This window comes from Carcharodon carcharias, chromosome 6 (assembly GCF_017639515.1).
Source record: "Carcharodon carcharias isolate sCarCar2 chromosome 6, sCarCar2.pri, whole genome shotgun sequence".
Classification (NCBI taxonomy): Eukaryota; Metazoa; Chordata; class Chondrichthyes; order Lamniformes; family Lamnidae; genus Carcharodon; species Carcharodon carcharias.
The window spans coordinates 160649397-160937754 of NC_054472.1; the positions used below are offsets into that span (position 1 = coordinate 160649397).

General features: G+C 43.1%; 1 protein-coding gene across 1 annotated transcript; it reads right to left on the bottom strand.

Moving 5' to 3' along the window:
- Nucleotides 1-5937: 5937 nt before the first annotated feature.
- Nucleotides 5938-188318, bottom strand: LOC121278847 (collagen alpha-1(XXII) chain-like). The gene is made up of 14 exons (XM_041189305.1): nucleotides 188250-188318; nucleotides 180085-180925; nucleotides 111761-112327; nucleotides 63944-64018; nucleotides 62122-62221; nucleotides 43196-43319; nucleotides 38148-38423; nucleotides 36029-36109; nucleotides 31246-31362; nucleotides 28410-28454; nucleotides 16875-16928; nucleotides 15231-15269; nucleotides 14161-14281; nucleotides 5938-6041 (listed from the first exon to the last, which is right to left on the bottom strand). Exons 1-14 carry the CDS (start codon nucleotides 188316-188318, stop codon nucleotides 5938-5940), a joined length of 2613 nt encoding a protein of 870 aa, XP_041045239.1.
- Between the last annotated feature and the right edge of the window lie 100040 nt (nucleotides 188319-288358).

The window sequence follows — 288358 nt, forward strand, 5'->3', positions numbered from 1 at the left end:
GCCAACAGTGCGGCCTTGTAGCATGGGTTAGGAGAATGCCTGCACGTGAGCTGAGTGCACAGCATGCAATCCAATGGGCAAAAGCTGCCACCAATCGGTCAAGAGGAGTGGGGCAGAGATGGGTGGGGTTTCGGCCAGCCAATGAACACACTCTGGCCATCCAATTGGTGGCCAGTACTCTCCTGCAAACGTGAAGGGGCCTTCAGGCTTAACCAAGAGAAGTTCTTAGTACATCTATGGTAACCCATGTGTCTTTCTCTTTGATCCTGCAGGTGGAGAACATCAGGATCATGGAGCCTGGTGATTTAGTGGTATGCCTCATGGCTTACAGAGACCAGAGAAGAACAAGAAGTCAGCAGCAGAGGCACCTGGCAGGGCAAAGGAAGGAGCACCTCCCTCAAGATGAAGGGGCAGCAGGGCCTACTATACATGCAGCTGAAGATCCACAGTGAGCCGTCGCGCGTATGTGCCTTGCTAGACCAAGTGTACCTGGATGGTGCCTGTCATTCCTGAAGATGACTGCGAACCAGTGTCACCGAAGACTGCGCATGTCTTGGGAATTGGCCGCTGCAGAATTTGGCCCCATCGACAAACGAAGGTCATCCAATTCCAGTGGCCGTGAAAGTGACTGTGGCATGCAATTTTTACACAAGTGCTTCCTTTCGGGGCTCCACAGGTGCGGGATCTTGCAAGCCTCCACACACAAGTATTTCCAGGAGGTCAGGAATGCCATCTTTGCGAAGGCACAGACTTTATGCACTTTGGCCGGGATCAGGAAAGCCAGGAAGCAAGAGCGCTGGGATTTGCACAGATCTTTGGTTTTCAGGGTGCAGGGTGCCATTGATTGCGCCCACGTGGTGCTTTGATCTCCATGGCAACAAGCAGTCAACTACGTCAATGGCAAGGGCTTTCACTCACTGAATGTTCATCTGGTCTGCGACCACCACAAACACATCCCACAGGTCTGCGCACGATTCCCAGGCAGCACCCACAACACCTACATCCTTAGCAGCTCTCAGATTCCTGACATCTTTCAGGGTACAAAGAGGCTGCAGGGTTGGCTCCTCGGGGACAAGGGCTACCGGCAGAGAATGTAGCTGATGAAGCCTGTGCAGTGGCCTCAGACTGCAGCAGAGCAATGGTATAATGAGGTTCATGCTGCGACCTGACTTTGGTGGAGCAAACGATATGCATTTTGAAAATTAGGTTCCCATGCCTTGACAGGTCTGGTGGAGCACTGCAACACAGTCTGCCGAGGGTGGTGTCACACATCCTCGTCACTTGCTGCGTGCTCCACAACCTGGCACTGCAACCAGGGAGAGGATCTGGCTGAGGAAGAGATGGAAGAGGTACACTTATCCTCCAGTGAGGAAGACATCAAAGGGGATGACGATGATGAGGTCCCTGATAGCAAGGATGCTGGTGAAGAGGCCATTGATTTGGCCAGATGAGGCAGACATGCTTGGGAGGCCCTTATAGCCGCAAGATTTGTGGGGGGTGATGACGAGATGCAGTGAGGACAATCCTGACATCCTCACCTTGTGTCTGTGAACGTTTGACTTCTGCGTGTCTGATGGCAGCACACATACCCTCAGTGCGCAGGCTCGTGTCATGGAGACGCAGTGGAGGCCCTAATAGTCGCTAGATTCCAGGAGGATGATGATGACATGCAGTGAGGACGCTCCCTGGATCTTCACATTGTCTCTGTGAATGTCTGTCTCCTGTCTGGCTGAGAGCAGCTCGCTTGTGCTCTGTGATCAGGGCCATATCATGGAGACGCAGCCATGAAACTTTAAATGCACCTGATCCTTTGTCAGCCTTCAGCACCTGACCCCATCAGAGGCACAGGGTCACTGGTCACAGATGCTGAAAACCTGGGGGGCCAGCCCCACCTTAAAGGTGCTGAGAGCACACAGAGAGAATGATGGAATACTGGGATGCCTGCCCATGACACTCTGGCAGCAATGACAAGCACCATCCAGGTGCAGGCATCGGTAATATGTCCAGTGAGTGTGAGGCTGGGCTATCACTTTGGTTTAAATGTTACACACTGCACAGGGAAACAGGTCTGGACTGAGACACCTGCCTTCATCTTGTGCAGGAAATAAGGTTTCACATCTGAGTGACATGAATAAGGAGCCATAGGCAAGGAGACACTCTTGGGAATTTATTTACAATAGTGACCATTAAGTACAATTGATTAACACCCATGCCCAGGCTACGCAACCAAATCTACTTAATGTTCCTAACCCTGCTGCTGCATCTTGGTGCTCCCCGACATCAGAGCAGAGGTGGAGACAGCCTGCTGACTGCGACACCCTGTCTGTGATGACCTTGATGGGCATCCTCTGGAGGACCGAGACCTGGAGTGTCCCGGCCTGCTTTCGGGGTCCTGCTGTGTGACAGTGGCACCCTCCTTGGTCTGTAGATCTGGAGCTGCTGGGCTCACAAGAATAGGGGAGTCGGGTGGGCTACACACTCCCAGAGTCATTTGTGTGGATGGCCCAAGGATGGGCATCTGCTGGTTCTCCCTATGGGTGCCCGGGGGCCCCTGGCTGACTCCATGAGGAGAAGGGGAAGCTGGAAGGAGATCGAGCTACCCCTCACTGCTCTCTCGTTGACACTGTTGGAGGTCAACTATGGCATAAACGATGGAGTTCAGCCTGCGCAGCAGTGCAGGACCGAAGTTCTGGACCAAGGTCTCCATGGTGGCCACCATCGTACCAGTGTTGACCTCGGTGCATTGGCAAGCCGGCACTCTCACCTCAAACTGAAGGCGGACAGACTTGCAATCTGAGGAGTGCAGCGGACATCCCTTCCTGATTTTCCTGAGCTTGCTTTTGCAGCTCCAGCAATTGAGGTATGACCAAGTCCAGAGGCTCGTCATCTGACCTGGACTCAGGAGTTTCCTGTCCTCCATCAGTCCTCTGAGTGCCAGAAAACAGGGGAGTCCCTGTCGCTGCCTGTTATGGATCAGACAGTGCAATGTGCTCACCAGATTGTGACCCCGAGGTTTGTGTCTCTGTGCTGGTGGAAGCTCTGATGGAAATTCAATGAGGGTGTCATCAGATTCCTCTTCCAAGATGTCTTCCGGGCTTGAGTCGAAGATCTGGCTCATCAACCCCCTCGGCTGCTTCCCAGAAGTGTCTGTGAAAGCAAGGAGAGATAATTAGTGCTTGGTAGGGGAATACGGGACAGGGGAAGTGACTCACAGCATGGTTATCTGATGGATGTTACGCTGCTGGATCCTTACTTGGTTGAGCACCGCCAAACTCACCATCAGCACAGGAACTGTCCAGATTGTCACCAGCCGGCTGGAATGATTCTATTTTCAAAGTCTGTGAGGACCTTGATGTCAGGCATTCCTCCACCAGTCTGCGACCTCTCCCTTTTGTTGTGTGCCAGCTTGACCTGCAAAAATGCAGATGGGGTGTAAGTAGGGTCCCTGCCAGGCTAGATGAGAAGGATGCTGGCATGTGCAGGTGGTGAATGATGCCACGGATGGGATGAGGATATGATCCGCAGGGCAGGTGAAGGTGTGTGAGAGAGTGAATAGTGACGTCCCTTGAACTGGCAGTGAGTAAGGGCCCTGTGGATGTGTGAAGGATTTGTGAGTGTGTGAATTGAGAGTGATGATAAGAGTGACTGACCCTGGCAGGACGGAGGAGATCATTCATCCTCTTGTGGCACTGTGTGGCTGTGCTCTTTTGCAGAGCGTTGGCGCTGAACACTGCTGCTTCTGCCTCCCATGCTGGATTTGTGGATTTGTCATCTTGCTTGCTGAACTTCGCTCAGAGTGTCGGAGGTACAGGACGTCATGGCGGGCCTCCACTGCGTCCAGTACTCGCCCGAGGGAGGTGTCCCTAAATTTTGGAGCAGCCAGCGTGAAATCGCGGTTGGGGACCGATTGCTGATGGCAGACCATTTCCTCCCTTTGGCATCCATCACTTTGCAGCAGCTTCCGGTCCCTTAGAGAATGTTAGCTCTGAGCGGGGTGTCCTTTAAATATGGCACCCGGATTACTGACAGCCTGAGGTGACGGCGGGGCATGCGAATCAGAGGCCGCCCCACTAGCAATCTGCCGTGTTTACGGGGAATGTATTATCAATGAGGAGGGACGTGCCGGGAATTGGGCGATAGAGCGCGAAAACCTCCCATTGCGGTCGGCGGGTAAAACATCCTTTTCCCTGCCTGCTACCATACTCTGTGAAAATCTGGGATGATTCTGCCCAATGTTTCAGTTTGTTCATCACGTCCAATTTACTGTCACGGTTAAACAGCGGGGAAAAGCGGTGAAGAGTGGAAATGATTTGCTGACTACCAACAAATTCAATGTTCAATAAAACCCGTCCTCGCTCCATTTTGGGATGCTGTAGACCTGTTGAGTAGCGTACAGTGAAACTATCCTTTTACTCACAGGGGAGGATTTTCCTCTTGTCGAGCGGGTGTGGTGAGCGGGCCCAGGAGTAGCCGAGCAACGGTCTGTTATCAGTGATCAGTCCCTAACCGCGATTTCACGCTGGCTGGCCAATTAATAGCATGCTGCAACGCTCAGCGCTGCCAGGGTGGGGAGGGGTGCTGCGGAGGAGGGCGAGGGCAGAAGTCAGAGCGTGCGCGCGGGAGCGTTCACAGAAAGCTCCCTGAAGACACGGAGCTGGCCTCAGGGGTCCGAAGATTTTTAAATTTACAAATAAAGATTTTAAAATTAAGGAAAACACGCTCCCACATGTGACTCCATCACATGAGCAGGGATATATTAAAAATGAGTTTTTAAAGCTTTAGTATATTTTTTAATCGCTCTTCGAAACCTCATCCCACCCGTGGATGAGGCTTCGCGAAAGCTGCTTGGCTCACCTGCCAACCGTAAGGCCAGTGAAAAATTCAACTTAACTGATTTATTAATAGGCTTAACAGCCCTCTTAATTGTCGGTGGACGCGTTGCTGACTCCCGCGTGTGCCTGCCGACCAAAATATCGCACGCCATTTCACGCTCGTGCGTGTCGGGTGCACAAACGCAAGCCGAGGTGAAAATTCAGCCCTTAGATTCAGTGGGCATAATTTCAACTTGTAGTGCAGTGTAAAACGGAGAATATCGGACCAGCTGTCTGTTATACACCTGCGCTATTTTCCTTAGCATAGAAGCCAAAACTGAATGTACCTTTTTACCTGTAAAGCTAATAAATTCCACCAAATTGACCGTTAATCGGCTGGAGGTGGAATTTCTGCCCCTCAGGGACAGGAAGCTCCGCCTCAGAGAGCTGCCAGCCAATCGAATGGCTGGCTGCTCTGTGGGCACAGCAGCGCCAAGGACAAGCGGTGGCCACTGCTGGGACTATCGGCAGTCCCCAGTGGAGATCGATGCTGCAGCCAGATGACAAGTGGCGAGAATTTGACTGGGGCTGAGGTGGCAGGACCTAGCGAGAAGGACGAGGTGGATTTGAGAAGCCGGGCAGGGTCATTTCAGGGTGTCAATATGGCCAAGGTCTCCACTGCAAACCCCCCCACCCCCCACCATGATATTTCAGACAGGCAGGGCTTGGGTGGGCAGGCAGTAGGAAGGCCACACGCTGGATTTTACAAACACCACCACCTGCCCCTAACTCCGCCTTCAAACCTGCCAGTGGGGCAGCATATAATCCAGCTAGTACATAATAATCGCAGCTATGTTTTACAGAAAAATAACTTAATAGTCATTGATTATTTTTACGGCAGCCTTTTTGATTCAGCTCAAACAGGTCCACGGTGGTCACTAGCCTCTCATAGATAGGTATCAAACTTAGCTTGGGGTGGAGCTAAATAGTCAATTTGTACTAACTGAGAACACCTTTAAGAATGGCTCCAGAACAGCATATGCAGACACTGGAACAAAGATCTCCATTATACCACCTAATAGGTAAAGGGAATAAACAATGGTGTTGCAAACATCTATTTCATGGTTCATGTTAACGTTAATGTTTTTGAGGTAATGTTTAGTTCTGGGAAGATTGTTGTTGTGAAGGTCAGGTAAGTAAAATGCTTGGCTTTAGAAATTGCCAGAACACCTAAAAGAAAATATCAATTCAAAAGGTTACCCATGTTTGTTTAACAGAGTGAGACTTAAAGAGATAGAGCCATTGAACAACAGGTGGGCTTACTTAGCTGTTGATATTGTAAAAGGAGGGATAATTGGCTTTAGGTCAGTTGCAGGGTAGACCAGAGCAGGTTATGTCATCATGGAGGTGGGTGGAGCTCAGGAAGGCTCTGCGGTTTCAATTTATGTGTGTTTGCCAGGAGGGAGTGTTCTGCAGTAGGGGGAAGAGGCCAGGTTGAAAAGGTACTGTTGTAAGCATGTTCCAGGCAATTAAGGCTCAGAAATGCCCAGGAACTGTTCAGTGAACTTAGGACTCAGGAGAAGTCCTGGGTAGCTGGGAAGGTGGAGGAAGGTCGTTGGTTCAATGCTGGAGGCAGTTGAGGCTCAGAGAAGTTCATGGAGCCATTTATACCTCGATACAGCTGGAAGACTGGAGCTCAGAGAAACTCAGGCAGTGCTAGCTTTGTGAAGCTAGCAGTCTACAGAAGAATTGGAAGTGTGCTGATGATTAGAGGCAGAAGTGGAGCTTTGTGAATCCCACAGAATGCAGTTTTAGGAGAAGAGATTGAACCATTTTGGGGTGAGCAGTCATTGAGGCAGCCTGAGTCAGAACAGCTGGTGAGAGAATTCAGAGGTTAGACCTTCAAAAGCAAAGAGTGGAAATCCCTGACAAGGGAGTCAGAGTTTTAATGAGATATTGTGACTTCGGGTGGTCACTGATGTCTGTGTGTTTTGCTGAGAAATCTGTGAGACCTGTCTATGTTGCATCTGCTATTTAACATGCAGTGTGGTATCTTGTGGCTTTATTCTCCTGGTGGGTAACTGGGATTTCAAACTTTGTCCACTTTAAGCAAAAAGTTACTGATCCCTAACTGGATCAATACAATGGCATGAGGCTGGTGGCAAGTGAGGGAGAACAACATATCAAGATAAGTGTAAATTATTGGTAAGAAAAAATGAATTTGGATTTATATAATACATTATCACTTCTTATGGATAGAACCACCTCACAACCAATGAAATACTTTTCAAATACAGTCACTGTTTATGTGTAGAAAAACATAGAAGCCAATTGTGCACAGAAAGATGCCACAAACAATAAATTAAATGAACAACCCACTACTCTGTTTTTGTTAAAGGATGAATGTTGGTCACCTCACTTCAACTCTGCAACTAATGCCATGGCATACTTTGCATGTCAAACAGAGATGGGCTTTGATAAGATGTCACTCAAATAGCAATGCCTCTTAGCATGCAGCATTCCCTCAGCACTGCACAAGAGCATCAGCCTAGCTTTCTAAACTCAAGGCTAAGCATAGGGATGGGCCCATAAATTTCCAAGGCAGGAGTGCTACCAACTCAACCAAATTTATGCTTCATTTTTAGCTAGTCAGATCGTAGACAGCAACACCAATGTGGCTAGATTGAATGAGGGTTATTAGAGATTTATTTATAAATTTTATGAAGTATATAGAGAGCTCAAGTGTATTTGGGCTGGACTGAGCATCAGATATCAGGCCAGAATTGTTCCAATGGTTAAAAACAGCTTGTAAGTGACGCCAGCCAGAACAACTCAGTCAGCATTGCTATTAGAGATCTCAGTGTCAATTACTGTAAACGTTTAACTTGCTGCTTAAGAATTTGTATAACTCTAAATATTGGAGAATGGCTGTTCAAATCTTCAAAGAATAATAAAAGTATTAAATGTAGCAGTTTACTATCATCTTCTATCAGCATCCCCCCAACTCCCCTCCACGCCAACACCCACCCCACCAAGCATCCCAATAGATTGTTTCTACTTCTCAGCTTAATGTGAACTACCCTAGTATCTAAAAAGGGAATAAGTAGTGCACACTTGGCCCCATTAACAATATTTTACATTTCTCATGCAGCAGTCCTGCTTCTTTTTCTGGTTTGTTTTTCCAGTGTTAGGTAATCAAAATGCTGACTTTAGAGTGTTGCTCTCTCACAACAACAGTAACATGACAAAGAACACCAAGGGCTGGGTTTCACAGGGAGGAGGCAACCTGCTCACCACACCCGACTTGCAAGACTTAAAAATCCCACCCTGCAGTGATAACGTTCAGCTGGCTGGCGAAAGAGGCTGAGAGTGGGACTTGCATCCTTCAGTGGGAGGAAGAGCTGGTCTTGACACCTGCCAGCCAACCCGATTGGCCAGCAGTGCTAGTACTGAATAGTGGGAGCTGCCGAAACTGTAAAGAGGCCCACGAAGAACCTCAATGGATCCCAGAGCCAGATAAGTGCTGGACCTTTAGGAGGGGAGGGATTGGGCAGCCAAGTGGTGGGGGGAGAGGGAAGGCAGGAGTACAGGGGCCAAGTGAGGAGGAACAAAGGTGAGGTAACATCTTAGGAGGGGGCTGCCACTGATGCACAAAGGGCATCCCCCGAATGCTCTGCCCCCCACTTCCTTCCTGCCTTTTCAAAAAACATTTTCAAAAGCCAGCTCCCCACTCCTGCCCACCTGCCCACGCCAACAGTTCAATGGAATTGTCAGTGTGAAGTATGGGTCAATTGGCTTGGTAACAAGCTCAAATGCCCACTGATTATTTTTTTGAAAAAAGATGGGTGGGCTGCTGATTTCGGCATCTGCCCACCTACTGCTTGATGGGAACCAATTTAGGGGTGGTTTGGGAAGGCAGTGGGGTTGCACCCCTTATATTTATCCTGCCCCCTCCCTCCACCTGCCAAAAACAAGCCCAGTGTTGGGCCATAAAATCCAGTCCCAAACTACAGGTCTACCAAGCCTGCGTCCTCAGTGTCTATGATACTGAAGAGCTGGATAATGTGTGCTGGTGTCACAACATTGTTCTCCAGCTACCAACTTCCTACGGGAAGATTGAACTTTTTTTTTAAGGAAAAACTGTGTTTTTAAAAGAAATACAAGTAAAGATTGATCAAAAGATGGCTGACAATGTAAATTGACCACTTGCTGGAAAATTCCTATGTGGATTATACTGACAGACCTGTCCTGAGAGAATATGGAATGTTGCACCTGAAGTGGTGTAAGGCCTTCGTCAAACAGAGATGCTTGAAAGGGAGATAGGAAAGATGCAAAAGACTGAACATTAATCTCCTATGGTTTACGGAGACAAAAGACTGATTTACACATCTCAGCAGTCATATCAAATCCATCTCTTGTTTATTTATATTTCAGAATGTATAAAATGATCTGAGATGAAAGAAAAATGGACCTTGTGCACAAGACATGACTATTTCCTTTCTGTCATGAAACTATCATATTTTTCATAATATTGTTTAGTTTATTGTAAAGTAGGTTTATGAGTGTGAGTGTATACAGTTCTGTCAGTGTGAATTAACTGAATTGGAGTCAGATAGACTGCAAGGTTGAAATTATCAAAAGAAGTTAGATTTGAAATACTAATGAGTAAACATGGATGAGGGTAGCATGTAGGGTGTGAAGGAAATTTGCATTTTTAGATAAGTGAAGGGGTTGTTTAGGTTTGAAAGGGGTGATAGCATGTTTACAACTAACAAGATAAGCAAGGTCAAGCAGTATGTTTATTTTTCCCAAAGGTACTGACCATATTAATAACATGAAAGATTTTTATATTATGAGAAAAGTAAATTTCCAAAGACATATAGAACAATGGAATTTACAGATTAAAGAGAGAGAAACACATAAAAAGAAGGATGGAAGGTTGTATTAGGGGTCCATGTAAGATCTGAAAGGACTATGTAAAACATCCTTGCTAAAAAGCCTCCAGCCACATTTGCACTTTTGCAGAAATCTCCTGTGTCCAGTAACCAAAGCTGGAGAAACGCCTTTGGAATTCCATTGTCGTGTGGGTGCTGTGGTAAACTTGCTGGATTGCCTATCTAAATTTAAAATCTATTTTGGACCATTGCCTTAAAGATGGTTTGCAGTTGGAAGTCAGGTTAACTAGGAATTTTGGGATTTGTTATAGTGTTAAGTAACTGTAATTTTATGTATGTGCTTGAAATTTTTTCTTTTGTTAATAAATGTTTTAATTTAATTTTTTAAATCTCTAAATGTGTTAGGGGCTCATTACTTCTGAATTCAGTGCACAAATCTTCCTGTTAATAAATACAAATTGTAAAACCATTGTGATAGTGTGGCCAAGTCTCCCTTGTGGATTTGGTCTGCCTGGCACACATTACCTGCCACACCTCCCAAGAATACACAAGAAAATGGGTTGAAAAGCTGGCTGCAGACTGGTGTTTGTGGGTGACAGCAGCAAGAAGAAAAAGTAAGTTACCCTTGCAGTTTGCAGGTGAAATCTTTTTCTCTCTCTCATTGTTGCTGGAGGCAAAACTCAGCAGAAAACAAACAACAGGAAAAATGACAGCCTCTTCAGTTACCCTGCAGAACCAAGTGTCTCCAACTGAGTGAGAATTTGCCAAAGTCAGCCCCACTGGAAATACCCAGCTTAATGGCCACAACATACCAGCATCTATGCTTCATGGACAAGCCAAGGATTGATTTGTTTATTGTTAAAACTTTTATTTGGACTCATAACTTCTCATTTCTGATCTGTGTGTATGGGTGTCAAGTTTTTTAAAATTATTTTTCTCAGGTTTTAGTGACTAATAAAGTTACTCTTGCTTTGATTCAAGAAAGCCTCATTAAATTGGCTCCTTCTAAAAAGTAAATACATTTGAAATGGGAAAAGGTATGCACAGGAAAAGGATTTTTAAATTAACTTTGTTGCGACCAGTTGAGGGGGTTGAATAAAGAAAGGGAACCAGCTCATTCCTCCTCACTCAGGATCAGAACAAAATTGGGGTCCCATCCAGGTCATAACAAATTGGGGATCTTTTTTGGGAATTTAACTAACTGGGGGACCTCATCTGTGGATCCAGTCATAACAGCTAGGCAGGAAAAAAGGTTAAACAGTTTCCACCTTCACTGTCTCAGATGTATCCTCAATATCTCTTGGAAAGACAAGGTCACCAACTTAGAGGCCCTGGAGCATGTTAATTCAATCAACATACACTCATTGCTAAGTCAACAGCATCTGCACTGGCTTGGCCACATTCAAAAGGTGGATAATGGCCATATACCCAAAGACCTTCCGTAAAGTGAACTGGCCGCTGGGTCATGATCTCCTGGATGTGGATAGCTCTGCTACAAGGACACCTGCAAATGAGATATGAAGATGGCAGACATTGAAACTGGCAGCTGGGAGACAGTCGCCAATGGCTGTGGCTTCTGGAGATTGACTGTTGGCGGGTAATTGGAAGAGTTTAGGAGAAATGGAAGGCTCAGTTGGCTGAGAAGAGGGCCTAGAGAAAACAGAGGTCAGCAAATCCTGTATCTTCTCAGCCCATTGTCTTCTCCCGCAGCAAATGCGGCACAGTGCTGTGGCAGAGTGGGGCCCCTGAGCCACACCAGGCAACGCTTAACACAGAGTTGACCACTACGGTGTAAGGCTTTGTCTTACAAGATGGAAGGCTGTAAATGACACTCAGAAGATATTCCCACAAATTGGTGGGATTGACAAGAGATCCTTAGGATATAGATATACTCCTATTTTTGTGTCAAAGTGGCTGTGAATTCAAAACAATGCAAAAGTGACAATGTAATGCTAAAATTGGGCCCTGGACGAACTCCCAGAGCTCTTGAATGAGAAGGCCTAGAGAAGGTCGTTTCATGCTGCATTGGTATGAAAACTTATGGAGTTTAGCCGGTTTAAAAAGTGAACAGGGAGTCTTTTGGACCTCTTTATAAGTTGAAGCAGATCTTTCTTAAATAATATGAATGTCTGGAGGCTTCCACTTACACTCTCCATATGTTTAACATTTTCCACCAGCAACTCATCTCTGTCCAGGTCACAGCTTCTGCCAGCTGTAAGAGTCAGATTCGCTGCCGGGCTGTGTATGCCAAGTAATGATGGCTAGAGATTCATTCTAAGATTAGTGCCTGCATTATAAATGAAGACTTAAATTTGACTAATGAGAATTGAATTTTTAATCCTTATAGGTGGCAGGACATGTGGGATCCATGGCTTTATTAAAGAGGCTTAGAGTGCATAAGCATGAAGGTTATGCAAAATCATTTAAGTCTCAACTAGAGAATTATGTCCAATTCTGAGCACAGCACTTAAAGAAGAATACCAATGCTTTTGAGAAGATGCAGATAGTATTTACTAGAATAGTACAGGCAAGTGAGATTTTGGTTAATTGGAGAGTTTGGAGAAGAAAGGATTGTTCTGCTTTGAGTAGAGAAATTTAAAGTGAGATTTGATGGAAGCGTTCAAAAGGATGAGGGATTTTGGTACAGTAAAGATGAAGAATCCATTTCCACTGGTGGGAGGGTTAGATTTAGATTCAAGGTAATTGTTAAAAGAACCAAGCGGGATGAGGGAATATTTTTTATTCTTTCATGGGGTGTGGGCGTCACTGGCTAGGCCAGCATTTATTTCCCATCCCTAGTTGCCCTTGAGAAGGTGATGGTGAGCTGCTTTCTTGAACTGCTGCAGTCCACGTGGCTTAGGCACATCCCGTGATGTAAGGAAGGGAGTTCCAGGGTTTTGACCCAACGACAGAAAAGGAGTGACAATTTAGTTGAAAGTCAGGATGGTGAGTGGCTTGAAGGGAACTTGCAGGTGGTGGTGTTCCCATGCACCTGCTACCCTTGTCCTTCTAGATAGTAGCTGTTGCGGGTTTGGAAGGTGCTGTTGAAGGAGCCTTGGCGAGTTGCTGCAGGCCATCTGGCAGACAGTACACTTTGCATGGGTGCCAATCAAGGGGGCTGCTTTGTCCTGGATGGTGTCAAGCTTCTTGAGTGTTGTTGGAGCTGCACTCATCTAGGCAAGTGGAGAGTTTTTCATCACAATCCTGACTTGTGCCTTGATGGTGGATAGGATTTGGGGAGCCTGGAGGTGAGTTACTCACTGCAGAATTCCCAGCCTCTCGCCTGCTCTTGTAGGCACAGTATTTAAATGGATACTCCACTTCAGTTTCTGGTCAATGGTAGGCTCCAGGACGTACAATATATCAGCTCAGCTATGAACAGACGCAGTGTAATAATATGCAAATAAGGGGAGCATCTTCTGATGCTTTTCCTGTCATTTTTGCCACAGCAAAGCTATATCAGATGTCTGTCTACCCCTGGTATTCAACATAGCTATGGGAATAGAATTGATTGCCCTATATTTGTGTTCTTATGATTGTATAGGCTTTGGCACCAATTTTTTTAAAAAATCAGATTATTTTTCACATTTATGCCTTTACTCTCAGTATCACTACATTGATGTTTTTTGAACTGAGGGCATTTTTCACCATCAAAAGCTATTGAGGCAGATACCAAAATAACAGTTGAAAGGAAATGTTGCCATATAAATATTTGAAAAATAATAAATAAAAGGATCTCTGTGGATGGGGTTACAAGAAAGAGCTCTCTGCTATGTTGTAACTTATATGATGCTATGAAATATCTCATTTATAAAGACTGAGCTCAGTGGGCGGTTCAGAAATGATGCTGAGCCAGTTTAGGATGATGTGCCGAGTGAGAAGTGTCCAAACACTGAGCCTACATTCCTTTGTGTCTGCTATTGGTTTGGCCAAAGTTAGTCAGTGCTGGCTTGTTTCAAAGAAAACAATAAATTCTATTTATGTAATGTGGTAGGAAGTCTAAGGCGTTTCACAGGATCATTATCAAACAAAATGTGACAACTTGGTCAAAGAGATGGGTTTTGAGCAGTGTCTTAAAGGAGGAAAAAGTAGTAGAGAGGCAGAGAGTTTATTGAGGGAATTTCAGAGTTTAGGCCTGAGGCAGCTGAAGGCATGACTACCAGTGATGGGGTGATCACAACTGGGGATGCGTAGGACCCAGAATTGGAGGTCAGTAGAGACCTCAGACGGTTGTATGGCTAGAGGAGGTTACAGAAATAGGGAGGGGTGAAGCCATGGAGGTATTTGAAAACAAGGATGATAATCGTAAAATTGAGGTGTTGTCAGATCAGGAGTCAATCAGGTGCCCAGATCATTGAGGTGATAGGTAAATGGGATCAGGTGTAAATTAGGAGATGTTACATGTGGACATGTGAAGTCAGCTTTGACTGGCAATCTTAGTACAAAGTTCTTACTTTCACACAGTGTCTTAATCCGAACTACAGTCCAAGGAGATAGAGACAGGTAGAGCTTATTAGAAGTAGTATTGACTACAGGGCCTGACTTCACTTTCTGCAGTGTAGGAAGATTCTGGCTCTAGTTACAAGGTCAATATCGGTAGGTTATGGAATTACTACTAGTTGCAAGTAGGATGTTGGAGTGTCATACCAATAACTATTAGGTACATAAGACTGTCAGTCAGTTATTTTATTTTTGTTGGTTATCACTCCAATCTTAATCCCTCCCCAGCACCCTAATTCTTAAATAGAAATGGGGAAGTGGAGCACAGTGTAGGTCTGCCAACAATACTGGAATTATACTCTCATTCATTAACATCTTTAGAAAAGGAAGTATGTAAATTGGGGAAGGAACAGCACTTCATCTTCTGGTTAGACACTTTACAGACTTCTGAACTCAACATTGAGTTCAACAACTTCAGACCATGGCACTGACCTCCATTTTGTATTTTTTTCCAAAAGTGCCCGTGTCTCATGTTTTTACTTCCAGGCAGTGCTGACGTTTATTCTGCTATTAACACCTACTTGGACCAAAGTTTTGTTTCTTTACTATGATCATTACCACTCTCTTTACCTTTTGTCCCATTACACCTTTGTCATTTAATCTCCCCCACTATTGAATCTACTCCTGTGCTTCCCTTTTGCTTCACGTGACCCTCACCCCTTTTCAATAGCATAGCGCCCATCACATTACTACCTCGCTTCAGTTCTGAAGAAGGGTCATATTGGACTGGAAAGACTAACTCTCTTTGTCTCTCCCCAGATGCTGCCTGATGTGCTGAGTTTTTCTAGCACTTTCTGTTTGTATTTCAGATCTCTAGCATCCACAGTATTATTTATGAAAATTGGGATTGTTTTTAAACTTACATTTCTTGTTTTTCAGTTTTGCATTAAAATGGGGAGTTATATCTAACTACTTGCCCTCTGCTATGTTTTGTTTTGTTTTGATACACGTTTTGATACACGGGCACAGATGGACCCCCATTTGATAGTGAAATTTTTCCAGCCTAACAAATAATTTTTCTTACCTTTTCACCTTTTTCCCATGAAGCATAGCTTATTTTGCCCTGAAATATAAAGAATATTATCAGTAAAGCTTCCTCTCATTTCCATCATTAATGGGAATTTAAAAATATCCCACTCAAACTGAACCAATTCTCTTCCATCTTTCTCAATTATCTCATAAATGATATTGGTACTTCACTTCTTCGAAGAATTGTTGGCCTCTTTGCTTAAATGATTCTCAATTTCTGGAGACCTCCTTTAAAGGAAAATCAAATGGAATTTCCACAAAACTTGTCCCTCTGTAACTTTGGTTGGGAGGTCAGCGAACACCTGAAGATATGGCATAAACAGCTAAAACAGATGTTCACACCACTCCTTCAGGACTGCTGCCAAATTTCTGCTGAGGAATCCCCTGTTTTGAATTGACATGTTTTAAGCGAGTGACTTGAGGATGAAACACTGTTCAATTGGAAAGTGTAAAAATGTGTCGCAGCAAGAAAACGGTAGAAGGAGGATTACTTAAAAGAAAGGGAATATTTTTGGTGAGTGGAGAGAAAAAACAGATAGTTATCGATGGCTCTTGCAGTCATGAAGGAACATCCAACTAATTTAGTGATATTTTAGAAATGCAGCAATTCTTCTGATGCAATTTGAGTTATGCATCATTTATCTGACTAATATTTGTTTTTTGATTGCTGATGTCTTTTTCATGACAACTGCTACAATGATAATGCCTCTAGGTGCTTTGGAAATGTGATGGCATCTAGAATAGCGTGGGTAAACCAATGGCCAAATGTAAATATTGTTCATGCCTTATTTTTATTTCATCAGCAAGTCAAGCAATTTGAACCACTTCTATAGATTTTATGGTAATCAATCAGTAGACTGACATTAGATGATTGCATATATTGCAATCACCAGAATGACTGAGAAATATGAAAGCTTTAACATAATTAATCTTCACTATTGCAAAAGATTGTTACCAACCTTGTAACTGCTTCAATTCCAATACATACCACATACTAGTTTGGTAATAGCACTGGAATGTGAGAGGCAAAGAGAAACATTTTGCTTTTATACTTTGGGCTGTGGGGAGTGTTCAACAGAAAGGCAAAGACCATTGTAACTTATAATGGAAAACTTAATAAATATTTGAAGCTGGGCTATGGCAGCGTAGTGCAATTAGGTTTTGGATTGCTGTAACAAGGAGCTAGCACAGAAATGATGGGATGAGTACCCTTTTTCAGTGCTGCAAACTTCTATCATTTAATAGTTCCATATGGTACCTTATCGTGCTGAAATACCTCATAAGGTCTTGAAATAATGAACCACCATCAGTAACTTATTATGTAGGCAGTCGCAGAAATCATTCTGTGTCAGCAAATTTCTATAAAACTATTATGAAATGAATGACCAGCTAATCTGTTTTTGATAGTCTTGGTTGAACAAGAAATGTTGGTCTCTGCTCCTGTTTGAACAGTATCAGTATTTTTTGCATCCATTTGAGCCATGTGCAAATGTGCTTTGAAGTTCAACATTTCAAATGATAATGTAACACTGAAATGCCAGCTTAGAAATAGAATTAAGGAAGTTGACTACAACATGCTATCCCCACCATATTACCACAAATGACTTTGACATTCCTCATTTAATATGTAAGTACTTACTGGTTCTCCTTTTTCTCCTTTGGGACCATGAGCTCCTACTTTGCCTGGCTCACCCTGCCAACATGAAATGAAAAACTTTTTAGGTTCAAGTCAATAGCTGTGAAACCAATCACAGGTTTATTTGTACCAATCCATCATAAGCATTTTCCCAGTGGAGTCTCACACAATTACGATCATTTAGTAGAGGCAAATGTGTCTGTGTATAAAGGGAGAAGGCAAGAGTTTCAACAAACTAAACTTCTACATTAAGAAGGCTTTTTAAAAATTCAATCTTGGTATTACTTTATCTGTTCTTATTGATTTACACATCTTGTCGTCTGCATTTTTTAATTCGCGTTGTGTACAAATCTTAGTCTTTCACCTCAGTTTTTCAACAAGGACAAAAGGACAATTTGTGTAAAGGGTTTCCCCTTTGACTCCCATTGAATTGAGTTTTTCTCAGGCTCCTTTGTACCATTCTCGATCAAACATAGTCTTGGGTCAGGGTTTTCCGGCCCTGTCAAGGCAGGACCCGCCGGGTGGACTAGCCAAAAGTCCATTGACTTTCGGCAGGACCAGACGATCCTGGTGACGGGCAGGGCTGGAAAATCCCATCCTTGGTATCAAAGCCAGCTTCTCTTACCACTTTATTGACATTTAACTTGAGTCCATGTTAGGAGCAAAGCTGTGCTGTAGCCTGGAACCAAGTGATGGAACCCAAACTGAGCATCAGTGAGGCAGTGATAAAAACAAAAAACTGTGGATGCTGGAAATCCAAAACAAAAACAGAACTACCTGGAAAAACTCAGCAGGTCTGGCAGCATCAGCGGAGAAGAAAAGAGTTGACGTTTCGAGTCCTCATGACCCTTCAACAGAAGGAAACTCTTTTCTTCTCCGCCGATGCTGCCAGACCTGCTGAGTTTTTCCAGGTAATTCAGTGAGGCAGTTATTGGTGAGCAGGTAGTCAACAACATTACTGATGACTCCTTCTATTAATGCTGATGTTTAGGAGGAAACTGATAACATGGTAATTGGATGGGTTAGATTTATCCTATTTTTTTGGTGGAGGACATACCTGAGCAATATTCCAGATTGTTGGGTAGATACCAATGTGACATAGCTACTGGAACAGATTGGATAAGGACTGAGTAGTTCTGTTGTACAGATGTTCAGCACTATTACCAGGATATTGTCAGGGCCTAGATAGTTTGCTGTGTCAATACACTCATCTGCTTTTAATACGATGTGGGGTGAGCTAAATTTGCTGGACTCTGGTACCTATGATTGTGTTGATCTTGAGAGGAGTCCAATTGGTATCATCCACTTGACGCATCTGGTTGAAGATGCTTGTAATCACTTCAGGCTTGCCCTTTACATCCATGTGCTAAGTTCCACTTAGTTTAAGGATGAGAATCTTTATATCTCATTTGATAAAAATCCTAGATTGATTGACACTCCATTCAGTTCACTAAGAAGCTAGTATCTTCTAATAATGGAGTATTATTAGCTATCAAGATTTTTTAGGTGGCCTGCCTAGCAATAGCTAATGCATTACAATCACAAAAGCTAACCTTTACTAATTGGTGAGTAAGTATTAACAATCATATAGTGAGTACTGGTTAAAATCAGACTGTACGCACATTTTATCCATTAAAGCTTACATTTGATTCATGTGTGATGAAACTGGATAGCCTGCATGTCTACTGTAGCTCAAGGGTCAAGCATAGAACAATTGTGTTAGTGATAGGTAATCCATTTTAATCAGGCCATCTCAGCGGCTGGAAAATTGGTAGTGAGTAGGTACATACGGTAGTCAAACAAATATTAAAATGAGCTTATTTGGTTATGATTAATTTGAACAAATTCAAATATCCTATTGAATATTTGGCCAAGGAAGGGTTTGCCTTCAGTTTTTCTGATTCTGAGTCATAGCAGGTTTCAGCGCATTCAATACTTGACATTGGTGGTTACTTAAATGATTCAATAATAGCCACGGAGTTGGTGGAGGGAGCAGTGGAATGGAGTTTGATGTTACAGGGACATGTGTGTAAGATCAGCCTATGCTTGCAGATGAGCTGGTATCTCTTTAGTTTTTGAAGATCTGAAGCCTGTCTGGACATTAAAGGTTTCAGACCAACTTAGAATTTGCAGAATTTGAGCTAAATCTCTAGGTCACCTATCGGGTTTGAATTGTGATTCAATGCTCAAGCCTAATGAATTATAAACTAACGCGTCTAATATTACTTCTGTAACTCAAAGATCAATTAATTACCACACGTTAGTACTCAGTTAGTGAAGAAAAGTGAAACCGTTCCATCTATTTGTTGACTCTGTGACATTTTTTGGCTGCTCTTGCCATGTCATAAGGCATGAAAAGAAATCAAAACTGTATACATCAAAATTTATTCTTTTTTTGCCATATTTTTTAAAAAATTGACTTTTGCTGAATAAAAAAAAACAAAATAACTCACGGGATTGGCCATCTGTCCTGGAAACTTCCAATAGGAGGTACAAAAACAAAAGAGTTCCTCTCTTATCCTTCTGGAATCTCACACCCCACTGTAAGGGTATTATTATCATGAAACCAGAGGGCTTGCAGAGATCGAAACATATTATTCCTGCAGAGTTGTGAACAGACCCATTTCATACCTGGGACAATCCAGGTCCATTTCAAAAGGCAACCATTGAGGGACAATGGACGTCATTTGCTTCTTGATAAGCTTACCGCTCCAGCTGGGTCACAGGGCCTGCCCAGACAATGGCTCACCGAAATAAGGTCCTCTAATGGATGGTAACTTTTTCAGAGGCTAACGACTGGGACATTATGGGGAGAATTTTCAGCTTGGTGAGCGGGGGGGGCTGCGCGCCCACTAAGCTGTCAAAGGCCTGTTAAGGCCATTAATTAACTAATTAAGACTACTGAGAGAGCTTCCCATCCAACCTTAAGGTTGGCAGGCAGCCAAAGCACCCAGGCGGCCTTCGCATTTTTCATGAAATCTCATCCACGGGTGGGATGAGTTTTCTGAAGCGTTTATAAATTATATAAATTTTAAATTAAACTTCATTGACCTGTCCCAGCTCTTGTGACACTGTCACATGAGGGGACATGTCTTAAATTTTTCTTTTCTTTATTAAAATTTTTAAAACTTAAAACTTGTCTCCCTGAGGCACCTCTGTGCCCCAGGGAGATTTCTGTGCTCTTTCGCGCATATGCGTGTGTCACACTGGGTGGCCTTAATTGGCCTGCCCACGCAAAATGGCGGTGCAGACCTGATCAAAGGTGCCGATCAGGTCTGCACCGGCCCCTGCAGAACACCCAAACAGGGGGAATATTCTCTCCTATAAGCCATGAAACAAAGGCCAAACCCAGATACCACATCCCTTTTGAAATCACTGTGGAAAAAACAGGTCACATGACTCAAGTGACCATTTTGAAATCTCTATATTCATTTGGGGAGGCGATGGCACAGTGGTATTGTCACTGGACTGGTAATCCACAGATGCAGGATAATGCTTTGGGGACCTGGGTTCGAGTCTCACCATGGCAGATGGTTGAATTTGAAGTCAATAAAAATCTGGAATTAAAAGACATGATGACAATGAAACCATTGCTGATTGTCATAAAAGCCCATATGGTTCAAATTTGCCATCCTTCCTTGGCCTGGCCTACATGTGACTCCAGATTCCCATGTGGCAGACTTTTAAATGCCTTTTGAAGTGGCCTAGAAAGCCACTAAATTTTAACAAACCGCTACAAAGTCAATAAAAAGGAATGAAACTGGGTGGACTACCCGGCATCAACCTGGGCACCAGAAATGACAACAGCAAATCCAGCCCTGTCAACCCTGCAAAGCCCTCCTTACTAATATCTGGGGCTTGTGCCTAAATTTGGAGAGCTGTCTCACAGGCTAGTCAAGCAAGAGCTTGACATAGAGATAAAAACAAAAAAACTGTGGATGCTGGAAATCCAAAACAAAAACAAAAACAGAATTACCTGGAAAAACTCAGCAGGTCTGGCAGCATCGGCGGAGAAGAAAAGAGTTGACGTTTCGAGTCCTCATGACCCTTCGACAGAACTTGAGTCCGAGTCCAAGAAAGAGTTGAAATATAAGCTGGTTTAAGGTGTGTGTGTGGGGGGCGGAGAGAGAGAGAGAGAGAGAGGAGTGGGGGTGTGGTTGTAGGGACAAACAAGCAGTGATAGAAGCAGATCATCAAAAGATGTCAACAACAATAGAACAAAAGAACACATAGGTGTTAAAGATAAAGTTGGTGATATTATCTAAATGAATGTGCTAATTAAGAATGGATGGCAGGGCACTCAAGGTATAGCTCTAGTGGGGGTAGGGAGAGCATAAAAGATTTAAAAAAAATTTTTAAAAATAATGGAAATAGGTGGGAAAAGGAAAATCTAAATTTATTGGAAAAAAAAAGGAAGGGGGAAACAGAAATGGGGTGGGGATGGGGGAGGGAGCTCACGACCTAAAGTTGTTGAATTCAATATTCAGTCCGGAAGGCTGTAAAGTGCCTAGTCGGAAGATGAGGTGCTGTTCCTCCAGTTTGCGTTGGGCTTCACTGGAACAATGCAGCAAGCCAAGGACAGACATGTGGGCAAGAGAGCAGGGTGGAGTGTTAAAATGGCAAGCGACAGGGAGGTTTGGGTCATTCTTGCGGACAGACCGCAGGTGTTCTGCAAAGCGGTCGCCCAGTTTACGTTTGGTCTCTCCAATGTTGAGGAGACCACAACGCAAACTGGAGGAACAACACCTCATCTTCCGATTAGGCACTTTATAGTCTTCCGGACTGAATATTGAATTCAACAACTTTAGGGCGTGAGCTCCCTCCCCCATCCCCACCCCCTTTCTGTTTCCCCCTTCCTTTTTTTCCCCCAATAAATTATATAGATTTTCCTTTTCCCACCTATTTCCATTATTTTTTAAAAAATTTTTTTAAATCTTTTATGCTCTCCCCACCCCAACTAGAGCTACACCTTGAGTGCCCTGCCATCCATTCTTAATTAGCACATTCGTTTAGATAATATCACCAACTTTAACTTTAACACCTATGTGTTCTTTTGTTCTATTGTTGTTGACATCTTTTGATGATCTGCTTCTATCACTGCTTGTTTGTCCCTACAACCACACCCCCACTCCACTTCTCTCTCTCTCTCTCTCTCTCTCTCCGCCCCCCACACACACACCTTAAACCAGCTTATATTTCAACTCTTTCTTGGACTCGAACTCAAGTTCTGTCGAAGGGTCATGAGGACTCGAAACGTCAAGTCTTTTCTTCTCCGCCGATGCTGCCAGACCTGCTGAGTTTTTCCAGGTAATTCTGTTTTTGTTTTTGTTAAGAGCTTGACATAGTCATACTCAGGGAATTATACCTTACATACAATGTCCCACACATCATCATCATCCCTGGGTGTGTGCTGTCCCACCAGCAGGATAGTAGTATGCAGTTAGGAGGGAGTTGCCCTGGGAGTCCCCATGGGAGCCCCCATGAGGTCTCATGGCATCAGGTCAAACAGGGGTAAGGAAACGTCCTGTTGATTACCACGTACCACCCTCCCTCAGCTGATGAATCAGTGCTCCTCCATGTTGAATACCACTTGAAGGAAGCACTAAGGGTGGCAAGGGTGCAGAATGTGCTCTGGGTGCTGGACTTCAATGTCAATCACCAAAAATGTCTCGGTAGCACCACCACATACCGGACTAGCAGAGTCCTAAAGGACAAAGCTGTTAGACTAGGTCTGCAGCAGGTGGTGAGGGGACCAACGAGAGGGAAAATATGCTTGACCTCATCCTCAACAACCTGCCTGCCGCAGATGCATCTGTCCATTACATATCGGTAGGAGTGACTATCGCACAGTCCTTGTGGAGATGAAGTCCTGCCTTCGCATTGAGGATCCCTTCCATCATGTTGTGCGACACTACCACCATGCTAAGTGGGATAGATTTCAAACAGTTCTAGCAACTCAAGACTGGGAATCCATGACACGCTGTGGACCATTAGCAGCAGCAGAATTGTTCTCAAACACAATCTGTAACCTCCTGCCCAACATATTCCCCCAGACTACCATTACCATCAAGCCAGGGGGCCAACCCTGGTTCAATGAAGAGTGGAGGAGGGCAGCAGTAGCACCACACAATGCTAAAAATGAGGGTAAACCTAGTGAAGCTACAAGACAGGACTACTTGTGTGTATAATAGCATAAGCAGCAAGCAAGAGACAGACCTAAGCGATTCCACAACCAACGGATTAGATCTAAGTTCTGCAGTCCTGTCACATTCAGTCATGAATGATGGTGGGCAACTAAACAACTCACTGGAGGAGGAGTCCCAACAAATATCCCCATCCTCAATGATGGAGGAGTCCAGCACACCAGTGCAAAAGATAAGGTTGAAGCACGTACAACCATCTTCAGCCAGAAGTGCAAAGTGGATTATCCATCTGGGCCTCCTCCGAAGGTCCACAGCATCACAGATGCTAGTCTTCAGCCAATGTGATTCCCTCCACTTGATATCAAGAAATGGCTGAAGGCACTGGATACTGCAAGGGCTATGGGTCCTCGCAAAGTTCCGGCAATAGTACCGAAGACTTGTGCTCCAGAACTTGCTGCACCACTAGTTAAGCTGTTCCAGTACAGCTACAACACTGGCATATATGCAGCTATGTGGAAAATTGCCCAGGTATGTCCTATACACAAAGAGCAGGACAAATCCAACCTGGTCAATTAATGCCACATCAGTTGATCATCAGTAAAGTGATGGAAGGAGTCAACAACAGTGCTATCAAGCGACACTTGCTTAGCAATAACTTGCTCACTGAGTCTCAGTTTGGATTCCACCAGGGTCACTCAGCTCCTGACCTCATTACAGCATTGGTTCAAACATGGACAAAAGAGCTGAACTCCAGAAATGAAGTGATAGTGACCACCCTTGACATCAAGGTCACACTTAACCTTGTGTGGCATCAAGGAGCCTTATCAAAACTGAAGCCAATGGGAATCAGGGGGAAAACTCTCTGCTGGTTGGAGTCATACCTAGCACAAAGGAAGATGGTTGTGGTTGTTGGAAGTCAGTAATTTCAGCTCCAGGACATCGCTGCAGGAGTTCCTCAGGGCTGTGTCCTAGGCCCAACCATCTTCAGCTGCTTCATCAATGACCTTCCTTCCATTATAAAGTCCAAAATGGGGATGTTCATTGATGATTGCACAATGTTCAGCACCATTCGTGACTGCTCAGATACTGAAGCAGCCCATGTCCAAATGCAGTAAGACCTGGACAATATCAAGACTTGGGCTGACAAGTGGCAAGTAACATTTGCGCCACACAAATGCCAGGCAACCACTACCTCCAACAAGAGATAATCTGACCATCGCCCCTTGAGATTCAGTGATATTACTATCACGGAATCCCCCATTATCAAAATCCTGGTTGTTACCATTGACCAGGAACTGAACTAGCCATATAAATACTGCGGCTACAAGAGCAGGTCAGAGTCTAGGAATCCTGTGGCGTCTAACTCACCCCCTGACTCCCCAAATCTGTCTAACATCTACAAGGTGCAAGTCAGGAGTGTGATGGAATACTCTCTCCACTTACCTGGATGCATGCAGCTCCAACAACATTCAGGAAGCTTGACACCAGTCAGGACAAAGCAGCCCCTTAATTGGCACCCCTTCCACAAGCATTTACTCCATCCTCCACCAACGAACAGCAGCAGTATTTCGTACCATCTACAAGATGCACTGCAGGAATTCACCAAGGCTGCTTAAACAACCCCTTTCAAATTCACTACCACCACCATCCAGAAGGACAAGGGAAGCAGATACATGGGAACTCCACCACCTGGAAGTTCTCCTCCAAGCTACTCACCATCCTGACTTGGAAATATATCACTGTTCCTTCATTAACGCTGTGTCAAAATCCTGGATCCCCCTATCTAACAGCGCTGTGGGTCTACCTACACTACTGCAGCTGTTCAAGAAGGCAGCTCACCACCACCTTCTCAAGGGAAATTAGGGATGGGCAATAAATGCTGGCCTAGGCAGTGATGCCCACATCCCATAAATGAATTTAAGAAAATTTGAGAACTGAGAAACAAGCAGTCTGGGTGAATTAACACCAACCGAAAAGACTTCCAACAGAACTTGTCAACAAGCAGCTGGTCACCGTGCCTAAACTCCTCGGAGCCTGTTTGATTTTAAAAGTCTCTGATCATTGCCTGTGAATTGGACTAAGCATAGAATCTGTATTGTGCTGCATCATCATTCGTTTCAAGAATTTTTGTGCTGCTGTCTCCAACGAGGAACTCATCTGGACTGAACTCCAACATCAAGGAAACACCCTCTCGGCTTTGACTTTCCTGACTCTCAAAATTATTTGAACTAACATTCATTTCTGCAGTTATTTCATTGTTGTTATCCAGGGTTGTTATATCTCCCTCTTTTCCATCCTGCCTTACTGTGTGTGTGTGTGTGTGTGTGTGTGTGTGTGTGTGTGTGTGTGTGTGTGTGCGTGCGTGCGTGCACGGGTGTGTTTGAGATTGCGAACATCCTGCCCTCTCTCCCCCACTCAGTTTGAAGGTGAAATAAACAAACCTTTGAGTTAATCATAAAGAGATTTTCTGTGTACTACCCTAAAATTGGACTACACAAACTGAGGGTTTGGGAAAACATGCCACAGTCAACTTCAAAAATAATTCAAAAACACCTCTGCTTATGGATAGATGATGAGAGGATAAGGAAGTTCAGTTTGCCTCTCTCCTGTCCATAACATTCTATTTTTGGAAAATATAAAGGAGCAAAGTTATATAAAGCATTTAAATGTGCCATTCTTTACCATTGGCACCCAGCATCTGTGTTCCTTGACCACCTCAGAAAATGACTTGTCACTGCAGCAGTGTGAAGTTTCCCATTTTGCAAATGGCCATTCTTGTGGTCCTCTGTGTTAGAATTTCAACAAGTGCTACTCAATGTTTATATTTACTATATGTCGTTTTATCAGGTTAAACTCTGACTTTGTTATTAAACCTGCTGACAAAGGTGGTGCTCTTGTTGTCTGGTGTACTGACCTCCACCTTGGAGAGGCTAAGCGCCAACTCTCAGACACTTCTTCCTACCTCCCTTGAAACATGACCTTACCACCGAACATCAAGCCATTGTTTCCAGGACTGTCACTGACCTCATCTCTTCTCAAGATCTTCCCTCTACGGCTTCTCACCCCCTAGTCCCCTAACCCTGCACAGCCAGCTTCTATCTCCTTCACAAAATCCACAAACAGTACTGTTCCGGTAGACCCATCATTTCAACCTGTTCCTGCCCCATTGAACTTATTTCTTCCTATCCCTATTCTATTTTTTCCCCCTTGACCAGTCACCTCCCACCTACATTTGTGATTCTTCTTGAAATTTCAACAACTTCCAATTTCCTGGCCATCCTCATCTCCTCTTCACCATAGACATCCAAACTCTATACCTCCATTCCCACCTTCACGGTTTAAGGGCTCTCCGCTTCTCCTTGTAGTAAGTCCCAAACAATCCCCATGCACCAACATCCTCCTCCTTCTGTCTGAATTTGTTATCTCACTGAATAATTTCTCCTTTAACTTATCTCACTTCCTCCAACGAAACAGTGTGGCTATGGGTACCCACATGGACCCTAGTTATGCCTGTCTTTTGGTCGGTTATGTGGAACATTCCTTGTTCCAGTCCTACTCAGGCCCCCTCCCACAGCTCTTTTCTCCAGTACATCAATGACTGTATTGGTGCAGCTTCCTGCTCTCATCCAGAACTGGAAATATTCATCAATTTGGCTCCAATTTCCACCCTTCTCTCACCCTAACATGATCCATCTCTAACACTTACTTTCTCTTCCTTATTGTTCTGTCTCCATTTCTGGGGAGAGACTGTCTACTAATATTATAATATTGTAATATTCATTACAAGCCCAAGGAGTCCCACAGCTACCTCGAGTATACCTCCTCACACCCTGCATCCTGTAAGGACTTCATCCCATTCTCCTAGTTTCTCCATCACCATCGCATCTGTTCTGATGGTACTTCCTTCCACAATGGCTTTTCTGACATGTCTTCTTTTATCCTCAGCCGAGGATTCCACTGTGGTTGACACAGCCCCGAACCTGTCCGACCCATTTCCCGTACTTCTGCCCTCACCCCTTCCCCTCCCTACCAGAATGGGTTACCCTTGTCCTTACTTTCCACCCCACTAGCCTTCATATTCAGAGAATTATCCACCGCCATTCCCACCAACCTCACCATGATGCCATCACCAAACACACCTTCCCCTCTTCTACCAGTATTCTGAAGGGACCAATCCCTCTATGACACCCCTCTATCACTCCCAACACCTCATCCTCTTTCCCACCCATGCAATTGCAGGAGGTATAGCACCTGCTCCTTTACTTCCTCCCTTCTCACTGTCCAAGGCCCCAAACAATCCTGTCCACTGATGCAGTGATTTACATGTACTTCTTTCAATTTAGCCTACTGTATTCACTGCTCCCAATGTGGCTCCTCTACCCTGGGAAGACCAAACGCAGACTGGGTGCCTGGTTTGCAGAACACCTTTGCTTAGTCCATGAGCACGACCCCGACCTCCAAGTTATTTGCCATTTAAATTCACCATTTTACTTTCTTGTTCACATTTGTGCTCTCAGCCTGCTACAATGTTCTACTGAAGCCCAGCGTAAGCTGGAAGAATAGCACCTCATCTTCCGATTAGGCACTTCACAATCTTCTGGATTCAACATTGAGTTCAACAACTTCAGACATGAACTCTTCTCCATTTTGAATTTTGTTCCCCCCACACCCCCCTCCCCCACAACCAAGTGTCAGTTTGTATTTTCCTAATTTTTTTGCTTTTAGACAGTGCTGCTCTTTATTCTGCTTATTAACACATTGTTCTATTTTGCTTTCAGAGAGTGCTGACCTTTATTCTGCTATTTACACCTACTCTGGACCAATCCTTTGTTTCTTTAATACTGTCATTGCCTCTGGTTCTGTGACATTTTTGTTGTTTAATCTCTCCACCCTCTAAAGTATCCCTAACCTTCTCTTTTACTCCACTTACCCCACCCACTTTTTAAACAGGGTAAAACCCATCACATTTCTGCCTCTCTCCAGTTCTAAAGAAGTGTCATATTGGACTCAAAACATGAGGTGGGACCAGAAATTCCTGGCCGTTAACTCTGTACCTCTCTCTCCACAGATGCTGTCAGACCTGCTGAGTTTTCCAGCACTTTCTGATTTTACTACTAAATGTTTAGAGAGTTGTGATAATGGACTTACCATTTCTCATTTGACATGGGATTCATTTAATTGACAGAAGGAACATGTTTGCATGTCACCAGTCCATTTTAGAGATTTTGGACTTTAGAGATGAAAATGTTGTGCTTATCCCATAAAAGAGCCTTGAATCGGATAGTTTAGGGAGAAATTTTCTTTGCCTATTAATACAATATTATCCAGAAAAATTCAAACACAACTTTTTAAATAATTACAAGCCACCTTCTTGGCCCTCTATATCCAAACTCACCATTGGGCCTCTGGCTCCTTGAAAACCAGGTTGACCACGATCACCCTGTGGAAATTGCAACAGAAATAAAATCAGAACAATTGCTGTTCAGGAATAAGTATTAGAAGCACATCAGTAGAAGCTTCAGCAGCCACTTTAAGTTGCATCAAAATAATAGCCAGAAAAATAGGAATACGTGCATTCTATCTAGAAAGATTTGATAAGCTATCTGCCCAGATATGTTTAGAGTCCAAACTTTCAGGAATATTTATTTCGATAGTTATCAGCTCAGATAACTCAGCAGTTTCTAGTTAAAGTATCTAAAAATTGTCAAATAATTCAAGTTCTGACTATTATTGCATTATCAGTCAACATAATAGGACAAGAAATGGGGAGTATAAACTTAGGGAAAACAAATTTAGACGACAGAAAAATGCCCCATGCAAACACCAGATAATCTGATCAGTAATTGTGGTTGAGGGATCACTACTAGGCATGGAGACCAGAGAAAACACCACTATTCTTCTTAAATTAGTGCCAGTGGATCTTCTATGTCCGCCTGAGCAGGAAGGCAGGACCTCTTTTTAACATCTTATCAGAAAGACAGAAATGCTGACAGTGCAGCACTCTCTCTAGCACGATTGGAATGTTAACCAAGATTTTATACTCCAGTTTCTGGAGTGGGACTTGAAACACACAATCTTCTGACTCAGAGGCAAGTGTATTACCTCTGAGTTTAAACTAGCTAAACTAATGGTTTTGAAAGGGGTTATTTATGAGTATCAATGATCTTGTCATTTAAATTCCTATTAAACAAAGCGAGTATTAATCTGTCCTCTTGCAGATATATCTAATATGATTTTTCATAACCACTTCCTGGAAAATATTACGGAACTTGTGTATCTGAACTCTGTAGGTACCTCCTGTGTACTGAGTTGGGAGATCAGCCAACTTATCCCTGCAGTCAACAGGGTAAAGCTATCATCTTTAGATGTCTAAATGCAATACAGTAATCGTCTTAATGATATGTTTTATCTTATAATTTTCCAATCAAGCACCCAGAGATAGAATTTATTTTAAAATGTTTGACTTAAAGGTAGTCCAGTTTTCAAGCACCAAATACTTTTGGATATGAAGTTTCCATAACTAGTCTTTAGCCATTGCTTTCAGACAGTACAAAAAAAAACAAATCTGCTAGGTATTACCCACTTGAATTAATCATTGCCATCGGAGAGAGCCTTTAATAACTACATGGTGTTATCATTAGCTTACCAATTAACAAGATGGAAAACAGGAGATCTGTGTCCTTTCTTAACTTTTAACTCATGGCGAACGTTAAATTTTTTAATGTGAGGAGTAAGAAAAAAATACTTTTAAATCATATCAATGTCTGTGAATCTGTATGAATGTATGCTTATGTTGATCTACGTACTGTGTGCAGTTCTGGTCACCATATTATAGGAAGGATGTGATTGCACTGGAGGCGGTGCAGAGGAGATTCACTAGGATGTTGCCTGGGATGAAACATTTAAATTATGAAGAGAGGTTGGATAGACTTGGGTTGTTTTCGTTGGAGCAGAGAAGACTGAGGGGCGACCTGATCGAGGTGTACAAGATTATGAGCAGCATGGACAGGGTAGTTAGGGAACAGCTATTCCCCTGAGTTGAAGGGTCAATCATGAGGGGACACAAGTTCAAGGTGAAGGGCAGAAGGTTTAGGGGGGATGTGAGGAAAATCTTTTTTATCCAGAGGGTGGTGACGGTCTGGAATACGCTGCCTGGGAGGGTGGTGAAGGTTGCCTCACATCCTTTAAATAGTACCTGGATGAGCACTTGGCATGTCATCGCATTCAAGGCTATGGGCCAAGTGCTGGTAAATGGGATGAGGTAGGTAGGTCAGGTATTTCTCACATGTCGGTGCAGACTCGATGGGCCGAAAGGCCTTTTCTGCACTGTGAGATCCTGTGATTAGGATACGTGTCAGGGACGTATAGGCCGGGATTTTCCAGTCCTGGGGCATTAGATTCCCTCACATCAGATGTGGCGAGCCATTCAAACCTCTGTTGATTTCGGCATGACCGGAAGATCCCGCCAGTGGGAGGGGCCAGAAAATCCTGCCCATAGATTTCATGAAAAAAATGTAACTTTAATGTGGATAAACATTTGTAATATACAAAACTTCATATGCATGAAGTTTTAAAATAAGAGTATCCTGGTGACTTTTTCCAGAAATTATATTGACGGGTTTATATTATGAATGGAATTCAAAGAAAGACTTACATTATCTCAATGCAAGTTATTTCTCTTTTTTTCTATATTTCACACTATTACATTTTTCACATTTTGCACTGTGAATCCACACCACATGAGAAAACATGACTGAAATTGATTTAATGCATTTAACATAGACAGCAGAGAAAATGAGAGGAAACTTCAATTGAGTTAACCATGTCTAGGGTTAAATCCAGATCCCAGATGTGACAGGAAACAATGCAAACCCAGTTCAATTCCAGCATTTTGTTGTAGTTTATTTTTAGCAGAGACTTATGAAAACCCATTCCTCTCACAGTAATGCTTGGATTAATCATTCGCTATTGACTCTTTTTCAAAAAAAGACAAGAATAAAACAAAGCTCTGTCTATTTTTTTCCCAGGTTATTTCCCAGTCTGCTACCATCAATGTTAGGTAACCAAACACTGTTCACCCTTCGGATGAAAAGTCACTGAAACGTTGATTCAGTTTCTCTCTCCACAGATGCTGCCTGACTTACTGAGTATTTCAGCATTTTCTCTCCTTACTTTATCCGCTATCCTTTAGTTTTGGGTGCGATAAATAATTCAATCATTACTTCTAATACCTTCACTCCCTTATGGCAGGAACAGTTAATGCTCTTTGTGCTGTCAACCTCGGCAGGTGACTGTGGTGGTGTTGAGATCTCCAAATAAGGAACTTGGGTGGCAAGCGTAATCTGACACTGGAACAATTGAGAAAGAAATGGATGTTAAAAATAGAGGGCGGGTAGAAAAAAAGGATAAGGACAGTCAGATTCAAATGCATCTCAGTGCAAGCCATGTATAATCAACTAAATGGAAGGAATAAGTTCAAAGTGAATATTTTTCTTAAAGAACTCCCTTCACCATTCTAGTCCACTGCATTAGTCACCATGACATGGGTGAAAACAATTAAGACCAAAGCCATTGTCTTCGGACCCCACCACAAACTCTGTACTCTCGCTCCCAATTCCTTCCTCCTCCTTGACAATATCTCAGGTTGAAGTCAACATTTTGTAAAATCACCAATCTATCTGACCTTCAGCTCAGTTTATGACCACACATTCTCTCTACCATAAAGTCTGGCTATGTCCATCTCCATAACATCAACCTACACCTGCCCCAGACTCAGCACATCTTCTACCAAAATCTTCATGTTATTGTCATCTCCAGACCCTAAAATTCTAATACTCTCCTGACCGTCCTCCACCCTGCATAAATTTCAGCTGATTCAAAGCTCTGCTGCTTGTAACCTGCACGAAGTCCCCGCTTTCCCACTCTGCTTTCTGACAGACACTGGTTTTTGGTCCATCAACAGCTGAAATGTAACATTTTTAACCTGCATTCAAATCCCTTTGTGAATTCACACTTCTGAGAATTCTGGCCTCTAGATCCACTTTACACCTTTCAACACACCATTGGTGACTGTATCTTCAGCTGTTCAGGCCCTTAGGTCTGGAATTTTCTACTCAAACTTTCCTGTCTCTCTGTCCCTTATGTTCTTTAATATCCTCCTTAAAACTCACGTATTCCTTGACTCAGCATGAATTTTTGTCTGATTATATTTCTGTCAAATACCTTTCGATATTTCTTACAATGATATGTAAATGCATATTGCTGTTGATGTAAATGAATTACTCAGTAGAGTACTGCACCATACAGGTCCCAGATGCAATTCCTGATTTACATTGAGTCAACTGATCTCAGCTGGAATGTCACTAGGTGTGCTACTTCGCCTCAATGGTTGACAGTTGCAAAGTTTCTCAATCTGATTGATGTGCAGCAAGCTTTGCTGGAAAGTGCCAATGTGGGTGTAAGGGAAAGATAGAACTGGGCAGGACTAGACTGCTCCACTGTAGTTTAAAAACCCATGAACAAGGCTCAAGTACAGTCACTTGGACAAGGTATTGAAGATCTGCTGGCCTTTTATTGATCTATATCCAACTATGTAATTATCTTTAATAGAGGGAGAAAGAAAATTGGAAAAAAAAAATCTACAATCAGTCAAATAAACTCAAGTCCTCAGTGGTGTGGTGTTTCGAGTAATAAGAGGTGTTAAAATATATTTTTCTACACAATGGAGCCAAATCTGACATTGAAATATCATGAATCAGCAGCCAATTGTATACCTTTTCCAGTTATGTAAATGAAAATAATTTTCCAACAATGTTAATGAAAATTCGGATAGATTTAAAATGGACTACCGATTTTCTGATGTCCATTTTGCACTTTCCCTTAAAGTCAAAATTACCCCTGTTGATTTTACATTCACTTTATGGGGATCAGGATGCAAAGATCAAGTGTCTACATAGGGAAGAGAAATCAAAATACTTGTAGACCGTCTTCTAGGCTATACGCATCTTTGTCTCGTTGCACTTTATATAGTCACTCAGAGCACTTAGTGAGCAAACAGGAACCTTGTTTACATAGATGTCACTAAACAGTGATTCATTCTATCATTTCTTCATGCACTTGGAATCTTTTTTTAAAAAATATGCTTTCACAGCATCAAGCCAAAATGGCATCTTTAAATCCATTTCATAACACTGATGCAAATTTATCATTCTTTATGTTTGAATTTGGCAACTAATAGCAGGATTTTAAACTGCTTAACGATAGGTTGATCTGATATACTGTATCACAGCAAGTATGGGGCACCAGTTAGGAGTGGGAATCCTTCTTTGAATGAGCAAGGCCAGGATCAATTGCAATCCCCTCGCTGCTGTCTTATCTGAGATAAATTAACTTGGTAGATATCAGGAATTGAACCTAGAACTTACATGCTTTGCATGTCTACTTGTATTGTTTACAATCTCTCCCTTTACTTTCTCAGTCTTTCCACACAAGAAGAGCAAAATAAAAGATAAGGATGAGAAAAGGTAACTTCATCCTAGAAAGTAACTCCTAAAGTATCTTAATGTCATTTTGCACCGTGCATCTTATCATGGGTGGGGGACTTCAATGTCCATCACCAAGAGTGGCTCGGAAGCACGACTACTGACTGAGCTGGCCGAGTCTGAAATGACATAGCTGCTAGGCTGGGTCTGCAGTAGGTGGTGAGGGAGTCAACAAGAAGACATACCTGACCTCAGCCTCACCAACCTGCCTGCCGCAGATGCATCTAACCATGACAGTATCGGTAGGAGTGACCACCGTACAATCATTGTGGAGACAAAGTCCCACCTTCACATTGAGGATACCCTCCATCATGTTGTGTGGCACTACCACCTTGCTAAATGGGATAGGTTTTGAACAGATCTAGCAACTCAAGACTAGGCCATAAGCAGCAGCGGAATTGTACTCAAGCACAATCTATAACCTTATGGCCCGGCATATCCCCCACTCTACCATTGCCTTCAGGCCAGGGGATCAACCCTGGTACAATGAAGAATGCAAGAGGGCATGCTGGGAGCAGCACAAGGCATATCTAAAAATGAAGTGTCAACCTGGTGAAATTATAAAACAGGACTACTTGCGTGCCAAACAGCATAGGCAGCAAGTGATAGACAGCTAAGCGATCCCACAACCAACAGATCAGATTTAAACTCTGGAGTCCTGCCACATCCAGTCATGAATGGAGGTGGATAATTAAACAACTCACTGGAGGAGGTTGCTCCACAAATATCCCCATCCTCAATGATGGAGGAGCCCAGCACAGCAGTGCACAAAATGAGGCTGAAGCATTTGCAACAATCTTCAGCCAGAAGTGCTGAGTGGATGATCTGTCTCGGCCTCCTCCCAAAGTCCCCAGCATCATAGATACCAGTCTTCAGCCAACTCGATTTACTACACTTAATATCAAGAAGCGGCTGAAGGCACTGGATACTGCAAAGGCTATGGGCCCTGAAAACATTCTGGCAATAGTACTGAAGACTTGTGCCCTACAACTTGCCATGCCCCTAGCCAAGCTGTTCCAGTTCAGCTACAACACTGGCATCTATCCGGCAATGTGGAAAATTGCCCAGGTATGTCCTGTACACAAAAAGCAGGACAAGTCCAACATGCCCCATCAGTCTATTCTCCATCATCAGTAAAGTAATGGAAGGGGTCATCAATAGTGCTACTAAACAGCACTAAGGAGCAAGAATTTGCTCACCGATGCCAAGTTTGGGTTCTGCCACGACCACTCAGCTCCTGATTTCGTTACAGCCTTGGTTCAAACATGGACAAAAGAGCTGAACTCCCAAGATGAGGTGAGAGTGACTGCCCTTGACATCAAGGCAGCATTTGACCGAACGTGGCATCAAGGAGCCCTAGTGAAATTACAGTCAATGAGAATCAGGGGGAAAACTCCCCAAAGTCTGTCCACCATCTGCAAGGCACAAGTCAGGAGTGTGATGGAATACTCCTCACTTGCCTGGATGAGTGCGGCTCCTACAACGCTGAAGAAGCTGGACACCATCCAGGACAAAGCAGCCCGCTTGACTGGCACCACATCCACAAACATTCACTCCCTCCACCACCATCGCACGGTAGCAGCAGTGTGTACCATCTACAAGATGCACTGCAGGAATTCACCAAGGCTCCTTCGACAGCACCTTCAAAACCCACGACCACCACCACCTAGAAGGACAAGGATGGCAGATAGATGGGAACACCAGCACCTGGAAGCTCCCCTCCAAGTCACTCACCACCCTGACTTGGAAATAAATCACCGTTCCTTCACTGTTGCTGGATCAAAATCCTGGAACTCCCTCCCTAACAACACTGTAGGTGTACCTACACCACATGGACTGCAGCGGTTCAAGAAAGCAGCTCGCCACCACCTTCTCAAGAGCAACTAGGGATGGGCAATAAATGCTGGCTTCAGCCAGCGAAGCCCACATCCCATGAATGAATAACAAAATTATTCTTTTTCCCCAACTACCCCTTGCCACAGCAAAATATTTCAATAATAGAATAACTAAACTGTGGTATTCTCATTCATAATGCAGTTTTAGATGATAGGGCACATTTTCTTATTTAGGCTACATTTCACTGTCAGGAAAAATAGAGGAAGTTGGAGATGTCAAATAGCATAATACATGTTCAACAACGACTTGCATTTATATCACATCTTTAATGCAGAAAAGCATGTCACACAGGATCAATCAGACAAAGATGGACACCAAGCCAAAGAAAAGGGTATTTGAAGTTTGGTCAAAGTGGATTTTAAAAATAGTGTTAAATGAATAGAGAATGGAGAAGTGAAGATACTTCAGGAAGCAAACACCCAGAATGTCTAAAAACTAGGACTGAAAGCATAGGGTATTGTAGATAATAATGATTTCATTGAAAGGATACTTGTTGAACGTGAGTAAAACAATTTAATTTAGCTCTAAAGCTTTTAGGACCATTTGTTTCTTTTTCACATGTTTTACTTCTACTCACTGGGTTGCTGGGAAGATCACAGCAGCTCTCCAGCTCCGCATCCTTGGCATCGCAATAAATGACAATCCGCTGAAGGTCAAACTGGAGAAAGATATAGAAGCACAAGTGGTTTTTTTTATAAAATAATTACTGAATAATGTACATTTATTTTGAACCCAGTTCCTTTCTACCCTCCATTTCTTTAGGTACTAGGCTAGCTTTCCAGTACCAGCAACACAACTCGATCCAAATCTCATCAGGGGAGTCAACTCTGTGACATAAGCTTTTATGCTTCTACAGACTAAGCATAACTGTTCTTTCAAAGAGCAGTTATGCCTCTACGGACTAAGCATGACTGCTCTTTCAAAGAGCCAGCAGAGACGAGATGGGGTGAATGGGCTCCTTTTGTGCTGTGAGATTCTAATTCTATGAAATTTTCCTTTACCTACCAGCAAGAGGCTGCATATTTTCATTTTATTATTGACACACAAACCAAATTGATATTACATTTCAAAGCCATTTTTCTCTCAAGTTACTTAGAAAAATGAGTGCTTTCTGACTATTCTCATTTATAAATGCCTTTGTCTCTTTTTACCTGTTTACCTGGGTACTTTCAAGTGTGACAGAAAAGAAAGGAGGGGAAAACTCTGACTGATCTTGCACCCTGGCCCAATGGGGGATAATTACAGCATCTTTACTGGCACGCTGAGATTTGCTATTTCAGTTCAAGGCAGGAATCAAACCGGAGATCGAACATGATGCCTATACTATCAGTTCCAGATGTGAGGAACATTCCAAATGTCAGAATCTCATGCAGTTGGCAGCAAACCTAAAGAAAACTTGTCAGATCTTCTAAGGCTGTGAAGACCTAATAAATGTTCTTTCTGGCTGGCAAATTGTAGTGAAAACTCCAGAATATGCATTTATTCTTACTCCTTCATCGTTCTAAACTATCATTGCTTTCATGGGTGACATTTCCAGTCCCAGCAGCACAGAAACCATTCTACTCCATAGTCCCTCTCTACAAGTGTCAGATTTTGCAGCATTTTTGTGTCTACGTCAGAGGGTTGTAGAAATTGATATAGAAGCGCAACAGTGTGTTTTACAAAATAGTTACTGAATAATGTAAATTTATTTTGAATCCAGTTCCTTTCTACCCTCCTTTTCTTTAGGTACTACATCAGCTTTTAAGTACTGGCTTTGGGTTTGAGCCATGCAACACAACTCAGTCAAATTCTCATCATAGGAGTCAACTCTGTGACATGTTTTTCTGATTCTATGGACTAAGCATAACTGTTCTTTCAAAGAGCCAGCAGAGACGAAATGGGCCGAATGGGCTCCTTTGGTGCTGTGAGATTCTAATTCTAAGAACTTTTCCTTTATCAACCAGCAAGATAGTGCCTGTTTTCATCTTATTATTGACACATGAACCAACTTGATTTTCAGAGATTGTACATTTCAAAGCCAGGATCGGTGGCAGGAGCACAGGAAGTTGATCTGGTGGTCTTATTTATATATTACCAGGTAGCAGCAGGAGCAATGCACTCACAGCCTCAGGGGTAGCTTACCAGTCACAAGGGGAAGTGAGGTTGGTTGCCTGAGATGCCAGCTGGGTGCAGCAAACAAGTAAAGAGAGAAGAGGGAATCGTCAAGTGGAGGCCAGTGGCGGACAGCAGCCACGTTTTTAATGTGGGGCCCAGAAAAGCATTCATGTTCCTTTAGGCTCCACATTTAACTTTTCAGTAGTAGCCTCCCGCTGTCCACTTAAGAACCACTTGTTTGATTGCCTGAGAAAACTGGCCTTTGTATGCATGGTACATGTTGTTTTAAGTTACAATCCAATTTGGCAAAGGAGCCTGAAACAGCCATTAATACCTTAATTTGCATAGATGAAGGGCCTAATGCCAAGATTAGGCAAGCCCCTGAGACTGCTATGGGGTGCCTTAACCAAAATGGCATACATTTCCGACATGGACTGAACAGATGCATACCACAGCGGACCATTCAGCCCCTGATTGGACTCTGTGCAATCAAATTTCTGTACCACTGTCTCAAATAAGTGGAATAAAGTCACTTTTTTGGATAAATTAAAGATACATTTTATTTTCTTATTTTAAGTCAAAAATGTGACATTACTCACATCAATCGGGACACTATCATATAGGCGTTTGCCAATGACTGTTTTCCCTTGAATGTTGATGTTCTCCCGTTCTTCCATTGGCAGCGTTTCAATCAGATTGCAATCAATGTAAAGAGAGACGCTGCTCGATTGAATGCTTAGTGCCATCTTGTGCCAATTGCGGTCAAATAAGCCACTGACTTCTCGGTTTCTGAAAACAGTCCTCACGGCATCCTTCCTCAGTCCGACTGCATTGTATTCCACAGCTTTGTTCTCCCCATCCAGTCGAATGGAAACCTGAAATAACACAAAGAAAGACATCACTGGGCATTCCAACCGTAAAGAAGCTTAAGATAAAAGCAAAATACTGCGGATGCTGGAAATCTGAAACAAAAACAGAAAATGCTGGAAAAACTCAACAGATCTAACAGCATCTGTGGAGAGAGAAACAGAGTTAACAATTCGAGTCCATATGACTCTTTTTCAGAACTAAAGAGAAGTAAAAATGTGATGAAATTTATACTGTTTAAGGGGTGTGGAGCAGGTGAAGCTATATAAAAGAACAAAGGGTGTGTTAATGGTAGTAGTAAGGGCTAAAGTAAGTGCTGATAGTAGCATTAAGGTAAGAAAGCAGAATGTGTTAATAGCAGGACAAAGCTAAGTACTCTGAAAAGAAAAACATGAACATGGGGGTGGGGTGGGGGGAGGGGACGATGGTGGGAGAAAAAAGATCAAACGTAGGATGAAAGGTAAGGATAAAACAATGAACAAATGAATAAAAATGAAAATAAATAAATAAAAATAAGTAGAAAGAAAAATAAAAATGAATATTGAAAAAAGGGGGTAATAAAGGGGGTGAGGATAGAGGAGCGAGTTCATGGTCTGAAGTTGTTGAACTCAATGTTATCTATGGAAGCCTGTAAAGTGCCTAGTTGGAAGATGAGGTGCTGTTCCTCCAGTTTGCGTTGGAAGCTTAAAATGGTTTCTGACAGCGACACTGTGATTCTATAACCATTCATCTGTCACAACATTAACTTCTCACATATGATCCAACAGCCCTGATTGATGTGGCTCTGTTAGTGTACATGTAGATCCTTAGAGCCTGATCATTTTATCCAGGGAAAGAGTTTTCTTGTCGGCGAGTGGGGGTGGGGCCTGCTCCCCGATGCGTAAAATGATGCGCGGTGCCGTTGGGCAGGTGTCCCGACATCACTGCACGTCATTTAGATTTTCAGCTCAGTGGGCGCGCAGCCTAGTCGGTTGTGCACCCGCCGAACTGCCAAAGCCCTATAAAGGCCTGTTAAAAACTAATTGATATAATTAAATGAGCAACCCGTCCAATCTTAAGGCTGGCGGCCAGGCGAAGAGCCCAGGCGGCCTTCGCATTTTTCATGGAACTTCATCCACGGGCGGGATGAGGTTTCATGAAGTGTTTAAAAATTCAATAAAAATTATTTTAAAAATTCATTGACATGTCCCTGCTCATGTGACACTGTCACATGAGGGGACATGTTTTAAAAGCTTTAAATTACCTTATTCAGATGTTTGAAAGTTAAACAAATCTCCCTGAGGCACCTCTGTGCCTTAGGGAGATTCCTGCACATGCATGAAAGAATGCAGGCCCGGGTTCAGCGCAACGCGCGCCCCCCCCCCCCCCACCCCCCACCACCAACCCCAACCACCCCAGCTCACACAGGGAACGCTTAGCTCTTCCAGGCGAGCATCACGCTGGGCGGGCCTTAATTGGCCTGCCCACATAAAATGGCGGCCCAGACTCGATCGGGCGCACCAATCAGGTTTGCACTTGCTCCCGCCCTGATTGATAATGGGCACTAGGTGGGATGCCAGTCCATCACAGGGCACACACACATTAAGGGGCAATTTAACCATAAGCCAACCTTGCCAGCACATCTTTGGACGTTAGGAGGAAACTGGAGCACCTGGCTGAAACCCACGTGGGCACAGGTAGAACATGCAAATTCCACACACATATATACCCAAGGCCAAAATCAAACTCAGGTCCCTGGAGCTGTGAGGCAGCAGTGCTAACCACTGTGCTACCTGTTTGCAGAACTGACTGGAGTTAAAGGAGCTAATCAACAATTCATAGTTAGTTAATTTTATGTTTTATCCTGCCCCTTACTATGCTCTTCATCTGAAGTCCTTCACTTACTTTGGGGCATTGTTTCACGGACAGTGACCACCCCATTATATTTGAGTTCAGACATGGGTGTTGGCTCACTGTTTATCCATCAGTCAAGACAGACTCTGTCGCTTTTGACTGCAATGCAAATTAAAATCAGGTAGGGTTGCCCAATCCAATCCTGTCAATTTCCAGCTAGGTGGTTTAGATTAAAATTATATGACTAAACTAGCTCATAACTTGCATTCAGACTATAAGGGGTAGTTGTGAAGAAGGAAAAGCAATACTTGTAGATTCCATCCCATTACTGATAAATGATCATGAGCATGCAGAGCTTTCATTTCCGAGGCAAGGAACAGCAGCCCTACCCTCCCTTTAACTGTACTTTAATTTTTATATGGTTATAAAAGCAGTTTCTTTTAAGATTATCTGTTAGCTGTTTTATATCCTCTTTTGGTTCTTCATATGTCCTTTGTCACATCCTAATTACATGTTTTGCAATCCTGTGTATCTTTGGTATTTTTAGCCTTAACATTGTCATTTGCCTCCCTTGTAAATTTCAACCTAGTTTTAATCCTTTTATTAATCCACAGAGCTCAGCCTTTCCTTTATACAAGTGCATTTGTAAAGTTCATCCGTTTGAAGGTTTTTCCATTTCTTATCTATTAATCTGCTTGCTAGAGCACCATCAGATTTAATTTGGGCTAGATCACTTCGTATTAATGCTGAACATTGCGTTTTGCCAGCCCAGCATGCTTATCTTTGTCTCTTCATTATTCTTTTCTATTCTTTCATTGAAATTGATGTTGTGGTCTCTGTTTCCCAGTTGTTTTCTGGTTCTTGACTCTAATTAACTCCAACATTAGCAAACAGTGCAAATCAGACAGAGAGGGAGATCCGCAGACAGATCGTCGAAGTATGTAACAGTAAGATAATCATATTAAAATTTCACCCACTTCATTTCCCAGAACTAAAGAAATATATTGATTTTGGAAGCCATCTGGGATGCATTCTAAACACATTCCCTCTTTGATGACCTGTATTACTTTGATTCTAGTCTACCTTAGGATGGTCAAAATCTTTAATATTGTCACCCTTCTAATCTTGGATATCTCTATGATCTGTCCCCATATCGCCAATTCTGTCTGATTTCAATGGCTTGGTAGCCTGTAATTCATACGAGGAATTTTACCATTTCTCTCCTATTCCTTAGCTCTAATCAGATATAGTCTAATTTAACATAATCCATTCAGGGTAAAACAGTCTGCTTGATTGGCACCACATCCACAAACAGTCACTCCCTCCACCACTGATGCACACTGGCAGTAGTGTGTACATCTACAAGATGCAGTGCAGGAACTCACCAAAGGCCCTTAGACAGTTCCTTCCAAACCCATGACCAATACTATCTAGAAGGACAAGGGCAGAAGGTACATGGGAATACCACTATCTGGAAGATCCCCCCCAAGCCACTCACCATCCTGGCTTGGGAATATATCATAGTCTCTTCACTGTCGCTGGGTCAAGATCCTGGAACTCCTTCCCTCACAGCACTGTGGGTGTACCTACACCACATGGACTGTAGCGGTTCAAGAAAGCAGGTCACCACCACCTTCTCAAGGGCAATTAGGGATGGGCAATAAATACTGGCCTAGCCGGTGATACCCACATGCCATGAATGAATAAAAAATAAATTCCTAAGACATCCTTACTTTCCAGAGCACAGATGGAATCCTTCACAAACACTGCTACGATAGCATTTTTCACTCTTTAAGTCTCTCCAGTCCTATCCAAACCTAAGCTGAGTCTACAATATAAATAGTACATTATACCCCCCAACCCCCCACAGTTGTTAATTCTTCCACAACTACACAAGAAAGCTTACATCAATATACAATTAGAGGAAGTACACACAGTGCTTATATTATGAAACAGTTTTAACCAACTTGTAAAAAATTAACAACTTGTGTTGTAAAGCCATGTAGTTTTAACTAACTCATAAAAAAATAACCATTTGTGCTATAGAGCCATATATCTCAAAACACCTTAGGTTCTGCAGCTTTAAACAGCTATTTGAGAGATATATTATTAACTTGTGCAGTGTGCTATTGATTCTATGTGCAGATTTTTACACTCCCCCACCATGATTGCAGGCTGGGGATGGGGTGGGGGGGGGGGGGCGGTATGGTCTGTAAAATTCCTCAGATGGCTTTCCCACTAGGCTCCCTCACATCCTTGCCTCAATTGAGGCCCTTTAGTGGCCCATTAATGACCATGTAAAGGCCGTTTCCTGTGCAGCCTTATTTTTCTGGTTCATGGGAGGGGTCCAGTGGCAGTGGGGAGCCTGGCAAGTGACCCTACGCAGGCATCGTGTGGGGGAGGGGGCAGGCATTGATGGCCTCCTTTCAACTTTGGTCATCCACCCCCACCCTCACAAGGTCTGGTGTCCCCTCTGCCTCTCCCGGCCTTTCCAACAACACACCCTCTGCTTGACTTCCCCTGGGCCCCACCTCCCCTCCCCACCCTGAGAATCCCCAACACTTACCTGCTCCTGGACTTAGACTCTGGAGCTGCTTGCGGTCCCAGGCCTTCCCACTGCAGCTTCTGATGCTGCTGGGCCTAGAGAGTTGCCAGCCTATCAGGTTGGCCAGCAGCTCTCTGAAGCAGCAACTTCCTCCAGCCTGAGGGGTGGAAGTCCCGCCTCCAGCCAATTAACGCTCCCTGGAGCATTAAATGGTTGCAGGGCAGCCAGTATTGGCAGCAATCCTCTGGCTACTGACTCTTGGTAACGGGAAGGGAAACCCTGTCATCCTAAAAAACCTGGCCTATGATATTGAAGCAAATTGTTGTGTTCTAATAACTCACACTTATCCAGTTTTCCTGGCCAAATCATTTTTGAATGAAGAAGAAACATGTGACAGTATACCTGTGGAATCCCATATTTGTCGATAATTTGCCAGATGTACCAGTCTTCTCTTCGTGAAGCTTTTCGGAACTTGAATGTCGCAACAAATGCATATTCATCAGGCAGGCCTTGAGGAAACACATCTCTGAAATAACAACAATAAAATGAATGAGGGCTCCTTGAAAGTTCAGTCAGTTTAGGTGGTTAGTGACGGAGCATTATAGATTAAGAAGATCCCAGGTTCGATCCCCAATCTATGCTGTATTAGTTGATATAAGCAGAGTAGTACCTTAGATACAAGAGAAAGAAGGCTTTTGGTTTCAACGTTATGCAAGTAGATTACATAGCCAAAATATTCTAAAAGTAACGCAACTCTTTCAAGTAACCATTTACTGCTAATATTATTTGTGGCTATTTCAGAAACTGGGTGGTCACAGACATTTCCCAAAGAGGCAGCTTGCTCTGAAGATTCATCTTGATCTGCTTCAGTCACATTTTTCAAAACTCAGGGGAGTTACAGAACTGTTCCTGCTTTTTTTCCCCATGTTTGCCAGATAGACTTAACGTCCCAGCTCAGTTCAACAGCATATGGTGATCTTTTGTTTTCACTGAGCCATCAGGTACATATCTATAAATAACATTCTTTTTTGATGATGCCCCCTGGCAGTCTTTTTATGGACCGTACTGCAGTTAGGCTACATGTAGACCATGTTCAAGGCAGTCCAATTTTTCAAAGTGGGCTTCAAACAGGCATTATTGAACGTTTCAGTGCTGAAGAGAGAAAATGTCCCTGAGGGGTCAAAGACAAAATCGGTATCTGATGTTTAATGGAAGCAATGGGGGTCTTGTTCACCTGCTTGCGAGCCGACGAGAGCCCAGTGTTATCTTTTTTAGGGAAGGCCTGCCATTCCATGTGCAACTCAGACACTAAACAGGATCAAGGACCCTGGGGTCAAAGAACTGGCTGCCGACAGTGAGCTGCCAGGCGATCAGAGATCGGCAGCTTGATTGAATAGCAGAACCGCTGGGGAAGCAGTAGCTGCTGCCGGTGTGGCCCACACCCAAGGCCTAGCTGGGTCCCAGGCCACAGGTGAGTGATGGCGGGAGGAGGGTGGGGGGATCATGGAGTGGGGATTGCAGGGGATGGGGCTGGGGGTGGGGGTGAGAGGGGTTGGCAGCAAGAGCAGGAGACTGGCTTTCAGTGACCTCTTCCTGATGCTGAGTCCTTCGATCAGGCACTGAGTGCCTGACAATGAGAGACCCACCCCACCTCAGGAGCCCACAAGTAACTCCATTCAAGTTTTGCTTGTCATGGGTTCCCACATAGGGAGCCCCTAATACTGATGGCAGCAGGATAAGGCCCTTAAGCAAGCATTGATTGCCCACTTAAAGGCCTCAGCTGGCAGCAGGGCAGATAGACCGTTCAAAGGCCCTCCCACCACAACCTTTATCGGCATGGAGGTGGGAAGGTGGCACCACCACCCTTCTGCCTAATTAAATGCCACTCTGCCAGAAAATAGACAAGGCGAAGTGCATGAAAACTGCCTGTTTGGCTAGTGTTAAGAAATAATAAAGGTACGCTTACAATGTACAATATATTTTACAGGTCGCCAAATAGTGGGAAAGATGTAGAAGAACAAATTTACAAAGAAATTACAGAGAAGTGCGAGAATTATAGAGTAGCTTTAATCGGACACTTTAATTATGCTGTTATCCTTAGGGATGGTAATAATGTAAGAGGCGAGAGAGACAAGAATTCGTAGAGTGTACAGGAAAATATTCTACATTAATATGTTCTCAGTCCATTAAGGAAAAGGCATTGCTGGACATGGTTTTTGGGAATGAGGTGGACCAAATGGATCAAATGTTAGTAGGGGGACACATTTATGGGAACAGTGATCATTTTATCAAAAGGTTTAGATTGGCAATGGAAAGGGACAGGAAACATTCAAACTAATAATAATGAATTGAGGGAGGGCAAACTTCAATGTAGTGAAAATGGATCTGGCCCCCATTAGTTGGAATCAAGCATTGGCAGACAAAACTAACTGAACAATGAGGTACATTTAAAGAAGAGATTGTTCAGCTACAGCCAAAATACATTCCCTTGAGGGGGAAAGGTAGGGAAACAAATACAGGCCTCCCTGGATGACGAAGGAGATAGAGAGAAGCAGAAGAAGGGTGGACATGACTGATGTATGTTGGACAGTTGAAAACCTGGCTCAATATAGAAGGTTCAGAGGGGTATTAAAAAAAAACAAAATCAGGGAAGTAAAGAGAGAGTATGAGAAGAGACTGTCAGCTAACATAACAGGGAATACAGAAGTTATTTATAGGCACATAAATAGTAAAAGGGTGTTAAAAGGAGGAGTGGAGCCAGTAGTGGACCAAAAAAGGGATTTACACATAGAGACAGGGTGCATGGCTGAGGTACTAAATGAGTAATTTGCATCTGTCTTTACCAAGGAAGAAGATGCTGCCCAAATCACGGCGAAAGATGAGGTAATTGAGAAATTTCACAGGTTTCAAATTGATTAGATGGACAGGCTGTGCTTAAAGTTGATAAATCATCAGAGCCAGATGAGATGCATCTAAGGATACTGAAGGAGGTAAGGATGGAAATTGCGGGATGCTCTGACCATAATTTTTAGATATAGGGACAGTGCTAGAGGACTGGAGAATGGCATATGCTGTACCCCTGTTCAAAAATGGGTGTAAGGATATATCCAGTAACTCTAGGCCAGTCAGTTTCAACCCAATAGCGGGGAAGCATTTACATATGATAAGTCAAGACAAAATTAATAATCACGGGCAACTGCAGGCTAATTAAGGAAAGCTAACACATAATTGTTAAGGGCAAATTGGGCTTAACTAATTTGCTTGAGTTTTTTGATGAGGTAACAAAGAGGGTGAATGAAGGTAATGCAGTTGATATTGTGTACATAGACTTGCAAAAAGCACTTGATAAGGTGCCACACAACAGACTCGTGAGTAGAGTTGAAGCTGATGGAATAAAAGGGACAGTAGCAACATGGATACAAAATGGCTGCATTGCAGAAACATAGAGTAGTCGTAAACAGTCTTGGATGGAGGAGTGTTTATAGTGGAATGCCCCAGAGGTCAGTGTTAGGATACCTACTACTCTTGATATGTATATGTAATATGTGGAATGGGTGAACAAGTGGCAGATGAAATTTAATGCAGGGAATTGTGAAATGGTTCATTTCATTTGGTAGAATGGGAGAGGTGATTTAAAACAAAGAGTAAAATTCTAAAGAGTATGCAGGAGTGGAAGGGCCTGCATTAATCATTGAAGGTGCCAGGGTAGGTTGAGAGCATGCTTAATGGGACTTATGGGATCCTGAGCGTTATAAATCAGGGCAAAGAGTACAAAAGCAAGAAAGTTATGATAAACCTGTATAAAACACTGATTCAGCCTCAACTGGAGTATTGGGTCCAATTCTGGGAGCCACACTTTCGGAAGGATGTGAGGGCATGGGAGAGGGTGCTGACAAGACTCATGAACTGGTTCCAGGGATGAGGGACTTCAGTTATGTAGATAGATTGGAGAAACTGGTACAGCTCCTAGGAGAAGAGAAGTTTGAGAGGAGATTCGATAATGATATTCAAAATTATGAGTAGCCTGGACAGCGTTGATAGGGAGAAACTATTCCCATTGTTGGAAGGAGGACAGCAGTTTAAGTTGTTTGGCAAAAGGAGCAACAGTGACACGAGGAAAAATGTTTTTATGCAGCCAGTAGTTAGGACCTGAAATGGACTGTCTAAGTGTGGTTGGGGCAGATTCAATTGTTGCTTTTAAAAGAGAATTGGATGATTATCTGAAGAGGGAAAATTTGCAGGGCTACGGGGAAAAGATGGGGGAGTGGCATGGGGTGAATTGTTGCTGTAGACAGCAGGAACAGACACAAAGGGCTGAATGGCTTCCTTCGGTGCTGTTACTGTTCCATGATTTTATGATTTGCATATGCACAGGACCTAATACCTGTTTTCAAGATGGAACCCTCTTTTTCTGTTTTATCTAATAGGTAGGCAGAACACTTCAGGCAATGACCATTTTGGACACTTAGCTGGCCATTATGTGCCTGAAAAATGGGTGAGGCATGATAACAATTCTTGGCACATGTGACATTTGGAGAAATTGTTTCTGGTAATTGGCAGAGGCCCAAGCCAATAATCCAAAGAATATGAGTTCAATTCCACAATGGCTGTTTAACAATTTGTATTCAGTTTTTTTTTAAAATCTGCAAATACAAAACTGTTAACAGTAATGTACTTTAGGGATCTGGGTGCTCTTGTGCATGAAACACAAAAAGTTAGCATGGAGGTGCAACAAGTAATTAAGAAGGCAAATGGAATTTTTTGGCCTATTTTGCTAGGGGGTTGGAGTTTAAAGATAGGGAAGTCTTGTTACAGATGTAGAGGGTGTTTGTGAGGCTGCACCTGAAGTACTGCGTACAGTTTTGGCCCCCGTATTTAAGAAAAGATATACTGGCATTGGAGGCAGTTCAAAAGAGATTCACGTGGCTGATTCCTGGGATGAAGGGGTTGACTTATCAAGAACAGCTAAGCAAGTTAGGCCTTTATTCATTCGAGTTTAGAAGAATGAGGGGTGATCTTATTGAAACGTATAAGATTCTGAGGGGGCCTGACAGGGTAGATGTTGAGAAGATGTTTCCACTAGTGGGGGAATCTTGAACTAGGGGACATAGTTACAAAAATAAGGGGACACTCATTTAAAACTGAGATGCAAAGGAACTTATTCTCTCAGAGGGTAGTGAATGTCTGGAATTCTTTACCCCAGAGAGTTGTGGAGGCTAGATCACTGAAAGTATTTAAAGAGGAGGTAGGTAGATTTTTGAAATATCGGGGAGCTGAGGGCTATGAGGAGCTGGCATGAAAGAGGAGTTGAGGCCTGGGGCAGATCAGCCATAATCTTATTGAATAGCGGGGCAGGTTTGAGGGGCCAAATGGCTTACTCCTGCTTCTATTTCTTATGTTCTTATGTTCCTAAACCTGCTGCCCTTACTCGGCCCACCCTATAAGTGACTCTCATCACAATCCCATATGGATTGACTCTCAACTGCCCTCTGTGGCTTAGTGAGTTGAAGTTAGTATCAATATCAGGAAATCTAGAGACGGGTGATAAATGCCAGCCTTGTTGTGAGTCATATCCTGAAAATGAATGTTAAAAAAAGCACACAATAGGGTCTCTTCTCAGTTCATTCTTGAATCTGAGTGAGGTGAGAGACTGTAGCAAACATATCTGTAAATTTGGAACAGTTGCCTGTCTCAGGATGTTTATCATTCCCACTGCCAAGAAGATGTTGTGAGTTAGGATGGGGTCATGCATAAATCTGTCAGCCAGAGATAACTGACCCTGACCAAGAAACCTTAACATGGCTAGCAGCTGTCTTAAGTGGAACACTTCTCACAGTTTTCTACTGTGCATCAGATGTGTTCTTTCCAGTGCTTATTTTCTCATACATATGGACCCACAATTAAACTTGTAATTGTTTGATTCTCTAATGTATAGCAGACTTGGTGGACAGTTACAATTACCTGTAATTTAATGAATTGCTATTTTGATCTGTGAGGTAGTTGTCTGGCCAAATGGAGTTGAATGATTCAGGTTTATTTCAGGATGACACTACCTGACCCATGGACCACAGGGAATCTTGGTGTGAGGAGACACGAGACAGCTTCACTTTAAAGTGACAGCCAGCTGCTCAGGATGCTAACTTAAGGCATAAACACATAAGCAAAAATGCTTTAGCTGTCAGGTTGACAAGGGCAACAGTCAAAAATCATGCAAGGTCTTTCAACACCTGTTCTCAGAATGAAATGAAGAATATCTTCATGAGTTTGCCTCAGAACTCGAGCTCATTCAGTTTAATACTTTTGCCTATAGTAAGAGTTTCCCCCAACAAGAAATTGTCCTTTCAGTTTATCTGTATCCTTTTGCTTTCCATTTGTGACACCTCCTGTATTAGTGATGCCAACCCTGGTTGGTGTATTCCTGGAGGCTGTATCATATGAACTCTCATCTCTGAACTACCCTGCCCCTAAAGCCCCACCCATGGTTGCTCCATGTCTTGTCACGCCAGTTGGAATGGGGACAGTCCCTTTGACTCTGATAATAACTGCAAGGTGAGGAGGGAAGGGGGAGAGGATGAGGTGGAGGGTGGTAGAACAGGGAAAATTTGCAGCTGGGAAGAGTCTGAAGGAGGGTTTCCCTAAGACCCTGGCAAATTTAACGGCAGGACCAGTTTTACATTTTATCGAAAGATTTCCTGGCTGCAGCAAGCCAGACTGACAGTGGAGCAGAGGTAAGCCTGACATGGGGGTGCGGGCAACATAGGGCAAAAGTCACATATCGAGAGGGGGATGGAAGAGATGGATATCCTGGGGCATAGAGGGGGTATCGGCCCACCTCAGATATCCTACCAAATGGAGGTAACTTTGTGGGCTGCGAGGATCCACTCCTGCTGCCCCGAGTCCACAGACATGATACTTACATGATGAAACCAGCCCTTCACACTGTCCTTCAGCAGAGGAAACCTGACCTGCAGGTATTAAAACTAAAAGTTAAGTGACATTAGCTTCCTTAAAATATTTCAACCCATCCCTCAACCTGCCTCCAAAGTGGGTTGGGTTGGGTTGTGTTGGGTTGACGAGGGCAACTTCAATGCTTCTTTTCAAAAAAGTTAGAGGAACATAGGGGCACGAGTAGGCCATACAGCCCATCGAACCTGTCCTGCCATTCAATGCAATCATGGCTAATCATCCATTCAAGGGGCAGAAGTTTTACGTTGGCATGCGGGTGACCAGATTGTATGCGAAATCACACGAGATAACGTCTAGGCGAGCGTCCCAATGTCATCCCGCGCTCACGCGATGTTTCGGTTGATGGGCACCCGCGAGTGTCGGAAGCGCGCCCGCTGGCAATTAAGAAGACAATTAAAGTTGTTAAAGTTCCAATTGTCCCTGGTTTTTCGTGGTCCGTCCAACCTTACGGTTGGTTGACAGGTGTATCTGCCAGGCGGACTTTGCATTTTTGATGAAACCTCATCCAAGGGCGGGATGAGGTTTCTGTTGCTAAATTTTAAAAAAAATGCATGGGCAGGATTTTCACCATGCATATGTGCAGGTTGCAATTGTGATGCTTGGTCATTTTTTTCCCGTTTTCAAAAAATCTTTATTTATTGGTTTCAAAGTCTTCAGCTTCCTGAGGCAGTGCACCGCCTTCAGGGAGCTTTCATTCCGCCCGCACTTACATCAGCACCTGCCCACCTCCTGCACCCCCCACCCTGGCAACGCTGAGCATTTCAGCACGGGCTTTACACTGCCTGGCTGTTAATTGGCCAGCCTGCATGAAATCACAGTTGGGGGCCAATCATGGGCGGTGATCTGTTCCCCAGCCGTTCCCAGGCCTGCCAATCGTGCCTAAGCACTGACCTGAAAATCCTGTCCAATGTCTTTTTCCCCACACTATCCCCATATCCCTTTACATTATTGGTATATAAAAATCTTTCAATCTCAACTTTAAATATACTAAATGACTGAGCTTCCACAGGCCTTTGGGATACAGAATTCCAAAGATTCACAAGTAAAAAAGAGCATTTTCCCCATCTCGGTCCTAAGTGGCTTCCACTTTATTTTGAAATTGTGTCCCCTGGTTCTAGGCTCCCCTACCAGGGGAGACATCTTACCTACATCTCCCCTGTCTAGCCCTTTAAGTATTTTGTAGGTTTCAATGAGGTCACCACTCATTCTTTGAAACTCTAGAGAATACAGGCCCAGTTTCCTCAATCTCTCTTCATAAAACAATCCAGCCATCCCAGGAACAAGTCTGGTGAACTTATGTTGCACACCCTCTCAGGCAATAATATCCTTCCTAAGGTAAGGGGACCAAAACTGCACACAGTACTCCAGGTGCTGTCTAACCAAGTTTCTATACAATTGAAGCAAGATTCAAATCCTCTTGCCATAACGGCCAACATGCCATTAGCCTCCCTAATTGCTTGCTGCACCTGCATGCTAGCTTTCGGTGACATAATTCACAAGAACACCTAAGTCCCTTTGTACATCTACACTTTTTAATTTCTTGGCATTGAAGAAATAATCTGCACATCCGTTCCTCCTACCAAAGTGGATTACCTCACATTTTTCCACATTATATTCCACCTGCCATGTTCTTGTCCACTCACTGGGGATCTTCCAGTCCCACCGATGTGAATGGAGGTTTCAATGGCTTGCCAGCCCAGCCGCGAGGTGTGTGTGTGGTGGTGGGGGGGGGGGGCTGGAAAACTCCAGCCACTAAGTCTGTCCAAATCCCCTTGAAGCCACTTTGCAGCTTCCTCACAACACACATTCCCACCTAGTTTTGCGTCATCTACAAACTTCGAAATATTACATTTGGTCCCCATATCCAAATCATTGATAGATATTGTGAACAGCTGAGGCCCAAGTATTGATCCTGGGTGTACCCAACTTGTCACAGCCTGTCAACATGAGAATGATCCATTTATTCCTACTCTGTTTTCTGTCTGGTAGCCAATCCATGCCGGTATAATATGCTTCCTATCTCATGTGTTTATGATGTGATTCACTGGAATTAACATCTGCAAACATTCCAGTTGTTAATTCTGGTGTCCTTCATCTGTGGGTGAACAATTTATCTCTGTTGTGGAGTTGCCATCACTCATTCAGAAGCACTCGCTGTTTAAACAAGCTTCTTCAAAAACATTCAACAGAAATGCAGAGGCAACAAATGGCTCCAATGTTAATAACACTTTGATGATTACTTTAAAATAATAGATAGAGCATGTTTCTTCCAAAGAGTTCACTAAATGAAGAAGCAAAGCACAGCAAGTGTAGTTTGTTTTTCAAATTATTTATTTTAGTTATAAGAAAGTTGTACTCTTATCAGATACTTCCATAATGTTTTTAGTCAAGAAGAAATGGGAAGCATTCATAAGGGCTAGAAGGCTGAGAACAGATGAAGCCCGTGGAGAATATAAAGAAAGTAGGAATAAACTTAATCGAGGGGTCAGGAGGGCTAAAAGGCATCATGAAAAGTCACTGGCAACCAGGATTAAGGAAAATCCCAAGGCCTTTTAAATATATGTAAAAAGCAAGAGGGTAGCCAGGAAAAGGGTAGGCCCACTCAGGGACAGAGGTGGGAATCTGTGTGTGGAGCCAGAAGAAATGGGGAGAGATACTAAATGAATACTTCTCATCAGTATTCACCAAAGAGAAGGACTTAGTGGTTGATTTGTCTAGGGAAGAGTGTGTAGATAGCCTGGGTCATGTTGGGATCAAAAAAGAGGAGGTGTTAGGCGTCTTGAAGAATATTAAGGTGGATAAGTCCCCAGGGCCAGATGGGATCTACCCCAGAGTACTGATGGAGGCAAGGGAGGAGATTGCCGGGGCCTTTACAGAAATCTTTGTATCCTCACTGGCTCTGGGTAAGGTCCTAGAGGACTGGAGAATGGCCAATGTTGTTCCATTGTTTAAGAAGGGTAGCAGGGATAATCCAGGAAATTACAAGGCCAGTGAGCCTTACGTCAATGGTAGGGAAATTATTGGAGAAGATTCTTCGTGACAGGATTTACTACCATTTGGAAGCAAATGGGCATATTAGTGAGAGGCAGCATGGTTTTGTGAAAGGGAGGTTGTGTCTCATTAACTTGATCAAGTTTTTCGAGGAAGTGACAAAGATGATCGACGATGGAAGGGCAGTAGATGTTATATACATGGATTTCAGTAAGACCTTTGACAAGGTCCCTCATGGCGGACTGGTACAGAAGGTAAAGTTACATGGGATCAGAGGTGAGCTGGCAAGATGGATACAGAACTGGCTTGATGATAAAAGACAGAGGGTAGCAGTGGAAGGGTGCTTTTCTGAATGGAGAGCTGTGACTAGTGGAGTTCCGCAGGAATCAGTGCTGTTTGTAGTATACATAAATGATTTGGAGGAAAATGTAACTGGGCCAATTAGTAAGTTTGCAGATGACACTAAGGTTGGAGGAGTTGCAGATAATGAAGAGGATTGTCAAAGGATACAACGGGATATCGATCGGTTGGAGACTTGGGCGGAGAAATGGCAGATGGAGTTTAATCCAGACAAATGCGAGGTAATGCATTTCGGAAGGTCTAATACAGGAAGGAATTATACAGTAAATGGCAGAACCCTTAAGTGCATTGACGGGCAGAGAGATCTGGGTGTACAGGTCCAGAAGTCACTGAAAGTGACAACGCAAGTGGATAAGGTAGTCAGGAAGGCTTATGGCATGCTTGCCTTCATTGGCAGAGGTATTGAGTATAAAAGCTGGGAAGTCATGCTGCAGCTGTATAGAACCTTGGTTAGGCCACACTTGGAATATTGCGTGCAATTCTGGTCCCCAAATTACCAGAAGGATATGGAGGCATTGGAGAGGGTGCAGTGGATGTTTACCAGGATGCTGCCTGGTCTGGAGGTTATTAGTTATGAGGAGAGGTTGGAGAAACTCGGATTGTTCTCACTAGAGTGACGGAGATTGAGGGGCGACTTGATAGAAGTTCACAAAATTATGAGTGGCATGGACAGAGTAGATAGTCATAATCTTTTTCCCAGGGTGATAGAGTCAATTACTAGGGGTCATAGATTTAAGGTGAGAGGAGAAAACTATAGAGGAGATGTGAGGGGCAAGTTTTTTTATGCAGACGGCAGTGAGTGTCTGGAATTCGCTGCTAGAGGAGCTGCTGGAAGCAGGTACGATAGTGGTGTTTAAGAGGCAGCTTGACAAATACATGAATAGGATGGGAATAGAGGGATACGGACTCCGGAAGTGCAAAATGTTTTAGTTGATGGGCAATATGATTGGCGCAGGCTTGAAGGGCCGAAGGGCCTGTTCCTGTGCTGTACTTTTCTTTGTTCTTTGTTATTGTTCTTTATTTTCCAAATGCTACATTTGAGTCTCTCCATTTGTGGAGGATCTTCCTCCCTACTTGACCGTTCTGTCAACATTGTGGGGTACCACATTATGGTTCCTGGGATAGCTCCTCAGCCCAAGTTTGAAGTTTCTGATTGGCTTGAGGGCTGGTTCTGAAGCTTCTGGTTTTAGGAAGCTCTGTCATAGGAATTTCCTTGGATTGATCCAGTTTGAAGCCATTGATTTCCCCCAACCAATGTTTGTAATGGAGCTGCTGCAATACACTCTCTGTAACTGATCCCACTGAAGTAACCTATTAGGGAAATAAAACTTACTGGAGGGTCTTTAGGTCAGCACTAAAAAGTGATGTTAAAGTCAAATAAATATTTGCCGAGTATAATTTTTAAAAATGTATAAGGTCAGCACCCTGTTGTACATGTCTCCCAATCTTTATTTCCACTGAAGTCATTTGCCAGTAGTATGCCAAGTATAATGGCCCATAATTCCAAGCTCTGGGGCGTCGTACCCGGGGGGTGCCCCGACGTTGAGCTGCGGGACCCCTTATTGTGGTCTCTTACAGTCTGCTGCCACCATATATGTTGAGGGTCTCAATATTGACCTGAAGGGATCTGTCTCTAAGGAGACAGGCCTATGCTAAGCAAGATATTGAGACTGAGGATTCTGGTTGAACAAAATGACATGAAGTTTATTACTAACAACTATATACAGCTCGACACAGGCCTTGATGTAGCCTGGGTCCTGACAGTTACAATGGCTAATTACTTGACCATATGCCTGACTCGTAAGTTATACATAAAGTCTTACTGATACAGAGTCAGAGGCATTTCTTTCCCTAATAGGTTACTTCAGTGGGATCAGTTACAGAAAGTGTGTTGGAGCAGCTCCATTACAAACGTTGGGTAAGGGAAATCGATGGCTTGAAACTGGGTCAATCCAAGGAAATTCCTGTGGCAGAAGCTTCAGAACCAGCCCTCATACCAATCAGAAATTGCAAACTTTTGGGCAGAGAAGCTATCCCACGAACCATAGTGTGGTCCCCCACAATGATGTTGACAGAATGGTCAAGTAGGGAGGAAGGTCCTCCTTGAATGGTGAGATTGTATACAATCATGAATACATGCAGTAGTGAACATCTGTAGTAGAGGTCACAGGCAATAGTGAACATCTAACATGGAGGCTGTACCTTTTATCCTCTAGCCTTACTCAGTGATGTCATGGTAATGTCACTATGTAGCTTGTTAAAGGTATATGTCATTGCCTGCATATTGTATGCAATTGTATGCCTGTGTATACAATGTATACAATATCACAACACCCCCCCACCAACACCCCCCCCCCCCACCACCCTGCACCCCACCACCCCCCCTTCAACAAACCCCTGGAGGTCCCTACATAAGGATTGCATGGCAATTGCCCAGGAAATTCAAACTTCCTTTGGACAATTGCCCTGCAATGGGAGCCATCCGAAACTCTGATTTGCATTGCAATAGTTACCCAGAAAAAGTTAGCAGAATTAAAGCCACATTTAACTCCTGGGTAACTGTAGTACTGACCCACCCTGTCCACCCTTGGAATTCCCATCATTCCCCGGCCCTCCATGGGACCCACCTCCGACTGCACCTCCATCTCTTGAGTACCCTCCCCACTCCATCCCCCGATTACCCTCCTTAGCTCCCACTGACCACCCATCCACCATCTCGTCCCACTGAGCCCCCCACTGATCACCCCGCTCCCTCCACTGGCCATTCCCCAAACTGACTAGCCCACCCAACCCCCCTCCCCACTGACTATCCCCACTGATCCCATTCGCACTGACCACCCAAACCCCACTGACCAGTCACTCACCCCGTCCCACCCTACCCCCTCACCCCCGCCAATCCTACCCATTTACATTATACATTTACCTTCTCCCTGGCTTCTCAAAGTGGCTGGACCTGTAAAACTACCCGCTTTATGGCAGCTAGTGACATAAAAAGGGGGGGCAAGTCTTCTTTATCTTCGACTCAGCAATCCTCGACATGGGAACTTGGGGATCTTCTGCTCTGCGTCTTTCTCACCTGGTCCAAGTTGAAAAGTTGAGTGAGAAAGGTGTGGCTGCATTTCAGGGTAAGTAACGAGGACTGGAGTTTCAGAGTCAGGTAGAAATGATACGAGTTCCTAACCCTAACCTAAACACTAACTGTAACCTACTCCAAAGTCTAATCCTAAATAATGACACAACAAAATATGAAACAGATAGGCATTCAGCTCTTTTAAACTACTTTTTTTTAAACAACGTACATTAGCACAATAATGGATTCTATTTAGTTAACCCCATAAAGGAAGCTGAATAGGTAGATAAAGGTCTCCGAAATTATTTTCCCAACTGTCAAAAGCAGTGATGCAAAAGCTCGAAGACACCAACACCATCCGAACAGGAAAATCTATATTACCCACCGTTGGCGACTTGCATTCCACAGATAACTTTCCAAGTGGGTTTGAAAGGAAATTTTTATCTCTGTCTATTTTGATCCTCAATCCCATTCTTAATGAAATGTTCATCCAGTTCTTTTTAAAATGAGGCAATCAATATAATATTATTTGCTTAGTTTGGAAACTATTTACTATTTCCACTGCACTGTGCAAAGATAATGCTTCCAAACTCAAATTTTGTTAATTTTCTATGCATGTCCTCCATACCTGTCAGTATAGGTTAGATGGGTCAAATGAAGACGAGGTGCTAGTCAGTTAAATTACATTTGACCTGGCGCTGAGAAACAAAAGGAAGTTTATAAATAGAAAAATAAATTTATCAAACTCTAATGCTTTCAATGTTTCTTTAAGACACAATGAGTATAGGATTATAAACTGTTTTCTTCCACTGCATGTTGAGCTCCATGTGTCAACTTTAATCCTATTCATTTGTTCTAAAAGACACAATAAAGCCTTCAAGCCTTTCATTTCTGAATGAGCAAATTAGAGCACATTAGAATTATAATCCTTACTGTGCTTCAGGCCTTTAGATGCTGCAGACAGATTGTATCTGCAGTGACAGATTAAACACAACCAGTAAATGGACATACGCTGCCTCATTAAACATGTGGGCAACAAATCTTCACAAACATTCAGCTGAATAATAGGGTTGGTAGGGGATGGGCGGCACATTACCCTTCAGAAACCACATCGACGACCGACTCCATGCCCAGCAGCTTGGCAGAAATAAAGCACTGCAGCGCTCATTAACCAGGGCTGAGTGGGACTTCCACCCGAATCCTGCCCTTTGGAGCTGCTGGCCAATCTGGTTGGCCGATAGCTCCATGAATCCTGGCAGCGTCAGTGGCAGCTGCCGGGACTGCAGCAGAAGTGAGGAGCCCAAGGCCTAGGATCCCCAGAGTGGGTAAATCCAGGTTCTTGAGCTAGGAGGGTTTGGGACAGGGGTGATTGGGGGGAGAGGGGGGTGGATTTAAGAGAGGGAGCGAGTAGGAACAAAGTCGGGGGAGGTTCAGTTTAAGGGGGGGCTGCGCCACGATCAGTACAGGGCAGCCCCCAAAGAGCGACTCCCCCCTTTGTTCCCACACTTTAACCATTTGAGGTTAAAAATCGGGCATCCCACTCCCACCCTTCTATCCCTGCCAAACATATTATGGCGAATAATCCTTACTGTGCTTCAGGCCTTTAGATGCTGCAGATAGATTGTATCTGCAGTGACAGATTAAACACAGCCAGTAAATGGATATACGTTGTCTCATTAAACATGCGGGCAACAAATCTGCACAAACATTTGGTTGAATAATAGGGTTGGTGGGCGGATGGCACATCACCCTTCAGAAACCACATCGACGACCGATTCCACGCCCAGCAGCTTAGCAGAAATAAAGCATTGCAACGCTCATTAACCAGGGCTGAGTGGGACTTCCACCCAAATCTGTATTATTGGGGTCATTAGGCTCGATAGTAAGCCTAATGAACCCTTAATTGGCATTTTAATGTGGCAGGTAGGCTGCTGATTTTGGCGCTCACCCACTCCCCATTATTATGCGAATCAGCTCCAGGGTGGAGGGATAGGCACCTAATCTATTTTATATTCCCCCCCGCTCCTCGCCCCAACACAAGAAACATGCCCCCTGTGGGCACGTGAAATTCAGCCATTGTGTTTCACGCATCGGTTTTCGTTCTCCCGTCCTCAGCAGATTAGAATGAGTTTTCTTTTCTGAGGTTTGTCTTCATTATACTGATAGATGATAGCGCTAAGGGATGTGTTTTTTCTTTATTTTGGATATTCAGTTCAGCGCTAAGTAAGTACCTGATAAGGGTTAGGGATGCACAGACTTGGAATAAAACTTTGACCTTTTTGGCCTTGCCATGGTTAAAGAAAACAATACCACAGGAACACAAAATGCACCCTGTTGGTCACATGTAACACCTGACCACTTACAGCCCTTGGAGTTCAAGCAACTCGTGCTTCTTATGCTTATATTTCTTATTTTTGGTTTGTTGTGTTTCAATTTTAGACTATAAAATAACTGTTCTCAAAGAAAGACTTGCATTTATATAGTGCTTTTCACATCCATTGGACATTCTAATGTGCTTTACAGCCTACGAAATGTACAGTAAAGGGTTAACTCTAATGATAGCTACTGAGCATGTGTGTAAAGAGCTATGTCACAATGATGTCACTCACTGAGAGGAGAGGAGCATGAAGCATCTTAAAGAGTAGCTCCAGCTATGCCTTGGTCTTATTTAACCTTTGTAAATAGTTAGCATGTAAACAAATGTTTCTGAACAAAAGACCATTGCTTCCAGCAAAAGGCTGGACCTATACTCATTGCAGTTTACAAGGAAAAGTGATCTTATTGAAACATATAAGATTTTTTTCTTTATTCGTTCATGGGACGTGGGAATCACTGGTTAGGCCAACATTTATTGACCATCCTTAATTGCCCTTGAGAAGGTGGTGGTGTGCTGCCTTCTTGAACCACTGTAGTCCATGTATTACAGGAACACCCATAAGTTGTTAGGAAGGGAATTCCAGGATTTTGATCCAGCGACAGTGGAAGGGGTTAGATGCTGAAAGGATATTTACCCTCGTAGGGGAATCCAGCACTAGAGGGCACAATTTAAGAATCTTACATTTAAGACCAAGATGAGGAGTGATTTTCTTCTCTCACAGAGCTGCTAATCATTGAAATTATTTCCCGAGAGCAGTTGAAGTGAGATCATTGAATATATTCAAGACTGAGTTAGACAGGTCTTTGGCCTACGGGAGAGTCAAAGGTTATAGGGTGCAGGCAGGAAAGTGGAGGTAAATCCCCAATCAGATTAGCCATGATCTTATCGAATGGCAGAGCAGGCTTGAGGCGCCAAGTGGCCTACTCCTATTTCTTATGTTCTTATGCTGATGTTGATTGAGGGATAAATATTGGCCATAACACCAGCTCTCTCTAATACAGAGGATGCAACGGATATTGTCTACATGGACTTTAAGGAAGTACTTGACAAAGTAGCACATAAAAGGTTGGTTAACAAATTAAGGCACATGGAAAAGAGTCAGTATCAGCTTGGGTAAAAAGAAATGCATGAGGGCAGAAAACCGTGAGTCATGGTAAATTGTTGTTTATTAGACTGGGGGATGGTAAGCAGTAGTATTCCACAAAGGTCAGTGCTAGGATCACTGCTTTTTTGATATATAGAAATGTCTTGGATATTGGAATACAGGGCAAGATTTCAAATTTGCTGATGATACCAAACTTGGAGGCGTGGCAAATGACAATGATGACAACAACGGACTGCAACAGGATATAGATAGACCAGCAGAATGTGCAGGCAAGTGGCAACTGAAATTTAATACAGAGAACTGTGAGGTAATGCATTTTGGCAGAAGGGATAGGGTGAGACATATAGGCTTAGTAGCACTGTGCTAAATAGTACGCAAGGACCGAGGGACCTGAGGGTTCATGTACATAGATCTTTGAAGGTGGCAAGACCTAGTGAGAGAATAGTTACCAAAGTATATCTTGGGCTTCATAAATAGAGGTACTAAGTAAATAGCAGAACATTTATACTGAACCTTTATAATGCTCTGATTAGGCCACAACTAGAGTTATGAATCTTTGGAATTCTCTACCCAAGAAGATTGTGGAAGCTCCAACGTTGAATATATTTAAGGCTGGGATAGACAGATTTTTGGTCTCTCAGGGAATTACGGGATATGGGGAGCAGGCAGGAAAATGGAACTGAAACCCAAGATCAGTCATGGTCATATTGAATGGCGAAGCAGGTTCAAAAGGCTATGGTCTATTCCTGCCCCTATTTCTTGTGCTCTTATGTCCAGTTCTGGTCACTACACTGTGAGAAGGATGTGAGGGCAGTTAAGAGGGTGAAGAGGAGATTTACCTGAATACTTACAGGGATGAGGGATGAGGGATGTTAGCTAGTTAGGTTAGAGGAGCTGGGATTGTTCTCCCTGGAACAAAGGAGATTGAGAATGTGATGTAAAAGATTGATAGGTTTAGATAAGTTAGGCAAAGGAAAGCTGTTTTTAGTTGATCTTTCAAAGACTAGGGAAGACTGATTTAAAGTTTTGGGCAAGAGATGTGGGGGAATGTGAGGAAGAACTTTTTAAAGCAGTAAGCAGTAATGGCTTGGAACTCACTGCCTACAAGGGTGGTGGAATTGAAGATGATGAATAACTTCAAAAGGAAATTGATCTGTATGCTTTGTTAACTACTCTCTCCATATGTCCTGCTATCTTCAAAGGTCTATGACCCCCCTTCCCCCCAACCCCAGGTCTCTCTGTCCCAGTACAACACAAAGATGTGTTTTATTAATAACTTGATATATGTGTCAGTTAATGAGAGTTATGAATATGTAAGCACCTTGGACATCTCAATATGTTAACGGCACTATAGAAATACAAGAGTTGTTGTTTTATTGAATTTTGTATGATACTCCATGATATGAACCTACATGGGGACAGGAAATCTGGACATCTTTGCTATAGTAAATACTTCTTTTACCAAAACAATGTTCATTCGCCTCTTGAATTTGATAACACCATCTTACTTTGCTGCTTCCTGGGTAGTCTGTTCCATACCTTCAACACTCCTGAATGTAGTTAAATCTAAGATGCATAATTAGAGCCAAAGTAAAATTCTCTTTACTCTGTCAACCAAATGCCTCAGGAACTAAATTTCCCACACTACCTGTATCATAACTTGTCCAAGTAAAACTGTCCATTTAGTTCCAATTATTGAACAATTGGAGACAGATTTCTGTTGGGGATTCCTAGAGCTGGTTTCAGAGGTGTGCAAATCAATTATAGGGCTCTCACAGCCCACAGTCAAAGGAGATTTTCATCCAATTGTCTGAGTGACTGGTCAAAGATTTAAAAGGCCAGTGTCCAGCTCAAGTTGTAACCCACACTTCCTCCAACTTTTCCTTTTTAAAGATATTTTACAATATCCTTTACCAAAAGGGTAGGCAGACAATCTCTTGTTGAGACTTTTCACCTTTGCCACATCAGGACCAGATGCTGAAAAGTATGTTAACCTTTTCTTCTGATTCCCTCGCAAGGGGAGATGTCTGGCTTCTGCTCAGCACATAATGCATTACTTGCATCAGTAACCCAAGGAATGGCATATTTGGGCTGCTAACTGATTCCTCAGCATTTTGTAATGCAGAGCAGTACATTGCAATGGCATCCAACAGACCACAGTCCAATAAGATAGAGTTCAAGGCAGTTGTTTTTATGCACTGAGTGGTGAGCAGTGGAGTGAAATGATGTTCAGTAAGATGAAGAATGATGATGGGATGGAAAAAGCTTTTTTTGGATATTCAGTGGAGTATCCTGAAGTGGAGCAAGCCGGACTGGTGTGGAACAAGGTGGAATGGAGTGCAGTTGACTGGAGTGGAGAAGAGCGAAGTGGTCTGGAATGAAAAAAAGCGGAATGGAATGAAATAGGCTTGTTTGCATCGAGTCCGATGACTCCAGGTGCACCACATTTTGTCACTTACTTTGTCATCTGAACTATGGGCATCGTTCCAAGGCGAACAAATCCTCCATCTTTTGTTCCGACAATACTTTTCACACGGAACTGCTCCATTAAGTCAAAACCTGTTTGAATACACACCAAACATACACTGATCATACAAAAGTTATTTCAAAAATGATGGGGGTGAAATTAGTCTATGCCAAAAGTGCAAAATGTAGCGAATCAGCAGCCAGTATTTTACTGTGCCTGATCTTCTTTCCAGTGAAGTTCACAGAACAATAGCTCAAGCTCTTTTTGGAGATTAGTTTCCTGTTCTCATTGTCACATTTATAAAAGCAAAATACTGCAGATGCTGGAAATCTGAAATAAAAACAGAAAATGCTGGAAAAACTTAGTAGGTCTGACAGCATCTGTGCAGAGAGAAACAAAGTTAATGTTGCGAGTCTGTATGATTCTTCTTCAGAGGGGTCAGATCCTTTTTTGTTTAGCATTTTCTGTTTTTTTCAGATTTCCAGCATCTGCAGTATTTTGCTTTTGTCCTAAGTGTTTAATTCACTTCTCTTCCAGGAATGCCTACCTTGGAGAAGTTTTTTTTTATTTATTCACAGGATGTGGGCTTTGCTGGCTGGACTAGCATTTTATTGCCCATCCCTAGCTGCCCTTGAGAAGGTAGTGGTGAGCTGCCTTCTTGAACTGAAGTACTGCTCTTCTCTCCAACAGGAGCTCTGAAGAAGGGTCTAATATATTAGGATGCAGCAGGGACTAATATTTTTGGTTTACAGTATTGATTTTGTTAATGTATTTAGGAGCTTGTATTTTTAAACCAATTTAATAGGCATTCAAGCCAATGTACCAATGGAAAGGTGAGCCTTAGTTAGATGCATAACAGGAATCCTCACGAGTGTCCAGAGGGACTGAAACCTATTGCAGCTCTAGTACTGCTGCACACTTATTGGGATACCAGCTTTTACTTTGCCAACCTGTGTCTGAGCTCCCTGGATCTAGGTAAATGATGGGGTCTAATTTCCTTTTGCTTATGACAATAATATTGTTGCAATTAGGGTGGAATAAGCCAAACCATCACAAAGGTTTCTCAGACTATTAAATGTAGATGAGACTTGCCCAAAAACACTTGCATTCATATTTCCTGTGAACTTTTATGCTGGTTCAAGATTCATTTTGCCTGGGTTAAACCCCACCCACAAAGTTGGCCATGTCCCTAGGCCAAAATTGCAATCTTACACCAATTGCACTGCTTTGGCTCTTCATAGGTCGTAGCAGTCACCTTTTATAAGTATTTACAGATCAAAAAATATATAATCTACTAAGAAACTGAAGCACACCAATAAAAGCATTGAATGGTTCAGCTACCTTTATATAATTTTCAGTGATTTTGAATCAGTTTACTCATTGGTGGAGCACTTATGCTTATTTTTGGTGATAAACCCATTTTCAGATGTATTAATAAAACTGCCCCATGTTACTTCTCTTAAATATATCAAAGAACACTAGAATGGAAAGTAAATAAACATTTATGTTCCATTACACTGTCCACTTGCGTTGATTCATGGAAGTTTTTTTGGTTGTAATTAGGGAAATGAATTTTAGCAGAAACTGCAACCTAACCAGTGAATGTTCAAGAACAATATGAGCACAATGTACCAATGCACCCAACACACAAATTCTACCCCCAACCGATTAACCCATAGCAAGAAAATATTCTACCTGTCTAGGCTTCTTAGTAGCTCAGCTTGAAAATTCATGTATGTAAAAAAAAACAATTGCAATGTACCCAGGCATGTCTATGATTCTGCTTTTACATTTCTGTTATGAAACTAACTTACCTGGGATGTTAGCTGAAGCTTTATTTTGTAGTTTGTACTGACTGCCTTCCAATTTCAGATTGGGACATAGCACATCTGTTGAGACAAAGAATGAAAACTCAAAATATAATTATAGAATACTATAGTGGAACATTATTATACAATACTGTGACACTGCTCATTGCAAATTGGATGGTTTGTCTTATAATGACCAGAGCACTATTGTAATATACAATGTATTATTCTGCTGGTAAGGCACCGTTGTGTTTAAACAGGCCTGCCCTTAAGACCACAAAGTCTGAGTGCTCTTAGCATGATAGCAAGAAGTATATCATTGCATTGGTGGGGGATGTTTGCAGGTTAAGATGTATGCCACAAATTCTGTTCCATAGCCAACAACTTCATCCCTCTCTTTGGGGATTACTGTCTGAGGTACGCACCTTTAGTTCCTTATTTGGCCCTGAGATGAGTTTCTGACCACATATCTACTGAATCACAAGAATGCCTACTTCTATGTCCATAAGATCACCCACCACCATACCTGCTTCAGCTCATCTGCTACTGAAACCCTCAGCTATGCCTCTATTATGTCTAGAGCTAACTGCTCTAATGCTCTCCTGATTGGCCTCCCATCTTACACCATACATAAACTTGATCCTAGACTCTGCTGCCAGTATTCTATCTCGCATCAAGTGCTGTGCACCCATCAGCCCTGTGTTCACTGATCTACATTGGCTCCCAGTCAGGCAACACCTTGATTTTAAAATTCTCACCTTTGTTTTCAAACATCTCCAGGGCCTTGCCCCTCCCTAAATCTATAACCTCCGCCAGCCCTCCAACCATCCAGAATCTTTGAAATCCTCCAGTTCTGGACACCTGTGCATCCCTAATTTAATTGCTCTACCTCAACCTTCAGCTGTCAAGACCATCCTAAGCTCTGGAATTCTCTACATAGACCTCTCCACCTTTCTACCTCTCTTTTCACATTTAAGATGCTTTTTAATGCCTCCTTCTTTGACCAAGCATTTGGTTACCTGACTTATTGGCCAGAACTTCCATGGAGTGGCAATCACCATTGGCTCCTTTTTACTGTCCTTGATCGGGAGCTGCACATACCTCGCCTGGACTTCTGACCCAGGGCTGGTGAGAAATGTGCAGTGCAGAAGCTCTGGATTCCTTCCAGTGCAGGGCAGCAGCCTCGGGGGAAGTGAAGCCACACTCCCTTTTTATAACGCTAGCTGCTGTAAAGTGTGTAAGTTTAAAGGTCCCAGCCACTTTGAAAAGCCAAGGAGAAGCTAAGTCCATAAGCTAAGTGGATGAGGGGTTAGGGTGGTTGGGGGTCAGGGTTTGGTGGTTGGGTGGATGTCTGGTGGTGGGAGGGGTGGGGGGTCGGTGGGGTCGGGTGGTTGGGGGTATTCAGGGGGGTCAGGAGGGTCGTCAGGGGGTCAAGGATAATCGGTTGTGGGGGTAGTCGTGGGGCGAGGAGGATGCAGGGTGGGGGGTCGGGAGGATGTGAGTTTTTCAGTGGGTGGGGGCTAGTCAAGGAATAGGGGTGGTAGTTGGGGGGGACAGGAGGGTAGTTGCTGGAGGCTGAGGGTGTAGTGGGCCAGGTGGGAGTTGCTGGGGGTGGAGGGTGGGAGGCCGAGGAGCTGTGTCAGGTGCTCGGAGGATGGGGGGTGGTTTGGATGGAGAGGGTTAGTCAACGGGCCCAGTGTCTGGGGGTTGTTGAGTTGGGTGAATGCCATAGTTACCCAGGAATACTTCTAACTTTCCCTGGGTAACTATTCTGGAGCTATCCAAAGTCTCCTATTTAAGTCGGAGTTTGCAATGGTTCCAGGGGTAGAGCAATTGCCTATCGGAAGTTTAATCCTTCCAGTCAATTGCCATGCAGTCCTTACGTGGGGACTTCTGGGAGATTTTCCAGCACTTTTCCTGGAGTACTTCTGGGGGATGACCCCTGGGGAACAGAAATTCTGGGCCAAAGTCTCCTTATGCAGCTCAAGTTTACTTAAGCTCCTGTTAAGCAGCTTGAGATGCTTTGCTAAATTAAAGGCACCATATGAATGCAAATGGTTTGAAGAATAAAAAGGAAATATAAAGAATTGGCAAAGGTGAAATGGCAAAACACAAATCAGTAATATCCCAATGTCGACTATGTAATTAGGTCTTTCACTTGAGCTCAAGGTTGCTTTTTATTTCAGGGGAATGACCAACAGGGGTACATCCAGTTATTGTTACTCACGAGCAGGTGTCAGGGGGCCACTTTTAATATGAAGGCTCACACATGCCTCGGCTCCCTTTCTGCAAGTGCATCACCAGAGCCGCATCTCTTCCTGGATCGGCAACATCACCAGTTCCAGGAACCTGGATATTTTTTTTACACAATGGACTGCAACAAATGGATGGAACCTTGAACATTTACATTTTGTTTTTGTATTCCAGTAGTTTAAGAGTTGAACGGTGTCTTCCCTTTCCTACACTATGCCCCTTGTTGGATGGCATTACTATGCTCAGCATTTGTCCACTGATTTTCAATAATATTAACCCTTGAAATACTTGTGAGGAACTACACAGAACAGATAAAGAGCTCAAAGTGGTACCAGTATTGATATCCTCCCCATAATGGCTCTGATTTGGGTTTGGAACATGGGGAAGGGGGTTGGGAGATGTTCCAGAGGTGAAACAATGGTGCTTCAGCCCACTGTTCACACACATTGACTGAAAAATTGCAAACACACACCTGCTGACTGTCCTTTTGAAATTCTCGGTAAGTATGGTGAATTATAAAAAGAACACAGCTGTCATTTTTAAATAGTAAACTGACTTAGTATTCTATATCAAGTATTAGGTTTAAATCACAGTCCTGTAAATAATCTGTTAAATATAAGTCCATCATTTAGTGGATACTTTATCACCAACTTGGCTATCAACATGGCATTTTGAGATTGTAAGTGACCAATTTATCAGTACTCTGAGATCCTTTAACAGCTGTCACTCCCAATGTAGGGGAAAAAGGATTCTAACTGAAAAAATCCAACAGTCGTTGTAAAGTCTGGGTGAAGAAAAACATGGAATTCTATTTCCTTCTGTTGCTCAGTGAAAATTAATACAAATTAATTAAAATAACATCAAGCTGTTTGCCTTTGCCTCCCTAATCTTCTCCTCCCAATAGTGAGTCATCAAGGCACCCCTGATAAAAGTACGAAGACAACAGAGCTAATAATGGTGACAACCCACAATGGGAGACTCATCCCTGGAAGAATCAGTTGTCTAGGGCATTAGCTGGGTGGCTAAGATGCACACCCAAATGTATGGCAGGTACAAAGGATAGCAGAAGCCTGCTTACAAGAAGCACAGATTTGATTCCATGATCGAGAATTCTCAACAGTGAGTGGAAGATTAAGAAAAGATGGGCCCACAGCCTGTGGTTTATTGTCCATAATTTTAATGACTGCAAATCTTGAATTGCAGGTCAACAATTCCCTGAGCTACATGTAAACTCTGAGTTTTGCTCTTTGCTCTGTGTGACTAATTGCCTAATCACCTCTGGAGCCTATTGCATAAAAGTTCAATGCAGCTGCTATCATCATAAGTGACAGTCATTCCTGCCCTGGAGGTTGTAGGCTCTTTCAGAATGCATGCACCAAAACAAGAGCCTGACCTTAAACACATGGGCTTTGGAGGAAGGGTAAGCTGTAACACAGCTGTCATTCCTGATCTGATTGCTTTTCTCATTCCCAAGAGCTTTCACATAGACAGGCTTGTCCATAAGGATGCCCATAACGCTGCAAATCATTAATGTCATTTGCTGGCATGCAGGCTCAGGTGAAACATCACACACATAACACATACACACACATACAGACACACGCACACGCAGGTTTGAATCAGCTCCACGCTGCTGGGACACTTTACCAGTGGCAGGATCAGATGTGGACTAGCTGCCCACAGGTAACCGATTAGCATTAGTAAAGGCCTAATTAAGGGCCATTTTACAGGGCCAGTCATATTTTGCTGATGACATGATGACCCCCACACTGTCAAAGAGGCAACCCCAGGCAGGGAAAGTAGCTCCCCCATGACCTTAATGATCTCCCTGGAGGGGGTACCCTTCAGACCCTTGTCCCCCTGACCTTTCAACTTAGGTGACCTACTCCCAAGGTCCCCTGCCTTCCTTAGCAGCTCCCAAAGCCGCTGCAGAGGCCCTCTGATTGAGCTGGCAGCATCAGGTGCCTGCCTAAAATCCCAAAATGGATGGTGACCTCGCAGGCAACTGATTAAGAGGCTGCCTGTGGTAAAGTCACTGAACTGGTCCTGCTGCTGACTTCGGAGTCCTGATGCCCATGGTGACATTCAGGCTAAAGATTCAACTAAAAGCAAGAAGCTTATTTTTTTGTAGTGCAATTTATATGGATGCTTAGCTCAGGGAACATTTTTTTCAGAGGTTTCATTCAGATTATGCGAGCATCCCATTTCAATGACTGAGTACTGGGACTTCAATGAGCTTAGCACTGAAAGGGAGGCTGAGGAAGTTCGGAATCATGCTGTTGATCCATGTGCACACCGAGCACTCGATGACCTCAGGCACCCACCCACCGTAAGGGTGTGGTGTCCAATGTGCATCAATGCTGCAGGCCCCATTTGCATGGGATGTACTCGATGACTTGATGCACATTTTTGAAACTTAAGATAAAATAAACCTTTAAGTTAAAATTAAAACTTGTTACGCTCCCCCACTCACCAAATAAAAACACACCAGAAGAGCTTTGCACTGATTCAGATTTTTCAGCTGCTGTGACAAAAAATTAATTCTGCCAAAACCATTGCAGGGGTTACAGAGAAGGAATTTTGGGCTCCAGCTTTTAATCATTTTCCGAGACACGTTAAGACCTTCCCTCACTACGTACTATTTCGCAATAGGGGCCAGAATTTTGAGTTTGGCAGGCGGGAAACAGCCCACTGCCCACGATCGGTCGCCAACTGCAATTTCACGCTGATTTATTTTCCAAAACAGACCAAACGGATCAAAAGTAGCGGAGCAAATAGTTAAATTTTTAAAAAAAGAAAAATACTGCAGATGCTGGAGATCTGAAATAAAAACAGAAAGTGCTGGAAAAATGAGGTCCCAAAGAAGAGTCACGTTGGACTTGAAACTCTGGGTGGAATCGTCCCAGATTGGCACAATGTGCAGGAGCAGGTGGGAAAAAAGTTGTTTTACCTGCCAGCTGCAATGGCGGGTTTTCACACCGTACGGCCCCACTCCCGTCTCATTAATTATGCAGCCATAGGAAACACACCGTCTCGCTGATGGGCAGTCTCCAATTTACCCGCAACACCGTTACCTTGCCACTTCCTCACGCAGGGCGCTATATTTAAACTGCAGCCACTTGCACACTTCTCAATGCTTGCACCCCAGGACTCCCCATGTGAAGACATGGCCCCAAGATCCAAGAAGAGTGCAGCCCCCCCCCACACCAATTCAGTGACACATCCCTGGGGCACCTTCTGAATGCCTTGGATGTCTGCCACTATGTTCTCTAACCCTGCTCTGGTCACAGAAGGCCCAGCAGCGCCAATGCTGCACACAAGAGGTCGGACATCCAGTGCAGAAAACAGATGAATGGTCTCATCCGTGCTGTCAGGGTAAGGCAACAACTTCATCATTCTAAACTCACAAGGCCCATCACATTCACTGGCATCTCACTCACTGCCAGCTCAAAAGGCATCATTGCTCATTCTTTCACACACACCCTCACACCTCCATCTGGCCACATCTCCTCTGGAAACTGCCTCCTCAGCCCTCACCATCTTGAGGCCACTTGTAAAGATCAACTTGTGACCCCACACACACCCTCGGATCCCACCCCCTCCTCTCACCCTGCAGCCCCTTCCCTTGCCTGAGAACACTTCTCCCCCTTTCCCAAGCAAGCCCTAGCGCTGCAGCTGTTGAAAAACTACTCCTGCCTTATGGTTGATATGGTAGGGAGAGACCAGCACATGAGCCCCCTAAAAGTGATGTGGCAAAGCGGGCACTGATGACTGCGAGTGCTGCCCGACCGATGCAAGGTAGGCAAAAAAACCTCGAAGTCCTGAGCAAAGTGCAACTCGCCAGGTGCACATCGCTTATGTACAGTTGTGAAATACATTGGTGTGCAATCACACTGACGTGCCCAGATGATCCATCGTGGGGAGATGATTCTGGCGAGCAAGGCTAAAGTATTGAAATTAGGTTCCTGACGTGTGGCAGTGGGAAACATGGCCTGCCATTGACACGTGCAGCAGACAATCGCAAACTGGTTTCACGACGATGTGAAACTGATTTTTGGCCAGATGCCAACGAGGCTGGAAACTTCTGGCCTCTGTTTCTCTCCTCACAAAGGCTGTGAGACCCTGCTGAGCTTTTTCAACATTTCCTGTTTAAATTAAAAGAAAAGCTTTTAATATTGTTTTGCGGAGAAGCTGGTGGAAAATGCAAAAGAGGGAAAATACAAATTATTTGCACCAAATAATAATTAGCATAAATTACTCTTTGCGGTTTTTAATCTCTGAGGCCCCCTCATTTTCATAGCCTCAATACTTTAGCACTTGGCGAGCAAGTCTGTGGGATAGGCCATGGCATGTCATGCTGCATCCAATCATTTGACTCAGAATTATCTGCATTGCGCAAGGAAAAATTCAAATTCAACCTCTAACTGCTGTTACAATGCCTGTTAAGGGTCAGCAGCGAGCTAAGTTACAGATGAGGCCAGCCAATAGCTATTGATGAGCATGGCTAGGGTCTGTCTGAGGTAATTGGGAGGAGGACAGAGCTTCTGTTTGTTTCATTTCTTCTCGCTATGGTAGTTAAGCTGGAAGATGCAAACATAGAACATTTATTTCTGTCCAAATATGCCAAGCTCTTAGTCCAAGTACCAAATGAATTTCCTGTACTGTCAGCCTCAGTAACATGGCATCCCTATGGCTGAAATGAACATTTGTATTTGAAAGAGAACTCAGTGTGTAAGCAAAATGCATGTTGTGGTATTGAGAGATACAGAGAAGAAGGTAGCTAATTGACACCTTGAAAAGTGACCTGGATCTATTTCTGTTGAAAAGGTGATGAAGATCCAGGAGATTGTTAACACTGTGTGATCTTATTGCGGGGGATATGAAAGGATATGTGAGGTAAGGATCAACAGATGTTTTGGGAGGGAAAGGTTCAGGCTAGAGGAATCATACTTGGGCTCTGGATTGATTGGACTTGATAGGTTCAACAGCTTATTCTCATTCTAGACTTTCTTATGGTCTTATCTAAGGTCCCACATTCAAGTTCCAACCTATTCTCAATTAATTTCAACCAAAATTAATAGCAGGGAAATTACAATGGGATTCAGCATCCCTTGGCTAGACAAAGGTTCGGCAGCAGACAGAGATCAACTGGAGCTCATGCTTCAAATCACTGTTTAAGAACTCCTACTGGGAAGTGCACAATAGGCATTTATTGAGAATAGGAGCAGGCCCAACAGCTTGAATTATTTTTGACATCTTAGCTGAAAATAACATTCAGTTGCGTTTGGCTTAAAATGCCACATTCGATTAATTCTAACTCCTAGCTGAAACGTGTGGATAATATCCATATACTGCCAAACCCCTAAAGCACACATAAAAACACACCAACAAATCCATGCTACAGTGAATGGCTTCATAAGCAGGGAACACGGGTTATAAGTTAAGTATAAGGAAATCAAGAACTAATACAATTAAAAATCTAAGAAAAAACTGCCAGAGAATACCACTGCAGTGGACATTATAATGGATTGAAATTACAATTAAATATGTTTCTGTGAGAGTGGAGATAGAATGACTGACATGGTGAGAATACAAGTCGGTGTGTTTGATCTCCACACAGGCTGGTTAGGCATAATGGCACCATACTGTTTCTGAAAGTTCTTATGTCCTTACATCAGTCAAGGTGAGCAAAGTTAGCTCTACATGGGGAATAGGTCACTTTGCTAGCTTTGTACCCACAGTCAGCTCCAAGCACTCAGAATGGTGTACTGCACAGGTCAAGTGTTAGATAAAGCGCTCCCAGTAATGTGCCCTCCATGTTGTTCCTTCATTTTCAATCCAGCCATCCTAATGACCTGCGTGAGACTGTCAATTTATTGCCAGGTTGTGGTCAGTTTTCTGCAGAGATTTCATAGGGTGGTCAGGAACAGGGTTAATAATGCAAACGCGGTTTAGTAAATCAGCAGACAGAAAACCTTACCCTGTACGGCTGGAGTACATTCGCCTGGAATTAAACGCCGACGCACTAACGTATCACAACAGCTGAATGTGATTTTCATTTTATGTGTCAGCAATATTTTAATCCAAATAATCTAAATTCTACAAAAATTCAAATTCCGAGTTTGGTTCAGCCGAATACTCACAGACTCAATATCATGAAAGCTGTTGTCTACCTGCACTTAGTCAACCTGAGTACGAAGACCTGTATAATCCTGTTGGCGGTTTATGCATACTCCTTCAGCAGCAGAACTCATAAAGTTGGGGGAGAATTTAAGAGCTTATCACAAATCTTTCATAGTGAAATATTTATACTTTTTGGTTTTTCTCATTTTCACCCCACCTCGTCGTCACCGCTTCCTCCCAATTTTAAAAGTGTTGGCTCAAGCTGTGGTGCTTTTTATCTGTTGTAGTTTGTTTCTAATAATTATTTCAATTGTTCTAGTATGTGCTGTAACAGTGAGTACTGCTAGACTATCTGATTATGGATGTGATCACATCTGGGTTTGATCCTGTCCTCGTCTAACATGACCACAAACAGACTTAGAGCTGGCATCCGGATTTCTGGTCACCACACTGCAAAGGGAATGGAAAAGCATTGAAGAGTATGTAAAGAATAGCCACATGAATGATTTCAAATGTTAGGGGGTTGAGGGAAAACTGGAAAAGCTTAATCTCCATAACTGAGGGAAAAGTTTTTTTTAAAAAAGAGTGAATTTGTTAACATACACAAGCAACAAAGATTAAATGGGGCAGAAAATTGAAAAACTCAAGAGCAGGGGAGGGGAGGTGGGGAATGGTGGTATGATGGGGTAGTTGATGGTGTATTCCCATATAAACATTGGCTGGTCAGGAAACACTTCTGCTGCCGACTCCGAAGTTTCTGGTTTCAGGGGAAGAAATGGCAGTCAACTGATATACTGAAGAGAGATGCTGAGACACCAGGCACTGGGGAGATTGAAAACTACAGCAGAAGAATGGTTAACAGAAGAGCATGATGGGGCTGGGGATGGAAGGGGGTTGGTGGCTTGGGGGGACTTCCTGGGAAAAACTTTGAATGGCCCCGATTTGCCCAGGCAGGCCTGACCTGATCCCATCAGGTGATACAACTGCCAATGATATGCCAGGTCTCTAAATACCAGAAATGTGCTCAAGACAGAAAGTAAAATTAGTCAAGGGGTAAAACCAGAATTGCACAAGATCCTTTCAGTCTCTAGCTGAGCAGGTTAGGTTAAAATCGTCCCTGCTGTCTCAGTGAGTGTGGTGTTGAAAGGAAGTTTTTGTAAGTTTGATGGCCAGCTGTTATATTTTCAACATGCTCTGATTTTCATTTTGAGCAAAGTATGCATTTATCTGAAGACATTGGAAGTGATCCAGACCACAGAGGGTGCCAAATTTCACTATTTCTGTCTCTTAAAGAATGAAGTCTGTAATTTTTCACTCTCTATCTGTTTCCAGCTGCCAGAAGCAGAGATGGCACAGAATTAAATCATTTCTTCATCTCAAATTAATGAAGCTGCAGAGCAAACGGTCAGGTTAACAGAGGCAATACCAGACAATCGAGGTGCAGGCATATGTAGGCCACATGTTTTACTCGACAGGGTGTAGAAAAATCAAGATCAGTCTTTGGCTTTCCATTTGTCACAAAACTTCAGCAGTTGTCAATTTGTTCAATGACTCCCTCCCATCCACTTTTGATGGTTTCACCCAAGCGAAACCTTTTCTACCTCCTATCCGAGCTGTTCCCCATAATATCTTTACTCCCTCAAGTATAAGTCTTCTTGCAGTTCTAATCATGAAAGCATCTCCCTCTCTAGTTTCTATTCAATCTCCTCTCAAACATTGTCTGAGTTCATCTTATCCATCAGACCCACATTCTGCTCCCTTGATCCCATTCCTATTAAGTTACATACATCCCATCTAGGTCCTCATGCTAGTTGAAAGTGTAAATGGTTTTCTATCATCAAATATTGTTCCTGTCCCTTTCAAAGCCACTTTAGTCAGGTCATTTCTCATATTGAATCTTCCTTTTGTTTCTAAATTCATTGAACATTTGTCACCTGCCAAATCCCTGGGCAGAATTTTTTTCTCATCAGACAGCATGCACCCGACCCGAACGAGAGTAAAATAGTGCACGATGACATCGGGCGAGCAAAGTTTGCAGTTTTCACAAAACTTCATCCACGGGCAGGATGAAGTTCCCAACTGCTACTAAAAAAAAAGAGATAAAACGTTTTTAACATTATTTTTTTACAAGTCCCTCATAATGTGACTGAGTCACATGTGGGGACATGTTTATATCATTTGTATAATGTTTATTTTTGTATTTGAAATTCTTCAGTTCCCTGAGGCAGCTCTCTGCCTTCAGGGAGATTTCAGTGCATGTTCCCCGTGCATGCACAGACTTCAGCACTCCTCCCGCAAAGGATCCATCACGTCCCCGTCTATTTGTCATCTACATCATCCAAAGACGTGGGTCAGGCAGCTAATAAGTTTAATATATTTTTATAAGAAAGAATTATATGTAAATGGCACCTTTCTTGACATCAGGAAGTCCCAGTGCATTTTACAGCCAGTTACGTACTTATGAAGTGTAGTCACAAGGAAAGATTACAGCCAATATGCACACAGCAATATCCTACTAAAAACAAGACATAATGAAAAGATAACCAGCCTCTCGGGGTTGTTAGTTAAGGGATAAGCATAGGCCAGTACATCTTTTTATTCATTCAGGGGATGTGGGCATTGCTAGCTAGGCCAGCATTTATTGTCTATCTCTATTGCTCTTGAGAAGGTGGTGGTGAACTGCTTTTTTGAACCGCTGCAGTCCATGTGATGTCGGTACACCCTCAGTACTCTTAGGGAGGGAGTTCCAGGATTTTAAGCCAGAGACAGTAAAGGAACTGTGATATATTTCCAAGTCAGGATGGTGCATTGCTTGGAAGGGAATTTGCAAGTGGTGATGTTCCCATGTGTCTGCTGCCCTTTTCTTTGTAGATCATAGCAGCTGTGGATTGGGAAGGTGCTATCTTGTAAGGAAAGGAGTGAATGTTTGTAGATGTGGTACCAATCAAGCAGGCTGCTTTATCCTGGATTGTGTCAAGCTTCTTGAGTGTGTGGGAGCAGCACTCATCCCGGCAAATGGGGAGTATTCCATCACACTCATGGCTTGTGCCTTGTAGACAGTGGACAGGTTTTGGGAAGTCAGGAGGTGAGTTATCCGCCGCAGGATTCCTACCCTCTGACCTGCTCTTGTAGCCACAGTATTTATATGGCCAGTCCAGTTCAGTTTCTAGTCAATGCTAATCTCCAGGACATTGATAGTGGGGGATTCAGTGATGGTAATGCCATTTTATGTCAAGGAACAATGGTTGGATTCTCTCTTGTTGAAGATGGTCATTGCCTGGCACTTGTGTGGCACAAATGTTACTTGCCGCTTGTCAGCCCAAGCCTGGATATTGTCGAGGGATGTCTTGCTGGATTTGAACATGTACTGCTTCAGTATCTGAGGAGTTGCGAATGGTGTCAAACATTGTGCAATCATCATTGAACATCCCCACTTCTCACCTTATGATGGAAGGAAGGTCATTGATGAAGCAGCTGAAGATGGTTGGGCTGAGGACGCTACCCTGCGGAACTCCTGCTGTGACGTCCTGGAGCTGAGATGACTGACCTCCAATGACCACAAGCATCTTCCTTTGTGCTAGGTGTGACTCCAATTAGTGGAGAGTTTTCACCCTTATTCCCATTGACTCCAGTTTTCTAGGGCTCCTTGATGCCACACTCGGTCAAATGCAGCCTTGATGTCAAGGACAGTCACTCTCACCTCACCTCTGCAGTTCAGCTCTTTTGTCCATGTTTGAACCAAAGCTGTAATGAGATCAGGAGCTGATGATCATGGCAGAATCCAAACTGAGCATCAGTGAGCAGGTGATTGCTAAGCATGTGCTGCTTGATAGCACTGTTCATGACCCCTTCCATCATTTTACTGATGATCGAGAGACTGATAGAGTGGTAATTGGCTGGGATGGATTTGTCCTGCTTTTTGTGGATGGGTCATACCTGGTTAATTTTCCACAGTGCCAGGTAGATGCCAGTGTTGTAACTGTAATGGAACAACTTGGCTAGGGCCGTGGCAAGCTCTGCAGCAGATGTCTTCAGTACTATTGCTAGAATATTGTCAGCGCCCATAGCCTCTTCAGCCATTTCTTGATATCACGTGGAGTGAATCAAATTGGCTGAAAACTGACATTTGTGATGCTGGGGGCCTCTGGAGGAGGCTGAGATGGATTATCCACTCGGTTCTTCCTGCAAATTGTTGGATTGTTGCAAATGCTTCACTGATGTGCTGGGCTCCCCCATCATTGAGGAAGGGGATATTTGTGGACTGTCCTTCTCCAGTGAGTTGTTTAATTGTCTACTGCCATTCATGACTGGATGTGGCAGGACTGCACAGCTTAGATCTGATCCATTGATTGTGGGATCACTTAGCTCTGTCTATCACTTGCTGCTTATGCTGTTTGGCATGTAAGTAGTCCCAAGCTGTACCTTCACCAGGTTGACACCTCACACTTAGATATGCCTGGTGTTGCTCCTGGCATGCCCTCTTGCACTTTTCATTGAACCAGGGTTGATCCCCTGGCTTGGTGGTAGTGGTAGAGTAAGGGATATGCCAGACCATGAGGTTACAGATCGTGCTCGAGTTCAATTCTGCTGCTGTTGATGGCCCATTGGATGCCCTCATGGATGCCCAGTCTTGGATTGCTAGATCTGTTCGAAATTGATGCCATTTAGCATGGTGGTAGTGCCATGCAACACGATAGAGGGTATCCTTAATGTGAAGACAGAACGTCACTCCTAGGTGGTCACTCCTACCGATGCTGTCATGGACAGATGCAGCTGTGGCAGGCAGACTGGTGAAGATGAGGTCAAGTATGTTTTCCCTCCTGTTAGTTCACTCCCCACCTGCTGCAGACCCAGTCTAGCCGCTATGCCCTTTAGGACGTGGCCATCTCGGTCAGTAGTGGTGCTACTGAGCCACTTTTGGTGCTGGACATTGAAGTCCCCCAACCAGAGTACATTCTTGCCAACCTCAGTACTTCCTCCTGGTGTTGTTCAACATGGAGCAATACAGATTCATCAGCCGAGGGGGGGACGGTACGTGATAATCAGCAGGAGGTTTTTCTTGCCCTTGTTTCACATGATACCATGAGACTTCATGGGGTCCGGAGTCAACGTTGAGAACTGCCAGGGCAATTCCCCCCTGCCCATATACTACTATGCCGCCACTTATACTGAGTCTGTTCTGCTGCTGGGACAGGAAACACCCAGGGACGGTGATGGCGGTGTGTGAGACATTGCCTGTAAGGTATGACTCTGTGGGTATGACTATGTGAGGCTGTTACTTGACTAGTCTGTACGACAACTCTCACAATTTTGGCACAAGCTCCCAGGAGGATTGTGCTGAGCTTGCCATTGTCGTTTCCAGTGTCTAGGCCGATGCCGGGTGGTCCATCTGGTTTCATTCCTCATAGACTTTCTAGTTGTTTGATATGACTCAGTGGCTTGGCCAGGCCATTTCAGAGGGCATTTAAGAGTCAACCACAGTCACATGCAGGCCAGACCGGGTAAGCACAGCAGACTTCCTTTCTGGAAGGACATTAGAAGAACCAGATGAGTTCGATAATGGTTTCATGCTCATCATTAGGCATTTAATTCCAGATTTTTCACTGAATTCAAATTTCAACATCTGCCATGGTGGGATTTGAACCCGGGTCCCCAGAGCATTACGCTAGGTTGCTGGATTATTAGTCCAATGACAATTCTACTGCGTCACCTCCTTCCCCCAAAATTGGAATAGCTCCCTTGTTCTTCTTCAAAATAGTGCTGTGGAATATTTTATGCCTATCTGAGTGGGCAGATGTGTTTAAAAGGGCAGTTTAAAAGATGGCACCTCTGACACTGTAGCATTCCATCAATACTGCAATGGATGTCAGCCTAGATTTTATGCTCAAGTTGTGGGAGTGAGCCTTGAATCTAGAACCTCTGACTCAGTGAACCATTTCCTTTTAAGTGATAAGGGAGGAACTAAACTGACACTAAATGATATGTGCCTTATAATAGCTGTGGTTTATTCTCTAATTATAACCCAAGTTTCATGGGTGTAATGCCTCTGTAAACATCACTTACATTGCCGTGCTCCATATAATTGAGGATTGCATATGTGGCTTTGGACAGCAGCCGTGATTGTTGTGTGTTTTTGGTTTCGTACTGTTGAGCTTTTTGAACGATCACACTGATGATTACCATTTTTACATACTGCCTCTTCTATAAGTTACACTTTGTTAATTACATCCACACCCATTTGAAAAGCTTGTATATTTTCCCTGCCTCTCTTTTAAATTCTCTTTTACTATCTTGTGCTGTCTTTCACTGTTATGTCTGAATAAGCTGAACAAGCAATTTGCCTAAACATTGGGAGTGCTTATGAGGAGCAATGTTTCCTGCACCTCCATGGGAATTAACCTGCTCTTGCTCTCAGCAACCTGGAGGAGATTAGGAATTTAATGATTCAGATTTTTCAGTCAGAAGTGAAGCAATGGCCCTGAAGAAAGCTGTCCACAAAGATCCTTGTGGCTGAGGCTTTCCTTTTCCTGGTGCAGTTTAAATCTGGTGCTAAATCAAGGGGAATCTCCAGGCATCCAGCAGCAGTGGTGTCAGCAAGCAGTGTAAGCAAGCAATAACATTGAAGTATTGTCACAGAACATACCAGAAAGTTACATGTACTTTATCTTTCAGTTTTAATTTAAATTTTCAGACAGCAAAATAATTGATTATGATCGGATTAATAAAGAAAATAAAATATCAATATAAACAAACTTCAAAAAAAAATTTAAATGTGAAATTTTTATCATAATGGAAAAATGTGACTTTCCACAAATGTGGAATTATTTTTTACAGCCAGAGGGTGTTTAGCAGTAATTATGAAGTTATTATATCATTCAAAACCCAGCTACAGAATTCAACAGGCTGTAACTTTTTCAAGGGTTTTAATGGAAAGATTAATAGCATAAGAGTGGATGTTTTCATCAATTCACCAAGTGCTTCAGACTTGCAATCTGAGAGCATCTCAACAACTCACCCTTTGGAGGTGTGCAGAATCACTCACAGCAACTTCTAGGTTTCTGCGTTATTCCGCACATGTACGGACACCCGAGGTTGCTGGCAGTTTCAGTGGAGTAATGACTGGTAACACCGACAGTTTCACCCTCATTACCACCATACAAATCTGGCCCAATATGTTATTAACATCAGGAAGTTGGGATACTATGCCCAGCTCACCCTCCTCCTTCAGTAAATCAAGGGCAATGGAGCAGAAGTAGGTAAATGGAGCTGAGCTACAAATCAGCCTTGATCTAACTGAATGATGGAACTTGCTCAAGGGGCTAAATGCCTTCCTGCCTCCTCAAATACTTTTTCACTGCATATTCACTTTTAACCAGAACCCAAAAGGAGCCATGTTATCTGCTTCATTTGAGGCCACATCTTCCGTTAAACATGGACACAATTCAAGAGAATATGTGAAAGCACAGCAGTTGCATATTTAATTTTTTTTTCTTTCATGGGACATGGGACTCACTGGCAAGGCCAGCATTTGCTGCCCATCCCTAATTACCCTGGAACTGAGTAACTTACTTAGCCATGTCAGAGAGCAATTAAAAGTCAACCACATTGCTGTGGGTCTGAAGTCACATATTGGCCAGAACAGGTAAGGAAGGCTAAAGGACATTATTGAACTAGATGGGTTTTTATGATGATCAATGATAGTTTCATGGTCATTGCTACTCCTAGTTTTCAATTCCTGATTTATTAATTGAATTTAAACTCTACCAGCTGCCATGGTGAGATTTGAACCCATGTCCCCAGAGCATTAGCCTTGGCCTCTAGATTACTAGTCCAATGACATTACCACTATGCCACTGCTGCTCCCCCACAAGCATAGCTTTTAACATTTCTTCAATAACAGGAAAAACTCACATACTTACCCTTTGCCAGTCCTTAATTTCTGGGAAGTTGCTTATGAAATTATGTGGAGGAGGGGGGGACTGGGGCGTAGTAGCATAGCAATTTGGTACAATAACAAAATTCATAACATAATATTCCAGATTAATAATGATGAATGTGAAACTTTCAATATTTGCCATCATTACTCCATTGAAACTGACAGCAACTTCGGGAGTCCATACACATCCAGAAAACCTTGTGGTGGGCAGTTAAAATTGAGAGAATGACTTACTCATTGATGCCCCACCTTAAACTCACTGCCTTACATCTAGGAACATGGACACAGGACATATGCCATTCAGCTCCTTGAATCTGTACCATCATTTAATTAAATCATGTACAAGCTGTGCCTCAACTCTATTTTTCTGCCTTTGTTGGATATGCTGTCATGATAATGAAAGAAAAAATACCGAATTGCGTCTGGAAATATTGGACTTTAAAAAATAAAACCTAAGTTTTTAAAATGCACACAAGCCACTGGCTGGAATGCTGCAGGGTGACTCCCTGAGAGATAATGGAACTCTACCCTGTTGCCAGACAAGGTACTGCTAAAGACATCCAGAAACTAAATGCTCCCTTTGGTAGAGACAATGGGACATAATGGAAGATGAGCATCATCTCATCAAGATATCCTGTGAGCAATGCCCAGACAGATTTGTGAATTCACTTTCCACTTGGACTATACAAGAGAGAGGTTAAAAGTGAGCTGAGAAGCTGCCCCAGTGTCTGTCTGTTGGCGATTGTTCAGAGAGAGAGCAAGTGCTGCAAGTTTGACTGAGATGTAACAGCCACACACATTACCCCTGCAAATCGCAGGTATTCCGACCTCTCTCCCTCGCTACTGAATTCAACACTACTTGAACCGCAAAACCAGCTATTCATCTACTGGAGTTAACTCTACTGGAATCCTGAATTCGACAATTCATCTACCGGAGTCAATTCTACTGGAATCTCAAATCGCAACAGCCACAACGCAATCACCTACTCCCCACAAGTCAAGAACTGTTCCATGTACTTTTTTTTTAATATATGTGTGTGTGTGTATAAATATACACACACACACACACACATATATATATATAAATATATTCACTTACTTCAAGCTAAATTCTTATTTTCAACCTGTGTGACTGTGTATGCTTGTGTTTTATCCTTTCTTGCCTTTAGTAGTTAATAAAATTATTCTTACCTTTATCTCAAGAAAGTCTGATTAAATTGGTTCCTTCACAACCAGGATGATTGGGTCTGGGAAAAAGTGTCTACAAAAGGGATCCTTTTTAGATTAAATCTTGTTGCGGCCAAGAGAAGTGGGGGTGGGGGGGGGGGGGGGGGAGGTTGGGGGGTTGGGGGGGTGGGGGGGGGTGCATTCTGAATAAAGACGGGGAGCAAGTTCATCCCTCCTCACCAGGGGCATAACAATTTGGGGGTATCCCAGCCAGACAATGACAAATTGAGGAGTCTCGCCTGGATCCACAACTTTGGGGAACCTCACCTGGGAGTGGGTCATAACAATACTTTGAGATCCTAAACCTAATGAAAACATATCTTCCAATTTGACAATTTAAATTGACCCAGGTCCCACAGCCTTTGGGAGAGGATTCCATATTTCTAACACCCTCTGCATAAAATAGTTCTTCTTTATTTCAGTCCTAAAAGACCTAATTTTAAAATGATGTCCTTTGTTCTGGATTCCCCTAGCAAAAGAAATTGTTTCTTTTTATCTATTCTATTGAATCACTTTAAAGACCTCCATTAGATCTCCCTGCAAACTTCTAAATTAAACCAATTGCCAACAAAATTTATGAAATTCCTGGTTAAGGAGATCCACAGTTAGTTGCCCTGTTCCCTCAGCTCCTGGATTCTCTGTAGAGGACACTATACTGTTTCCATCTTGCAGATGCAGAAAATATCTTTAACAAAAATGACTTCCTCAGTGTACACTTATCAAATATGTTTGGCCAAAATTTAAAACAGGCATTTGAGTAACAAGTGAAACAAACAACTGATGCAGAGGTGACTTAACTAGTTCAAAGTGAACATGGGCCTGGAAATTTGATAGTGCTGTGTTTAGTTTTTGGATGCCAAGTGGGTGCCTAGGGCCCATATTTTCGGTCCCGGAATGGTCATGCAGAGTCAGGAGAATTCCCAACTCCGCAAAGCCAACCTTTAAAAATGGCAGCCCACAGCTGAGATTCTCATTCTGGAGGGTGGGGGGGTGGACTTCATTAGAAGTCGGGCCCGCTGCCTCCAGAACAAGTGCGGATGCCAACAGGTGCGGTGCTGGGCTGGGTGGAAAGCCTGCTTCTGTGCTCTGGCACTTTGTTGAATTTAATGAAACATAATTATTAAAACAAAACACAGATCTCCAGCCCTCCTCATCTCCCCTCACCCCCCCATACTCTCCCCATGCCCCATCCATTCCAACCTATGTCATCTCATGCCTCCTCACCCAACCCCCAACACTGCTGATACCCCTTATTCCAACCCATGCCCTTCTACACAACCCCCATGGCCAGTCATACCCCCTATGCCAACCCATGCCTCTCTACCCACCCCCATGACCCCTCATACCCACTATGCTCCCACATCCACATAGTCCTTTATAGCCCCTATGCCAGCTTAGTGCCAACTCATGACAACCTATGCCTCCCCGCACCTCAACCTTTGCCCTTACCTCCTCCATGCCAACTCACTATTATCCACCATGGGTAAAACTCAGGAGTCACACTGACATAAAATAAGGCTCTGTATCTAATGATGATACCACTATTTAAAAAAAAACATCGATAAAAAAAGCATTCAATGCATAGAAATTCCTTCAACTAATTTCTTATGAAAACAAACATTACTATTCTTTAACCACCTGGAGTTGTCAATTAAATTGCTCACTTAACAGGTGCCCCATTGTAATAATGTTAGTTTATAATATCTGCCATTTCAGAAGAAATCCTATCATGACAGCCCTCAGGCTTATGTCAACAGACGGAATAAAATATCAAACGCTGATTCTTTTGAACTCCAGACTGTTTTTTTTTAATTTAAAGCCCAGCAGAGATAAATCCATTGACACCTTTGACAGTTCCAATGAGTCTGACAGTATGAATGAGTTTCGGCAGTTCCAATGACTTTTCACAGTAGGCAATACAGGTTAATAGGTATGATCTTACAACCATTAGGGAGACATGGTTACAAGGAGATCAAAGCTGGGAACTTAATAAACAGGGTAAGTGACTTTTCGAAAGGACAGGCAGGAAGGAAAGGATGGTGGGGTAGTTTTGTTAGTACGAGATGGAATAAGTACGACAGTAAGAAAGGATCTTGGATCGGAAGATGTAGAATCCATATGGGTGGAGGTAAGAAATAACAAGGGGAAGAAGACACTGGTGGGAGTAGTCTATAGACCCCCGAACAGTAGCTATACTGTTGGACAGAGAATAAATCAGGAGATAATGAGGGCATGAAAAAAAGGCAGTACATTATTCATGGGTGACTTTAATCTTCATGCAGATTGAGGAAAATTAAATTAGCAGACGTAGCCACAAGCAAGAATTCATAGAGTGTATTCAGGACAGTTTCCTAGAACAATATGTTGCGGATCCCACCAGGGATCAGGCTATTTTAGATCTGGTAATGTGTAATGAGGCAGGTTTAATAAATGATTTCAGGGTAAAAGATATCCTCGGAAACAGTGACCATAATATGGTATAATTTAGCATTCGGTTTGAGTGTGAGAAGCCTGGGTCAGAAACAATTGTGCTAAATTTAAATAAAGGTAATTACAAAGGAATGAGGGCAGAGTTGGCTGGAGTGGACTGGGATGGAATTTTGGCAGAAAAAACCTTTGATGAACAATGGCAGATGTTTAAAAATAGTTCATGACTCACAACAAAGATATATCCCAGTGAGGAAGAAGGGTTCAAGGAAGGGAATAAATGAACCATCGTTAACCAGTGAGGTTAAGGATAGTATCAAATTAGAAGAAAATACATACAATATGGGCAGAATCTTCTGGTCGGCGAGTGAGGGTGGGACCCGCTCGCCGACAGAAAATGACGCGAGGTGACATTGGGTGGAACTCCCAATGTCACCCCACGTCATTTCCATTTTCAGGTTGGCGGGGGCACAGCCAAGTCGGATGCATGCCCGCCGACCTGTCAACGGCCTATTAAGGCCATTAGAAAACCAATTCAGCTCAATAATGGACCTGCCCGTCCAACCTTAAGGTTAGCGGGCAGGCTGGGAGCCCAGGTGGGCTTATGAAAAAACATGAAACCTCATCCACTGGCAGGATGAGGTTTCGCGAGGGTGTTAAAATTTTAATGAAAGATTTAAATAAAAGTTATGGACATGTCCCAACCCATGTGACAGTGTCACATGAGAGGACATGGCAGAGAAATGTTTTTAAATCCTTTATTAAAACTTGAAAATCTAAGCCGATCTCACTGAGGCAGCACCTAGCCTCAGGGAGATCTCTGTGCTATTTTGCGTGCATGCGCGAAGGAGCACACTCCCGGCTGAGTTTTTCTATCACTATAGAAAAAGTACTAGGGAAACTAATGGGGCTAAAGGCCAATAAGACCACTGGACCTGATGGGTTGCATCCAAGGATATTGAAGGGAGTACCTACAAGATAGTTGATGCACTGGTAGTAATCTTCCAAGTATCCTTAGATTCTGGAAAAGTCCCAGAGGATTGGAAAACTGCCAATGTAACACCCTTATTCAAAAGGGTAGGGGGGGAGGGGGTGGGTGCAGAGGGGAGACAAAAAACAGGTAACTAAAGGCCAGTTAGCTTAATATCTGTCATTGGAAAAATGTTGGAGTCTATTATAAAGGATGTAATAGCAGGGTATTTAGAATTACATAATCTAATCAAGCAGAGTCAGCATGGCTTCATGAAAGGGAAATCATGCTTGACAATTTTATTAGAACTCTGAGGTGGTAACTAGCAGGATAGATAAAGGGGAACCAGTAGATGAATTATATTTGGATTTCCAAAAGGCGTTCGATAAGGTGCTACATGTAAAGCTACTTAATAAGATAAGAGCCTATGGTGTTGGGGGTAGTATATTAGCAAGGATAGAGGATTGGCTAACTAATAAAAGACAGAGTTGGGATAAGGGGGACATTTTCAGGATGGCAACATGGTGTGCCACTGGGATCAGTGCTGGAGCTTCAATTATTTACAATATATATTGATGACTTAGATGAGGGAAGTGAATGTACTATCGCCAAATTTGTGAATGATACAAAAATAGGTGGGAAGACAAGTGGTGCGGATGACACAAGGACTCTACAGAGGGATATAGACAGGTATATAGAGGGATGCAGACAAATGAGTGAGCAAAGAAATGCCAGATGGAATATAATGTGGGAAAATGTGAGGTTATGCACTTTGGCAGGTAGAATAGAGGAGCTGGATATTATTTAAATGGAGAAAGACTGCAGAAGGCTGCAGCACAGAGGGATTTGGGAGTCCTTATGCATGAATCACAAGAAGCTAACATACAAATTCAACAGGTAATAGGGAAGGCAAATGGAATGTTGGCCTTTATTTAAAAGGGAATGGAGTATAAAAAAAAGGAAGTCTTGCTAAAACTATACAAAGAACTAGCTAGACCACATCTAGACTGTGAGCAATTTTGGTCCCCTTAGCTAAGGAAAGATATACTGGCATTGGAGGCATTAAAGAGAATGTTCATTAGGTTGATCCCAGGTATGGAAGGATTTTCTTATAAGGAGAGGTTGGGTCGTTGGACCTGTACTCATTGGAATTTAGAAGAATGAGAGGTGAAACTAATTGAAACATATAAAATTCTTGGGGGGCTTGACAGGGTAGATGCGGAGAGGTTGTTTACCCTTGTGGGAGAGCCTTGGACCAGAGGGCATACTCTCAGATTAAGGGGTCACCCATTTAAGACAGAGATGAGGAGGAATTTCTTCTCTCAGAGGGTAGTGAATCTGTGGAATTCTTTAACACAGAGGGCTGTAGAAGTTAAGTACATTCAAGGCAGAGATAGACAGATTTTTAATCAGTAAGGGAATCAAGGGTTATCGGTAAAAGTTAGGAAAGTGGAGTTGTGAATTATCAGATCAGCCAGGATCTCATTGAATGGCAGTGCAGACTTAATGTGCTGAATGACCTATTTCTGTTCCTTTGTCTTATGGTCTTAATGACAGTTCTTTGACAGCTTTGACAGTTCCAATGTGTTTATGTATTTTTTATGTGCAATCATCATGTTTAGTTGTAACAACCTCATAGGGTGCTTTACCTCTCCCAAATGGGTACCCTGGCTATCCAAATGAATCCACCAAGTCCAGACCAGCTCTTACCTGGTCTAATTGGCACACCATGGGTTTCACACTCCTGACCTTCCAAATTCCCATTTCAGTGGAGGCAGCTGATAATTTTACTGGATATTTGCCCCCATAAACCACGCATGTGTGAACCCGGGCCCAACTCCATTCACATCCCCGTGGAAAATAGGCAGTGTCGTGTTTGGGGATGGGACTTAGCATTTCTGGATTCATCTGCCGTTTTTGCTATGATGGAGTCTTTCTCCAACATGGTGAAAATTTGGGCCTAAATTTTCAATATGGCCGTTATAAAGGATGCAGGCATCACCAGTTGGCTGCCTGCACCCTATGTCTTAGTTTACACAAAATGTAGGCAGCTAGAATGGTGCTGAAACTGGCATTCGGCCCTTTGATTATATGAAAAAGGAGGCTAACAATTTATTGAGGCTCCCTATTGCCTGAAAAATGAGGGAAACCAGATCACCATACAGCCTAACCAACAATCCTTAAAGATAAACCTCACCTCAGCCTTACCCTTTCAAGCATCTGCACCAATTTTCCCCTCCGCCTTTATCAATTATTTCAAAACATATTTTTTCCTAAACTTTCACTCACTTCTTTTAACTCTCCCTCCAAGCCTCAGTGCTTGATCATTCATCTATTCTTTTTTCCTTGACTCTATACTGTGCCTTGTCTGACTTCTATGACAAAAACTATACGATCACAACTTCTTGTTGTTGTAATATGGGTTCTTAGATGTCTCAATGATGAGATCTTAAAACTTGTACATGTAAACATGAACATTTTATTGTTAACCTTTAACTATTTACAGGTCCAAGGTATGGCCATGCATGCAGCTGTTGTCTCCAAGCAGGCTGGTTCCAGACTGTACTCTCTAAATTGTTCTCCCAGCCTATTGCTCATACCGTAGGTGGTACTGTTCTCTAGTCCCACATTAACCTTTGCTCTGTCGAGCACCTTTACATTACAATGTCATGCAGGCACATCATACAACATCATACAACACTTGTTATCCCAGCAGTGGGTGTTAGAGTCACTAAAAACATGTGCCTTATTCTATTGCTTTTACCGCAGGGGTATCACAAACATATGGCAGAGGTATGCGGTGGAGAAGGTGATAGATGCACTCTCCCAGGAAATCCAGCAGCAAAGTAAATGTACTTGTTAAGGTTCCTTTCCATGTTCTTCCACCAGGGAATTTTCAAAGGATATGCATAATGAGTGCAGCTGATGGCCACTGTAATTTAAATGTAAATGGCTCTAAATATCTTTCTTTTCACAGAGGCCTTGGGGTTATTGGTTATCACCATCAGAGCTATTATCCATAAAGAAAAGAATACTGGTAGCTATTTGTTATTAAAAGACTGAGTTCACACTTAGAATGCTGAGCATTCACACATGTTCCTCCTAAAGTCCAAATATGCCATTCCATTCATTCTTCTTTATCCTTCATGTGTTCCAACCAAAGATATTGTCCCATCTCCTGTTCTAATGGATGAATTAATTGATTCTACACTTTTGGCACGGAACTAATTCAGAAGAAGTGTGGAACAGCTGTAGAGACAAAACAGTGTAGCCATAATTCTCTGACCTTCCAGAACTGCCAGCAGTGAAACTTTAATTCACATACTCACTATGTGATGTACCTTATCACCGCTTCGATTCTAGAAGGGAGTGTATGAAAGAAAGGTGGAAGAAGACTCAATAGTAACTTTCAAAAGGTAATTGGATATAGACTTGAAAAAGAAACATTGCAGAGCAATCGGGGAAGAGTAGTGGAATAGAACTAATTGGTTAGCTGGAGTGAAGAATCAGCACAGGTACAATGGGCTGGTCACTTTCAGTGTTGTATGAGTCTATGGTTCTGATAACTGTAGGCAAGTCTAGAAAGAGCAGAAATGTAGCTAACATGGAAGTCCTGCCGAACTTTTTTCTCCATTTTGGGCTGACTGTCAACTAGATGGAGAGGCTGCCTCACAATTTGGTGTGAAGGTGTAAGAACAGTCAGGAAGCAGAAAGTAGAGATGGAGGGAGAGATCATGGGGGTGCCAGGGTTTTGTAGGTTGAAGAGATTGTAGGTTGTGGGGAGATGATGGGGATGTAGATAAAATCGGCTTAAAGCTTGTGGGTCTGAGATGCGATAGATCATGGGGTTTGAAGAGATCGCAGGGGGTAGATTGCCAAGGACTGGTTGAAGATGTTATGGGGCCAGTGTGAGAAGATGGGGGTGGGGTGGGCTTGGGGCCACAGACCTGGAGGCCAATTGCAGGACGGAAGCAGGCTCGCTTGATGGGCCTGCTCCTCCTAACCTGTTGCATCCAACCATTCTTACCGCCCTTCAGCTGCCAGGTTTCCCCGGAAAATCTGGCCTGTAGTCATTAAGTTTAGAATGTCAGCTGTGCCTCCGCTGGTAGTACTCTTGTCTTTGTATCACAAGGTTCTGGGTTCACGTCCCTTTCCAAAAACTGAGCACAAAATTTAAGGCTAAGATTCCAGTGCTATACTGAGGGAATGCTGCCCTGTCAAAGGTGCTTTTCTCAGATAAAATGTTGAACCGAGGCCCCACCTTCTTGCTTGTGTGGATGTAAAAGATCCTGAGGTGCTATTTTGAAGAAGAGCAGGGGAATTATCCCCCCGTGTCCTGGCCAATATTTATCTCTCGATCAGCAACACAAAAAGCATCATCTGGTCAATATCACATCGCTATTTGTGAGAGTTGGCAGTGTGCAAATTGGCTGCCTCCTTTCCTAAATAACAATAGTTCAAAAGTACGACATCGGCGTTAAAGTGCTATGAGATTTTGGGTGGTCGTAAAAGGCACTATATAAATGCAAGATCCTCTTTCTTAAAATACTGTTAAAATTTGAGACATACAGCTTTGTTAATACTTTTAAATAACTGATACAGTTCCTGAGGGAAGGTATAGTTGGCAGCTCCACAATCCACACCCGATAAAACACGAAGTGGGTGCATTTGGGGTGGGGTTTCATATTTTTGAAATTTTAACCCAATCTCACCCTCCACCCCGCTGCCACACCAGTCCCTCACCCCTCATGGAGTTTAAAATTCCCTCATGATTCATTGCAATGTTGGCAGTGTCCTCTACCTTGATCCTTGACTTTTTATTTATTATATATAGATATATTTTCCTTATAAAAATACGCCAATAAGTAATGTTGGCAATAAAGAGAAGGATTATTTTGAATTGATTCACAAACCTGTCAGTACACAACACTGGGAGCCATGTAATATAATATTACTCTCCTTCTGTGATTTATTTACTGTCCACTCCTCAAGTGTAGACACCACGCTGCTTCTAACTATAGTCAGGAATGCAAATGTGATAATTTGGTAAAAATATGTCATCAGTATCTAGTTGTCTGCCCCCTCGCTCCAAGCACATCTCGCTTCAGTTACTTTGATGCTGACTTCATGCGACATTCAGTATTTTGTCTTTCAAGGGGACACTAAGTTGATAAAAAATTGTTTGCCAATCTTCCTCTGCAGGCAGAGTCATGCTTCCGTTTCACTATGATGAACCTTATAAGTGTCTTGATATGGTTGGTGTCAGTGTTACCCGCATTTTTAAACAAGAACCTTTTGTGTGTGTATATATACATATATATATATTATATATATATCACCTTTACACATATATAAACCACCCATATTAAAACAGCATGAGGTGCATTACAGGGGATTTATCAATCAAAATTTAACACCTATCTACACAACGAGATGTTACAGCAAATGACCAAAAGCTTAGTCAATGAGGTAGGGTTTTAAGGAGAATTTTAAAGGAGGAAAAATAAGTAGAGAGTCAGAGAGGACTGGGAGGGAATTCCAGAACTTAGGGCCTTGGCAGCTGAAGGCATAGGGAGTGATTAAAATCAGGGATGCCCAAGAGGTTGGAATGAGAATAGTACAGATATCTCGGAGGGTTGTGGGACTGAAAGAGGTTACAGAGGAATTCCTGTGTATAGAGGAAGGCATGGAAGGATTTGAAAAACAAGGATAAGAAGTTTCAAATTAGAAGCATGGCCCTACTGTGTCAGTGAGGAGCGATGGACAAACGAGGCTTGGTTTGAATTAGAACACAGGCAGCATGTCTTGAATCGCCTCAAGTTTATGGAGGGTGGAACATGAAAGGTTGACCAGGCAAGACTGAGCATAGGAATGGTCAAATCTAAAGGTTTGTTACCTTGTAACCTTGCCTATATCATAGGCAAGAATGTGTCTTTCAGCAGCAGCAGGAGGTGAAATTGGGTGATTTTGCAGCGGTGGAAATAGGTGGGCTTAGTGATGACGTGGATATATGGTTGACAGCTTGTCTCAAAGTGTAATATGAGACTAAGTTGTGAACAGTCTGGTTCAGCCTCAAGCAGTTGCCAGGGGAAGGGATGGAATCAGTGACAAGGGAATATAGTTTGTAGTGGGGAGCGAAGCCAATGGCTTTGCTCTTCCCACAATTTAGTTGGAGCACATTTCTGCTCATCCATTCCTGAATATTGGACAATCATTGACAATTTAGAGGCTGTTAAGAGGACTAAAGATATAGCGTTGAGCTAGAGCAGGGTTTCATCAACATACAGGTATATAAATTGAAACTGTGACTTTGGATGATGTTGCTGAGAAGCAATATGCAAATGAGAAATGGGATGGGGCTAAGGATACATCTTTGGAGGACACCAGAGATAATATTATAGGAGTGGGAAGAGAAGCCATTGCAGGTGATTTCTGGCTATCATTATATAGATCAGGTTGGAACCAAGCAGCTCCACTCAGCTGGACAATGATGGAGAGTTGTAAGAGGATGATGTAGTAATCTTGTCAAAGGTTGCAAACTGGTCATGAAGAATAAAGAATAATAGGCAGCATTTCAGTTACATAGATTGTTATTTGTGACTTTGTTAAGAGCCATTTCAATAATACGGCAGGGACTGAAAACTGATTGGAAGGATTCAAACATGGAGTTCTGGGAAAAATGAGCACAGATTTGGGAGGTGAGAAGGACTTTGGAGAAGGAAGGAAGTTTTGGAGAAGGGACTCTAGTTTGCAAGGATGGAAGAGGTGAAAAGTTGATTTTCTGTTTCAGGAAAGTGTTGATAATAGCAGATAGAACAAATAGAGAAAAGGTATGCCCACCACTTTTCCATGGAGATGGTATCTCTTTAAACTGGTGAGTGGTCAACACTGCTCAAGAACTATATAAAGGGATAATGGCAATTGGGTTGAAGAGCATAAAAATTAAAAGAATGAGGTTTTCTATGGTTTTGTGTCTGGCATTGTGTTGCTCATTGCTAAAGACTTATTATTCCATAAAAGTTCCAAAAGTACAATGCCTGCCATTTGGTTAATTTGCAGTAGAATTCATTATGACCAGGACAACTCCCTGTACTTCTGTAATTCACACCCTGAGACTTTGTCACGTCTACATGAACAGAGGGATCTTGGTTTAACATCTTATCCAAAAAACAACATCTTTGATAATTCAATATTCTAGTGAAACGTTGCCTGGGTTAAGTTATGATATCTAACTTTAACTCAAACATTTATGATTAGGAGGTCAGAGTATTAACTGAGCCAAGTTAACATGCAAAAAATCAGTAACAATTTGTTTACACGATGGAAGGATTTTGCAGCAATAAGACTATGATGGACCTCAAACTGAGTCACATCATGGGGCATAGAAGAAGAATGATGAAGTTTTTTTGCTCCTGTGCTTTTTAGAAATTCCACAGCCACTAGATTTTGTAACTGTTGAGGGCCTAAATCTCAGCTATTTCATGTGAGGTAAGTTTCTAAATGAAGCATCCCTGCCTTCAAACAAAGAGCGGGTAATAGCTTCTTCTTCTCACATTGGCCTGGGTTTTCACCGAGTTGGGATGACTTGGGAGCCCTTTAAAAATGGTAGCAGGGTCTCATTTCCGGGATTCCCATCCTCATTCCTGGGTTGTCTGATTTTCAGGAGTGCCTTTAAAGGGTGTGGGCTCATTCCTATCAAAAGCCCGCATCTGGAACTCCTGACATGGCTGGATCCATTGCAGAGATAGGTACGAACTACTTTGTCACAATTTTCAAGGAGTTGGGGCAGGTTTTCAAAGAGTTGTGGTTCACAGCCCCTCAGGGGAATCGTGAACCCCAGCCTGTGTTAGGAGTCTTTTGAAAAGGTTAGTTCAAATAGTCTACCCCATGCCTCCTATGCCAAGTTATGTCCCCACCCAACCCCTATGGCCCCTCATACCCCCTTACCAAGCTATGCCCGTCCACTCATCCCCTCATTATGTATGTTTGGCTGACAGCACAGGTAACTATTACTTTTGTTGAAACACCCCAACCCCTGGGAAAACATTGCTTGATTGACAGCCCAGGCTCTCTGGTTTCTGAGGTCAATTTCACAATGTTTATTTACACAAGCATAAGTAGTTTCAAGGGCTTGAGTTTTCATTATTGATATTTTAAAGGATCTGGATGATTGATACTTTTACTGCCTGCTAGTGCAATGGCTATTTTTTGACAAATTAGAAAGCCATGAATGAGTTATTTTTTTAAAGCACTTGTTTACACATTCTACTGTTACAAAAGGTTCATTAATTATATACAGTATATAATGGGTCAATGGGCAATGGAAATACAATAGTTTGGCATAGGGGGCATGAGAAGCCATGAAAGGTGGGTGGAAGGGCAGAGCTTGGCACTGGGACTTGAGGAGCCATAGAATGTGGGTAGAAGGAGGTAGCTTGTATTTGGGGGCATGAGAGGTCATAGGGAGTGGGTGGAAGGGCAGAGATTGGAATTGTGGGTATGAGGGGTCATGGGGGTAGGTGGAAAGGAATAGCTTGGCACAGGTGGCATGAGGGGCCATAGGGGTGGGTGGGGGGTTCATGAGTTGGCATGGATGGGGCATGGGGAGTGTGTTGGGAGGGCTGGCTGAGGGAATGTGAGGCTGGAAGGCTTTTGTATTTTCATTTTAACTGGGATGAAGTCCTACAGCAATGAGGTAGACCTTTGAAACAGCCCACCTCAGCACCCAACTGTTGCTGCCTCCAAACTCTTTCCTAGGTCGGCTGGCCTGACTACAGCCCACACTCAACGCCCTCGGCAATGAGGATCCCAAGGTGGGTGGGCTGAGCCAGGAATTTTCCCGACTCCCACTACACCTTGGTTATATTACTCCAAGCCATTATTATGGAATACATCTTGCAAGTGGCAAAATCCAAATACTTTCACTACTCCTCCATTACCTGCTAGGGAGCTAAGTAGACATTCATTGAAAGAAGATGAAACATTTATTTTTAACTGGAATTTGGAAGACAATTATCCACATTAACCCATTGAAACATCTACCATTCTTGAAGAAGTTTGTCTAATAGGTAATCCTACCTTCATTTTGTCTCTCCCAAGCTACTACATGCTTTTCCAGCATCACAAAAACATTGAAATCAAAAATCATCATGACCTTTCCAAATCTAACTAGTTCCTTCTCAGCTGTTCAAAACTTCGAACTTGCTTCAGTTTTTCTATAATGTCTAACCCACAATACGTAAGCTCAGTGTCAGTGAACAGCCATCTTTTAAAATTTGTCTTGCTCCTCCCCTTGGAAGGAGGATTTTCTGGTATTTGTAATTTACAGCAAAATTTTTGTGTTCTTTATCAGTTGTTTATGATTAATACTGTGGACTGAGGACACACAGGGCAGAAGTTTCCCTGAATTGCACTAATTGTGCTGGCTGGCGTGAAAAGAGACATTTTTCCTGTCAGCTGCAATGGTGGGTTTTTGCACCGTATCATCTGCTTCCCGGAGCATTCCACCTCATTAGTAATGCATGCACAGGAAACATGCCGGATCACTGGCGGGCAGGCTCAGATATGCCCGCCAGACATGACCTCAGTGCTTCCTCACTCCTGGCGCCATGTTTAAAGCACACCAGAGCGTAGCCTACTTCGTGTCTACAAACCAGGCAACCACTTCAGGCGATGGATGGCCCTGAAAGCAAAAAAGATAGCAGCCCTCAGGTTTAATGATGCCTCTCTGCGGACCTACTGGATGCGGTGGTAGCACACCGCAAACTCTCCTACCCCCGCTTTGGGCGAAGACCAGCCACCAAGCTCACCAATCCAGTAGGAGAGGTGGTAGCGGTGGTGGTGAGCATCAGTGCTTTCCAAAAGAGGACAGCCACCCAGTGTCGCAAGAGGACAAATGATCTCCTCCGTTCCACCAGGGTAAGTCATTCTTCTCATCACTCTTAACTCACACACTCACAAACCCATCACAGGTCCATAGGGTTTGCACTAACTGCCAGCTCAAGGGACAGAACCACTCACTCCCTCCCAAACACGCTCATCTCCCCTGCCCATTGTTTCCTTATGTTGTCCGTGGCACCACTCACACTCCACACATGCCAAGCATTCTCATTTAGCCTGGCAGGCATCCTGCTTACACTCTGTCCATCTGTCTTCATGCAGGATACGCTAGCCCACAATAACAGGGAGACATCTCAGGCTGATGAAGGAATGCACAACATCAAGGTCCTCATGGCCTTTGAAAATAGAACCATCCAGCTTGCTGGCGAGGATGTGGAGTATTCCTGCGCAGACGGTGCGGTTGGCAGCTTTCAACCAAGTGAGGATCCTGCACTGCAACATCCATCAGACAACCATACAGTGAGTGATATCTCCTGTTTCACACTCCCGTGCCATGCACTAATTATTCTCTTTTCTATCACAGGCACATCTGGGAAGCAGCCAAGGGCAGGTCACCGGCTCCTGTCCCAAGGACATCTCGGAAGAGGAATCTGCAGACACCGCTATTGAAGACCAGTCACAGCGGCACCCACACCCTCCAACAGCAGAGAGACACAAACCTCAGTGGGACCTAGTTCTAGAGTAGCCTCAGGGTCACAAGCTGGTGAGCACATTGCACTGTCTGATCCTTAGCGGGCGGAGGCAGAGAAATCCAAGGGTGCCAGCATTCGGAGGGCAGCTGGAGGCCAGGAATCTACTGAGTCTGAGTCAGATAATGAGCCTCTGGGCTCGGTCATACCTCAGTTGCTGGAGTTGCAAAGACAAGCTCGCAAATATCAGGGAGGGATGTCTGCTGCACTCCTCAGGTTGCAAGACAGGGCAAAGGAGTCCGTCTGCCTTCAGGTTGAGGTGATAGCGCCGGCATGCCAATGCAGCGAGTCATCACTGGTAGGATGGCGGCTGCCATGGAGACCTTGGTCCAGGACATTGGTGTGCAGCTCCTGCAGCAGTGCAGGACCATCGGTGAGGCACTTACTGCATCCATCAATGTCAATGCAAGAGGAATGGGCATTCCAGCTGCCCCTTCCTCTCAAGGAGTCAGCCAGTGGCCCTTGGCACCCATAGGGAGGAGAATCAGCAAGTACACACCCCAGGGCCACCAAACCAGATGACTCTGGGAGTTTCTAGCCCATTGGGTCCCGCTCTTCCTGTGAACCCTGCAGCTCCAGTTCCGCAGGCCAAGCAGGGTGCCACTGCCACATTGCAGGACCCCAAAAGCAGGCTGGAGTCCTCCAGGTCTCAGCCCTCCAGAGGCTGCTCACCAAAGTCACCACAGATAGGTCATAGCAGCCAACAAGCTGCCTCCACCTCTGCTGCGGATATTGGGAGAACACCAAAACATAGCGGCAGGATTAGGAAGGTTAAGAAGATGTAATTGCACAGCCTGGACATGGGTGTTACTCACCTGTACATAATGTTCCCTATTGTAAATAAACTCCCAAGAATGTCTCCCTACCTATGGTTCCTTGTTATGACGAGCTGTGTTCATGTCATTCAGATGTGAAACCTTGATTCCTACACAAGATGAAGACAAGTGTCTCAGTTTAGGGCCTCTTCACTGTGTAGTGTGCAGCCTTCAGAGCAAAGTGATGATCTGGCTTTACACTTACTGGGCACATTAGTGATGCCTGCACCTTGATGGTGCTTGTCATTGCTGCCAGAATATCGTGGGCAGGCGTCACCAAGTTCCATGATTTTCTCCGTGTGCTCTCAGCACATTTCAGGTGGGTCTGGCCCCCCATCTCTTGAGCATCTGTGACCAGTGACAGTGTTGTCCTGAAGGGACCAGATAATGAAGGCTGCCAAAGGATCAAGTGCTGCTAAAGTATCGCCGCTGCGTCTCCAAGAAATGACCCTGTTCACAGAATGCAAGCGAGCTGTCCTCGACCAGACAGGAGCCAGGGATCCTCAGAGTCTATGTGAAGATCTATGGAGTGTCCTCACTGCAAGTCATCATCATCCTCCTGGAATCCTGTGACTAGTAGGGCCTCTGCTGGGTCTCCATGTCATGAGCCCTGTCACAGAGAGTATGTGTGCTGCCATCAGTCAGACAGGTGTCAGATGTTCACAGATGCAATGTGAGAATGTCAGGAGTGTCCTCACTGCATGTCATCATCATGCTCCACGAATCTTGAGGCTATTAGGGCTTCACGAGTATGCTTGCCTCATCTGGCCGCTCATTGCTGGCATCCTCACCTTCCAAGCCTCATCATCTCATCCCCTTCAAAGTCCTCCACAGCGGAGTTGATGCGGGGCTCTTCTTTCTTGTCCTTAGCCAGGTCCTCCTGGTTGTGTGGCGCTCAGTAAGCTACAATGATGCATGACACCCTCTGGAGACTGTACTTCAGTGCTCCACCAGACTGGTCAAGGCACTGGAGCCTCACCAAAGTCTGGCTTGTGGCATGAGCCTCATTATATTGTCTCTCTGCTGCAGTCTGAGGCCGTCGCATAGGCATGCATCATCAGCGATGTCCTCAGTGAGCTCCTTGGCCCCGAGGGGCCAACCTTGCAGCCCCTCTGGACCCGGGAAGACATGAGGGATCTGAGACCTACTCAAGATGTAGGTGTCATGGATGCCCTCTGGGACTCGTGCACAGGCCTGCATGATGCATTTGTTATGGATGCAGGCCAGCTGAACATTCAGCGAGTAGAAGCCCTTGCGATTTACTTACTGCACTGCTTGTTGCCATGGAGATTGAAGCGCCACGTGAGTGCAATCGATGGCAACCTGCACCTGTGGAAAACCAGAGATCTGCGCAAATCCCAGTGCTCTTACTTCCTGGCTTTCCTGATCCCGGTCGAAATGCACAAAGTTCTGTGCCTTTGCGAAGATGGTGTCTGTGACGTCCTGGATGCACTTGTGCACAGAAACTTGTGAGATCCCACTCAGGTCACCTGTGGAGCCCTGGAAGGAGCAGCTGGCATAAAAACTGTGCGCCGTGGTCACTTTCATGGCCACTGGCTGTGGATGTCCTCCAAGTCCCCGTGGTGCCAAATCCTGCAGAAGGTGGTATGTGTGAGTGACCTGTTCCCTAGACATGCGCAATCTTCGGCGACACTGGTTCACGCTCATTTACAGAAATGACAAGCGCCCTCTATAGACCCTGGGTCTAGTGAGGGGCCTATGAGTAACAGCTTGCTGTGGATCTTTCAGCTGTGTTTGGTGGAAGCCCTGCTGCCCCTTCATCTTTAGGGTGGTGCGCCTCCCTTTGCCGATCCAGGCACCTCCTGGCATCACAAACTTCTTCCTCTTTGTTCCCTTTAAGCCATGAGGCATACCGTTTGATCACCAGGCTCCATGATCTTGATGTTCTCCTCTTGTAGTATCAAAGAGAAAGATGCAATGGTTAACATACGCCTCCTAAGGACCTCCCTGGGTTAAATCTCTGGCTCTGGCTGTATCTTAAGGCCCCTTCACACATGCCAGAGAGTGCTGGCCATCACTTGGATGGCCAGAGCTTAGTGTGCTTCGTGGCTGTCCAAAACCGCACCCACTTCAGCCCCACTCCACTTGACCGATTGGTGGCAGCTTCGGCCACTCGACTGCATGCTGTGCTCTCAGCTCAGCCCTAGACATGATCCGGACCTGCACTGTAAGGCTGCACTGTTAGCTTGAACCATGAGGATTACTGGTCCAAACCTGAATAAATAGATTGCAAAGGGTCTGTGTGCCTCCATCAGTGACTGTTGCATGCCCACCTTTTGCAAGGGGATTCCACAATTTGCCCAGCAATCCAGTTGTTCTGCAGCTCCCTAAAACTCACAATAGTTTGTAGTCTGTGCTTGAGGAGCGAAAATTTCTGGAGCATTTGGTGGCATGTTAATGATTTTGCAGAAATGCTTCAGAGACCCAACTCCAAGCATGTTAATGAATGGTCTCAGCTGCAGAAGAATACTCACATTTGGCAAGTTTCTCAAAATGTGTGGCAGCTTCCCTCACCTTCCACCACCGCAATCATGACCCCCATGTGCTTCTGTACTTCCATCAATCTACGCTGCCTTCCCCCTGCCCCCCATCCCCCCAACACACTGGCCCCAACCACACTGGAGCTCTTTCCATGGTTCTGCATTGAAAGCCAGCAAGTAAAAAGTGACTTGCCTCAAAGTTCAGCTCACCAGGTGCATGCCCTATGAAGGTAGTTGTAAATCACACTGTTCTGAAGTCATGCCAACGTGGGAGGTAAACTTGACATGGGTGCATATGATTCCGGCGTGCAGGCGCAATAATGAGATGCAAATGCATTAAAATTAAGTTCCCGATGTGGGATGGTGAGAGACATAGCTGCCACTAACGGGAGGGTGCGGGCAAAGGGGACAAGCGCGTCATGGATTTACTTTGCTGAGAAATGCTGGGAAAATCTGCATCAGAACAAATATGATTCCAGTTCATTTCTGTGCCTTGAACACTTAATACATATCAGCCTGCTTCACAACACAATGTAACTTACTGTAAAACATTCTGAAGCTGGCACCAGTTTTTTTTTTTCATTTTTGTGGTCCTTTCCACTCTTAAGCTAACCAGTTCAGCTATTTTAACATGAAATTGGTATAGTTTGCATTATTTAAGTGGGTGTTGGTTTATATCAAAGTATAACTTTACTTCCTAGTCATTAATCAAGCAAAGCTGGCAAAAGTAATTATAGTCAATGCCAGTTACAAGGATTCAGGAAAAATATTTAAGTTGTTGTTTAGTGCTAGGTAGAGGCAGGCTTCATAATTTAGGAATATCTGCTGTATCATTCATATGATCATACATAACAGCTCAGTAGCACAATGGTTATGTTGCTAGACTAATAATCCAGAGGCCTGGACAAATGATCTAAAGTTATGAGTTCAAATCCCAATGTAGAAGCTGGGGAATTTAAACTCAGTTAATTTGACAAAGGAATAAAAAGCTGTTTCGAAGGTGGAAACCATAAAACTACTTTCTTGTAAAAACCATCAGGTTTACTCACACCATTTAGGAAAGAAAATTTGCCATCCTTACATGGTCTGGCCTACATTTGGTCCCAGATCCATGTTCCCCGAAATAGTCTAAAAAGCATCTCAGTTGTCTCAAGGGCAATAAATGCTGGCCTTGCCATCAGTGCCCACATCCTGTGAATGAATAAATTATAAATAAATATACTACATTTTATTTCCAGCCTTTGTTCCCTTTCAATGTTTCTCCTCCTCTCCTAACGGAAGTAGCGTATGCTGGATCATGATCCATGGATCAACCTCAAACAAACAGGGATTGTTCATGTAGCAAACAGTGAATGTTGACAAATCTTAGAGTGGTTCACAGCTGAGCCCAATCCTGTTGTTGCCTAACTTCTACATACATGCATTTTCTAACAGAGATCATCGTGCAGTGGTCATGGTGCAGGGATCCCTCAGTCCAGGGGTAGGCCAGTTATGGAATCCTGCCACTGCTTCAGCTCTGATCCTAATAACAACCAGCACATATGCCTCCCTCTCTCCCTAGCACGTCTTGCACTAAAGCACATATCAAGGCACCTTGCAAAGTGGAAAAATGGATACCAAGCAGGAAAAATAATTTGGGAGGGGAAATGAGGGAGCCTAAAGATAGGGTCAGAGAAAGGGGAAGTGGTCTTGCAGTAAGGGAATTAGCAAAGGAAAAAGATTTTGGAGAGAATTGAAAATTACAGGCTGATCGGTGATCCTGTGATATAGTGGAGCAGGAAAGAAACAATTCTCTGAAGCCAAAGAAATGAAGAATTCAGGTATAAACTTAAGGCTGGGAAAACTTGCTTATTTAAGGTGCAGTGAGACTGTTGCCCTATAAGAAAGTTAAGAAAGGGATGTTGAAGTCAATTTGCTAGAGATAGACAGAAATCAGGAGAGGGAATGGGCCAGGCAGATGGTGGCAAAGCAACTGAGAAAGTAATGAAGTAATGGAGGAATAGGTTAGGATTTTTAAAATGGAGGGTGAGCAATATAGGCATAAGCAGGTAATGTTCTGCAGGTTGAAAAAAGCAATCTTGACAACAACTGGATTTGATCTAAAATGCTTAGCTCAGAATTGAAGGGGGTGCTGTCATTATACAGCACAAGATCTAATCTGGGAGCACAACCTAAGAGACTGATAGAGTTAGCGTCAAGGGCATGTAGGGATCAAAGTTCAGTACTTACATGCTGTTGTAAAGGATGAAGAAGGCTTTTTTTTGTGTAACAGGCAACCCAGAGACCTAAACTTATAACCCCCTTTTTTGAGCGTCAAATGGCATCTGCTTGATCTATTAAGTATCCTATTATAACTTCTGTAATGTACTCTAACACTTCTGATATGCCATGACCTTTGGTACAATACAAATTACTTTCGTCTCCAAACAGAGAAACTCACTACTGAAAGTATTCCAAGCATATCTTTTAGACGCGACATCAAATGGTTTCCGTTGAAGGGTTACCATCTGACACTAACATGATTGATTGGGTTATCCCTCAGGGCTCTGCAATGGGGTCATTACAGTTCCTACATTATGTTATTGGACAGCAGTAAGTCTGTACCCACACAAAGTTACTTTCGTCTGCCAGTGATACAGTTCCTCTCCAATCATAAATTTATAGACATAATGGAAAGTTTTTAACAGGCTCAGAATGAAAAAGGACATTCAGTTAGTGAGAGCTCTACCCTCCTACCCTAACTTTTAGGAACAATCAAACATAGGAACTGGAATAGACCATTCAGCCCCTCAAGCATAATCTGACATTAATTAGATCATGGTTGATGTGTATCTTAAATCCAACTGCCCACCTTTGTTCTGAAATATTTAATAACCTAGTCTAATAAAATCAATCATTCTCAGTTCCAAAATGTTCAATTGACCTAGCTTCAACAGCATTTTGACAGTGAGAGTTCCAGATTTCCATTCCCCATTGTATGAGGAAGTGCTTTCTGACACCATGCCTAGCTCTAATTTTAAGGATTTATCCTTTATTCTGGACTCTCTCACCAGAGAAAATAATTTCCTTCTCTCTACTCTATCAAGTTGTTTAATCAACGTTAAACACCTCAGTCATGTCACCCCTTAATCTTTTATATTCAAGGGAATATAAGTCTGGTCTATGCAAATTGTTTTCACAATTTAACACTTTTAGCCCAGTATCACTCTGGTAAATCTGCGCTGCAACCCCTCCAAGGTTAATATATCCTTGCTGGGATGCCGTGCACAGAGCTGAATGCAGTACTCCAGATGGGGTCTCATCAGGACTCTGTACAGCTGTAACATAACTTCCATCACTTGGTATTACAGCCTTATTCTGAACATGACAAACAATTATTAGTCTCAACACCCTGAGGGTAAAAATAGTCTTGTCTGTAGCTTTCTCTCCCTGCTGACATCGATGCTCTCCCAACAGTCTCTGGCCAAACCTCAATCCTTTCTTCCTTCCTATCCAAAGTGCTATAACACTTCTGCCTCTTCCAAATTTCACTGGTTTGCTGCATTGTGTCCTAATGCTCTACTTCCTCGTGGTTGCTGAGATTTTCAAATTTCAACCAGGAAGTAACAATGCAAAGTCACATTCTCTTTCATTTACTCTCTAGATAAAAAGACTCAAGTTAATTTTGCAGAAAATAATAATTTTGAGGTTAAAGGGGTAATTTTTCACTTTTTACAGGGTAGAAAACTGATTTCAAATAAAAGGTAAAGAAAATGTGAAATGTATAATCAAGGTATAAAAATACACAGAACATGAGTTAAATTCCTACCATGACGATTTCAGACTTTGAATTTAGTTTGAAAAAATCTGGAAATAAAAAGCTGGTGTCAGTAAAAGTGACCATGAAGCTGTCAGATTGTTGTAAGAACCCAATTAATATCCCTTAGAGAAGGAATCTTATCACCTTTACAGGGTGCCATACAGATGTGCTTAATACCAAAAAATGTTTTTAATCTGGCTGGAAACCTGAATTGAACTGTTAAAGACAGACCTTTTAAAAACCGATAGACCAAAGTGATTTGAACACACAGCCTAAGATGGCTAACCCCACTTTGCATTATCATACTTTCCATATTCCAATTCATTGGATTGGGGTCAGTCTGTATGCAAAACCCATCAAGATAATGACTTGAGGGGAATGTGAACGACTCACATCTCTTGTCTCATTAGCAAGGCATCTATAGCAATCACCTGAGGTATTCAACTGTTGGAGACAGGCCATTAAGTCTAATCGTTTAGACAATGGGAGCCTGGCTAACTTCGCTTCCAGACATGAGTTAATCAAGTCAACTTTGGAACACATGGATAATATCTTATTTTTAGATCCCCTGGCAGTTGGAGAAGAAAGGGCACATGACAAACCAACCCTTTGTATGTAATAAAAACATTTTCTCGCAGAACTGAGGACAAGCAGCTTAGGGAGAAGTCCTGAGTGGGGTTGCTCCTGCCTCCTTATTTCTTCAACCCATCTGTTCAAACCCTTTTTGCTGACTTTGGTCATCAGGGCCACGCTGCTGTAGACAGGTATTTCCCAGGACTACTGTCTCCTGAAGAACAACTAATTCAGTCATGTCCCCCACATCCCAAGACTGAATAAAACAATTAGAAAAGTGTCACTGCACCTAAGTATTACAGCTTTAATAGTTATGTCTGATACCAGAAGATTACAGTGTTTCTCTATTTAGATTCATCAATTGAGAAAGATCTTAAAGTCCTCACATCACGGCAACTCTTCCTTAAATGGTTACAGAATCTCTCACTTAAACCTCCTTAAAATGCTGTAAATTAGACATTCTGTAACCAAGGACAATCTGTTGTATTGGCTTCATGTTATCATTTAACTTTTACTCTTAATACAACTGGTTGCAGTTTATAATCTGACTTATACAGCCTCATAGTGGATTCAATTTTCCACCGTCAGAAGAATGTGAGGAGGCTTATGCCAATTCATTAACAAGGGTTCATGTTCAACCAAGCCTTGAATAACAGTGTTTATCACTGATTGAGGGAAAAAGCTGGAATAAAGTCTCAAAATTGTAACAGATGCATCCTTCAAATTAAGAATGAGAAAATGCATATCCAAATTGATTCCTATTGAAACTTCCTCAGTTAACTTTTAAAAATCTGAATTTGGCCCAACACACTGTCTTTGTTACCCATATTTGTCCCTTTAAGTTAAATGGTGGTATACAGAAAGAGGCATGTTTCACTAAACATGGGCTGTCAGAAATAATGATGTTCCCTCCCTCACAGCCAGCAAAGATAGCTGCCAAAGGCTGAGGTCATTTGTAAATTTAATTCCTTTTAGCCTAGTAGTTGGGTGGGGGGCTGGGAGGAAATGGAATGGTGACGGGTGGGGGTCGGGGCACGGAGCAGGGGTGGGGGGCTGGAGGTGGGAGAGAGCAAACCAGTTATATGAGTTGTCCATTGTTGTTAAATCTGTATGTTGGGGAACAAAAAATAATCAACCATGAAATTTAAATATCAATTCTGCTACTACTTCAAATTATTCATGCTTTTAAAAGAAAAATTCTTGTGCCAAGATACATTAAGGCAAATCTCTAACTTTGGCCCTGGCAATCTTTATGTTGTGAATAACTGTCTACACCAAACTCAGGCAAGCTTTGCTCACAAGTCAAGTGCTGAGTGTCAACAGCCTGGCGGCTGTCAGCAGTCAAAGGCACAGATGTTACTTGAGTTGCAATGATTAAAAAAGACAATGCTTCATGAACGATCTCAAGGTATGTTGGCATATGTGTGAGATAGGTGGTGGTCACTGAGGTGAACAATAACCACAAATGACAAAGCTACATTTCAACTTATGTTGGGCCAATATCTGGGTTTTTAGGTAAGATCAGTTATAATGTTTAACAACTGAATTCTATCAGATGACTGAAGCTTTTTCAAAACCAGGTAAAGTTTCCTGTTCAAACACCTGAAAATGTCAAATGTTCATTTCGCTTCTGTTAAAGCAAAACTGTCCATTATCTTACACAAATATATTTGAAGGAAGGACAATACAGGGCCATGGGAAAAGAGCAGGGGATGGAGTTAATTGGATACAGATTTATTATCTAAGCAACTTAGGTAGAACCTGCTTCCAGATGTCAGTCCCATGCTATTTCTATTAGTATTCATTAGGATAATAGAAATTTCAGCCCAGAAGGACATTGTGATTATGCTGACTCAAGTTCTTCAACTAGAGCAAATGAATCACAATTTTTATTCATATCCCTTTAACTTGTGCTTTTTCAAGTATTCTTTTCAATTTTAAATGATGTCATAATCTTTGCCACAATATCCACTAGTAGTAAGGTATTGCATGTTCTAAAATTCCTCTGTGTAAAATAAAAACTCATCCTTTCTTCATCGAGTGAAAATCCTGAATCTCCACGACCTTCTTATGTTGATGGGAAATGGGTAATGGATTACCCATAGGGATTCTTTTTACCTGCATTCCTACCTGTAAATGGATGATTTGGAATTGAGCATGAGGAGTTCAATCCTGAATTTTACTGATGCACTAAAGAGTGGTTTAGACTGTATAAAGACTTCAGGGAAATATAGGCAGGTTAGCAGACCAGGCAGCTACATAGACAATGAAGTTAATAAATTAAAATGGAGTAATTTGGAAGGAAAATATAATCATGAAAGTTATATAAATAAAAGAAAGATGTTAAATGGTGCGGATGGACAAAGAGACTGAAGATTCAAATATAGAAATCTGAATGAAGGCACATGAAGTCACAAGATAGCTTAATAGCATTTTGGCTTTTATAAATTGGGCTTTAGATTGAAATAGAAAATGATAAATGTTAAAAAGGTAGGTTAAAATTGGAGTACAGCATGCAATTTTGGTAACTATTAGGGAGGATATTAAAGCCATGGAGGACAAGCGGTGTAGATTCACCAGGGTGTCATCAAGCTGAGAAACCTCAAGTCAACTACTAACCTAATTCAAGGCTGTTCTAGAATATTCCCCACTCACCTGGATGGGGGCAGCTCAACAACACTTTGCATTCAGGGCACAACAGTTCACTTGAGTGGCACCACTACTAGGACTCAATACCAATACACCCTGGCATTTATGAAGATGGTGTACGCACCATCTGCAAGACACACTAATGCAACCTACCTAGTTTACTTCAATGGCACCTCCCTCACCTGGGACTTCTACCATTCAGAAGAACAAGAGGAGTAATTTTGTAGGAATGCCATTATCCCGATTTGGATGTATTTTGCTGTATCTTTATTAGCAGTCAGAATGCTGGAACTCTCTGCTGGAGACCATCATCAAAAGGACTGCATCAGTTAATGCTTAATGCCCACCACCAGCACCATGTCAGGGCAACGGAAGTGGGCAATAATTGTGGCTTTTCCCATGGCCCCCATATCACAAGATTTATGAGATTTATGAAATGGGAATTAGCTCCATTAGAGCAGCAAATTAGGAAAAGATTCAATGGAAGTGTGTTTTTTTAATTATGAAGATTTTGATAAAGTGAATAAGGAAAGACATTTCCTCTGATTGAGGAGTCAGTAATGAAGGCCCATCAATTTAAAATGATCACTGAAAGAGTGAGGAGAGACTTTAAGGCTAACCCCATTTCAGGGCTGGAGCTGGAGCTGCAGGTGGATTCACTGTGGATCATCTGCGATGCTGAGATTGTAGTGGACAGCATGTTCAGTGAGGTGGTCACACCGCAGCTAAAGACTGAACAGGCAGAAAGGGAATGCGTGACCACCAGTCAAAGTAGAAGGCAGCCAGATAGTGCAGGAGACCCCTGTGGCTGGCCCCTCTCTAATAGATATACCATTTTGGATACTGTTGGGGGAGACAACTTCTAGGGGAAAGCAGCAGACGCCAAGTCCATGGCAGCACGGGTGGCTCTGCTGCACATGATGGGGGGAAGAAGAGTGGCAGGGCTATAGTGATAGGGGATTCAATAGTAAGGGGAAACAGACAGGTGTTTCTGCAGCTACAAAAGAGACTCCAAAATGGTATGTTGCCTCCCTGGTGCCAGGGTCAAGGATGTCTTGGAGAGGCTGCAGGGCATTCTGAAGGGGGAGGGTGGACAGCCAGTGGTCATGGTACATATTGGTACCAACGACATAGGTTAAAAGAAGGATTTGGTCCTAAAAGCTGAATATAGGGAGTTAGGACGTAAATTAAAGAAAAGAACCTCAAAAGGCGTAATCTCAGGATTACTGCCAGTGCCACGTGCTAGCGAGAGTAGAAGTAACAGGATATACCAGATGAATATGTGGTTGAAGAAATGATGTTGAATGGAGGTATTCAGAATCCTGGGACGTAAGGACCGGTTCTGGGGGAGATGGGTCCAGTACAAACAGGACGGCTTGCATCTGGACAAGACTGGGACCAATGTCCCCGGGGGCAGGGGGCAGTGGTGTTTGCTAGAGCTGTCGGGGAGGGTTTAAACTAGAATTGCAGGGGGGTGGGAACTTGAGCAGGGAGACAGAAGAGGGGGAAACAAGGATAGAAATGAAAGACAGAAAACTAAGAAGCAAAAGTGGAAGGCAGAAAAAACAAGGGCGAAAACAAATGGGGTTCATAGTGCAAAATAAAGCTACGCTGATTAAAAAGGTTAAAGAGACAAGTCTAAAGGCATTGTAGCTTAATGCATGGAGCATTCGCAATAAGATAGATGGATTAATAGCACAAGTACATATAAACGGTTATGATATCATTGCAATCATGGAGACGTGGCAGCAGAGTGACCAAGGATGGGAATTGAACATCCAGAGGTATTCAATATTTAGGAATGACAGACAAATAGGGAAAGGAGAAGGGGTGACAGTGTTAATAAAGGAAGAAATCAATGCAATAGTGAGGAAGGATACTGGCTCAGAAAATCATGATGTGGAATCTGTTTGGGTGGAGATAAGAAACACCAAGGGGCAGAAAATGTTAGTGGGAGTTGTCTATAGGCCCCCAAACAGTAAGGGAGATGTAAGGAAAGGCATTAAACTGGAAATTCGAGACACATGCAATAAGGGTACAACTGTAATCATGGGTGACTTTAATCTACATATAGATTGGACAAACCAAACTAGCAATAATACTGTGGAGGGAGATTTCCTGGAGTGTGAACTTGATGGTTTTTGAGACTAATATGTTGAGGAACCAATTAGAGAGCATAGAGGGAGTGTAGCAAGAGTTCACTTGGCTGATACCAGGGATGGCAGGACTGTTGTATGAGGAGGGACTGGTTTGACTGGGCCTGTATTCACTATAGTTTAGAAGAATGAGAGGGAATCTGATTGAAATGTATATAATTCTAACAGGGCTAGACAGATTAGATGCAGGGAGGATGATTACGCCCTTTGGGGAGACTCGAACCAGGGGCCACAGTCTCAGGATATGGGACAGACCATTTAGGGCTGAGATGAGGAAAAATGTCTTCACTCAGAGGTTGGTCAACCTGTGGAATTCTCTACCACAGAAGGCTGTGGAGGCCGGGTCGCTAAGTATATTCAAGAAAGAAATTGATAATTTTTTTGGACATTAGGGGCAGCAAGGGGTATGGAGAGAAAGCAGGAATATGGCATTGAGATAGAGGATCAGCCATGATCATACTGAATGACGGAGCAAGCTCGAAGGGCCAAATGCTCCTAGTTTAAGAGAAACTTCTTTCTACAGTGTGTTATTGGAACATGGAATGCTTGTGACAGAGAGTGATTCAGGTAGAGGTGATTGCTATTTTAATCTTTTAAGGGAAAAAGAGATACATATTTGAAGCAGAGAATAATACTGGGCCATTGGCAGAGCATGAGTAGTAGGATTGGTTTTGGATTGCTCGAGCATAGAGCCGGTGAGGACCAATGGATCAAATAGGCTTCTGAGCTGTAAACATTATTGGTTCTATTTCCCATTCATACTGCAATTGTCTGGGTTTATGATGTCATAGAGGTTCTAAAGGAATCCACTAGAATTTAAAGAAGTAAGAGGCAACTTAATTGAAACCTTTAAGATCCTGCGGGGTCTGGACAAGTTGGATGTGGAGAAGATGTTTCCTCTTGTACCTAGAACTAGAGATCTCTCCTTAAAAATAAAGGGTCACTCATCTAAGAGAGAGATGAGGACAGTTTTTTTTTTCTCTCAGAGGATCAAGAGTCTTTGAAACTCTCTTCATTAGAAGGAGAGTCTTTGAATATTTTTAACGCAGAGCTAGGTAGATTCTTGATTTGCAAGGGGGCGAAAGGTTATCAGGGAAAGGCAGGAATGTGGGGTTGAGGTTACATTCAGATCAGCCATGATCTTATTGAATGGTGGAGCAGGCTCAAGGGGCTGAATGGCCTACTCCTGCTCTTAATTTGTATGTTCATATGTACAGTTCCTGGGCTGTTCCAGACCAGCAATCCTGAAGCATAAAACAAAGAAATAAGCTGCTTGATAGATCACCATCGAATAATGGTGTTAAAAAAAAATTCCCTGATCTGAGAATTGCAACATTTTTTTGGGAGGGAGAAGGGATAGCCCTAAATTAGATTGACAGCAAGTGCTGACACAAACAGAAACCCACATTACATTGAATTTATAGCATAGAGGCAAACTACTTGATCCAACGGGCCCAAGGCAGTATTAATGCTTCATAAGAGCTGATTAGTGTCATGTCCTTCAAACATTTTGGAGTTCAGGGATTGTCTAAATTTGTAAAACACTAAGACAGTAACACAGTGCAGAACTTGTGCATTCAGTGGCTAATTTTAGATTCACACCAAAGATTCACATCATAGCCTTTTTACTACACCTCTTTCATTCAGCAATGAGCACTCAGCATACACATGGCCCAAGTGGCTTGCCGGAGTTCAAAAATAATTAAGGGGGCACAGCCTTGATCAAAATATATTTGGAAAACCTGTGTTCTTTCTTTGCCAAATACCTGATATGTGGAGTAATCCACATGAAAACAGTGGATTGTGAGAATGTCACACTCCATGTGCCTGATATCATTGAGTCAAAAATGATTCATGGCTGGCCTGCCTCTGCTATCGCCTTGGAGATGAAGATGGTGCCCTTTAATTACTTCTTTCAAGTCATTTGCTAGTTTCATGAATAATTAAATGGTTTCCTCCAGTGAAAATGGAAAGAACTGTCATTAGTTTTCCTTTGACTGTGCAGCTCTTAAAATAAATCATGGGTAGAAATATTTTGGGTCACCTCACTTATCCTGGGCCAGACAGAACGAGACTTCTTTTTTTGGCAACTGGCTACATTCAGTGGCTTAAGGACACTAATATGTTCACCACTGGAGCCTGAATCTGAGACCCAACCCAATCCGATGGCATTAAATTCACAGGGGTTAATTACTTTGGGGCTTCTGCTGCTCTGCTGCTGTTTGCTCAAAGTTCGGTACATGAATCCTGCTTCTGTAAGGATTGAGTTTCCTCCCTACCCCTAATCTTTCAGCAAATTGACAGTGCCGGAGTGGGAGAAGCCCCAAAGATATTCCCAGTGCAAATTGCTGCCAGCCTTCAGGGTCCAAGAGAAATGAGTTTGCACCTTGCTGGTTCACAGCGCAAACTTTCATTTACCACATTTCTGTTCAAGTCATGAGCGCAAACGCCATTCCAGTGTGAAAAGAATCCACATTTTAGTTTTATACCATCATATATTTTGAACTGTTGCTGGCAAAAATTGCAGAACAACAGTCAAACAAACCAACTATTTTCTCCACAAATGTTCCATCACCATTGAATAATAGTGTTAAAAAAAAATGCCCTGATCTGAGAATTGCAACATTTTTTGGGAGGGAGAATGGCTATAATGGGGCCGTACATTAGCTTGACAGCAAGTGCTGACACAAACAGAAACACACATTACATTGAGTTTATAGCATAGAGGCAAATTACTTGGCCCAACAGGTCTAGACCAGTGTTTATGATTCATAAGAGCCTCCTCCCACCTTAATTCAACTCACCCTATCATCATATCCTTCTATTCCTTTATCCTTCGTGTGCTTATCTAGCTTTCCCTCATACATATAGAAATCCACAGGAGTTCAGACAAGTCAATTTGACGAATTAAATAATCTTTGTTGCTTACTTGGTAGTTTTGCTAATTAATATTTTACAGCTATGAATGAAGTGACAAACTTTCTATCTAAAGGAACACATGAATGGATTTTCAATTGGTAGCCCAGTATATCTCACCTGATAAATAGATGGTTAGCAGAAGAAAATCCAGTGGAGACCTTAGACACCCAATTTATGGACTGATTTAAATTTCAGGCAGGCTTTTCAATGGAAGTTGAGCACATCTGCTCAAACCATGTGGAACCCTGCTTAATTATGCAAATCTTCATGGAGAAAGGGGTGGGACAGTTCTTCCAGATGCCGAGTAGCCCAAATAAAGGCACCACTGGGGGTCACTCAGAAAAGTTTTTATTAAGCTTTTTTGTGGAACAAAGGAGGAGCATTTTTCCAAGCCACTGCTGCCCCCCACCCCACCCAAATTCACAACCTCCACCACCCACCCTGCCCGCACAAGCCCCAGTCCCATCTCCAAACAAGCCTAAACCATTAGTTGCTTGTGTGGAAAAGCTGAGTGACTTTTTGCCACAACAAACAGGGGCAGACGGCAGCAGAGCACTTATTTAGCACCTGCATCTTACTGCTAAGGTTTAATTCAGGCACAAACTAGATAAAGGGTCGACAATATCTCACATAATATGGACTCAACTTGGTAACCAATGATAGCATTTGTTTACCCAATCGTATATGTTTCTCTGCCTCAGGCAAATTGACATAGTTCTTTCATATCATGGATGATTGCAGTTACATACATTTAAAAATGAATGAAAAAACGTTCACAGACACATGAAGCCCATCATGTAAAAGAATTTAAATGCTTTTCCAAAACCTTCAGGCAACATCTACTTCCCCGATGTACTTTGCCACATAACAAACAGTAAGTACTTACTTTGACACAGTCTTTGTCGCAGTATTCCTCGGATCTTGTCTATGGCATTAAAATCAGTAACGTGGAACATGTGAGCTGATTTGGGTTCTGAGGCAATCTCCTCCAGTTCCTCCTTAAGGGCATCACCAACCCCCACAGCAAAGAGCCTGATGCCAGCGGAGTGAGCCAAAGTGGCATTCGGCAACACCTCATCCTGACTTCTGCCATCTGTCAAGAGAATTGCCACTTTCTGAATGTTCGGATCATTGGGTCTTCCACCTGCTTGTTGTGAGAAGCTATTTAAGGTGACATAGCCAATGGCCTCCCCAGTTACAGTATTCCCTCGGCGGTACCTGATGCTTGCTGCAGCTTGCTTGATATCTTCTATGTTCTCATAAGCGCCTAAGTTGAACTCGGTGTGAGGCTTGTCACTGTAGCTTACGACCCCTACTCTCGTCTTATCTGGACCAATATCAAACGTCCCCACCAAATTGGCCACCCACTGCCTGACCTTTTCAAAGTTCTCCTTGCCCACACTGTAGGACGTATCCAGCAGAAAGACCAGGTCATAGTGGACATTCTTGCAGCCTGTAAAGGAAGCAGAGTCAGCAGGTAATACATGGTACACATTGAAACACATCAGCACTGTTCCCCAAAGCATTTCACTGCAACATGCTGCCTCGAAACAGTGGATGCCAGAAAGATAAAGGAAAGCCTAGTTCTTTCACTTAGCTCCTTTGAGCTCGTTTTGCAAGGAGATCCACTTGAAGTGATGTACGACACAATTGAAGGCTGTTATTATACACAGTTCCAGCCTCGCTCTACAGTGTGTTAAAGCCTGCCCTCATCAGACTGAAGTATTAAAGGAAGTTGTTTTCATGTTCATTCAGGAAGTTGATTCCTGAATGAAAAAGGACTTCCACAAGTGGTTTTCAAAGTGTATTCCATCGTAAAATTTAAATTAGTAAATTTATATAAGTAAGGAGTTCAATTCAAAACGAAGACATGTGCTCTGCTGGGTTCTGCTCTATGTTTTTATTTTAAGCTCTAAGTAGATATTTTTGTAATGTCTGTGGATGTATTATAGTTAATTTGCTCCTAATGGTTTGTTTTAGTGTAGAATTTTTTTGTTGCTGTCTGGTATCATGAGACTCCCAGCCAGTGGCACTAACCTGTTCATGGGGAATGCAGCATAGCATTCCCTTATCCCTCCTGAGCCATTGATGAACTTCTACCTTTGACTAAATTTCAGCAGAAATGTTTGGGACACTTTGCCAAACAATGCAGTTTACACATTGCAATATTTTGTACCTTTGTTCCAAGAAAAGCACAAAACTTGCCTTTATATAGCACCTTTCATGGCTTCAGGATGTCCCAAAGTCAATGGAGTGTTTTTGAAGCACACTGTTGTAACGTAGGGAACCACAGTAACTAATCTGTGCTGAGGAAGCTCCCACAAATGGTAATACAATGAATCAGTGAATAAACTGATTAGTGGATTAGTCAATTGATGGAAAAATATTGCTGTGCTCATCAGCTCTTGTTCAATTACTGTCATGGAAATGTTTTACATTCACCTGAGAGGGCAGGCAGGTTTGAGTTTAACGTTTCATCCCTCACTACAGCATTAAAGTGTTAGCCTATGTTAAGTGCTCAGTCCCTATTTTTTTTCCAAATTTTCTTTCCTCCTCTCCCAAAGATGCCGATTCCTCATATTTGAGCCTGGATCATCAGTGTGGTAGACAAGCACATCTTGCAGCAGAGGGCACTGGGCAATGATCATTCATTGTAACCTTGGCTGATTTTTTTTTTCTCTAGCTCAAGCGAACTTTGATTACACATTTGTATATTTATCTTAGCTGAGGTTAACATGGACTGTGACTGAATCCAAGATCTCTTCTGATTTGTACAGCTCAGTAACACACCAGGCAATGTTTCTATCAAGAAAATCATTAGCAGAGCTTTATTTTCAACTTGTCTGCAGTTGGGCAGTAAATAGGAGGATAGGTGATTGATTAGGGTAATCTTTCAGCCTATCTACGCTTGCTCTGTGACCTTTTGGGTGCAATAATTGCGTATATTGGTGCAGAACTATACCACGTTTTGCAGAATGTTAAAATACTGAAGACTGTTGACATGAACTCAAATGCAGCCACAAATCGTTTCTAAAGGATAACGTTCAACTCGCACGACATTTTTAAACATTAATTCCTTTCCTAACAGAATCTAGCCCCACCTGGTACTGATTTTTAAAAAGCTAATCAGAATCTTGGCCTGGGAAACTTGCCAATTTGCTGTTGAATATTAAAAGAACTGGCCCATGACAGACCTTCTCTTGGAGTTTCTTTTTCTCCCCAGTGCTTTAACAGATATGCAGGTGAGATTTTTTTTTCTCAGTAACCACAATGAAGGACTGACACCAAAGGTGAAAAGAATAGAAAAGTAGATTAGACAAATCTCCTGGTTTTATTTTTTTGCCTTCCATCAGCGTTAGCATTACCAGCAATTGGTGAAGGTGTAATAAATGTATTCATAAATCTAAGATTCCATTTTCATTTTTCCTTCCAATGCAAATGAGGAAGTAATAGTTAGATTTCGGAAAATTGGGATTGCAAAGGGCTTGAAAATAAATGATAGGCATGCTGGACGGTGTTCAGAATATTTGAGCTGCCTGTTTTAAAGCACTCACAAGGTTAGAGTCGGGTAAAGATGGGGGTGCACAGGACATGATCCCTGCTTCTGAAGCTGAAACCCAAGGTATCCCTGATATTGGACCTCAGGCCTTATTAATATCAAGCTATCATGGCATGATGAGCCAGCTGGAAAAGAGCCAATGAAGATTTGGCTGTTGCAAGGATTGCACAGGTCCTCAGTTAAGTGAGGGTTGGGGAGGGAGAAACTGAGGTCAAAAGGGAATTGGAGGCAGTGGGGGAAGACAGATTGGAAGTTGGATCAAGGGGAATGGTGGCGACTTGGGAGGGGGAAACAGTGTCAATGGTTGAGCGAGTGGTGGCCTACAAACTTAAAATATGGGATCCGGAGCAGAACTCCATTTGTCCATAGAGGATGGATAAAATAACCTCCCACTGCTAAGAAGACTAAGGGAATTGAGCAAGCACGTTGTAAGTGGTACTTTTGCAATGTATGAAGCCGGCTGTTGAATAGGCCAATCCCAAATCTGGTTTAAGGTGTTTCTTGGCATCACCTCTCATCTTTATCAAAATGCTGTCATGACCATGACAAAACTGGAAATGAGTTAACTTTGTGTCTGGATATTCATGGAGGCTGTCACAGTAACATCTCAGTAATAGTAGACTAGAAGCTGGTAGAAAAGTTGAAAGAAGCTGCATACAAAGCTTCATGCTAAGAAGACTAAAGGAATTGAGCAAGTACTTAGCTGTATCATTGTAAATGGTACTCAGCCAAAACCAAGAAAGGCATCATGGCTGTGCTGGCAAATTGATTAATTTTATTCAAAAATGCATGATGGGATTTATGAGAGAGGAGTTTTAAATTTGGCAATATCTGATGAGTTCTCTACCACCAACGCAGTCAAATATAACTTACTTGGCCTATTCTCTGGCCATGCTGAAGGAAGACAACAACAACTTTAGTTATGTAGTGCCTTTAGTGTAGTAAAATATCCCAAGATAATTCACAGAAGCATTATTAGCATAATTTGACACCAAGCCTCATAAAGAGATATTAGGCAGACGACCAAAAGCTTGGTCAAAGAGGGAGTGTTTTAAAAGAGGAAAAAAGAGGTACAGAGGCAGAGAAAGTTAGAAAGGGAATTCCAAAGTTGGCAGCTGAAGACAGGACCACCAATAGTGGAGCAACTAAAGTTGGGGTGTTCGAGAGGCCAGAATTAGAGGAATGTAGATTTTTTTTTCTTCATTCATTCATGGGATGAGACCATACTGGCTAGGCCAGCATTTATTGCCCATCCTTAATTGCCCCTGAACAGAGGGCGTTTAAGAGTCAACCACATTGCTGTGGGTCTGGAGTCACATATAGGCCAGATTAGGTAAGGATGGCAGATTTCATTTCCTAAAGGACATTAGTGAACCAGATGGGTTTTTACAATAATAAACAATGGTTTCATGGTCTTCATTAAACTTTTAATTCCAGCTTTTTAATGAATTCAAATTCCACTATCTCCCGTGGCAAGATTCCTGGGTCTCTGGATTACTAGTCCAGTGACAATATCACTATGCCATCACCTCCCATCTCCTCCCATCGCCTACCACATAGACTCTGGGGCTGGAGGAGATAGCAGAGGTAGAGAGGGGTGAGGTCATGGAGGAATTTGAAAACAAGGATGAGAATTATAAAATTGAGATGCTTAACCAGGAGTCAATGTAGGTCAGCCAATACAGGCATGATAAGTGAATAGAACTTGGTGTGAATAAGGACACAAGCAGCGGAGTTTTGCATGACCTTCCCTGCTAGGTGTATTTTCGGCAGTGGGGGGGGGGCATGTAAAATAGCGTGGGTCCCAACCCCATCACCTTCCCACCCAACCCCGAGCTCACTCCCACACGATGGATGACCTATTTAAGTCGGTAATCAAGGGTCAATTAGCCTTGTTACCAAGCCAATTGACCCTGATAATACGCTGCCCATGCCATAAACATTTGGTGGGGGCAGTTGGGCGGGAATAGACAGCACGATTTTTAAAATAAATTCTTCAAAGGGTGGGAAGGAAGAGGAGGGTTCTATCTTTGGGGGCTGCCATTTGTAGATTGGGGGAAGAAGGACGGCCCCCTAAGATAGAACACCCGCAGCCTGAAACCCATGACTACCACACCTCTGCACCCGCTTCCTAAACTGCCCAGACCTTCCATCCCAAGACCCTGGACTTACCTGGTTCTAGGATCCCTGGGCCTTCTTGTTTCTCAAAGCAGTTCTGGCAGTGGCCATTAACATCGTCTTGGAGCTATCGGGACTGATGGAGCTGGCTAAGGGTGGAACTTCCTCCCCAGTGAGGGGTGCATGTCTCGCATAACCCTTGTTTAGCCCGCCCACAACATACTATGGCTGCCAGCCGGCTGCCATGGAGCGGGTCAGCTCCACGCTGACTTTGCTTCTGGTGGGAGCCAGCCCCCCCCCGCCCCCCCCACAACACACTTCGTCATATTCAGCCTATAGTGTAAAATGTGGGAGGCCTGCCAGGAGTACATTGGAATAGTCAAGCCTGGAGGTAACAAAGACTTGGGTGAGGGTTTCAGCAGTGGCAGAGTAAGACAATTTTACAGAGGTTGAAATAGGTAGTCTCAGCGATGGCATGGCGATGTAGTCAGAAGCTTATTTCAGGGTCAGATATGACACCAAGGTAGCAAATAGTTCAGCCTCAGAGATAGTTTCCAGGGAGAGGGCTAATCAACTTTTGCAGACTACAAACAAATATCACAACTAAACAACCCATCATTCATTGAATGGTGTTTGCTGGTGATTGCATTCTGTGGCACCACACATTGGAAAACCATTACCAACTATGATGAAACTATGGCTAAAAGCCACAGGCTACCCATCATTCTGAAGAAGGCTAAATTTATGTTCCAGCTGGCATGTCATTCACAATAAATAACACCATTGCAGTTTATTGAATGAACACAGCTGAGTTCAGTCTATCAACTGTCCTGCCTATACTGCACCCTGTTATTAGGCACACCTCTGGGTAAAGAGCTGCTTCCGTGACAAAGTAAAACCTGCTACAGCTTTCGTCTTTTGAGAAAATGTATTAAATGAACAAACATGGACTGAGCCCAGGGTTAAGGTGTGTATGGCAATGGCCCACAGCTGTGAGATTTAAACAAGCTATCCACACATCATCAAAGACCTTGTTTTATACATCCTCAGTTTCAGCATAGGAATGGCAGAAAGAAAGAAAGAGAATTAATATTTGTTTTGACATCTTCAGGCCATCACAAAGTGCTTTACAACCACTGAAGTATGTTTGAAGTGTAGCCACTGTTGTACTGTAGAAACCACAGTAGCCAGTTAGTGCACAGCAAGCTCTCACAAACAGCAATATGATCATTACCAGATAATTTCTTTCAGTGATGGAGGAACCTCAGCCTTTGACTTCAACAAAGGGGCACAAGGAGCTTGCCAACTTCATGGTTGAGAACATGTTCTGCCGAGTGGATGGGCAAACTGACCTTGGCACCATGGTGCAGGAAACCATTCACGTGCGAGGAGTGCAAAGGCATTTGTCAGCGACATTGGACAGTATAGCCAGGGGAATAGATATTGTTTTCTGTGACTGGTAGCACAGAAGAGTGTCCTGCAGTCAGCATCGCTGTGAAGCAGTTTGGGGAGAGTGTCCTACAGTCAGTATCACACTCTGCACTGGAGTGCTGCTTTAGGAGTTCAGAGAGAAGGGAACGAGGTGATCCTTTGAGTACCGTGAGCACAGTTGGGTAAGTAATTACTACTTTTATTGCTTATAGTTTTTAAGGTCTTATTTTGTGGTTCATCATATGTAAGGGCTATATTCTGTAACAACGAGGAGCAGGGAAGAAGGCCCCTAGAGTAATTGATATTATTTGATATTAAGTATCTTACAAAAGATTTAATTTAATTTAAAGGGGTAAGTCTTGGCAGGAGAGCTCAAAGCCGTGATGTGCTCCCCCTTCCCTATTTGGGAAGCTGGGAACATTTCCAGTGTCCGGGGCCAGCATATGTGCAGGTAGTGTCTCCAGCTGCAGCTGCTGGAAGCCCAGATTTCGGAGTTGGAGTGGTGGCTGGGGACACTGTGGAGCATCCGTGAGGCAGAGAGTATCGTGGATAGCAAGTATAGAGAGGTGGTTACACCGCAGGCTAAGAGTCCACAGACAGGAAGGGAATGGGTGACCACCAAGCAGAGCAAGAGGACTAGGCAGGCAGTGCAGGAATCTTTTGTGGCTATACCCCTGCAAAACAGATATACCACTTTGGATACAATTGAGGAGAATGGCCTCTCACAGGAAAGTAGCAACAGCCAAATTTGTTGCACCATGGTTGGACCTGCTGCACAGGGGAGGAGTAAAAAGTGTGGGAATGAAATAGGTACAGGGGATTCAATTATAAGTGGAATAGCTAGGCATTTCTGTGGCCGCAGATGAGACTCCAGGATGGTATGTTGCCTCCCTGGTGCTAGGGTCAAGGATGTCTCAGAGCGGCAACAGAACATTCTGAAGGGGGAGGGTGAAAAACCCATGGTTGTGGTATACATTGGTACAACCGACATAGGTTAAAAAAAGGGATGAGGTCCTAAGAGCAGAATATAGGGAATTAGGAAGTAAGTTGAAAAGTAGGACCTCAAAGGTAGTGATCTCAGGATTACTAACAGTGCCACGTGCTAGTCAGAGTAGAAATACCAGGATATATCAGATGAATACGTGTCTGAAGAGATGGTGTGAGGGGGAGTGTTTCAGGTTCCTGGGACATTGGAACCGGTTCTGGGGTATGTGGGACCAGTACAAACTGGATGGATTACACCTGGGCAGGACCAGGACTGATGTCCTAGGGGGAATATTTGCTCGAGTGGCAGGGGGATGTGAACCAATGCAAGGAGTCAGAAGAGGGGGAATCAAGGACAAGAACAAAAGACAGAAAGGGGAATAAGAAAAGATAGGCAGAGAAATCAAGGGCAAGAATAAAACAGGGCCTCAGTGAAAAATAGCGGGAATGGGACAAGTAATGTGAAAAAGACAAGCCTTCAGGTTTTCTGCCTTAATGCAAGGAGCATTCACAATAAAGTGGATGAATTAACCACGCAAATAGATGTAAACAGGTATGATATAGTTGTGATTACGGAGTCATGGCTGCAGGGTGACCAGGGAGGGAAACTGAACATCCAGGGGTATTCAGTATTTAGGAAGGACAGACAAAAAGGAAAAGGCGGTGGAGTTGCATTGCTGGTTAAGGAGGAAATTAATGCACTGGTGAGGAAAGATATTAGCTCCGATGATGTGGAATCTGTATGGGTACAGCTAAGAAATACTAAGCGGGAAAAAACATTAGCGGGGGTTGTATATAGACCCCCAAATTGTAATGGTGATGTTGGGAATGGCATTAAACAGAAAATTAGAGACGGATGCAATAATGGAACATCTGTAATTATGGGTGACTTTAAACTGCATATAGATTGGGCAAATCAAATTCTTAACAATACTGTAGAGGAGGAATTCCTGGAGTGTATACGGGATGGTTTTCTGGACCAATACATCGAGGAACCAACTAGAGAACAGGCCATCCTAGACTGTGTATTGTGTAATGAGAAAGGGATAATTGGTAATCTAGTTGTGCAAGGCCCCTTGGGGATGAGCGACCATAATATGATAGAATTCTTCATCAAGATGCAGAGTGATGTAGTTGATTCTGAGACTAGGGTCCTCAACTAGGGTTAGTAAAGGAAACTACGATAGTATGAGGCTCGAGTTGGCTATGATGGATTGGGAAATGTTACTTAAAGGGATGACAATGGATAGGCAATGGTAAACATTCAAAGAGCACATGGGTGAATTGCAACAATTGTTTATTCCTGTCTGGTACAAAAGTAAAACAGGAATGGTGGCCAAACTATGGATTACAAGGGAAATTAGAGATCATATTAGACCCAAGGAAGAGGCACACAGATTGGCTAAAAAAAAAACAACAGACCTGAGGATTGGGAGCAGTTTATAATTCAGCAAAGGAGGACCAAGGGATTGATTAAGAAGGGGAAAATAGAGTATGAGAGTAAGCTTGCGAGGAACCTAAAAACTGACTGTAAAAGTTTCTATAGGTATGTGAAGAGAAAAAGATCGGTGAAGACAAATGTAGGTCCCTTACAGTCAAAAGCAGGGGAATTTATAATTGGGAACAAAGAAATGGCTGACCAACTAAATACACAATTTTGGTTCTGTCTTCACAAAGGAGGACACAAATACCATACCAGACTGCTGGGGAACACAGGGTTCAATGAGAGAAAGGAACTGAAAGAAATCAGTATTAGGAGGGAAAGGGTGTTGGGGAAATTGACGGGATTGAAGACAAATAAATCCCCAGGGCCTGATAATCTACATCCCAGAATACATAAGGAAGTGGCCCTAGAAGTAGTGGATGCAGTGGTGCTTATCCTCCAAGATTCTATAGACTCTGGGACAGTTCCTACAGATTGGAGGGTAGCTAATGTAACCCCACTATTTATAAAGGGAGGTAGAGAGACAACAGGGAATTATAGACCAGCCAGTCTGACCTCGGTAGTGTGGAAAATTCTAGAGTCCATTATAAAAGATTTAATAGCTGAGCACTTGGAAAACAGTGGCAGAATCAGACAAACTCAGCATGGATTTATGAAAGGGAAATTATGCTTGGCAAATATACTGGAATTTTTCGAGGATGTAACTAGTAGAGTTGATGAGGGAGAGCTAGTGGATGTGGTTTATTTGGACTTTTAGAAGGCTTTCGACAAAGTCCCACATAAGAGATTAGCATGTAAAATTAAAGCGCATGAGATTGGGGAAGTATATTGAGATGGATAGAAAACTAATTGGCAGACAGGAAACAAAGAGCAGAAATAAATGGGTCTTTTTCCGAATGACAGGCAGTGACTAGTGGGGTACCGCAGGGATCGGAGCTGGGACCGCAGCTATTCACAATATATATTAATGATTTAGATGATGAGCAAGCTAAATGTAATATCTCCAAATTTGCAGATGACACAAAGCTGGGTGGGAAGGTGAGCTGTGAGGAAGACGCAAAGCTGCTTCAGTGTGATTTGCACAAGCCGAGTGAGTGAGCAAAAGCATAGCAGATGCAGTATAATGTGGCTAAATGTGAGGTCATTCACTTTGGTAGCAAAAACAGGAAGGCAGATTATTATCAGAATGGCTATAAATTGAGAGAGGGGAATGTGCAACGAGACCTGGGTGTCCTTGTACACCAGTTCCTGAAGGTAAGCATGCAGGTGCAGCAGACAGTAAAGAAGGCAAATGGTATATTGGCCTTCATAGCCAGAGGATTCGAGCACAGGAGCAGGGATGTCTTGTTGCAATTATACAGGGCCTCGGTGAGACCACACCTGGAATATTGTGTGCAATTTGGTCTCCTTATATGAGGAAGAATGTTCTTGCTATAGAGGGAGTGCAGTGAAGGTTTACCAGACTGATTCCTGGGGTGGTGGGACTGACATATGAGGAGAGATTGAGTCGATTAGGATTATATTCACTGGAGTTCAGAAGAATGAGGGGGGATCTCGTAGAAACCTGTAAAATTCTAACAGAACTAGGCAGGAAGGACGTTCCCGATGGTGGGGTGGTCCAGAACCAGGGGTCACAGTCTGACGATACGGGCTAGACAATTTAGGACTGAGATGAGGAGAAATTTCTTCACTCAGAGAGTGGTGAGCCTGTGGAATTTGCTACCACAGAAAGTAGATGTGGCCAAAACATAGTATGTTTTCAAGAAGGAGTTAGAAATAGCCCTTGGGGTGAAAGGGATCAAAGGATATGAGGAGAAAGCAGGAGCAGGCTATTGAGTTGGATGATCAGCCATGATCATGATGAATGGAAGAGCAAGCTCGAAGGGCCGAGTGGCCTACTCCTGCTCCTATTTTCTATAGCCTGCCCAGTGTCATGGGTAAAGTAATCTTCGAACGGTTGGACAAGAGCTTCAAGCGGCACAGGAAAGACTTATTTTCTGGGGTCCATGTAGGAAATACTGACATAGGTAGAACTAGGAATGATGTTCTATTGAGATAGTTTGGGAACTGGGTTCTAAGTTGCTAAACAGAACTTCAATGGTAATAATCGTTGGATTAATACCTGAGCCACATTCAAATTGGTGCAGGGTCATGCAGATTTGAGAATTGAACTCAAAGAGAGGAATGGAAAGAAAGGGTTTTTAATCATGGGACACTGGCACCATTACTGGGGAAAGAGGGAGTAGTTCAACTGGGATAGGCTTCACCAAAACTGGTTCAGATCAGCATCATGACACATTGTATAACCAGGATTGTAGATAAGGTTTGAACCTAAGAATGAGGAGGAGGGGGCCAGGTGAAGAGAAATTTAGAAATTTAAAGAGACAAGTTAAGTTAATAGAGAGGTGTAGTGATTTGGATAAAGGCAAGCAGAATATGACAGAAAGGGAAAGAGAGTTTAATGACAATTTTGCATCAGTGAATAAGGTGCATGCAAAGAACAGTGTTAAAATATTTGAAGACTATTTATCTGAATGCATGAAGCATGGATAACAAGGTAGATAAACCAGTGGCACAGATTGAGATAAATGGGGCTGATCTGATGACCATTACAGAGACATAGTTGTAAGGTGACCAAAGTTGGAAAATAGCTATTTCATAGCACTTAAAATTTCAAAAGAACGCGCAGAATGGAATAGACTTGATAACAAAGAATGACATAAGGACAGGGGTAAGAAAGGATCTTGGTTCAGAAGGTCAGGAAGTAGAATCAGTACAGATGGAGATTAAGAATATCGAGGGTCAGAAATCACTGACAGCTGTAGCAACCCCTTGACAGTAATTATACCATTGGGCAGAACTTTAAGCAAGAAATAATTGAAGATTGTAACAAAGGCAATGTAATGATTATGGGGGGCAAGAACTTTCATATGGACTCCTTCTTCTGGTAGCATGCGCTAAGAGGGTATTGATGACAATGGACTTCCATTTGATTGGTCCATGGTTAAACTTGTCAAAGTACTGCAGTGGCGCTGCCTTCTGCAGTATGACTGACCAGGAAACTCTCCCGTTCTTAATGCCTGCATTCAGGCATATCAGAAAGATTTGCAAGCTGATAATCAACCTGTTTGGCCATGTTATGAATGCATCTTCCATGACCATCAAGTTGTGAAGTGGGAGCACAGAAGTGGAAACTTCTGGCTCAGAGGCAGGGACACTACCACTGTGCCACAAGATCACTCCTTCATATACACTGGACAAATTACATTAACAAAGGTAGTCTAGAATATTATAGAAGTTGCAGCAGCTTTCCAGAACAATACCTTGTGGAACCAACTAGGGATAAAGCTATTTTATATATAATATTGTATATAAGGCAGGGTTAATTAATAATCTCATAGTAAAAAATTATCTGGGAAAAAGAAATGATAAGACAACTGAATAACATACTAATTTTAAGAGTAATATACTCAAGTGCAAAGCAGGAACCTTACATTTAAGCAAAGTTAATTTCATAGGTATGAGAACAGAGTTGGCTAAGGTTGATCGGGTACATGGACTATGGTGGTAAATAAACAGTGGTAAAGTGTTAAATAAATGAGTCAAAATTTTCAATCAAATTCTATTAAAAACAAAAATAAATCAAATAGTCATTTGGTGGTACAGCACCACTTCAGTATTGCTGAAAAAAGAGATATATTGAAGCTTTTCATCTTGTACTCATCAGGACACTTTGCAAGAATACAATATAAGGGGAAAAACAATGATTTATACTGTATGTAAAATGAGTGCTGATTGGCTGGCAAGTGGCATTGCCATGAAGAATGTACCAGTGATGGTGACTGACAGTATACCACCAAACATTGTTTGAAATTTAAACCAGGCAGCTTATCCCTGTCTAGGCATTGCCCTGAGGAATGAGTCAGCAAATGGCTGTCACTTATTTTGTGTAGCTCAACCAGGTGCAATGTATATACATGTTCTTTCTGTCTGCAGGAAGAGGGCCCTGTGTATTAATATATGTAGCTTCCAGTACACACAAATGCGTCACAATGCGAGCCCGGCTGACAATCTTCATTGGTTGTCAGCATAATTCTTTGAAAGTTTGAACTCCTTTCCTCCCAACTATCCCACCACAAACCAGCATCCACTGAAAATGCTGAATCCTTGAAAGCACGCCTAACTGATCTAGCGCACGCATGTTGTGGGATCCAAATGTCCTGTCTGATTTTCACATGCAATGTCAATGTCTTACACATACATATCAGTAAACCTGATAAAGGGACAGGAATAGTCATCCTTAACAAGCATGGCTATATCAACAAAATGTGCATCATTCTTAATGACAGGTTCAAATGTGTAAGCATTGGACCTTCTGCTCAACATGACTGGACAGCCTTACTGGAAAGCAAGCTAAAAAATGCTTGCTGGACTTGTGTAAGAGCAATGAGCTACCAGGTGATATAGATGTCAGGGTTCGTCCTTGCAGTTCATGATGTCTGCATATGTATAGGCTGCCCAAAACATGCAGAAATGATGTCCCTCTATACACAATCTTATCTATGACTGGTTCCACACAACATGAATTGGCCAAATGGTTGGGCGAATTGTTACAACCAGTTTTGACCAAGTTTTCCACATACATGGTGAAGGACTCCACATTTGCAAAGGCCATACAGGACTTGCATATCGATAGCAATGCCGTATCCATGTGCTCATTTGACATTGCTAGCTTATTCACCAATGTTCCACTTAAGAAAGCCATAGATATTTGCACTGCAACACTATATCATGGCAATCTATACCTGCCATTATTACGTGAATCAGTATTCATTGAACTTAAGAACTTGGCAACTCGCGCAGTTGAGTTCAGTTCAATGACATCATGTATATTCAAATAGATGCTGTTGCCATGGGATCCCCTCTAGGCCCAGCTCTCGCAAACATCTTTGTTGGGCTCCATGAGAAACGTGTGTTCGATGGAACGACACCTAACCTCCTACCCCTCACATATTTTTGATATGTGGATGATGCGTTTGCTATACTTAAACCTGCAGCTGCATTAACAATTTCCTTACATGTCACAATTTCCTTACATGTCTTAATGAGCTACATCTTGCGCTCAAATTCACCTTTGAAATGGAGCTGTCAAATGAACTCCCCTTCCTTGATGTACGAGTTGAGAAATCTGCCAAGGGATTCTCTACCACAGTGTACCACAAGCCTACCTTCACTGGTCAATATACGAGTTGGGATTCTTACAGTTCCACATGCTATAATCAGCAGCCTTGTAAGCTATTTTCTCACCAAGCAAGCTTGATGCTGAAACAGGACACATCAAAGGCATCCTGCAGGATAATGGCTAACCTGATCAGATCATTTTGCATTGTATATCACGCAAACTCATGAACGGGCCTAAGGCCGTCACTTTTGGCATTGAAAATTGTCCAGTCTACCTCAGTCTACCCTGGAAGGGCAAGGTATCACAAACATTTGAGCAACAGGTGAAGCTAGCTGTTACATGCTGCTACCATGCAGTAACAACACTAGTGGTATTTGCCACTAACAGGATGCTGCCATCAAGCCAAAAAGATGTTCTGCCTATCACACAAATGAGTAATGTGTTATACGAATTTCAGTATCAGTGTGATGCTAGTTATGTAAGCTGTACATCCCAAAGACTGGCGGATCGTATCAAACAGCATGTCCCAGCTGCTGTTCGCAATGGGCAGGGTACAGACCGTACCCAACCAGCACGTGTCTGCAAAACTCAAAACGTAGTGTCCAACATTAGATGTGATTCCATGATTGGACAACATTTGCTAAATAATCCTCAATGTGCTAAGAATTAAGGTCACAGCCAATTTAAGATTGTCAGTTGGGCTCGTAGTGTGCGCATTTGGGTGTACTGGAAGCTACATATATCAATACACAGGGCCCTGTTCTTTGCAGACAGAAACAACATGTATATACTTTGCGCTTGGTTGAGCTAAACAAAATAAGTCACAGACATTTGCTGACTCATTCCTCAGGGCAATGCGTTGACCATTCAGGGTCAAGCTGCCTGGTTTAAATTTCAAACAATGTTTGGCAGTTAACTGTCAGTCACCATCTGTGGTGCATTCTCCACAGCAATGCCACTTGCCAACCAATCAGCACTCTCTTCACATACAGTATAAATTGCTGTTTCCCCCCCTTATATTGTATCCTTGTGAAGAGTCCTGATGCGTGCAAGACAAAAAGCTTAGACATATCTCTTCTTTCAACAATATTAAAAAAAAATCAGTGAAAAAAATAAGCTAGTAATAGTGTTAGACTAAAAGAAAAAACTTATAATGCTACAAAGAATAGTACTAAGCCTGAGAATTAGGAGAGTTCTAGAAACCAGCAAAGGGTAACGAAGATGGTGGTTAAAAGGGGAAAAATAGAATATGACAGAAAACTAGCCAGAAAAACAAGCAAAAAAAAATCATAATCTTTTACAGGTATATAACAAGTTAGCTAAAGTAACTTGATCCCTTAGTGGCAGAGATAGGAGAAATTATCATGGGGAATGAGGAAATGGCAAAGACGTTGAACAAATACTTTATGTCTGTCTTCAAATTGGAATATACGTTACATACCTGAAATACAGGGTTACTAATGGGGTGAATAAGAGTGTGGAACTTAAAGTAATGTAGACAGAGAAATAGTATTCAAAAAATGTAAGGGACTAAAAACTAACAAATCCCATGACTGATGACGTACATTCTAGGTATTGTAAGAGGTAGGTGCAGAGATAATGGATGCATTGGTTATGCTTTTCCAAAATGTCCCAGAATTTAAAATGGTCCCAGTGAATTAGATGTTATAAAATGTAACACTGCTATTGAAGAAAGGATGGAGAAAGAATAGAGGGAGGTACAGAATGGTTAGCCTGACATTAGTGGTCAGGAAATGTTGGAAACTGTTATTAAGAAAGTTTTAACAATACACTTAGGAAACCATAGCATGATCAGACAAAGTGAATGAGGTTTTAACAAAGGGAAAAAGCATTTGCGAAATTTTGAGGATATAATTAGTAGGGTAGATAAAGGGGGAGGGAACAGTAGATGTAGTACAATTGGATTTCCAAAACGATCATGATAAGGTACCACATAAAAGGCTAATTTTGAAGAGAAGAACAATTATGGATAAGTAAATAATGCTAACTTTGCCATGAAAAGAAAGGGCTCATGAAATTGGAGAGTTGTGAATCTTTGGAAATCTTGACTCCAGAGGATTATGGAAGCTCCATCTTTGAGTATTTTCAAGGTTGAGACTGATAGACTTCTGGTCTCTAGGGATACCAAGGAATATGGGGAATGATTGGAAAGTGGAGGTTAGGCAGAAGATCATTCAGATCATATTGAATGGCAGTATGGTTCAAGGTGCAGTATTGTTTACTTCTGATCCTATTTCTTGTATTCTTTTGTTCTTATTTTGAGGGATAAATGTTGACCTAGACATAGAGGAGAACCTCCCTGGTCTTCAGAATAGCACCATGGAATATTTTACATCTACTACGCAGGGCAGATGGGGTTTTGCTTAATGGCTGATCTGAAAGACAGTCCTTCCAAAAGTGCAGCACTCCTTCAGCACTGCACTGGGATGTCAGCTTGGATTATGCACTCGTGCCTCTAGAGAGGGACTTGAACCTATACTCTCCTGATCCAATTGATAGCAAGACAGAATTCCAAGCACTAAGATCTGCACCCATGCAGAGTGCCAAAGATCAGTTTAGATATTGTGGGAACATCTTAAACGCACCTAATGGCAAGCTGTCCAAGATTGCCTTTTACTCCAATCTAAAAGAGGACAAATATTCCTGGTTCAAATGTTGTAACAATGTATTGAAAAATAAAAGCAGAAAGAAATTAGTTTTTGCCTATTTTTGGGCTTTGTGAGAAGCATGCACCCAAACCAAAAGACCTAAGAATCACTAGAAATCGTCCTTGGGCTTCATCTGCATATTTGAAATGGGGTGTCACCGATGGCCCCACCTCCATAGGCAGATCACCCCATTTGAAAGCCAATGTTCACTCATGTGTGGCGCTGGCAGCAGACCTTATGTATGTTCCTGGAGGGGGATTGGATCAGGTAATATTGTGCCGGCAGGATGGCATGCACAATTGATAAGATTGAGGCAGGAGCTGGAGCTTCTCCTAGCTCCACTGAAAGGTTATTTTATTAATTCACCAGACTGTTGGCAGTCCAGGGCTTACTGAAAATCCTGAAAATGACGGACAATACACCTGCACCACTGGTCAGTAATTCATTTTGTAAAGGAGTCCTAATCAGGCATTAGGCACTATATTAGCACATTCAAGGGGATAAGTGCTGGTTGACTGCCCAAGCCACCTAAAAAATGGAGCTCAAGAAGTTAGCAGTGGACCAAGGGCCAAGTCATCCCACAACTAAATTGGTACACTTTGCATCTGTGTTCTGCCCCAAAAAACAGGACCACTGCATACCAATGTCTTCCACATTCAAACTGCACTGATTAAAGGAAAAGGCAGAAATAAAAGCTGGCAGCCAGATGATCCACCCTTGCCAAACATTTGGTACTTGTGCTTAGGCATAGTGAGTGATAAAAGAGCACCTGAGAGAAGACTCTCCACCACAACATCCAGGGTTCCGGTCCTATTGAGATGTCAACATTGTTCTGACAAACAGCCATGTCAGTAACAACCTCATGCCGACTGTCCTGGGGAATGGATAAATCTGCCAACTCTCCAGCATTTAATTGCTGCTCTGTCTGCCATACTAGAAAGCACATAAATGTGGTCAGCTAAGGTGGAGACAGGATCTGACTCAAGTTCTCGTCCCAGAGTTTAATAACATGCTGCCAGGCCCTATGAAGAAGAGTAAACATTTGAGTGCAGGTAAGAAGAATGGCCAATGTTTATGGAACATGACCCAGCAGGAACCAAACCTTCAGGTGAAGAAAGGAGAAAAATGATTTGAAGAGTAAATCAGTGAATAAAAGGAAACAACATTTTTTTTTGGAGTGTGACTTTTTATGTAGCGTATTTTAAAACAAAAATAAAAATAGCAATAAACAGGCAATTACAGATTCAGACCATCTGGATTGTAGTAACTTCAGATGTGCAGATAGATTTTTTTCTGGTAAAAAGGTTCACAGATAAGTGAAAAAAGATGCTTACAGGAAAAGTGAAGCATATATATTTCAGCTTCCAATTTTGTGATCTTTTATCAATGAAACCTATAATATTATTGAAAGAGCTCAGTCCAACATTTTATCCCTTCCATGTTTCTCTCCTGTCTTGATTTATGATGATAATGGAGTGTAGATAGAAGTTGGGCCTAGGTCTACTCATTTTACATGTATATGCTAATCAAGAGTCTAAGGTCCATTTTAGGGCCCCTCTGGAATGTGTGCTGCACTGAATGGCACAAGTACACAGCTTGTTCTGCTCAATTGTTTGCAGCCCAATTGCCTCCAGTGATGTGACGACTGCTGAACTGAAATATAAAGGTTTGGATTGAAAACCAATTTCCTGGGGTAACCTTTTCTTGGCATGTGCACAGCAGTCAAAAATGGGCTCAAACCAATTTATCTCCCTTGGTGTTGTGGGTGTTAGCTGGTGTTGTGGGTGTCACCTAACCTCATCCTGTGAGACAAGGTAGAGAATGTTAGCATAATGTTTGTGACAACAGCAGTATACTTACATCTGTCTTGGCTGAGATCGCCAACTCAGTACAAACCAGGGATCAAGCTCAGGGACCGCTGAGTCTGTACTGCTCCATAATGTATTGGGCATTGGATTCCCAATCAAGCCTTAGAGAGAGAACTAATTGTTTGATTTTGAGGAGTAGACTGCCTATGGTTTCAGCTTTTCTTGAAAACAATGGTGTCGGCACTAATAAGGTTGAGAAGGGTGAAAACGGAGACTAGTAAAGCTGGTAGCATGGATTTAGTGAAATTATTTTAGTCTGAGGCAAAAATAAATGGACTAAAATGACAGCTTGTCATCACTGTGTTCTTGTGTTTCTGAGCTGCATTATTCACACAGGTGTTGACAGTGAGACATGCCTAAGACATGTTGAGTGGAGATGAAGTACTTCTGCAATAGGAAGGCAAAATCAGAGAACATGTCAACCTGCATTGTTCTTGTGCATCTCTTAAAAGTCAATACCAAAGTGTTATCAAGTAAATGACCCTTCCCCACTTCCATGCATTCCCACCAGCACTGTAGCTCAGAAGCAGAAGAATGTTTTAAGAGCTATGGTGCTGGTGAAATTAAGATAAACTTGGATACAGAAAAACAATGCAAACTGGCCAAGTTCATAGATAATGCTAAACAACAGAGGAATGTCAAAATGTATCCAACAGTTAAAGATCTAAGAAGGAGTTCAATAAAATCTATCATTGGATAAATCAGTTGTGGATGAAATTGAAGATAAATACATGCAAGACAATTTAAATTGGAAAGAAAAATAGATGATACATATAATATAAAGAATGATGTAGAAATAGCTCAAAGTAAGGTGAAAAGGGGTTTAGGGGATGATGGTTAAGTTGACATTTAGCATGTAAGCCAGGAATTATCTTGGAGGATTTTCAACCACCATAACTTAAGTGGAAAGCCAACTGAAACCCCGTTTATGTGTTTCTCGGAGCTTCTGGCTTTCATCCACTGAACTTATGGCAGCCAAACAATGAAATTACTGGCGCTGAGCAGAATTAAATGGATTGAACAGGATACTCAACTATATTTCTACATCAGTTGAGTAGAAGTTAGAAAATAGCCAGAATTTTGCCGTCGGTGACTTGGGGGCGGGGCCTGCTTGCCGACACAAAAATGATGCGGGATGACATCGGGAGGAACCCCTGACGTCATCCTGCCCCATTTAAATATTCAGGAAGGTGGGTGGACAGCATGATCAGCTGGCCACCCGCCGACCTGTCAATGGCCAATTGAGGCCATTGACAGGATAATTAACCCAATTAAAGGAACTGCCCATCCAACCTTAAGGCTGGCGGGCAGGCCAGGAGCCCCAGCGAGCCTCTGAAAAAACTTGTAACCTCATCCACTGGTGGGATGAGGTTTCATGTCTGTTTTTAAAAACTTTAATGAACTTTATGGAATGTTTATTAACATGTCCCATCTCGTGTGACATTGTCACATGAGGGGGACATGTTAATAATTTTTTTATTTTGCTATTTTTTAGGTTTATTAAACTTTCAGCGCTCTCCCTGAGACAGCACTTAGTCTCAGGGAGACAATCTAGCAGCTATTTCCTTCAGAACTTAGCAAACATGGTCAGCAGTGGTGCTACCTCTGCTGAAGTCCCTCCTCATTGCTCTGTGTGATGTAAGAGTAGCTTACTCCCATTTCTAGTCACTGAGCTGCTGGTGGTTTCTGATACCCTGGTGAGCAGTTCCCTCCACCCCACCCACCATCTCTGGACTCCAACTTCTCACTAGTTAGCAAATACGCTTCTCAGCACAAACGGTATGTTATGGGGGTGAACTCAGGATTGGGCGGGAAGGTGGTGGGATTGGCGCCCACCCCATTTTATGTGCCCCCATCCCGGGGGAGACACATAAAATTGAGGCCATTGTGTCTAGTTTTTGGGCACTGCACCTCAGGGAATGTGTATTGCTCTTAATTCGTGAGGACAGGATGCATAAACTAGCTTGTATTTCCTTGGGTTGAGAAGATGAAGCGATGCTCTAATCAAGGTGTTCAAATTGATAACGGGAGTTGTCGATAAGGTAGACACAGAAAAATTTTGTCCCATGCAAGAGACAATCAACTTAAAATTAGAGTTAAGCCATTCAGGAGGGAAATCAGAAACAATCGCTTGCAAGGGTAGGGAAAATCATCAAAAGGCTGTGAATTCAAATTTTCAAGACTGAGGTTGATAGATTTTTCCTAAGTAGGGTATCTAAGGATATAAGCAAATTCTGGGGTGTTGGGGGGGGTGGGGGGGTTAAGGTAAGTGGAATTGAGGGGCTAATCAGTCATGGTTTAATACAATGGTGGAAAAGGTTTGCAGGGCTGAATGGCCTATGCCTGTTCCTGCTTCACTGCAGCTTTTGAAATTGTGTTCCTGGTATTGGAAATAAAAGGTGTGGAATTGTCATTTCTCTTCATGATCTTGAAAACGATAATCAGAGCACCTTGAAGTATATTTTTCCAACAGAATTAACTCCCATTTCCTTAACATTTCCTCATAAATTATTATTATTTGCTAAGCTAAGGTTTTTGGAGCACTTTTAAGGCTTAAATCTTGGATTAGGTGATTTGTACCTCAATGTACCCCTTTTGGGTCTTTCTGCATGCCAAGGAAACAGATGGAGTACTGTAGCAGCAGCATTTGACTTTGATTGATGTTGAATTTCATTGCCTTAGGCCTGATTCTTCAACTTTAAACATTTCCCCTCTTTGGACTCTTAGAACATGGCAAACAAAAACTGGTCTTTGCATTGAGTAGCAATCAGTAAAAAAAAGCTTGAGGAACAATTGTTTTACTGTGTTGGTTATCACTAATGGCAGGGTTAATCCACCTAACCTCCTTCAGCTCTGCAACCCTCAGGGATTTCTGCACTCCTCCAATTCTTGTCTCTTGCGTATCCCCTATTGTCATCGCTCCTTCAGTGCTCTAGTTCCTAAGCATTGGAAAGCCTGCTTCCTCAGCTTGCCTAAATATTTGAATCACTCCACCCCTCTCAACTCCTTTAAAATGCTTCTTAAAATCTAGCCCTGCCCTACTCCTGTCCTAGTATCTTCTTATGTTGGTTTGGTGTCAAACAATTTCTTGTGAAGAAACTTGGGATAGTTTATTATGTTAAAGATGCTTTATAATAGCAAATTGTTATTGTTCTATGGTTAGGTTAAATGTTAACAGGCTGTTATTCAGCTTAGTTCAGCTTTGAGTTAAGACTATTCCTTTAATCATTTAATTTTTTTTGGTGATTTGCACTTATTAAAATGAAGGATGATTCAGGCTAAATTTGATGGTTTATGACCTCATAATAGAGCTTGAAGTGGCTTGAGCACATTCATCTTTTGACAGTAATACGATTTTCCATCCATTAATTTCAGTTGATAAAAACTCAAGCATGCTGTCCACCATGCCTGATATCTGACTATATGCTTCCATCAGACAAGGTCTTTGACAGAACTGTAAAATTACCTCTCATATTCTGGACTTCAACAGTGTGATAGTTCCACGCTTGCTGTGCTTATGAGCAGTCTGTGTGAAATTTACAACTTAATGTTTTTTTTATATATAGGTCCATGTTTACTGGAAATTCAGTTAAAATTGGCCAAATCCATTTCAAGTAAGAACCTGATAATCTGTAGGGATTGGAGACTTTGATCAATTGTAATAGAATGGATTCAAACTTGGACCAAGAGAGAAAAGGACAATGCTGCATTCAGTGCTTGTAAAAAAGTTCTTTCGATTATCAATACTAGATTTAGTTTTGCACAGAGTAGGGGTTTGCAAGAAAGAAAAACAAAAAATGCTGAAAAAACTCAGCAGGTCTGACAGCATCTGTGGAGAGAGGAACAGAGTTAAGTTTCGAGTCTGTATGACCCTTCTTTAGATTTGCAAGGTTATGCCCGAGCTAAAAATGTTTGAGGAACAATGTTATACTTTACTGGATAGAAAACTTCTGTGGAATATAGTTGTGTCAACAGTCCTGTGGCTTCAACAAGCAAGGAGGACAAGAGCAGCAGTATCATGGGTGCATCATTACCCACAAATTCCACTCTAAATCACAAGCCATCTTGACTTGGACAGATCACACTGTTGTTTAATTGTAGCTCATAAGTATGAGGGCAATATAAGGGACATGGACACCTGACGCTTCATGTTGCAACAGAAAAAACAGAAAATGCTGGAGAAAATCAGCAAGTCTGGCAACATCTGTGGTGGGAGAAACAGAGTTAATGTTTCGAGTCCAATATGACTCGTCTTTGAATTATACTGGACTCGAAACGTTAACTCTGGGTGGAATCGTCCCAGATTTGCACTGTGCAGTAGCATGGTAAAACAACGCATAGGCGGTTTTTCACGCCGTATTGTCCCATACCTGCCACACGGCTTTTGCATTCCCAGGAAACACGCCGTTTCGATGGCAGGCAGAATTGAAGCCAATCCATTTCAATTGTTCGCCAGAGAGTTAAAATTACCCATTAAGGGTTTCACCTCCACTACCATCCTAACTGCTGATTACTCCATCATTTTTCTTAACACCTACATTAAACGTGCCTTTCATCAGTTTTAATCTACGTCTGGTACCCTGGCATAATTTAAATCAGGGCTTTGAATTAATCTCATCTGTGGTAATGTTTTCTATGTTTTGTTATGTTTTGGGACTGTCTATTTGATTTAGGGTAAAATAGTGGAATGAAGGTGGTCATGTGACATGCACTGAACTTCTGAATTCTGTCCGACAACAAAATCGGGTGGTTTGTTTGCTAAAGGTTAAAGGGCCGGGTTCATTAACTGGGAAAAAGGTTCAAGGTATTCACACCAGTACACAATGGCAAGAACATCTATGATTATTGTGGGTAGATTGTAGAACAGTGGGAGCAAATAGCTTTGAACCGCATGTGCTGAGAATAAAGTGTCTACTTAAGGGACAGAGTAAATTATAACCATGGTAGAGAATTTTCAGTCATTTTAAAAGTTAAATGGAGGAAACATTTCTGTAATTTAACATATAAGTTGTCTATTGAATAGTGTTTAGGCAATGTTGCTTTTAGCTTGTTTGTTACAGTAAAAGTCCTAAAACTTGATATATTGTCACATGATCCATCCAGTCAGTCTCTACAATTCAAATATCTTTTTTACAAATTAGCAGTCATAACAGGGATTGTAGCACTACATGTAATTTTATTCTAAGTTCTCAGCACCAGGAATTTCCTTGATTAGCCACTATAACTTCAGAAAATGATTGGAAGGAACTCCAGAGAGACAGGTAAACTGGATTTCGGCTGATCTTCCACTAAGATACGATGGTCGAGTGGGAGAGTTCACTGATCACATGCTAAGTGTCAAGTTAATCATTTTCCCCCAAATCCTGTTCCATCGTATCTTGAGCTATTTCTACATCATTCTTTATATACATCTGGCATCTATTTTCCTTTTCAATTTAAATTGCCTTGCACATATTTATATTCAATTTCATCTATTACTGATGTACAACTGATAGATTTTATTTAACTCATTTTTAGGTCTTTAGCTGCTATATATCTTGATATTCCTCCTTAGTTTAGCATTATCTGTAAACTTAGAAACATAGAAACTAGGAGCAGGAGTAGGTCATTCGACCCTTCGAGCCTGCTCTGCCATTCAATATGATCATGGCTGATCCTCTGTCTCAATGCCATATTCCCACTTTCTCTCTATACCCTTTGATGCCCCTAATATCCAAAAAAATATCAATTTCTTTCTTGAATATACTCAGTGACCTGGCCTCCACAGCCTTCTGTGGTAGGTAATTCCACAGGTTGACCACCCTCTGAGTGAAGAAATCTTTCCTCAACTCAGTCCTAAATGGCCTGCCCTATATCCTGAGACTGTGGCTCCTGGTTCTAGACTCCCCAGCCAGTGGAATTTTCCTCCCTGCATCTAGTCTGTCTAGCCTTGTTAGAATTTTATACATTTCAATCATTCTTCAAAAGTCTAAACTCTAGCGAATACAGGCCCAGTCAAACCAATCTCTCCTCTTACGACAGATCTGCCATCGGCCTAGTGAGCCTTCACTGCACTCCCTCTATGGCAAATATACCCTTTCTTAGGTAGGGAAACCAAAACTGCACGTAATGCTCAAGGCATGGTTTCACCAAGGCCTTGTATAACTGCAGTAAGACATTTCTACTTTTGAACTCAAATCCTCTTGCAATGAAGGCCAACATACCATTTGTCTTCCTAATTGCTTGCTGCACCTGTCTGTTTACTTTCATTGACTGGTGTACAAAGACACCCAGATCCCTTTGTACATCCACATTTCCCAATATATCACAATTTAAATAATAGTCAGCCACATTATTTTTTACACAGAAGTGTATAACTTCACATTTATCCACGTTATACTGCATCTGCCATGCGTTTACCCATACACACAACTTGTCTAAATGGTCCTGAAGCCTCCTTGCATCCTCCTCACAACCCCGCCCAGTTCTGTGTCATCAGCAAACTTGGAAATATTGTATTTGGTTTCCTCATCCAAGTCTTTTATATATATTGTGAATAGCTGGGGCCCAAGCACTGATCCCTGTGGTACTTCACTAGTCATTGCCTGCCATCTGGAAAAAGACCCATTTATTCCCACTCTTCCGTTTCCGGTCTGTCAATCAATTCTCAATCCATACCAATATATTACTCCCAATCCCATGTGCTTTAACTTTGCCCTCTAGCCTCTTATTTGGGACCTTATCAAAAGCCTTCTTGAAATCAAAGTACACCACATCCACTGGTTCTCCCTTATATATTCTATTAGTTACATCCTCAAAAAACTCCAGTGGATTAGTTAAGCAAGATTTCCCTTTCACAAACCCAAGCTAACTTGGTCTAATCCCATTAATGCTTTCCAAGTGTTCTGTTGCCACGTCTTTTATAATAGACTCTGGCATTTTCCCCACTACAGATGTTAGACTAACTGGTCTGTAATTCTGTTTTTTTTATCTCCCTCCTTTTTTAAATAGTGACCAGTTTGCATTGCTTTTTAGTATCAAGTTATCAATGTAAATGGGGAACAAAAGAAATCTGGCATCAAACCCTGTGACACTCCACTTAGCGTGCTCTGCAGCCCTGACATCACTCCCTTAATAAGTAACTGCTGCATTGTTTTCTTCAGTCAACTCCTTATCTAAATTCAGGTTTCACTTTGAATTCCTATCCTGTCAGATTTAGTAATAGCCTTTCAGGAACAACTTTATCAAAAGTTTTTGAAAATCTAAGTACACCATGTCATGCAGCTTTGAACTGTCCACTTGGGATGCCTCTTTCACAGAAAAAGTCATAAAAGCTCATCAAACATTTACTTGCTTAAGCTAATTTGCCTGATACTTAATGGAATATTTCATTAAGGGTACTCCTCAAGTTTGTTCCCATTATTTTTTTCAGTTATCTATAAGACTGTTGGGGCTGTGAATGGAAAAATCAAAACACAGACAACTAGAAATTTGTTTGCAAGTGCTGCCTTTGTTGGCACAACATGGACTTATGTCAATTCATTGGGCTAGCAGTGTTGCTGATCAATGAACAATTTCCCTCTCCCCCGGTGGTCCAACAGCAAATGGTCATGTTTTTCATCAAGCCTCTGTAAACAATTTTTCCTACATGAGGCACCTACTGCCACATTTCAGGATTTCTGTCCATTTTATTTGGAAGGGCCTATTTAAGCTAAATTATGACTTTGTTAAAACTGAGTGTTATGTTTTACTATGGGGTCACTTTGTGTGCAAACCAGTTGCACGCTTATCTGTTAGCAGGCGAGTTGATTACAATATGCTGCAATACAAACAACAGAGCACTAACATGATGTGTGCTTCTCCAACCAGACCCTACTCTGGACTAACATTAACATGGTAGCCTACGCTGCGCCACTATTGGGTCTTACAGTCAAGTGGTCCATCTGCTTACATTCTCTTAAAGGCATATTACACCTCTGATTACCACATCCCTCCCCCTTTACTTGAAAATACATTTTAAAATATGTGAACTATTTACAAATTCAGTCTCTCAGGAGGCTTTTTCAAACGTATTGACTGTCATAATTCTACAACTTCAGATGGTTTATCTGAGGCATCTCTCTCACGAGTTATCTTTCCACTTGGCTCCCCAGTAGGAACCTGTAAGTCTGCCTCTTCGACTCTCTCACGCTCAACGGGTTCTGCAGGTACTTCTAAAGCAAGAGGAGTTCCTTCTACCTGTGGTGTAGACTCCAAAAGAAATGTTTGGCGCAACTTTTCTTGTGAATCTGTTTCCCATTTCCTGAGGTGATCTACATGTCTTCTGATTATCTAACCTTCAAACAATATATAGTAAGATAAGGGGTCCTGTCACTGCACTGACTTTAACTGATAGCTATTTGGGCCCATCTCCAAACTTCTTTGCAAAAACAGCTTCTCCCACAGTCAAGTTTCTTTCACAACTGTGGGAAACGTGTTCATTTTTCTGGGCCTCCTAACTTCCCTCTAACCTCCCTCCAAAATTTGGCCTTACGAGGCTCAAACGTGTCCTGAGATGTCTCTTCATTAATAACTCTGTGGGGACAATACCGATGGTCATGTATGGCGTAGTCCAATAGCTGAGCAGGAAGAATGATAACTTTGTTGCTATAGAGACCCCTCTAGTTTATTCATTCCAGCCTTGAAGGTCTGAATTGCCCTCTCGATCAACCTATTGGATGCAGGGTGGTCTTGACATATGTTATGCCATTGAGAGTTGTAAATCTTTGGAACTCCTTGCTAGTGAATGCTGCTCCGCTGTCAGACACTATTGTCTCTGGTAAACCGTGTATTGCAAAACTTTGACACAACCTGTTATGGTGATCACACCTCATATGCATCCATCCATTTGGAGTGGGAGTTGATAAGTAAGAGGAACATTGTGCCGAAAGAAGGCCCCACATAGTCAATGTGGAGGCAGACCCATGGCCTTCCTGGCCATTCCCAAGGATGCAACGGAGCAGAAGGGGGTAAGTTCTATACCTGTTGGCATTGCATGCAGCTCTTGACCATGTTTTCAATTTCAGTGTTCATCCTTGGCCACCATAAGTAGCTGCGTGTCAGCATTTTCATTCAGGAAATACCGAGGTGAGCGCTATGGAATTCTATCAATTATGGTTATCTTCCTCCAGGAGGCACAATGACTCTTGCTTCCCACAGTAAGATGCCATCCTGGCAGGTGAGCTTGTATCTCCTGTTAAAGTAGGGCTTCAATTCATCTCACTTTGACTCATTAAATCATCCCTGCAAGATTTGTTCCCTGGCGGGAGGCAAAACTGGATCACATTTTGTCCATTCTCTGATCTGTTTGGCATTCACTGGTGATGAATCCAGAAAGTTTAATAACAAGACAAGTTAGCACATTGCTGTCTTTTAGAGGTAATCGGCTCAGCACGTCAGCATTGGCAATCTGTCTTCCTGGCTGGTGGATAAAAGCATATTCATAAGCAGCTAGAATCAGCGCCCACCTTTGGATGCATGCCAAGGCCAATAAGGACTATTGCCTTATCTTCCCCAAACAAGCCTAGTAGTGGCTTGTGGTCTGTGGTGAAGAGGCGACCATGGATGTATTGGTGGAACTTCTTAATGCCAAATACACTGGATAAGCCTTCTTTCTCTATTTGTGAGCATCTTTGTTCTGCCACACTGAGTGTTCTTGAAATGTAGCCAATGGGCTGTTCGGAGCCATCTGTCATCCGGTGGGAGAGTACTGCCCCTATTCTGTAAGGGGATGCACCGCACGTTAAAATCAATTTTTTCTTTGGGTCAAAATGTACCAAGAGGGCTGATGAATGGAGTAACTGCTTTACTGCTGTAAAAGCCTATTGTTGTGGGGCTTGCCAAGTCCACCCATGGTTTTTCTTGAGTAACCTATATAATGGAGCCAGTACTGTCAACAAATTTGGGAGAAAATAACCATAGTAGTTAACCATTCCCAAGAAGGACTTGAGTTCTGTGGCATTTTTCGGGGTTGGCGCCTCACGAATAGCTCTCACCTTGTCTTCTGCTGGCTGAAGGCTCTGCGAGTCGACCCTATGACCTTACTTGGAAGATACATTTTTCCCTTTTCAAGCGTACTCCGGCTTGAGAGAAACACTTCAATACCTCTTCTAAGTTAGCCAGGTGTTCTTCATCAGTTAGTCCTTTTATTAAGACAACATTGAGATGAATCAGAACATGGGGTAGACCTTAGAGCAAGTTTTCCATAGTCTGTTGGAAAATGGCACAAGCCGATGAGGCTCCGAAGGGTAACCTGGTATACTGGTATAACCCCCTATCTGTGTTGATAGTCACAAAATCCCGAGATGCCTTTTCTAGCTCAACTTGCTGGTAAGCGTGGCTCAAGTCGAGTTTCATGTATGTGGTTCCCCCTGCCAGCTTGGAGTACAATTCATCAATTTTCAGTATATCGTGCCTAGCAAGTCTGACTACTTTCTTAGTGGTCAACTTGTAGTCCCTGCATATTCGCACACTCTGGTCAGGCTTTAGTACTGGAACTATGGGCACTGCTCATTTGGAAAATTGTACAGGTTGTAAGACTACCAACCTTACCAGGCTGTACAATTCAATATCCACTTTTTCTTGTAATGCATAGGGGACTTACGTCACCTTCAAGTTTTCTGGGGGTTACTCTGGGATCCACGTGGATTTTAGCTTGCAACCCCTGAATCTTCCCCAGCTGTTCCCTGAACACCACAGAGGCATATTTCTATAATAATTCTTGCAGATCTTTCATTCTGAGTTGAAAAATCTCAGTCCACTCCAACTTTATTTACTTAAGCCAATTCTGAACAAGTAGAGTTGGGCCCTCCCCTGCTACCAACATTAGGGGTAAGTTAGCAGACTAGCTTACATATTGTACTGGAACCTTGCATATACCTTTCACTCATATGTCTTCGCCTGTATATGCCTTTAGTCTGGCATCTGAGTTTTCCAGCTTTAGTGAGTAGCCTCCTCTACTCAGATATTTAAATGTGCTTCTCCTATGACTGTCGTGGATGCGCCTGTATCCACCTCCTTTTGAATGGGTTTTCTGTTGACTTCTACTGTCATGTCAGTTATACCGATTTTTAAATTGTGTAGCAAGTAAATGTCTGACTCTGTTTCTTCTGGCTCCTCCATTATTTAAATTTCATGACTTCTGCCTTTTTGTTTGAACTTTGGCCTCAATCTTTCTTTACAATATTGCATTATGTGCCCATTGCTATGGCAGTAGAAACGTTTGGTTCTTTTAAATTGTTGTTCATTTGTAGGCTGTCTGGTTCCAATTCTGCTATTACGAATGTGGTTTTTATCCGTTAAGTCATTGCTTTTTGCTGGTCTGTTAATGATGGTTGTTTCCCGCCTTTCCATGGAGCCCTGTGCTTCCGCATCATTTCCAGCCGGTGCCTCCCTCCCGACGTGAAGAATGGCGCTATTTTTTACTCCCTTGATTTCTTCTGAGTCCCTGACTGTGCTTTCCATTGTGAGTGCCAACTCCAGGCCTTTGCTGAAATCCAAATTTGTTTCTGACAATAACCTTTATTGAATGGCGTCTTCATTAATCCTACACACTAATAGGTCTCTTAACATATCATTACTCGATGTCCTGTACTCACAATGCTCTGTCAATTGTTTTAAGGCTGCTACATAGTAAGCAACTGTCTCTCCGGAGATGTGACACCTCGAATTGAATTTAAAATGCTGCGTTGTTACCAAGGGTTCCAGTTGAAAGTGGCTTTTCACTAGATTCACCAACTCATCAAAGCTCTTGGAATCTGGGGTGTTGGGTGCCAACAGACTACAAATTAGGCCGTATGTTTTACTGCCACATGTCAATAAGAGGATCGCCCGCCTCTTCTCCTTCCCCAAAACGTTGTTGGCCAAAATGAAAATTGTGAGATGTTTAATATAATGTGACCAGTCATCGGTGGCCTGATCAAATGGCTTAATGTGGCCAAACTGTGGCATACTGGAGGGTGATGACTTTGACGACTACGGTGAGGGTTTACAATTGTAATGTACTTACAATCGGCCTGCAAGGCAAGGCTAATTCAGTACAGTTGAGTTTTCATGGCTTTCCTTGGAGCGTCGACTGGTCGTGTTTTTTTCCTCGTCGCCAATTGTTATGTTTTACTATGGGGTCGCTTTGCTAGCGAACCAGTTGCATGCTTGTCTGTCGGCAGGCAAGACTTTTGTAATATACTGCAGACACAGGGACCAATATGAAATGAAGCACATACTATTTATTTACACAAATAACAGAGCACTTACATGATGTGTGCTTCTCCAGCTAGACCCTACTCTAGACTAACATTAACATGGTAGCCCACGCTACACAGCTATTGGGTCTTATAGTCACGTGATCAATCTGCTCACAGCCTCTTGAAGGCGTATTTCATTTCTGATTACCACACTAAGATTCTATGTTGTAATGCACAAAGTTCCGGCACTGTTTTTTGTCTCCAGTAGAGGGAATGCTGGAGTTATTTGAAGCATGGCGAACCAGGTGTCTCAATAGATCCAACAGAGATGGGCAAGACATTAAAACTGTTATCCTTATCAGGCCAAGACCATAATGGTTTCAGAGAATTCTAGCATACATTCAAACCTGGGAGTATGTTTAAACAACTGTCCTTGCTGACAGCTAAGTAGTTGTTTGACATAACCAGTCTGATTAGCAGCACTGCTGACCAACTCCCAGACACAGAGGGAGACAAAGCATGTGACATCAGAACTGGTGACCAAAAATATGGATGAAGAGGAAGTTCTTAAAGAACATCTTAACAGAGGTGCAAGAGATGGAGAGGCAGGGAGGTTTTACAGGGCTTAGGGCCCAGACAGCTGAAGGCATGTCCACCATTAATGAGGTGAAGGAGGCGGGGGATGCCCAAAAGACCAGAGTTGGAGGAACGCAGAGTTCTTGAAGTGTTGTAGGGCTAGAGGAGGTCACCGAGATAATGAGGGATGAGACATGGAGGGATTTGAACATGAGAATGAAAATTTTAAAGTCATGGGCTCAATGGACCAGGGACCATTGTAGGTCAGCAGGCACAGGGCTGATGGATGAATGGGAGTTGTAGTGAGTTGAAATATGGGCATCAGAGTTTTAGTTGAGCTCAAATTTATAGAGGGTGGAAGGTTTGAGGCTGGCAAGGAAAATATTAGAATAGTCGAGTCTAGACAGTTGACCCCACCTCTGGCAAGATCGCTTGGAGGTGGGATTATGTCGGGTAGATGACTCAATGCACAGCTTTCTGTAACATCTCCCCACTGCCTCCAAAGCCGCTTCTGTGCAGCTGATAAGATCCCACCCAGGTTATCATGAATTACCTTTCATGTAAAGTTATACATAATCTTCTCCACTCTGCTAAAAAAAGCTGCAATTTATTAAGTTTTTCTTCATACTATATTTCTTTATCCCTGCCAATATTTTTGTGACTCTACACTGCACCCTTTCCATTTGTTTCATAATTTTCCTTTAAATGGGTAATCAAACTGCACACAAGTCTGCAACAACAGCCTAAGACTTTGTACAAGTACAGCATGATTTACTTGCTTTTACATTCAAAGCTTCTCAATTAAAAAAAAAACAAGGAAACCATTTTTCCTTTCTATGGCTTCAGCAGCTATCTTTAATGACCTCTGTATCTGCACACAGAGGTCTCTTTGTTCCTTTACTTCATTTAAATTCAAACTATTTATGGTACATTCTCTTTCCTATTTTTAACTTCCAAAATGTATTACTTTACAGGCCATCAGGCCAATTTTGATGTCCATTCTTGGAACTGGAGGTGGGAATAACACCACAAGCACTGAACTGCAAACACTAAATCCAGCCACATTTATGAACATTTAACTTAATTTAAGAAATAATCAACTTTCATTTATACAGCACCCTTCAAAATCTAAGGACATCTCAATGTGTTTTACAGCTAATGATCATATTTTGAATTGCAGTTACTGTTGTGATGTAGGAAAAGTCGTGACCAATGTATGCACAGCAAGGTCCCATGCACAAAGATGTGCTAATGACCAGGTAGTCTGTTTTGATGATGTTGGTTGAGGGATAAATGTTGGCTAGGACACTGGAGAGAGCACCCCTGCTCTTCTTCTAATAGTGCAGTGGGATTGTTTACATCCTCCTGAGAGGCCAGATAAAGCCTTAGTTTACCGTCTCATCCAAAAGATAGCAATTCTGAAAATGTAGCACTCCCTCAGCACTGTATTAAAATGTCAGCCTAGATTATGTGCTCAAATACCTGGGGTGGGACACTGAAGCCATGACTTTCTAACTCAAACAACTGTTACCATTGAGCCAAGGCTGTTACGTTAGTTTTACAATTTTGGACAACCTACACTCTTGAGTATTGCCTGAAATTGCCAATTCATCCATCAGATGTGATAAATCAGTCTTAAACTGCAGCTGTAGGTCTTAAACTGCAGCCTAGATGGGCATTTACTGACATGTTTTCCAGCAGTGAAATGTAAAAATATATTTTAAGATTGTTTAAATTTGTTGCCTAAATGAACTGAACTTCTCGGAACTTGTTACCACCCACTTCAGAAACCAAGCAGAGACTTTCAATTATGCGGCTCAGAGGGATTGAGGGAGCAGCTGGCATGCAGCAAACAGTGGTGATAATGTCACTGGACTAGTAATCTAGTGGCCCAGGCTAATGCTCCCATCATGGCAGCTGGTGGCATTTAAATTCAATTTAAAAAAAATCTGGAATTAAAAGCTGGTCTTAGTGATGCTGAGCATGAAGCGATTGTTGTAAAAACCCATCTGGTTCACTGATGCTGCTTGGAAAAGGAAATATGCTGCCCTTCCTGTTGTAGGGTTTGATTACAGTTCAGTAGGTCTGGAGAAGTTGTATGTAGGTTAACTGTAAATCTTTATTAATTCTTGGAACTGTTTACAAATATACAGTAGAGGGTACAAGCTAGGAACTGTCTCCATGTTTGCTGGTATACACCACTCTGTCCAACACTCAACTGACCCTGGGTGTGGGTCATATGTTCCCTTACATCACTTTGTGGGTGGTACTGTACTCAGTCACACATTAACCCTATATGAGGCACACCCTTAAAACACAGCTCCCCTAGTCTTTACCCAATATCTTTTAAATGATTATAGATTACCTAATATCTTACATTGTTATTACTACCATACATTTTCATTGTCATTACTACATTATCGCTACCCCATCTTCCCCCTACAAGTTCTTGAGTTTAAAGTTTCAGGTGGTCTGGAGGCCTTATATATAACCCTTCCGTATCTTATTCCCATTATTGTCGGAGGAGTGGTAGGCCCTGTCGCTGCTGGCTCTTTCTGTAGGTTTGGAGGTTGTTCTGGCATCTGGGTATGTTATGTGATATCTTTCCATTGTACAGTCGGGATGGGTGGTCCAGCGATGAGATGGAGAGTCCTCCTCTTTTTCCTGGTTGTGCCCTCTGCAGTGCCAACCATGTAGGAGTGAGGTTGGTCCTCGCCCTTTCTAATAATGATACCTTCTCCCTCAAAGTCTTGAATCTAGGCCTTGTCACCTTTCTGTAGTTGTGTTAAGTGTCTGGTGTAGTACCTTCTGATGTAGGCGGAAGCCTGCTTCTGCCTGTACAACTGTTCTCTTGCTTGGATGCCATCGTAGACAAGGAAGTTATCTATAATTGTAAAGCTTTTTTTGTTGCTTCAACCAGGTTATCAATGTCCCTTCCATTTGGTCTCTGCTGAGGCCATTCTTGTTGGCAGCATCTGCGGATGTGGGCACAGTCCTCATCACACATTTGTTCCTGGCAGATCTTTTGGAGTTTACTTGTGGTCACTGGCAAGTGTCTCTTGCCAACTGGGAGTCCACTTCCAGTTGCTCAATAACATTGGCATCCTGTTTCATTGGGAGGCCCGTGTGGCCCTTGAAAATATGTCTACTGTTGTCTGTTTTTTCACCTTGGATGTATACTTTCTCATAGGCAAACTTCATGAGGTGCTGGTGAAACTGCTGAATTCTGGCAAGTGTCTTTGCCAGCTTTGTTTCATCCAATAAGGAGGGTCAAGGCTTGTGGTTTGTTTTGGATTGTAATCTTGAAGCCGATGTTGTAGCCTGAAAACCCCTCACATGTCCACGTGACTGTGAGGGCTTCCTCCATGTCCAACAGCCCTCTGCACATGTAATACACAGGTCAGTGATTTCCATCCGGTTGTTCCTGGAACAGGACCGCTCCCAGGCCTGTGAACAAAGCATCCACTGCTATGGTTGTGGGCAGGTGTGGGTCGTAGTGGGCTAGATTGTAGGTGGAGAGCAGCATTGCCTTGATGAGAGTGAAAGTTTGCTCTTGATGTGAGTCCCAGCACCATGCTTGTTCTTTCTTAAGTAGATGCCTCAAGGGTTATGTGATCTGTGCCAAATTTGGTAAAAAAAAACTTTGCCAGCTGGTTCACCATCCCATGAAATACTGGAGGTCTGAAATTGAGGAAGTGGTTGGTAACTCGCTAATAGCCTTGGATTTTTATGGGTCTGCCATGATACTATTATTGTTGGCAATGTTGTCCAGGAATTGAATTGATGGCTTGTAAAAATTGCATTTGACATTCAGCATCAGCCCTATTTCCTGCAGGTGTTCTAAGACTGCTGTCAATCTCTTATTGTATTCACCCAACATTGGCACCATGAACCAATACATCACCCATGTGGCAAATGACCCCCGAAGGCTCTGCAAAATGGCAGACATCTTACGCAGGAATATTTCTGATGCTAACGTGTTTCCAAATGGCAGGCGGTTAAAGCAGAATCTGCTGAAAGGGGTAATAAATGTTGTCAACAACCTGGTCTCTTCGTCAAGAGGGAGTTGTCAAAAGTCACTGTTTGCATCCAGTTTTGAAAATACTGTGCCCTTCAAGAGTTTAGTCAGGCTTTCATCCACTGAGGACATGGGATGTACTTCTCTGGCTCCAGCTTTATTGAGCTGTAGCAGGTCGCTGCAGATACAGATGGACCCATTCAGATTTAGGACTGGGACAATCCCGAACACCATGTGGCTGCTTGTTTGACTGAGGAGGTGACTCCCATGTTTGTCCTCTTGTCCAGCTGCTGCTGCAACGGCTTTGTGATTGGGTGTGGGATCTTACATGGTGTGAATAGGCACAAGAGTTTGGCATCCTTCCCTCAGCATTATCCTGTATGCGTTTTCCAGTCACTCCAGTCCTGTGAAAAGTTTTGGGAACTCACATTTGTACTTGGAGTCAGGACTGGTTAAGTTCAACAGAGGCTTTGCAGCTTAGTAATGAACAGTTCTGCTTGTGGATCACAAAGCATTTGTGGGGAAAAAAAACAGAGTTGACGTTTCGAGTCCATATGACTCTTCAGAGTGTAGCTGGGTGTCTTCTGGGCTTGTAGTCTCAACATTGTGGATAATCTTTGGGCCTCCTGTGCTTTTCAGAGTTTTTTGCCCTGGACAATTTGCCATAGTGTCCAACCCTGTTGCACTGAAAGTATTGAGCTGAAATTGCAGGGCATTGATCTTACCTGTGGGCGCGTTTTGTTCCACAGACTTGGCATGGTTGTTCTGCAGGCCAGTTTGGGTTTTGCTTTTCCTGGCCTGGAGGGTCCCTGTGTCTTTGTTACTTAAATAGCTGAACTGTGGGTTGGCCCCCGCACCACAGCTTATCTTTTTCCCTTAAAATGGTTCTGTGCTGCTCACGGTGTTCTGACTGCCTATCTATCTGAACTGCCTTTTCCAGGGTTAGATCTTCCTATTCTACCACTATTCTGTCTCTGATAAGCTCAAATTTTAAGTCTTCATATTCGCAAACTTCTGCCATGCTGTACAGATCATTGATAAATGAATCAACAGGTCCCCTGGCTGCTGGGCTCGCTTGTTAAATTTAGCTCTTTCAAGTATTTTACTGCTTCTTGGACTGAAATAAGTGGCAAATATTTTAGGACTTCTTCAAATGTAGCAGATGAATCATTGATTCCCTGCCTTGCAACGATGTTGTCCGAAATCGGGCCTACCAAGTAAAGCAGTGTATTAACCTGCTCTGCTTCTGACTTTTTGTCTAAACATGAAGTGATGCTGTATCTCAAGAATCTTTTCCTCCAAAGTCCCTGATTATGTGATTGATCTGGGCATTGACTTGGAAGTGTGGAATTCTGATCCATGGGTAAGTTTTTAAAAGTGCATGTTCTGCTTTAACAGCTTTCTGAATTCAAGGTGGCATCATTATTCACTTGGAGACAAAGGGATTTCTTGTGCTCCCTGGTTTTGGTAGGCTTCGCTACAATGGTGATTGCACTCAGTGTGAAGAATGATAATTTCTCAACAATGGCTGCCTGGAGTTCTCTGGCTCAGCATTTGTGTTTAAAGTTGCAAATTTGTCAAACCCTGGCTTTTGCTTTCCATTAGCTGAGTCTAAAAAAGTCACAATTCTCCTGGAGTATTCAATTAATTTTTTGCAAATCTTTTCGGAGCAAGCTCGGATGACATGTGTTAAGGGCTAACTTGGGGATCAGGTTTTTAGTGATGGATTTTTTTCAAACCCCACTTCTGACGCTTAAATTTTTAGAGATCTCTCAGGACTTGCTATAGCTTAGAATTTTAAAAAGATTTAACTCACTCTTTCTAGGTTTGCTGGCTCTGTGCTCTAGGAATTGTAGCTGGACTTCCAAGGTAATGCATGGAGTATTCTGCTGCAGTAAAGAATTTTAAATCTCTGCCTTCAGCTTCCAAGCCTTTCTTTTGAGGCTTTTCCTGGTGATTTTTCCTCTGCACCTCTGCTTTTGCAGCTTCTTTTTTACCTCAGGCTGCATTGTTAAATTTTTTCTCAGTCCTCCAGCATTTTAGCTATTCTCTGCACTTCCTGCAAGGTGTTGGGTTTTTCCAGAAGCTGACACCATGGCCAGGATTTCCCGATCAGCGAGCAGGCGGCAGGGCCCGCTGGCTGTCGGGTGAAATTATACGGGATGATGTCGGGCGGAACTCCCGCCGTCACCCCGCCTCATTTTAACTTTCAGGTCAGCAGGGGCTCAGTCGAATCAGCTGTGCACCTGCCGACCTGTCAATGGCCAATTGAGGCCATTGACAAAATAATTAACATAATTAATTGACCTGCCTGTCCAAACTTAAGGTTGGCGGGCAGGCCAGGAGCCCCGGCGGGCATCGGAAAAAGCATGAAACCTCATCCATGTGATGTTTCATGTAGGTTTTTAAAAAATTAATAAAAGTGTAACTAAAAGTGATGGACATGTGCCAACTCATGTGACAGTGTCACATGAGGAGACATGTCAGGGATTTTTTTTCTCTGTTTTTAACAATTTTTAATGTGGAGCCAGTCTCCCTGAGGCAGCACTCAGCCTCAGGGGGATGAGCGTGCTCTTTCATGTGCATGCGCGAAATAGCGTACTCTCGGCTGAGGGAAGCCCCCCACCCCCCACCCGCACAGGGAGCACATAGCGCTTCCTTGAGGACGTCACGCTGGGCGGGCCTTAATTGGTCTGTCCTCGTAAAATGGTGGTGCACCCCCAGTTGGGGGCACTGATCGGAGGCGCTCACTCCTCAACGTCCCCCCCAACGGGAGGAAAATGTTGCTAGGTATTGGTTACAGTTCAGTAGATCTGAAGCAGTCTTCGTAGTCACACTGTGCGCCTTTATTGACTGTTAGAACTACTTACAAATATACAGTAAAGGGTACAAGCTGCCTCCATGTTTCCTGGTACACGCGGCTCTATCCAACATTTAACTGACCCTGGATGCGGGTCATGTGCTCTTTTACATCACTGTGTGAGCGGTATGGTACTCAGTCCCACATTAACCCTATATATGGCAGGTCCTTATACTACACTAACCTGGTCTGGCCTACATGTGAGTCCAGACTCAAAGCAATGTGGTTGACCCTTAACTGCACTCCAAAATGGCCTTTGGTTTCAAGGTTAATTAGGGATGAGCAATAAATGCTGGCATAGTCAGCAAAGCCCACATCCCATAAATAATAAAGAAAAGTATAAAATCAGGCCAAAACCCTCATCAAGGTGGCCCAGTTGGGAGCAAACCCATCAGAAGAATTTCCTCTGGAAGCCAATTAGTCCTAGTCAGATCAGATCCAAATGGCTTGCAGGAAACCTACTCTGACTAGAGAGTGACTGTTTTAAAGCATTCAGTATTGTTTTCAAGTTTAAGTCTTTGACAATAAAGCTGTTGGGTTTGTAGTGAAATTGCGCCAGTTGTAAATCTCGATCTCTCGGGTGTTACAGATAGGTTCAGTAAGCTGCCCGAAAACAGCTTTATGCTAACCTGCAGATATTTGCACACCCACAGCTACAGATCGGCATGATAACAAATAATGACTACATTCAGAGTCCAAGGGCAGAATCTTCAGATCGGCGAGAGGGGGTGGGCCCTGCTCGTCAACACGTAAAATGACGCACGGTGGCGTGCGTCCCAATGTCACCGCACGTCCTTCAGATCTTCGGTTCAGTGGACGCACAGCGGAGTCGGTTGTGCGTCCGCCAAACTGTCAAAGGCCTATTAAGGCCATTTAAATTCCAATTGAAAGAATTAACACCACTGCCCTTCCAACCTGAAGGTTGGCGGGCGGGCGAAGCCCAGGCGGCCTTCGCAGTTATCATGAAACCTCATCCGCAGGTGGGATGAGGTTTCATAAAAGGTTTACAAACATTAATAAAAATTTTTTAAATAAAATTCATAGACATGTCCCAGCTCATGTCATATGAGGGTCATGTCTTTAAATTTTTTTGTCCCTTATTAAACTTCTTAAAAATCAAAGTAATCACCCTGAGGCAGCTCTGTGCCAACAGGGAGAAAATTCTCCCCCAACTGTCACAGCTCCTTTGTGTTTGTCAGCCTAATGGTAGGGGTAAGTGCAATGGTAAAGTGAAATTAGACCGTCAGCAGGATTGCTGGGCAGAAAGGTCAGTGAGAGAGGAGAATGGAACAGTAACAAGTGGGCCTAGATTCAAAGCAAAGTGAAAAGTTGGATAATTTTTCACACTGATCGATTTTCCATAAGTGCTTTCCAAGTCAGAGATACATTTCAAATGGAATTCGACAGGTATTTGAAAATGCAGAATATAATGTTGTTGAACTGCACGAGGGAACTAAATTCTGAACCACACTAGTATTTGAGCAAAATGGAGATTTTCTGTTCTGTGAGTTCTACGACGTTGTGGGCAACAGGGCAGTGGCTCTCTCAGAAAAGGGATTTTCATCATATCTGACCAGTTGTACTTTCAATAATGAAAGGCACCATACCTGCTCTCTGTGCATTTGTTTCTCTGCCAGCCCATAACGAGAGAATTATGATGATAAATGAAATTCGAGACATAGCTCGAAGGACCATTCCTTTTCACTGGGAAGAGATATTAGGACATTAAACCTGTGGGAAAATAGAAAGGGATTAACTGTTAACTCATAGATTATTCTCAACATTCTATTCAACAAATAGTAGTCTAGCAAGTTGGACTGAAATGGTCTTTTCAGTTCCTGTAACATTAATAAACTTCTGTAAACCATAATTACATATTTTGGTGCAAATGTTATTTGAATCTGTAAAGCTTCCAAGTGTAATTAGATTTTTTTCCCTCCAGTCTGCTTTCTCCCTTGAAGGGTTAGTGTTCCAAATGGCTGCTTTCCATCGTAAGAACAGAAAGACAATGTGGAGTCCTCAAAAGAGATCGCCCCACCTGATTGGAACATTGATCCTACATGCAGGCAATGAAGATAATGTCCATCCTTTTGACTGAAATGATAATCTGAAGATAGGTCCCACCAGTGCCATTCAGCAACAGACCTCATAACGTTGGTCCAAACATGGACAAAAAAGCTGAATTCCAGAGGTGAGATGAGTACAATTGCATGACACCAAGGGGGCAAATTTTAATGGAAATATGGAGCCCTAGCAAAATTGGAGTCAATGCCAATCAGGGGGGAAACTCTCCATTGGATGGAAGCTAACCATCTCAGTCCCAGGTCATTATGACAGGAGTTTCTCAAGGCTTTTTTGAAAATTCATTCATGGAATGTGGTTGTCACTGGCTAGGCCAGCATTTATTGCCCATCACTAATGCCCTTGAGAAGGTGGTGATGAGCTGCCTTCTTGAACTGCAGCAGTCCATGTCTGGTAGTTACATCCACAGTGTTCTTAGGGACTGAGTTCCAGAATTTTGACCCAGTGACAGTGAAGGAACAGCGATATATTTCTAAGTCAGGATGGTGATTAGCTTGGAGGGGAACTTCTGGCTGGGTGGTGTTCCCATGTGTCTGCTGCCCTTGAACCTTCTAGATGTTAGCGGCCGTGGGTTTGGAAGGTGCTGCCTAAGGAGATTTGGTGAGTTCCTGCAGTGCATCTTGTAGATGGTACACACTGCTGCCACTGTGCGTCAGTGGTGGAGGGAGTGAATGTTTGTGGATGGGGTGCCAATCAAGTGGGCTGCTTTCTCCTGGATGGTATCAAGCTTCTTGAGTGTTATTGGAGCTGCACTCATCCAGTCAAGTGAAGAGTATTCCATCACACTCCTGACTTGTGCCTTGTAGATGGTGGACAGGCTTTGGGGAATCAGGAGGTGAATTACTCGTCACAGGATTCCCAGCCACTGACCTGCTTTTGTAGCCACAGTATTTATATGGCTAGTCCTGTTTAGTTTCTGGTCAAATGTAACCCCCAGGATGTTGATAGCGGGGAGTTCAGTGATGGTTATGTCATTGAATGGCAAGGGGTGAGTTGTCAAGAGGTGACACTGTACGAGGCCATTGTATTTTCGACAGATTTATGCCTACGTTTATGATCTTTTAAACCAGGGGACAATTTAGCTGGCCTCAGCAAACTAAGAAGGAGCTTTGACGCAGAGACAAAAGGACATTGCTAAACCATTTTGCATTATCAAACACCAATATTTGTATTGTTTCAACAATTATTGCGCTATATTGTAATAAATAATCTATTCTATGTAAATATAAAGGCGAGAGCATGAAGTTGCTAAAGTGCTAAGCTAACTTCATCACTGTGAATTGTGGATACAAAGGATGAGATCACCCGCCAACTGATTAGATCACCGTGGTCACTTGAAAAGAATCCTGCAGCAAAGAAAGATATAAAAGCCATCATCTTTAAGCCATCAGAAGAAGAAGAAGAACAAAGACAGCTCATTTGCAGACAGATGCAGGAAGAGGAGTTTGGCTGGTCACCTGCTCAACAGAACCCACTTCACCACTGGAAGACTGAAACGGGCGGGTGATAGTGTGAATACCTGAACACTAAGTAAGTTTTGTCGGTTGTATGTTTGCTCAATAAAGAGCACTGAAAACAGATTTGAAGCCAAATTCTGGCATTGGCATCTCATCTTGTAATTTTAGTGCTTAAGAACTGGAAAAAAGGGGAGTTGAACGGCCGCACATCATGTAAACAAGGTAATACGGCCACACACCCCTTGAGTATAGAAAGTATTGGGGGGTACTTAAAAAGTAATTAGGAGAGTGAAGAGGGAGTAAGAAAAAGCACTGGCAGGCAAGGTAAAAGAAAATCCCAAAGCACTTCTAAATATATTAAGGGCAAGAGGATAATCAGGGAAAGAGTAGGGCCCATTGAGGACCAAAGTGGCAATCTGTGTGTGGAGACGGAGGACACAGATGAGGTTTTGAATGATTACTTTTCATCTATGTTCCCTATGGAGAAGGATGATGTAGGAAATCAGGGAGGGGGACTGTGATATACTTGAACAAATTAGCATTGAAAGAGAGGAGGTTTTAGCGGGCTTAAAAGTAGATAAATACTCAGGCCCAGATGAGATGTTTCCCAGGCTGCTATGTGAGGCAAGGGAGGAGATTGCAGGGACTCTGACACTAATTTTCAAATCCTCTCCGGCCACAGGAGAGGTACCAGAGGACTGGAGGACAGCGAATGTGGTACCAATATTCAAGAAGGAAAGTAGGGATAAACCAGGTAATTACAGGCCTGTGAGCCTAACACCAGTGGTAGGGAAACTATTGGAAAAAATTCTAAGGACAGGATTAATCTGCACTTGGAGAGGCAGGGATTAATCAGGGATAGTCAGCATGGCTTTGTCAGGGAGAGATCATATCTAACAAATTCGATTGAATTTGTTGAGGAGGTGACCAGTTGTATAGATGAGGGTAGTGTAGTTGATATAGTCTACATGGACTTCAGTAATGCTTTTGACAAGGTCCTGCATGAGAGAATGGACAAGAAGGTAAGAGCCATGGAATGCAGGGCAATTTGGCAAATTGGATCCAAAATTGGGTTAGTGGCAGGAGGTAGAGGGTGATGATCGAAGGTTGCTTTTGCAACTGGAAGCCTGTGACGAGTGGTGTACCACAGGGATTGGTGCTGGACCCTTGCTGTTTGAAGTGTACATAAATGATTTAGACATGAATATATGAGATATGATCAGTAAGTTTGCAGATAACACGAAAATTGGTGGCATCGTAAATAGTGATGACAAAAACCTGAGATTACAGGATGATATAGATGGGCTGGTAAGATAGGCAGAGCAGTGGCAAATGGTATTTAATCCTGAGAAGTGTGAGTTGATGTATTTTGGGAAGACTAACATGGCAAGGGAATACACAATGAATGGCAGGACCCTAAGAAGGACAAAGGATCAGACGGAACTTGCTGTACATGTCCATAGGTCCCTGAAGGCAGCAGCACAGGTAGATAAGGTGGTTAAGAAGGCATATGAGATACTTGCCTTTATTAACCGAGGCATAGAATATAAGAGCAGGTGGTTTATGTTGGAGCTGTATAACATGCTAATTAGGCCACAGCTGGAGTACTGTGTGCAGTTCTGGCCGCCACACTATAGGAAGGATGTGAATGTACTGGAGAGGGTGCAGAGGATATTCACTAGGATGTTGTCTAGGTTGGAGTGTTTCAGCTATGGAGACTGGATATTCTAGGATTGTTTTCCTTAGAGCAGAGAAGGCTGTGGGGGACCTGATAGAGGTGTACAAATGAGGGGCATAGATAGGGTAGATATGAAGAAGCTTTTCCCTTTGTGGAGGTGTCAATAACCATGGAGCATAGAATAAGGTAAGGGGCAGGAGGTTTAGAGGGGATTTGAGGAAAAAGAATTTCACCCAGAGGGTGGTTGGAATCTGGAACATACTGTCTGAGGGGATGGTAGAGCTAAGTCCAAGAGCAAAGTCGAAGTAAGACCACTTTGGATCTGTATACTTGGTGAGTGGGTATCTGTGTAGTGAAGATATGTTTTCATCCCTCCTTCCCTGTGTATCAGCTATGGCTCACTTGGTAATGCTCAGAAGATTCTGGGTTCAAGTCCCATTCTAGGACATGAGCACAAGAAATGAAGGCTGACACTCCAGTGTTCTGTTGAGAGAATGCTGCACTGCTGGAGGGGTCTTCTTACAGATGAGGTATTAAACCAAGGTCCACTCAGGTGGATGTAAAATATCTTATGTCACTATTTCAAAGAAGAGAGTGTGCCACACAAGTGCCAGGCAATGATCATCTCTGACAAAAGAGAATCTAGCTTTCTCTCCCTAGATATTCAATGGCATTACCATCACGGAATCCCCCACTATCAACATCCTTGAAGTTACCATTGACCAGAAAGTGAGCTGGGCAAGCCATATAAATATTATAGCTACCTAGATCAGGTCAACAACAGGAAATTCTGCAGTGAGTAACTCACCTCCTATCTCCCCAAAGCCTGTCCAGCATCTACAAGACACAAATCAGGAGTTTGATGGAATACTCTCCACTTGCCTGGTTGAGTGCATCTTCAACAACACAAGAAGCTCAACACCATCCAGGACAAAGCAACCCACTTGATTGGCACCTCATCCATCACCTCAAACATTCACTCCCTTCACCAACAACACACAGTGGCAGCAGTGTGTAACATCTACAAGATACACTGCAGCAATTCACCAAATCTCCTTCAATAGCACCTTCCAAACTTGTGACCTTTACCACCTAGAAACTTAGCTTAGCTCTTTACCACCTAGAAACTAGGCTTAGCTCTACCATCCCCTCCATCTACCACCTAGAAACACAAGGGTAGCAGATGTATGGGAACACCACCATCTACGAGTTCTCCTCCAAACCATTCAATATCCTCACTTGGAACTGTATTGTCATTCTTTCACTGTCGCTGGGTCAAAGTCCAGGAAACCCCTCCCTAAAACCACTGTGGATGTACCTACACCAGATAGGCCACAGCAATTCAATATAGCTGCTCACCACCACCTTCTCAGTGGTAATTAAGGATGGGGACCAAATGCTGGCCCTAACAGCAATGCCCATATCCCATAAAAGAATTTTTATAAAGTGTCCTAGACTATATTTATCCCTCAATCATAAAAACATATTATCTGGTTAGTGACTACACAACAAAAACAGTTAGTTGGCTGTGAAGCACTTTATGATGTCTAGTGGTCATGAAAGTAATTATATAAATGCAAATCTTTCTTTCTCTCTTTCATCTCCTACAAATCATAGGAATAGAGGTATTTATATTGGAAAATTTACATCCATGGTCTCCAACTGCACTTTCTGCAGAGCTAACTAAAAAGTCAATTAAAGTCCTGGTAATCTCTCTATTAGCACCAAGCAGCCATAACCAATATTAAGTATGACCAACCTTCAGCTGTAGCAAGCAAAATAGTCCCCTCAATCTGGTATCCATCTCTGGGATAGTGCTCTGGACCTCACATTTAGACATAAAGAGTGATGGTGATAATTTGGGTGAGGCTTGGGGTGGAAAATGGAACAAAGGTTAACTTCCCCAATTGACCCCATTGAGTGTGATAGGAATATTATTACAGGTTCGTTCAGGTTCAAGTTTTTAACAGCATAGTTGATACAGTAGCTATTAATGACCATTTTACCCAAAACCATTTGAAATCAAAGTCAGAAATGTTAGAATGTGATCAGGTTGTCAGATTGGATTTATGGCCCCACAGTCTGACAACTTGTAGGCCTAATTTATTAGCAATTACATGGGTAGATACATAATAATGTAGGAAAGCCTGCAGTCAGAAAAAGCTATTTAGTCTATTAATCTCATTCATTCATAGACAATTTAATAATCCACCCTACTATAAATGCTCTCACATAATCTGTTGAAGGCAAATTCTGCACAATTACTTCTTGCATCTCAAAAGGTACCATGTAAAATGTCAAAATGTTTATTTATTTTCCAGTTTCTACAATTGAGAGCCAATCTCTTGTCATTCTCAGTCAACATTGCTTAAAACCTGCACTACTCCCCCTGCATCCTGCCAGGCACCATCATGCCCTATCCCGATACGATCCAGACTCATTCCCAACTGGACATTGAATAAGCCACCCTGTTAGACAGAAGGTTTAACAGCTTACAACATTTATCAAATGTTTTACTATTCGAGAATTTAACCACAGTAGAAATGGTAATTCAATGGTGGGTTGGGTAGAACTTAAGGCCAGCCCTTTAATTTAATGACTCATTACATAGCATCAATCTATAATATTGCCTTGAAAAAGAATTAACCAAGTGAGCTTCTTTAATGGGAAACACTGATTTGCCACTTAACACAAAATACTGTCAACATTTCATTTTCTCTGAATCACCTTTCTCATCATTATCTTTAAAATTGCTAGTTAGACGCAGCCTGGGTTATTTTGTCCAGGATACTAATGGTGGCACTGTGAGTGGGGCAGTAGATATGTGACAATGGTCCAGCTCATTTAAACAAACCATGTCCAATTTCATAAATTCTGCCAAATTGTATAATCTACTGAGATAGACAACCACAGGTAACAGTTACAAGATTAACAATTTTTTAATTTTCCCCTTAACTTCTCTTCAAGTAAATGTTAGCAAACTGTGTAGTGTGGTGATTTAGACATGAGCCTTTCAGCTCTAGAACTTAGGTTCAAGTCCAGACCAGACTAATATTTTGTCGACTGACTATAAGAATATTTCTTTAAATGAGCCTAGCAGCCTTAATCCAGCTTCTAATGGGCAGGGATCCACAACTGAAAATTTATCTAAATTGGTTCTGACTGACAGAAAACTGACAATTTCACTCTGTTAGGGCACAAAATAATTAGCATTGGTTACTTTAATGTGCATAAATTTCACAAACACAGCAAAAAAAGTCAATCTTGACTTGCTCTCCTCATTAATTAAACTTAGCTAATTATATTCCACAGCCAATTGCACTTAATGCCTTCAAAAGTCTGGAACCATGTGTTGACCATAGAGTAGGTAATAATCTATGTCTTCACCATGTTTATTATCATTGAATCCATTCTGAACCAAATATTTATCCAGCTCTATGTGAAAGCTAGTTAGCCTCATATAATTTATTAACTTTGATTGGAGTTTGTTTCATATTTTCACTGCAGAGACAACAATGATTTTAATTTCTTCTAGGTGTTGATGCTTACCAATGTTTGCCTCATATCTATTGCAGTGCTCACAGTTGAATTCACATTTCCTACTTACATCATTATTATATGTGTCTTTTCACTCTTGACAAAGTTCCTTACTGAAGGCTATTGGTCAAACTTCGCGAATTCAGCCTAACCCTTGGAAATAGCTAAGAAATTGTCTCAGGGGCAAAAAGGAGAGTGTACTTGTCAGACATTATGAGAGAGTTTTAATTTTTCTGACTCTTCCCCCACATATTGTGGAGTTTTAACTCCACAGCAGATGCATAATGTCACCAACAGATTCCTCTGACAGGCTGAGCTTCCAGTTGGGCAAGGAGCAGTCCAAAGCAGGTGGGTGATGTATGAGTCCAATCTGGAAGTGGGGGGGATGGGGATGAGTGCAGTGGTGGGAAATCCTTATGCATTCTTGTCTGAGAGCCCACACATCCATTAATCTGTTGAAACAGCGGCGCCTAAGAGAAAAAATTGTTTGATTGACAAGTCCTTTTTTGTGATCTATTTGGTCATTTGCACAATGTTTACTTAAACAAGGTAAAGAGGTGTCAAGTGCTTGAAATTTCTGCTATTGATATTTTAAATTTCAGGGTGATTAACATTTTTATAGGGATGTAGTAAAAGCACTTTTTTAAGAAAGTAAAAAGTTATGAATCTATGTTTTTTAAAAAAAGCTTTTCCACACATGCCACTGACTCTTTTGGGTTCATTGTTTCTGTGCAGAGTGTACACTGGGTGAATGCACATGTAAGTGCCATAGGTTGTCATGGAGGATATGATGGGCATGGAGGGCATAAAGGGCCATGGGAGGCAGGTGAAGAGGTATAGGTTAGCATGGTAGTGTGTGAGGGAATGTGAGGTTGTTGGGGGGGAGGGTCATGAGGTGTCATAAGGGGCCATGGAGAGAGCATGTGGGGTGAGGTATGAGGGCTAGAGGTCTATTTTCTGTTTTACCGCTTTTATTGTAACTGTGACAATTCAAGACCACCAAGGCAAGCCTTGTAGCCAGCCTGCCTCAGCACTCTGCCACCCCTATAGCTGCCTCTGAACTCTTTCCGGGGTGGCATATCCGACTCCAGTTAGCACCTGCCTCTTGAGACAAAAATCCCACCTTTGCAGGCACTTTCATCCGTGGCATGCACACCAAGCAGGGAAACTTCCAGACTCACACTACATGACTCTAGGATGAAAAGCCAGCCCTTAATGTCCATCACATGCAAAGTAGCAATTCACAAATCTAACAGGGTGTTGCACTACACAAAAGTAAACAGGAAAATACAAGTCTGATGAGGCTGTGATTATACTGTGCAGTGCTCTGTTATGATTAAGCACTGTGACCAGTCTTAGTCACCAAGAAACAAGAGAGATATTCATGCATTGGATTTTCAAGTCAGGAAGAGCCATTAGGTTGATCACTGAGGTAAAAGAGTTATGAGGAAAAACTGGAGATATTTGAGTGTGTACCCTGAAAAGGAAAGCCTAAGTGTTGGCCTTTTGAGGCTGAGGATCTGGAAAATGTAAGTCCAGCATATTACTTTAAATTAATTCTTAAAATAGGAATGGCGGGGTACAGATTGAAACTACCAACACATATCATGTTAGGAAATTCTTTTTTGCACACGAGTGATCAACACATGGAGTTAGGCTTCTGGGTGGAGAGGATAGAGGTAAAATCATTTAACAACGGAATGCTGCAATAGGGTGAATGTAGGCTTTTCTGGAATGATGAACTAAGAGGGGATGAATGGCCTTCTTCATCTGTAATTATCTTTTGCTCTTAGGATTTTTAAGGACCTGAATGATTCTCCCTCTCAATCTTTTTTCTAAAGAGAATACTTTTAAAAAAAAAAAACTGCAAACGACAGATGTCTGAAATAAAATTGCTGGACAGGCACAGCAGGAAGGATTTTACAGACAAAACCTAGAATTATCTTTTCTCTTTGTGGAATGCTGATTGGCCTGCCACTTATCTGTTTTATGTTTTTATCCCAAAGCAAGCTAGTTCACTTTTTCAAGGTTCCAGACATCAGAATTACTCCAATTTCTCTCACTTGAATTGTTAGTAAAATATCAATGGGACATCCACATTGCTCAGAAAATTTAAGGCACCTGAGCGAGGTGAGCTGAGAGGACCCCCCAGGTTCATTGGTCTCAGCTGTGAAAGTGAGGGGAGGATGAGTAACAGTGCGCACGGTTTACATTGAGGAAAAACAGCAAAGGTTCCTATCTCTAGTCATTATCCAAAAAACCCTGATTGACTTGTATTTAGGAGGTGAAGAAAGCATCATGTTTGGCTACCTGTTAATACAGTGAAGGCATATCCATGAAGAACGCGACCACTTTGGTGACTTTAGCAGCCTATGGAATCAATATAGTAGCTTTGTGTCTTTACCACATTTCAATGGAAGCAAAGTCCAATGGGTTCTGTTACTGGTGGCAAACCTCCTTGCCAGATTATGCTTTCTGTAAGAGGCCAAGTGATGCTTAATGCTCTTGCGGTGAAGACAAAAATCTACTTAACCCATTCATATAAAAGTGATACCTGCTTTCAATTGTAAGTTGCCCAGCTGTAACTGTAGGGTTATGCCATTATAACCTTTGTTCTGGATTTCCCAACAGGATTTCTTCATATCTGTCCTACTGAATCTCTTTACCATCTTAAACATAGCTATTAGAATTCAGCCTGTTGTCACTTTAGCACCAAAGTGGATTGCCTAATTAAACAGAGAAGGCAGCACTCAAGATTTCCAAATGATTAATGTGGCTTCAAAAATAAAAGTAGACGTTGAACCTACTCAGTAACCATAATAGAAAGCAGACACATAAGCTGATTATATGCTCTGACAAAGTTTATTTTTAACTAGTTTGTTAAAGAAAAATTCATTCAATCTGATGTTAACATGCCAAGAGTACATGCAAGGAAACAGCAGGCTGAAGGACAACTTAACCAATTCTTCTTGCAAAAGCTGATAAGATACTTCAGGGAAACCAACTTCATCTCACTCCAACTTCAGGCCTCTTGAGGCATGGTATAATAAATTTGGCCTATTTATGCTACTGCTGAGACAGTGACTGTGTACAACTGAAAATAGTTTCATGGAGACTGTGAACTAAAAATGACTGCAATATTAATGGAATCATAAAATGATAGAGTCATTTACACACAGACCGGGGCTATTTGGCCCATTGAGTCCATGCCAGCTTTTCAGTCGGTCCCTTTCTCCCATTCTATCAATGTAGACCTGCAAGTTTATTTCCTTCAAGTGCCAGTACAATTTCTTTTTGAAATCACTGATTCTTTTCACTTACACCACCCTCATGGGCATCGGGTTCCGTGTCATTACTACTCTCAATGTAAAAATATTCTTCCTCCCATTCGCCCTGCATCAATTGCATAAAACTTTAATTTGTGTCCCATAATCCTTGTACTACCAGCCAATGGGAACATTGACCTTGTCTACCTCAATCCAAACCTGTCATAATCTTGCACATGGTAGGAAGAACATGGATGGACAATATAAAATAAAGGGTGAAATTATGAAGCGGGTACAGGAGCAGAAAGACCTGGGTGTATATGGGCATGGATCATTGAAGGTGGCAGGACAGGTGGAGAGAGCAGTTAATAAAACATATAGTATCCTGGGTTTTATTAATTGGGGCATAGAGTACAAGGGCAAGGAGGTTATGCTGAATTTATATAAGACACTCATTAGACTCAGCTGGAGTATTGTGTACAGTTCTGGGTGCCACATTATAGGAAGGATGTGAACAGATGGGAGAAAGTAAAAGAGGTTTACAAGAATGGTTCCAGGGATGAGAAACTTCAGCTTTGAAGATAGATTGGAGAGGTTGGGACTGTTCTCCTTGGAGAGAAAAAGGCTAAGAGAAGATTAGATAGAGATGTTCAAAATCATGAGGTGGATGGACAGAGTAGGTGGGAGAAGCTGTTCCCACTCGTAAAAGGATCAAGAACGAGAGGGAACAGATTTAAACTGATTTGCAAAAGAAACAAATGTGACGTGAGAAAAAACATTTTCACACAAGAAGTGGTTTGGGCCTGGAATGCACTGCCTGGAAGTGTGGTGAAGACAGGTTCACTCGAGGCATTCAAGAGGACATTAGATGATTATTTGAATAGTAACAATGAGCAGGAGTACAGGGAAAAGGCAGCACAATGGCATTAGGTCATAATGCTCATTTGGAGAGCTGGTGCAGACACGGTGGGCCAAATGGCCTCCTTCTGTGCTGTTAAAATTCTGTGATTCCATGATCTCTATCAAATCTCCCTCAATCTCCTATGCTCCAAGGAGAACAATCCCCACGCCTCTAACCTAACCTTGTAGCTAAAATCCCCCATTCGTGGAACCATTCTGGTAAATCTTCTCTGCACCCTCTCAAAGACTCTGACATCCTTCCTAAGGTGTGGTGACCAGAACTGGACACACTACTCTAGCTGTGGCTTAACTAGAGCTTTAAAAAGCTTCAGCATTATGTCCCTGCTTTTGTATTAAACACCTCAAAGCGCAATTATGTTTTGTTAACTACTTTCTCAACCAGCCACTTTCAAAGATCGATACACATGCACACCAGGTCCCTGAGTTTCTGCATGCTCTGTGCCATTAGGTTGATATTGTCTCCTCCTATCCCTTCTGCCAAAATGCATCCCCTCACACTTCTCTGTATTAAATTCCACCTGTCACTTGTCTGCCCATTTTGCTAGCCTATGTCCTATTGCAGTCAATGCTTTTAATTGTCTTCCAGGCTTTGTATCATTGGCAATATTTGAAATTTAATTATTTTTTCCAATATCCAAGCCTTATATGTAGCAAAAAAAAGTTGTCTTAGCACTGATCCTTGGGGAACACCATCTACCATCCTCTAGTCTGAAAAGGAGCCATTTAACACTGGTCGCGGTTTTCTATCCTTAAGTCCATTTTTCATCCATTAGAACAAATTCATTGCATTGAGAATCCAGAGAATTGCATTGCATTCCTCCATCCACTATTTCACAGAAGTGTCAAATGATTTACTTCAATGTTGCTATTAATATAGTGGCAAGAATGAATGGTTCTGGGGAACCATTCAATAATAAAGTTTTGTTGTACATAGTATTTTAAAGTAGAAGTTTCTGATAGCCTTGGAGGATTGCAACGTAGGTTGACCAAAATGGACGTTAAGTATTAAATTACACAAGATTACGCAACTAGGTTTGTATTCTGTTCAATTTAGAAGGTAAAGGAGTGATTTTATTGGAGTTTTCAAGATAATAAGAGGAACAAGTAGGGTAGATAGAGAGAACCTATCTTGAGTGCTTGGCAGTCCATCCCTTGGGGCGGGGGGAGGTGGGGGGTGGGGGGGTGCATAGTCTAAAAACTAGCACCAGGTCTGTTAGGAGTGAAATTGGGAAACAATTCTACACACAAAGTGGTAGAAGTTTGAAACTCTCTTCCACAAACTGTAGTTGATGCTAGATTAATTGTTAACTTTAAATTTGAGATTGATAGATCTTTGTTATCCAAATATATTAAGGGATATGGGGCAAAGGTGGATACATGGAATTAGGTTGCAGATCGGCCATGATCTCGCTGAATGGTGGGATAGGTTTCCGGGGCTAGAAAGCCTACCCCTGTTCCTATATATTTATGTAGTTTAATTCCATGATTTGATATTTTACCTCATTTTAATTTCTTCCCTGAAACAATTTGCTGTGATATGATCTCAAAGTAACACCTATTCAGTATTTCTCCTATGAACGTAAAGCTAGATATTGACAGCAGAGAAGCTAGTTCACCGTGAGAGCGAGGTCTGATCTCGATTCTTTTTTATTTTATTCATTCATGGGATGTGGGCATCACTGTCTAGTCCAGCATTTATTGCCCATCCCCAATTGCCCTTGAGAAGGTGGTGGTAAGCTGCCTTCTTGAACCGCTGCAGTCCAAGTGCTGTAGGTACACCAACAGTGCTGTTAGGGAGAGAGTTCCAGAATTTTGACTCAGCGACAGTGAAAGAACAGCAATATATTTCCAAGTCAGGGTGGTGAGCGGCTTGGAGGGAAACGTCCAGGTGGTGGTGTTCCCATCTATCTGCTGCCCTCGTCCTACTAGGTGGTGGTGGTCATGGGTTTAGAAGGTGCTGTCTAAGGAGGCTTGGTGAGTTCCTGCAGTGTATCTTATAGATGGTACACATTGCTGCCACTGTGCGTTGGTGGTGGAGGGAGTGAATGTTTGTAGATGGGGTGCCAATCAAGCGGGCTGCTTTGCCCTGAATGGTGTCAAGCTTCTTGATTGTTGTTAGAGCTGCACTCATCCAAGCAAGTGGTGGGTATTCCATCACATTCCTGACTTGTGCCTTGTAGATGGCGGGCAGGTTTTGGGGAACCAGGGGGTGAGTTACTTGTTGCAGGATTCCTAGCCTCTGACTTGCTCTTATAGCCACAGCATTTATGTGGCTAGTTCAGTTTAGTTTCTGATCAATGGTAACCCTCAGGATGTTGATAGTGGGGGATTCAGCAATGGTAGTGCCATTGAATGTCAAGGAGTGATAGTTAGATTCTCTCTTGTTGGAGACAGTCATTGCCTGACACTTGTGTGACGTTAATGTTGCCATTTGTCAGCCCAAGCCTGTATATTGTCCAGATCTTGCTGCATTTGGACATGCTTTAGTATCTGAGGAGTTGCGAAAGTTGCTGAACATGGTGCAATCATCAGCAAATGTTCCCACTTCTGATCTTATAATGGAAGGAAGGTCATTGATGAAGCAGCTGAAGATGGTTGGGCCTATAACACTACCCTGAGGAACTCCAGCAGTGATAACTTGGAACTGAGATGATTGACCTCCAACAACCACAAGCATCTTCCTTTGTGCTAGGTATGACTCCAACCAGTGGAGAGTTTTCCCCCTGATTCCCATTGATTCCAGTTTTACTAGAGCCCCTTGATGCCGCACATGAGATTTCCAATAATTTGGAAAGCCCTCTGCATGTTGGTTGAAATAATCCAAAATATTATTATCTTTAAATAGCATCAGACTTCAGGCTATGTCCCAAGTGCCAAGTGTCAAATGCCACTATGGTATTTATGCCACATAGTTACACCACAGCCGTTCTGATACAGCACAAAAGAACATAACTGCCAAAACGAGACATGGAATTTATCTGGGGCATTGGATAGAGACAAATGTGGAAGAATTTACCCTCCAATGCAAGACCTGGCATTTGGGTAGGGCATTAGATAGTCACAGAATGAAGACCATGCCCTCGGAAGCAAGACCCTGATACACAATCAGGGGTTTAGATAGGCAACCAAAGAAAGCAGGTTTGGTAATGGAAATGTTATCCTGATGCAGGAGGAGCACTCTTTCTGAGCTTGAGGGCATATGGTTTGCAACAGAACACATAGTATGTTCTGTCTCTGTTAATGACAACTGGGTGCCCAAAGTAAAAACTGCCTGCAATGGCAAATATCAAACCTATGACCACACAGAGAGATTAATTTAAAAACTGGTTAAGACATTTTGCCAACATGACACTGGCCTTTAAAATGGAACTCTCACTGATCTGACCAAGTTGCAGGAGGCAGCATCTCAAAATATCCTGGAGTTTGAACGCAATCCCAGGAAAGGCATACAACAAATGTTTGCCCTCAAACTTTCCTGGCAGCATTCTTTTGCTTAGAATTCACTTATCATATCTAAAATATCTCAAAATAATGCTCCTGAATATATATATAACGTTTTGTTCTCAAAAATATGTAAAACTCAACACATCACATGGGCATGACCACTGAATTGACAGAGAATACACTTCTTTTAAAATAAAAGGTTAAACAAACGCCATGGGGGTAATTCTTTAAATACATATGCAGACACTTAAATGTTTTGTACTAAGCATTAAATTAGCATTTAAACTTGGCATTCTACCAACTTGTAAGCAACTCTCATAAAAGGAATACCCTTCAACGTCAAATTAGTTTCACATTAGATTCTTACCTGCAATAAAGTTTATTTTTCTTAAAAAGGGCTTCCAAGATCAAGTTCTGATGACCATCAGGAAAAAAAAACCATTTATAAAAATAAGCAAAGAACCAAAAAGCACATTGGAAGATTCAATTCAGGTTTTTAAAGTGACAGTTCTCCCATCACGATCCAAGCATCCAGGTTTTTCCAAAGGGAAAAAAAAACGCACTTTGAATAAATTTGAAGATCATCCACTGAAGGATTAAATCCTGTTAAGCATAAAATAAAGTCCACAGGCAATAACCTTCAAAAATGAACGCCCCTTCTTCACTATTTATTTCTTTCTCTATCAGTAAATTCCTCATCTCTTGATCATCTTCAGTCGTTCTAGTTTGGGACAGTGATCACTGTATAAAGTTTCAGCGACAACCCATAGACTAAACCAGACTTGTCAGCCTATCCAATTATAGCAAACTTTGGGGTATTTTGGTACTTGTGCATCTGAAACCATCCCATAGAAAGTCAATTAAACAGAGCCTGGTAGCCCTCCTTCATTGACACTTGAGGTTTGTTTTTTTTCTTTCATCCCCGGCCGGGTCTTTCTAAATTCAATACAATTGTGAAGGTATATCAGTAATCTGATGGCAAACGGTTTTTAGAAAAAAATTGAAAACTGATGTTTTCAAAAATGATAACCAGCCTCCTCCAGGCGATTTTGCAGAGAAATCGCGCCACCTTGTGCTCGAGTTTTAAATTTATGATGGAGGAGTGAAGTCTTAAGGGGTTCCCAGATTGTCACAGGGTTTTAATTATTAAACGTGAAGTCTGTTTTAGCCGCAACAAAAGATAAAAGCTTAAATAAAGTGTAAATAAAAGCAGTATCATTTGATTACATTAGCAGATCTGGGCTAATGCTCCTTTGTATTAAATGCATGGTGAATTTTAATTCAGTCGTTGTGACAGAACATGTGAAGTGTGGTGGCTCAGTTCTGAATCAGGAGGAGCTAAGATTAAGAGCAGCTTTGGTCTCATAGCTCAGTCTGAGGAAGGGAAGTGATGCATCGTCAAAAGTGCCGGCCATGGTCGGAGATATTCATCTGTTCTGCTAAATATGAAAAGCTACCGTGACACTTGTTGAAAAGAACAGCATCTGGTAAACATTCCCTGCTTTAGCTAATAGAGTCCAACAGTGTGGCGAAGGGATGAAGAGGGCAGAGACGAAAGAAAGTAACAAAAACAAAAAAAAAAATTGCGGATGCTGGAAATCCAAAACAAAAACAGAATTACCTGGAAAAACTCAGCAGGTCTGGCAGCATCGGCGGAGAAGACTCGAAACGTCAACTCTGTTCTTCTCCGCCGATGCTGCCAGACCTGCTGAGTTTTTCCACGAAAGTAAATTTGTAGGGCGGGGATTGGAAAGTGCGAGACCATGAAGGAATTTAGTAATTTTCAGCTGGAGGCCTCGGAGCAGGAGCAACTCTTAAAAATAAATCATGATCAACGTTGGAGCAGAACGCTGACGTGATGTTACCTGGCCTGAAAGTTCCTGTTGTGGTCACGAGGTGCAAAACATGGAAAGACATTCAGCGCACATTTTCACCCAGAAACAAACAATAAATAAAATTATTGACTAGATAGGCTGTTAGTTGGTTGGGGCATCGTGCATCCTGATCGCATGAATGCCTCCCGATTTGGAACGTTAATGTTTTCTAAAAAGTTTTATATCTTAGCGTTATCTTAATTTTTTAAAGTACAATATTAACAGGTGTCAATGCCAGCTTCGAAGCATTTGCTGTCACTCTGATAACGCCTTCTGCTTTTTTTTATGCTAGGTGTAGTCATTCCAACAAGCCAACGCTCCGATTTTTTAAGAGTTTTGCGAAATAGAAGACTTAAGTAATGTTTAATTTCCTTGGTTCATAAACACATGAGCAAATGACGCATCGTAATAAACTTAGATATGAGCAATGTGAGACATGTCAGTTAGTTAATGTTGCATGCATGGGCTGTCAATGAGCATTCATGTCATTTACCTTGGTCAGTCTTGTAAGATCATTAAAATGTGTTAAAGACTGTATTGTCATTTGTGAGTAGTTGATGTGACACTGACTGCATGCAGCACCACCCTCCAAACTGCATGTAGTACCTTTTTTGGAGGGGCGGGCAGTGGGGCTTTCTAATTTTGATGCCAAATAATCTGGCATCCAGTGCCCATATCTCTTCTAATACAACCTCCATGAGAGCTTCTGAAAATCTAGGCACCTTGATCATGACAAATATTTCTGGTGCTGGTTCACCTTTTGCCATGCTCCACTCTATCTACATCATGAAGGTTTGAGCTGCCTTCCAAGTCTATTAACCTCTAGCTGCCTTTTAACAACAGCACCATACCAGGTTTATCTCCCTCAACAACAGTGGCAAACTAGTAAGCAGTGGAATTCCTATTGTGAAGCAGTCCTTTGTGCTTAATCAGGCCACTTCCATCAGAAGGCACAATCTCATGGGGGGAGGGAATCCCATCTAGAATCCAAGCTAATAATTCCAATACATTAACCATACTACTGGGCTATCTGATCGGTATGGAAGAGTTTTTTTAAAATGAAGCTGGGGAGAGAGGAAAAGAGAATCTTTCTCACATTGTTTACTTATTGTTGGACAATGGGCAAAGCACATTGCAACATTGCAACTGGGCGTGTTATCACTATACATGCACAATCAACATGGCAGAAAGGATGCTGCAGTTTGGTTTAGTGCTCCTCTTAGAGGGAGGAGGAATCTACCAGAATTGACATTGGGATGAAGTTAGGTGGTAGGAGGCAGTTGTTGTGCTTCATCACCAATATAGACCTGCTGGGCAGAATGGCCTGTCTCTGTGATGTAAAATTCTATATAATTCTGTGCAATGGGCCAGTGACTGCTCCAGCATGTGGACTTGTGGGCAGTAGATTGGAGGCAGGCTTCAGCTTGCCTGTAATACCCTGAAAGCTCATATAGCCCAGTGACTCAGTGTGCTTTTGGATCTATACATAATGAATGGCCACTTTGACAAGGTGCTGCTGGCACTCCTGGAACCACACATCAGTGTGAGTTGTACGTTCAGAAGACAAAGGGAGAAAAATTAGAGGAAGACAAAGGAGAAAAATAAATACAAAGAGAGCATGTTTCTTCTTTTCCAAAGCTCCCACACAGCTTTCTTTCAAAAAAAAATTCAATAGAAGAAACATAAAGAATGATAATATTACAGATTTTTTCCCCTAAGATTATTATTTTGCAATTTCATCCAAAGAGCTGTCATTTCTGTCCATACATAAAGCATTGACTGCATCATGCGAACGATTATTTTCAGTTTAATGCAAGACCGATGGTGAGAAACTGATATAGTACAATTCTTTACTCAGATAGTGACAGCTAGTATTCTTTCTATGTCATTTTCGGCAGAGGACTAATGTACCTCAAGGACAATTTGTTGCTTTAGTGATCCTAGTGCTGTTACAAACAGCAAACAGCACAATGGGCACTTGCTGGAGAAGGGGATATTTTTGTAATTTTAACTCCTCTCTAGCAAACCTTCAGTAAGTTCACAGCAAACAGTCAAACCACACAGCCACATAACTAATCCCTTCCTGTTGAGAGGAGGGGGGGGATTTACTTCTGTTATTACTTTTTTCTTTATTCTTTGATGGGATGTGGGTGTCACTGGCAAGGCCAGCATTTGTTGCCCATCCCTAATTGCCCTTGAACTGTGTGGCTTGCTAGGCCTCATCAGGGGACAGTTAAGAGTCAACCGCAAATCTGTGGGCCTGGAGTCACACATAGGCCAGACCAGGTAAGGATGGCAGATTTCCTTCCCCAATGGGAATTAATTAACCAGATTGGTTTTTAATGCCAATTGATCATAGTTTCATGGTCATCATTACTGAGACTATATTCCAGATTTAATTTTTAATTGAATTGACTGCCTATTATAAAACATCATTGGTGGATTGGCCAGTCCCATTGGAATCAGGCATCATAGCAGGATTTGAACCCATGTCCTCCAGGGCATTTAATTGGGCCTTTGGATTACCAACCCAGTGATATTACCATTACCATTACGCCACCATATCTCTCCCCCACCCCCCACCACTCACTCCCCAACAACACCCCAGCCATTTTATAGCAGATAAGCAGGTGCCTGGTATTACATGCAAGGGGATAATTCAGTGAAGTGGTTCTTAATTGCAAGAATCTGGAATACGAAGAGGTCATCACGCTTGATTCCCATAGCTCCTGAACATTTTCCTTACATCAGACTCCCGGACCATTGAAGCCCCTTCAACTTTGATAGTGTTTCATGATTTTCTGTGTACCTACCTTTCTGCCTTCCTCCTTATCTAGTCACACACTCTCTGTGCCTCATATATGTCTTTAATTTTTTAAATCCTCAATTTGCCTCCCATTCTGCTAATACTTCTGCCATTTCATTACTTCCTGAAGTCCACTTAAGCATATTAAACATCATTCTGTATCTAACCTTCTGCTCGAATCCCAGGTTGCTAAGAGTGGCACCTGATTATCTTTTCTTATTTTCCTAATCTTACATGAAGGATGGCCACTATAATATGACAGTGGAGAACTTTCTGTGACAACTAAACTTCAATATAGGTTATACAAACTGAAAATGGTACAAATACACAGCTGGCCAGTAGCATCTGTGGAGAGAGAAACAGAGTTAACTTTTCAGGTCAATAGGCATTCACCAGAACTGGAAAACGTTAGAGGAGTAAATGGTTCTAAACAGCTTCAAGTGCAGGGAAAGGGGAGGGGGTGGGGGAGGGTGGGAAGAAACATGAGTCAATTGCTCAGGAGATAATGACAGGAAATGGTGCCGCCCAAGGTTTCGCATTCCTTGCTGGCTGTGTTTGAGGCAGCACTAACAGTGGGAAACCTCACAAAACATGCCTTTGAGCCTTTGGTTTTTTTTTGTCAGCAGGAGTAGATTTTGCTTCCTTAATGTATGAAGTTTTTCCTTGTGATGAGATATCTCTCCGGCTGTGAGCAATGGGCGTACAATTTTCCAATACGCCTCGGCAGTGTGTGTGATGCCTCCACAAGGGAAAGGGTTTTGAGAATCGCCATGTGGAATCATCTGGATTTCCTATCTTTGAATTCCCTACATAGCCAAATCTTATGGTTAGATTGAATGGATAGAAAGTCACATTGTCGACTATAATGAAAAGACTTAACCAAAGTGCAGATATGAACTCCTTTTGTACCATATTTTGTCAAGATTGCTGCATTGTTTAAAAAGAATACCAATTGCAACTCAATACACTGTGCAACATGTAGACATATATTTCCGCCTTCAGCACATAAGCAGTGATCTGGCAGACTGCCTATTATAAATCACCATGGGCGGAATTGTCCGGTCCTATTATCGTTGGGCATCAAGGCGGGTGGGGTGGGGGAGGTGGTGAGTGGAGACAGCTCTGTGTGAGGGGCAGAAATTAGTTTCATGCTGGCATGAAAGGACAGTGGGATTATCTGATGGTATCTGGATGGCACGCAAATCCCACTGGAGGCTGGCGTGAACCCAATTTGCATCCCAGTAATGGGATGCAAAGTAAGGTTGACCGGAATTTGCCCCCACACCAGGTATACTGCTACGCTGGTGGGAAAATATGCTGGCTCAGAACATACCTGGGCAAGTGTGATGTGCAGAAGTCAGAACTTACCTTTGGGCCTTGCTCAGATCACAAACATCTGAGGAGAAGAAGATGCTGGAGCCCTTCAGCTACTGGACCCTGGAGGAACATGTGCATCGCATGCTGGATGGATTCCCATGGACATGGCTCCACCTTGAAGCAGCTCATGGAAGGTGGGAGGTCTCTGTTAAAGCTTTGGGTATGTTTCGGAACATCCCGGACTTGGCCATGGACTGCTATGGAAGATCAGCAAGTGGGAAGAGAGGAACGTCCAACTGTGAGTGTGAGAGGGATGTGCACCGGGGGTGGGGGGGGGGGGTGGTGGTTGGATTGAGAGAGGGGGGAACAAAGGTATTTGGAGGGGGTGAGGTTATGAGGGGGAGGGACAAAGGTGTTGGGAGTTGACGTTGGGTGGCGGGGACGAAGATATCAGGGGAGTGGTTTGGGAGATGGGGGACAAAGATGTTAGGGGGTGTGAGGTTGGGAGGGGTGACAAAGGTGACAAAAATGTGGGGGTTGAGGTTGGGAAGGGAGGGGAGGGAGTATGGGGCAGGAGGGAGTAACGAGGATGAATGCAGTAAGTCGGGAGATAGGTTTAAGGGGGGATGAACGTGTAAGGGAGGGAATTTTGGGGGGGGGGGGGGGCGAGTCCAGAGGGGGGAGGTGTCTGGAGGAGAGGGAGTTTGGAGGGGTGAAGGTGTCCAAGGGGAGGAGGTAGTAAAGGAGGGAGTAACGGTGGAGGATGGAATGAGGGCACGGTGTCCAGGTGAACGTGCAAGGGAGGCGTTTGTGGAGTCAATGACTGTCTCCTGAGGAGTGAACTAAGGTTGGATGTGGTAGGAGTGAATGGTAAGAATGAGAGAGGGCAGAGTGAGTTGCTAGGTTTTGAGGATGAGGGTGCATCAGGAGCAGTAGAAGGGACAGCGAGGTGGGGACTCAGAGGCAGTCACGTACCCTGGGAGTGGCAAGGAGCTCAGAGAGTTCAATGTGGATGGGGTGGGATTCTCAGGAATGTAGGGAATGTGCATGTTCACCTGAACATCCTGGAAAAGCAAATGTCCAGGTTGGTAGGTGACACTGGAGAGGTGGAAGGTGATGCCAAGGAGTTTAAATGTTTGCTCAATATGTTATCTTCATAGAAACCAGTGACATTTTTATCATTTGTATGAAATCCAAATACCCAGATATTTACTAAAAGAATCAAGGCACAAGACTTACTGTTAAAATCTAATAATTTTAACACACAAAATATAAAGGATATGAACACTAATAACTACATTCTACCTTGAATAATCAGTTATGTTAAAGACATTCAAAGTACAATGAACATAGTTACTTACATTCTAAACCGAACTTATTAACTCAAATTTCCTTCCATACCCATTTGACTTACCTGCAAAAAATTCCAGTCAATTACTTATCAGAAATTGGAAGATTAACGCCTTGGTCTGAGTTTTCCGAAGATTTACATAAGGATTGAGATTTCTTAGGCCTTCAACTTACTTCTGGCAGGGCTTTTCCTTCAAATCTCTTCCACACGTCCCACTGTTATAGACTCCCAGTTTAACACGAGAATTGTCATTTTAAGTGTAGCCACCTTGGGTTTGAACTCTCCTGGTTCTAATGTTCTTTAGCTCTGGAGTCTTGCCCATAGGAACTCTCGCTCCTCAGTTTGGCTATCCCAGAAGTCCAACTCACTGTTAATAGAGTCCTTCAATTAGCCTTTTAGCCAGCACAAAGCATTTCAGCTGATTTCTGCTAAAAGATGTTCCCTTCTACCAGCTTGCTGTTCATTGCAATAAACTTCTTGTTTACCCTTTACTTTTGCTAGTGTTTATCTCCCAGGCAGATAAATGCCTTGAACAAGTTGCTTCTTTACAAGAAATCATCTTCCAGTGAAAGATAGTTCTTAAAGGAACCACCACCCCAACATAGAAAAGAGTTGTTTTTCTCCCCAAAAGTAAATGCGCCATCACAAATATATGCCCTGGTCTACTGTCCAGGGAACACGGTGGTGTACTGGTAATGTCATTGGACTAGTAATCTAGTGGTTTTCTATTACCACAATACCCTTGGCATGTTTGGATGTCTGTAAGCTTTGACCATTTTCAAATTGCACTCGAGTTCTTAGAGCTTAGGCAGGTTATGATTTGTCCATGGAATTAGTGCACAATTCATTTCAGGCACAATGAAGTTCTATTTATGTGACTTTCTTAGTATTTGATTTTTCTTTATTCTTTCACAGTATGTGGGCTTCGCTGGCTGGGCCAGCATTTATTGCCCCCTAGTTGCCCTTTAGAAGGCAGTGGTGAGCTGCCTTCTTGAACCCACTGCAGTCCATATGGTGTAGGTACACCCACTATGCTGTTAGGGAGGGATCTCCAGGATTTTGACCCACGACAGTGAAGGAACGGTGATATATTTGCAAGTTAAGATGGTGAGTGGCTTGGAGGTGAACCTCCATTTGGTGGTGTTCCCATTTATCTGCTGCCCTTGTCCTTCTAGATGCTGGTGGTTGTGGGGTTTGGAAGGCGCTGCCTGAGGAGCTTTAGTAAATTCCTGCAGTGCACCTTGTAGATGGTGCACACTGCTGCTAATGTGATTCGGTGGTGGAGGGAGTGAATGTATGTGGATGTTGTGCCAATCAAGTGGACTACTTTGTCCTGGATGGTGTCAAGTCTCTTGAGTGTTGTGGGAACTGTACCCATCCAGGCAAATGGGGAGATTCCCATCATACTCCTGACATGTGACTTGTGGATGGTAGACAGACTTTGGGGAGTCAGGAGGTGAGTTACACGTTGCAGGGTCCCTAGCCCCTGACCTGCTCTTGTAGCCACAGTATTTATATGGCTAGTCCAGTTCAGTTTCTGGTCAATGGTAACTTCCAGGAAGTTGACAGTGGGCGATTCAGTGATGATAAAGCCATTGAACATCAAGAGGTGATGGTTGAATTCTCTCCTGTTGGAGATAGCCATTGCCTGCCATTAGTATGGCGCGAATGTTACTTGCCAATTGTCAGCCCAAGCCTGGATATTGTCCAGGTCTTGCTGCATTTGGACATGGACTGCTTCAGTATCTGAGGAGTTGAGGATGGTGCTGAACATTGTGCAATCAGCGAACATCCCCACTTCTGACCATATAATGGAAGGAAGTTCATTGATGAAGATGGTTGGGCCGAGGACATTATCCTGAGGAACTCCTGCAGTGATGTCCTGGAGCTGAGATGACTGACCTCCAACAACCATAACCTTTGTGCAGTGATGGGGAGATAATTGGCTGGGTTGGATTTCTCCTGCTTTTTGTGGACAGGACATACCTGGGCAATTTTCCACATAGCTGGATAGATGCCAGTGTTGTAGCTGCACAGGAACAGCTTGGCTATGGACACTGCAAGTCCTGAAGCAAAAATCTTCAGTAATATTGTCAGGACCTATTGCCTTTTCAGTATCCAGTACCATCAGCTGTTTCTTGATATCACATGGAATGAATTGAATTGGCTGAAGGCTGGAATCTATGATGCTGGGAACCTCCAGAGGAGGCCAAGATGGCTCATCTACTTGGCACTTCTGGCTGAAGATTGTAGCAAGTGCTTCAGGCTTATCTTTTGCACTGATGTGCTGGGCTCCTCCATCATTGAGGATGGGAATATTTGTGGAGCCTCCTCCTCCAGTGAGTTGCTTAATTGTCCACCATCATTCACGACTGGATGTGGCAGGACTGCAGAGCTTAGATCTGATATGCCGGTTGTGGGGTTGCTTAGCTCTGTCTATCACTTGATAATTATCACACAAGCAGTCCTGTTTTATAGCTTCACCAGGTTGACACCTTATTTTTAGTTATACCAGGTGCTGTTCCTCTTCATTGAACTAGGGTTGATCCCCTGGCTTGATGGTAATTGTAGAGTGGGGTGTATGCCGGGCCATGAGGTTACAGATTGTGTCCCAGCACAGTTCTGCTGCTGCTGATGGCCCACAATGCCTCATGGATGCCCAGTCGAGTTGATAAATCTGTTCGAAATCTATCCCATTTAACATGGTGGTAGTGCCACACAACACGATGGAGGGTCTCCTCAATGTGAAGGCAGGACTCCATCTCCACAATGACAGTGCGGCGGTCCCTCCTACCGACACTGTCATGGACAGATGCATCTGCGGCAGGCAGGTTGGTGAGGATGAAGTCAAGTATGTTTTTCCCTCTTGTTGGTTCCCTCACCACCTGCCGCAGACACAGTCTAGCAGCTATGTTCTTTAGGACTCCGCCAGAAGAGGTGCTCTTGGTGTTGGACATTGAAGTTCCCCTCCCCAGAGTGCATTTTCTGTGCCCTTGCCACCTTCAGTGCTTCCCGCAAGTGGTGTTCAACATGGAGGAGCACTGATTAATCATCTGAGAGTGTGCTAATCAGCAGGCAGTTTCCTAGCCCATCTTTGGCCTGATGCCATAAGACTTCATGGATTCCAGAGTCGATGTTGAGGACGCCCAGGGCAACTCCCTTCCACCTGTATACCACAGTGCCTCTAACTCTGCTGGGCCTGTACTGCCAGTGAGACAGGACATATGCAGGGATGGTGACATTATCTGTAAAATATGATTCTGTGAGGATGACTAAGTCTGGCTGTTGCTTGACTAGCCCATGAGACAGCTTTCCCAATTTTAGCACTAGCCTCTAGATGTTAGTAAGGAGGACTTTGCAGGGATGGCAGAGTTGAATTTGCTGTTGTTGTTTCTGGTGCCTAGGTCAATGTTGGGTGGTCCATCTGGTTTCAATCCTTTCTTTAGGCTTTGTAGCAGTTGGATACAATTGAGTGGCTTGTTAGGCCATTTCAGTGTCAACCACATTGCTGTGGGTCTGGGTTTGGAGTCACATATCAGCAGATTTTCTGAACCAGATGGAGTTTTTTTTTTAACAACAATTGTCAATGGTTTCATGGTCATCCTTAGATATTTGAATTCAAATTCAAATTCTACCTTCTGCCATGTTGGGTTTTGAACACAGGTCCCCAGAACATTATCTTTGGTCTCTGGATTATTAGTCCAGCAACAATACCACTACGCCAGCACCCCCCATTTGGAGACGCCTAGCCAGCCAGACACATGCCACATACAAAGTGACCAAAAAAAAATGATCATATCCTCCCTGATTTTATTTAAATTGTACTTTTTTGGAAAATAGGGACATTAGGAGTAGGAATAGGTCATTCAGCTTGAGCCAGCTTCGCTATTCGATTGGGCCATGGCTGATCTGCCCCTCAACTCTACGTACACACCTTCGTTCCATGTTCCTTGATACCCTTACTGATCAAATACCTGTGTATCTCAATCGCGAAAGTTCCAGTTGTTAAATGTATCTACTCCCTTTGTGTCAAAGAGTGCTTCCCAACTTCACTCCTGAATGACCTGGCTCCAATTTTAAAAGTTGTTCTAATGTTCTGCCAATTTATTACTTGTTTGACCCATTTAGGAGTGGACCATTTTATCAATGGCTGAAAACTGACTTTGAAGGCTAGGTTTGCAAGCAATGTAAAACCCATTTTTGGGGGGGTAGAAATCAGAATTTGCTGCAACTATTTTGCACTCAAAAAAACAGACACAAAGGATAACAATTTAGTGGTGAAACAATTCTGTGCAGTCATTGATCTCCATGTTAAATTTGTGGGGCTATTTTTATGTGTCCCGTGCAAACACTTAAAACAGGCTTCAAACACTTCAAATGTAACAGTTGGGGGCATACTGTGTGTTGAAAGACCCCCCACCAAGAAATTTGCCGGTGAGGAGCAGGGTAGTCATCATGCCTGCTCCACTCAGGATTTATCAGTGACCATCAGTGAAAGGCAGGCAAAAGTATTTCTTTAAATAAGCATTGCTGTGGAGCTGGAGAAGTGCAAGTGGTTCCCCGGGCTTCATAGGAATCAGAATTGACCCTTTCCACTGTAGCCCAACTCCAACTCCCAGGTTCACCCAAGCACTTTTGCTGGTGAGCTGGGTGGTCTGAGATTGATCATTGAAAAAATGAAAGACTTATTTATATTGCGACTATCATAATCACAGAATGTGTTAAAGCACCTTACAGCCAATGAAATACTTTTTTAAAAGTGTAGTCACTGTTGTAATGTAGGAAAAGCAGCAGCCAATTTGCACACAGCAAGATCCCATCAACAGCAATGTGATAATGATCAGATAATGGATGGAAGTTAATCCTCTCCCAGGGAGTGGACTGGGAAAGCACGGGATGGACAGCCTGATTGACAATCTTAAGTGGATACTTCGGGGCCTCATCCTGTCGTGGCTGTTATTCAACTAATGGTAGGTGGAAGCCTTTTGGGCAAACTGCCAAGTGAACATTAAGCCTATTTTATGCCACCCCCCAGAAACATGCCCCCCCACCAGAAACATGCCTGACAGGGACATGTAAAATGCAGCTTGTGGTTTCAGCAGTGCTAATTGTGTGAGGGTGAAGTGAAGCAAATGAATATTAGATATGAGTTGTGATTGATAAAGATTGTTGGTAAATGAGTGGTGCATTGAGCAGTGTATGTGGCTAATGTTGCAGTTGGCAGGATATGGCATATGAAGGAGCATTCAATGACCCTGATGTGAATTTATTGAACTTTACAGGCATTGCTTCCAGATCCTCAGGGTATGATTCCTGACACTGACTGTCATGATTATCTGGTCCCGCTCTCCTGAGAATTCATTTGGGGGGCCTCTTGTCTCTCCTCCTCTACACCTCCTCCACAAGGCATCCAGTGCAGTGTCAGAAAACCTTGGAGTTATTGTCTTCAATGTTGCGCTACTCTTGTGTCTGTCCCATGTCAGAATTAGTTGTGGAATGACTTCCAGGTTAGCCATGGGTGTATACTGCAATGATGTTAATTGGCAAACAGCATAACTTTTGCTTTCTGCATGCATTGTAAGCAACAGGTTAATCCTGCATCATGATCCCCATGCCTGTTTTCAGCGCTGAGCGAATTTGGTCCCTTCTGATTCTAAGTGCTTTGTTACAAGACAGTAAGCCCAAGAACATGATGGAATTTAGTGCTGTAAGGGTTAAATGTAATTTTCAATTAACACAGGTGCTAAATGTCAGTAGATCCCTTCGAATTATAGCCGTTTCACTGAGGATCCTGCATTGATATCCACCTTGGTACCATCTGTGTGCTTGGCCCTGAAAGCATTTAATTCCATAAAAGCCACCACACATATTGTACTATAATATACCAGTGATTGAAGTTCAACCTTCAAACTGGCATATTTTTATTCTTGTGCACATAAATAATAAGAATTACGTAATTATAGCCGGAGAATTCAAAATTACCTTGCATATTCATGACATAAGGAACAAATAGACTTTCTGAAATTTTAAACATGTTGCCATCATCTATTTTATTCACATATGAATTTCCATTTGGATGATCAGCTTTCTAATGGGAATACTTCAGTGCCAATGTCATCCCTTTCACCATATTCAAAATTACTTGTTCTTTGTTATTCAAATGTGTCATTTACAGTGAGATTTTTCCTTTCATCACTCAACCTCAGCAACACTCCTACTTTCGAGAGTAAAATCAATTGCAATCTATGGAAAATATATAATGGAAAATTTACTCTGAATGTTAAATTTAATGTGCAGCAAACAAACCTTTGCATAGTGCAGCATATAAACTCAGCCCTACTGGATATGATAATCTGGTTTTCAGCATTTTGGCATTTTGCTGCTATCTGTTTCTTTAGGTAACTTTCCTATTCAAAACTATTTTCTCAAAGCATCAGTTGTCATTGATTTGAAGTACAAAACTGACTGTCGTTTGTCTGAAAATTTCTCTCCATTTGCTGAAATTAGGTATGCTATCCATTACTTTTTCTAGTACATTTTCTTCTGGTTCCATTGCTAAGTAGCTTACTTGCTTCACAGTGTTTCTTCTCTGCCTGCTGGCTCACAATGTTAAGTTCTTCATTGATGTTGCCATTACTAACAGTTAGTCGTAATGGTTTTAAAGTCATAGATTTATCATGTGTTCCATCATCATAGCCTTTACCTTGCCTCAGCTTTAGTCTCCCTCTTACAGCATGGAGTGAGGATACAGGGTTTTCATCAGGAATATACCTCCGTGCATCATGCTCTTTTTCAGGTAAAGCATTGATATTTGTGCTCTTCAGAATCAAGGGTTTGCTTGGAAGTGATGGTTCTTCAAATTTACGGTGGGTAATTGAATTTGAAATCTTGACAGGGAAAAATGGTACTTCTTGCAACAGATGTTTTGGGGCTTTATGGTTTTCTAGAAATGTCTTTTCAGCCAGCTTTATCTTCTCCAGGTTTTCCAGCTGCTTGTGATTTCTCACTTTTTTTGGCTGCTGTTCAATGCTAATTGCTCCACTGGAAGCCAGCTTCTCTGCAGCTAACTTGGCCTCTTTTTGAATATCTTTAAGCTTCTCAAGTTGGGCTTTCTTGACATCCTCGGAGAGCACTAATGGAGCCAACTTTATTGGCCTTTTAGGGGGGAGCTCTTTCAATTCATCCTTGGCTTCTTGAAATGACTTTGGTGATGGAGACTTCAGCTGTCGCACATCGGAGTTGGCAGATAAGGATACATCATCACGACTGTCCATATCACTGCTTGCTGAATGATTTGCATTAGGTACATTCAAGTTTGTTCCATCTTTAATTTGGATGAAATTGAGGATGCCTAGCGTATTGGAGACATTTTTGAGTTTGGATTCTGACCGCCCGTCACTTGGGACTACCTTGAGAAACAATCAATTAATTTTGTTAAATTTATTGAAATATATAATGTACAGTGTATTGTCACACATTCACATGTATGACTTTGATATCCTTAAAAGACAGAAACTCCTTAACTAGTAAATAAATCAAAACAGATTTAAGAGAAAAAAGCAAGGAAAAATATCTATTATTCTCTATTCCATATGTCCTTGTTTTTCTAACTTGTACTTTTTTTCTGATTTTTCAACAGAAAGTAGATAATATTCAGTTCTGAGACCTCTACCAACACTGTTCATGAATTTGGCACAAGATTGGCATGTGTTTAGTCCCACTCTCTCTAGAATCTTATCTTCATTTAGATGGTCTAAGTAAGCTGGCTGTGTAGGGAACAGTAGTGTAACATATATCTGACCACAAGTGCATACAAACATAAATGTTTAAACAAACATTTTTTTTCTCCTATGGTTTCAAGCTTAATATTGCATCAAATAATGTAAACACGATTTCAACTAATATATTTTTTTACCAAAGTTGTTGAACTGGAATTGTATCATGTCATGGCAAGATTTTCACCTTTGGAACATGGATAACTATTAAATGGTTATTAATTTTGACACCTTCTTATCTATAGGTAATTTGAAAATTTTAAGTGACTGTTCCTGGCAATAGGAACAGGGAACCTGAGTTAAAATGTGTGGGCTAATTGAATTTTGCCATCAGTAACCCAGGCTGCTTCAATAATATCACAATTTCATCATATTGATGGAGAATGTAGGACTTAGGCACATATTGGTCGACAATTACATAAAACACTATAAAAACCTTTCTCCTTTGCACGAAATATAGTATAGTTGTGAACTAAGTTATCAGAGAAGGCCATTAAAGCAACTAATAGAAATGAATCAAGAGGCAATTAACTTGCTCTGGAGGAGAGTTTGAATGACATAGTAAGAAGGTGGGAAAGTAAGGTTGAACTGTTAAGAATGGAGTGTTTTGTATCATGCTAATTAATTTGGTTATAATTATTAAACAGTTAGAGTGATTAGAAGGATGGATGAGCTGCTAAACCTTAAACTTTCTACCCATTCCAACTGGAACATCACCTCCAATATTCTTTATGGTTCTGATTCTAACTTGTAAAAACTTATCTAACTAATAGTTACCCCTTGGTTGACAATAATCATGAGCAAATTAGGCTGATATTTAAACTAAATCTTTGGAAAACCAACGGACCTAAGTTTAGACATGCTACTGGATTTTTATAAACCTTTCCGATTATAATACTTCAAGTAGAAATGTGAACAACTGAATCCATCAACACCATATGTATAAATACTGTGTTTCTATAGCACCATATAGCACGATATATGGTATAGTAGGAATCATATTAGTAAAAGCTCCCATTGACCTGAAGATGCTGATTATAGTTATTTTGTCATTTCTGATACAGTTATCTATCTGTAAGTGGAGAATAATAATAGGAAGCGGTGCCATAGAAACAGTAGTATGGAAAGTGGGACAAGTCAGGGTTTTTTCTTTACTCATTCACAGAATGTGGACTTCACTGGCTGCACCTGCATTTATTGCCTATCCCTGGTTGCCCTTATTTGGGGGCATTTAAGAGTCAACCACATTGCTGTGGGTCTAGAATGACATGCAGGCCAGACCAGGTAAGGACAGCAGATTTCCTTCCCTGAAGCAGATGGGTTTTTATGACAATGGTTTCATGGTTATCATTAGACTTTTAATTCCATATTTTTATTGAATTCACATTCCACCATCTGCCGTGGCAAATTTGAACCCAGGTCCCCTGAGCATTACTCTGGGTCTGTGGATTACTGACCTAGTTACAATACCACTATGTCATTGGGTAAAAGACAGTTGCCTCAGAGAATGCTACAGTGTGATTCTTTCTCCCCTAGTTGTCTTTGGCACTCTGTTCAAAAGCACCCAGTTGCTTTTGCAAACTTATATATTATATTGTAATTTTCTGTGCATTATGATTCCAATTTCATTTCCTGGGCGCAATCTGGAGTCTATTACCTGAGTTTTATATTTTCTAATATAAGCCTGGAGTCTCCTGCACATTGAACATTTCACTGGTGAGCCACTATCATATATTTTTATTGATCGCCCATATTTTTTATAGTTTATGTTACTATTATCCAACCAGCTGTGCTGAATGAATTCCTTTGTCCTTCATATCTGAAGTCTCAAATATAGAAACAATAGAGGAAAACTGGGTGATCTTTTGGAAGAAGTATAAAGATAACTAAATCTAAAAGCTTGCAACTGTGACTAGTGGCCACTTTGATATGAAAGGAAAGAAGGGAGTTCTATAGGAAGAATAAAGGATTTTTGCAGATTACGTTGCATTGAAATAGTGCTGTGTGTTATTGGCACATTTTGCCTCCTACCTTAGCAGAAGCATTGATAATGTTATATTAATTGACTTACCACCTCCATTAAAATAATAGACAAAGGAATTTCATACTAGAGATTATATGCTAATATCACACCATGTATCATTTCAAAGCAGGAGAGTTTAAATTCCAAATACTTTTGGACTTTCATTCCAGTTTTCCAGTTTCAAGGATCACCTTGAGCATAACCTGCAATTAGTCCAAAAAGACCATAGGTTAATAACTGACTCTATACCTCAGCGTGGAAGAAGGACTCGTTCTGCCCAACTAGGCTACTGAGAATTGATGGCTGGAAATAATTGGGTATAAATTTTTCACTAAATGAGTAGGAAAAATATACACTAGTCAATAAAAGACATTTTTAGCAATGACAACGTTTATATTATGAGTTTAAGAATAAAATAAAAGGCATCATAAAAGTTTCTGTAGGGAGGAATATGAATTTAAAAAGTGAATAATCTTCGAGTTCATTGTTTAGCCTTAGCATTCTGATACCTATTGTGTGAGTATGAAGTTACTTTGTCTGCATTTTATACTGTAACCTCTACCATTAAAATAACAGATATAGGAATTTCGTACAATTAAACTGTGTTAGTGAGAAAATATTTACATAATTTGAAGGCCATTGTGTATGTACAGAAGAAATTGTAACAATGAAATATGGCACCTTAATTTGAAATACTCCAATTGAGATCAAAATAAGATATTCATAAACTGATCAAAATCTTTCATTTGGACCCTTATAGTTTCTGGCTGCAGCTGGATTAAGAAGTAACTGTGCCAGATTGATTAATAGATAAATAGATAGGTAGATTGATAGATCGATAGGCAGGGAGGAAGGCAAGCAGGGAGTCAGGCAGGCAAACAAACCTACTCAGATAATTGCAGAGATAGGCAACTGCTATATAACAGCAAAGGCCTAACTTACTAGTCTTCCCAATGGTCTCAGGCTTGGTTTCTGTTTGATCATCCCCCTGCGGTTTTCACCTCCAGTATTGTGCAGCCCAGGGACTAGAAAGGAGCTCCCAGTCTGACGTTACTATGGATAAGGAATCTATAAATATCAGTATAAGATAATTACATGATGATTAGGGTCACTGCTTAACAGGCTGTTGCAGACAAATCCACACCAGTGTGTGCAACTGAAACTCATCAGAATTGACTGACTTTTTTAAACCAGCTCAGAATTTCATATTCATTATGTAAAATAAATCGGAATGGAAAACTGAATAGTTAAATTTGAAAGGAAGTCCAAAGGCCATTAAAATATTCCCTCTATGTGGCTTTAATCTATATCATGCCTTTCCACAATCTGTAGCACTTTGCAACATGGTTAGCAGTTTTTGTTAAAGGAGGAATATTGGCCAGGACATTAATGAATCTTCATAAAAAACAGGAAATCCTGGGAACAGTCAGCAAGCCAGACAGCATCTATGGAGAAAACAGATGAGACAAGATGTGTACTGCAGTTGTGAGAGATTGCTGGCCTTGTGTCTGAAAAGACAGAACTCCCCACTTGCCTGGATGAGTGCAGCTCCCACAACACTCAAGAAGCTTGACACCGGTCAGGACAAAGCAGCCTGCTTGATTGGCACCACATCCACAAACATTCACTCCCTGCACCAACAACGCACAGTAGCAGCAGTGCGTACTATCTACAAGATGCACTGCAGGAATTCATCAAGGCTTCTTCAATAGCACCTTCCAAACCCAAGACCACTACCATCTAGAAGGGCAAGGGCAGCAGACACACGGGAACACCACCACCTGGAAGTTTCCCTCCAAGTCACTCATCATCCTGACTTGGAAATATATCGCCGTTCCTTCACTGTCGCTGGGTCAAAATCCTGGAACTCCCTCCCTAACAGCACTGCGGGTTTACTCACACCACATAGACTGCAACGTTTCAAGAAGGCAGCTCACCACCACTTTCTCAAGGGCAACTAGGGATGGGCAATAAATGCTGGCCAGCCAGCAAAGCCCACATCCCGTGAATGAATTAAAAAAAAAATAGATGAAAGCATGTTCCCCATCGTCATTGGAGATGAAATGAAAGATCTATTCTATAATAAAGGAAAATTAAAGACACTGTGAAGTGACCTAATTCTATATTCAGACATTTTCATGTATCAGATATACTCTCAGCTCAGTTGGCAATGTATAGGTATCTGATATTGCTCATTATGCACCTCTCCTAATGATCATTTCCATCAAAATCATGTCTGAATCTGGGTGATTATTTAAATAAGCAACTAATATCACTTCTTTTTGACTTATCACATAAAGTCAAAATTACCTCCTCCTGCAGAGGTGAAGGGCATTATGGGTGGAATCGTTCCAGATTTGCAGTGTGAGATAGCGGGTGTGAAAAATGTTGTTTTAACTGCCACTATAGTGGCAGGTTTTCACTCCGTATTGTCCCCTTCCCGCCTCATAAATTATGCATTCACAGGAAACATGCTGGATCGCTGGCAGGCTCCAATTGGCTCGCCACACTGTTATCTCACCGCTTCCTCACGCTGGGCGCCATATTTAAGATGCAACCACACACACGCACTTCTCAATGCTTGCAACCCAGGACTGCTCCAGTCAAGATGTGGCCCCAAAAGCCAAGAGGACTGCAGCCCCACGATTCAGTGATACATCTATGGGACACCTTCTAGACACCATGGAGGCCCGCTGCAAAGACCTTTGCTCTGGCTGCAAGAGGCCCATCAGTCTCACCATGCTGACTTGGGAGCCGGTGGCAGAGGTGGTCAGTGCCAACGCCGCACACAAGAAGTCGACCATCCAGTGCAGAAAATGGATGAATGATCTCATCCATGCAGCCAGAGTAAGTCAACCATCTGATCAATATCAATTCACCCACTTACAAGACTATCACACATTCACTGGCATCTCACTCACGGCCAACTCAAGTTATATCACTACTCGTTCTCTCACACAGACCCTCACATCTCCATCTAGCTTCTTCTCCTCTGGAGACTGCCTCCTCATCCTGTCCATGGCTCCGCTCAGCTTACACGCACGCCTGCCATCCTTTTCATTTGACCTGGCATACGCCTTGCTCACACTCACCCTATTGTTATGACCTGTCCCCGGGTGAGGTTCCCCTAATTTGGCATCACCCCGGACAAGGTACCCCAAACTGCTTTGTTCCCAGGTGAGGAAGGAACCGGCTCCCCTTCTTTATTCAATGCCCTTGGTTGGTCACAACAAGGTTAATTTAAAATGATCCCTTCCCTTATGGATATCTTTTCCCAGTCCAAATGTATTTACGTTTTAAAAGGGGCCAATTTAACCAGGCTTTCTTGAGTTAAAGAAAGTGTGAATTTATTAGTTACTAAAATGGGAGAAAAAATAAAAACACAACACACAGGCACTCAGATTATAAATGAGAAGTGAGTCCTGAAATAAATATTAAAAAGATATATGAATTAGTTTTTTGCTGGTCAGTGAGCAGTAGATGATGAAATGTCGTGACCATTAATTTGGGGTGCTGAAGACTGACAAAAGATCAGGTGCATTTAAAATTTAATGGTTGCATCTCCATGAAATGGACCTGATCACAGAAGATCAATGGAGTGTTCACACTGCATGTTGTCAGCATCCTCAAGGAATCTTGCAACTATTAAGGCCTCCGCTACATCTCCATGACATGAGCCTGAACACTAAGACTATGTGCACTGCCATTAGCTACACAGGAGTCAAACATTGACAGATGCAAGTTGAGGATGTCAGGACTGTCCTCACTGCATCTCATTATCATCCTCCCCAAATCTTGCGGCTATGAGGGCTTCCCGAGCCACCTGCCTCATCTGGCCAGTGTGGTGGCCTCATTGCCAGCATCCTTGCCTTCGAGGACCTCATCACCTTCATCGCCTTCGACATCCTCCTCATCAGAGGAGACGTGCAGCTTTTGCATCTCCTCCTCAGCCAAGCCCTCTCCCTGTTGCAGCGCCAGGTTGTGTAGCGCACAGCAAGCTACGATGATGCGCGACACCCTTGGTTGACTGTACTGCAGTGCTCCACTGGACTGGTTGAGACACCGGAACCTCATTTACAAAATGCCTATCATTTGCTCCACCAAAGTCCAGGTCAATGCATGAGCTGTGTTATATTGTCGCTCTGCTGCCGGCTGAGGCCGCCATACAGGCGTCATCAGCCACATCCTCTGTGGGTAGCCGTTTTCCCCGAGGAGCCAACCCTGCAGCCTCTCTAGACCCTGGAAGATGTCAGGGACCTGAGACCTGTTATGGATGTAGGAGTCATGGACATCGCCTGGGAATCATGCACAGACCTACAGGATGCATTTGTGGTGGTTGCACACAAGCCAAACACTCAACGAGTGGAAGCCTTTTCAGTTGGCGTAGTTGACTGCTTGTTACCATGGAGATCTAAGCGCCACGTGAGTGCAGTGGATGGCATCCTGCGCCTGTGGAAAACCTGCGATCTGTGCAAATCCCTGCACTCTTGCTTCCTGGCTTTCCTGATCCCGGGAGAAACGCACTAAATTCTGTGCCTTCACAAAGATGGCGACTGTGACCTCCTGGATGCACTTGTGGGTGAGGGTTTGCGAGATCCCGCTCAGGTCACCTGTGGAGCCCTGGAAGGAGCCACTGACATAAAAATTGAGCACCACGGTCACTTTCATGGCCACAGGCATTGGATGCCCTCCATGTCCCTGTGGCATCAAATCCTGCAGCAGGATATGTGACCGACCAGTTCCTTAGACATGTGCAGTCTTCGGTGACACTTGTTCTCAGTTATCTGCATGAATGACAAATGTTGTCGATAGACTCTGGGTTTGGTGAAACACCTATGAGCAACGACTCCCTGTGGATCTTCAGCTGCGAGCGCAGTAGGCCCTGCTGCCCATTCATCTTGAGGGAAGTGCTCCTCCCTTTGTTAAGCCAGGTACCTCCATCGCACTCTTTTTCTTCTTCCTTGCTCTCTGTAAGCCATGTACCGGTGGATTACCAGGCTTCATGATCCTGATGTTCTTCTCCTGCAGGATCAAAGAGAGAGACATGGGCTAGCATACATGTCCTAAGAACTTCTCTTGGTTAAGTCTGAAGGCCCCTTCATGCATGCCAGAGAGTGCTGGTCACCACTTGGATGGCCAGCGTATAATGTGCTTCATGATTGCCCGAAACCCCACCTATCTCTGCCCCACTCCACTTGACTGATTGGCGCAGCTTCGGCCACTGGACTGCACGCTGTGCTCTCAGCTCAGCTTTAGGCATTCTCCTAACCCATGCTGCAAGGCTGCGCTGTTAGCTTGAACCATGATGGATACTGGTCCAAAACTTAATAAAGACATTGCAAGGGGCTGTGAGCGCCTCCACCAGTGACGGCACCATGGCCACCTTTCACAAAGGGATTCTACAACTTGCCCAGTCAGCCAATTGTTCTGCTGCCCCCTAAAACACACATTAATTTACAGTCTGCACCCAAGGGGTGAAGATTTCTGGAGAATTTAGTGACTCTTTAATGCTTTTGCTTTGCTTGACTGGGCAGTAAAGCTTCAGAGGCCTGACTCCAAGCAAGTCAATGGAGTTGCCCCTGAATGGTCTCAGCTGCAGAAGAATGCTCACTTAAGACAAGCTTTTCCAAGTGCATGCTGCTTCCCTCACTCTACCTCCCCTCACCCACCCAATCCTGCAACCTCGCACATGCTTGTGTACTTCCTTCAGTCTGTTCCCCCACGACTCCCGCCTGACCTTACCCACACTGTAAACCTTGCCCTGGCACCGCACTGAAAGTCAGCAAGGAAAAAGGGTGACTTGCCTGTGCCACCCTACTACTCCCCAAATGTGCGGTGCCCCTTCCTTGATGTCCTGCGGGTGATGCTTACGAGCACTGCGCAAGGTTGTGTGCTATCACCTTCGAACTCCCCTTGAAGTTCAGGTCGCCCAGGTACACGCCTTTTAGAGGCAGTTGTGAGGCATGCTGTTCTGCAGTCACGCTGTCGTGGGAAGTAAATTTGATGTGTGGGAGGATGATCCCAAAGAACAGGGCTTATAATGAGATGCTAAAGTATTGAAATTCGGTTCTCGATATGTGGCGATGGGAAACATGGCCCACCACTGACGGGTGGAGCAGACAATTGCAAACCGGCTTCACGATGGCATGAAACGATTTTTGGCCTTCTCGCCATATTGTCCACTCGCCCACCAAGACGTGCTGCCAACGGGATTGGACGCTTCTGCCCTTTCTTCTTTACACAAGTATGTGTGTATGTTGCACTGTGATCAAAGTTTCCCAAATTCTTAGCGTTTGACAGAGATCCACCATTATTTCTCTCAGGTCATGCTGACGGCCTCACTGATGGAGATCAGCAACTATTTTAGCTTGCTCCATTAATTTGAATGGGAACCACAATTTTAGACTAGTTAGGAAAATGATCTGGAGCTATGGTTAATAACTGGGTGTCCTGCGTTTATTTATTTCCCTTTTAAATAGCGGCCCTGAATTTTTTGTACTGAGCCATACTGAAACAGCAAATTGTTAACAGTGTAGTGAGCTCAGTGGGGCATCTGGGACCCAGATGTTTGACAAGATCAATGGTCTATCTCCTTAACCAAAACATTTCATAAAGGGAGAAAAAAATTCAGAAAGAAGAAGATAAAAGAGAAAGAAAGGAAAAGTAAACATTTTAAAAATGTCAATTAGGAAAACATCTAGGAACAAGTGAGATTGCATAGTTGCTTCTTTTCTGGGCTTCCTTCTGTGACATGTAATAATCACAAATCATCCTACTAACAGGATCCTGAAACTGTACAATAGCAGCCCTGACTTTCTGTGAGAGCTTTAACTCGTATTTAGGGTGCAAACCCAGCAATTTCTTAGCACTCGTGGGGAGGTCAGTGACAAGCTTTCATTGTTGCGAGGCTAACGGTAGAGCAGAGCACATTGCTCAGCAGTTTGTGGCGATTCGCAATTTCCACCTTATCATTTCCTAGCCACAAATTGCTGTTTTTCTCTGCACTAATAAAAGCAAGTGCTGTGGACTCACAGCTATTTTTCCAAAAAATTCAAGGGCATTGTTTTACTTTTGTGAGCTGATGATAACTTTTAGCTTTAGTGTGCCTTCCTAGGCCCAGAAAATGTTTGCCCAACCACATATTCTCTGTTAGTATATTGGATTCCTCAATGTTCAGTGAAACAGTGATGGCTAGTACTCATTAATGGTTTTTTGATACAAAAATTCTCTTTTACCAAGCATGTTATTGGGATTTAATGGCCTGAATTTTACCATTGGTATTGGAACCCTGACATCAAGGTGGGAAGTGTGTCCCAATTATGCATTTGCTGGCATTGGGACTGCTCATCAATTGGGCTGCTGTCCCATTATAGATGGCAGGCAGGCTCCCAATGCCATCAGCCCTATCAGAGGACCGACAGCTTTGAACACTCAGTAGTGCCACTGATGGAGGTCGCCCTGCCATTTTCAAAATATCGGTGTCCCCATAAAAGGTCTCTAACTGGGCCTTCAGTTATGCTAACTGGCTGCCTGCCACATTGGAGCAGGCAGCTGCTTGGCAACTGATCCCACCACTGGAAAATTATTCGGGTGGTATGTGTTTGGAACAGGTCGCCCACTTTTACTTGCCCCTCTACCTTCCAGCCTACCGACCTGTAGCCAGTAAAATTCTGCCCAGTAGTTCAGCATAGACAACTCAATCATTGCCACAAGAAAAAATTATTTTGCCTGTGTGCTTTTAAGAAAGTGTCATGATGACATAGTGGTCCATATTTCAAGATCTGCTGCCTCTACTGCATTTGTGAAGAGCAATAGCAAAAGCCTACTTTTCAAATGGAGACAATTTTAACCATAACTGCCCCCATAGCCTCCTCTGGAGGTCCAAGATAGAAATTGCTTTAACTGATTATATTGAACAGTTATTGCAAATAGTGATCTAATTTTAGTTTCTACATGATGCACACATTTATAGATTAAATATTCTTACATATAAACTGGGCAATGTAGCCCCACCCCTGCTCTGAAGAGCGACGAAAGTCTTGAATGGAATAAGGAAGTATATTATTCTAAAATAAAAATGCTGGTTATGTAAGCTGGTCATTAGCTGAAAGAGAACAATATGATGTGCTTCAGACAGGACACTTTGTCAGATCTGGCACCTCGAGGAGACACAGGACTCCTTTATTTTTATTATTCTCAGAATAAGGGAAATATGGCAAGGGTATATCCTGACATCCCCATTTGCTCTGAGCAGGTGACAGGGGACTTCTTCAACTAATCTGCTTGTTGGTATCACTGCACCATATCATATGGGGCTGACCACACCAGTTTTAGTAAAAGGCTCCACCTCAGCTAAAAAGTGCTGGAAATGCTCAGCAGGTCTGGCAGCACCTTTGGAAAGAGAAGCAGTTAACATTTTGAGTCAAATCGCATGCAACAAATTTCAAGGCTACGTCGGGGTTTTATGTCACTGGACTAGTAATCCTGAGTCCTGGGCTAGTGTCCCAGAGGAAGTGGGCTTAAAACCATCTCCGTCAAATGAATCTAGAAATAAAAGGTTGGTATGAGTGAATGTGGTCATTAAGCTGTCAGAGTGTTGTAAAAATTCAACTGATTAACTAATTTAGGTAAGGAATCTTGTACTTATCTGGCTTATATGTGACTCCAGTCCACACTAAAGTGTTTGGGGATTGTTCTGACTTTGTATGATAGCGTAAAATGGGTGGAGTGAGAATGACAACCAACCTTACATCACTCCAAGTTGGAGTCACTGGATGATCAAAGAAGTAGAAACACAGGTTGATTTTAACCTTCCAGTTTAGGAGCACTGACGCTGTGTTAATTATGGTTTTAATTAGTATGTAATACGCCATTAAGAAGAATGCTTGTTAAGGAAGATCACATGATCTTTAGTACCCAATAGGAGAGTAGCGTGGGCTACCTCACTAGTTAGTAGTGTAGAGATAGAGTTTGAGTTGGAAGCACATGTATAGTTGCTGCTAAGTACCTTTGTAAATAAACTAAAAGTTTCCACCTAAGAAGTGTCGGCTGATCAACTCTATCAACAGTACCAACTCAGCCACCACTCACAACAAACTGGCAATGAGGATAAAATTAGTCTACCAGAAGAAATCATGTGAAACAAAATCAGCACTGTACCTCACCCAGTAATTGTAAGTAGAAGTTCCATTTGAATCAACTAAGTGATTCCCTCTCACAATGCTGCAATTCGGAAGAATTGACCCTTTCAATCCAACCACAGACGATTGGTCTTATTACATTAAACACCTCACGTTCTTTTTCCAAGGGAATGAGATTATGGGGGAAAAGAAGAGGCAAGCAATCCTCTTAAGTACATGTGGGAGTAAAGCCTATGGTTTGATTTGAAGTTTGATGGCAGAAAATGCCCCTGATTCAAAATATTTTGATGAATTAGTAGACTTCGTGAAGAGTCATTATCAACCAAAGTCCACAGTAATGATGCAAAGGTTCAAGTTTAACCCTATGGGAGACAGTTACATGCTATGTGGCAAATTTGAAGCAGTTAATGGAACATTGTGAGTTTGGTACATCTCTAAGCGACATGCTCAGAAATCTTTTAGTGTGCGGTGTGAAAGAGGACGTGATTCATAGAGATTATTGTCTGAAGAGAATTTGGAGTTCAAGAAGGCGCTAGAGATAGCACTGGCCATGGAAAGCACAGTAAGAGATTCAAAAGCCATACAGGATAGGGAAAATAGTGCTGTCCTCCACATCAGGTGGAAAACCCCAGCAAAAGGGCACAAAAATGCAAGAGTCTGCTGAGAAGCGGGAAACAGCCCCCACTAGCCAGAAAATGAGAAAAAATGACTTATCATTGAAAACAAAGAATAATTTCAATAGAGGTGTAAACAAGCAGCTTTCTAACGATTGGCAGTTTAAAAAAATCGAATGCTATTATTGTCACAGAATTGGACATATAATGAGACAGTGAAGGGCAAGGGCACATCCTGACATCCCCATTTGCTCTAAGCAGGTGACAGGGGCCAGCAGGCTTTTAAACAAAAGGAAAACCCCAGTGAGATCTACAATGTCGAAGAGCGTGAAACAACAAATTCAGATATTTACTTGTTGTTTAATCTGAAAGCTGAAAAAACAGAACCAATATTTGTAACAGTGAAAGTAAATGGCAGACTTATTAGAATGGAAGTGGACACAGGAGCTTCCACTACCTTCAGATACCTGAATAATGGTGAACATCAATTAAATTTAGAAGAAACAGCTGCCAAACTAAAAACATACAGGTGAAGGCATCCAAGTCAAAGGCATAAACAGAGTAACTGTCCATTATGGAAACCAATCGGCAAAGATACCCTTGTTGGTGGTCACAAGTGAGTGGCCAAGTCCCCTGGGGCGAAACTGGCTAGAGGGGATTAAGCCAGAATGGGCTGAAATTTTCCAGTTGAGAGCAAGTGTGTTATCAGAGCCACTTCAGAAGCATGCCGGTCTTCAAGGATGAACTTGGGAAGATCCAGGGGCTGTAGGCAAAAATTCATATGGATTCGGAGGCAACCCCGTGATTCATGATGGCCAGGTCAGCACCTTACGGATTGCTAGAAAAAGTCAACACTGAACTGGACAGGCTAGAAAAACTGGGCATTAAACAACCTGTGCAGTTCTCAGAGTGGGCAGCGCCCATAGTCCCCGTCCTTAAACCCGACCAAAGCGTTCGAATTTGTGGAGACCAAATTGATAGTTAATAAAGTAGCTAACATAGACAGATACCCTTTGCCAAAAATTGATGACCTGTATGCCAAGCTGTCAAGTGGAACCACCTACATGAAGCTTGACATGAGTCATGCTTATCAACAACTAGCAGTGGGTAATGTCTCCCAGGAATTTGTCACAATTAATACCCACAAAGGGTTGTACCAATGTACTTGATTGCCTTTTGGCATCTCCTCAGCTTGTGCCATCTTCCAGAGAACAATGGAAAGTTTACTGCAGGGACTGACACATTGTAGTCTATTTCAATGTTGTTTTGGTGACAGGATTCACTGAAAAAGAGCATTTGGCAAACTTAGAAGAAGTTTTAAAATGTTTCTTGCAAGCTGGAATGCATCTAAAAAAAAGAAAAGAACACGTTTCAAGCGAGGGAGGTAATCTATTTGGGTTTGAATTCACAGAGCCTCCACCCAGCTGAGGAGAAAGTGAGCGCCACCTGCACCAAAGAACACCTCAGAGCTCAAAACATTCCAAGAAATAATCAACTACTATGGGCGGTTCTTACCCAATTTGTCTGTAGTGCTGGCTCCCCTGCATTATCTACTCAAAAATAACTAATGTTGGTTTTGGGCGGGCCCCAGAAAAACACTTTCATAAAGATGAAACAATGGTTGCACCCTTCCAACCTATTAGTACATTATGACCAGATGAAAGAATTGGTGTTGACATGTGACACCTCCCCCTACAGAATGGGAGCAGTGCTCTCCCATTGAATGGATGATGACACGGGACAGCCTATAGAACGGCCTATAGTATCAAGAACACTCACCACAGCGGAAAAGGGATGCTCGCAGATAGAAAAAGAAGGCCTGTCAACCATCCCTGGTGTCAAGAAATTTCACCAGTATGTACACGGCCGCTATTTTACAATCATTTCAGATCACAAACCATTGCTAGGATTGTTTATTGAGGACCACCCATAGCTTCGGCAAATATACAACAATGGGCTTTAAACCTGGCAGCATTTGTACATAGGCCTGGCAATCAAATTGCAAACGCAGTTGCACTTAGTCATTTGCCTTTACAAGAAATGATGAGGATGTCTCAGTTCCACAAGAACTTGGTCTATTGTTAAATTTCTTAGATTTTTCGCCGGTATGTGCTAGACAGATCAGAGACCGGACAAGTTGGGACACAGTCCTACCTCAATTATGAGAACTAGTGTTTCATGGTTGGTCACAAGAGCCCGTATCTGACAAAATGAAACCGTACGACATCAAATAACCAGCCAGGACAGCATCTTATTTTGGGGAGCACGAGTGATAGTACCTCCAAAATGGAAGGGAGCCACTTTTAATTGAACCACACGGTGCTCATCCAGGAATATCCTGAATAAAGACAATAGCACACAGTTACCTATGGTGGCCTGGGATGGATGGTGAAATAGAGAGTTTAGTGAAGAATTATGTGCAATGTCAGCATCTGCAAAAGTTACCATCGACAGCTTCATTACACCCTTGGAGTGGCCAGGAAGACCATGGGTGAGGTTACACATTGACAATTTGGAACCTTTCATTGGAACAATGTTTCAGCTCATTGTTGATGCCCATTCAAAATGGATGGACATATACAAGGTGAAGTCACCAACATCTTCTGCCACAATTAAGAAGCTACGTTAAAGTGTTGCCATCAGCAGACTACCAGAAGCAGTCATTTCTGACAACAGCACAGCATTTACGAGCACTGTGTTTCAGTGGTTTAGCAGCCTCAATGGTATCATTCATGTAAAAACTTCACCTTACCACCCTTCCTCAAATGGACTGGCCGAAAGGGTGGTTCAAACATTCAAGGCAGGCGTGAAGAAGCTAACTGGAGATTCCTTAGCAGCCAAGCTAGCACGCTTTCTTTTCCTTTATAGGACAACCCCTCAGACAACAACAGGTGTCACACCTGCGGAATTATTAATGAGATGCAGTCTCAAGATGAGATGGAGCTTAATAATGCTGAATTTAGGGGTGAAGGTGGAAAGGAGTTAGGGAAGCCAGAAAATTAGACACAACTGGCATAGTCTTGAGAGGAAATTTACCGTGGGAGAGCCGGTATATGTGAAGAACTTTGGAGAAAGACCAAAGTGGTTAGCGGGTGAAATAAGTTCAGTAACTGGACCTCTATCTTACCATGTGGAGTTGGAAGGCTGAGTCATATGGAGGCATGTGGATCATCTAAGGAAGAGAGAAACAAATTACCAAGAATTGATTCTACCAGTGTTCATGACCAGGTCAGTGTTTCTTGTTGAGAGAACTCAACCCAGTACAGACATGTCTGATATTCCTGTAAGATTTGAGGATACAGAGCTGCAAGTGCCCACCAAAGCACCTGATGTTCAGGCAACTCTGGAAATGGAGGTTCCTGATAAAGCATCTGTAGTTATAGAGTTGAGATGCTCCACACACCTAAGGAAACCCCCAGAAAGACTGAATTTGTAAATTACTTACCAGTGTAAATATTTTGCTGTCTTGAGAAAATTGTACTTGTAAATATAAAATGTATATCTGAGTAAAGAATGCTTGTTAAGGAAGATCACATGATCTTTATTACCCAATAGGAGAGTGGCACGGGCTACCTCAGTAGTTAGTAGTGTAGAGGTAGAGTTTGAGTCAGAAGCACACGTGTAGTGGCTGCTGAGTAGCTTAGTGAATAAATTAAAAGTTTCCACCTAAGAAGTGTCTGCCGAACAACTCTATCAATAGTACCAACTCGGCCACCACTCACAACAGGCACCATTGCAGCACCCTTATTGTTGCTCAGGTAAAATCAACTAATCTGGTATAGAGCAAGGGTTCAGTTCAGGTCCATTCCAGTCTGTATGACTGAGTTACTTACTGGCTAACCTCATTTCTTTATTGAAATGTTTAGTCCATTGCATTCCAAGGTTGAGTTGAATCATGTGATATAGCTGGCAGCTGAATTACAGTAGCAAAGGCTTTTTTTATTTGCCCCTTGGGTTCACTACGAATGTTTACATATTAGTCGGGTCTAGTAGGCATATGAGAACACCACCATCTGCAAGTTCCCCTCCAAGCCACACACCATCCTGATTTAGAATGATATCGTTGTTCCATCATTGGTGCTAGGTCAAAATCTTGGAACTCTCCCTCTAATAGCACGCTGAGTGTAACAACATCACACAGACTGCAGCAATTCAAGAAGGTGGTTCACCTCCACTATTTCAAGGGCAATTAGAGGTGGTCATTAAATGCTGGCCTTGTCGGTGAAGCTCACGTCTTAGGAACAAATAAGAAACAAATCACAGGAAGTGAAGATTCCCCTGGGACTGGCCAGAGTCTTGAAACTGAGGGAAATTTCAAGAAAACAACCTCAAAATGCAGCACGGGTATCATTGTCCAATTCCTTGTGTCATGTGTCTTCATTTTATCCCTACCAGTGTGGAGATGATTGTAAGATTACTACAAAGCATGAACATTTGTTCTTCAAGCTGGGTGTCCTCCTCCCTATCTCAGACTTTACACAATAAATTTTAAGCTCATGAGGAAAAAGGAAATTTATCCCCACCATATTCCCAAGGAATACATGCATGTCCACGACAGAATGCATGATTTAGTCAGGACCAGAGGAATGCAAAACAAAAAAGACCGAGAAATTTGTTGCTTTTACAGACACTAAACAAGCACCTGAGTGCTCAGCATGGCGGGTGGAGAAGGTGCAGATTTCATGCCTCATGTTCATCTTATTGATAAAGGCTCCGGCATAGGTGTCCAGATCCCTCCTGTATAACACGCATTAGAGCCTTTGTATTTTCAAACATGAAAGCCTAACAATTGCCAAGGCTCCCTTTCCAAAACTTGTTTGCGACTGATGGCATCATGTGCTGCAAATGTTATGGTCAGTATACTCAGCAGACTGGCAGCCAGTTCTATCTTAACCTACCTGTTGTGGAGTCAGGAGGATTAGTGCTCCTCCTGTCCATTCATTACATTTTGGGCCACAGCCAACCACCGCTCACTTAACCTTCCTGATTGCCTCCCCATTGCTCTCCATCCCGTGCCCTTCCAGACCCTGCATTCCGCCTATGCCGGGATCTGATTCGGCTGATTTTTATCCTTCCAGGGAGTGGCCAGCTGCCTATGTGGCTGAGACTGATGCCAGGAGTCAGTGAACTACACTGGCGAGCCAATTTGCCATAGCCCTACCACCGGTCCAATGGGCGCGTGCGAGTACCGGCACCATACCATGACTTCTCATCAAAGCGCTTTCCTAATGTTAAAAAGATAAAAGTGCCACCAGCTGCAGAGAACCTGTTGTTCAAAAGCTTCAATATTTGTCTTGCCTGGAACGTAATCACTATTGCTTTCATGCCTCATTGTGCTTAAGCTATGCATATCACATCTGTAAACTCAGCTGTGCAGTCAGGCCAGCTTTCTCCAGCTTGCATTCTGTAACTTGGCACTGAATTAAAACCATGGCACTGTCTTTTGTAGAACTGATGGCTGCAAAAATCATAAGCCAGTAAACACATATTCATTCTCACAAAAGAAAGTCCCTCAGGGATACAAGATCAAAGTGAGGCAATTACAAGTAACTGCCAGGAAATGGGCAGAATGGAGAATAAGGTTAAGTTTGCTAAAAGTTATTTGTTGAATTCATGCAACATTACACACTCTTACACTTTTAAATTACATGAACATCAATAGTGCCTTTGAATATAATAGCAGTATTTGTCACTTAATGGGCTCGATGAGATTCAATTCACAGCAACTGAGTAGGATGTGCTTTTCCCCATTTTCTAACACTATTGATGAATCAATGATTTGAAAAATAATCATAGAAGGTAGAATGTTTGAAATCTGCTGGGAAGTATTGATATTATAATACAAACACTTTATTAAACATTCCTATAATATTCAACCTACTGTGCTACACATTGCAATAACTAGGACCGTTGGCACTTGACACTCGACAGGTGATATTCATGTAGACAATTCAAATTTTATTAGCCGTTACACCCTGGATGCTTATAATGCCGTTTTATTTTTTAAGTAATGGTACTCACCAATTCCATTTTTTTCTCGCTTCTCTCCCACCTCCCAAAGATAATGAGGGAGAAATTAAACTTGCACTCACGTTGGTGGATTGATTACAAAGCATGAAGCTCAAGCTAGATTCAGTATCAGGTCTCATTTAAATGCAAGTGGGGCCTGATGAATTCTGGTTGACTCTCCACTGTGAGCAGGCTTGCAGGAAGGTATTCAGGGACAGTAGGGAGACAATGCCTAGCATGGCGAACCCAGGTCGGCAATGGCTTGCAGAGTTTTTGTGGATTCAGGAATAGAACATTGAAAGAGAAAAGATCTTTTAAATCATCCCAGGTCTGTTTCCTATGACTCTCCAACATTGAGGGGGCAATCGTCCCAGATCTGCACCAAGTGCGGTAGCGGGCGTGAAAAAAAGACATTTTACCCGCCGGCTGCAACGGTGGGTTTTCACGCCGTATCTTTGCCTTCCCGGTGCATCCCACCTCATTAATAATTTATTCAAGCGAAACACTCCAGATCGCAGCTGGGCAGGCTCGGATTTGTCCTCCACGCCATGGCCGCAGCGCCTCCTCACTCCGGGCACCATATTTAAAGCACACCAGAGCATAGCCTACGTCATGTCTACAGACCAGGACTGCCCCAGGCAACAGATGGCCTTGAAAACAAAGAAGATAGCAGCCCCCAAATTCAGTGACACCTCTCTGGGGTGCCTGCTGGACACAGTGGAAGGCCGCCGCAATATCCTCTACTCTGCTCTGGCCGCTGGAGCTCCACCGGGGTCACATATCTGGCCTAGGAAGCGGTCAGAGTCACTGGAGAACAGAGGAGGTCAACCATTAAGTGCAGGAAGAGGATGAATGATCTCATTTGTTCTGCCAGGGTAAGCACCTCGTCACTCTCAACACACACACTCACAAACCCATCGCACATCCACAGGGATCTCACACCTCAAGAAAAAACACCACTAACTCTAACACATATGCTCATTTTCCCATCAGGCTCATTTCCTCTGGAGCTCGAAGCCTGATCCTGTCCATGTCTCCTCTCACCACACAAACATTCCACGCAGTGCCATATGTCCTGCTCACACTCTCTCCATTTGTTTCCATGTAGGAGAAGCTGGCTCACAACAACAGGGTGAGATCACTTACTGCGGGTGGAGTGGCCCACATTAGGCCCCTCACTTACTTTGAGGGGTGTGCCATTGCACTGACTGGTGAGGAAGTGGACTGTGCCAGGGGCAACGGTGAGATCAGCGGCGAACACCCTCGCGAGGATCCTGCACCACATCATCCCTCTTTCTCTAAACTAGAATGGTGGGGGAATGGGAACCTGAGCAGGGAGACAGAGGAGGTGGAAACAAGGATAGAAACGAAAGGCAGAAAAGTAAGAAGCAAAAGTGGAAGGCAGAAAAAACTAAGGCGAAAACAAAAGGGGTCAAGGTGCAAAATAAAGCTAAGATGACTAACAAGGTTAAAAAGCCAAGTGTAAAGGCATTGTATCTTAATGCACGGAGCATTCACAGAATCACAGAATCACACAGTGCAGAAGAGGTCCTTTGGCCCATAAAGTCTGAACTGACAAATGAGAAACACCTGACCTACCTACCTAATCCCATTTACCAGCACTTGGCCCATAGCCTTGAATGTTATGACGTGCCAAGTGCTCATCCAGGCACTTTTTAAAGGATGTGAGGCAACCCGCCTCCACCACCCTCCCAGCCAGCGCATTACAGACCGTCCCCACCCTCTGGGTAAAAAAGCTTTTCCTCACATCACCCCTAAATCTCCTGCCTCTCCCCTTGAACTTGTGTCCCCTTGTGACTGACCCTTCAACTAAGAGGAATGGCTGCTCCCTATCCACCCTGTCCATGCCCCTCATAATCTTGTACATCTCGATCAGGTTGTCCCTCAGTCTTCTCTGCTCCAACGAAAACAACCCAAGTTTATCCAACCTCTCTTCATAACTGAAATATTTCATCCCAGGCAACATCCTGGTGAATCTCCTCTGCACCTCCTCCAGTGCAATCACATCCTCCTATAATGTGGCAACCAGAACTGCACACAGTACTCTAGCTGTGGCCTCACCAAGGTTCTATACAACTCCAGTGTGACCTCCCTACTTTTGTAATCTATGCCTCGATTGATAAAGGCAAGTGTTCCATATGCTTTTTTCACCAGCTCACTAACATGCCCCTCCACCTTCAGAGATCTATGGACACATATGCCAAGGTCCCTTTGTTCCTTAGAACTTCCTAGTTTCATGCCGTTCATTGAATGCTTCCTTGTTAAATTACTCCTTCCAAGGTGTATCATCTCACATTTTTCAGGGTTAAATTCCATCTGCCATTTATTTGCGCATTTGACGAGCCTGTCTATATCTTCCTGTAGCGCAAGACACTCAACTTCACAGTTAACCACCTGGCCAATCTTTGTGTCATCCGCAAACTTACTAATCCTACCCCCCACATAGTCATCTATGCCGTTTATATAAATGACAAATAATAGGGGACCCAGCACAGATCCCTGTGGTAACCCACTGGACACTGGCTTCCAGTCACTAAAGCATCATTCTGTCATCACCCTCTTCTCCTACAACTAAGCCAATTTTGAATCCACCTTATCAAATTACCCAGCATCCCATGTGCATTTGCCTTCTTTATAAGTCTCCCATGTGGGGTCTTGTCAAAGGCTTTGCTGAAATCCATATAAACTACATCAACTGTACTAAATCATCTACACACCTGGTTACATCCTCCAAAAGTTCAATCAAATTTGTTAGGCATGACCTCTCTTTAACTAAGCCATGCTGACTATCCCTGATCAAACCTTGCCTCTCCAAGTAGAGATAGATTCTCTCTTTCAGGATTTTCTCCAATAGTTTCCCTACCACTGATGTGAGACTCACTGGCCTGTAGTTCCCTGGCTTATCTCTATAACACTTCTTAAATAGCAGAACCACATTAGCTGTTCTCCAGTTCTCCGGCACCCTGCCCTCGTGGCCAGAGAGGAATTAAAAATTTGGGTCAGAGCCCCTGCGATCTCCTCCCTTGCCTTCCTCAGCAATCTGGGACACAAATCATCCATACCTGGAGATTTGTCCACTTTTCAACCTGCCAACACCTCCAATACCTTATCACTCTCTATACCAATTTGCAGCTCTCTCCCAGTGTTCGATACCTTCATCCTCATTCTCTTGGTGAATATTGATGTGAAGTATTCGTTCAACACTCTACCGATGTCCTCTGGCTCCACCCATAGATTGGCCCCTCGATCCCTAATGGGCCCTACACTTTCCCTGGTTATCCTCTTCTCATTGATATACTTATAGAATATCTTGGGATTTTCCCTACTTTTACCAGCCAGAGCTTTCTCATATCCCCTCTTTGCTCTCCTAATAGCTTTCTTAAGCTCCACCCTGTTCTTTCTGTACTCCACTAATGCCTCTGCTGATTTGCTTCCCTTGTACCTGCTAAAAGCCTCTCTTTTCCTTCTCACGTATCCTGAATATCTCTGGTCATCCATGGCTCTTTGGGCTTGTTACTCCTTCCTATCACCCTAGAGGGAACATGTTGAGCCTGTACCCACCCCATTTCCTTTTTGAATGCCCCCCCCATTGCTCCTCTGTAGATTTCCACACAAGTAGCTGTTCCCAGTCTACCTTGGCCAGATCTTGCCTTATTTTACTAATATATGCTCTCACCCAATCCAAAACATTTTTTTGCAACTTGTCTATTTCTTTGGCCATAACAAGCTTAAATTGTACCATGTTGTGGTAACTATCACTAAAATGCTCCCCCACCTCTACCTTAGCCACCTGTCTGGCTTCATTCCTCAGAATTAGGTCCAGCACTGTGCCGTCCCTTGTTGGGCCCTCTACATATTGACCTAAAAAGTTCTCCTGTACACATTTCTAGAAATTCAACCATCCAAGCCCTTAACACTATGTCTATCCCAATTAATGTTGGAAAAGTTGAAATCACCTAATATAATTACCCTGTTGTTATTGTTTTTACACACCTCCGCAAATTGTGCACATTTTGGCTCCTCAATTTCCCGCTGACTGCTAGCACGTGGCACTGGGAGTAATCCAGAGATTACAACCTGAGAGGTCATGCTTTTTAGTCTACTGCCTAACTCCCTGAATTCTTGATGCAAGACCTCACCCCTCTTTCTACCCATGTCATTGGTACCAACATGTACCATGACCTCTGCCTTATCACCCTCCCCCTTCAGGATTCCCTGCAGCTGTTCAGTGACATCCCGGACCCTGGCACCAGGGAGGCAACACACCATCCTGGAGTCATGTTGATGGCTACAGAAGTGCCTAGCTGTTCCCCTGACTATAGAATCCCCTATTACTATTGCTCTTCTTCTCTTCCTCCCCTCCTGTATGGACAGGCTGCTTGTGGTGCCAGAAGCTTGGCTCTGTCTGCACTCCCTGGAGGAACCAGCACCCTTCTCAGTCACCAAAATAGAATACTGATTTGCGAGTGGGACCCCAAGTGACTCCTGAACTACCTGCCAGTTTCTCTTGGACTGCCTGGCGGTCACCCATTCCCTTCCTTCCTCAAGTCTCTTCAGCTGTGGTGTGACCACCTCTCTGAACATGCTGTCCATGATGCTCTCAGACTCGTGGATGCTCCACAGTGTCCCCAGCCGCTGCTCCAACTCTGAAACCTGAGCTTCCAGGAGCTGCAGCTGGACACACTTCCTGCACACATGCTGGTCCCAGGCACTGGAAATGTTCCCAGCTTCCCACATGGAGCATGAGGAGCACACCATGGCTTTGAGCTCTCCTGCCATGACTTATCCCTTTTAAATTAAACCTTTTAAATCAATTACTCTAGGGCCCTTCTTTCCTGATCCTTGTTACTACAGAATGTACAAACTATAAACCACAAAAAAAAACTTAAACTATAAGTGATGGCAGCAGTAAATACTTACCTGACCTTACCCAGTACTTACCAGATATTCCTTTCCCTTGTAGCGTCTAATGCTGCAGCAGGGCAAGACCACTCTTTGAAGATTTAAGAAGTTGGTTAGCAAAGAAAAAATGCAAAGAGCACCCCTTCCCTTATGGACCGAATTTCCACTGTGCACCAAATTGCCAATACCCACACTCACTCTGGCTGTGTCTCACTCAGGATGAGGTCTCTCCCCTGTTCATACCTGTAGTGTGCTTCTAAATAGTCCCTTTCTTAAATAGAGCTGAGGTGAGCTGAGATGACTCACACTCATTAAGCTTCAAATAGTAATCATTTGTAATAAGAATTAACAGCAAAAATAGATATAAACGGTTATGATATAGTTGCAATTACAGAGACATAACTTCTGGGTGACCAAGGATGGGAACTGAACAGCCAGGGGTATTCAATATTTAGGATAGACAGACAAATAGGGAAAGGAGGTGGGGTAGCATTGTTAATAAAGGAGGACATCACTGCAATAGTGAGGAAGGATAATGGCTTGGAAAATCATTATGTGGAATCTGTTTGAGTGGAAATAAGAAACATTAATGGGCAGAAAACATTGGTAGGGGGTGTCCATAGGCCTCCAAACCATAACAGATATGTAAGGGATGGCATTAAGCAGGAAATTAGAGATGCATGCAATAAGGGTACAACTGTCATCATGGGTGACTTTAATCTACATATAGATTGGGCAAACCAATCTAGCAATAATGTTGTGGAGGGGGTTCCCTGGAGTGTGGACATGATGGTTTTTTAGACCAAAACGTTGAGGAACCAACTAGAGAGCAGGCTATCCTAGATTGGGTATTGTGCAACGCAAAAGGGTTAGTTAACAATCTTGTTGTGTGGGGTCCCTTGGGGAAAAGCGATCATAAAGTTATAGAATTGTTCATTAGGATGGAGAGTGAAGAAGTTGAGTTTGAAACTAGGGTCCTGAATCTAAATAAAGGGAGCTATGAAGGTATGAGGCACAAGTTGGCAATGAAGGAGTGGGGAACCTTACTAAAGGGTTGACAGTGGGTAGACAAAGGCTAATATTTAAGGAACGTATACATGAATTACAACAATTATTCATTCCTGTCTGGTGCAAAAGTAAAACAGGAAAGGTGGCTCAACCAAGGCTTAAAAAATAAATCAGTGATAGTATTAGATTCAAAGGGGAGACATATAACATTGCCAGAAAAAGCAACAAACCTGAGGATTGGCAGCAGTTTATAATTCAGCAAAAATGGACAAAAAGATTGATCAAGAAGGGGAAAATGGAGTATGCAAATAATGTAAAAACTGACTGTAAAAGCTTCTATAAATATGTGGAGAGAAAAAGATTAGCAAAGACAAATATAGGTCCCTTAGAGTCAGAAACAGGGAAATTTATAATTGGGAACAAAGAAATGGCAGAAGAATTGAACTCATTTTGGTTCTGCCTTCACAAAAGAGGATACAAATAATTTTCCAGAAATGTCAGGGAACCTAGGGTCTAGTGAAAGGGAGGAATTGAAGAAAATCAGTATTAGTAAAAAAAAATGGTGCTCAAAAAATTTATGGGGTTAAAGGCTGGAAAATCCCAAGGGCCTGATAATCTACACCCCAGAGTACTAAAGGAAGTAGCCCTTGGAATATTGGATGCATTGATGGTTATCTTTCAAAATTCTATAGACCCTGGAGCAGTTCCTACAGATTGGAGGATGGCATTATTTAAAAAATGATGGAGAGAGAAAGCAGAGGATTACAGACCAAAACAAAAACAGAATTACCTGGAAAAACTCAGCAGGTCTGGCAGCATCGGCGGAGAAGAAAAGAGTTGACGTTTCGAGTCCTCGAGGACTCGAAACGTCAACTCTTTTCTTCTCCGCCGACGCTGTCAGACCTGCTGAGTTTTTCCAGGTAATTCTGTTTTTGTTTTGGATTTCCGGCATCCGCAATTTTTTTGTTTTTATCTCTGGATTACAGACCAGTTAGCTTAACATCAGTAGTGGGGAAAATGCTAGAGTCTATTATAAAAGAGGTGGTAACAGAACATTTGGAAAGCACTAACAGGGTTAGACAAAGTCAGCATGGATTTATGAAGGGGAAATCATGTTTAACTAATCTACTGGAGTTTTTTGAGGCTATAACTAGTAGATAAGGGAGAACCAGTGAATGTGGTGTATTTGGATTTCAAGAAGGCTTTTGATGAGGTCCCACATAAGAGGCTAATGGGCAAATTTAAAGCACATATGAGTGGGGGTAATATACTTGCATGAATTGAGAATTGGAAGCAGAGAGTGAGAATAAATGGATCTTTTTCTGGGTGGCAGGTGGTGACAGGTGGTGTACCACAGGGATCAGCGCTTGGGCCACAGCTATTCATAATATATATAAATTACTTGGATGAGGAAACCAAATGCAATATTTCCAAGTTTTCTGATGGCAGAAAACTGGGTGGGGTTGTGAGGAAGTTGCAAGGAGGCTTCAAGATGATTTAGACAAGTTGTGTGTGTGGGCAAACACATGGCAGATGCACAATAATGTGGATAAGTGTGAAGTTATACGCTTTTGTGTGAAAAACAGAAAGGAAGGGTATTATTTAAATGGTGATTTATTGGGAAATGTAGATGTTCAAAGGGATCTGGGTGTCCTTGTTCACCTGTCAATGAAAGTAAACAGACAGGTGCAGCAAGCAATTAGGAAGGCAAATGGTATGTTGGCCTTCATTGCAAGAGGATTTGAGTTCAGAAATAGGGATGTCTTACTGCAGTTATACAAGGCCTTGGTGAGACCACACCTGGAGTATTGCATGCAGTTTTGGTCTCCCTACCTTAGAATGAATATGTTTGCCAGTGCAGTGAAGATTCACTAGGCTGATACCAGGGATGGAAGGACTGTTGTATGAGGAGAGGTTAGTTCGACTGGGCCTGTATTCACTAGAGTTTAGAAGAATGAGAGGGGATCTGATTGAAATATATAAAATTCCAACAAGGCTAGACAGACTGGATGCAGGGAGAATGTTTGCCCTGGTTGGGGAGTCTAGAACCAGGGGCCATAGTCTCAGGATACGGGGCAGGCCATTTAGGACTGAGATGAGGAAAAATTTCTTCACTCAGAGGATGGTCAACCTGCGGAATTCTCTACCACAGAAGTCAGTGGAGGCCGGGTCACTGAGTATATTCAAGAAAGAAATCGATAAATTTTTGGATATGGTGTGTGTGTGTTGGGGGGGTGGGGTGGGGGGGGGGGGGGGCGGGGTGGCGGGTGGCGGGGGGGGCGGTGGGTGGTGGGGGGTCAAGGGGTATGGAGAGAAAGATTGAATATGATATTGAGATACAGGATCAGCCATGATCATATTGAAGGGCACAGCAGGCTTGAAGTGCCGAATGGCCTACTCCTGCACCGAGCTTCTATGTTTCTGTTTCTCTCAACTCAAACTGTGAGTGCTCTCACTCCTGCTTTTGATCTTCCTGCCATGCACTAATTATCTCTACTTTGGTTCACAGGGAGCCCTGCCAAACCATAGACACCATCAGCCGGCCAGTCCCTCAGCTCCGCCCATGTTCTCACCTCCAGTCAAGGGGACACCTCCTCCATTGAAGTGCTGGAAATAAGCGGGCTGGAAGACCCGTCACAGCGCTTACCCACATCCTCCACCAGTGCAGAGACACACACCTCGGTGGGAACTAGATCTAGAGCATGCTCGGGTTAACAATCTGCTGGTCGCCACACTGACACATGTCCGCAGCAGGAGGAGGCAGGTTCAGCCAAGCTGTCCGGCACTTGGAAAACTACTGTGAAAGGGGCATCTATAAGGTACAAGTCAGATGACGAATCTCTGGATTCAGCCTTCCAACTTATCCTGGAGAGTGAGCAGAAGGTGGGGGAACATCAAGCAGAGCTGTTGGAAGCCCTCAACAGAGTGGCATATGAGTCGGGGGAGTGTGTCTGCCTATGCTCTGTTGAAGAGGTGCCCACATGTGCAGGTATGGAGGTTTCCATGGGTAGGATTGCAGACAACATTGAGACTCTGGTCCAGCAAAACTTGGAGATGCGCGCAGACCTGCACTCCATCGCGATAGCCCCGGGTGAGTTCCTGCAGTGGCAATGCAAGAGGGAAATGGGGCACTTCGACATCCCTCCAGGTGCTCCTTCCACTCAATGAGTCAGGCCATGGTTCTTGAGTGGCAGCTGGACACCCCGGGTCATCTACTCAGGAATCTCAGAGGCGGTCCTCTCCCTACGAATCCCCTTTGCCTGTGACCCCATCAACCTCATCCCTGTCAGCACAGAAGAAGCAGTTGGAGGACAGCCAAAGCAAATTGGGGCCCTCAGTTCCTCAGGTCTACACAGGACTGATGCCCAACTCATCAGAGGCAACAGGGTCAACCATTGGATAGGCTGTCTCCACCCCTGCTGCGGATGTCAGGGCAACACCTAGGAGAAGTGGTCGGCCTAGGAAGATTAAGAAATTCTGGTCACTGATGCACATTTTGTCACTTTATAATGTGAAAATATATTCATTTTCATTGAATAATGTGTTAAGTTGTCTTTCAGCTTCATTGACAGGCTTCACTAGTCCTCCCACTGTATCCCCCCTCCACTAGCAGTTCAGCTGCACACAGTAGGACCACGAGTGATTCTGGAGGGAGAAGTGTGTGTGGCAGGGCCTTTTGATGTCTCATGCAAACACTCTCCCACGCACACAGAGCCTTCATCCATCACGCTCATCTCACTGCCCTGAACATTTTCAGTGCTGCCTGCTGGGGTTCCCTTTCAGTTGTCCATCTGAGCTGATCCACATCTCCGCCCATCCACTGATGGCACTCCCATGCAGCACATGTTCTGGCCCAACATGAGGCTTCACTCACTTTTGATTTCGAAAACCATGGTCGTAGTCAAGTATCTTGTCAGCTCCACCATCCTTTCCCCTCCCGCAGTCACCTATGTCCTTTTCCCCATCACTATTGACCCCCCCCACCCCCACCCCCCCGGGATCACTTTTCACCTGCAGACTGTCACCTACTAACCCAAACCCTTATCACTCCAGGATATCCAGGTGAATGTGCATGTTCTCCACCCTCCTGAGAATCCCACCCCCATCCACATTAACCTCCTGACCTCCTCCTTCCCACACTCAAGGTCTGTATCTGCTTCTAGTCTCCACCAACCACCCTCGTGGTCCCTTCTATCACTCCTAATGCACCCTCACCCTCTCACCCTTCTGGTTCACTCTGCCCTCTCTCACACTCACCATTCGCTCCTACCACACCCAGTTCACTCCCCAGGAGGCAGTCATTGAGTCCAAAGACCCCTCCCTTGCATGTTCACTTGGACATCCCATGCCCTACCCCCTCCTCCACTCTTACTCCCTCCTCCCACCAGACACCTTCTCCCCTCCAAACTCCCACCCTTACACCTTCCTCCCCCCTTACACCTACCTCCCAACTTGCTACATTTTCCCCTGTTACACCCTGCTTTCCCTGTACTCCTTCCTCCTCCTCCCAATCTCACCCCTCTTTGTCCCCTCCATCCCAACCTCAACCTTCGTTCCCCCTGAACAACCTCACCCCCCATCCACCCCCTCTAACACCCACATACCTACCTCTCCCAGTCAAACTGAGACCTTACTCTCCACGCCCAATCCTGGTACACCATCCTCTCCATCCCCCATTTGCCAATTGTCTGTAGCAATCCATGGACAAGACTGTGATGTTCCAAAGAAGACCTGAGGCATCAACAGAGACCTCCCATTCTCCGTCAGTTGCTTTGCAGTGCAGCCATATCCATGAGAATTCACCCAGCATGCATGTTCCTCCAGAACTCCAACAACTTCTTCTCCTTGGATGTCTGCAATCTGAGCAAGGCCCTGACAGTATATCCTGACTTCTGCACGTCACATTTGTCAAGACATGTTCTGGGCCAATGCATTTTCCAGCTGGTGCAAAGGTAAATAAGGCCTGCGGGTCCGATTCCGGTCGGGCCATACTTTGCATCCTATTACTGAGATGTGAAGCAGGTTCACGCTGGCCTCCAGCGGGATTCACATTCTGCCATGGCGGACACCATCGGATGATCCCGCCGTACTTTCACACCAGCATGAAACCGATTTCTATGACTCATGCCGAATAGTGTTCCGCTCTCCCCCACCCGCGCCCCCCCCCACCTCCACCCCCACAAGGTGCCCGCTGCCAACAGGACAGGAGGCCGGAATTGTCCCAGATTTGAACTAAGTGCGGTAACGCCCGTGAAAAAACATTTTACCAGTCGGCTGCAATGGTGGATTCTCGCACCATAAGATCTCCTTCCCACCTTATTATTTATGCATTCATGGGAAACATGTTCCGCTGGTGGGCGGCCTCCGATTTGCCAGCCACTTCCTCAATCCGGGCGCCAAAGTTAAACTGTAGCCTCACGCACACTTCTCAATGCTTGCAGCGCAGGGCTGCTCTGGTGAAGACATGGCCCAAAAAGCCAAGAAGAGTGCGGCCCCACAATTTAGTGACACTTCCCTGGGTGATACCGTGGAGGTCTACCATGATGTCCCCCACCCCTGTTCTGGCCACAGGAAGCCCATCAGTCTTACCATTCTCGATTGGGAGGTGGTGGCAGAGGTGGTCAGTGCCAACACTGCACAGAAGATGTTGGCCATCCAATGCTGAAAATGAATGAATGATCTCATCCATGCCTCCAGGGTAAGTCAACCGTCTCATCACTCTCAACTTACCCACTCACAAGCCCATCACTTTTTCACTGTTATTTCATTCACTGCAGCTCAAGGGACATCACCACTTAACCTCTTGCACACACCCTCACACCTCCACCTGGCCTGATCTTCTCTGGAGATTACCCTCTTATTCCCTCTATGGCTCGACTCAGTACACACGAACACCTGGCATCCTTCTCATTTGGTTTGGCATGTACCATGCTTACACTCTCTCCACCTGTCTTCAAGCAGGACAAGATTGTGCATAATCAATGGGAGAGGTTCCAGAGCAGGGCTGGAGTTCTGGACATCGAGGTCCTCATTCCGTTCGAGAGTCGCACGTTGGAGCTGGCTGGAAAGGATGTGGACCGTTCCTGCGGCGATAGTGAGGTCGGCAGCAATCATCCATGTGAGGATCCTGCACCACATTGTCCCTTTGTCAATGCTTCTCTGAGTTCACTGTTCTGTGTAAAGTGGCTGCCAAGCACTAATAATCTCCACTTTCTCTCTTAGGCACGTCTGACACAGGCAACCTTGACCCCAAACCCAGCACCGAGAGCATCTCGGATGAGGGCCCTGAGGACAACACTGTTGAAGACCCATCACAGCGCTCACCCATACCCTCCACCAGTGCAGTGACACACACCTAGATGTAGCGCAGCCTCAGGACTGTGATCTTGTGAGCACAGCACACAATCTGTTCCGCAGCATGCGGAGGCAGGGACATCCAAGGTCGCTGGCACTCGGAGGACTGCTGGAGGCAAATAATCTGCTGAGTCCAAGCCATATGATGAGCCTCTAGACTAGGTCCTCAATCAGTTGTTGGAGGTGCAAATACAATCATGGGAACATCAGGAAGCAATGTCCGGCGCACTCCTCAGATTGCAAGGGATGATGGAGGAGTCCATCCACCTTCAGTCTGAGGTGATAGCGCCAGCATGCCGATGCACCAAGGTTAAAATTGGCAGGACGGTGGTATCCATGGAATTCTTGGTCCCGGTCATCGGTCCAGCACAGCTGCGTGGGCTGTACTCCATCTCTGATGCCATAGCTGGCCTCCAACAATGTCAACGCGAGATCGGTGAAGGGCAGCTCGATCACATTCTGGTTTCCGCTTCTCCTCAAGGAGGCAGCCAGGGGCCATTGGGCACCCACAGGGAGGAAGATCAGCAGCTCGAGACCTCGGGGCTATCCACCCAAATGACTCGTGTACGTCTGGCCAATTAAAATCCCCTCTTCCCGTGACCCCATCATCTTCAGCTCCATAGGCCGAGGAGGGTGCACCTAGCCCACAGCCGGATATTCAAAGCAGGCTGGTGCCCTCCAGGTCTCGACCTTGCAGAAATTGCCTGCCAAGGTCATCACAGACATGGCATAGCAGTCAGAAAGCTGCCTCCACTTCCACTGTGGAGGCCTGTGGGGGAGAACCAAGCAGCAGGTTTAGGAAGGTTAAGAAGACATAGTTACACATTATTGGCACAGGTGTTAATCACTTGTACATAATGTTCACTACTGTAACTCCCAAGAATGACTCCTTGCCTATGGCTCCTTGTTATGATGAGCAATGTTTGTGTCACCCAGATGTGAAACCTTAGTTCCTGCACAAGAGAAAGGCAAGTGTCTCAGTCCAAGGCCTATCCCTTGTGCCGTGTGTAACCTTTAGAGCAAAGTGTTGGTCTGGCTTCATGCTCACTCGACACATCAGTTGTGCCTTGTCATGGGTAGGCATCAGAACTGTGTCATTCTCTCTGTCTGCTCTCAGCATCTTTGAGGTGAGGCTGGACCCCATCTCTTCAGCATCTGTGTCCAGTGACAGTGTAGTCCTGAAGGGCACAGGTGATGTAGGGTGCCAAATGATCAGATGCACTTAAAGTTTCATGGCTGCATCTCCATGATATGATCTTGATCACAGAGCGCAAGTGAGCTGCCATCAGCCACACAGGAGTCAACGTTCACAGAGTTTATGTGAAGATCTGTGGAGTGTCCTCACTGCATGTCATCATCATCCTCCTGGAATCTTGCAACTGTTCGGTCTTAGCTGCATCTCCATGACATGAGACTGAGCGCTGAGAGTATGTGTATTGCCATCAGCCACACAGGAGTCAAACGTTCACAGATGCAAGGTGAGGATGTCAGGACTGTCCTCACTGCATCTCGTCATCATGCTCCATGAATCTTGTGGTATTAGGACCTCACGAGTATGTCTAGCCAGTGCGATGGCCTGATCACTGGCATCCTCACCTTAAAGGACCTCATTACCCTCATCCTCTTCAAAGTCCTCCTCATCGGAGGAGATGTATAGCTCTTCCAATTCCTCCTCAGCCAGGTCCACCCCTGTTGCAATGCCGGATTGTTAGTGTGCAGCAAGATATGAGGATGCACGACACCCTCTGGGACTGTATTGCAGTGCTTCACCGGACCTGCTGAGGCACCAGAACCTCATTTTCAATATTCCAATCGTTTGCTCCACCAAAGTCCGTATTGTGGCATGAACCATTTTACACCTTCACTCTGCTGCAGTCTGGAGGCACGGGCGTGCATCATCAGTAACGTCCTCTGTGAGTGGCCTTTGACCCCGAGGAGCCAATTCTGCAGCCTCTGTGGACCCTGAAGATGTCAGGGATCTGAGACCTGCTGAGGATGTAGGAGTCGTGGAATGTAGTTTCCCTAGCTCCCTAGGAATCATGCACAGACCTGTAGGATGCATTTGTGGTGGTAGCAGACCAGCTGCGCATTCATTGAGTGGAAGCTTTTGCGGTAGATGTAATTGACTGTTTGTTGTCATGGAGGTCTAAGCACTATGCGCGTGCAGTCGATGGCACCTTGCACCTGTGGAAAACTAGAGATCGCCGCAAATCCCAACACTCTTGCTTTCATGATCCCGGTCGAAGTGCACAAAGTTCTGTGCCTTCACGAAGATGGCGTCCGTGACATCTGGGGTGCACTTGTGGGTGGAGGCTTGTGAGATCCCACCTGTGGAGCCCTGGAAGAAGCCCCTGGTGTAGAAATTGAGTGCCATGGCCACATTCACAGCCACTGGCAGTGGATGCCCTCCATATCCCCTTGGCGCCAAATCCTGCAGCAGGTGGCATATGTGACTGACCAGTTCCCTAGACATGCGCAATCTTCAGTGACGCTGGTTCTCGGTCATTGGCAGGAATTAAAAGCGCCGTCTATAGACCCTGGGTCTAGCAAATCACCTATGAGCGATGACTCTTTGTGGATCTTCAGCTGCGTGCACAGGAGGCCCTGCTGCTCCTTCATCTTGAGAGTGGTGCTTCTCCCATTGGTGAGCCAGGTGCCTGTGTTGCACTCTTCTCCTTCCCTGCTCCCTGTAAGCCATGAGGCATACCGCTAGATCACCAGGCTCCATGATCCTGATGTTCTCCTCCTGCAGGATTAAAGAGAGAGATGCGTGGGTTAGCTTATGTGTCCTCAGGACCTTTCTTGGTTCAGTTTCTGGCTCTGGCTGAGTCTCAAGGCCCCTTCGTGCATGCCAGAGAGGGTGGGCCACTGTTTGGGTGACCAGTGTGTAGTGTGCTTCATGGCTGCCCAAAACCCCACCCACCTCTGCCACACTCCAGTTGACTGATTGGCGGCAGCTTTGGCCACTGGACTGCATGCTGTGCTCTCAGCTCAGGCACAGGTGTTCCCCGACCAGCACTGCAAGGCTGCACTGTTAGCTGCAGCTATGAAGGACACTGGTCCAAACCTGAATCAAGACAATGCAAGGGACTGTGAGCGCCTCCACTAGTGACTGCGCCATGGCCATCTTTTTGCAAGGGGATTCTTCAGCTTACCCAGTTGTCCTGTTGTTCTGCAGTCTCTAAAACACATATTAATTTGCAGCCTGTGCCCGAGGAGTGAAAAGTTCCAGAGCATTTGGTGGCACTTTCATGCTTTTGTGTTGCTGGAGTGAAGTGAGCAAAAAAACTGCAGAGGCTCGACTCCAAGCCTGTCAATGGAGCTGCTGCTGAACGGTCTCAGCTGTGGAGGCAGTCTCACTTTTGACTAGCTCTTCCAAGTGCATCGCCGCTGCTTCTCTCACCCTCCTTACCCGTCCTGCTCCCCTGCACCACCCACCCTGCCCCTGGAATGTGCTTGTGCACTCCCATCAGTCTGTGCTGCTTTGGCCCCCATTCCCTGGCCCCAACCGCACTGGAGCCCTTGTCCTAGCACCACACTGAAAACCAGACCACAAAGAGCGATTTGCCTGCTACCCCACCCCCAGGCCCACACCACCACCATCACCACCCCTCCCCCCCCCCCCCCCAACCTTTCATTAAGGAGTCTGGGTTAGTCTTTTTTAAATATTCATTGATGGGATGTGGGCATAGTTGACAAAGCTAACATTTATTTCCCATCACAAATTGATCTTGAAAACATGATCGTGAACTGTCTTCTTGAACTGATGCAGTCCAAGTGATGTGAGTGCACTCAGAGTGCTTTAGCGTAAGGAGTTCCAGGATTTAGACCCAGTGACAATGAAGGGACAGGAACATATTTCAAGATCAGGGTGGTGAATGACTGGAGGGAACTTGCAGGTAGTGTGTTCTCATCTGTCTGCTGCTCTTGACCTTCTGGGCGGTAGAGGCCACTGGTTTGGAAGGTGCTGTTGAAGAAAATTTGATGAGTTGTTGCAGTGCATCTGTAGATGGTACACACTGCAGTTACTGTGCACCAGTGATGAAGGAAGTGAATGTTTAAGGAGGTGGGTGGGTTGCCAATCAAGTGGGGCTGCTTTGTTCTTGACTGTGTCAAGCTTCTGGAGTGTTGTTGGAGCTGCGCTTATCCAGGCAAGTGGAGACGATTTTATCACATTTCTGATATTTGTCTTTCAGATGGTGGACAGGCGCTGAGAAGTCAACAGGTAAGTTACTTGCTGCAGAATTCCCAGCCTCTGACCTGCTGTTGTAGCCACAATATTTTTATGGTTGGTCCAGTTAAGTCACTAGTCAATGTTGACTCTCAGAATGCTGATAGTGGGGGATTCAGTGATGGTAATTCCACTGAATGTGAAGAAGAATTGGTTAGATTCTCTCTTGTTGGGGATAGTCATTCCTTAGCAGTTCCCCGCTACAAATGCCACTTGCTGTTTATTAGCCCAAGCCTGAATGTTGTCCAGGCCCTACTTCATCTGAGTGCAGACTGCTTCATTATCTGAGGAGTTGTGATTGGTATTCAATCAGTGAACATCCCCACTTCTGACCTTATGATGGAGAGAAGGTCTTTAATGAAGCAGCTGAAGACGGTTGGGTTCACGATAATGCCTTGAGGAACTTATGCAGTGATGTCCTGGGGTTGAGACGATTAACCTCAACTCTTTCGAGTACAAACCCGTTTTTCATCTGTTTCAGATGAAGTTACATTGTTTCATAGTTTGCCATTGTGAGATTTGAACTCTTGATCTTGGGGTTACAAACCCAGTACCATAACCACTTGGCTATTTAGGCCAAGCCTAAAACCGGCCTCGTGAGCAGTACAGCTCGTTGAGCCTGACGTGATCTGAACACGCAACCTTCTGATCTGGAGGCAGACGCGCTACCGTTGCGCCACAAGCCCATCCACGATTAACCTCAACCCCAACAGCTTCCTTTTTGCTAATTATGATTCTAATTAGTTGAGAGTTTTCCAACTGATTCCAATTGACTTCAATTATGCTAAGGTTCCTTGATGTCACACTTGGTCAAATGGTGCCTTGATGTCAAGGGCAGTCACTCTCACATCACATCTGGAATTCACCTCCTTTGTCCATGTCTGGTCCAAGGCTGCAATGAGATCTGGAGCTGAGTAGCCCTGGCAAAATTCAAACTGAGAAGAACATGACTCTTCAGGTGTGCTTTACCACATTAGAAATGAACAAGGGTTTTCAGGAATCAGTTTTGTGGTAAAACAGGTTAGGGAGTTTGTAATTAAAGTCTGTAATTATTACCACACAGAGGGCCACATTCCCCCATTGTTGCAAAATTCTAGTTCATGATTTATACATTTTAGAATATAACTTATAGTTTTAGGAATTAAAGTTTAACAAAATTAGGAGCACTTGATGGGATTTTGAATCCACAGTCTGTAATGGGTATGCTGGGATGTTGGGCAAGGTTTAAGCTAGCAATATTTCATGGTTAGTTTTATAGTACTGATTGAGAAGCAGAATAGTGTTGTCAATACCTAAGATTTGTCCCTGAGTGTTTTGCAACAATTAACCAAGTTTAGGTAAATAGAATTAACTGAAAGTTGAAATTAGAGATAAAAGCGGGAGCAAAAAAGCAGATATTTGATGCAATAGTACAACATTTGGAATTGGAAGATGAAAAGGCTGACCCAGGTTCAATGAATTGGCTAGGAGTCAGTTGCAGATGAATTAGGTAAATAGGAAAAGAATACAACTGAAAAAAAATGAACTAGAAAAAGAGATTTGAAAATGCTCAGATTAGAAAGAAAAGAAAAAGAAAGAGAAATGAAAAAAATCAAACTGAAAAGATTTAGAGGAAAGAGCACAGAAAATAAAACTTTAAAAAGTCAGGCAATACGAGCTTGTTAAAGAAAACCTTAAATTATGGGGTGAAACGAATAGTTCAGGTGATGAGTTGAGTCTTACTTCATGATTTAACACGGAATTTTCACTTAATGTCTAAATTCACTAAGGATGGCATTGAGGGGTATTTTGTCTCATTTGAGAAAGTGGCTACAAAGCTAGGTTGGCCACAGGCTTCTGACGTCCGACTTCCCATGATGAAGAAAGCTTGGGCAGGCATTGCTGGTCAGGAGGTTTTAATAGGCTTTAATGTATTTAGCTCATGAGGTTTTGTTGACACAGTTGTTCATTGGAATATAGTTGTGAATGCTTGGATGAGTTCCAAACCCACTAATGGATCCTGCTCAGTAAGGTTTGTTAACAAAGTTGTGAAGAGGAATGTGAACTTGGTTATCTTAACAGATTTATTAGCAGTTAAGAGGATGATTTTTTTAAAACTGGCTACTAAATTACTGTTTATTTATTTTGAAAGATCTGTAAGCAATTAAGAGGATTATGTTTTTTAAGTAGATTATGTTTCTTAAGTAGATATCAAGTACTGTTTGTTAATTTTGATAGATTTATGAGCATCTCAAAGAATTCCTAATATTATTAGAAGGCTTGTGAGTTCTGTTGATAACAGATTCTGGATGAGTAAGTCGCAGGGTGAGTGAGGGGGACATTGGGGTAAGGGAAGGGCTGGGGAGTGAAGGAGTATGAGGGGGTAAAGGGTTAGGGTACAGGGATGGGTATTGGAGTGTAGGGGCTGAGGGGCATTAGGGGTTCTGAGGGCATGGGGATGATGAGACAAGGAGGTTTTGAGGGGTATAGGACAGAGAGAGGGTATGGGATGAAGAGGTAAGGGGAAGGGTAAGCGTCAAGGGAGGTTGAGGGGTTGAGGGTTATGGGGCCTCAAACAATTCTTCAGAACCGGGCCATGTCTCAGCGAATGGAAGTAGGCATTTTAACCCAGCTGCCTCAGCATCGGTCTGCATCTGCCTCTGCCTCGGGCCTGCTACAGGGGCTATGACCCCTGTCCACAGCCCATGCCCGACTACCCATGATGAAAATAGCATGAGTGGGCATTGCCAGTCAGGAGGTGGGATCACCATGCAAGGAAATCTCCTGACTCGCGATTCCCACCTCCAATGTGAAAACTAGCTCATACTGTTTTGATTGAACACTGTTTGTTCATCTAGTACATGTTAAATAAATTACCTGTTGAGTCCAAATTATAAGATGGAGTAGCATTCAGTTGGGTGACAATCGAAGTGAACATGAAACCCCTGCACTGACCTTGGCAGATTGAGACTCAGGCAATTTCAGCACCCAAGCTGCATTTGCATACCATCTATTGCTGCCCATTCAAAATCAATGGAAAGTCACACTCCACTAGTAGATGGAGAAAAATTTTGGATGGCAACCAATTATTGAACAGAACCAAAGGAAAGGCCTTTGGCACTGCATTAAGGGCAAAATTTTTAGCTCGGTGGGCAGGCGTGCGCCTGACCTGCTTGAGAATAAAATGACGTACGTTGACATTGGGCGAGTGCCCCGACGTTGACGCGCAGTCGCGTGATACTTTGGTTGGTGGGCACGTGCGGGAATCAGCAGTGTGCCTGCCGACAATTAAAAGGCCTGTTAAAGCCATTAAAAAGACAATTGACTGACACTATTGGCTAAAAGGTGAAAAAGCCAAGCGGCCTTTGCACTTTTTAGGAAACCTCATCCACGGGTAGGGTGAGGTTTCCTAAAGCAAATAAAAGTAAAATAAAGTTTTAAAATTTAATTAATAAGATGTCCCTGCTCATATGACAGAGTCACATGAGAGGGCATGTTCTATTACATTATTCATTTTTTAATATATTTTTTAAATGCTTCATCTCCCTGAGGCTGCTCTGTGCCTCAGGGAGATTATGAAGTGTGTACTCGCGCGCTTGCACAAAGGTCGCGCTTGCCCTACTCGATCTCCCCCTGCCACCCACACAGGCAGTGCTGCCACTTGCGTTTCATGCTGGGTGGGACTTATATGGCCCGCCAGCGTGAAATCGCCTTCCGGCCTTGATCACGGGTGGCGATCAGCTTCCTGACCACCCTTGCCTGCCTCCGCCGAGCCCACCCGACAAGGGCAAGATTTTGCCCGAAGTTTTCTTATTAGGCTAGGAGGACCAGAAATAGGGATGGAGAGACAACGGAGGATGAAGGAAATTGCCTAGAATAAATGGAAAGTTAAATCATCGATAAAATTGGCACCATCGATCATTTAAAAGGGAATTACTGAAGTTCAAGGGCAGAATGAGGTTTCCAGTAGCAAATAAAAATAAAATAAAAATGTTACCATTTCATTAATAACATGTCCCTACTCATGTGACAGAGTCACATGAGCATGAACAGGGACATGTTATTAATGAAATGGTAACATCAATAGTAAAAATCAAAAATAAAGATTTTTAAAATGTTACAAAACATGACCCCCTCATGTGACAGAGTTACATGAGGGGTCATGTTTTGTAACATTTTAAAAAATATTTATTTTTGATTTTTTATATCATCAGCTCCCTGAGGCAGCTCTGTGCTGAGCACTACAGCATGCATTTCATGCTGGGCTGGCGTTAATTGACCAGCCAGTGTCAAATTGCAGTCATGGCCCGATCGCTGGCGGCCATCAGCTCCCTGGCTGCTCCCGCTCACCCTTGCCGAGCCCACCCAACGAGGGCAAAATTCTGCCCTATGTATGTGTCGTAATTGGATTAAAGCCAGCTCATCTGGGTGCTTTGATATGTAGTCGTTTTGAGATGTTAATTAGGTAAATTTAAGGAGGGCAGACGGTAAAGTGTAAATTTGCATTTATTAGAAGAAACCATTCAAGACTATGGGTGAAATCTTACACCTAGCTAGAAGACACCAAGGAATGTGTTTATGTTTTTCCAGTTTACTAATAAAATTGGTGGGATGAAAGGATGCTATTGTTACAAGAGCTAAAGTTAAGAGCCTGGTGATACAATGGAAAATCTACATTCATAGAGAAGGATATGTATAGAGGAGAAAGAAGATTGTGTGTAAGGTAGAGGCATTTTAAGATCCAACAAGTGTGAGAAGCCTCCAGCCTGTAAGCCTCAAGTTGCTGTCTGCAAGGACCCAGAGATGAAGGAAACTCATTTTGAATCCAACTGTCCAGGGTGTGCTTTGCCAGGTGTCTGTTTAAATCTATGAGATTTACTGTTGCCTTAACAGGGGGTGTAACTGAGAGTTAGATTAATTAGGGGATTTTGTAGTTATTATAGTAGTAGCTTTGTAGACATATGTATGTGTTTACAATCTTTCTTGTATTAATAAATGTTTAATTTAGTTTTATAAAAAAAACTCTTGAGACTCGGTGATCTTATTACTACTGAATTCAAAGCCTTCATCTCGAAACTTACAAATTACAAAAGCGGGTTATGACAGTTCTTTCAAGTTTCCCTCTTGGATTTGAACAACTCAGCCTTTACATTGGCTGTATATTCCTTGGTAATACAGAATTTGAATATTGCTGAAAAGAGAGACATGTTGCCAAAGCTTTTTCTCTTGCACTCCTCAGGACAAATGTAAGAATGCCAAATTTTAAGTGATCACAGCAATTTACACTGCAGGAGAAAAGGCTGTTGATTAGTTGCAAGTCAACTCTAATTAGGTGAGGTGCTGCCTGGAGAAACCAAGGCTCCCCATGTTTCTAGGTTATTCAAAAAAGCTGCAGGGCTTGAACATTATCCTTCTGTTTGCAGAGAACCGATCCCTGCATTTGAATGGATGTTGCTTCTAGCATGGGAAAATGAATAATGTTATTGGCTCAACTGATTACCTTAAACTAATTGTTAGTTTAGCTATTAGCACATTCAGGATTGTTCATAAGTGCTGCTCAATCATGGAATCACATCAAAAATTGACATTTAGCATCAGGTTTTACAAGGGCAGGCTGGTTATGTACAGTCTGTACTCTGCCCATTACAAACAACCAAAGGAATATGATGTTTGATTCGATCAGCCAATTGGTGGGACGTACAGCCTGAATACCTGGCATCACACAGGCATTCAAATTCATACCTAACATTGCTCAATTGTCTGGTAGGCAGTATGTCTTTTTGGACATATATATGTATGTATAACTGATGGCAGCTTCCTGGTTGTGTAAAATACCACTTCATGGTAGTATCGTGAACCAGCTTGCTTAATCTGTTCAAATTTTTTGAGATACTTTGGCTTTCCAGGGTAATTTGAGATAAATCAAGCACTTTTCAGGTCTGAAAGTGGTGATCTTTGACCTATTTGCAAGTTTGCACATGTATGAAGTGTGATCTCCTGCTTTCCATCGCATCCCCCACTTCTGTCACCACAACCTGCCAGATCTACTGCCTGCTCAGCCACAGAAACCTCAGGAAGAAGGGTGAGAACAACATCACACAATTGATGAAGAAGCACCATAATTTGATTTGACAACTGTAGCCACAAGCTGCGGCTTTATTGGATACTTTACAGGGCAGAACGGAATCAGAATCTGCATGAGATGTGTTACTGGGCACAAGTGCTGCAGCCGGCCAGGGGTAATGCTTAGTTTGTGTGCCAGCCAACCAGGAGGTAAAGTTGCCGACAAGTTCTGCTACAGGAAACTGAAATGAACACTGCCTGGGGCAGCGTACAGGAGAATGTGGATGAATACAGACATTGAGCATTGGTGCTATGGCAGGCATAACACACAGCCTGTTGTCACTGTCAAGAAGTATAGAGGAGACCAGCTCTGACATGGCACAGGACAGTGTCCAGAACACAGAGCCCATTCTTTTCAGCGTGGAAGTGGTGCCCAGCTCCATGAGAGCAGTTGTTGAATGTGGGGTGGGGAGGGGGGGTGGTGGGATTACAATATCTGTTGGCCACTGACTCAACTTCCACTGCAGCACAGGGGGAAGCCGCCCAGCATCTGAATGGCTGCAGTGGAAGCTTAGATAGCGGTCACAAGATACTTGCTGCCATGCAGGTTCAGACTGCTGCCATCATGGCTGTGAACCTCAGTGCTCAAAGGGGTATGCAGGCTGTGCAGTCTGTGCTCCAACATATTACTAAGATTGCTGAGACGTGCCCTGGGGGGAGTGGCAGTGGCACCTCAAGACAACAGCATTCATGCTCCCAACATTGCCATTTTACCAATGCCTTTGCTGTTGCCTCTCAGCCAACTAGCCCACACTGCTGGCACTACCCACCACCCCACTCCCCCCTCCACTGACTCCCACCCTGCTGAGCAGGTGCAACCTGAAGCTGGGCTTCCACCCCTGGAGGTGCCCAAGGGTGTTCTACAAGACCACTGCAGTATCCTCCGGCAAATGACTTCCACTAACTGTGCTGCAGTCACTCAGATAGCCTAGTACTAGGCCAGACAAAAGAAAGACAGGCTTTAAGGGGATGCACTGAATGAATATGTCATTGCTGTTTGTATAATTGAAAGTGTTGTTGGATAAAGATGTTGCTGAAAGTGTTTTGTTTGAGGTTTTTAATAGCAGAACTTTGTCTAGCAGGATGCAGTGATGGAATGTCACAGATGGATGGAAAAATGGGGAATATTGGAATAATAGTAATGAAGGGATGATGTCCTAAGGGAGCCAGAATCTCAGTAGCTGCACAAGGACAGGCCCCCTGAAGCAAAGGGTCCCAGATGCCTCCGCCCTGCCTTCCTCTCTTCCTCCTCCTACTCCCTCTCCACCTGCATTTCCTTCCAAGCTGGCTTCTGTATACTTGGTACCAATGCCCACCATTGTGGGAAATGCTGAAGACCACCACAAATTTGGAGACACACTCTAGAGAGTACAGCAGGACTCTCCCTAAGCGGTCCAGGCATCAAAACCATTTCTTAAGAACACCAGTAGTTTGCTCCATGATGTTTCTGTGGCTGCATGGTTCTCATTGCATGCCCCTTGTCCTCATGTGGTGGGGTGGTGTGGTCATCAGCCATAGATAACCCTTGATTCCAAGAAGCTAGCTTATGGTTCTTCACGGTGACCTGAAGACATGGGAGGCTGCAGCAGGATAAAGGGATTCACCAACCTGCCTCAGGCATTATTCCTGGGTGCGGTGAAGGTAGGAGAAGTGCTCATTGAAACCTCTTGGTGGGGAGAACCTTCTGCAGAGAGCCTCCTCTCCTCCCTGTGTGCAGAGTTTCCCATTTCTGTAGCCTCATCTTCATTTACCTGTTGTACAGTAGATCCAAAGGCACTGCAACTACCACTCCCATAACTGTTGGTCCTTTCTAAGACCAGGGCAGCAGGTGTATGGCAACAACATCACCTCCAAGTTCCCTTCCATGTCATACACCAACCTGACTTCACCATTTATCAATGTTCCTTCATGTTTGCTGAATAAAAATCATAGAACTCCCTACCTAACAGCACAATGGGGGCACATTCACCACATAAACTGCAGTGATTTAAGAAGAAGGCTCAACATCATGTTTTCAAAGGCAACTAGAGATGGGCAATAAATGTTGGTTTTGCTTGCAATGTCCATATCCTAAGAATTATTTAAAATATAAAAGCCGATAGATAATGCTGTACCTGTATAGAAAGTTACTTGGAGCTGCAGATGTGAACAGTTTTGAATAACATATAGAAAGGCTATAAAAGTAATGTAACAGGTTCAGCAGATTCACAGGGATGTTACCAGGGAAACGGCTATGAGAAGCGTGAGATGGTAACATAAGAGCATAAATTTAAACAGTGAATGATTAGTATGTAGAGTAAGTCATTGTTGAAGCATAACACTATAAATAATTTCAAAAGGCAATTTGACAATGGGATGAAAAAGAGGAATAATTCATTGGAAAGAGTGGATAGGTCTTTCAGGAAGGTGGAATAACATGACGGGAAGAATGGGGGCGTGATGTTCTTCAAAATTCTGAGTATTTAAGTATATAGCATGGAGAATAAGCAGGATTGTGGAATAGCACTGTGATTCATTGGGAGAAAAGTGCTGGACTAGCCTTTTTGATTAAATGACATGTTTCTGTACCATGATGTTCCGTGATTCAACAAATTATGAACACACAAGGGGTGATTTGAACCCTGGCAACTGGCGGACACCGGGCAAAGGGTATTTAAAATTAGTCCAGAGGACTTCCAGGACTTCCTCTGCTCCTCACCCATGACATCCTGCCTCCTTCCCACAGTATTCATTTGAAATCTGAGCAGATAGCCCATGACTGAAACTAAGGTGCTTCTTCTTTAAATGTACAATTCGGTGTCATCGCTAGACTTTGGCTGCTATCGCTGGTGGTTTCCACGGGGAAGCCATTACATAGCAGGAAGGGGAACCGGGGCTAGAAGAAGCTCAACAGGTAAGTCCTTTTACTTTCCCTGTGAGGCCTGGAGGAGCAGAGGATCAACAAAGTTTAATCGTCCTGTGCCCTGGAATCTCCTCCCCTTCCCGATCGTTCCAAAAAATTGATCCCTGTCACTTACCTGAGTGCCAGCAACAATTCACTCAGGCCCCTCCAGTGAACTCCTACTGCCTGGCATTCATTCCCCCTCGCCCTATTCCCACCATTGTTGGACAGGCAACTGACTGGGGACATGTAGATGACGTCTGATCATTTAAATCATCTGTTCATTCCCCTGCTGAAGTCGGATGGATTTGGTGCTTTCAACTCACCCAGTTCGCACTGCAAGTCCAAATCAACCCTGTAATTGGTGGACTTGACAAAATAGGGCAGGGGAATTTGTGACAAAGCTGATTTTCTGTGTTTGAAAGGCTGCGGAGGGTACAAGAAATAAGAACATAAAAAGAAATACAGTTTTCTGTATTAGCCAAAGCCACTGTTTACCATGCCAGAGTGATGAGAAATATAGACATATAGAATTAGTTAGCTGTTTGATGAAGATATAAAGATTTTTAAGAAGCGTAAAACCTGAGGGGGAAGAAATAACCACAATCGGATTAAGATGCTCTGGAGGAATGGGCTCACATCTGGCTGACGCCATATAATCTAGATAAATGTAATGATATGCATGTGGGTAGGGCCAGTTGATATATTGCTCAATTCTGATGTAAGGCCTGTTGAGCTGGAAAGTGACTGAGGTGTTATAGTACATAAATCTCTAAATCATTATGATCAGTAGCAAAATAGAATACTAAAATGTTTGATTATAATGATGCAATATAACTACAAAAACTGCTATACTACCCTATTACAAACCTTTGTTCAGGACACCAGGAATACTGTACAGGCCTCCTCACTTGGTTGGTGATATAGAGGCCTTGGAGAAGGTCTAGAGGAGGTCCATTAGATTTGTTTTGAGTTTCAAAGCAGTTAGTTACAAAAAGAAGCTTAGAGAGCTGGGACTACTCTGGAAAAGTTTAGATTTAGAGAAGATTTAATAAAGAGCTTTTAAAATAAAGAATGGACTAAACTGTTCCCATGTGGATGGGCTATTTGAACTTGATGGGTTAGGGAGAAGAAGGGGACATACATATCAATTATGCAAAATAGAACAAGATTGGATGTCAGGAGGCTTCATGGACATTTAGAGCAAGATGCTGGCACATACAGTTTTCAATATGAGAATGACAGGTTCCTGACTGGCTGATATCATACAAAAGATAGATGGGGCATTTAGCGTGCTAACTTTGGTCTCCTGGAACATGTTTTGACCATGCTAAGGGTTGGCAAGGGAATTCCTAATTTTTTTCATGAGCTTTTAAAAATATATCCTCCCTCCATGTGATTACATTGCTTCTGATAAATGTGAAAATTGAGGATTGTGATGCTCCCCAAATCTCTCTACATTGCTTTCCACTTTTAGGACACTTCTTAAAGCATAAGTCTTTGACCAAAGATTTGGTCGTTTGACCCTATATTTCCTTATGTGGCTTGGTGTCACATTTTATTTTATAATACCTCTGCGAAGCACTTGGGATGTTTTATTGCATTAAAGGAACTATATAAATAAACATTATTGTTATCTGGAAAAACTCAGCAGGCCTGGCAACATCTGCAGAGAGGAGCACAGTTAACGTTTTGACTCCGAATGACCCTTCAAAAGAACTAAGTAAAAATAGAAGAGAGGTGAAATATAAGATGGTTTAAGGGGGGGTGGGACAAGTAGAGCTGGATAGAGGGCCAGTGATAGGTGGAGATAACCAAAAGATGTCACAGACAAAAGGACAAAGAGGTGTTGAAGGTGGTGATATTATCTAAGGAGTGTTCTAATTAAGGGTAGAAAGCAGGTCAAGCAAGGTACAGATAGCCCTAGTCGGGGTGGGGTGGGTGAAGGAATCAAAAAAGGCTAAAAGGTAGAGATAAAACAATGGATGGAAATACATTTAAAAACAATGGAGTAGGAGGGAAAAGAAAAATCTATATAAATTATTAGGAAAAAAGGGGGGGAATCGGAAAGGGGGTGGGGATGGAGGAGAGCGTTCATGATCTAAAATTGTTGAACTCAATATTCAGTCCGGAAGGCTGTAAAGTACCTAGTCGGAAGATGAGGTGCTGTTCCTCCAGTTTGCGTTGAGCTTCACTGGAACAATGCAGCAAGCCAAGGACGGATATATGGGCATGAGAGCAGGGTGGACTGTTGAAATGGCAAGCGACAGGGAGGTCTGGGTAATGTTTGCGGACAGACTAAAGGTGTTCTGAAAAGCAGTCACCCAGTCTGCATTTGGTCTCTCCAATGTAGAGGAAACCGCATTGGGAGAAATGAATGCAGTAGACAAAATTGTGGGAAGTGCAAGTGAAATGCTGCTTCGCTTGAAAGGAGTGTTTGGGCCCTTGGACGGTGAGGAGAGGAGAAGTAAAGGGGCAGGTGCTGCACCTTCTGCGGTTGCATGGGAAGGTGCCGTGGGAGGGGGTCGAGGTGTAGGGGTTGATGGAGGAGTGGACCAGGGTGTCCCGGAGGGAACGATCCCTGCGGAATGCCACTGAGGGGGTGAAGAGAAGATGTGTTTGGTGGTGGCATCATGATGGAGTTGGCGGATATGGCGGAGGATGATCCTTTGAATGCGGAGGCTGTGGGGTGATAAGTGGTGCCTTTGCAGAGCACCTTCGGGCTGTCCTCAAGAATTACCCAGACCTCCCTGTTGCTTGCCATTTCAACACTCCACCCTGCTCTCATGCCCACATGTCCGTCCTTGGCTTGCTGCATTGTTCCAGTGAAGCTCAATGCAAACTGGAGGAACAGCACCTCATCTTCCGACTAGGCACTTTACAGCCTTCTGGGCTGAATATTAAGTTCAACAATTTTAGATCATGAACTCTCTCCTCCATCCCCACTCCCTTTCCACCACCAAGCATAGCTCAGTAGCACCAACACTGATCGAATGACCAAGTCCTAAAGGACATAACTGCTAGACTGGATCTGCGGCAGGTGGTGAGAGAACCAACAAGAGGGAAAAACACACTTGGTCTCATCCTCACCAACCTACCTGCCACAGATGTAAGTCCATGACAGTATCTGTAGGAGCGACCACCACAGAATCGTTGGGGAGACAAAATCCAGGCTTCACATTGAGGATACCCTCCATCGTGTTATATGGTACTTGGACCGTGCTAAATGGCATCGATTTTGAACAGATCTAGCGACTCAAGACTGGACATCCATGAGGCACTGTGGGCCATCAGCAGCAGCAGAATTGTACCCTAACACAATCTCTAACCTCATGGCCCAGCATTTCCCTCACACTACCATTATCATAAAGCCAGGGAATCAACCCTGGTTCAATGAAGAGTGCAGGAGGGCATGCCAGGAGCAACACCAGGCATACCTAAAAATGAGGTGTCAACCTGGTGAAGCTAAAACACAGGATTACTTGCTTGCCAAACAGCACAAGCAGCAAGCGATAGACTTGGCTAAGCGATGCCACAGCCAATGGATCAGATCTAAGCTCTGCAATCCTGTTACATCCAGTTGTGAATGGTGGTGGACAATTAAACAACTCACTGGAGGAGAAGGTTCCAAAATATCCCCATCCTCAGTGATGGGGGAGCCCAGCACATCAGTGCAAAAGATAAGTCTGAAGCATTTGCTACAATCTTTAGCAAGAAGTGCCAAGTGAATGATCCATCTCGGCCTCCTCCATAGGTCCCCAGTATCACAGATGCCAGTCTTCAGACAAACCGATTCACTCCACATGATATCAAGAAATGACTGAAAGCACTGGATACTGCAAAGGCGATGGGCCCTGACAATATTCTGGCAATAGGACTGAAGATTTGTGCTTCAGAACCTGCTGCGCCCCTAGCAAAGATGTTCCAGTACAGGTACAACACTGGCATCTACATGGCTATGTGGAAAATTGCCCAGGTATGTCCTGTACACAAAAAGCAGGACAAATCCAACCCGACAATTACTGCCCCATCAGTCTACTCTCAATCATCAGTAAAGTAATGGAAGGGCCCATCAACAGTACTATCAAGTGGCATTTGCTTAACAATGACCTGCTCACTGATGCCTAGTTTGGGCTCTGCCAAGGCTACTCAGCTCCTGACCTCATTACAGCCTTGGATCAAAACTGGACAAAAGGGCTAAACTCCTGGGGTGAGGTGAGACTGACTGCCCTTAACATCAAGGCAGCATTTGACCCATTGTGGCATCAAGGAGCCCCAGCAAAACTAGAGTCAATGGGAATCAGGGGGAAAAGTCTCCACTAGTTAGACTCATACGTAGCACAAAGGAAGATGATTGTGGTTGTTGGAGGTCAGTAATCTCAGCTCCAGGACATCACTGCATGAGCTCCTCAGGGTCGTGTCCGAGGCCTAACCATCTTCAGCTGCTTCATCAATGATCTTACTTCCAAAATAAGGTCAGAGGTGGGCATATTCACAGATGATTGCACAATGTTCAGCACCATTTGTAACTCCTCAGATACTGAAGCAGTCCATGTCCAAATGCAGTAAGACCTGGACAATATTCAGGCTTGGGCTGACAAGTGGCAAGTAACATTTGCACCACGTAAGTGTCAGGCAATGACCATATCCAGCAAGGGAGAATCCAACCATCACCCCTTGATGTTCAATGGCATTACCATTGCTGCATCCTCCACTATCAGCATTCTGGGGGTTAGCATTGACCAGAAACTGAACTGGACTAGCCATATAAATACTGTGGCTACAAGAACAGGTCAGAGGCTAAGAATAGTGCAATGAGTAACCCACCCCCTTTCTCCCAAAGCCTGTCCACCATTTACAAGGCCCAATCAGGAGTGTGATGGAATACTCCCCACTTGCCTGGATGAGTGCAGCTCCCACAACATTCAAGAAGCTTGACATCATCCAGGACAAAGCAGCCCACTTGATTGACACCACATCCACAAACATTCACTCCCTCCACCACTGACATACAGAGGCAGCAGTGCGTGCCATCTACAAGATACACTGTAGGTTTTCACTAAAGCTCCTTCAACAGCATCTTCCAAACCCACATCCACTACCATCTGGAAGGACAAGGGCAGGAGATAGATGGGAACACTACCAACTGAAAGTTCCCCTCCAAGTCACTCACCATCCTAACTTGGAAATATATCACTTCACTGTTGCTGGGTCAAAATCCTGGAACTCCCTTCCTACCAGCACTGTGGTGTACCCACACCATATGGACTGCATGGTTCAAGAAGGCAGCTCACCACCACCTTCTCAAGGGCAACTAGGGATGGACAATAAGTGCTGGCCCAGCCAGTGAAGCCCATATCCCATGAATGAATAAAAAAAACACTTAAGGCTATAATATGCAATTGCATAAATTCAACTTGATGTCTGAGCTTTCTTATCTTCAAAATACAGATGGTTTGCTCCTCTTTGTCCTTCATGTACTTTCTGTCTTTGTCCTAATAGAGCCAACGTATTACATAGTGTTAATATTCTACTGTCAGGTTTAATGTCAATGTTTTATTGATGCAGTAAGCTTTAGATTATAAACATCTCTGCAGAATATGAACCTGCAATACTATTTATTAAGAGAACATTTTTGTATCCTTAAAAGAATTATTTAGCCTAATAAAACAAGATTTGAAGTGTTATGCATTTATTCAGATGCATTACAGTAATTGACATACTCAATTCAATGAGTCAATATCAAATTAGACTTTCTCATGTTTGTGGCTGAAGGTTATTAGTTCAAACAGAATCTCTCTTCAGTGCATACTTTTCATCTAACATTCATGGAATAGAAACTGTTGTTGCTTAGTATGGTTTAATTTATTTAACAGAGAGACTTAATTCATCATTAAAATAAGAAAAGATATAACTGTTCTTGGGAGCCATGGACCTAACTGATTCCTATCTCTGGATCTAATAGGGGCTAAATTGGATAACCGGGGATCACTGTGTGTCGGTGGTGGGGGGAGTGAATGTTTGTGGATGGGGTGCCAATCAAGTGGGCTGCTTTGCTCTAGACAGTGTCAAGCTTCTTGAGTGTTGTTGGAGCTGCACTCATCCAGGTAAGTGGGGAGTATTCCATCATTCTCCTGACTTGTGCCTTGTAGATGGTGGACATACTTTGGAGAGTCAGGAGGTGAGTTACTCGGCACAGGACTCCTAGTCTCTAACCTGCTCTTGTGGCCACAGTATTTATATGGCTAGTCCAGTTCAGATTTTGATCAATGCTAACCCCCAGGATGTTGGTAGTGGTAATGCCATTGAATGTCAAGGGCGAAGGTTAGGTTCTCCCTTTTGGAGCTGGTCATTGCATAGCACTTGTGTGGAGTGAATGTTACTTGCCACTTGTCAGCCAAGCCTGGATATTGTCCAGGTCTTGTTACAGTTGGACATGGACTGCTTCAGTATCTGAGGAGTTGTGATTGGTGCTGAACATTGTGCAATCATCAGTGAACATTCCCACTTCTGACCTTATGACGGAAGAAAAGTCATTGATGAAGCAGCTGAAGATGGTTAGGCCTAGGACACTACCCTAAGGAACTCCTGCAGCAATGTCGTGGAACTGAGATGATTGACCTCCGACAACTACAACCATCTTCCTTTGTGCTAGGTATGACTAACTAGTGGAGACTTTGCCCCCTGATTCCTATTGACTCCAGTTTTGTTAGGGCTCCTTGATACCACACTTAGTTAAATGCTGTCTTGATGTCAAGGGCATTCACTGTCACCTCACCTCGGGAGCTCAGCTCTTTTGTCCATGTTCGAACCAAGGCTGTAATGAAGTCAGAAGCCGAGTGGCCCTGGATAAACCCAAGCTGCAAGTCAGTAAGCAGGTTATTGAAAAGCAAGTGCCACTTGACAGCACTGTTGATGATCCCTTCCTTCACTTTACTGATGATCAAGAGTAGGCTGATGGGGCGGTAATTGGCCAGTTTGGATTTGTCCTACTGTTTGTGTATAGGGCATACCTGGACAATTTCCACATAGTCGGGAAGATGCCAGTGTTGTAGCTGTACTAGAACAGCTTGGCCTGGGGCGCAGCAAGTTCTGAAGCACACATCTTCAGTCCTATTGTCAGAATATTGTTAGGGCCCATAGACTTTGCAGTACCCAGTGCCTTCAGATGTTTCTTGATATCGTGCGGAATGAATCTGAAGACTGGCATCTATGATGCTGGGGACCTCCGGAGGAGGCCGGGATGGATCACCCTCTCGGCACTTCTGGCTGAAAATGCTTCAGCCTTATCTTTTGCACTGATGTGTTATCAGACAATGTAAGTTGATTGCGTACTATGTAGTGTGGTACTAGTTCTTCCTCTATTTCATGAGACGATTCTGTTTCTCGGTACTGGTTTACTCTCTGCAGCATGATGTCTTTTTTCGATGCTGCATTCAACTCCTCTCACCTAAAAAAATTCGTAGTCACATGTGAAATCACTGTGATCTTGCCGTCTTCAATGTTGCAAGTTGCTTCTCTATCGTTAATGCACCTACTCATTTGCGTGAATCTGAAAGATACTCAACCTCGAGGTTGTATTGATGAAGATGATCTGACAGCTATAGATGTTTAGAGGTTGATGACCAGATCCTGACATGGTTAATAGTCTAGTCAGCACTTGGTGATCAGTGCGGAGAATGAACTTTCTACCACAGGGATACATGTGAAAATGGTCACAAGCAGAAATGCAGGCTAGTGCTTCCCACTCTCCAGTAGAGTATTTGCATTCGGTTTCCAACATCAGGCATGGTGTACAAGTGATTGGTCATTCGATTTTCTCAAAGTACTGTGAGAGTACAGCTTCAATTGCATTCCCTGTTGCATCTGTTGTGACATGCCGTATGTAGGTTGAAATGCGTAAGGACTGATGAAAATGCTATCCTCGCCTTTCATATATCAAATACTGTTTGCTGTGTGATTGTACATTTCCGCTGTACATCTTTGCACAGTAGCTTCTAAAGAGGCCCTGCGGCCTTGGTGTACTTAGGAATGAATTGGCGATAAAAGTCAGTAGTACCGAGAAAGGATGCCAGCTCTTTCATGTTAGATGGGGTTGGATGTGCATGAATAACTTTGACATTGTTGTGTGAAGGCATTACTCTTGCTGCTGTCACTCTGTACCCTGGAAAATTAATCTCAGATTTTATAAGTGTGTATTTGTCCTTGTTAAGTATCAGGTTGTGTCCTGCGAGTCGAGTGCACGCTGCTGAAGAGTGCTCGTTGCGTTCTGCTTTGTCCCTTCCATTGTCAACGGTGTGATTGAGTAGGTTGAGCATCCCCTCAATGTCAGACAAGGCTGAAGAAACGATCTTCTGGATTGTGCTGGGTGCTGAACTTTGCGGTACTGAATGAATAAAAAAAACACATCTTCATGACTATAGGAAAAACGGAAAGATATCGGCTTTGCTCCTCCAACGGTACCTGAAGATAGCTCCCTCACTTGTCAAGTTTTGTGAAGTCTCTGGAGTCATGAAATGATCCCAATAGTTTTTGGATTGTAGGAAGTGGATACTTGTCTGGAATGATGGCCACTTTAAGGTTGATGCATTCTCTACGTTCGCCATTTTTGCATCCTGCGATGACTAGGTTCGATATTCTTGGGACTGAGTCTTGCGTTCCAAGGTCCGGTGTGTACCTGAACCGAAGGCACATAAAGTTATGCAAAATGATGTTGGACGTGCTTCCCAATGTCATTGCATATGCGTGAAATATTAAGATTGGTGGGTGCCTCCGGTTCTTTTCAGGGCTCAGTGGGGGGTCCGTGCAGCGTTTCTCAACCATCTGCACATAGTTGCATCAAGATCGTGACTGATGCTATCTTTAGACACCTCTGCACCTTCACCCACTTCCAGGGAGATGAGGCGAGCCAGGCAGAGAGAGAACAAGGTTTCGCTGCAATGGCTGGGATCCCCTGTGTCCAGGGTGTAATAGATAACACTCACATGGCCATTTAAGGTACCAGCAGATGAACTGGGAGCTTTCGTAAACAGGAAGGGGTTTCACTCAATGAATGTTCAGATTGTCTGTGACCATAGGAGACAGATTCTCCAAGTTTGTGCGTGTTACCTTGGAAGCTCACACAATGCCTACATCGTGCGGCACTCACAGGTACCAAGGTTGTTGGTGGCTCTTGCACGAGTGGATGGATGGCTCCTGGGTAACAAGGGCTTTCAGTTGAAGAGATGGCTGATGACCCCACTTCATCTGCCAAGAACTGAGGGCCGAGGAGAGCTTCAACAGGTGTCATGTCTCCACAAGGGCAGTGGAGGAGAGGACCATTGGGCTGCTGAAGATGTGCTTAAAATACCTGGACCGATCAAGGGGAACATTGGGTATCCTCCAAAGTGTGTCTCCCTCATAGTCATCGCATGCTGCCCTCTGCACAACCTGGCTTTGTCAAGAGGGGGACCCAGTGGAGGCTGAGGAAAGTGATGCAGCTCCACAGGCCACGGAAGATGACTCAAGTGATGCCTCAGAGAAAGAGCCAGGGGAGATGCTGGGAGACGACCCCGAGGCAGAGGATAGACACCTTCATGGAAGCAGGGGCACCAGGGATGCTTTGATCCAGTGAACCTTTAGCTAGGCATCCAAGGCATCAATGCCTCATCAAGCCAATGACACTGTTTCCTTTGCCAACAATCAATTAATGAGAACCCAACCCAGCATGCTAGCTCCACAAAATGCCATGGGAACTGATTCTTCCATGTGTCGAACTGATGCAGTTTTCTTCAATGACCTGCACACATTTGCAAAGTGGGTAATTTTTGAGAGCCTTTACACCTTTCCCCTTGAGCTGGATATGGTATTGTGAATCCATGAGTACCTCCACAATTTGGGCACACTTTCATGGATAACTAACCATGATAGCCCAAAAATCTTGCACATGAGCTGATTGGGAAGCTGCGACTGTGACCCTGAGTCTTAGGATGCATTTCTGTGTAACCCCTTTGAACTTGGTGGATTAGATTTGGACAGCCAAGATCATGGCTTTTTCCAAATTTAAATCATTATTCCCCATGAGGAGGTATTCTTTAATTCGTGGAATTGAAGCTTTTCCATAAGTTCATCACAAGTTAGTTCATTGGTTAATGTGCCAAATTTACACAAGGAAGCCAGCTGTAATGCTGCCACCTATTGTTTTATGGGCACACTATTTCCCTGGCATCTTTGATGGATGTATATCGATCATCAAACTTTTCTTTGGCCTTAAGTACTTGAGAGCACTTAACATCAAACATGGGTGTGTCTTCTCAAATACTCACTGGCCTTCTGCTCTGAGGCAATGGATGATTATCGCCTTCCTGTGGGCCATTGCTAACTGCGGACCATCCATATCTGCTGCAAGCAAATAGGTATTGAACCCCAGAATTGTTCAATCCCATGACATGGGTGGATCTCCAGGTGAAGAAAGGGAAGCTGGAGCTGGTAAGTTTAAACTATTCTCCATCTTCTTCCCTACATATTGTGTTTTGTGCCTTGGAGATATGCAGAGATGGCTCTCACCTCCATATGTTTGCAACTTGAAAAAAATCATAAAAAACACAAAGCACCTATAGTGTCATAATAACAGTCAGAAGGCACCAACCAGCAACTAACCTGAAAGTAGTTGATGATATGTTTAAATAGCTGGTGGAGTTCTTTCCTGTTGCTGAACATAATGTTCATCTGTACAATATTAAGAGAAGGTGTTAACTTGGAGAGTTGAGCTGAAAAATAGCACCAGAAGTCTAAAATCAGTTTTGCCCACTGATTGGCATCGTGATTTGCCTGGTCTCCACACTTCTGGCAAACCTTCCCCACATGAGTGCTAATGCCCCCAACACTGTGGTATCCAGCGCAATTTGGCCCAAAGTGTGTAAGGAGATGCATAGGATCTAACGAGGCTAATTTCCCCAAAAGCAAAATACTGAAGATGCTGAAATTCCAAAGTAAAAGCAGAGAATTCTGCAAATACTCAGCAGTTCAGGCAGCAACTGTGGAGAGAGAAACATAATAAGCTGAGCTCTTACCTTAACAGATCTGCTCACAGTGGGAGAAAGGGAATGTTAGCGGATCAGAAAACTGATGTTTTGCAGTGGCTGTCTGACTCAGCCACGGCATTAGTCTCCCACTTCCGGTTTCCTTACCAATCACAGGATGCAAGTATACTGATGACAAACAACTGTCAATGGAAGGATTTATATTTAAAGGAATCCCAGCAGGAATCAGAATGGCTACATTCTACACAGGTTCCAGAAGCTACAGAATGCTGAAGAATAGAAGCAGGATGTGGGAAGACTGGAGTTCCGATTAAAGGTTACTGACCTGAAACATTAACTCTGTTTTTATGTTAGACTTGGCCAATATTTATCCCTCAATCAACACTGAAAAAAAACAGATTATCTGGTTATTATCACATCACTGTTTGTGGGAGTTTCCTGTGTGCAAATTGGTTACTGCATTTCCTGCATTACAACAGCTTTAAGAGTATTTCATTGGCTATAAGTGCTTAGAGATGTTCTGAGGTTGCAAAAGGTGCTATATAAATGCAAGTCTTCCTTTCTTCAAAGGTAAGTCAATTTTAAGGAGGTCTTGTGGAGCAATGGGTGATGTCCCTGCCTTTGAGCCAATAGCTCTGTTCTCAAGTCCCATTCCAGGATTTGATGCCCCAGGAATGTGCATTCATAACACAACCATACAAGTTGAGTATCAGCCTGTAAATCCTTCCAACATTTGCCAATGGCAGGTGGTAAGAGTGGGAGGAATTCCTGGTCAACCATATGATGGAAACCCCGTCATTCCAGGGACCAATTTAGTGAACCTTCATTGTACTGTCTCCAATATCCTTTCTTAAATGTAGAGACCAAAACTGCACACAGTATTCCAGATGTGGTCTCACCAATACTCTGTACAATTGTTGCAACACTTCTGTATTCCTGTGCTCCAATCTCATTACAATAAAGGCCAATACGCAGTATGCCTTCCTAATTTCTTACTGTACCTGCATGCTAACTTGCTGTGTTCTGTGTACGGGCACATCCAAGTCTCTTTGAACCTCAACACTTACAAGTTTCACACTTTTTAAAACAACATCCACATCCCTATCCTTCTGCATATGATTCTGGAGAAAAGTTCTTCCCCCAAGTCCCTTGCAGCTGCACACTCAAACTTCCAGCTGTCTAGCTTTTAGCCCTCCATTTACCAAGATACTATTTCAGCAAATCTGCCACTATGTTATCAAGACTTGCTCCAGCCACTCTCCGTCACCTCAGGATAGACTCCCCAATCTCCACTTAAATTATGCAATATGCCAGGACTCAGAAATTAGTTTAGTATTGTGGTAGATAGAAGCTCACCACATAACAAAAAAACACATTTTATATTTTGGGAAGGCACTTGCTTTGTCTATGTGTTCTGTCTTGCATCGGTGCCAAAGTAAAATGTCCCTGTAATGCTCCCAAAGCTGCCATTTCTATAGACTAGCAAAACAAGCTAATATTACAGTGGCCAGAATTGCAATTTAGCTGGAATGCATGTACTGTACGTTTATAACACCTTATGCACTGCCTCAAAGCCACACAATGCCTTGCAGATAGATGAGGCTGTGAATTTTAAGTCCTTTGCTTTCTCCAACTGAGCTGAAATTCAACTCAGGGTTTGGAAGACAAATTCACAGGCTTGGTGTTATGACATGGCAGGTGATATGTGCCAAGCAGATCAAATCCATGAGGGAAACTTGAAACCGCTATCACAGCGGTTTTGCAAATTGTATTTTGTTTTGAGATCCGTGCTCTAAATTCAGTAGTAATAAGCCTGCCAAGACTCTAGAGACAACTCTAAATGAAACATTTAACAAAAGATTTCAAGCACATGCATAGGTCTTCAAATAACTACTATAATGACTCTTAAAACCCATAGTTAATCTGGCCTCCAGTTCTACCCCCATTAAGGCAACAATAAAAAAAATAGATTTAAACAGACCCAAACAAGTCACCACAATATCCTGGACGGTAGAATTCAAAATGACTTTTTCCAACTTTGGTTTCTGTTGACAGCAGCTTAATGCATAAATACTCACACTTCTGGTAGATCTTAAAATGCTTCCCTGACACATAGCCTCATTCCCCTTTATACATGCTTCCCCCCTTTAATGCAAATGCCATATGTCTTTGGAACTTTACCTTTCTCATAATATAAATCTATTCAGGTTGCTAATATTGTCAGCAATCTTTGGGAAAAGTAAGCACATTGCTTGTCTTAGCTTCTCTGGCTAACTGTAACATCCTACCATCTCTTTGACATTCAAACTGCCCTGATTTATCCAAAATTGCAAAATTCTCCTCACCTCACATTCTAAAACTTCAGCCATGTTTTCATATTTAATATTTCAAAACTAGCCTATTTTGATGAGTCACAGCCTCCAGACCAGCTGTCTCCAATTCAATTAAATCTCACCCCCCCCAACCACACACACACACACAAACAATCCAAACCACACTATTAACCTGCTTTTACAATAAATATTATGAGAATTATTATACTTTCGTGACACTTGGTAAGAAGGGCATGCAGAACTGAAGAAGTGGATCAGGTTACAGGTGGAGAGATTGAGGGTTAAATTCTGCGACATGCCCACCTGTGTAGGTCAGATGTCTTGATGCGCTACATTACAATTTCTGGCAGAACTTTCAGCTCAGAACCTAGACTTGATGGAAGATCAGGCTTAAGAGAGGCAGTACATTCCTGTTCAGAATCTACAAACGGTTAAATAGCACACTTTTGTATTCAAGGCATTAATTGTGTATCCTTGCCCAGGACTTCCTATTTGCATGTGACAAGTAGGATGTGTGAACATGGAGGAAAGTTAATGTGTCCATTAATCTGAAGTCTATGTATTCATGTCTTTGCCAAATATTTTTTTTGTCAGAAATCAAGAAGTCTAAGAATTGCTTACTCTCTCATCTGGAATGAATGTAAGATATTGATATAGTAAAAAAGTGATAGTTACAACAGTCAGGTTCTCCTAACTAGAGGCCAAAAAGAGCTCTTGTGGCTCAGTCGGTAGCACTCCTGCCTCTATGCTAGAAACTCTGGGTTAAGACCCACTTCAGGATTTGTTGGTCACAAGGGGAGTGATCATGACCAGGTTGATAATCAGCCAGTGAATCCTTCCAAAACTCCCTCACTATTCCCCAAACAGAAAAAGAAAGCATGTGCAAAAATATCAGGCAAAGATGTAGAGGCAAATATCGCTGTTAGGAAAAGATGAAAGGTTCCTTCGGAATAGATATGAAATCATCTGGTGCAAATAAGAAAACAAACGGTTTGCAATGGCAGAAGGGTTAGTAACCAGAGCACCCAGATTTAAGGTAATTAGCAAAAAAGAGAACAGAGGTGACATGAGAATGTTGTTTATATGTGAATTATTATAACCAGGAAAGTACTTCCTGGAAGGATGGATTAGAGCCCCAAAGCAGAAAAAAATAATTGGATAGATACTTGTTAAAAAAAAAGCAAGGCTTTTGGGGAAAGGGCAGTGGATTTGGACTAATTGGATATCTCTTTCAAACAGCCAACATGGGACAATGGGTCCAATGGCCACTTTCTGTCCTGTTTATCACCTGGTAAACTAAATTCTAATATCACAGAGCTCTTCCAATTTCTTAGTGTGGTGAAAGAAGTGTCCAGAGTGCATTTGAGCCTCACCCGCCATCAAAGTCCCAATGAGCTGAGCTAATTAGTCTACAAAGAGGTTCTCTCAGCCTCATCCCCTCAGTTAGATGGATGGATGACTCAATCAATGAGTCCCTTTGGATTCTGTATGTGTGTGCATGTGTGTGTGCATGCCTGTGTGCCTGTGTGCACTTTGGGTAGGGCCAAATTAAGCTTAACTACAGTGCCTTCCATGGTCAAATAGCTTTTCAACATTCACTTCCAAAATTTGCAAGTGAAGCAATGGCCCAAATGGTGCTGGAGTGGGGCATGCGCCGTTAGACTTTTTCCTGAAGTCTCCTGATTAACAGACACATTAACTTTCCTCTACATTCACACATCCCACTTATCACATGCAAATAGGAAGTCCTAGGCAAGGACACACAATTAATGCCTTGAATACATAAGCGAGCTGCTTAACTGTTTGTAGATTCTAAACAGGAATTTACCAACTCTTAAACCTGATCTTCCATCAAATCTAGGTTCTGAGTTGAAAGTTCTGCCATAAATTCTAATGCAGCACATCAAGACATCTGACCTACACAGGTGAGTATGTCGCCGGATTTAACCCTCAACCCTGTAACCTGATCCACTTCTTCATTTCTGCATGCCCTTCTTACCAAGCTTTTTTTTGTTCGTTCATGGGATGTGGGTATCACTGGCTAGGCCAGCATTTATTAACATCCCTAGTTGCCCTAGTTCAGAGGGCATTTAAGAGTCAACCACTTTCTGGAGTCACATGTAGACCAGACCAGGTAAGGACAGCAGGTTTCCTTCCCTAAAGGGCATTAGTGAAACAGATGGGTTTTTACAACAATGGTTTCAAGGTCATCATTAGACTTTTAATTTCCAGATTTTTATTGAATTCAAATTCCACCATCTGCCATGGCGGGATTCAAATCCGGATCCCCAGACCATTACCCTGGGCCTCTGGATTACTAAGCCAGCGACAATACCACTATGCCATCGTCTCCCCTGAGTGTCACAAAAGTATAATAATTCTCATAATATTATTGTGACTTATTGTAAAGGTAGGTTAACAGTGGAGCTTGGATAGGTTGTGTGCATGTGTGTGTATGTGCGTGTGCGATATAATTGAATTGGAGGCAGCTGGTCTGAAGGCTGAATTATTTCCCTGAATTCTTTAGAAAGCAACTCACTGGAGGTGCGAGTTGATAAACATGCGGGAAGGGCAACATCACAGAGCTAACTTTTTAGGTCAGTGACCATTAGAACGCAAAAATGCCCTGAGCAGTTTCCAGTTCAGAGAAGAAGTCAACAACCTGAAATGCTAACTGTATTTCCCTCTCCACAGATACTGCCTGGCCTGCTGAGTATTCCCAATATTTTCTGTTGATATGCATTGAAGAAACATAAGCTGACTGGCCTTTCTTTGAAGAGCAGCACGACAGTATTAATTTTGTTCCTGTTATCTACATAGTGCCCTGTAGGTGGTGCCCAAGCACCATCCTTTGAATTTTGCATTAAATTCATGGACCAGAAACAAAGCACTGGCACTGAAGCATCGCGCTGTTCATTTTTTAAATAGACTGGCTCCTAAGCAATCAGCATAAATTAAGTATTTACAATGCTTCTATCTTTTCTCATAAAAAGGGTCACTGGAGTCTCACCAATGGTCAGGCAGAAAATCCCAGAGAAATGCCTCAGTTTTTAAATAAATACTTTGCAGCCCATTAAAGCTGAGGCTTGTTGAAGTTCCCAGTTCTTCCCCTGACTGGTGTTTTTAACATTGCTGACCACTGTGTAATATGGCATCAATGCAGAACTGACACAAGATGGAATCCTTTCTGTCCTTCATCATTATAACCTCAAAGCAATTATTACCAAACTGTAACTGGAATTATAATTAAAACAGAGAAAAAAAACCCTCACCTATCAATAGAATTTTTAATAAGCATCTGCTTTCCCTTTTTCCTATCTGCTCACTATCTGGTAAATCAACTGGCCAGTCTTTGGTTCCTCCGCCTCTGTATTTAAATAAAGGGGGTCCATACACAATTAGAATACCTTTCTCATACCTCCCAAACACTATGAAGTTGTGACTTTTTGTAGTGCCAACAAATATGGCAGCCCTTTTGTGCACAACATGAGTCCAGTCTTTTGGATTTACTTCTGATGTGCTTCTGACCAGGTCTGAAAAGTGCTGAAACAATAACAGAATTACCTGGAAAAACCCAGCAGGTCTGGGAGCATCGGCGGAGAAGAAAAGATTTGACGTTTCGAGTCCTCATGACCCTTCCGCAGAACTTCAGTTCTGCTAAAGGTCATGAGGACTCGAAACGTCAACTCTTTTCTTCTCCGCCGATGCTGCCAGACCTACTGAGTTTTTCCATGTAATTCTGTTCTTGTTTTCCACAGTTTTTTGTTTTTATCTGAAAAGTGCTGGCCTGGTTGCTCAAAATAGTGTCTAACTGAATCACAATCATTATGTCTGTGACATCTTTTGGTTATCTCCATCTATCACTGGCCCTCTACCTAGCTCTTCTTGTCCCAACCACCTCGCCCCCCCTTAAACCAGCTTATATTTCACCCCTTTTCTATTTTTACTTAGTTCTGTTCAAGGGTCATGAGGACTTGAAACATCAATTGTGCTCCTTTCCACCGGTGCTGCCAGACCCGCTGAGTTTTTCCAGGTATTTTTGTATTTTTGTTTTTGTTTTTGCCTGAGTATAATACTTCACTTAAAGAGAAGCCTGAGTAAAACTGAAGATGAGTCATACGGACTCGAAACATTAACCCTGTTCCTTTCTCCAGACCTGCTGCCAGACCTGCTGAGTTTTTTCAGCATTTTCTGCTTTTACCTTATACATGAGTAAAATTGGCCTTGGCAGTAGCACTAAACTGGGCAATAATTAACTGACAAAGGCAAAATGCTTCAGATGCTGACAATCTGAAATGTAAACAGAAAACGGCGGATATACTCTGCAGGTTGGGCAGCATCTGTGGGGAGAGAAACAGAGTTAGTGTTTCAGGTCAATAAATTTATTCAGAACTTACATCTGAATGAATTGGGAACCCATTTTACCCCCAGCCTAATTTTGCTTTCCATTTTGTACGATGACCCAAGGTTGCTTTCACTTCCAACGCCGCACTGTAAGTATGTAATCGAAGGCAGGATTTTCCCCTCTTTGGACTAAGTGTGATGGTGGGTGGGAAAAGTTCCTTTAAACCACCAACTGCAATGGCGCATTTTCACGCCTGATTGTCTGCTTCTCGCCTCATTAAATGCTCATCAGCTGGAAACACACCATTTAGCCGGTGGGCAGTCTATAATTCGCCCGCCTGACCGTGACCTCAGTGGGTCCTCGCTCTGAATGCAATATTTAAGTTGTACCCACACACACCTCTCTGCATCCCAGGACTACTCCAGGCAGAGATGGCCCCCAAAAGCAGGACGAGTGCAGACCCCAAGTTCGGTGATGTCATCTTCTGGACACTGTCGAGGCCGGCCATGACCTTCTCTACCCTGAGGATGGCTGGCGGAGGTTCAACAAGGTCACCGACCCGGCTTGGGTGAAGGTGTCTGTGGCGGGAAGTGCCACCTCAACCCGCAAGAGAGCAGCGATACAGTGCCGTGAACAGATTAATGATCTAATGCGCACAGCCAAGGTAAGCCAACCTTATCATCCCTTCCAGCTCACACTCTCATAAGCCCCGAACACATTTGCAGGATGACAGTCCACAGGGATCTCACACAAAAGTACCAGCACAAGGGACATCACCACTCACTCTCCCACACACATCTCTGACATCTCCATCTGGGCTCACACCTTGTGAAGTTTGTGTCCTCATCCTGTACGTGGTTCCACTCAGCACCCACAAAAGGCAGGCACCCTTATCATCTGCTTTGGCATGCTTCCTGCTCACACTCTCTCCACAAAACAAAACAAAAATTGCTGGAAAAATTTAGCAGGTCTGACAGCATCTGTGGAGAGGAAGACAGAGTTAACATTTCAAGTTCATATAACTCTTCATCAGAACTAAAGAGAAATAGAAAAGTGGTGAAATATAAGCTGTTTAAGGGGAGGTGGGACAGGTGGAGCTGGATAGAGGGCCAGTGATAGGTGGAGGCAAAGGAGAGATTGCCAAAGGTGTCATAAACAAAAGGTCAAATGGGTGTTGATGGTGGTGTAATGCAGCTGAATCTTCATTATCAGCAAAGCGGAACCTTGAGGACTCCAGGGTGTGTCTGCATTTCCGGGGTCACAAGGGCCAGGGCTGGCCATTAAGGGAAACTGATGATAACAAAAAGGAGGCTTTTTCATGTCTGTCAGGCAAATGTATGAAGGTGGTCATCGTGAGGTGATCTATGTTCATTGAAAAGTCAGGCTAACTGGGGCCCCACATCCCTAACTGAGAGTGGAGGGTCTTAGTATGATGGGGATTAACGTAATGCTGAGGACTGAGTGCTTTGAACAAGCATTCCCACCAGTTGAATGTCCTCACCTGCCTTGACCCAAGTCTACCTTAGCAGTATTACCGTTGAAGTGACACATAAGGCGTTTTTCCATTGCTGGAAATGCATTTCCTTGAGGCTCTTTGTCGGACTGAAGGTACAATGCCATGACGTCACTGAGGATGGCAGTGCAACTTCTGCCTCTCGTAAGCTGCCTTACCAACTGGGATGCTGAAGAGAAGCTTGAAGAGGCAACACCCTCTGTCGTGTGTTGCCGGAATGATCCTCTACAGTTGGCACCTTATCTCAGCAAGGGCACATACCCCAGCAGCCGCATCGTCCTTCAAAGAATGAATCTGGTGGATGTGAGTGCCTTACGTGCACGCCTGCCTCGTCTGGTCTGTGCTATGGCTTCATCCCCTGCAGCCTCGGCTTCCTTGACTTCATCACCCTTATCCCTCTCGATGCCCTCCATCTTGGCATATGGCAAGTTCTCCTCCCTTTGCAGCGCCAGGTTGTGCAGGGTACAGCAAACCATGATGATCTGTGAGACCCTCTGGGGAGTGTACTGGAGTGCTGGGCCAGACCTGTTGACGCATCAGAATCACATCTTCAAGATGCCAGTGGTCTGCTCAACCAATATTCATGTGGTGGAATGAGCATCATTGTGCCTCCCCTCAGCTGGAGTTTGTAGCCATTGGACAGGCGTCATCAGACACGTCCTTTGCCACCAAGGAGCAAACATTGGATGTTGTGTGGCCCCTCAAACGTATCCAGGATCTGCAATCTACTCAAGATCAAGCATTCCTAGCAGCACCGAGGTATCTCGCAAAACTTGCATGATGTGTTACAGGTGGTTGCAGACCAACTGTGTATTGAGCAAGTGGAAGCCTTTCCTGTTGATGTACTGCATTGCCTTTTGCCAAGGAGCTCTTGTAGCCACATGAGTGCAGACGATGGCACCCTGCATGTGTGGCAGCAGAGCGCAGAGCTCTGGCTGCCTGGCTAGCTTGAATGCTAGTGTTGTGCGCATATTTGTGGGCCTTGGCAAAGAGGGTGTCCATGGCCTCCTGTATGCATTTTTTTGACGGAAGCTTGAGAGATCCCATAGAGATCCCCAGTGGGGCCCTGGAAAGAGCCACTCATGTAGAAGTTAAGAGCTGGTGACTTTCAGAGCCACTGACAAAGGATGTCTTCCCTGTCCCCACGGCATCAGCTCCTGAAGAATGTGGCAGATGTGAACCACCAGATCCCTGGACAGGTGAAGGCATTGTTGACACTGACTCTCACTCATCTGCAGAAAAGACATCCATCTTTTGTACACCTTCAGTCTTGAGAGGTGCCATAAGACCACAAGACCATAAGACAAAGGAGCAGAAATTAGGCCGTTGAGCCCATCGAGTCTGCTCCGCCATTCAATCGTGGCTGATAAGTTTCTCGACCCCATTCTCCTGCCTTCTCCTGTAACCTTTGATCCCCTTACCAATCAAGAACCTAATAAGACTAATATTGGTGCTAATGTGCAGCGTTTCTGTGACCCTCATCCTCTGGGTCCAGAGGAGGCCCTGCTCATCCAGGTGAAGCTCCTCCCTTTGGCGAGCCTGGCGCTGCCATAGCACTCTTCTCCCCCTTTCCTCCTGCCTGCATGCCGGCAACATTAAACGCACCCTCCATCTTCCTGAAGGTATCTCCTCTGCATTGAAAGAAAGGCATGACTGTGATCAGCCTCCAAAGGCTCTCTTTCTGTCGCTGACTCGTGAGTGACTACATGTTCAAGAGCTTGGTTACAGCCGAGGCACCTATTAGCAAATACAATCTTGGCCATCGCAATGATCGATCTCAGTGTCACAGTGTGCTTTCCCCATATCTCCCTGGCCCCTTTTCAGTAGACCTATTGCTATGAGATACGTTTGGCCAGGGCCTTGGATGTCCTGCATTTCTTTGAGGCGATAAATTACTTATGCTATGACTACATCCTTTGGAATACACATGAGGGCACATGCTCTGTGAGGGGCGGAGATTGTTTTTGGGGGGCCTGAGAGTTCCCATCTCTGAACCAGGCAGCTGCAAGTTTCCAAGGGGTTTCTCCTGTTAGTCCGGTGCCCACTTGTATTTGGAGTCATTATCACACTGGGGAATTACCACGATTGGTACAATGGGTTATTGTAGGGACATCGATGATTGGGATGCATCGGAATTAATCTCGCATGAATGCGCTATTACATTGAAGGCTCTAGATTGCATCTATAGATATTGAGATGCTCCTAACATGTCTCAGCTGTGCATCCCCCACATGTGGTAATATGTGGTAATATTCCAGATTCCAGATGGGTGGGCCTTTAATCGACCCCCAGTGCTGTGATCCACTCCTCCCTGAAGCCCTAACAGCCCTCCCTAGCAGCATTTTTCTTAATTTCACTTTTTGCTACGCCATTACATGAGGTTCCAAGATGGTGGTCCTCAGGTTTTATTACCAGACCAGCTTTGACTCTCCATTTGTGACCATGGAAGTCCCTCCAATTGTCCTGGAGGAATGTAATGTCCAGTTTCGAGCCCTTGCCCTCCAGTCCCTTCCCTTGCCTCTGTCTTTCCTTCCCCCTCACACCCCTCAGCAAGCTCTCGCCCTCCAGTTCCTTCCCTTGCCTCTGACTTGTCTTCACCCATCCACCCCCCACCTCTAGCAAGATAGGCCAACAAACCTCAAAGACACGAGCAACAGGCAAGTTGCCAGCTGCAGGTCACTCATATAGTTGTGAATCACATCTGTTTAATGAGATGCCAGTGTGGCCTTTTGATCCAGCGCGGGGTGTGGGGGGGGGTGGGATGACTCCATGAACTGCCTTGCTAATGAGCATTCACGATATTCTAATGTATTCAAATGGCGTTCCTGATATGGTGCAGTGGGAAAAGGGTGCTGCCATTGAGGACAGGAACAACAATTGCAACCTGTCCTGATGCTGACTGGAAATTGGTGATTTCTCTCCTGCGATATTTTCTCTTCACATTCGCCATTACATCCGACTAAGGTGGGACCAAAAAATCCCAACCAGAGTATCAGTCTAGATTACAGGCTTAGGTCTCTGTGCCAGGAATTGAATGCACAACCATGGGTTGGAGCGGGGTTGTGGGGTTGGGGAATGCAGGTAATATAGCAGCAAGATTCCTGATGCAGTCCTATCTCCGGGGTAGTTTCCTTACGGTGGGCTGTGAGGTGAATTAGCTTCTCTCTCCAAGGAAGTGGGTAGTCGATTTACATAATTTAAGGCCCTAATAGACACCCTGCTGAATTGGGAGGCTGCCAGCTTGATGGAGGCAGCAGTCCAGGAGGCCATGGGAGCACGAGCTTCCAAGCCCCAGAAAGGCATCGCCAGAAGAACCAACGATACCCCAGGAGGGTTTTGCTTTGTGATTGGTGGGGCCTACCACCCTCAGCCACCCTGAATTTGAATTTGTACTTACCTCTATGAGGGCATCTACATTTTGAGGTGACCCAAGGTCACCTGTCTGCCTCAGCAACACCCATCCTTCTGACTGGGCCAGAAGCATCAGGACCCTGCCCACCATCCTTAATAAGGAGGCGGCCTGCAGTAAGATGACCGAGCCAGTCCAGCTGCCATCAGGTTTAAGCTCAGGACCCATATTTCATATCAAAATCAGCATCCCGAAGCCCAGAATAAAATTCAGCACAACGAGTCTGACTCTGGCTAGTTTGATAGACTTATACTAAAACTTTGAAATTGTTCATCTATATTTTCATTTTTTCTCTTTTTTTTTGTCCTTCCTGGAGGTGTTGATTCAAGTATGGGATAATGTTCCATATGTGCCAAAAGCTTAAATATCTCACTTAGATAATCATACTTAACTCTGAGCTGAAAGTGTCAGAAGGCTGGTTCTGAACCTAAGTTCACCTGATCATGTCCTTTCCCAGCATCCACAGAAACATAATTCAGAGAGTGTCACTGAGTTACAATCAGCAAGATTGACCTGGCTTATTTTTTTCAAGAATATGCTCCAGTTTCTACAGTGGGACTTGAACTCACGACCTTCTAACTCAGAAGCAAGAGTGCACCCAAAAAGCTCACATCATCTAACTCAATGCAAGTCACACGGTGAACCTTTTGGCTTTTATAATTTGCATCAGTTGGATGCTTTTACCTACAAGGGTTGTTATTTGGTATTGTTCCTTTGGATCATGCTAAAATCTCAAATTTCAGAATTGGTAATAGCTGTTGGCTTTGAGTATCCAGGCTGCAGCCCAAAGGCAGTAGATAAACAGACCCCAGCCCTGTTTATTCTATCCTGACCTAGAAGAGGAAGTATTGATGTTTGATAGCGAGAGGAGGTTTCTAACTGTCCCTTCTCAAATCCTCCACTTGGTGGGGCTTAATCACAACCTCTAAGACCATCTTTCAGTGAACACAGCAAAGATAGGTTTCTACCCAGTGAAGCCCCAGGAAAATGATGCAGGAGGAATGCTGACATTATTCCACATTACATACAAATAGCTTGCTTGTTTGACTCAAGGGGGACTTATTCTCACACTGTGGGCATCCTAGAAGTACAAACAAAGAACAAAGGTGTAAGCTACTTTCTCACCTGAGAAATAGGCACAGACTGTTGGGTATGCAGGTGTAGGGGAAATTCAGGCCCTGTATGCCCATAATTCTTTAAGAATTTTGCTTTGAAAGGCTTATGAGAGCAGAAGGCATCGTGTTAATGCAGCATTCCTATAACTCACTGAACGCATCAATAAATGACATTGTAGTTTGGATCCTGTAAATACTGAAGGAAATTTTGGACACAACTTGGGTAAGAAGAAAGAAAACATAGTAAGTTCCAATGTATTTTGATTATTCTTCCATGGTTTTATAAAAATACAGGGGTGTGGGGAGAATGTAGTCCGTGGACTTACTTTTGAATTGCTTCAGCAAAGATTGGCAAAGCCATGGTGGGCTGAATGGCTTCATTCTGTGCTGTAACTTCTATGCGTATTATGAATTAAACATTATACCATATGATAGCATCAGCTCCATGAAACATGAGGTGTAATTGTGCATAGAAGACTATTATAATAAAACATTTCAAGTGGCTGACTTCATGTAAATCTCCAGGGATGGATGTCATTTATCCCAGAGTGCTTAAAGAGACTAGAGAGAAGAATTGTAAAATACTGACAAGTATCTTAAGGGCATCATTGGACACTGAGAAGTACAAGTAGATTAAAAGCAAGCTAAGGTGGTGCTTTCCAAAAAAGTGACAGAATAGACACTAGCAACTATTGGCCCATTTGTCTTACTTCAGTTCTGTGTCAAATAATGTCAGGAGTAAACTTGTGGATTATCTGTACATCAATAACCTAGTTAACGGCAGACACTATAGATTTCAGGTTCAATGAGGTATATTACAATTCCTTTACTGACAAATGTGTTCCATTTTAACACAAAAATCATCAGACCCCATTTTAGGGCTGTGGTAGACCAACAAAGTCTAAGTGGTGGGTTAAAACATAAGATATGGATATAAATGTTAATACTAAAATGCCTGGCCAATTAGTACAGACCCAGTCTAAAATGTCACCGCTGGACAGTCAACGTCACCATGATCATATCAGGCTTTGATTCTAACTTCTTCCGGACATGGAATACCATTGATATGGATTCAGAAGAGGAATATTCTGATTGCCCATTTATATATAAATTTGCTAAGTTTAGTTCATATTTTACCTTCAAACTTTACAGAGACGAGTTTTGTGAAATGTTCATTGATCAGGTGTGAGGGACTTCTGTTATATGGTGAGACGAGAGAAGTTAGGATTGTTCTCCTCAGGGCAGAAAAGGTTAAAATGAGATTTAATAGTTATTCAAAATTATGAAGGATTTTGATGGAGTAAGTAAGGAGCTAACATTTCCACTGGCGGGTGGACCAGTAACCAAAGGGCACAGATTTAAGAGAACTGGCCAAATAACAAATTGTTCGAAGTAAATAACTCTCTCAAAAGACATAGGCAGAATGGGCCAAATGACCTTGTGTGCTATATGTTTTTATGGGTGGAATTTTCAACACTTAGTCCCTGCCAAAACACAGGACCATTCATGGGTCAGGAACCAATTAAATCTCTAGTGGGCTTTGCTTTGGCTCTTTAACTGATCCTGCTTCTGGGTTTTCCAACCAATCAGATAAGGAAGCCAGAACCATGTATGAAACCTGTCGAAAGAAGGATTTCTAACTAAAGGGACCATGATAATGGTCAGAAAGGCTCACCTGCATGTGTGTTTTTGTGGCTGCAGCAACTACAGGAACGGAAAGAAGACCAGTTGGGAAGGCTGTCTCCAAGTCTCTGACTCTCGAGGCCCTGCTATGGGATCTGTGGTGTTGCAGTGAGGTTTTTTTTTATATTGGTCTTTCACAGGATATGGGCATCGCTGGCTAGACCAGCATTTATTGCCCATCCCTGATTGCTCTTGAGAAGGTGGTGGTGAGCCACCCTCTTGAACTGCTGCAGTCCCTGTGTTATAGGAACACCAACAGTGCTAGGTGTTCCTGCAATACATGGTGATCCTCCCCAATGTCTGGAGGAAGAGGGAATCCTCTCCAACCAAGTAGGGGTAGATAGAAGTGGCTGAGGAAGTCAGCAGCAGAAGCGTCTTCCCTCCATGCTGGCTGGAAGATCCAGGTTCTCAGTAGGGCATGACAGTTGAGTAGCCTAGCATTCTTAGGTGTCAAGCCTGATTCTCTGTCTTTTACAGAAGTCTCCTGCACAGCTCATCTCAGTTCAACATACCTTGCAGCTGCACACATTTTTCTCTTTACAGGCACTTCACATCCCCATCTAAACAGCCAACATTTACACTCACCCTCATCCAATTGCCCTCTCACACCCATGCCTCAGGGTTACCCTCCACCCCACCCCCACAGATATTGTCCTTCCCTGCTGCCCATACAAGCCATTTCTAACACTCAGAACTCTCTGCTTGAAGGAGAGGAGAACACAAAACCTTGGGTTGAGGCAGAGACCCGGGTTGGGGATTGGTGGAATTGTATGGCTAAGGGTGGATGATCCTCAGTGACAGGCACCTTATTGGCCCTTGGCAATCTGTGCCCACCTAACCCAATGGAAAAGAGGTCTTGACTGCAGATGCCAGCAGTGCCTTCCATGAAATCCAGAGTTTCCTGAGGCATTGATACACAGGCCATGTTAAGAGAGCTGATCCTCTGCTTGTGGACCCTGTGTAGGAAGATTCACCTCCGTGCTTCTGGATCTCTGTGCCCATCCCCTCTGCCATGTGCAGCACCATCTGCCTCAGGGGTAGGCAGCTGTGGTGTTACTGATGCTGCAATTGATGTTGCTGTTGCTACTGCCCTTGCTCTTAATTGGAGGCACAAGATAGAGCTGCGTGTGCTGTTCCCATGCTTTGAAGAAGGCTCACACGAAGGATGTGCAGCCAAAGGTAAGTGAAATGTAAGACAGGTGAAGCGACTTGCAAAAAGTTGGCAATCACCTATCAAGCTGTGAAATCGCACACTGACAAGTGCTGGAGCAGCAGACGTTCAGCTGGCCATGGCTGCTGTTCTTCAATTTCAACTGCTAACTGTGAACTCCATCAGTTAACTCTGGCAGGTTAACTTCTGACAGCTCAGGAAATAGGTATATTGGCTGTGAAAGCCAGAATGCTTGGTTAAATTGGTACTTGGTTACCTATTAGAATATTAAATAACTTCACTGACACCTTCAAGAGGGTCTCGGGTTCACCTTCAAAGCCGCCTGCCGCAAAGCTGTAAGTGGGTATGATGATGGATCCTGACCCAAGATCACTTTTTGGGGAATTTAACTCCACAAATACCTGCCTCCCCTTGCCTGTAAAAACTCCTCCCTCCACCCCAACTATGATTCGAAAGGAACTGCTCATTTGGAGTCAGCTCAAATTGTTCAACACCCAACATTTGATAAAAGGGATTCTGCAAAACAGAGTCAATCTTTGTCCTTTCTCTGTGTTTGCTTAGAGTGGTCTTCTTTCTTAACTGAGAAATCTAAGTGATGGGTCAAGGGTCATGGCACAGGACTGTTCACCAAGGCTGGAAGGACGATAACTAAAGAAATAGTCCAGGCAATTCCAAGCTGTGGGTTTTGGAGGGAAGGAGAACATTTACACAGGGAAAGAATGAGCTATGGTTGAAGATGATGTGATGAATCTTAATTTGAGCACAGATCAGATGCAGGGAGAAGAAAGAAACACTTGCATTTATATGGTGTTATATCACATCTCTAAGAAACAACTTAACATGTTCACATGTATCAAATTAATTATTTGGATTCAGTGAATGTTCAGCGTCTCACAAGCTGTGATCAGATTAAATAAAAAATATTCTATTTTTGAAAATTATCTGAGAGGAATTGATATGAAAGCAAAATACTGCAAATGCTGGAAATTGGAAATAAAAACAGAAAGTGCTGGAAATACTCAGCAGCTCTGGCAGCATCTGTGGGGAGGGAAGAACAAAGCTAATGTTTTGAGTCCAATATGACTCCTCTTCAGAACGGAGAAAACTTAATGCTCTTCTTAAAATAGTGTGATATGGGATATTTAGCAAACTGGCAAATGGGATTTACTTGAAGATTTCATCCAAAAGAGATCGCCTCAAAAATTTAGTACTCCATCAGTTCTGTGCTGAAGTGTCAACCTAGCTAAGGTGGTCAGTCTGTGGTGTGGACCTCAAACCTACAATCTCCTGATTCAGGGGTGGGTGTGTTACCAACCCAATAGAGCAAGAGTGGTTAGGGAGAGATTGGTTAAGCCTTGGAATACACTGCTTGATAGATTGGTGCAGAAGATTCAATAGTAGCTTTCAAAAGGGAATTGGCTGAATGCTGGAAGGAAAGAAAGTGCAGGGATATGGGGAAAGAACAGGGAAGTGGGACTAATTAGACTACTCTTTGAAAGAGCTGGTGGGGTTCGATGGGCCAAACTGCCTCCTTCTGTACTGTTCTATGATTCCATAATTATTAGTGGCAAGTGTTAGTGGAAATAAGGCTACAACATTGGCCAGCCTGCATCAGGAACAGAGAGCATCAAAAAAGAAGGAGCAGTGTACTTGGAGCTGAGGAAGAACAAGGCAGGAAAGTTCAGAAAAGCCATGACTTTAATCCAATGGATAAAGTAGGAAAAGACAAGTGGCATTGCAGTGAAGAAAGGGGTTGGAGGCAGGAGGCAACAAAGGGTCATTCATAATATTGTACTATTACCTCAGCTAAGATCAACCATCTCAATAGAGGTCAGCAATCAAAGCTAATCTGAAGGCTTCAGTTCCACAGTGTATGGCATACTTAGCAACTGAACCTCTGGGGAACTGATTGGCAGTCCTTATTCACAGCTTGTGCCTGAAACAGCTTTTCTTATACAAGCGTTTTAATTATCCAAAGGAAGTATTTATGCATGAGTCTGGTACCCTGTGGAAATTCTGTCAATCCCTCCCCAAACTATTAGTATTAGTGCCTTACATTTAATGCCAGTCTGGGAAAGCGCCATCACATTCCCTTGAGAGTTTCTTGGTCGCTGGGATCGAGATCAGGAGTTGGCTGTCTGTGTTACACTTCATGATGTGAAAATTTTCATTCAGTGGAGCCAATCTCTCCACTGTTTGCTGTGAACCATTACATGAGAATAATCAAGTCAAACTTAAAAGACTGCAAGCAGGACTGTGAACAGTGAAGATCCTACTGTTTGGTAAAATGTCACTTGAGAAATTACTGCACTGTATCAGCAGATGTGAAATCGAGAAGCTATTATGCTTTATCTTTCTCTTTTGTAGCTTTCATTTTCCACTGACAAATTCACATTGGAAAAATAGGGCTGCACTCTTTTCCTAAAATAGTTAAACGTTTCAGTCCAAAGTGGCATAATGTTTTCAACATTTGCACTAAATAATTGATCTTAATAATGCCAAAGGATCACCTGGGATTATTCAACCATAGCTTAAGTTTCTGTGACATTGTAGCAAAATCTAGCATTTTTTCTCATTAATACCGCAACAACTGTTCATTTATTATTTTCCCTTACCTTGTTTCATAATTGTTCTCTGATCCCTCAGAGAAAGAAGATGAGATGTGTTTCAGACTGGTTTTTAGATATAATTCCCAATTAAACTAGTTGGGATCGATTTTCACTGCCTTTGTCTGGTGTTAACAAGGTGGTAACAATCTCAAAATTGGGTCAGTAGCCTTATTGCTCTTTAATGCCGATGTGTGGCCTGCGTTACATTGTAAGTGTCCTACCTTCAGGGTCTAAATTGCTTGCCTATTTCAGGTGACATGGTACTGGGTTTGTAACCCCAAGATCAAGAGTTCAAATCTCACAATGGCAAACTATGAAACAATGTAACTTCATCTGAATAGGAACAGATGGAAATGGGTTTGTACTCGAAAGGGTTTATTTCAGGTGACAGTCCCTTCCAGCATGGAAATTGGGATCCAGTGACTGTTGCTCACTGAGGTTACAGCTGAAAGAGTTTAGGCAGTGCATTCCAAGTCAAAACAACTCATATAAAAACTGCTGCCCTTGTCCCTGCAGATGGTAGTAGTCGTAGGTTTGATAGGTAGTGTCTAAGGAGCCTTGGGGAGTTTCTGCACTGCATAGAATAGATATACTTAAGGGGAAACTAGACTAGTAAATGAAGGAGAAGGGAATAGATGGTTATTGTGTTAGATTTACATGAGCAAAGATCAGAGGCAGCTCAAGTGGTGAAACCAGCATGGACTAGTTGGGCCAAATGGCCTGTTTCTGTGCTGTATATCCTATCTAATCTTATATCCACAAGAATGATCCCAGGTCGAGGAACTTCAGTTATAAAAATAGCTTGGAGAGCTTAGGACTGTTTCCCTTGGAGAAGAGAAGGCTGAGAGGAGATTTGATAGAGGTACTGAAAATCACGAGAGGACTGGACAGAGTAGATAGGGAGAAATTGTTCCCAGTCATGAAAGAATTGAGAACGAGGGATTGAGAATGATATTTAAAGTAATTTTCAAAAGAAGCTAAAGCAATATGAGAAAAAAACTTTTTTGTGCAGCAAGTGATTAAGGTCTGGAATGCAGTGCCTGAGAGTGTGCGGGAGGCAGATTTCATCAAGGCGTTGGTATGATCCTGGACCAGACTCCCAACTGTTTGGTTCAATCCAGTTTGGGGCCAGAAACCTTTTACCTAAAGTGGACAAAGTTTGGGATTCAAGAGACTTATTAAGAGAATAAAGCCACAAGATGTCATGGGTTATGAACACACAAAAGAAACTTTCCTAAAGAAGGTTGAAAAGATAAAGCAATTTACAATATCTATCTTATACTCTAATATTCAGGGTTAATATGAGGTACATGTGAATTAACATGTAAACGGTGGTTGAAAACGCCGCACTGCACAATAAATGGCAGGTGCAACCAAGAAAGAGTTCACAGAATTCTCAAAACTCATCCAAACATTCATAAATATAATGAGTCAACCAATCTCATTGAAACTCTGTCTTGTTCACGAGGGATTTGAGTTTTCACCTTTGAAGATGAGTGAGCTGATCATTTGGAGAGCCGGTGCTGACATGAAGGGCTGAATGGCCTTCTTCTGCACCATAACATTTACGTGATTCTGTGATTATAGAAGATACAGATATCACAGAATCACAGAATTTTTATAGTACAGAAGGATACCATTGTATCTGCACCGGCTCTCCAAATAAGCAACTCACTTGGTACCATTGCCTTGCCTTCTCCTCATAACACTTTCAAATGCCATTACAAAATTGACTTTTATTTCTTTTGGGGGGTGGGGTGGTATTTTCCCAGGTGCACGCCAAGGACTATGATTTCAATAGGCCACCAGTTTTGACGCATGTGCAGTGGGCCACGCATGCTCTGTTCTGGGTTTCTCTGGGTTATGGGGAAAAGGCAGAGAATCATAGTGCTTATTCAGAGAGCCATTGCAGACACGATGGGCTGGATGGACTCCTGCTGCACCATAATATTTATGTGATTCCGTGATTATAGAGGATACAAATATCACAGAATCACATAAATGTTATGGTGCAGAAGGAGGCCCTTCAGCCCATCGTGTCTGCACTGGCTCTCTGAATAACCACTATGACTCACTGCCATTTCCCCATAACCCTGCACATTGTTTCTATTTAAATAATCATCTAATGCCCTCTTGAATGCCTTGATTGAACCTGCCTCCACCACACTTCCAGGCAGTGCATTCAACAACTGAACCACTCGCTGTGTGACAAAGTTTTTTCCTCACATTGCATTTGCTTCTTTTGCAAATGCTTTAAATCTGTGTCCTCTCATTGTCAATGTTTTATGACCGGGAACAGCTTCTCCCTATCTACTCTGTCCAGCACCCTCATTATTTTCAGCATCTCTATCAAATCTCCTCTTAGCCTTCTCCTCTTCAAGGAGAACATCCAACCTCTTAATCTCTCTTCATAGCTGAGGTTTCTCATCCCCCGGAAACATTTTTGTAAACCAGTTCTGCACTCTCCCCAGTGCATCCACAACCTTCCTAAAGTGTGATGCTCAGAACTGTACACAATACTCCAGTTGAGGTCTAACCTATACACATTCAGCATAGCGTCCTTGCTTTTACTCTATGCCCCTATTAATAAAGCCTAGGATACTGTATGCTTTATTAACTGCTCTCTCCACCTGTCCTGCCACCTTCAATGACTCATGCACAAAAAAATCCAGGTCCCTCTGCTCTTGCACACCTGTTAGAGTTGCACTCCTTATTTAATATTGTCTCTCCATGTTCTTCCTACCAAAATTAATCACCTCACACTTCTCTGCAGTGAGTTTCATCTGCCACCTATCTGCCCACTCCACCAACTTGCCTTCTTGAAGTTCTACACTATCCACCTCACAGTTTACAATGTTTCCAAGTTTTGTATCTTCCACAAATGTTGAAATTTCCCCCGCACACCAAGATCTGGATAATTAATACCTATCAGGAAAAAAAGAGTCCCAATACCAACCCCTGGGGAACTCTACTACAAACCTTTCTCCAGCCCGAAAAATACCTATTAACCATTACTTGCTGTTTCATATTACTCAGCCAGTTTGGTATCTATGTTGCTACTGTCCCTTTTATTCCATGATCTATAACTTTTCTCACAAGTCTGTTTTGTGGCACTGTATCGAACGCTTTTGGAAGTCCATGTACACCACATCAACAGCACCACCCTCATCAACCTTCTCTATAACCTCTTCAAAAAAAGCTCCAACAAATTAGTTAAACATGGTCTTCTCTAAGAAACCCATGCAGGTTAGTTACCTCCTACTCGTAGAAAATGTTTCTCCCTATTTAATTAGTCAAAAAGAACAATCCCACCTTCTCTCGTCCCTCCATGCAGAAGTCTCTCATCCCTGGTATTAGTCTATTAAATCTCTTCTGCACTCTCTCCAAGGCCATGACAACCAGGTGTGATGCCCAGAATTGAACACAATGCTCCAGCCGAGGCCTAACCAGTGATTTATAAAAGTTTAGCCTAATTCCCTTGCTTTTGCACTTTATGCCTCACATTTTAACAGCATGTGCACATAATCTAGACTGACATTTCAGTACACTACTGAAGAAATGCTATACTCTCAGAGGTGCTAACTTTTGAATAAGATGTCATGAGGCTACGCTCCTTAATTTTTGAAAATATGATTTTTCAATTTTCAACTGACTTGACATTTTGCAATTTGAATTGAGGCAGAGCAAACTACTTAAAACTGCAAGGTCACGTTCCAAGGTGAAAGTAAGGAACAAACAAATCACCCTCAGGGGAATGTGAAGAGAGAGACATTTCTGGTAATGCAGACACCCATTGAAACTCATTAATCTCCAAGGAAGAGACATTAAAAATGCAAAGTACTGGACATTGAAACAATGGCTGCACAGACAGACACACCAAAAACCTCTTGAAAATACACAATGGGTGAAGTTTTTCCAGGCAAGGTTGCCCAGCCACTAGAGAGAAATTGCAAATGACACAGGCAGTGTCAAGAAAGTCTTCAGCAGAGGAAATAGGCTGAAAGTTGCTCTCTCACCCTCTCTCTCTTTTGGGAAAAGCATGTCACCTGGTTCGAGAAGCCAATTCTACCAGAAACCTAGCAGCAAACCAAGATCTTGTAATAATTGCCATATCTTCTTGGCTCCTCACTGTTCACTGCTTAAGTTAAATACATTCTGATTTCAAAAAGGCATATCCTTGCGGAAAAAGAGATTTAAGCCTTTGTTGTGAACAACCAAGGAGGGAACCAGTTCACTCCTTCTTAAATGGTCATAACAAGGACAATAAACCAAGACCTGTCTGCCCTGTCAGTTGGCATATAAAAAAATCCAGAGCACTATTCAGAAAGAGAAGGGGATTTTGCCTCACAGATCTTTGTCACTTAACCAAAATCTAAAAATAGATTATTTGGTTATTTATTTCATTGTTGTGTGTGGGAGCTTGCTGTGCACAAATTGACTGTTGTGTTTCCTGCATTGCTATAACTACATTTGAGAAAAGTGCTTAATTGGCTGTAAAGCACCTTGGGGACATTGTTTTCTTTTGTTTCTTTTCTCGCCAACACAACATCTGATTCACCATGAACAGGAAATCCACTTATTCAAGATAAAATTCAAAGTCTTGCGATGGTCACACAGATTTTAACAGATGAAATTATTTTGTTGAACAAGTTAGACATTTATGTGGTTAAATTGAATTCGTACTGCTGATAGATTTTATGATAATCAAAGATATAACCTACAAAAATACCTTTCTGTATCTCAGCTTTAATGTGAAGTTTCATGCATTTTAAACAAGGATTAGTCAACTCACGTCAGTTAAAGCATGTATGGTGTCATGAAGAGATATTAATCTGTGTAATGTTATTGAAAATGATTTTTAAATTGGAATTGTAGTTGTGCTTGTGTCTATGTGTATCTCTGTGTGTGGCTTCATTGGATTAAAGCCAGCTAGTCGGAGTGATTTGATGTATAGTAGTTTTGAGATGTTAATTAGTTAAACGTAAATTAGTGAAAAGGTAAAGTGCAATTTTCACTTGTTGAATAAACCATTCAAAAGAATGGGTAAAATCTTGCACCTAGCTGGGAGACACTAAGCAATGTGTTTATATTATTAATAAAATTGGTAGAATGAAATAATTATTGTTAGGAGTGGTAAAATTTTTTAAAAACCTCGTAATACAATAGAATATTTACATTCAAATGGAAAGCTAACTAAAAACCGAGAAGAATTTGTGCGTGTGTGAATTACAGGCATTGAAGATCTCACCAGCCTGTAAGCCTACAACTGTGTGCAAAGAAACCAAATTACAAAGGACCTCATTTTGAATTCATAAGGTCAAATGTGCTTTGTCTGGTGTCTGTTTAAAGTCTATGGTTTATTGTCACCATGGTGAAGATTTGCCTGGTGGTGATTAAATTGGGGATATGTTTAAAAGTTATTATGATAGTAATTTGTAGGCATGTGTATCTGTTTAATTTCTTAGTAAATTAATAAATGTTTAATTTAGTTTTATATAAAAACACCTCTTGAGGCTTGGTGGTTTTATTTCTGAATTCAGAGCTGCATCTCAAACATACCAATTGAAGATATAGGTTATGACAGTTGTTCAAGTTTCCCTCTGGGATTTAAACAACTCAGCCTTCACCAACTGCTATGTCATAACAATTGAGGGCTCATCCGGGAATAATATTTGTAATTCATTGATTGGTTTGGAATTGGTGAATCTTAAGGTTATGAGTATGAGAAGCACTTTGAATTCAGGATTTGGCAAGGACTTTTATAAGTGGTGAGACTGAAAGATGGCTTTGGCAATTGCTAAGAAATATCTGGGAGTAGAACATATAACTCTAATAGGATTGTAAAAAGTAACCAAGGGTAAGTTAACAGAGTTGGCAGATAGATTACAATTGGGGTTACCTGCAGGGGCTAGGAAAGCAGATATAGTTAAAAGTATAGCACAGCATCTACAGTTGGAAGTGCTACCTGACATTATTGAGTCACAGCTGGAGTTAGTGAGGCTTCAGTTACAAATGAAGACGCTGTAACATCATCAAGCAAAGGAACTGAAAAACTTGAATTAGAAGCAAAGGGCAGAGAAATGGCATTTCAAAGGGAGCAAGCAGAAACGCAGGAGAAATAAAGGAAGCTGGAACTGAAATTTCAGGTAAGAGAGAGAATAATAAAGAAAGAGAGGCAAGGAAACGAGAGTAAGAAAGAGAAAGGGAATACCTGTTTAAAAGGCTGTAAGTTAAAAAAGAGATTTCAGATCCTGAGGAGAGTTCTGATGATGAAAAAAATCATTAACCTATAACCCAGTGGGGAGATGTTTACATTTGTAGAAGCTCTTCCAAAGTTTGAGAGAAAAGATATTGAAGCATTCTTTATTTCATTTGAGAAGATAGCTAAACAAATGAAATGGCCACAAGAGAACTGGACATTAGTGTTACAGTCTAAGTTGGTGTGTAGAGCACATGAGGTATATGCTTCACTATCTGAAAAAGTGTCAGTGAATTATGATGGGGTGAAAAAGGCTATTTTGAGTGCAAATGTGTTGGGTCTAGAAGCATACAGGCAGAAATGCAGGAATATGAGAAAATATCTTGGACAAACTTATATTGAATTTGAGAGAGTAAAACAAAATAATTTTGACTAGTGGATATGATGTTAAAAATAGAGACAACATATGTAGCTCTTAGTGAAGTAATTGTTTTGGAAGAATTTAAATATTTAATTTCTTTGGTAGTGAGAACTCATGTGGAGGAACAGAGGGTTCAAATGGTAAGGCAAGCAGTAAAGGTATGTGATGATTATGAGTTAGCTCATAGAGATAAACATTTTTTTCACCACCCTTTCAAATTGGAAAAGAATAGAAAGTGGGAAGGTGAAAGGAATGTAGGTAGTCAAGGAAGAGAAGTAGTAGTTGGAAATTTCCAGGAAGTTTTTTCTCATAATAAAAATGAAGGTGCTGAGGGTAGGAGCAACATTTGAAAATTGAAGTGTTTTCATTGTAATAAAGTGGGGCACACAAAGTTGTTGGAATTACTGGGAAAATCTGTTGAAATTATTGGGGTGCAGAAGAAGTCTGGAAGTAAAAGTAGTGTGGGTTCTGAGGTTCAGGCACAGGAAAAACCAATGATGTGCATGCAAGTAAAACAGGAAGAATCAGTGATAAGTAAAATGGGAATGTGTTCACAGTTTACCCAAGAGAATCCTAAGGAGCAAGTTGCAGAAATGTTTAAAGACTTTGTGTGCGAAGGGAAAATCTTTCCATGTGTACAGGGTGGAGTAGGTAAATACGTTAAGATTTTAAGAGACACGGGGGCTAGTCAATCCTTAATGTTGTGGGATAGTGATATTTGTTGTTCAGAAGAAGTGTTGCAGGAACAGGTGACAATAAGAGGGGCTGTTGGAGATGCTAAATCTATTCCATTGTGGAAGGTAAACTTAAAGAGCAAATGGAAGACAAGTGAAGTTATTTTTGGAGTAGGGGAAAAATTGCCCATTGCAGGGGTTCAATTTACTCTGGGTAATGATATAGTGGATTACAAATGTGGGTGATGCCTATGGTAGTTGAGAAGCATGGGGAAGTATTCTCAACAGAGGTGTTACAGAAGGAGCATCCTGGTTTCTTTCCAGATTGTATGATAATGAAATCTCAGGCTCATGGATTCAAACAAAAAAAATAAGAGTGCAGGCAGTTCAAAGGCAAGAAGAGGGTGCCAAAATCCAATTAGCTGGCACTGTGTTTGGTCACATTGCTCAGGAGGAAAGACTACAGGACAATTTAACTCAAGGAGGTTAGTGGAGTCACAGAAAAATGAATTGCAATTGGAACAGTTATATCAGTAAGCTTACTCAGAAACAGAAGCAAAGTATATTCCAGTATGTTATTACCATAAGGGAGATATTTTAATGAGAAAATGGAGGCCAGATCATGATTCAGTAAATGAAATCTGGAGTGAGGTGTATCAGATTGTCATCCCATTAGGGTATAGAAGTGAGATTCTGAGAATTGCTCATGAAATTCTAATGGGAGAACATTTAGGAATTAACAAAATACAGGAAAAGATACAGAGGTTTTTTTGGCCAGGATTGCATAGGGATGTAGTCAAATTCTGTCACACATGTCAGGTAACAGGGAAACCACAAGCAGTGATTAAGCCGGTGCCTTTAATCCCAATACCAGCATTTGAAGAACATTTTACTAGGGTCATGATTGATTGTGTAGGACACCTCCCTAAGACTAAAAGTGGAAATCAGTACTTACTGACAATGTGGATGTGTCTACCAGGCTTCCTGAACAGATACCTTAAAGAAATATTATAATTAAGAAGATTGTGGAAGAGTTAACTAATTTTTTTTTACAGGATATGGTTTACCTAAAGAAATAAAATCAGATCAAGGTTCAAATTTCATGTCATAGCTGTTTAAGGAAGTAATGAACAGTTTGGGGATAAAACAGTTTATGTCAACCACTTACCATCCAGAGTAACAAGGAGCTTTGGAAAGATGTCATCAAACTTTAAAAGAATGATAAGAGCATACTGTCAGTATTATCCACAGTTATGGAATAGAGGAATTCCATTCTTGTTTTTTTGCAATCAGAAATGCTCCTAATGTATTGACTGGTTTTAGCCCTTTTGAACTAATTTATGGTCACGAGGTAAGGGAACCACTGAAATTGATTCATGAGAAATTGGTGGGTCAAAATTCAGAAACTATTCTCCTGGATTAAGTATCTCATTTCAGGGAAAGATTCAAGAGAACACCAAGGGAACATTTAAAGATATCACAGCAGGTAATGAAAGTAAAGGCAGATAAGAAAGCTGAAGCTCCAGTTACTGCGGCCAGATTTAATGATATCATTTTGAAGCATAACGTCAATTTATTTTTGTACTTGTGATAACTTTGCCAGATTTAACCTATAAGGATTGAAGATGAAGCCTTATTGAAGATGAAACTTGTACCGACACATCATCTATATCTAAACTTTAAAAGCTGGGGAAAAGTGGTAGTTCTGTTACCAATACTAGGTGATTCATTAAATGCAAGATATGGGGGCCTTACAGGATTGAAAAGAAATTGAGTGAAGTAAATTATTTAATAAATACTCCAGATAGAATAAAGAAGTAGAGGGTGTGTCATGTAAATATGCTTTAAAAAGTACTTTGACAGGGAAGAGGAACAAAAAGAGATATTAGTGATGGTGAATGATGAGAAAGAGGGAGAAGTGCAGGCCTCTGAAATTGATTTTCCTCCAATCAAATTAGATAATGAGGGGGTGCTTGAAAATTTAAATGAAATATTGAGCTGCCTTCCAAAGAAGTGTCAAATTGATTTGGAAAAGCTTTTGCAGTCACACAAGCCTATTTGTGGGAGTAAATTGGAGAAGACAGATTTAGATATAGATGATGTGTCGGTACAAGTTTCATCTTCAATAAGGCTTCATCTTCAATCCTTATAGGTTAAATCTGGCAAAGTTATCACAAGTACAAAAATAAATTGACGTTATGCTTCAAAATGATATCATTAAATCTGGCCGCAGTAACTGGAGCTCGCAGATTGTGCTGGTTCCAAAACCAAATGAAACACAAAGACTTTGTATGGACTATCGAAAGGTGAACGCAGTGATAAAAATGGATTCATATCCTACAGTTGGAAGATTGCATTGAGAAAGTGGGACAATGGAAATTTATCAGCCATATTGACTTGCTGAAAGGATATTGGCAAGTACTGTTGTCAGAGAGAGCAAAGGAGATATCGGCTTCTGTGATGCCAAATGGACTACATCAGTTTAAAGTCATGCCATTTGGTATGAATAATGCACCTACGACATTTCAAAGAATGACAAACGAAGTGATTGCAGGTCTAAGCAATTGTGCTGTTTATATCCATGATCGGATAGTTTTCAGTCAGATGTGGCAGGAGCATTTACAGCATCTGGAATAATTATTTAATTGATTACAAGAAGCTAATTTGATGATGACCTTAGCTAAAAGTGAATTTGCAAAAGCACAAGTTACGAATCTAGGCCATACCATTGGATAAGGTAAGCTGGTTCCAAGAGCTGGGAAAGTTGAGACTATCATGGATTTCCCAGTGCCTACAACTAAACTAGAAGTTTTGAGATTTCTGGGCATTAGTGGCTTTTACTGGAAATTTGTATCAAATTTTAGCTGTGTGGTTGCTCCACTGACTGAACTATTGTAAAAGAACAAGAAGTTTCAATGGACACTGAAGTGTCAGAAGTCATTTGACAGTCTGAAAACTTTATTAACTTTATTAACAGTTTTAGCAGTACCCAATTATGCTAAGCAATTTAAGTTGGATGTTGACACAAGCAATATAGGGATTGGGGCCCTACTGTTACGAGAAGATGACACAGCAATTGAAAAACCAATAGAGTAATTTTTACAGAAGTTGAATGTACAACATGGAAGATATTCAATGAGTGAAAAAGAGACCTTGAGCACGGTAGTGGTGTTGCAGCATTTTGAAATTTATTTTGCAAACAGTTCATCATAAACAACTGCTTATACGGACCATAATCCTTTGAAGTTTTTGGACAAATTTTGAGACAAGAGTGCAAGATTTTTAAGATAGAGTCTATTATTACACCCATTTAATCTATGGATTATATATGTTGCTGGTAGAGAAAATCTGCTCGCAGGTACCTTATCAAATTATGATGGTTAATTTTTCGATAGGGTGGGGGCTGTCATTGAAGAGATATTAAAGTGTATAATGTTATTGGGAATTATTTTTAAATTGGAATTGTAGTAGGGTCTGTGTGGATCTGTGTGTGGCTTAATTGGATTAAAGACAGCTAGTCTGGGTACTTTGATATATAATAGTTTTGAGATGTTAATTAGATAAATGTAAGTTAGTTAAAAGGTAAATTGCAATTTGTACTTATTGAATAAACCATTCAAAGGATGAGTAAAATCTTGCACCTAGGGGGAGACACTAAGAAATGTGTTTATATTACTAATAAAATTGGTGGAATAAAAGGTTTATTGCTAGGAGAGGTAAAATTAAAAAAAAAACTAGTATTACAATGGAAAGTTTACATTCAAATGGAAAGCTAAGTGTTAACTGGGAGGAGTTTGTGTGTATGTGACGATCTAACCAGCCTGTAAGCCTACAACTGTCTGCAAGGGAGCCAAATTGCAAGGGACCTCATTTTGAATTTGTAAGGTCAAATGTGCTTTGTCTGGTGTCTGTTTAAAATCTATGGGTTATTATTGCCATGGTGAAGATTTACCTAGTGGTGATTAATTTGCGGATTTGTTTAAAAGTTGTTATGGTAGTAATTTGTAGACATGTGTATGTGTTTAATTTCTTTTTAAATTAACAAATGTTTAATTTAGTTTTATATAAAAAACACCTCTTGAGGCTTGGTGGCTTAATTGCTGAATTCGTAAACATACCAATGGAAAATATAGGTTATGACAGTTGTCCAATTTCCCTCTGGGATTTAAACAACTCAGTCTTTACCAACTTCTGTGTTATAACAGTGATTCTGCAGATAAACTATTGGAGACTGGTTTTTCCACCTTGCACAATAACCACACTAAGTGGATAATATCAGTGACAAATGAGATTTTAAAAAAATACAAAAAATCGGGACAATGGATGGGGCCATATTGACCATTGCGATTAGATGGATCAATTGAAGGAAGAGGTTACAGGTTGATATCTTCAATCAGTTTTCCATCTTCAATAGGAGGAGGTCAACCCTTCCATTTATTCTTGGTTTTCAATCGTACTTTAGAGAATGGCATTTTATTGGGGTACTGGAAGATCCTGCAGAGGAGACCATCTACAGATAAAGAAGAAAAATACAGAAATTTGAAAATGATTGGTCAATACTTGAGAATCGATTGAGGTCATTTCTCATCATAACAGCACTGTAAAGTATGTCAAAGAGGAGATAAAGAGGGATAGGAGAGGTTATTCTGGAGCATTGAGCTTTAGTAGGTGCAAGCTATAAGACTTCAGACCTGATTCTGGGATCTGCACTTACTATTAGTGACATTGTGTCCCATCAGCAGAGCCTTGTGAAGTTAGTGTTAGGCACATCATCAATATGAACCTAATTAATGAGCATCAGTGAGAAATTCTGCCATGAAGGAGGAAAGAGCATAATAGTTTGATTGTTCTGACCTGTTTACATTTTCCAGCAGTGTTTACTCCATCTCTGGTCTCTTATGTATTCTCTGCTTTCTTCACCTTATCTTTGGTAGTCTTGCTGTCAGCAACCTAGACCCTACACTGGAATTCCCTCCCCACACCTCTTCACTCCTCCACCTTTCTTTCCTTCTTTAAGACTGCTTAAAGCCTTTCTTTTTGACCAACCTGCCCTAATGTCTCCTTCTTTGGCTGGATGTAAACTTTTGTCTGATTACATCCTTCCCAAGTACCTTGGGATAATTTGCTGTTAAGTGTGCTATATGATTGCAAGTTATTGCCATTAACACAAGAGTGTTACAAATGAGTTAAGCTGAATGATTTTCTTTTCCTTAGGTCAGTGACACTGTAACTACTTGTAAATATCTTACTTCTGTTCTGACTGGAATCAGCACAGAGTAGATTTGAATATGGGACTCCTTGATGACTACTTTTCACCAACTTATACGAAGGTACTAATCGTGTCATCAGAAGCTTGCAGCTCCTTATTAGATCTATTTTCCCAGATTAACTGATGACCTCTCTGAATTCAGACTGAGGTTGCAGTTTGGTCGTGTTTTAATGCAAAGGCGAGATGGCAGAGGTACTGAAGTGAACATAGCAGCTTTCTTTCAGAAATATATTGGATGGCTTAACTTTACGCTTCAGCTGAAGAACTTTTAACCTGCTTACTTGTAATATGATCAAGATCCATATTTGGATTCGCCCTCTTTAGCATTCCTTGGATTGAAAGATCTAGCTGTTGGAGTGGACTCACAGGTACAGGCAAGGTTTCTGACCAATAACTCTGCCATTGTGGAGCCAATCACAATTACTATGCAACTCGTATATACCTCACTGTGGCCGATAAATCTTTTCACTGTGAGAGCTAAGAGCTTGACATGTCATTGTGCTGTTGATAGTTGGTTCTAAGCACACTATCAATCACAATGCCTCTATTGTTCTTTATTTAATTGGGAGGAGAAAAATCTCTCATAGATCAGATGCAGCCCACTGATTACTTTGTTGCTGAACTAAAACGGAGCCTTGGAAATAATATTGCAGAGACTCGGAGTCAAAGCAATGTATCTTTGCTTGGCTTTCGAAATTTAGTAAGGAGCCTATGATATCAATTTAGTGGTCTCTGGTCGAATTATCTAATTGAATGTCCTATATCTGATTGGTATATACCATTTTAGTGCACCAGAAAGACCTTGACATTGGAAAACTTCCAATGAAAATTGAAGTTTAGTACAGCGTGAATGTCCGAGCACAAGGTGTTATTGATATATTTGTTAAACATTGAGACATGCTAAACTTCTCCAGCAAGAACTCCTTGGAATGATTGTAAATACCTTTGTTTTCAGCAGCAATTGGATCATCATGAACAACAGGCAAGACAATATTAGGCCAGCTTTATAAAATGGTGCATCCATAATAGTTTAGCAAGTTCATCAAGTGAGTAGGAGAGACAGACAAACCAGGAAATTCATATTTTAAAACACTCCAAGGAATTCCTACTTAAGTCTTTCAGCATGTCTTACTACTTAACAAATGGATTGGTGACACCTAGTGATAGGATATTCACAATCTGTTCTGTACAGAGTTAACTGATATCAGTTGAGACAGTTAGAAGTTTGCTACAGTTGACCTTTGTCATTATGGAACAGGAATTTGGCTAAATTGGCAGCCTTGAATTTTTATTGTGCTTTGTGCTGGTTAATTCCTGTGGAATATTGCATTTGAAGTTCTGATAAAATAACCAGTGGAGGTTATTACTGCATTCACAGAAATGAGTTACAAAGATGTATTCCCAGTATCTGGTATATCAGATGTGAGAAAAGTTGAAAGAAATAGGGTTTTTTTTTTGAAAATGCAAGTGTAGAGTCATAGAGGTCTACAGCACAGAAAAAGGCCCTTGAGTCTGCATCAGTCAAATAAGCACATATCTCTTCTAATCCCCTGTTCTAGAAGTAGGCCCAGAGCCCTGTATCCCATGGCATTGCAAGTGCACATCCAAATACTTCCTAAATGTTATGAGAGTTTCTGCCTCTACCACCCTTTCAGGCAGTGAGTTCCAGATTCCCACCACCCTCTGGGTGAAAAAATTCTTCCTCACATCCCCTCTAAACCCCTGCCCCTTACCTTAAATCTAAAGCCCTCCCTCCTGCACCATCTCTGCAGCCATGCATTCATCTGGACTAACCTCCTATTTCTATACTCACTGGCGCGTGGCACCAGAAGTAATCCATCGATTACTACCTTTGAGGTCTTGTTTTTTAAATCTGTTTTTTAGCTCCCTAAACTCTGCTTGCAGGACCTCATCCCATTTTCTACCTATGTCATTAGTACCAATATGTACCACTATCTCTGTCTGTTTGACCGCCCCTTTTAGAATGTCCTGCAGCCGTTCAGTGACATCCTTGACCTTTGGTACCAGGCAGGTGACATACCATCCTGGGGTCATATCTAACGCCGCAGAAACACCTGTCTGTTTCCCTTACTATCGGGTCTCCTACCACTATTGCTCTTCCCCTCTTTTTCCTCCCCTGCTGTGCAACTGAGCCACTCATAGTGCCACAAGAGTGGCTACACTTCCTAGAGGTACCGTTACTCTCACCGTTTTCCAGCACAGAAAAATGGTTCTCAAGCGAGATGCACCCTGGGGATTTCCTGACTACCTGCCTGACACCTTTCTTCTGACTGATGGTCACTCATTCCTTCTCTATCAGCACTTCTGTAAGCTGTGGGGTGACCACGTCTAAAAATGTGCTATCCATGAAACTCTCAGCCTCGCAGATGCACTCAGTGCCTCCAGCTGCCACTCAAGCTCTGAAACTCGGAGCTCAAGTAGCTGCCGCTGGTGACATTTCCTGCACATGTGGTCGGTCAGAGCGCAATGAGCGTCTAGGACTTCCCATATTTTGCAGGCTGTACATAACACTGGACTGAGCTGCCCTGCCATGCCTCTAGTTGCAAAAAAACCCCCTTACTTTAAATATAGTAAAAAAAGTTACATTATTTATGTACTTTAAATAAAAACTGGAACTCTTACCTTTCCTTGGCTTAATTTATTTTAAACTGGAGGAGAATTGGAGAAAAAAACTGGAGAAAAACATTTACCCACTACTCACCAATCAGCTTTTACCTTTGTGCTGACGTCACTTTTTGAAGCATCCCCACACTCGCACTGGTTCTGATCTCTCTGCCACTCTCTCGCGCTGTCTTGTGATGTCACTCTTGTTATTTTCAACAAGAACTGACTGCAGGGCACTCTTCCCAGACTGCTTCACCGCAATGCTGACTGCAGGATACTCTTCCTAGACTATTTCACTGTGATGCTGACTGCAGGACACTCTTCCCAGACTGCTTCACCGCGATGCTGACTGCAGGACACTCTTTCAAGACTATTTCACTGTGATGTTGACTGCAGGACACGCTTCCCAGACTGCTTCACCGTGATGCTGACAGCAGGATACTCTTCCTATACTATTTCACTGTGATGCTGACTGCATGACACTCTTCCCCAGCATTAGGAAACACAAGTTAAAAAACTCTGGTGAGAAATTTGGTTGAGGATTAAAATCAGTCAAGCGATTGCTTTGAGTAATGATTTGTCCTTGCCTGAGATCTGAGGAAACTTATTGGCATCAGACGTTTTTGGCTGTTTTTTTGAGTAATCTCTAGCAGTTCCTTTTAAACTAATGGGGCTAAAGGCTGATAAGTACCCTGGACTGATGAGTTGCATCCTAGGATATTAAAGGAATTAGCTTCACAGATAATGCATGCACTGGTAATGACCTTCCAAGAATCCTTAGATTCTGGATAAGCCCCAGAGGATTGGAGAACAGCCAATGTAACATCCTTATTCAAAAAGGGAGGGAGACAAAACACCGGTAATATTGGCCAGTTAGCTTAACATCTGTCATTGGGAAAATGTTGGAGTTCATTATAAAGAATGTAATAGCAGAGCATTTAGAAATACATAATCTAATCAAGCAGAGTCAGCATGGCTTCATGAAGGGGAAATCATGCCTAACAAATTTATTCAAATTCTTTGAGGAGGTAACAAGCAGGATAGATAAAGGGGAACCTGTCGATGTAATATATTTGGATGTCCAAAGGCGTTTGATAAGGTACCGCACATAAGGCTACTTAATAGGTTAAGAGCCCATGGTGTTGAGGGTAGTATATTAGCATGGATAAAGGATTGGCTAACTAATAGAAGACAGAGAGTTAGGATAAGGTGGGCATTTTTGCGATGACAACCTGTAACCAGTGGAGTACCACAGGGATCAGTCCTGGGGCCTCAATTATTTACAATATATATTAATGACTTGGATGAGGGAATTGAATGTACAAGTTTGCGGATGACACAAAGATAGGTGGGCTGGCAAGTGGTAAGGATGACACAAGGAGTCTACAGAGGGATATAGACAGGTTAAGTGAGTGAGCAAAGAAGTGGCAGATGGAATATAATGTGAGAAAATGTGAAGTTATGCACTTTGGCAGGAAGAATAGAGGAGCTGAATACTATTTAAATAGAGAAAGACTGCAGAAGGCTGCAGCATAGAGGGATTTGGGAGTCCTTGTGCATGAATCCCAAAAAGCTAACATACAAGTTCAACAGATAATAGGGAAGGCAGATTGAATGTTGGCCTTTATTTCAAAGGGAATGGAGTATAAAAATCGGGAAGTCCTTCTAATACTATACAAGGCACTAGTTAGACCACACAGAATACAGTGAGCAATTTTGGTTCCCTTATCTAAGGAAAGATGTACTGGCATTGGAGACAGTCCAGAGAAGGTTCACTGGGTTGATCCCAGGTATGGAGTGATTTTCTTTTGAGGAGAGGTTGAGTAGGCTGGGCCTGTACTCATTAGAATTTAGAAGAATGAGAGGCAAACTTATTGAAACATATAAGTTTCTTAGGGGGCTTAGGTGCTGAAAGGTTCTTTCCCCTGTGGGAGAGTCTAGGACCAGAGGGCATAATCTCAGAGTAAGGGGTCGCCCATTTAAAACAGAGATGAGGAGGAATTTCTTCTCTCAGAGGGTAGTCAATCTGTGGAATTCTTTACTACGGAGGGCTGTAGAGGCTGGGTCGTCAAATATATTCAAGGCTGAAATAGATAGATTTTTAATCAGTAAGGGAATCAAGGATTATGGGGAAAAGGCAGGAAAGTAGAGTTGATGATTATCAGATCAGCCATGATCTCATTGGATGGCGGAGCAGACTTGATGGGGTGAATGGCCTACTTCTGCTTCTACATCTTATGGTCTTATAGACCTGATATGACTAGTTAGAACTCACCTGCTCATTTGTACCTGAATTAGCTACTGGGGTCTGGTAAATGACATAAGACTCCAATTTGCATAGACTATTTGCATAGCCTTCAACCTGGTTCAGGCGGGGAGAGAACTTGCCCATTTTACAGGCTTGCTTGAATATTGCATCAAGTGACCTTGGGCATCAATGGGACAATGAGGTGACTTGCCCCTGATTTGGAACTTTTGGTTACCTGTTTTTCATGTACAAATCATACGGTTGTGAGCTCTGCCCCTTCTTGACGAAAGTGTAACAGACTTGTCAAATAAGTTATCAGAGCTACTTATTTAACAGTCGATCAAAATGGGTTCAAGGGACAAATTGATATGTTTCAGGAGAGAAAAGGGACCGAGAGATATGTTTGATTGACACTGACACTGCAATATTCTTGGAAGTAGGGTTGTGAACCCTTGAGTTTTGTTGCATTTTGGCTAATGGTAGCAATGTTAATCACTTTAAAATATTTTATCAAATGTGTATGGAACCAGCTTCTCCATAAAGTAAAAAGGCAATGAATTCCTGGGTTCATAAAGAAATCAATGCTGCAGCATCAATTTTTCAGACACTGTTCAACAGAATGTATTCTAACTTTCTCAATACCAAAGAATAACAGCATTATCCCCGTATGTTTTGAGTCCGTATGACTCTTCTTCAAAGCTGAACAGAGGTGGAAATGTGACAGGTTTTATACTGTTGGAGTAGCTGGAGCAGAATAGAAAGTCAGGGATAGCTAGGAGCTTATTAGAGATTTGACAAAGGTGTCATGGACACAAGACAAAGGGAGTGTTAATGATAGTATTAAAGACAAAGGCAGGTGTAATAGTGACATAAAAGTCAGTTAGCAGAATATGTTAATAGCTGAACAAGGGTCAGCACTCACTGAAAACAAATCTTGAAAACAAGTTTTAGACTGGCCCTTGTAGGGGGAATTATCCCCATGACTGGTTCCATCTGTCAAGTTATTCTTTATAAAATGTGAATCAACACAACTCGTATAAATGCAGTTTGACTAAAGTTTTGCTGTTGAGAAATATTTTTAGTCAGTATCTTATGAACAAAAGAAGCTTAGAAACAGATAACACTGATTTGCCTTTGAGTGAAAGAGCCAGGTCAAGAATGACACAGATGTGGACAAGACAGTTCGTTGCTTGGAGATCCACCTATCCAACATCAGAAATTACTCTCACTTACACATGCAAACCACCATAAGATAACTGATGCTTTCATACAGTGTCTTAATTGCATTCCTGCGGGGTAAAAGAGATGTCTCAGAGCGAAAAAAGTTGAGACCTTGAGCCATATCCCACAGCACTAAGATGAATACTTTATGACTAGATAAGAATGATTTTGTGTACGTGCAGCCCAAGGAGGTTGAACAGTATAGAGATAGAGCATTCCCCCTTAAAATTCTTGGAACAGCTGGTAGTCAGCAGCTGCACAGGCAGCCTAGAGAGCCATAACAGATCACTCCTGGCCTGGGAACCAGATTATATTATCTGCATATCATCTTGTCATTTAACACAATACTGTAGAATGGGTATATGAAACAATACTGTTATTCGTCAATATATCATAAAGCGTATTGCTCGAAAACCTGCAAACCAAATAATTGTTCCAGGACTAACGAACCTTTGTTGCGACAGTAATCACTGTATATATAGGCCCAGATATTCTGGTCTCCGGTTGATCAGAGGCCGGGCGTACTCTGGAAGATGGGTTATGGGACCCTTCAGAAATCCCAATTCAAGGACTCCGCAGGAATTTCCCAGAAAGTTTCAACTTCTGATAGGCAATTCCACTGCATCTGAACCCTTCAAGAAAGGTCTCTAACTCTTGAGTTAGAGTTGGAGATTTTGGAGAGTCAGAGGAACTCAGAGGACTCTGTAAGCTTTCACATATACTTCACACAAATACTTTATTCTGTTCTCACTAAAAACAAGCTTGTTCATTCTCTTGTAGGAAATATTCAATTACAAACTCTGTTAGAATTGAAAGTGTTTTGGTTGACTGGTTTGTTTGATTAACCTCTTTTGAATTGTTTTAGACTTTCAGGACTATATTGAACTGTTCAGACTCCCAGCTATTTGACTCATGTCTGTAAGTAATACTATCCCTGATAAATCTTTCTTGATGCTTTAGCTTGTTATGAAAATATCTGGTTTGACTCATATTATCTATTTTTGAATTGGCATAAAATATAATACAGAAAGGAATTTGACAGGAAGTATGTTGCTGAATTAATAGACCAGTTGTGATGAGCTCAAATCCCAGCATACAAAATTGTCAAACTGAATTCAGTAAATCTAGTAATTTATGGGCTAAGCGGGACATGGAAAAAAGCAGTGTAAATGGAGTCAGTCAGTGATCTAACTGAATATTGGAATAGGTTCGAGGGGTTAATGGCCTACTTCTGTTACAATGGGCTTGATTTTGTGTGTAGCAGCCAAGGAACAGCATTCACTAGTAATCTCGAAGAAAGCTCCCAAAAAAGATCTCAGGATTAAAGCAAAATAATGCTGGAAATCTGAAACAAAAACAAAAAATGCTGTAAGAACTCAGCAGGTCTGACAGCATCTGTGGAGAGAAAAACAGAGTTAACATTTCGAGTCCGTATGACTCTTCTACAGAACCCAGGTCTCAGGATCTCTGTTGCATGGATATAAACATGTGGATTTTTAAAATTATAATTGCGAAATTTGGCAGTTAGTGCACTATATAAGCTCAGTCATTCAACAGGGCGTAACATTTTCAAAGGCTTTTGCAGCAGGATTAATATCACTAGTCTTCTTCAAGGTAGGGATAGCTGCAGTCCCCTCGCATTCTCCGATCCCATGTTATGTGGCCGGGGGTAATTCTCCGTGCCCACTGGCATTGGGCATGTTCAGTAGCGTGAGTGGACAATATGGTGAGAAGGCCAAAAATCGGTTTCACGACGTCGTGAAACCAGTTTTCTATCGTCTCTTCTGCCCGTCAATAGCAGGCAGCGTTTCCTGCCATTGGAAGTTGGAAACCTTATTGTAATACAACTGCATATCATTATAAGCCCAGCAGACTGGAATCGTACACACACACACGAGCACCCTCCCGCGACTGTCCACCCACATCAGCGTGATTGCATGCCAACGTTTCACAAGAGCATATATAAGACATGCACTTGCCGGGCTACACTTCAAGGGGATCTCAGAGGTGAGTACACAGTAACTTTGTGGAGCGCTAGCCTAGGTTGCCTGTTGGACTTCAAGGTTGAGGTGCATTGGTGGATGGTGGGGGGGCAAGGGCTGCCCTCCGGTTGATGCTTGTTGTGGGGGAGACAAGGGCAGCCTGAGGTTGAGGTGGCTTGGTGGGGGCGGGGCAAGGGCTGCCCTGCAGTTAAAAGTGCGGTGTGGGGGGTTTTGGTGGGAGAGGAAAGTGGCCACGCTTTAGGGAAACCTTGTGTAAAGTGACCATTCCTCTGCAGCTCAGACAGTTCAGATGCAGCCACATTGATATGATTGGAGTCACGTCTCTAGCTTCTCTGCCCACTCAAGCAACACAGAGGCATCAAAATGCCACCAAATGCTCCAGAGCTTTTCACCTCTCAGGCACAGACTGCAAACTAATCAGTGTTTTAGTGGACTGCGGAACAATTGGCTTCTAGCTTATCTGTCCACTCGAGCAATGCAGAAGCATCAAAGTGCCACCAAGTGCTCCAATGCTTTTCACAACTTTTCACCCCTCTGCCCGCTCACCCAGCACAGACTGCAAAGTCATGAGCATTTAAGTAGTCAGCAGAACAGATGGACGACTGCACACTTTGTACAATCTCCTTGCTAAAGCTGGCCATGGAACAGTCACTGGTGGAGGTGCTCACAGCCCCTTGCAATGTCATCATCCCGGTTTGGACCAGTCTCCCCCATGGTTCATGCTAACAGTGCAGCCTTGCAGTGTGGATTAGGAGAATGCCTGCGCCTGAGCTGAGAGTGCAGCATACAGTGCAATGTGAAAAGCAGTCGCCAATCGGTCAGGTGGAGTGGAGTGGAGGTTGGTGAGGTTTTGGGCAGCCATGCAGTGCACTAATCTCTGGCCATCCAAGTGGTGGCCAGCACTCTCTGGGATGCAATAAAAAGCCTTCAGACTTACCCAAGACAATTTCTTAGTACACCCATGTGTCTCTCTCTTTCATCTGGCATGAAGAGTACATCTGGATCATGGAGCCTGATGACCTAACTGTATGTCTCCTGGCATACTGAGAGTGGCGACAAAGGAGAAGAGAGCAACTGAGGTACCTGGCTATGCAGAGGGAGCAGTAGCTCCCCTCTGGAAGAAGGGGCAGCTGGAGCTCCTGCACATGCCGCCAAAGAGCCACAGTGAGCCATCGTTTGTCAGTGCCTAGCTAGACCCAGGGTCCATGGACGTTGCGTTTCATTCCTGCAGATGACCAAGAACCAGTTGCCAAAGACTGGACATGTCTAGGGAACTGGTCGGTCACACCTGCCAGCTACTGCAGGATTTGGCACCATGGGGATATGGAGGGCATCCACTGCCAGTGACCATGAAAATGAAGGCGGCGCTCAGTTTGTACAACAGTGGCTCTTTTCAGGGCTCCACAGGCGACCTCTGTGGGGTATCACAAGCATACACCCACAAATGCATCCATGAAGTCATGAAAGCTATCTTCGTAAGGGCACACAACTTTGTGTATTTCGCCTAGGACCAGGATGGCCAGGATGCAAGAGCGAATGGATTTGCCCAGATCTCAGGTTTCCCACAGGGGCAGGTGCCATCAACTGCATTCACGTGATGCTTAGATCTCCATCGCAATATGCAGTCAACTATGTCAACTGCAAGGGATTCCATTCGCTGAAAGTGCAGCTGGTGTGCGACCACCACAAACACATCCTGCAGGTTTGCGCATGTCTGTGCAAGGGATGGACACACCATCCCTGGTTAACTAGAAAGGTTAAAGATAGTATCAAACTTAAAGAAAAAGCATATAATCGTGCAATGGTAGATGGAAAGCCAGATGTTTGGACAGAATATAACAGCAAAGAATGACTAAAAGATTAATAAGGAGGGACAAAATAGAGTATGAGAGAAAGCTAGCCAGCAATATGTAAATAGATAGTAAGAGTTTCTATAAATATTTTAAAAAGAAACAAGTTAACAAAGTTGGTCCTATAGAAAGTGAGTCTGGAGAATTGATAATGGAAAACAAGGAGATGGCAGATGAATTGAACAGGTATTTTGCATCAGTTTTCACTATAGAGGATACAAGTAACATCACAGAAGCAGCTATAAACCAGGAAATGGAAGTCGGGAAGGAAATCAGGAAAATTACAGTCACCAGAGAAGTGGTACTGAGTAAATTGTTGGAGCTGTGAGCTGACAAGAGCCCGGGTTCTGATGGACTTCATCCTAGGGTCTTAAAAGAGGTGCCTAGTGAGATAGTTGATGCATTGGTTTTAATTTTCCAAAGTTTCCTTGGTACGGGGAAGGCTCAATCAGATTGGAAGATTGCAAATGTAACTCCATTATTCAAAATGGGAGGGGGACAGAAAATGGGAAACTACAGGAAAGTTAGCTTAGCATCTGTTGTAGGGAAAATGTCAGAAGCTACAATTAAAGAAGTTATAGCAGAGCACTTGGATAAGGTCAAGGTCATCAGGCAGAGTCAACATGGTTTTGTGAAAGGGAAATCATGTTTAACCAATTTATTGGAGTTCTTTGAGGAAATAACATGTGCTGTGGATATAGGGGAGCCGGTGGTTGTACTGTACTTAATTTCCAGAAGGCATTCGATAAAGTGCCACATCAAAGGTTGTTGCAGAAAATAAAAGCTGATGGTATAGAGCGTAATATATTGGCATGGGTAGAAGATTGGCTGACTAACAGTAAGCAGAGAGTAGGCATAAATGGGTCTTTTTCAGGTTGGCAAGATGTAACAAGTGGTGTGCCACAGGGATCAGGGCTGGGATCTCAACTGTTTACAATTTGTATCAATAGCTTGGATTATGGGATTGAATGGATGGTTGCCAAATTCGCTGCTGACACAAAGATAGGTGGGAAAGTAAGTTGTCAAGAGGACATAAGGAGGTTACAAACAGATATGGATAGGTTAAGTGAGTGGGCAAAGATCTGCCAGTTGGGTTATAATGTAGGAAAATGTGAAATTGTACATTTTGGCAGACAAATAAAAGAAAAGCATATTATCCAAATGGTGAGAAATTGCAGAGCTCTGAGATCCAGAGGGACCTGGGTGTCCTCATGCATGAATCACAAAAGGCTAGTATGCAAGTACAGTAACTAATTAGGAAAGGTAATATAATGTTATAATTTATTGTGAGGGGAAATGAATACAAAAGTAGAGAGGTTACGCTTTAGTTTTTCAGGGCATTGTGAGACCACATTTGAAGTACTGTGTACAGTATTGGTCACCTTATTAAAGGAAGGATGTGAATGCATTGGAAGCAGTTCAGAGAAGGTTTACCAGGCTAATACCTAGAATGGGTGGGTTGTTTTATGAGGAAAGGTTGAACAGACTAGGTTTGTATCCATTGATATTTAGAAGAGTAAGAGGTGACTTGATTGAAACATATAAGCTCCTGAGGGGTCTTGACAGTGTGGATATGGAGAGGATATTTCCTCCTATTTAAGAGTCTAGAACTAGGGATGACTGTTTAAAAATAAGGGGTCACCCATTTAAAACAGAGATGAGGTGAAATTTTTTCACTCAGAAGTTTGTGGGCCTTTGAAACTCTCTCCCTGAAAAGGTGGTGGAAGCATACTCTTTAATATTTTTAAGGAAGAGATGGATAGATTCTTGGTAAGCAAGAGGGTGATAGGTTATCGGGTGCAGGTGGGATGCAGATTTCAGGTTACTATCAGATTAGCCATGATATTATTAAATAGTGGTACAGGCTTGAGGGGCTGAATGGCCTGCTCCTCCTCCTTGTTCATATGTTCGCTTGTGACATGACCAAGCCCAAAGGCTCGTCATCTGGCTTGGACTCAGGAGTTTCTGGCCTCCAGCAATCCTTCGAGTGCCGGACACCTGGGAAATCCCTGTCACTGCCTTCTGTGTATCAGACAGTGCAACGTGCTCACTAGATTGTGATCCCAAGGCTGCTGTAAAGCTAGGACCCATCGAGGTGTGCGTCTCTGCGCTGGTGGAGGGTATGGGTGAGCGCTGCGATGGGACTTCAAGGAGGGTGCCTCCAGATTCCTCTTCAGAGGTTTCCTCAGGGCTTGATTGGAGGCACTGAGTTATGGGCTCCGCTGGCTGTTTCCCTTGCTTTGTGAAAGCAAGGGGAGATAATTAGTGCATGGCAGTGGCCTGTGAAACAGGACACATCACTCATAATATGGTTGCCTGATGGATGTTGCACTGCTGGATCCCCACCAACCTGTTTTCAAAGTATGTGAGGGCCTTGATTTCAGGCATCCCTGCACTGGTCTGCAACCCCTCATTCTTGTTGTGTACCAGCTTGTCCTGCATGAATAGAGATGGGAGAGTGCAAGCAGGATGACTGCCAGGCCAAATGATAAATATAAAAGCAAAATACTGCAGATGCTGGAAATCTAGAACAAAAACAAAAATACCAGTAAAAACTCAGCAGGTCTGACAGCATCTGCAGAGAGGGATACAGTTGACGTTTTGAGTCTGTATGACCCTTCATCAGAGTGAGTGGTGAGTGGTCCCATGGATGGGATGAGGTAAATGAAGGTACGTATGAGAGAGCGTATGAAGGTGATGTCCCTTGAACCAGCAGTGAATGAGGGCCCTGTGGGTGTGTGATGTGTTCATGAGTGTGTGAGTTGAGAGTGATGAGGACAGTGACTTACCCTGGCGGAACTGAGGAGATCATTCATCCTCTTGCGGCACTGGATGGCTGTTCTCTTTTGAAGGCCATTTGCGCCATCACCTCCCAAGCTAGATTAGTGAGGTTGCTCCCCATCTTGTGGCCAGAGTGTGGATATAGGTCATCACGGTAGACCTCCACTGCGTCCAAAATGCAGTCTATGGACACATAATTGAACCTGGGTGCTGCCGCCTTTTTGACTTTCAGGGCCAAGTTGTCTTTACAGCAGTCATGGGCTGGAAGCACTGAGAGGTGTGCGCGTGATTGGACTTTAAATATGGTGTCCGGTGTGCTGAAGTAGCGAGGTGATGGTGTGATGGGCAAATGAGAGCCTCCCTGCCATGGAAACAGCGTGTTTCCCAGGAATGTACAATTAATGTGGCGTGTTTAGGACAATATGGCGTGAAAATGTTTAATGGGAAGGCGATGGCGTAATGGTATTGTTGCTGGACTAATGATTCAGAGAACCTGGGTAGTGCTCTGGGAACCCAGGTTCGAATCCTGCCATGGTACGTGGTGGAATTTGCATTCAATAAACATCTGCTATTAAAGTATAATTGTTGATTGTTTTAAAAACCTATCTGGTTCACTAATGAGTAGAGATGCAGAGGAAGGCTTTAGGGAAGGAAATCTAGCGTCCTTACCTGGTCTGGCCTACACGTGACTCCAGACTCACAGCAATGTGGTTGACTCTTAAATGCCCTCTGAAATGACCCAGCAAGCCACTCAGTTGTATCAAACCACTACAAAGTCACAAAAAAGGATTGAAACTGGACAGACCATCCCGCATCAATCTAGCACTAGAAACAACAACAGCAATATCAGCCCTGCTGACCCTGCAAAGTCCTCCTTACTAACATCTGGGGCCTAGTGCCAAGATTAGGAGACAGACTAGTCAAGCAGCAGCCTGACATATTCATCCTCATGGAATCATACCTTACAGATAATAACTCTAGACACCACCATCACCATCCCTGAGCATGTCCTGTCCCACCAGCAGGACAGACCCAGCAGCGGTGGCTGCACAGTGGTATACAGTCAGGAGGGAGTTGCCCTAGGTGTCCTCAACATCAACTCTGGCGCCCATGAAGTCTCATGGCATCAGGTCAAACATGGGTAAGGAAACCTCCTGCTGATTATCACCTACTGCCCTTCCTCAGCTGATAAATCAGTGCTCCTCCATGTTGAACACCACTTGCAGGAAGCGCTGAGGGTGGCAAAGGTGCAGAATATACTCTGGATGGGGGACTTCAATGTTCACCACCAAGAGTGGCTCAGTAGCACCACTACTGACCAAGCTGGCTGAGTCCTAAACAACATAGCTGTTAGACTGGGTCTGTAGCAGGTGGTGATGGAACCAACAAGAGGGAATAACATACTTGACCTCATCCTCATCAACCTGCCTGCCGCAGATGCATCTGTCCATGACAGTATTGGTAGGAGTGACCACCGCACAGTTGTTCTGGAGACAAAGTCCTGCCTTCACATTCATGTGTGGCACTACCACCATGCTAAATGGGATAGATTTCAAACAGATCTAGCAACTCAAGAGTGGACATCTGTGAGGCACTGTGGGCCAGCAGCAGCAGAATTGTACTCGAACACAATCTGTAACCTCATGGACCAGCATACCCCCACTCTAACATTACCATCAAGCCAGGGGGATCAATCCTAGTTCAATGATGAGTGCAGGAGGGCATGCCAGGAGCAGCGCCAGGCATACCTAAAAATGAAGTGTCCACCTGGTGAAGCTATTCCTGTTGAGGACTACTTGTGTGCCAAACAGCATAAGCAGCAAGTGATAGACAGGGCTAAGCGATCCCACAACCACCAGATCAGATCTAAGCTCTGTAGCCCTGCCACATCCTGTCTTGAATGATGGTGGACAATTAAACAACTCACTGAAGGAGGAGGCTCCACAAATATCACCATCCTCAATGATGGAGGAGCCCAGCACCTCAGTGCAAACGATAAGGCTGAAGCATTTGACACAATCTTCAGCCAGAAATGCTGAGTGGATGATCCATCTCGGCCTCCTCCGGAAGACCCACTATCACAGATGCCAGTCTTCAGCCAATTTGATTCACTCCACGTGATATCAAGAAATGGCTAAAGGCACTGGATACTGCAAAGACTATGGGCCCTGACAATATTCTGGCAATAGTACTGAAGACTTGTGCTCCAGAACTTGCTGCGCCCCTAGCCAATCTGCTCCAGTACAGCTACAACACTGGCTTTTATCTGGCTATGTGGAAAATTGCCCAGGTATGTCCTGTACACAAAAAGCAGGACAAATCCAACCTGGCCAATTACAGCCCCATCAGTCTACTCTCCATCATCAGTAAAGTAATGGAAGCGGCCATGAACAGCGCTATCAAACGACACTTGCTTAGCCACGACCTGCTCACTGACGCCCAGCTTGGGTTCTGCCAGGGCCACTCAGTCCCTGACCTCATTACAGCCCTGGCTTAAACATGAACAAATGAGCTGAACTCCCGAGGTGAGGTCAGAGTGACTGCTCTTGATATCAAGGCAGCATTTGACCCAGTGTGGCATATGGAACTCTAGCAAAACTGGAGTCAATAGGGATCAGGGGGAAACCTCTCTGCTGGTTGGAGTCATACCTAGCACAAAGGAAGGTGGTTGTGGTTGGTGGAGGTCAGTCATCTCAGCTCCAGAATGTCACTGCAGAAGTTCATCAGGGTAGTGACCTCAGCCCAGGCATCTTCAGCTGCTTCATCAATGACCTTCCTTCCATCATAAGGTCAGAGTGGGTATGTTCACTGATGATTGCACAATGTTCAGCACCATTCGCGACTTCTCAGATACTGAAGCAGTCCATGTCCAAATGCAGCAAGACCTGGATAATATCCAGGATTGGACTGATAAGTGGCAAGAAACATTTGCGCCACACAGTTATCAGGCAATGACCATCTCCAACAAGAGGGAATCCTACCATCGACCCTTGTTGTTCAATGGTGTTACCATCACTGAATCACCAACTATCAACATCCTGGGAGTTACCATTGACCAGAAACTGAACTGAACTGGACTAGCCATATAAATAGATTGGCTACAAGAGCAGATCAGAGGCTAAGAATCGTGCGACGAGTAACTCACCTCCTGACTCACCAAAGCCTGTCCACCATCTACAAGGCAAATGTCAGGAGTGCATTGGAATACTCCCCACTTACCTCGATGAGTGCAGCTCCCACAACACTCAAGAAGCTTGACACCATCCAGGACAAAGCAGCCCGCTTGATTGGCACCCCATCCACAAACATACACTCCCTCCACCACCGTTGCACGGTAGCAGCAGTGTGTACCATCTACAAGATGCATTGCAGGAATTCACCAAGGCTCCTTCGACAGCACCTTCCAAACCCATGACCACTACCATCTAGAAGGACAAGGGCGGCAGACAGATGGGAACACCACCACCTGGAAGTTCCCCTCCAAGTCACTCACCATCCTGACTTGGAAATATTTTGCCATTCCTTCACTGTCACTCGGTCAAAATCCTGGAACTCCCTTCCTAACAGCACTGTGGGTGTACCTACACCACATGGACTGCAGCAGTTCAAGAAGGCAGCTCACCACCACCAAGTCTGGGACTATTCTGTCTGTTATTTCTTTGTGCCCTCAAAAATGGCCTAGCATGTAATATCCAGCTTCACCTACTCCACCTCACTTTAACACAATAAGATCCATCACATTTCTATTTCTCTTTAGCTCTGAAGAAGAGTCATATGGACTGGAAACATTAACTCTGTTTCTCTCTCCACTGATGCTGTCAGACCTGCTAAGCTTTTCTAGATTTTTCTGTGTTTCTTAAGTGCAGAATCTACTTGGCTTGAACTAAGGGTCTAAAAAGGAACAATTACAGTGTACAGTATAGGCCACCAATCAGTGAGAAAGATGTAGAAGGACAAATTTGCAAGGGAATTACACAGAGATGCAAGAGTTATAGAGTTGTTATAATACAGGGCGGGGGGAGGGGAAGCCTTTAATTATGTGAATATATACTGGGCTAATAGTGTAAAAGGCAGAGAGGGGCAAGCCTTCCTAGAGTGTGTTCAGGGAAATTTTCTATAGCAGTATGTTTCCACTGCTATGAGAAAGGAGGTCACTACTAGACCTGGTTCTTGGGAATGAGGTAGGCCAAGTGGTTCAAATGACAATAGGAGAACATTTAGGGGACAGTGATCATTGTATCATATGGTTTAGTTTGGCTATGGAGAAGGACAAAGAACAATCCAGAATAAGAATAATTAACTGCAGGAAAGCCTACTGCAATGGGCTAGGAATGGATCTGGACTGGGTAAGTTGGAATCAAAGGGTGGCAGGAAAAATGACACCTGAACAATAGGCTACGTTCAAAGGAGAGATAATTCAAATTATATTCCCATGAAGGAGAAAGATAGGATAATCAAATCTAGAGTTTGCATGATGATGAGCGAGACAGAGATTGAGATGAAGAAGAAAAAGTGTGTTTATGTCAGATATCAGGTGATTAATACAATGGAAAACCAGGACGAATATGGAAGGTTCAGAGGGGAAGTGAAAATGCATATCAGAGAAGTAAAGAGAGAATATGAAAAGAGATTGGCAGCTTATATAAAAGGGAATCCCAAAGTCTTCTCTAAGCATATAACTAGTAAAAAGGTTGGAAAAGGCACAGTGGGGTTGATTAGGGACAAAAAAGAGGATTTACGCATCTGTCTTTACCTTGGAAGAAGGTCATTTCCAGGTCACAGTGAAAGAGGAGGTAAACTATGCACTTGAACGATTTGGGACCCACAATGCAATATTTGCTTCCTTTTCTTTCCTTCTGTGCTGTTGCTCTGTACCCCATGGATCACCACTTTGACATGGTAGAGAGGCTTCTGTGCCATGTTGATCTGTTGAGTGATGCCATTGGGTGCTCCTTGCTCCTGGTAGGGCCACCCATAGTGGCAAGGTCAGGAGGAGCTCTCAGACAAAGTGTCGTCCAAAACATCCTCAATGGAAGAACAGTCGATGGAAGACCATGCGTCTCACTGGCTTCAAAGGCAGAAGAAGGCTGCAGTGGCAACATGGTCCTGGTCATTGTGGTTTGACACATAACCGAAATCTGACCACCAACCCGTCAAGATCTTATGGACAGTGATGGTGCTCCAAGGTCCCGTCATTTAAACAAGTCAAGTGCAGACTTCTACCAGGGTCCTATTTGCCAATTCCTGTGGTGATGGGGAATTAGCCAAGCCTACATCACTAATATTGTCATGATAGTGCACCACAGTCCTAATTAAATATGGGCACATTGAACTTTTTGAGGAAGACATGTGTTTTTTAAAAAGGATATACAAGCAAAAGCTGGCTGAGACTGTAAAGTCAGCACTTTCTGCAGAATTACTTTGTGGATTACACTTGACCAACTAGTCCAGAGGCACCCTGGAATGTTGCTCCTAAAAAGGTGTCAAGGCTCACTTCAGACAGAGACACTAGGAAGGGGGAGATGCAATGCAACAGATTGACCTGTAATCTCCTGTGGTTGCAGAGACGATGGAGATTGATTGCCATTTTAGCAGAAACCACCTCCTGTTGAGTTATATCTCAGAATGTGGACATGATTTGAGTTGACAGAAAACAAATTTTGGGCAAAAGACAAGTTTGTTTTTCCTGCAGGAATACACAAGAAAAGTGGTTAAAAAGCCAGTTGCAAACCTGGACTGGGTGTACTAGTTTTGTTGTTCTAGTTCTGGTGTGCTAATGTGTTTGGTGAAGGTCACAGCAGGACTACAGCAACTAGGCATCCTTGCAGCTTGTAGATAAAAGTCTCTGTCTGTTGCTGGAGGCAAGCCACAAGTCAGCAAAACCACAGTCTAGAAGGAAATAGCACAACTCTTCAGTTAACCTGCAGAACCAAGTGTCTCCAAGCCAACTGCTCAACTGCCAATGTCAGCTCCACCAGAATCACCCAACTTAACGGCCTCAATGTTTCACTATCTAATCCTCAAGAACAAGCCAAAGACTAATTCCTGTACTTTTTAAAACTTTTTTTGAACTCAACTTTTCATTTCTAATCTGTATGTATGTATGTTGCATTTTTATTATTTTTTTCTTGGGTTTTTAGTAACTAATAAACTTACTGTTTCATTGACTCCAGAAAGCCTGGTTAAATTGGCTCCTTCTAAAACATAAGTACATTTGGACTGGGAAAATGCAGCCAAGAGGAAAGAGAAACTTTTTAAATAAACCTTGTTGTGACAAATGAGGGGGTTGAATCAAGGAGGGGAGCCAGTTCAGCCCTCTCCCCCAGGAGCATAACAATTTGGGGGAACCTGGCCCGGGGACCGGTCATAACAATATACGTCAAGAAAAGCAGTGCTCCAAGTGCTGACTCCTGGGAAACTCCACTGCATACCTTACTCCAGTCTGATAGATTTGCTATTCACCTCCATTTCACATTTAAAAATATAAACCCTTAATACATTTGTTTGTTTGTTGTAATCTAGAGCACTTATTAAAGTCTGAGTGGCACTATCTTGATTAGTAGTAACAGCTATGGATGTAGTTTAGAAAGATGCAGATTTATTGGATTCAACTTTTGATGACTTTGCCAGCACCATATTCACTGCAAAACAAGACTTACCTACAGTTAAATATTTTAGATCACAGCTTTATTGATGAATAGTTGAAATGAAAAGACATGTATTATACTTGTAGAAACTTAGAAAAAGCCAGTTGAAGATTAAACAGCACGTCACTCTAACTCAACAGCCATGGCTTGCCTATAGCTTGGCCTTGTACAACTAGGGAGTTGTCTTTTGTCTTCATTTTGAAATCAGTTTGCCTTCCTTGGCCCCTTTTGCACTGCTCATAAATTTGAGTTCATCCAAAACTCTAATTCCTGTTTCCTAACTCTCGCCAAGTTGTATTTGTCGGCACCTTGTCCGGCAATGCCTCGATTCTCATCCTTATATTCAAATCCCTCCATGGTCTCATCCCTCACAACTTCTGTAACCTCCTCCAACCCTCGAAGATCACTGTGCTCTTCCATCTTTGGCCTGATGCTATATCATTAGTTTCCTGCCTTCAACTACGAAAGTTCTAAGGTCTGGAATTCCCTCCCAAAATGCCTTTGTTTCTTGCTCCTCCTTTAAGACACATCTTTATTCTACCTCTTTGACCAGGCTTTTGGTCATCTGACCTGACATCTCCTTATTTGGCTCAGCATCATATTTTGTTTTATATTGGTCCCGCCACAACTACCATTGACTTAATTTTGCTTTGGTCCTTTGGTGTTGCACGTAACTGAAAGTGCCTTATTTTGAGTACAGCTACTCTTGTCTTTTCTTGGGCAATTCAATTTGTGTGTGCCTGTCTGGACCAAAACTGTGAGGAAGTCTGGAACTGATTAATTCTGATGAAAACTGAACTGAGCATCAGAGAGCATATTATTAGTGAGTGGGTGTTGTTTGGTGGCAAGACAGAAGCCGTTTCCCACCTTGTTTCTGCTGGTGAATGTACTATTCATTTTCTACAATCCGAGATTGGTTAAGGAAGAAACTGCATATATACTGTTGTAAATAAGTTTTGTTCATTTTTTAAACCACAATAACAGATATTGATCGTGCATCATTTGAATTTAGAATTGATTGATAAAATTTGCTCCAGATATTCTACTACTCTTAGCTCTCTGCATCATTGATAGAAAATTAGTGGGACAGAATTGGCAGAGGGCCATTTGGAAAGATATCTGGACAATGTGGTAAAGCAATTAAAAGAGCATCAGATCACCAGAGTATGACTCTCTGGAGGTCACACACAGGCTCTACAGTGTAGAATTAAACTCCATTTGAATTCTTGCATTCAATTCAGGCCACATACAAAGATAAACCATTTTTAGGCATTGGAGGAGGTACAGCAATCTTATCCCAAGTGTAAAGGGAATGAGCTATCAGAAAATTTATGATCTACAGCTCTGTAAACACCTCTTTAAACCTCTGCGCCTCTCTATCTCTCTTTCCTAGACATTCCTTAAAACCCACATCTTTGACCAAAGTTTTGGTCATCTGCCCTGGTATTGTCTTATTTGGCTCAAGGTCAAATTTTGCTTTATAACTTTCCTTTGAAGCACCTTGAGATATTTAATCATGTTAAAGATGCCACATAAATACAAGTTGTTGGTATACAGACTAGAGAGGAGAAGTTAAACAGGGACTTCACTGCAGCGAACAAAATAAACCCAAAATATTACTTCAAATGTAGCTAGAAATATTTTGACTGAAAGATTGGCACTAGGATTAGCAAGGAAAGACTTCAAAACCCATATGAGGAAGAACTTCCTTGCTCAAAAAAATATAGGCCTTGAATCTCTATGAAGGTTCTTCTGATTTCCTGCTGCTATCTGTGACAGATGAATGAAGCCCCTTTCTCAATGGTGGAAATGGCTAAAACTGCTCATAAAGCCACTTTTGTCAACTTCCCATATAAGTGCAACAGGAAATTAAGCTTTAAATGTTTGAAGCAATCTGCCAAGAATATTAATAAAATCCATACATGATTTTAAATTGTGATGAGATAGTTCCCTGGAAAAGAGATCAACATCAAAGGAATTGGAGAGAACGTATAAAAGTGGGTATAAGCTAAATGAGTCATGTGGAGAAAGAAACCAATGCTGACAAGAGCATGGGAGAATGAAGAGAGTCTATGCAAAGTAGGACAGGCTGCTAGAAGAGACAGGAGGGGGAGCAGGAGAAAGGCCCCTAGCAGCTGTCTAATTTAGGGAGAAAGTCTTTTACCTCACCCTCAATGAAGACGAATGTATGAGATCTTAAGATCAGAAGAAATAGGAGCAGGAGTAGGCTATTTGGTCCATTGAGCTTGCTCTGCTATTTAATAAGATCATGGCTGATCTGATTGTGGGCTTAAATCCATTTCCCTGCTTGTCCTCCAGAACCCTTGAAGAGAAATCTTCATTAAAGAGATTGTGACCAAAATCTGCCAGCTCCTGCAAACAAGGAAAAGTGAGTTTTATCTGAGGCTGTCAAGCTGATCATGGCTCTTAACTTATATGCACCTGGCTCCTTCTAGTTTTTGTCATCTCTCCTCATAATTTCACCCTTGAAGTCCACGTATCATTCTGGTAAACCTACTCTGCACTCCCTAGACCAGTATATACTTCCTAAGGTGTGATGGCCAGAAATGCTCATAATCCTCCAGTTACCCAAATCCTTGCTGGTGTGCGCTGCCAATGAACAGCATAGATACTGCTCGCTGCAT

Bases quoted from the DNA above. Each gene is read 5' to 3' on its own strand.
- LOC121278847 (XM_041189305.1), bottom strand. From the start codon at position 188,318: ATGAAGCCTGGTAATCCACCGGTACATGGCTTACAGAGAGCAAGGAAG. The intron at 180,926-188,249 runs GTACCTGGCTTA...TTGTTTCTCAAG, and splicing joins AGAAAAAGAGTGCGATGGAG to GTAGTCCCAAGTGACGGGCG. The intron at 38,424-43,195 runs GTATACTGTCAC...GTGTTATTTCAG, and splicing joins ACAAATATGGGATTCCACAG to GTTTCCATTCGACTGGATGG.